We start from the raw sequence: 250,543 nt of genomic DNA, 5'->3' as shown, positions 1-250,543 counted from the left end.
AATCATTGAAGAGTTCTAGAAATAGGAATGAATAATGAAGTGAGAAGGGAGGAGGAGAGGAAAAACTCATTAAGGCAAAATGCAGATTTCAACTGAATACCATTAGTATCAGTGGAATGACCAATGGATCTTAGGAGCATTGATGCGGGTTAAGAACAGAATTGTCCCTTAGTGTTATCTGTCACTGTTATGCAGATGCTCCACAGCAGATCTTATGAACAGCCAAGGTTTCTGTTCTTAAGCACTGCAGATATCTGTAACATTTCTGCCAGTGGTGGGAGGACTGGAAAGAGGGGAGGCATTTGAGAATATCAGTGATATTCAGCTCAGTTACTTCCCAAACAGAAAAACTCAAATTATTCTGTGCTGAACTGGGAGCAACTTTACTTAAGCCTCTCAGTCAGTCCATCCTGTCAAAATGAAATTCATTCTCACATTCTCAGACTTGCTGAATGCCCTTTGAACAACTACAGATTCTGCTACCGTGATGTACAACAGGTACATTACAATAACAGAATCTCAAAGAGGTATTTGGGAAAATCCCTTATGCAGAAATCTCTATTAAGTTGTGTACTTAGGTTAGGATTTTCTAAAATTTAACCTGGATCACTTTGAAAGTGAAATTCCTTGTTGGTTTTTCTGAGAATTAGGAGTTCAATTTTTCTTATCCAGTCTCTTTAGAGGTTTTGAGTCATACATTATATCAAATAACTAAAACCACCAGCATTTTCAGCCAGGAAGACTTTTGATCCAATTGTCCAGTTCATTTCATAAGCAATAGAAAGCTTAGAGGACCAGCATGGGGAGAGCACACAAAAAGTAAATGCTGGAAGGCCTCTTTGACACACATCATTGTTTGTATCAGTGGGCATATACAAGATAAAAATCAACATCCTTTGTCTGTGGGGTCACATTCCATAGGACATTAAAGCTCTTTCTGCAGCCTAAAAATGCATAAACAAATGATTAGGGGGACCCAGCGAAAGTGTGATCCCTTGCTGTGCTAAGGTACTGTGGCCACACACCAGAGCCTTTGGGAATTTCTTGTGGCTGTCCGGTGCATCACTCTGTTGCCTCCAAAGGTGAGAATCTGAGGGCAGGCGAGTTCTCTGCTACGCTACTGCTTTGTACTCCATTTGTGGCAGCTTGTGCATCAAGGGGAGTCTTTCCTTAAACCAGGCGGAGCGGCGTGGGGAACCTGCCTGGCGTTGTTCTGCACGGAAACCACTAGAGAGCAGTGTCAGAGTGCGCTGTCAGAGTGCCCCCCGCAAGCGCCGCCGGTAGAGGAAGCTTTCCCGGTCTGTTACGGTCCCAGCAACAACAGCATTCAGGCTCTGAGTTGCTTAAAATGATTTTGGAGCTCTCACTGTAAAATGAGAATAGTATGGGTAATCTTACATCCCTGTGGATACCAGGAGCCGGGAGCAGCCTAGCATTGAGTAGGATGCCAATCCATGGCAGGATGAACATACTCTGCATAGTAGAGATTTATACATGAAGAACTTAAGTTTTAGCTACTGATTTCACAAACTGCAACACAGTCCTGATAAATGGTGGGGGGTTTTTTTGTTGTTGGTTTGTTTTTTTAAGTGTCTTAGCTTGTTATTGAGACAAGATTAATCTGGAAAGTTTGAATGTCAGAAGAAATAAGCATTTTCAAGGATATCTAAAGTTTTCATTACAGTAATTTTTTCTTAGTTTATTGCTCCAAATTGCTTTTCTAAACTACTTGAAAACACATAGTTAGCAGCTCTTGTTCAGCAACATTTTATCCATTGTTATTATTTGCTACAAGTATAATATATTCATATTTTAATTATATGATTATTGAAACATTAATAAGAATGCGTGTTTTAAAAAATATCTACACTTATGGTGCTCACATTTTTAAAAAAATCTTTATTTTCACTCTGTTTCTTTCATGGTAGTAGTTACTACTGAGTTAATTAGTGAAATGTAAATGATGTAGCTTAAGGAGCTATCTGAGCACAGCCAACACAACAGAAATACATCCATAAACAAAAAGTGATTTAATAAACTTAATTTCAGTAAGTAGAAATTGCCCAGAGTTTTTTTCAGATTAAGAGATCCTTCAAAAAGAACAAGCCAAAGAACCGTGTTATTTCACTTAGCAAGTCAAGCAGCAGTAGGTAATCTACGGTGCACTGAGTCTGGCTGTGATAATAAACTCATTTGTGGTACGACGTAATGCTAAGATGTTAATGCGAATTATGTAACTGCATATAACTTACAAACACAAAAATGAGCAAATGTAAAAAAGCAAATATTACTAGGTTTGAGATGACCATCTCACTTTATTTATATTTGTTTCTGCTTTGCTTTATATACAGAGAGTTGTAGGCAGACTTGAAGAACATATTACTCATTTAGCTGTCAATCCTTTCTTTTAACTAAGGTTCATATGTATTTATATCGCAAAATAGTCCTCACTGGTTTTCTTTTGAACATTTCCAGTGCTTAAATGCAGAAGTGGTAATGTAGTTCTCAAATAACTGGTAAATCAGGTAATCACTAGCCATTCCTACCCATCAGCCTTTCACTCAAGATTCCCATGTGCACATGGCCACTCTCCAGGAATTCTGAACTTGGTGATGGACAAGCAGCTGTAAAGGTAATGTACGATATTTACAGTCCTTGAATCATGATATTAATGTCTTGTGAATATTTGACAGTCCTATTAAAGAAAATAGGATCAATCTGGTAATCTTTTGGCTGCTGTAGTGTCTAACAAGTTGTAATCCTTAGCTTCCCTGCCAGCAAATTCCTCATTAAGCACAAGATATCCTAAAACACATCACCAGTAAAACCTCTTCAAGATGTTAATATACGTAGGATTCTTTTAAGCAGATAATTGAACTAAAACACCCCCAAAAATTGGCATACTGAAATTCTCTAAAAGACTTCTACACAGTGAAACCTATGATTTTGGTGAAATGGTCACTGTTAGGCACAGGAAGACAAAACAGGGTTTAGGATCTCACTACAAACATGAAATTCTAAATTAAAACATATAAGTTTATATAAATATCTCTTTTATGAGTGAATCCAAACAGATATTTTAATACATCTAGAGACCTTTCAAGTTTAGTTGGGCACACATTGCATTTTTTTCATGCAATTTTGATGTAATAAATATTTAATTCCAAGCATTTTGAGTAAGATTGTTAATATCAGGGGCTGAGAGCCAGAACTGAAGAGAAAAAGAAGGAAATATTCAGGAGAGTTGAGTCATAACTGATAATTTGCATTGGTGGTGGCTTCAGCAAACATAAATAATCATGGACACATCTATGTCTTTATTGTACCAGAGTGAATACATGGAGGTCTGTTTCACCTGTGTATGTAGCAGAACACGTGGGTAGAAGTTGTCCTACACCTTCAGGGACTGAGAAATTGAAGTCATAGGGTCTCATAAAATTCAAGTTGGAAGGAAACTCAGGAGATCATCTAATCAACCTCTAGTCTTACAGTTTATCTTACGTAGGTGATCTTTTCTTGCCTTGGAGTTTATATCCTCTCCACCCCTAGGCCCAGCTGTGTGTCTGTGCTTATTTTCACAGCATTGATTCATCTGCCTGAGGCTCAGATGCTGCCCACGTTTGACAAGGCAGTGCAATAAAATTCCCGCATTGATTTTCCGGTTTTGAGTTGAAAGAGGCATAAATTTCAACAGTCTGAGAGCAGGGCTGGTGCTAAGACAAGTGGGGACCTTCAGAGAGGTTCAGCAGAGGTACAGAGGTGGTGTTTCCATCCTGCACCATGAAGTGGGGTAGGGGAGAAGAGGGAAGGAGGAGGCAGAACAGCTGCAGCAGCTGGAGTTGCCAGGATAAGCCTGCCTAGCAACATCCCTTCTTAGGCAAGGGCATCTAATTCAGAAGCCACAGCAGCATCAGAAGCAGCCCTGACACTTTGTGAGCTGAGTGCATGTTAGGGAGCATGAGAGCTGTCAAAACACCAGCCTTAAAGATCCGAATCCTCCTCAGTTTATTGGTAGGTACACTACCTAGTTCTGCTTACCAGAACTTATTCCTGTGATCTGTGCATACGGAAAGAACTTATTAAAGTGAAACAGCTATTTATACCAGGCAATTTTTGGATTTTATTTTAGTAATGTAGAAACAAAGAGTAATATAAGGCTATATTGGAAAAAATTATTTGTATCTATCTTATTCCATTAAAGTTGTGATGAGCAATTGTATAATATAGTGGATGAATATATTTAATAATATATAGAAAAAAATAGCAGATTGTATGGGTAGAAATTATTATCTTTTATAAGAATTAGAATAAACCCAGGGTGCATTATCTTAGAGTATTCTGTTCTGTTCATAGAGTGTAAATTTTAATATATGACTAATATATCTGTTATGATGCACTATATATATATATATATACACATACACATACACAAGTATTATGTATATCCTGTTATTGCTGCTGTTCAATTTATATGGTATGAGGATGCTGTATTCTACCTGTAATAGGCTTATGCAATCTTAATTTTTTCTATCATTGGATAGGTCAAAATAGGATAGTGATCGTATTTGTATACCCCTAGAAATAATTTTTTTTTTCCCTCCAGAAGTTGAAGAGTGTGAGATATGCCAGGCTATGTTTCTGCATTTGGTTTGATTTCTGTAGAAGAATTATAGACTTGGGAGATGGCACTCATCCTTCCCCTGTTCTCATACTGTTTTTTATGGTGTCTATTAATTTTTATTATTTTTCTGGCAGGTGATATTAGTGGAGGGGTGGCATGATTTGGATAACAAAGACTATGACTGCTGGCCCCTGGAAAAACCAGATGAGTATAACATGCTGGACTGTGGAGGTGAGTGAGTCATTAAACTGATCAAGAAAGGTGATATCTTCCTTGGGGAATGGTTGAAAACCCAAAATTGAAGTATTCAGAATAATACCTCACTCATGATGACTCTATCCATGTTAGAAAGCAACTGAATCAGGAACAACCTCTCTTCCTAGAGAAATATACTAAAACATACTTCAGGGTAGTTATTTGTCCAGTATTTAGTGGTTCCAAAAGAAAAAGTAATAGCAACAGCTGAATCCCTTCCCCCAGAAAGAAATAAAACGTTTTCTTTCTCATTAGAAAACCAAATGCAATTTAATCCAAACAAAGCAGGCTGGCAACTCTGCATTGCAGCAAATCTATTGAGTCATTGCTTAAACTCTGTAGTGTCAGTTCAAAAGTGGTCTGGGCTTAAAATCTTCAGCCAGTAAGCCAAGTCACTGATGCTATATGCCATGTTCTTCCACCTTGCTCAAAACTTTGTTCCATGAGTACTTCAAAAACCCTTGAGATCTGTAACCATTTACTCGTATCAGTTTCAAAAACTAATTTACATGATGAGACAACAAAAAAAGCAGAATAATTTTTATGTTGCTAATTGATTGAGGTGGAAAAGTAATTAGAGAGCAACTGAAATTTGGAAAATTCAATTTAAGTATAAGAAAAATTTCTTACACCTCAGACGTGATAAAACAGTGTAACAGGTTCCTCAGTAAGGTTGTGGTTTCTCCATTGTTGGAGATTTTCAAAACACAATTAGACAAAGGCTAGGGTAACCTCCTTTCAGTGACCCTGCCTTGAGCAACAAGGGTTTGGACCAAATGATTTCCAGAGGTGACTTCTAACTTCAAATATTCTGTGACTTTGTGACTCTGTAACAAATAAGTAGCTGATGTAAAGGAACACTTTGTTTATGTTGTAAAAGATAGCATCAGAGACAAGTATTTCAAAAGAGGTTTTAGAAAAAGCCTGAGAAACTGATACAGATAAAACACTCCAGGTGTTGGGTCACACTGAGCTCAATGTTACATTTAAACATTTTCCAATTCATTCTATTGGAACAGTGAAATGAAAAGAGCATTAGATCCCTCTAAAGAATTTACAATTGCTTTAACATTGAAACAGCTATTTATTAGTTCAGATGACTCGTTTAAAGCTATTCTTACGAATAATCAAAGTGTGAGCTGAGTACAAGGAAGACTAATGCAAGTAAGTTGCTTAATTAACATACACCCTTTACAACCAGTTTTAGAATCAACTCCAAGCTCTATCCTGCCTTTCTCTGGGGTTCTTGCCGTTCTCTAGGCATTTGCCAAAAGGCACATATACTGTAGCTTCACTGCTGTGGATTTAACAAAAGATCTTCAAAGCTTCTTCTTCTTCGTATGTGGGTGTATCTATTGTTGAAAGATACCTTTATAAGACCTTTAGAAAAAAGTAGGAAGTAATTTAACTAAAATTTATGCTGACCTTTTGCCTTCATTCTCTCATGTTCTCTGAAGCTCAACTCTCTCACCTCTTAGTGCAAATCACACTAACTTTTTTTTTTTTTTTTTTTTGGTAAACCTTTGTATTGTAGTTTCTTCGTGTGAGTATTTATAATGAGTTTTTAATTTTCAAGGGAGATTGGAAATAAAGAGGTTATCTTACAATTTACCTAGTTATATCTGGTAGGAAATCATGTTTAGGAGAAAAAAGTGGTGGGTGCAGTAACAGTGCAAGTGAAGAATATTCTTATAAAAACAAGTACAGGATAACAAAAGAGTTCATAACTGAACAACAACAACAACAGAAAAGGGAATCTCTTGTAAGGCAGATTTACCCATTCTCTGCAGAAGTGATTTAATACTTCTTGACAAACTGAATGCTACACAGTTGCAGGATGTAAGTAAAGTGATGTGGTGCATATTAAAACCTTCAACCAACAATATATGAACAGAGTGGAAAAATTTTGATGGTGTTATTTAAGATTATGGATTTAAAACTTCTCCCACCTCTTATACCACTTCATTCCCAGGCCTAGAGCAGATAATATGGAGTCCCAGGGAAAAGAGAGACAATTGGGATAAATCATCTTTCCCACTTAAAAGAGTGGGAATAAAAAATGACAGGTGTCTGTGTAGAGCTCCTTCCACTGTCCTCTGTTCCAGATGTGATAGGGTTTATAAAATAAGAATGCTTTTTAAAATATGTAATTATTAGTATATATAATTTATATCTCATGAAGTTAAAGGTTTTAACTGAATTTTGTGTGTGGTAGAGTTGTCTGTTCTTCTTCCATCATAAAATACACCTCAATGAGAGCAGCCAAGAATTGAGAGTAACTTTTATTTTGTGATCCAAGGGGAAAGCAAATATATCAGGACAAGCAGCAATACATTATACTGGAAACAAAGCTAGATTATGTAAGATGAACAGATTTTTTTTGTCACATTTCTCCAACTGCAAGATCTTTTCTAAATGAATGTCAGAATTTTTCAGTTAATGTGCATTTGTGCTTACCTATACAGCCACTAAAATTGATGATGGATTTGGGCTCATAACAAGCAGTGGAGGAATACTCAGAGGGTTACTCAGAGGGTAGTGGGGCATTGGAACAGGTTGCCCAGAGAAGCTGAGGGTGCCCCATCTCTGGAAATGTTCAAGAACAGGTTGGATGGGGCTTTGAGCAACCTGGACTAGTGGAAGGTGTCCCTACACCATGGCAGGAGGACCCATGGAACTAGATGATCTTTAAGGTCCCTTCCAGCCCAAACCATTCTATGATTCTATGAATAGATGAAAATCAATACACAGAAAGTTTTACATTTGTGTGCATCTGTTGAATAAAATAGTATAGTAAATATTTTGGCTCATGATTGTGTCATTTCTAGGACTGGAGATGATGTGGGTGCAAAGGCCTCCAGAAAAGGCTGTGAGTGGGGAATCTTTCAACGTGACCTATGCAGTCTTTGCTTCAGACAGCTTTTATCAATATGCAGTGCAAAATGGAATCCTTTCCCACAGGTACTGCTTCCCATAAAAATGTTATCATGGTCATGAGTATGTGAGGATTCTATGTGTACATATTCATAAATATAATTGGAATATATGCTCTGGGGATCCTCACTAATTCCTTACATGTTTTGAGGTCTCTTATAGCTCTGTTTTTTCTGATATTTCCCCCTCTGCAATGACTTTGCTCTCAGAGGATCCACCATGGCATACTTTCTTGCTTGGTCATAGATGGGGCACATCACTAATGTCTCAGTGCAACTCTGAACATCTCTTCTTGCTTCTGTACACACGGAATTTATAACTGAAGTTTAAGCACGAGTCTCAGACCAACTGTATATCTTAAAGTCATTTTAATCATAAGAATGATTGAAGTGCACAAAATAGATACGAAAAAGATGCCAGTCCAACACTGAATCCACTGAATTCAGTGGTGAAACATTTTGTTTTCTGTGGGATTAAAATCAGTCCAAAAGCTTATCTATCAACTCAGGGACTGTGTTGTGGACATCAGCAACTAAGTAGAGAATGTTTATTTGTACAAATCCAGATCTACAGATCTGGATCTACAAATCCAGGGCTAATACACCCTAATTTTACATTTCTGTCTGTGCATAGCAATTCTCTATTCATTTATAGAAATACCTGGGTCAGAAGCTGCAGCTGTGTTTCCCTGCTTTCTGAGAGATGTTTATGGAAAACCTCACATTTTTTACTCTTGTTCTGAGTGTTTACATTACAAAGTTAAGATCTAAAAGGTGTTATCCGGAGATTTTTTTTTCATATTGGAAGATGATTTATAATTCATTTGCAATGGCAATAATTTAATACTTTTTATTTTTATCATCTGCGTACAATGTTTACAAAGTTTTTTTAAGTTTGTTTATCACATTTTCTGAAGTGTGTGGCTACTAATAGTTCGAAGATCTCAACCATTAAGCAGATTTTTTCACTTCTAGGGAATGGATCTGATTTTATAGTCTTCCTAGGGAGACCCACTCTCTCAAATCACTAAAGAATCTGGAAAAGTTTTCTTTTCATGTACTTATACGTCTTACAATAGAGACAGATGGCACATATTTTTAAAGAGAGAAAAATCTATGCTGAAGTCTTTCATTGCACCTTTTTTTAACTAGAAGATTATCTGGTTGACCCTTAAGGTTACAATGACTGACTGAAGTACCTCTGGCTGGAAAGTCAGTGTATGGGCATCAGCATGGCTGGGGGAAGCCATGATGAAGTTCTTGAATAAAAAATACAGAATACAGGATAAATTTTAAAAAGCAGCCCTAGAGAAAGTGTGTGATTGAATTAAACACCAGCTTGATTGTGTATTTTTCTTAATTCCCAGTATGAATTTAAAGGCCAATAAATTTTAGTATTTTATCTGCTCAGATATTTGGGGGATTGACAGATTTGCTTATCTCAGGTTTCAAGTATTTTTGTGCCTTTGTAAGTCTGGCCATGAATACAATCTATATTAACCTAATCCTCTATATTTGTTTTTATTTCTTACAATTAACACAGTCTTCTCATAATAAACACAGTCTTGTCTTAAATCTACTCATTACTAGGCCTTTTTTCAGTAAAAACAAGTTGAAAAATAAATCCCTGTGTTCTGGAACTGTTTTATAGAGAATCTATCACAAGTGCATAACATTTAAACTAAACTACAAATAAGTCTGGCTGTGTCTACTGAGTAAACCATGTTTGCAGAATATTATTTTATCTTAAAACAAAATTTATGAGAGTGATAACCAACTGAAAGTGTAACTGAGGAAGCAGTGTTGCATCACACATTTCCAGGTGACTACATTCATCTTTCAGGAATGAAATTTCAAAAGTCGTTTTGTAGGACAGTCTATTCATAAAGTCTGCGTTTTGCTTCACATTTTTGACTTGGGGAATTGTATCTGATATTATTATCCAATATGATTATTTTCCTTGGCAATTTCAATTGTGGAGCAAAGACTGGAGCTAAATAATCTGTATGAATCAAGTGCATAGATGAAGGTATATAACTGAAAACACTAAGACTGAAAGTAGCCAGGGACACATATGTCTGATAGTGGAAGTTGAGTAATGGTGTGTTTGTGTTAGATGAGGTAGTGCCAACTAATCCCACCTGGTCATGAAGTCAGGCTGGGGAGAGAAGTTGAGGTTGGTTCCTGGTTGCAGCACAGTACCTACCAGCTGTCCCTACTGCATGGCGGTGGGCAGTGGCCCAGCTGACAACAATCTTCTTTGCTCCAGGAATGCTTCAAACAGAAGTGAGACAGAAGAGAAAGAAGTGGTGCAACAGTGTTTAGTTCTCTTCATGCGTTTTTGCTGCTAATTTTTCAGAGAAGGATAAAGAACAAGGTGTCATGTACTTGTTGCAATTTTTGAGAATGAGGAATGGATGTAAAAGTTTTTCTCTCTCTCCTGCTTGGCTAGCAATGCTCCTGCTGCAAAGGAATTCTGTGAGGAGCATGAATGCTCTGCCAGATGGAAAGATGCAAATGAGGAGAACTGCTGTGTCTACCATGCCAACATTCATTCCTGTCCTTTGGCCTTCATGGTTAGTATGATGGTACAGAATAATGTGCTCTGTTCTTGCTACTGGATGAAACATCATTTTAATAACCAGGTTGAAGTTCATGAAGTCTTTGTGTAATTACAATTAGACCAAATCTATAGTTCACTAAAACCACTGTGGCGATGTCTGTCAGTTTCAGAATTTTTTTTGCACTGGATCCTCAGGCCACAAAGCAGGTGGCTGGATCTTTGGGCAAGGCGGTATATAGAATCTCTCATTATGTTTAGTGGGGTCAGTTTCATAATTTTGAGATTACCTGACTCGGATTGCTGTACAGTCAATAAGGAAAGAAAGACAGATTATCGCATTCTAAAACAAGCAAGGCAAATTTTCTGTTGGAGGTATTCCTGCCTCCCCAGCTTATAGAGGGAACGTGAATGATTTGCTTGGATTACTAGAGTTGAGGGTTGTAATGGTTTGAGAGCCCCAAAATCCAATTCTCGAGTCCAAGCCCCCTCCCACATCTTAGCCCAGTGTGAGATGGGTTTTCCAGACACCACACAAGACTCAAAATGGGGGGAAAGGATTATATTACAATGACTTTACAAATAGATATTATAATACATTACACACACAATCTCAACTATCTCTACCATGATAAAACAGTATTTACAATGGATCAAATCTCTTCTCTCTCCAAATAAAAGTCCAGGAGGGAAGAAGGAAGAGATCTTTTCCACTCTCAGAGCAGCAGTGTCTCTAGGGCATCAGTCTCTCTCCTTGCATGCAGCAGCTGTAGCTGGATCTCTGCCAGTACACACAAGGGGTATCCAAGCCCTCTTGGCCCTTCAACTCAAAGCGAGGGTCTTTCTCTTCCGTGGACTGTAGCAGGGACAAAACTCTCTTCACCATGTCATATCATGGGGTGTAAGACCCCCATGAAGGTCCCTTCCTCAGGGGATACACCCCTGAGTCAAAACATCTCAGGCAGCTTTCAGCTGAAGGCCTTTGCCTCAAGAGTTCTGTCAGAGCTCCTGTGCTCTGTCTCGGGTAACAGCAGTGAGGGGGGCCAAGGTCACCCCCTCCACATTCCGTCTGGCCATCCCGGTCCAGCTTTCCAGGACGTCTGAGCTTTTCAGCCCCTCTCTCTTCTCAGTGCCTGCTGCACTCCAAGATTACCACCCCTCTCCTCTCTAGGAGAGGTCTCCAAGGAGTTTGGGGAGTTTGTTTCAGTTCTTACCCGAACTCTCTCTCTCTCTGTAGAGTTTAGTTCTCTCTCTGCTGCTGGCTCGCTCTCTCTCTCAGATAACTCTGTGTCTTCCTTGGCTACGTGCTGTCTCTGCTGCTTCTTCCTTATCTCTTGGCTTTCAGCCACAGTCTCCGGCCAGTGCTGTTTTTGCCATTGCTTCTGCTGCTTACAGTGGAGGAGAAAAACTCCCAGCTTCTCAGCTACAGACCTCAGTCCAGTTTAACACTGTTTCCAAGTTTCTGTGACCCCAGCTGGGGGCTGGGGGGATGTGGCCCCCCAGAGGGGCTCCTGCCCCTTCTCCTTGTGTCTTTAGAACATGACCACACTCTCCAACAACAACTACTACAACCACCTTCTTTTCCAGTCTGGGTGATATGTTTATATTTTGCAGAAGCACTCATTGGCTCAACTGCAAGGGTCACCACGCCCTGGGGGTTTACCATTTTATAACTTCAGGGGGAAAACTTGTAGGACTGAAGCCTGCATACACATGTCCTGAGATAGAATGATTTTTCTCCATTATATCAGCATAAAAAAAAGAATCCAAATACAGGATAACAAAATTTTTTCATGCAGTATTAGCAAGATCCGTTCTTAGCTTGTCTGCTTGGCCTGTCTCTGAATGAATACTTAAAGTTCTGATTTTAAAAACACAGTTTGGAACACCTTAATTTTTTTTAATCTGTCAGGTAAGCCTTACCTTGCATATTAACCTTCATGCAGTTGCCCAGTTTTTCTAGTTGAACTCCCTTCTGGCAATGTGACACATTCTTACTGATCAAAGATGAATAGAAAGATGATAATAGAAAGATGATAATAGAAAACCTAGTCTACACATCTTGCAGCTGTTTCATATACCCTTCTGTGCAAAGGCCTAATTACTCCACAGAAGCTCTAGTTTGCTTCTTGGCAGTCCCTTTGTAAAGCTGTTTTCTTAATGACTCCCAGAGAGCCTTAGCTGAAACCAGAACTTTGGTTTACAAGAGGAATCCCTGTTGGAACATCACACCAATACTTTTGTCTAGAACCACAGTAAAGAACTTCAACATCTCACCACTGGCATGACCTCTCCATTGTTTCTTACTTTCACAATTAGTACTGCTTGGAATTAAGGTGTGGAAATGGCAAAAGCACGTTAGCCAACATGCATCATCTGGCTTCTTCGTAATACTGTAAATACTTTAGTTCCTGTTTAGAGGAACTCTAAGCAGATTGACTTTCAAACAGCAAGGCCATGAGTATCACTGCATAAGATTGAACATACACTTCAAAGAAAGTTTTTTCCATTGTCTGAGAAGTTTTGTTTTTCACTTTTTGGGGTTTTTTTTCAGTATCATGAGTTTTAAAACATTCTATTTTTGTTACCTTGATTCCATTTCTTTTTATTTAATCTATTTCTTATAGTCCTTTGAAACAAGTACCTGAAGAAATACCTGGAGATAGGAGACAGATTGAATCCTTTCAAAAAACCAAAAATCTTTGACAGCCTGTGGTGGTTTGAAACTCCCAAGAATCTAATTTCTAAGTTCAAGCCCCCCTCCCACAGTTTGCCCCTGTGAGAGGGTTTAGTGATGGTATGGACTTGATATCTTTTTCACCCCATGTGGAGAGTTTTCAGACAAAACACAACCATTCGTTACTGGGAGAAGGGGAAAATATTTACAAAGGTTTATTTACATCTACATATATATTTACGTTAAATTAAATTTCTCCTTTTCTTCAATAAAAGTCCAAGAAGAAAAGAGAAGTCTTTCTGTCACTTCTCAGGCCACAGTTCCTTCATTTCAGTTTTCTTGTGGCACTGGTTAGTGTCCTCCATTTTTTCGAAGGCAGCAGATTTGAGTATGACAGTCAGGATTTTGGTTCTTACTTTGTGGAAATTCCAACCCCGAGCCCGAGCCTTCAGGGGATTTCCTTGTAGATCTTCACTCCTCTTGGGTTAGAACATTGAAGGCATCTTTCAGTTCAGTCTTACCAACGCTCTTTTGCTCTGTCCGAGCTCAACAGCATGATAGAAACAGCAACAGCAGCAGCAGAGGGCACGGCCTCCTCCTCCGCATTCCATCCTGGCTCAGCTCTCAGGACAACTCTGGGTTTTCAGCTCCTTTCTCTCTCTCCCTCTCTAGCTGCTGCTGCATTTCGGGACTCCCTAGGGGTTTGGAAGTCCACCCCTCTTCAGGAAGTCTCTGGGTTTTGAGAAAGTAATACAGTCTTACCCCAAACCAGCTCTGTTGAGTTTACCTCTGTTTCGTTGCCCGCTCTCCCTCCTGCAGGAACATCTCTGCGTCTTTCAGCCGGTTTCACATTATCTCGCTGCTACTGGCTATCTTTCTGGCTTTCAGCCATCACTGTCTCTGTTCAGGGCTGCTCCGCTGCTGCTTTCAATGTTTTCTGCTGCTGCTGACAGTAAGGGAACTCTTCCAGCTCTTGATTACGGGACCCGGTCCAGCTTTGACACTATACCGGGTCTCCTGTAGCCTCAGCTGGGGGCTGGAGGCCCTTGGTTCCCAGAGGGGCTCACTGGCCCCCTGCTTCTTCCTGGCTCAGATCATGGCTACCTACCTCCTTAGCTATCTTCACTACCTTCTCTTCCGTTTCTGTGGGTATGTAATTTCCGTAGGGCGCACGTGGACTTCTGATTGGTCCAGTATTATCAGTGGGGCAAACTATTATTACCTCAGAGAAAAGGTTTTTCAAACCACCACACAGCCAAAATAGTCCTCCATGATTGCAGTTGTAGGAGATTTACATCTTAATGGTTTTACTGAGAAATGCTGTGCAAACAGACAATGAAAAGGTGCTTCACTTCCTCGCTAAAGAAAAGGGAAAAAAAAGCTGCTATATCTAAAGTAAAACTTCAATAAAACCCCTTGAGAAAAATATTAAAAGTGGGATATGATTCTGGTTCTAATACAGCAATTTCTGAAAAAGTGAATTAGCTTCATAGGGTTACTCATTCTGTGAGTACTCTACTGGGGCTCATATATTTTAAAAGGTAACAATATTTGTGACATTTTAACTCCGTATAGGAACAATTACTTGTCTCTTATTTTATCTTTTGTCACAGAACAGTGTTGTTTGTGTTTTGGCATATTAATTGATTTAGCTATAAAATATCACTTTATTTGCTGTTAGAGAGCATAAGTAATTTTGAGAAGGTAAAAAAGAGGAGCTAGGACTTCCATTGTGTTGTGCTTTACTGACATAAGCAATATGTCTACTAAAGGGTAAAGGAGGAATTTGTGGTCCATGGATCCCAGATGATGGTCAGATATTTACTCACACTTTGTCTACTGCTGGAAAAATGAGCCAAAGAAACTGGACTGCCAAGGTAAACTATATTTATTGCATATAGCATTTTACCTGGTTTGCTCTTTTCGAAGCTTACTTGCTAGTAATTTAAAGCACTTCCAACCATTTATTTATGTGTTATGTGTGTAAATGATGCATATAGCTGAGTAATATCCATTCCCAACTGACTTGACTTGAAAGGATCAGTTTTATGCCTTATGTAGTTGGTGGAAGTAATGGGGATGGGAAGAAAATGAGTCCATTTAAGACCAACACTAACAATATACTGCACTACTGACTGGACTGTAATGCAGGTTCATATGATCATTACGGGGTTTCTGCCTGGCAGAAATAACAGAGAAGCAAACATGGCAGAATGCACAGGCCTAATAGCCCTGCTTGGTGAAAAGAATACACACCAGGAGGGCAGTCAGATCTGCCTTTCTCATAAGAGCTGTCTCTTCTCCTCCATTTTGCCCACACAGTGAAGGACACCTGCCCTTCCTGATTCTGAAAAACATGCACAAATTCTTTGAAGGTCATCACAGTTGGGCAGTTCTTATTGTAAAGCCTAGTGTATGTAAGAGAAACTTTGATGCTTGCTGCTTTGTTCACTTGTTTGGCAGGTGGTTTTAGTTCATGTGGGTGTGACTTCTCTCATTGCACACATCCGAGTTGGGAAAATGCAAGCTGCTCTGGAAGCAAAAACCACAGTCCTTCCTGCAGTAGGTATGATATAAAATGAAAATGTGAGGGAACTGCTTACTGACTGCAAATCTGAATGCTTTTTTTATTCATGTATTGTAACCAAGAGCAGAAGTACCTCCTACCGCAACTTAACATTGAAAATACACAAATGTCTTTCTGAAATTCTTCTTCACATAATACTGAACATCCAAAAAAGTGTTTGAGCTTCTAACATGTATTAATCTAGAACAGCAGAAAGCCACTCTTGTGAAATAAGTAAGGTGATGATCAAATAGCATGATCAATGGCTTCAGGTATTACAAGGCTTGTCTGCAGTTCATGGGGATGTGAGAATATTCTTCTAAAAAATGTTCTGAGAATCTGGACACTCTTCATCTGAAGAGGAGCAGACAAGCCTTAAGCAAATTGGATTGGTGGAAATCCGTATTGGTTCTCTTTTTCACATAAAAATAAAATTACTCCCAAAGGCATCAGTCTTTCATTAACTTTAGTATAGCTGTACGAAGGGAAAAAGAAATAACTGTAGCAATTCTCTTAGCAATGTAAAATTTAAAAATTGGACTTTGTTTAATAAGTTAAACCCACGACCTGAAGAAAAATATTGGTTAAGATAGGAATGTCATCACAGTACTTGCCAGCTACTCTTCTGGAAATCTGAGAATACATTTCCCAGTGTTATGGAAAAATAAAAAGGACTGAAGCAACTCCAGTGTGAACGGAAGTATTTAGCTATAGAATTTTCTATCCATTTCAAGGCAACAGTAGCTGAGTTTTCCAGGAAACTTACACTTTATCAGAAAAGAAATGTTAAAAATGCAGCTCCCCTCAGACGGAAAGTGACTTCTGTTATTATCCTGGCATTATCCTGGAATTAATGGGGTTGAGACAGAATTATTACTGAGCAGTGGATTTTGTTTTGTTAAGGCTTTTTTTTTTTTTTTTAAAGTACATAGGGACATTATTACACTGAGCTCATCTCACAAGGCTGAAGTCCAGCATGATATTAGTTTAGTCAGAGAGGTAAAATTGAAAGACCATTCAGGACATGGCAGAAGGAGTTTTGTCCTTCAGGGCTTCTGTTTTACATCCCATCAGATGCTGTGGATGATTTATATAAGATCTTGGAGTAAAAGAAATCCTTGTAAGATTTCTTTCTGCAGTTCCCAGTGTATTCTGCTGCTGAATAAGGGTCACTGGCTTCTGGGGATCACAAGGGCTGGATTAAGTACAAAAAATAAAAAAGGAAATGCCTGCCTTGAAGAACTTTGTGTTTCAGAGAAAAACTCCATATGAACAATGAAAAACACAGTAGTAATGATGAAGCGTTTTATACACAAAATATGTCAAAGCCTCTGATGTAATTAACATTTAATCTGATCAAAGAGATCCTGCATCACTTCAGAAATTCAGATTACTCTTTCAGCTGCTGAGATGATATCTCTGAATTCTTCAAAAACTATTATTTTTGGCACTCTGAGGTTTCCTACTCAAGAACCATGTGTTTAGATCAGGATACTACCTCATAAATGGATAAAACTGCCTTAAAATATTCTGATACATGTTTCCTTTTTTAATCAGTCTGTGGAGATGGCTTTTGTGAGGAAGAGGAAGGCTGTTCTATCTGTCCAGCAGACTGTGGGGAATGCCCACTTTCTGCTGATGCCAGGATAGCAATTGCCTTACCAATATGTTTAGTCTGCACTGGCTTCATTTTGACAGTCATAGTAAGTATCCTTTCTCTCCTCTTCTATTTTTCTCTTGCTTCCATGATTTTATTAGATAGAGTGGAGCTCTCTCTTAGTAGAGGGATAGAACTTCTTCATCCAGAACCTCTGTGCTGCGAAATAAAGGAGAAAGAAGGGAAAAAAACTATTAAGGTTTCTTTGTAAGAGAAGTCTCATTGTGTTACAATTTTCATTCTGTAGAGAGAAGACTACAGTGGGGTAGTAATTGTAAAGGAGGAAGAGGTTTTTCAAAATGGGAAGTAGGGGATGCCAGAAAAGCAAGGGTACCTTTCACTCAGAATAAAACTCTGTTACAAAATTAACTACTTAAAAATCCTATGGAGGCCAGAACTATAAAACCATTAAAAAACAATTTAGGTAAATTCATTAGGGGACTAGATCCTTCAGGGGCCATTAAATCTCAGAGTCCAAGTGCAACTTGTAATGCAAAACATTCAACTTGAGATATTCTCAAAAGAAATCATGGGAAGAGAATCTTTTTTTTTTCTGTTTTGGTTGGCTGGGTTTTTTTAATAGGTTCATTTTCTTAGTGTAGCTGAACCAGCTTGGTTCAGTTCAAAGGGATTAATTTTGCATAGTAGTTATCAATTATTATAACAGACTCATGAAGGAAAAGCAAAAAGGGAATGAGGAGTGTATGAGTAATCGAGAAGCAGTTTTGTGTGTCTTTGAATAAAAAAGTCTATATAAATAGGAGACAGCATGGTATTATGGCTTATTACTTCACAGTGCTTCTGGGAAAGATGATCTGTAACCTTTATGTGTCTGCATCTTGGAAAAAAATACATTTATGATTTTCTTAACAAAGATTTAACAGGTGATTATGGCAGTTTTAGAGTCATTATAGTGATTATGTACCTGCAGATAATTTGTTTGGAGTTTGGCCCATAAATCCTGTAAAACAATAAGCTACTCTTTCCTCAGGAATTCCTTCTCTTTCTATCTTGTGCCGCAGTTGCAGTAGGCAACTACACTGAGAGGGAGTGAGCAGGAGAAGGCTGATGGTCCACAAATTGAGGTACTAAGGGATGCCTGAATCACAATTAGATTTTTTTCTCTATTCTGTGCCTCACTCTGTGGCTTTGTGAGTTAGGAACAGAACCACTGTTGAGAACTATTTGAGTATTTATAGTTCACAAAAAAGTTGTGACAATGAGTTTATGGTAACTGTCCCGTGAAATCATATGATCTGACAGAAATGTGTAATTGGACAGATGAGAAATTCAAAAGGTTTCAAATAACAGGCATTTGCATTTTAGAAAGAGCAATCCAGTTTCTTGGCCTTGCATAGACTTCTTTAAATGTCTGGTAGCAAAATTTAGCTATTATTTCTGCTATTTTTCTGCAGGTTTTGAGTTTATATTTTTTCTTCTTGCATTTCTGTATACATATTCCTATATGTATAATTATATGGGAATGATGTAATGATAACTTCTTCAATAACAGCATCTTTTTTTAAAAAAAGTTTTATTGCTTTTATTGTAGCAAGCTAGGAAAGATTATTTTATCCAATTCGGTTACTGATAAAATATAAAAAGAACCATCTGGAAACTAATGCCTTCTTTAATCACTCAAGTAGAAGAAAGGATTCGTTTGATATCAAGTTTGATATTCGTTTGATATCAAGTGTCTATAGCAAGCCTGATAGTCACTTCCTGATAATAAGTCTTTGTACAGTCATACCTCTACAAGATAAAAGCAGGTTTCTTTCCTCAAAAACCTTTTGAAATAAATGGGATGAAATAATTTGATTTAATGGGCTCTATATTTGCCACGAATTTCTCCCAATTATGTCGATACAATTTTCACATCATGTTCCTTGTGTATGAACTTGTCACCTGTTTCAGAGAAAACATGCATCATTCCTAGTATAATTCCACTCTCTAGGAAATGCTATAATGATGGTAAAATGCTGCTTTTATTTGACATTTTGGCATTGACTGCAGCCATTAAAACTGTATAATTTAAACTGGTGCTCATTTGAAATCATGTATTTATACTTTGTATATTAGTTTTTCATGTCAGCTCTACAAAAAATCAGCTATTAGATCAATGCCTTCTTCACTGATGCTTCAAGTAGCCAGAGATTCCCTACCTAATACTCTTTATGCTAGAGTACTTGATATAATATGGCCTAATTTGTAGACTGGGGGCTTGGAGTTGGGATGTATTGTGTTCTTGTCATACACTTACATAGCTTAACACATGTCCATGACATGAGGGGATGTGAACCACTCATTTGAAGTCCAGGCTGAAATATAAATGCATAAACATTGATAATAATGGAGAGTTTATAGCCAATGCAAAATATGACATGTAATTACTTTTAGAATATAGATTGTACAGTGTTTAATATATTTATTATGTGCTCTTTTCTTCTAAGTCTCTTATTAATACATTTGGTTCAAACGTTACTCATAAGATGTATGTTGAATGTTTAAATATCAGATTTGGTTTGGATACTTATACACTTTCATATTTGATAAGAATAATCTCTGGTTTAATTTCTTCAAAGGCATTGGGGCTACATTAGGAATGAATTTGATTTATTTTTGTAGTGGTTTCAATATCAGAAACAAAAGATGCTTTGGGATGAAAGTTGGATTATAGATTTCACCTGCATCAAACAAGGTTAGTAACTTGTCATTTTGATACTGTGATCAGTTTCTTTAATAATTTTGGGAAATAATCTCCATTATAAGTAGATTTTTACATTTCAAGGGTCTTACAAAAAGTGAACCAATCTGTGAAAGACATATCCAATGTTTCATCCCTGTTACCTCTGTGAACTGGCCACTGATATGTTTCTTTCTTGAAGCTTCAGATGTCAAAGTTATTTTAAATAGTTTCCTTCTTTTTATTTACATTTATTTGTCAATTGAAAAAGACAAGCCTATGCCAAAATAAACAGACAACTTCTGAACTTGGACAAAATAAATTACAATTACTTCAGTGAGTGTATCATTCTGTATAATTGGTCTCTGACTAAGTTGCCCCTGAATTGCACAAATATATTATGATATAACACGATCATAATTTCTCTCAGTGTATGCTATCTGTGACAGACTTGCTGCAAAAAGTAATTCGTTGTGGCCAATGGGTTTTTTACTATTTTATCTTCTGACTATAAGTCATGATTTAGTTAGTTCTAATTAAAAAAATTAAGTATAAATGCAGATCTTATGATATGCTTTACTGTGCTATGCTTAAAATAGGCTTAGATTATTTACTTTGCTGTTTCATGATTTAGCATTCAGAAGGAAAACAGTACCTAGACCTTCAGAGAGGGTAAATCTGTAGAAATCTGCTGAAGTTTGTAGGCCTGTACTGATGCACACTCTCTCACTGTGTGTATCTGTGAGGAACTGCTAAGCAGATGTCTGCTTTATCTGTGTTATGTTATTGTGTTGCTAGTGTCAAGATGTTCTTGTGATAATATATAGTAGGGATGCTTTCAGCCTTAATTTTTGTATAGCTTTGATATGATATTCTTTTTGCTGTAATAAGAAGCTTAGGAATTAATTTGATTACATAAATCAAAATGAATTTAAATCCAGATTTGTGAATACAGAAATGGAGGAAAGTGTCTTTCAATATAGCAAATGTAACAAGACCAAATTTTCAGCTAATAGTGAATCAGAAAATGTCATAAACATCACATATGAGGAGAAACATTAGAAAGAGACTCAGAGAAACAAGAAGTATGACCAAAAAATAACACATTAAAAATTAGTTTGAAAAATCAAAGAAGAAAGACAAACTTTCTTGGAGAGAAGCCTGCAAAGCAACAATATTGTTTAAGACCTAGGAGTGATAATTAACAACTTAATGGGGACTGATAACATTATGAGATTTAGTAACAGCCAGTACATCTTCTCTGGATAAAGCTGTTCAGAGCTACCCACTGTAGCCTGAAATGCACAGTTATCTAAATGGAAACAGATCATCAGTGTTCTACCCAGGGTATGTAGCCTGTAAAATGAAAAATTAGCCTTATTTTTTCAAGTTAACTTCTCTTTTTGTTGCTTTGCACCACATATAGAGATATAGATGTACACTCTTATATACACACTCTTATTCTCAAAGCCGTCTCAGGGATTTCTAATATATTTCTGGGTGGAAAGCTGTAGAAAGACTTAAAATACCAATGCAATTTTGACCTGCATATGGATAATACTGTGGTGTGGGAACATGGCAGTTCTAATCCAAGCTGAGATGCTGAACTTTCTCAGCAGCACTTTATCGGATACTTCTACCAGACTTGAGAGCTCTCAGCATTTCTGAGACTAATTGGCTAAATCTGGATTTTAATTGGACATAGTTACACAATACGTAATTATTGAATTTGTTTTGAAGTACCTTTGTCACCTTGAGCTGGTCAACAGAGATTAAAAAACATATATCGAGATCACTGTGTATTTTTTTCATCTTTCTGCATTGTTGCTCTTCTCTGACTTCAGTCTGGTGTCAGAATCACTTCCCACATTCCTGTACTTTACAGTCTTCTAGGAGCTCCAAATAGACTTGTTAAAGTATAGCACAGGGCTTGCTCTCCTTCCCTGGGTTCTGTCCTCAGCATCTATGTAGCAGCAAGGGCTAATCATGTCAGGAGTAGAGAAGTAAAAATTGCATCAGATCCTGAAGATTAGTGAGAAAGATCTCTGGCAATGAATCATCTTCGAAACTTTTTTACTTTTTATGTAGCAGTCACATCCCAGGCAATGGTTTTCTGTCTTAAGTGTTAACAAGAGCAGCTGAGACGTAAAGATTTGGAGAATTCCCTTTATTTGTTTGCCTCTGGAGTCTCTGCCTGTGCAATAATAGGCATCTTCAGGTGATTTTTCTCATCCCACATCCCGTTTAGATCATGTCATGCGGACAGTAACAGGAAGCATGATGAGTGCTCCCCCATCACCCAGTGTCTCCAACGTCAGCTGTATCACTGCTCTGAGCTCCTGCACAGCAGCTGCCAACATGTCCAGGAAACAATACTTCACCCAGACTGGGAGATAGTAAGTCAATGTATTACAAATTTACTTCAGTGCCTACTATATTACAATTCCACCTCGAATTTCTGGTTCTTGCCACTTTACTGTTGAATAGGCAGTAAAGAAGCTTGAATTTTTCTTGTTAGGCCAAATCCGGTAAGTTAAGATCATCATCTGACTTCTGTACCAAATATTGGCTGTGGAGTATTTTATATGCCAGGTTTCTGGTTTGTCTTTCATTTCTCCTTTTCTCTTAGGGACTACAGTCTGCTAAAGAATGGTCCTTGCTGTTCAAACATATTTGGAACCAAGGTTTTTGTGAAGCCCTTTTTCTAAAATGCAGGCAGAGCACAGCTAGGTTCTCTGCACTAAAGAGTGGCACCCTTTACAGCAGCATGTTAGAAATCTTGTCCTTAAACCAGCTAATGTGACTGAATGTTCAGAGCATTTCACCTCTGGATCAAATTATAAGGGTGCACATCTATGTAGACAGATGGAATAGGCATATCTTGCTATCCAGAAAGCAATTTTTCACATAAAAGTAGTATAAATAAGGGGCAGGAGGGGAACACGTGCAAAGATGGAAGCAATACCTACCATTGGAACACATAGGGCAAGATCTGTGCTTTGCAGGATAAAGAAGCTTACTTAGGATCATTGGCTGGGGGAACAGCTGCTTTTTCAGCATAGATTGTGGAAAATCACAGCCACTTCACTGATGTAACACTGTGATGTAGCACTGATCTTTTATATCAGGCATTTTTGCTCCTTCTTTCTGAATGGTGACATTTTCATCATCATTGTCATTATCATCTTCCTCAGATGCCTCAAGGTTAAAAATATTCAGCAAGGGTGAAAAATGTAAGAGTGGGGCATTCAGTCTCATTGGCAAAGCACCTACAGCTGCTACACCACAGACCCCATACTCTGTATTTATATGGTGGGTATCACTTAAATTCCTGCAGGTATCTCCATTGGATTCCTTTAACAAGGAAAATTGCTTTGTTGTCTATCAAACTCAGCTGCTTCATTGCTGAGAATGCTTAGCCCCATGAGAGCAGAAGTATGTGAAATGTCAGTGAGGGATCTGCAGAATGGTAGCCAGAAGTCATGGATAAGGAGGGATGTGGCTATATATGTTTCTCTCTCCCTGACACTTCCTTTGCTGCTACTCCATCACTGAACTGCCTCAACTGACCTTAACGCTCACAATCCGAATGTTGTTCACAGATCAAGATTGCTTGAATGCAATCACTAATTCTTCCTTTGTCAGTAGAAACAGGGTCCTGTCAGCTGTCATAGAGTCAGATTTACAACCACATATGGAAATGCTTAAATTCTCTGCCTCATCTCTAATTGCATGAAACTGTTCCACTCTAGAAAGTATATCTTGTCCATTTTTGTAGTATTGCTGGCTTAGGAATTTGGTCTAAAACGCTATGAATAGCATTTTATTCTGTTTCAGTGATGGTAGAACAGTGGCCATAAAGAAAATAATGAAGAAAGCATTCACATTGTCTAAATCCATACGTAAAGAAGTAAAGCAAGTGAGGTAAGAAGTGAAATCTGAAGAGTGTTATTCCTTTTTTGACTTGTTCTTTTGGGTTTAAAATGTGACCATAAGTTCATATTCCTCTTTCTTTCAAATTTTGGTTTAACACCAGATCAAAATCTCCTTATTCCTGTCTTACTTTTTTCTCTGCATTGTAAGATAAGGCACTTTCCATATACCATATAAAAAGCAGGAGGAACATTCATGAAAATTGCTATTATGCTGTGATTTCTGTTGAATTTCACAGGGAACTTGACCATCCCAATCTCTGCAAATTCATTGGAGGTTGTATAGAAGTCCCAAATGTTGCCATTGTCACGGAGTACTGCCCCAAGGGAAGCCTGAGTGATGTGCTCTTCAATGAAGACATTCCTTTGAACTGGGGTTTCAGGTAGGAAACAAAGTTTTGAGAAATTAAATGAGGCATACTGAGATATATGCTGTTCAGGGAAAGATGTTAAATTTTAGATGATGTTCTTGGAGAGAGAGGCCTGTACTGTGATATGGAGAGAATGAAGAAGCAAGCAAGCAAGCAAATTCAAATATTCAGTCCAACTTGTCTTCCATTTTTTTTGATAAATCATATGTTTAGCACTGGTCATGCTAAGGCAAAGACTTTTCAACTCTTGCCTAGAGAGACCTGCAGAAACTGCTTTAAAACCTTTTTTCCCGTGTAACTTAATTTTGTTCCCAAATATCTTGAGCATCCCTATTTAACTAAAAATCACTGCACCTTTGTTTATGAAGACATATTGATTACCTGGTTAGTATATTTACAAATGCTTTATTATACCTACCAATAGAGAGAATGAGTTCATATTGTTGATGAAACTTCCACAAAGGCAATGACATTGTTTTTTGAAATTGATCTTGTCACACCCTTTCTGCTTCTGCTTTATGTTTGCCTTCAGCAAAGAAAAAGATTTCGAGGAAAGAAAACTTCCAAAGTGAGGAAGTTAATAAAATTGTTTCTCTTGTAAACATTTGAAAACGCTCCCAAGTACTTTTGTATAAAGTACTGGCAATTTCTAGAAGAAACTCAACTGTCTTAATAGAGGCTAAAGGCCTGCAGGCTCACATAAATGAGTGGGAGTTAAGGGCTTTCAACCACCCACCTTAAATATTTTGGAAAACTGAGCATGGGAACACAAATTGAAAGCTATAAAGTGTGTTTCTGTAAAATTCAGTAGGCTTTGGAGCCACTCTTGACTGAAAGTTTAGTGGAAATGTCAGCTTACTGACTTTTATCTTTCAGGTTTTCTTTTGCTACTGATATTGCACAAGGAATGGCTTATCTTCACCGCCACAAAATGTATCATGGACGGTTGAAGTCTAATAACTGTGTGATAGATGACCGGTGGGTTTGCAAAATTACAGGTAAAAAGTAGATAAGAAAAAAATTTCAAAACTGTCTGATAACCCACTAATGTGTATAGATTTCACACTCAACACTCTTTCCAAGTGCCTTAATGCTGATGTTTCGTGTGGAATTGCCAACTGTACCAGACTTCAGTAGAAGTGGCCTGTGCTGAAGTAAGTTTCATGTTATATTATCAAGTCAAGTGAATTAATATGTGTCACTGATGCATTCATCAGACTGCACAAAGGATGGAGTTTATCAGCATCAGTCTGAGGAGAAACTCTACCTCATTCTCAGTTTTGATACAGCAAGAAAACCTGAGCCGTGGACAAAGATGCGTAGTAATGTTGACTGGTAAACACAATGTAGTTTCATGGAGGAAAATAGACTCAACTCAGAGCTTTTCAGTCCTTTACACAAAACTGAATTGTATTCTCCCAGAGACAGAGCTACAGTTCTGGTCTGCTCCTGGTACAGGAAGACAGCCTGTGGAAGCAGGAATGCCACTGAAGAGTCTAGTTTAGTTTGCAGCTACCAAGGCAAATTAAGGCAATGATCATCTCTTCTACTTTCTCTCCAAAGTTATCACACCCTCTAACCCATAGCCATCCTAAAAGAAGCAGCAACAGATTTGTTTTTTAATGGAATATCCTATGACTAAGGCTTCCACACAGGGCCAGGCCTGCTTTTCCAAGTTGTTCAGTATTCTACTGCCTTCAGAACCGCCTGCTCTGCTTAAAGCCTGTTCTTGAGAAAAGCATAAAAAATAGACTTAGTTGGATTACATCAGCTACATCACCTTAGCACAGCTCGTCTCAGTTAAATAGGATCTCTGTGAAATCATTCAGAAGTCATATAGTTCCACTGTAGCAATTTCAAATTTTCATGGCTTATCTGTATGTGATAATATCAAACCAACATCACAAATAATGCATGTGGGAGCTATTTGAAAAATTACCTCCAACATAAAGAACTAATCTCTAAGACCATCTTATTTAGAGGTCACTCCAGATAAAAGGAGACATCTGCATCCAACCTTCCCATACACAGCAGAGTGCTGTTTACGTAAGAAAGAAAAATGAAGTCGGTTGTTTTTTTTTCCTCCTCACCGATTCTGAGTCATATGCTGAGCATCCCTTCTATATTAGGCTAGAAATATAGATGGAAAGATGTTTCACATCTATGCTGCCTTTGTTCTGATGCTAGTGGTATGCAAGTAACACCCACCATCTGCTTTTCAGTCGTTAGTCTGTCTAACTAGTAATTACTTTAGCAACCTGCCACCAGAGATAAGTATCAAGGGACAAGGTAGAACAAAAACCTGCATTTACAGATTCTTGCACTGAGGTGAGACTATTATCTGAATATAATTTGATAAAATCATAAAATAGTTCTGATTGGAGGAGGTTATTACGTAGTTCAACTGCCCTGCTGTTATGCAGTCCTACCTATATATTTGTTTTCCAGTCGCTATATTTGCAATTGTTTAGGGAGGCAAGACCACCAAAACCACACTATTTCTAGACTAACATGTGTATTTAAAATAGGGAAAACTAATTCCTTTAAACTAGTTATGTTACTGTCTACTATTGCATGCGTTTCAGAGAAGTACCCACTGAATAGTTTGTTCCCTGTTTTCTTTCACACTAGATTATGGTTTGCAGTCATACAGAAAAGAAGATTCTCCTGAGGGATCAAGCTCATGCCAGCAGCATTTGATACAGATTTACACAGCTCCTGAAATACATTCACTTTCAGAGTTTGAACCCAATTCTATGACAGATGTCTACAGGTAGTTAAGTTTTCCTGATCTTGCACTTAGTAATCTCATCCTCAGTATGTTTAAATGACAATTAAGCTCAGTATAATTCTGTTGTCACTCCAAGTATATGTTTGATTGTAGTTTTTAGAAGATTGGTCCTGGAATACAAAATAGCACAGATAACATAGGATCTTCTCTTTTAAGGTAGATAACCAAATACTGCATTCACTGAATATAAATGGAAAGTTTGCCAAATGAATTATAAGGAGTCACTCTAGACTAGGTAGATAAAAAGGCATAAAGATGTGCTACTATCTATCCACCCATTTTTTCTGTTGCTGCTTCTTACGAGAAGTGAATTATTTTCAATAATGGCAATACTTTAAAAATTAGTAGAACGAATGTTCCAGGATGTCACAATAAACATATGCATCCCGTAATTTCATAATTAATGTCTATACATTATTTGCTGCATATACACAGTGACATTTTTGGTTTACAGAGGAAAAAATAAAGGTCAGAAGAAGAATAGATGCACTAGTGAATAGCTTCATCCCTTTCCTTTTGAAAGCTTTTATAGAATAGCATTTTCCAATGGCTTATTTGGCTATCTAGTTTAGCCCTGCCAGTGGTGGATAGCTTCTATACAACCACTTTTCAGATAAGTGGGATTACAATTGTAAACAAGTGTATGCATATTAAATGTGCTAGAACACTATTAATTTTAATCCATTCTGTCAGGTTACCTAAACAAGAATTTGAGATCACAGTAGTATTTATGTCTATAGGCTTAAATACGTCCCGAGAATTTGCTTCAAAATGGTTCAGCTAAGGTAGTTTGAGATTGTGTTGGTATTTCTGACTACCGTCATTCCTCCTGTGTCAGTCTGTACTTTTTCAATATGGAGTGGTGTTAGAAAGTACTGTACTCCAACTAAACAATAATTTTAGGGTTGCCTCATACATTCCAGTTTATCATCGCCACGAAAATGTTTCGTAAGTCTTATCTGTTCTCACTTTGCTCCTGTTTGGAAAAGATATTGTTACTTGACTTTGCAGGCAATTTGGCCTCCTGAAAGCATTTCTTGCCAAGGGTTCCCCTTAAAGTAGTCTTAAGATCTGCTTTACTCATGTCATACATGACTACAATGAACTTTTGACAGACTCAATGAACCTATCTTGCTGTCAATCTGTGTATTTGCAAAATCCAGATCTACTCTTGTGGTACTGAACTTGATTCTTTCTTGGTAAAAAAAAAAAATAAAATAGTAAGAGATAAAATCAGAAGAGGGAGAAGATCAACATGGAGACAGTGAAGATAAAGATGTACCCTGTATGATTAAAAAAATCTTCTTATCTGGGCTATTCTTTAGAATTTGCCTTTTAACAAATTTTGTGTTTGATGATATGAGCAGGAGTTAAGCCTTCCTGATACATGTATGTGGGCTCACTGGCCAGGGAGCCGTGACCCAGTCTTGAAATCCTCAGTTTTTATCCGTGCAAAAATTCCATTAATATTTCTGAAGATAAGGCCCAAATAAAAAATTAGTAGAAACTGCAGGAGTGGGACTTGTAATTTACTGTGCTCTTACAGATGAATCACTTGCTCTTGAACTTCTCTGGGGAAAGTGTTGGTCAGATGGGAAGGCTAAAATGGAAATGAGAACAGGAGCACGAAAGCAGCTCCTGATTTGAGCTGAAGAGGCTGTTACCACTCACAGTTTCTCCAAGATCAGCTCCCCTTGATTTCATTATGTGAATCTTAATGTCCACTATGTTAGGACTTTATTGAGCAGTGCTGATAAAGCTGAATTGAATCAATACTGCTTTATCAGAGTTACCGTCATCTAATTATTCTCCTCTAAAATCTGTTTCAGCTTTGTTGTCTCACCAGGTTTGATATTTTCTACTACCAAATCACCCCAAAATTAACAGAAAAATCTCATCAGATTAATTTCTACAGTATTCAGCATAGTTTATATTTATTATTTTATTTGCCAGTGGTGGTCCACAAGTGGACTGAAAGACAGATATATATATCCCATTATACAACCAGAACGTCTTACAGAACAGAGCAACCATTAGCAACACAACAGACTGCAAACCAATATTCTCCATAAAAGTAAATGTTACCAAGCAGAGCTGCGTGCAGGGGGTTAATTATTACACTGTTTCAATATATAAAGAGACGAGCATCTTTGTCAGGCCTGTTGGCTGGAGGAGGTGCTTGCTTCTGAGACATCACTGTTCTAAAAGGTCTCTAGTGGGTTCAGTGAGGAGGTTTAACACCCAGTTGTTAGTGTCTTTTCCCATTCTTCTTCCTTGATGAGTATGTTTGACCTTGGATCAACTGAGGAAGATGATGAGGAAAATATAATTCAGAAGGAACAAGCAGACATGTCTACTATAACATATCTATTCTGGACACACTGTGTCATCCTTGACTTTATGGAGATTTTTTAGACAGTGATCTGTGCTGAAAAGAAGCCAATCCTCCAAGTGATGGTCACGATGAACCTACTCCTGCCCCTTGATTGGAGCACAAATCAGTCCTCTGTGTTTAACTGGATTATGTACGCATCTCTGCACATATCACCTCTGGATTCCGTTACTTCTTCCAGAGAAAATTGCTTTGCTATCCATCAAATTCAAACTCTTTATCTCTGGGCTTGATAACTGTGAGAGGATAATGCTATGAAACGTTTGGTAACAGATTTCTGAAAACACAGAGCAGTACCCACAGCAGCACTTTTGCCATCCTTCCTTTTGAGATACTGGGCTTTCAGTCATACAACAGGGAAGAATAAGAAATCATGGAAAGAAGAAATTACTGACTCCATTGACTGTTATTTCATTAAGATTTTACTTTGTTTTTATTCTGCAGTTATGCCATTATTTTACTAGAAATTGCCACAAGAAGTGACCCTATGCCAGTAAGTAAAGATGAACTACCTGTGAAATTTGCATGACTGCTTTGATTCTGTTTCTGCTGAAGACATAAACCAAACTTTGAGTAACTGCACCTTTGAGTTACTTTTTGAGTACACATTTTCCTTGTGATTTTCTCGGTGTTAGTTCAGTTCCCATGGAACACTGCAATCAGAGCTTCCTCATACACCTACCTCTCTTCCCTTTCAGACCTTTGAAGAAGAGCAGATGATAAAAATAATGTGGCTCCAAACCTGACTTTTGATTAGTTCTGTGAGGCTTAATGGTGGCAGGGAGGTATGCAGAGGGAACATATGTCCTAATATCTTCCTTTTTATTCTATTCTTCCTTTTCCTGCCATGCAAGAGCCCTTTTAGTGGAATCTTGAGTGCTAGAAAGGCAAATGAGCTTCTTTCCATAAGGAAAATTTCTATTTTGCATGTGTCTTGTGATCAGTGCTAAATGGCAAATACACAAAAAAATGCACCTTATAATTGAAACCAGATGGTCTGGATATGTAACCATGTTGTCTCTGAAATAATTTGCTTAACAAGAATTGTAACAATGAAGTCTTGAAACTACCATTCTTCCAATCATGACAGTTTGTGATAGAGCAATGTAGGCCTTATGATTTTTAAATGTTGCCCAATATCTTGCCAGGTATTCAATTGTTTATCTCATATAAACACTGAGATTAAAGCCTTTCAGCCATGAAAAAGCTTTTAGAAAAAGTGACCCAGTTTAGGCTAGTTATATGCTTTTTTATCCTTTATATTTTCTTTCTTGCACCCTTATGTAAAGAAGCAGAGCGGGAAGTGATAAGGGAAGATGTGATATAAGTAATGATGGTAATACTAATATAATTTCAATGGCCGGCATGAAAACCACGCCACTAATTTCAACATTGTTTAATCCCCTTTACTCTAGAAAGATAGTATGCATTCAGCTGAATATTTTTGGTGCCCACCTTTGTCAGAATTAATTTCAGGAAAGGCTGAGAATTCTTGCCCATGTCCCACAGATTACATAGAGGTAAGTAAGATTTAATATTGTGTACAAAGATTCTTTACTGAAGTGAATTTATGACATGTCCCAGAATTTTTATGGCAGTATGTAAATAAACCAGAAATCAAGAAGTACTCCTCAAATAAGGAACAATGAAATTATTTAATATCCTTAATTTAAAAAAAGTCATTGTGATAATGAAACATTCAGTTATTCTCTCCAGTTGAGGGTGTAATAGGTTATGGTTTTAATATGCAATCATTGATTTTTGTGCATTTTCATTTTATTAAAAAGTGTTGAAATCCATACATATTTTATGTCAGTAATATCCATTTAGCTTACTGGCAGAGGGCTTTCAAATAATGAAGTTTCTGTCTCAGGCAAAGTATCAGTTTGGTTTGATTCTCGTGCAACAGATCTGTGTGTTCAGTAGCCTCAAACTGCCTGATAAAGTACACCTTCCCCCCGCCTCCATTTACTCAAATTAGAACAAGATTATGGTGTCCTTGTTTCAGTTTAAGTGCAGTATAACTGACTTTGATGGTTTGTAGCAATCTAAATGTAACAAACTTCTCATTAGCAGAACTGGATTTTAGCCGGGAGTTAACATTATTAAAAGAGTAGTTGAGTTTTTAATCTTTTGTGAGTTTTGTGTACAGAGAAGTCCTCTGAAAACTGTATGAGTTCACCAGCGTAACACTATCTTAAAACATAACACAAGAGTTAAGTAGTGTTCAGCAGAAGAAATGTGTGTATCTAATTCATGATTTCCCACAGCAGCATTTTTATGAACTAACATCTTTTGTTCAGCAAATACCTGTAGAATTCCACAGACCTCAGTATACCTCTGACACTTTTCACCAGCTGCAAATGACCGGTTTGTACAAAAAAAATAATAGTATTAATTTAAAAACTGCCTGTGCTTGGAATGATAAAAGGCTGTTTGCTTTTGTCACTCTTTTTTCCTTCTGCAGTTAATCAGAAGGTGCAGAAAAAATAATCCATCCCAAAGGCCTACATTTGAACAAATCAAGAAAATGTTGTACAAGATGAATCCTAATAAAGTTAGCCCTGTTGACATGATGATGACTCTGGTAAATTTAGCTTTTTATTCCAATCCAAGTTAGTCTGCTCACTTGCAATCGCTTTCACCTGTATCCTTCAGGTTTGTTTTTTGATCTCATACCCCTTGTTTGGTGAGAAAACCCAGTTATTTCTTCATCTCTGGTCGGCTAATTGTAGCTGTAGTTCTGCTTGAGACACAGCTTTCCTTCTCGTTCAGTTTCTGTCCTTTTTCTTAACTTTCTCAACTTCTTTGGGGCTGAACACTTTCTTCAGTCAAATGTTGTTTGGTTTTTAATGTGCTTACAGGATACTGTATTCCCCTTTTCCCATGACTCAGGGGTCTTACAGCACCAGGGATATAGAATCCCGGCATGCCACAAAGAGCATGTTTACAGATGCATTTTGAGCATAGTATCTCAAGGCCATGAGCAGAGAAAGGAGATTCCTGCTCCCACAGCCTATTTCTCCACACAGAGGAAGGATATAAGGAAGCAAAATGTAGACTAGCACAGCAGGATAGTTTACAAAACAACATAGTGAGCTTTTGATGAAAGTCTGAGACTTTTGTTTTGGTGAGATTTTAATCCATCTCTGCAGCTTGGTCTCTGCATTGGATTAGACCCCTAAAGTTTACAATAACTGAAAAGTCTCAAATCAGCTTCTGCTGTCAAGCAACAATCTCAAATCTAGATTCATAAATTTACCTAAGGGGAAACTTAGATCTTTGGATTTTGTAGAAAAATTTTAGGTGTCTTAGACCTGCACCTTTTCTTATCTCGGAGTGTTTTCCAAGCAGAATCATTCAAATGCTTAAATCATATCCAACTATGAACCTGTTTCAGCAAAAAGATTATTTTATGCAATTCTCTATGTTATTTAGATGGAGAAATATAACAAACATCTGGAGGTACTGGTTTCTGAGAGAACCCAGGATTTAATGCATGAAAAACAGAAGACTGATCGTCTATTGTATAGTAAGTTATAAATACTGGATATTCTTCTCAATAATAATTTTATTTCAGCTGTCTAATTATGAACAGAAACCCTTTGATAAGTCATTATTTAGTAGCAAGGAATTAATATAATTGTTACTTTCAAAGTTGGAAAGATATTTACCTACTTTCTATACTTCCCCCTTAGAAGTCCTCCCCATGGCAGTCCTTCTTAGTTTTAAATGTTGGGGAATTGCAGTTGGTTACTTTTGATTGTAGTGTATCCTCTGGCATTATGCAAGAAAAGAGGCATAAAGGAACAGGAATACACATGTGAGAGAGAAAAAAAAGTGTGAAGATGCAAGACAGGAGAAATAAAGACAATTAAAAAAACAAAACAGAGAAGTGATAGTAAACAAACCTAACACAGGTAGAAAGCACTAGCAAAGAGTTGGCATGGAAGGAATTAGTAAAATCCCAAGTCATACTATTAAAATCTAGCCTTATGCTTCCTTGGAATGTATAGATTTGGGGGTTTTTTTGGAACTAAAAGTTATGGGTCATCAGAAATATCTGGACATGTTATCAGTGAGATTACTGTGAATTCTCACATTACAGCAGAGCAGATTTTGATGCCAAACTGTGTTTCAATCTTTGTAATATTTCATGTTTCTAATAATTGCTTTTCACCTTTAAACAAGCATGTTATGTTTAATGTGTGATTTTACCATGTCAAAAAAGTAACAATGCACTACTTTCTACAACAGGTATGTTGCCGAAACAAGTAGCAGATGATCTCAGGCAGGGAAAACCTGCACAAGCCCAAAGTTACTCAAGTGCCACCATCTTTTTCAGGTAAACAAAAATGAAAGATAAGACTAGAAATGACTCCTACTGAAGAAACTTCTAGGCTTCTAGTGGAGGTGAAGCTCCTAACCAAGTACAGAATTTCTATCTAAGCTGCCATCTCTTGTACCAGCTGTCTCTCCAAAAGAGTGTTTTCCAAAATTCTCACACCATATCAATTTTTAATTATAAATACTTAAATAAGCAATGAGATTACTGTGGAGCTCTAACGTACAGCAGAACATTGCTTTACATGTGTTACTCATGAACGTATATTTGATAACATAGGCCTAAGTAAAGACTCCAGCATTTAGCTGTGTAAAGAAAACTTTTCTGTCCTTGCAGTCCACATGGATTTACAGTTTTAAATTTTTATATGTGCATGAAGCAACATATAAACAGCATGCCTTCACTTGTCACAAATGAACAGATATCAAATTTCCTTTTTTCATTTTTACATAACCTAAAATTGAAGACTAGTTAATCTGTTGCAGATTAAAGTCTATCTGTAAAAGCGGTTTACTGTATCGGTAAGCAAAAAGACTTAGGTCAGTCTGTCCTTTTTGAATGGAAGGAGTCTGCTGCCAATTTACATAAATTAGAAAAAAACTATTCCATAAGATCCTTAGCAAAGGAAATACTGAAAAAGAGAAGTTCGACACAGTTCCAATGAGAAATTATTACTGTGTGTTTAGGTTTACCAATCTGCAATGTTTAAGATGGTGGATGGGTGTGTTCTTTCTGTTGTGTTTTAACAGCGACATTGTTGGCTTCACTCAGCTGTCCAGCAGCAGCACACCGTACCAAGTGGTAGATCTCTTGAACAAGCTTTATACCACTTTTGATGAAATCATAGATAACTATGATGTCTATAAGGTGGAGACAATAGGAGATGCCTGTAAGTTCCTTGAGCTATGGACAGTGGTGGGGTTTATGGGACATCTGGGCAGAGACTAATTTGATGACAAGGAAGAACAGATGAAGGAGATTTGGAAAGCTTGTTACCAGGCAGAAGACCACATAAAGCAATAAGGAGATAAGTCCTACCTGCCAGAGCCCCTGAAAACTTAAGGAACATTTTCCTGCATAACTTAGATCATTTGTACGACTGATGAGTGTTGTAGACAGGAAAAATGAATTGAGTTAAATACCACTGATGTTTATTAAGTTCCTATGACCTGTAAGGTCTGACTTTAAACCTTAGCAGTAGATTAATCAAACTGGCAACTTCTATATCACAGGAACACAACTGAAAAATTTACCTTCTATATGGGATCCTAGATGTCATTCCATAAACTTTATTATCTCTGTCTTTTTTTTTGCAAAGACCATGAAAATCTTCTCTCTCTAATACTCTGTAGGGGCTTGACTGTCTCTTCTCTTTGGGTTTTTAGGAAAATGGCTTTATATTTGCTACCCTGGGAATCTGCTGGAGACTGATAACCATTAAAGCTCAGTTCCATCAAAGCCCTAAGGGAATCTAACAGAACTTTGGGATGAGACAGAAAGGAAGTCCTGTAAGAGATTTGGAAAAAAGAATCCCCACTCTTTTTTTTTCTGTGCCATAGTTCAGCATGTTCTCAAGCATAAAATGCCTGAACAAATGCACCTGAGAGATCCTGAAGAGACCTGTTTCTTGTCCTGCAAAGTCATAGAATCAAAGAATCACAGAATCATAAAATATCATGAGTTGGAAGGAACTCACAAGGATCATTGAGGCAACTCCTGATGCTGCACAGGAGAGCCCCAAGAATCATACCATGTGCCTGAGAGTGCTGTCAAAACCCTTCCTGAACTCTGTTGGGCTTGCTGCTGTGACCACTTCCCTGGGGAACCAGTAACCAACCATCCTTTCTCTGGATGATGAACTTTTTCCTAATATCCAGCCTAAACCTTCCCTGACACAACTTCAGGCCATTCCCTCAGGTCTTGTCACTGGTCACCACAGAGAAGAGATCAGTGCCTGCCTCTCTTCTTCCCCTCATGAGGAAGTTGTAACTGCAATGAGGTCTCCTCTCAGCCTCCTCCTCTCCAGGCTGAACGGACCAAGTGCCCTCAACCTCTCCTCATTCGGCTTCCCCTCAAGGCCCTTCACATCTCTGTTGCCCTCCTTTGGACACTCTCTAATAGCTTAATGACTTTCTTATATTGTGTGACACCCAAAACTGCACACAATATTCAAGGTGAGGCTGCCCCAGTGCAGAGCAGAGCGGGACAATCCCCTCCCTTGACTGGCTGGCGATGCTTTGCCTGATGCCCCCCAGGACATGGTTGGCCCTCCTGGCTGCCAGGGCACTGCTGATTCATATTTGTGACATAAGTTACAGAGGTATATCCAGAAATGCCAAGACAGTGGAAAGAATTCAAAAGTTTATTTAGAAGGCCAGAATATGAGAAACTTACAAATATCTCACAGTGCTTATTGCAGCACTGGCCCCAGGAAGAAAAAGGCAAACCTCCTGTTCGCTCCTGGGCTTCATCCTTGCTGGCCCCCTCGACTTTCCCCGGGCCACAAGGGCCCTGTAGCATTCCTGTAAATGTTATCTCTCTCCTCTCATATCTCAGAGAGAGAGGCTGAGAACTTCTCTTCCTATGAAGAGAGGGGGAGAAAGTGTTGAAACTGCCTTTGAGAAAGAGTTACCTTTTAGGCAGAAAGCCTTCCTAAGCAAAACCTCCGTCTCCTCATAACAAAATCTTCCAGAAAAAAAAGGGTATTCTACCCTCACATGTTCATTTGTCATCAACCCCCAGACTTGCTTCCAGAGGGCTGCTCTCCACCATCTCATTCCCCAGTCTGTAGGAACACCCAAAGTTGCCCCACCCCAGCAGCAAAATCAGGCACTTGCTCTTATTAAATATCATACAGCTGGTAATTGCTCAGCCCTCTGATTTGCCAACGTCTCTCTGCAGGGCCTCTCTGCCTTCGAGGCAATTTAGTATCATTGGCAAACTTACTTAGTATCCCTTTGAGTCCTAGATGCTGAAGAGCCCAGGGCCTAAGACGGAGCCCTGCAAAACCCCACTAGCAACAGGTCTCCAGTGTGATGTCACCCCATTCACTATTATCCTCTGTGCTCGATCCATGAGCCAATTCCTCACTCACCACATGATGTGTTTACCCAGCTGTGTGCTGGACATTTTATCCAGAAGGATCCTGTGAGAGACAATATCAAAAGCTTTACTGAATTCCAAAAAGATTACATCAACTGGTTTCCCTCACTCAACTAGATTGGTTGTCATAAAAAGTAATTTTGATAAGCAGGACTTTCCTCTCGTGAAGCCAAGCTGGCTGTAACTGATGACTGTGTTGTCTTTCAGGTATTTTTCAGTAACTCCCAGAATAATCTTCTCCATAATGTTATCAGGCATTGAAGTGAGACTGATGGGCCTCTGGTTTTCAGGGTCATCCTTCTTCTCCTTCTTGAAAATTTCAACAACATTTGACAGCTTCCAGTAAGCTGGGACATCTCTAGATTTCCAAGATCATTGAAAAAGCATTGAGAGAGGTTTCACAATGACTTCAGCCAGCTCTTTGAGTACTACTGGATGAATCCCATCAGGCCCCATAGACATACAGGGATCCAGCTGGAGCAGCAAATCCCATATAAGTTCAGGGTTTAGTGGGAGTTTATCGTTCTCACAGTCATGGTCCTCCAGCTCAGCACTCTGGGACCCTCAGAGCTCATCATCGGTGTTCAAAGCATAGTGCAGGAAGCATAGGCCATTGCCTCTTTTTATAATAGCTCCCCAGAAACAACAGGTACTGAACAGCCATATTCCCACTGCCTGTTCCATTTCAAGCATTCTCAATGAAGGGATGAAGGGGAAAAGAAAGGGTTGGAGGGGATAAATCCTGTGTAAAAGTGAGAAGGAAATACAACCTTTTTTCAGAGCTAAGGTAATTACAAGCAAGGGCAAGTTGCCCTTGCCTTTGTTTGTCTCTGGCTTTCTCTGCTTAGGAGGCACAACTGTGCCCTAGGATATGACAGAATTGGGCTTCTTTTTGTTTGTTTGTTTGTTCTTTTTGTTTAATTTGGGATACACACTTTGATAAATCTGTGTAATGCCAAACATTAACACAGTTGCATTGTTGTGTTAAGATATGGTGGTTTCAGGAGTACCCAAAGAGAACGGGATCCTTCATGCCGGTGAGATTGCAAGCATGGCTTTAGACCTCCTGGATGTCTGCAAGACTTTTAAGATCCCACACAGGCCCAACACCCTTCTAAAAATAAGAGCAGGAATCCATTCAGGTATGTTGAGAGGACTGCAAAGGTGTCTTCCTCTGGCTCAACAAATACTTCTGTAGTGGCCATTTTATCTCCATTAGGAATTTCTTCATAACTTCAATTAGAAGCTAATTTCTTGATATGAGAGGGAATACATCATAGAGGTCAGCTCAACAAAATAAATTATTGGATACATGGAATATTTGTAACTCAGTGCAGAATACAACTTTGGAAATATTCCATGGTCCCAGTGCCTTTGCTGATCCAAGTGAGAACTGCCCTTCTGTGTCTGTTGCTTGTCCTTTTCAGATGTTCTCTTCTCAAAACTGTGAGTTGTTTCTTGACTCATTGATCTAGCCTTTGCTCTCAGACTCTCAGCTCCCTGATCTAATCTGATGTGTGATTGCAACTGCTTCTTGTTAGATAGTCGGCATTGGACCTATCTGGTGCAGCCCAGCACCTGCCAATTAAATGATCTCACCAAGAGATTATATCTTCTATTTTTTAAATCAGTTGGGGCTGACATGAAGGAACCAAAATTCTCATTTTCTGTCTTCAGCAGGAGCAGGTTGCTTCCTGTTCCTGCCTTTCCATGTGACAATGAGTGTTACGTGTGCAACTCCTATTGACAGCATTCCTATCCCATTGCCCCTGAAAATATGTTGAAATGGGGTTCTGCAAATGTCTTAATTCATGCACAACATCTCCATCACATCACCACTTCCCCCATTGTTCTCCTTTGAGGCCTTTTTGCAATTCCCTCCCTGGTTCTGGAATCTATGTGTAAGATAGATGTGTAACCCATGTAAAGATGATACCGACGCTCAGTCTTTAACTGGTTAATGAATGAGATATAAATTAGTGTAGTAAGCAGCCATAAGGCTGTATGACTGATTATGTGATTTATAAATACAAAATGCTTTATTTTATTTTTCTTAACAGGGCCAGTCGTAGCTGGAGTTGTTGGAACCAAAATGCCACGGTACTGTTTGTTTGGAGACACCGTGAACACAGCTTCCAGAATGGAATCTACCAGTGAAGGTAAATAAGGAACAAGCTGCAGGTGGGGTTTTGATCATCCTTGCATGAGTTCTGAAAAAGTGCTGTGCTGAGTTTTGAGTCCTGACCTATTCAAACAACTGCAAATCCTGTAAGAAGGTTCTTGATTTCTGGTTCCAATCTGCCTATGAGCAAATTATGACAGTGATATTCTCTACAACCATTTTTGTAACCAGATCCCCTTATTCCCCAAGTCTTAGAAAGGGATTTTTGTCGCTGTGAAGTTCTCTATGGTAAAAAAAAGTAAGAAAAAAAAAGTAAGAATACGATAAAATGAGAGGCTCAATGTTCCTATTTGTACCTGGCACCCCACTGAATTTATAGCAAAAATACTTTCATAACTCCTCTCTTTTGCTGATAAGTTTCTCTAATGGTGAACACAAGTGGTGGTAGGACACATGGGAGCTGTGTCTGTCTAACTGGTATAGAAGATTATGTATATGTCTTCCAGCAAAGAGAATAGACAGAAATTTCTAGTGATTAAAGTGCGGAGATATTCTCACCTTCACTTAAAATATTATGTACCTACTGCAAAGAATATTTTTCAGATATATATCTATATATGTTGAAACACACATTTCCTGATCTACAGGGAGTGTTCTGAGTCTTTAAAAAAAAATTAAACAAACAAACGAAAGTGGATATTATAAAACTGTTATTTTCTGATATAAGAACAATCACTAAGACAATCTTAGACAGTACTACCATCAATCTGGGATCTTTTTCAAACAAAGAAGCATAATGATTTACTCTCTGTCACTGATTGTTACAGACAAAAAAAACTCAAAATGAAATAAAACAAAAACCAGTTTTGGTTTTTTTGTTTGGTTGGTTGGGGTTTTTTTTCCAATTTTTAAAATTTTGGCAAAATTTTACTTTCTGGCAAAAGTAGTATTTCTTCTATCTGTCGTCTTCTTTGGTCCTTTCCCATCATCTGCAGAGGGCAAGGGAGGTGAGGTTTACATGGAGGTAAAATCTCAACTAGGAAAAAATCACATTGCAAAAAAAATTGTGGAATTATGGTAATATCATCCTTTCTGCCTGTCTTTATTAACAGGTTTGGAGTCAGAGCAAGGATAGCAGCTTCTCTAATGTTTAGACTTTGCGGAAAATTATATGTGCAAAGAAAGAGCTGGCTCTTTATTTACTAGGAGATAAAACTATATACAGTTTTCTTCACCAGATTAATGGGTGCTCATCAGTAGCACCAGTCAGGCAGCTGCACAGAGCAGACAGATACTATTAGATGCAGAAAGTGAAGAGTAGTGTTTGTTGACAGCCACACACTTTGTTGTGAGATGCTCTCACAGACAGGCCAGGATACTGAAGCTTGTGTGCGAACATTTCAAATAACAGAGGAATGACAGCAGAGACATGAAAAGAAACAAGGGGGAGTTCACTAATGGGTCTTGAAATCTTTGGTACACATTGTGGGGTGGATCTGTCTTAGATGTTTAAATTGTTTGATAATACGACAACTATTTCTCTTTCCAGCTCTTAAAATACAGTGCAGTTCAAGTGTATACCAACTGTTGGAGCAGATTGGAGAGTATGTGTTAGTATGCCGTGGGAATTTACAAGTCAAGGTGTGTATGCAACATCTATGCTCAGCTTTTCAGAGAGGAGAGTGTGAAAGCACGCTGGAGTCCCTGAATTTTAACCCATGCAGTCCTTTATGTCTTGCAGTCCTTTATATCTCACAGTCCTTTAGTTAGACTAATTCCTGATCTAAAGAAAGCACGTTCAAGTATTAAACCAGAACCAATTAAATGGCTTGTTCATGGAACAACTCTGATAAGTCAGAGATGAGGGACTTAGCCAAGCTTGGAAGTCCTGCATGGCACATTCAAAAAAAAGGTCATTCAGAGACATCACAAACCATCATGTGAGTGCTATAAGAGAACTAATGTATTTGTGTGCCCAATTTTGGATGGGACTTCAAAGAATTGTTTTAATTGATACTGCTGCCATTATCTTTTAAGGGAAGGTCTTATGCCTCATTTTCTCTGTATGTAAAATCGCTGACAGGCACATCAATCTCCTTTTGGGATTTCTTTTGTACTGTAGTAAAAAATTATTTCATAAATGATGGATAGTATTGTAACCCCATGACTGATTTTCTTCCTTAGGGGAAAGGAGACATGGTAACATACTGGCTTGAAGGTAAGAAAGCCTCTGACTTCCAGAAGACAAACACCAGCACTTCTGTGACTCCTCAAGATGCCAACAGAACTTCATACACTTTGATACCAGGCGTACTTTCCAGTGATCCTCTCTGAAGTCCTGCTTACTAGCCAATCACTGGCTCCAGTATCCATTCTGGTTTTTGGCTTGCTAGATCATTCTGCTGAATTAGAAAATTAGAAAAGAGGTAGCACACCCCTTTGGCTTTGTGAATGTATTAGCTCAGATTTCATTCACAGGTGTGTCTCCTATTAGTGGCACCGAAAACACAAAAAAGCAAAAACTTATCTTGGGGAATAATACATACATATAGCTACCAAAGTAGAAGGTAGCTCCCTTTAGTGTTGCTTCTTGATTAGGTTTTGCTGGGTAATCCCCTGCCAGCAGCCACCATGACTTCAAGATCTGCTGTCCAGACATTCCAGCCTGTAAGCTGCTCCCACAAGAAAGAAGGAGACAATGCAGTATTGTAATTTAGTGGTACAATAAACCTTGTAGTTGTGACTGGTTTTGTGCTGTGAGAGTGAAAAATGAGATGGGGGCTGTGTGAGAAAGCAAGGTCCGTGGAAAGAGGGGGATGAAGCAGAGCAATGGATACAAATTGAAATGAGAATTTGTGCTCCTGCTTCCATTTCATCTCCATTGTCTGGAGCATAGAAAAAATAACAAAGAAAGTCTGGTGTGTCTCCATACAGTCAATGTCTAGGGACACCCAATGTCTTGATACAGAGATCTTGAAATCTTGGGAGGGAAACTAAAGACATTGCATACTGCTGTTAAACAGACTAAAGTTCACTACAGCTGCTCTTGTCCTTGGCTCTTCTGGGATTTCTCAAAAAAACAGCTCTTAACATTAGCTAATCTTATGTAGTTGTTTTGACTAATGTGGCAATGGACCTGCTATTGCTGGCTAGCTGTCTGTGAAATCAGGCAGCCCTCTGAGTCACTGAGTAATCTAGGACACAGCTTAGAACAGGTCATTCCTGAGCAAGCATTTCCTGTAAAGAGAAACCCATTCCTACTAGTGGAGTAATCTGTAGATGAGCATGATTCTGTAAGCACTGCACTAGTAGACTTCCTTTAAAAACTTGCCATTTAGGGCTAATCTATTTTGAAGAGTTTAGCCAGCTCCAGTTCAACTGATTAACAAACAATCTAACAGAATTAAATTCATGAAATAGAGAGAAGAAGGATAGAAAACATAGACATAGCTGATTCTGGCACACAAGAGTCCAGTCAAATTTTTTAAATTTAAAATTTTTAATTGGTTTCATATTTTCTGTAAGCCTAAAAAAATACTTTCTCTGTTTTTGAGTTTCGTATCAGTAGGTACAGTTACCTTTTTTGTAATCTTTGTGAAATAAATCTTTCAGTTATCCAGAGCCAAGAGATGTTCTCCAATACAACAATTTCCTTCATGTAAATGCTATCTAGAAATTGTCAGACTCTCTGTTCTATTATAATCCTTCATAATGTATTAGATGTTTTACATTATTCTTTAAATGAGTTGGCATTTGTTTACATTTTTATTAAAAAGGCACATATCCTAGGGTTTTTTATGAAATGTGGATGTGAAAGCATATGTTTTGCTATATTTGTCTGTAGCAATACTTCATTTTTAACTCTTTTGCTTTATCTTAATGTTGTTTATAGAATTAAAAGCTCTAAAATGTGTGTCTTATGAGTTTAACTTCTTCTAGAAAGAAATGAGTGGTGAGTGACCATTAGCAAGCTTGTTGGATTGACAGCTTTCAGCTCTGACAAGTCTTCAGGTAGTAATTCAAAGTCTGCTGAAGATAATACAGACTCTTGCAGACTTAGGAGGCTTAGAGTCTGGTGTTTATCTACAAAAAAGATACAGCTTGAATGATACCTGTGTCAGCCTACTTCAGTTTTGTTGTTGTTTATTGATCAAACAGAGCATATCCAGCATGAGAACTGGATTATTTTCTAAGGACCATAGAATCTATGATAACTCTTCTGCAACTTCAAGCAGAAGTCCTTATGAATGTCAGTTTGCCTGATGACTGTAACAATATGATGCTCTTCCTCCAGAAGACAGAAGTACAGGGTAACGAACGTCACAGATGCAAACACAAGTGTCCTCAGTCAATTGACAAGTATTTTAAGATTTATCTTGGATTTTGACAGGTGTAGTCAATGGCTACTGAAACATTTCAGATGCAGGAAAGCATTTACCAGCTGGTAACATGATAACAGCACAGTGTTCATCTGTGAGATGCTTTAAATCCACAGAAGTTCACATCTCAGATGTGGAGTCAGTTAGCTAATCTGGCAGGAATTCTTTTCTAAAATGGCACTCTATGCAGATAAGTATGTGATATGTTCCCCCTTTCCTTGAACATTGTATTCTATGAGAAAAATGGAAAAAACTACAATAATAGAGCTGAAGAAGTGAAAGCAATATGTACCTTATAGATTACTTAATTTCTTCACTCAGCAGCCATTCACTGTCCACAGTCACGTAAAATAATTCAGAGGATACTAATACTGTATTCCTGATGTGGTGATTTTATGGAAGGATTATGCATTTTGATTATTGCTTATTGCAGTTCCATCTACATAGCATTGGGAACATAGATAGGAATATTAAAAAATCACACAACACAAAAACTGACTTATGAAAGTCTTTAATTAGATTGACGAACTTTCACTATCTTGTTTCAACTTCAATATTGAGGAACAGACTGAATAATCACAACATTTAAAAAATCACAACAAGTAAAAAGAAAACATCATTAACATATTTCCAAGTGTAAAACTTCCTAGATTTCATTCAAACCATTGGCACTGGAAAGAGACTGTGTTTTGCCACCAAGAAGTTATTCTTTATCCCCTAGATTAGGTAGCAAACATCTTATATTTAGCTTGTTACTGGTATGTGCAGCGGGTCTTCAGTTTCAAGGTTATTTTTTTCTAAACAGTTATCTGCTTCTTCATACAGCTGATTAGTCAAACCAAATTTATTCAAATAAAAGTGAAATAAAATCAGATGTTCTTTGCAAACAGTGCACGGGCATAGTATGATTGTTGAGCCTGACTGTGCAGTCAAAGGATTCAGAGCCTCTCCAAGATCTATGTCTGATTAATATGAGATTCCCCAGTATGTAGAACATCTCTGCCATCCCACTTAAAAACTTACTAATAGCCCTTCCATCTGAATTGACCTCAATAGTAAGAATCTTTGGTTTTTTTAAGAGTGTCTTTCTGGGGCTGTCCTTTCAGACTAGTAAAAAGACAAGGCTATGCAACATTATTCTGATTATTCTCCAGCTGACTACCATCTGCTTTTCAGTTAATGAGTTCTCTATCCTAATTCCTCTCTGAATTTTTCCCTACTTCATGCCAGTATGTATAAAACATTGGATTATACATTTTTTACATTCTAAATTGGAATTCAGAAATGAAATTATTTGCAAAAAAATGTCCTCTCCAAAGAAAATACAGGAAAATTCTCTTTCTAATTTTAAATTTGCTTAAATGAACTTTCTAATACAGAGACATGAAACAACCAGTTTGAAATGTGAGAGAGTGGGTTTTGTAGATTTTGTGAGGAAACCTTCCAAAGAGCATTCATACATCTACTGATGTTATTTGATGCCCCACAGGATACTAACCACAGTCCTCTGGTTCAGACAGCAAACAAGCTACCCCATCTTCTGTAGTTGTACCTCACTCTTCCACTGCACTAGGTTTAAAGTGCATATGCACCCTTTTTGGATCTAAATTCAAAAAACTGGATTCAACAGTTTCCATATAACACTAAGTTTGACCCTGAAGATTCACACCAAATTTTTACTGTTACACCTTTGTGAATTTTGCCTTGGATTTCAACAGCAATAAAATAGTTACTTCCTGCAAGTGAGTGCTAAATATGAAGTTAATGTAGTAGCATCCTTATGTACATGACTGTGTATAACTGCTGATTATTAGTGCGTTTCATAGTAAAATACAGTGATTTGCAAATAAGTGTTTTGATGAGATCTGAAAATGAATCAGCTTTCCTGGCATCAGATCCCTACTACATCTAATTTTTTTCTGTTGCTCTTGTATCCTGCCTTCAGGCAGAAAAACACTCTCTGTCCCCACCTAAGGAGCCTGTTCAGGGAAAGCTACCGAAGAGAAGATACACATATGGCAGAATGCACTAAACATATTGCCTCTGTGACCAGAATTTAACACAGTTAATCTGACAAATTTGGTTACTTTTGCTATCATGAAGGACACTTCTTTTTCTGTTCTACTCTCACTAGAACAAATTACAGACCCAGATTTCCAAAGTGTTTAACCCTTTTTCACTCCCTAAGTAATGACACTTGAAGTTGAAACACTAAAACTGAATCTTTCAGAATTGACCAAAGGTTCAAGGCTTTTACCAGTGGTTTGGGGAAATACTGAATGCAAAGCACTGGAAAATTTCAATTTTCAATTGCCAGGATTTCACAGGGGCTGTATTGAAGCACAGACCTGGGATACTTTAACTCTGTTGAAAGAACTGTGTGTTCTTAAACAGCCACAACAGAGTTGTTCTTAAAAAAACTTTCTTCTTCTAAAGGATGGAAGGAATTATAAATTGCAACAATAGGCTTGAAGCAGGAAAGTTAGAAAGACACCTTTGAGGAGATCTCAAATTAATATGTGGCTACATTGTGCATTCTGTGACCTGCTCTTGCAAACGAATGTATAATGTATATGCACCCATCCATGGTGCAGTACGAAAAAACATTAAGCATAAACACTTGTGTGTATCTGACACAAGGCTAATTCATGCAACTGTTCTGAACGGAGAAGAAGCCATGATTTAAACACTAATGAAAGCTGAATCTCCTTGTCTGATAAAGACACAGAGGGTCTGGAATTCTAACACTGACAGGACCGATAAATTAACAGTAATGCTTATAGATGAAAGTTTGCCAGAGAGCAGTAAAAGTCGCTTCTAGATCCATTCTCTGTGTTGTTTCCAGACATAAAAGGGCAGATACCACCAGAGAAATAACAAACTCTCCAAGAGCAGTCCCAGTAGGGATTGTGTGTTCAGGTTGGTTGCAGAGTAGAAATGAGTTGAGCATGAGCTGCATTGCAGCTGACGCCCCACTCCATGTGTTAAGAATCTGTCAAGAAAACACTTCTAGTCTACATGTTAGGAAACTCCTCTACATGTTTTAATAGAATTCATTTTGGAAACAGACAGAAACCTTTCAGGACTCAAAAATCTTCATGTCAGAACTGCATTGTCTAGCAATATGGCTTTACTGGCAACATGTTGAGACTCAAGATTCTGTGTGCTGATTGTGCTCTGCAAATAAATAGATCAGTTCCTACATGCAAATGAAAATCAAGTTGCCTTGGTGGCCTGACAGTCACCCATCTCTAATCCACCACAAAATTCCAAGCCTGTGCTGCAAGAACTGACAAGTTAGTTGGATCATCAAATGGATGATGTAGTGTCCAATTCTACCACTCTGGCCAAAAGCAGGAGTTCATTCTGTGAACTGTCTGGTATGTAGCAGTAGAAATGCTGAGAGGGGGTCATAGTAGCTGTTACTCTGCTAATTACAACACAATAAATAGTTACTAAAGTCAGGACTGCAGAGAGGTTGGATCAGGAACTGCCTGCGGAAGAGCAGGATATTTCTGCAGAATGAAGATCAAGAACACAATACCAGTCCTGAAAGACAAGACAGAGTCTCCTGAGAGAGACTCTGAGCACACTCTCCTCCCGCTTGTTCCATTCCTGGCAGAAAGGACCAGCCACTGTTTAGTGCTCGGGAGGACAAACTGCACACTGACTAAAACTTCTAACTGTCTGTTAAAGACTTTGCAATGATCAGCTTGCATGACTGTAAAAAATTCTATTTGTGACAACAGAAATTTAAAAAAAGTATCACAAAATTTCCCTGTGTACCATTGATCTATGTATCACATTTCTTCTTAAAAGAAGATAAACTCTACTACAACACTATGACAAATGCTATTCCAAAAATAATTTTTATATATCTTAGGAACCTTCTCTGAATTTACAAAACACTGTTTTACTTCAAACACTATATACAACCTGCCACCCATGTTTTAGGACCAAGCAGTATGTGGCAATAGACATTTATCCCACAAGCAGAGCTCCCCTACAGCTGCATGCATTATTTGGAAGATAACACTGAGAAGTGGGATTTTGATCCAGAGGTTTTTTAGACTAGTAAGAACAGAAAGAAGCTCTCACCTCTAGTTGTGGCTCAGAGTCACACCCCAAGCTGTGGTATCCTGAAGCCAAATTCAGACTAGAAGCTGCCTCTGAAAAGCAACATGATTATTCCTTCTTGTTCTAAGGTCAGCACTGGTAGTGCAAATTCTAGTGGCCGTCAAAAAAGACCACATGAGCTGAACAAAAATAAAGTCCTAGTACCTCTCTGGCCTGGGCATGTTATCTACATAAAAACCTTGAAGCTTCTGTCATGCTATCTTCGATCAAATAAGCAGTAGATTTCTACTGCAAAACCATGGTGTTTGAAAAAGGTTACTTTATTAAAAAAAAACCACAAACAATTAACAAATGCTTATTTTTAAAATGGCCAAATTAATCCATTTGCATTTCATTCTCTAACTAGCAGAAAAGAAAGGACAAAAATATAAAGAAAGAGATTTCAGAGGCCATACTAATATATTTCTTTAACATCAAATTCTCACACGTTCAATAAAAAACTTTAGTGGATCATGGTGGATTAGCCTAGAAATATTGCCTAAAGGTGTAGTTTGTTAAGAAATCTTACCTCAGCAAAGTGAATTAGAGGGATGAAATTGCTTGTAAATATCACATTTTAACCATATTTTTTTTAATATGTCTTTATATATTGTGGGAAGTTTTCACTCCCGTTAAACTTTGCTTTAATACAAACGTTCTCGAGTTTTTACACTAAGAATGGAATAACGCATGTGACTCAGATCTGCATGTCTGTGTCTCAAGTTAGATATTTACCATTCCATTTATCACTAGAGTTTGCTGTCTTGTCTTGAAAAACTCCGTATAACTTTTGAAAGAGAATATGTAATCCTAGAAAAAATGGAAAAACTTGACCTCTTCCCATATACATAGATATATATTTGCAGAACTGTACAAATCTAGGTTCCCAGCAGGCTGATGCTTTGCTCTCTTATGCAAGTGATTGCTCACAACCCTGTTAAAGGCAGCACACAGCTACCCAGTAGCCTGTTTTCTCATGGTGGGTCGGATCTTCAGGGATGCTGAGTACACATGGGCACACACTAAGACCCTCACCTGCTTTCCTTGGAGACAGAAAGCAAAAGATTCTATTCCTCATCATGTTCATCAGCAGTATTTTAGCTGTCGGCTTCAGAGGTTGTGAAGTAAGATTTCCCAGTGCCATCAAAGACCTGCTCTGTGCACTGCAGAATAAGGTCTCGCAGTGACTAAGCTTGCAGGAGGCAAGCTGCTGACAACAGAGTGCTTTTATGTGGAAGTGGGAGCTGAATATGTCAGAGAGAGGGTCTGTCTTGTGGAATTCCTTTGCTCAGCGAATAAAACTTGGGCTGGACAGAGTGCAAGGGTTTATTTATTACCACAGTACTCTTCCTGCATGCCTGAGCAGCAAAGCTGCTAGTAACCAACTATTGGGAGGCTTTACCTGACTCAAACTAGCTAGTGTTTTTTGAATGTGTCCTAATAGCATCCTGATGCTAAAGTGTGGCCAAAGCTTTAACATCTTGTTTGGTCTGAAAGAAATCAAATTATCCAATGTAAAAAAATTTTGTTTCCTCCTTCTGGAAAGCTTTTCAGAGACTGGCTGACTGTTACTACTTGAAGTAAGTTTCTAAACAAACAAACAAGCACACAAGTGTATGCATAATATTTACATTCAGTATCCAGACAATTCTGTAGACAGAGAAAGTTCATTTCAGTGCAAAATTCTTTTCCACTTTCCTACACAACATCTGAGGTTGCTACAAAAGAAGGCCTGTTTTTCTTGTTTCCTATTCTGGTAATTCAAAACATTTATCCGGTGCAATTTATGGTTGACAAAAACGAGCTAAGTAGAGACAGTTAGTAAGACTTGCATCACACAGGAACTTTTTGGAGTTGTGAGAGTTTAGTTATAGGAACTGGGGCTTTGTGAGATGCTAACTCTGTACTTTAGCAGCCTAAGACCTTAACCCTTGGAGCAGCTGCTTAGCATGTACATTGTGTTACACCATGTCTCTGATACCTAGTTAGTAGAGGCCAGTTAAGATTTTTATACACAGCATGGAAAATGCAATTTACTGTTGGACAGAATAGCTGGGATTTGTGTTTCTGCATGTTAACTGCAGGCTCAGATTTTGAATGAGCCAGGTTAATCCTCATTACTTGCTTCATATTTTCTTGCTACGTACCCACAAGCTGTGAGTAAAAATGTGTCAGTCAGGTCCTCTGTTCCCTCCCCACAGCAAAGCATGGCTTTGAGACCTCTGACTGGACTTGTAACCACGCATCACCCCTACAGAAACATCTGGCATTTTAGAAAAGGCACAAGAAAATGGCATTTTCAGAAGGGTAAGATCCTGCTCTGCACATAACCCATAGAAGTCTATTCCCTAAGCAACTTTTGAGGCACTGAAATACATTTTAAAGGCCTAAGTCCACTGACATCTGCTTCTAGTCTGTGCAAGAACTGTGTCATGATCATGTTGTAATCTCCTTGTCAAGTATGCCTATAAAATCCCAAAGTGTTAGAAACATTTCAGTAAGTCAAGACCAGTGGAGAATTAAGCTAACACATCTGTGTTGCATGCTATTGATGATGGATTAGCCTTTGAAAAGTCCTCTGAGCCTATCTGGTTCCTAGGAGACTTTCAGGAGAGCCCACAGGGTCAGCACATTGATTTCTTGATGCAGAGGAAAATAAAATCCTGTCAGGAAGAAGAAGGGGGGTAAATAACTTCTACGCTCCCTGACATCAGCCATCTACTGAAGTGCATGTTGACATCTCTCAATCCCTCCCAAAACGAAGTGACAGTATTTCAAAGATTCATTCAGCTATAGAGTACCACATTCTTTCCCACAGACAGCTTGAGTCTGATTCAATTCTTGATCCCAGCTGACAGCCACTACCCTCCTGCCAGGCTGCCTACAGGCTTCGTACAATAGGCAGCAGGAAAACAGAAGGGAGAAAAAGGGAGAAAATAAAATTAAAATGTAATTTTTTTTTCCCCCAAAACGAAGAATGGAATTCTTTAACCTCTAAACATGCTTGTTTACTTACAGAAAGAGTATTTCAGGCACAAAAGGTTTAAGTCAGTCACATACCAGGTTAAATTGAAATAGTATCAGGATTGTCCCATGCAGTGTAGTCAGCTATATTATCCCCTATCAAGAAGTTGAAGTTGCAGTTTTTGTATACACACATATATGTAAAGTATATGTCTTTCACACTATGCTCTCCTGGTCTGAGTTGATTCCAGTAGGGTTTATGTAACAACAGTATTTGTCATAAGGGCTGTTATCCTTGTAAGAACAGACAATGATACTGTCTTTAGGTGCCACAAAAATGTTGTCTTCAATTTCAGGGCAAGCAGTGCTGTCCCTGCTGGGAGAAGAGCTCTTCTTCTCCAAGGCACTGTATGTGGAGCCATCTCCCACACACAGAGTCAGCGGCATCTGTGGGTAAGGGGTCTCCAGGTATTTCAGCATGTCTTCCTGTTCCACTTTCTCGATGAGGCTGTTGCATTCTCCCATGGTGGCAGCGACGGTGGTGCAGACGAAAATGGAATTCTCCTCACCCCGCAGCACTCTCCTGTCCCTCTGGTATGCTTTCTTGACCAGTTCGTCACAACTCCCCTTGCCAGACTCCAGGTCTGAGGGGGTCCTTAGCAGCTCCATGACATCTCTGTCCTTCACTCGCTTACAACACGGACGCATGTCCTCGGGCCACTTGGTGCAGCCGTCGGTCTTTCTGGTGAGGGCAATAGCGGCGATGCCCGGCAGACAGATGGCCGGCCCTATGGCCAGCAGTGGGATGTCTCCCAGGGTCTCTCCCTTCATGCCAGACACGGTGAACATGAAGCCGAACACTAGGAAGACGCTGACCAGAGCCACCACCAGCCCCGTTCGGGGGTTGATGTCGTCGGGTCTCAGGGTCCGCGCCATCCTGCCGCTGGGCGCGGGGACACTTCACTCCACCGGAGCGCCCCTCGGGACAGGGGACAGATGTGCCTCGGCAAGCGACTCAAGTTTCCCAGACAGTGAAGCGTGGAGAACTCCCGACAGCCGGCACCACTCGCCTTCCCGTCGGTGGAGCCGCAGACGGAGGGCGGGCCGGAGCCGGGAGCCGTCCTGCCTCCTCCCTCTCTCCCTCCCTCAATCCTCGGAGCCGCTTTGAGCTGCGCTAAGGCGGGAGCGGCCCTCCCTCCTCCGGCAGCCCCGCCGCGCCCTCCCACGAGTGGGCTCGGGGGGTTCAAACCCCGGCAAAGGGCGGGAGAAGAGACACCGGGGCGGTTTTAAGCAGTCGGCGGGCGGGGAGCAAGCAGCCGCGAAAGAATACCTGCCCTGCCGCCTCCTCCTCGTCCTCCTCCTCCCCCTCCCTGTCCTCCTCCTCCGGCCCCGCCGGAGCCCCGCAGCAGCCGTGAGTACGCGCACGGCCCCCGAGTGCCGCGGCGAGGGTGCTGCGGGGTCGGTACCGGGGGGTCGGCGGAGTTCCCCCACCCGATGGCCACGGCTGCTTGGCCGGCCCTGCTGCCACTCCGGGCAGTCTTTCCCTCACGAGTGGACCCCCGACTGGCGTCCTTCCCCGGGGGAGTCGGCCTGCGCATCCTGCGTACGGACCTCCGCCCCGAAAGCCCCTGTCTCCGTGGGGACAGGGCTTGCGGACTAAATACTCCCCCGGACAGACAGCAGTCTTGCCCCGAGTCCTTTCCTGAGTTAGGCACGAGTGGAGAGCAAGGCTTCAGGAGATGCTGTGCTGCAGCTGGATTTCAGCCCGGAGGAGGCCCTTAAGGAAAAAGCCTCTCCCGGTGTTATTCCCTCCCCAAGATCCCAGAGTGAACTTAGATGCCGGGATGCATCTCGCAGGGGTTTCCTTGGTTTCAAAGGCTGTGATGGTGATGTTCCATCCCTGTGTTTTGATGCACTTGGGTGATGGCAAAGTAAGCACCTCGAGGTGAATGAGTATAGGAAAGAATCTGAAATGTGTGGGAATATGGAAATGCAGCAGCATGATCAGGAAGGTTGCCAGTGAAATAAAGGAGTAAATGCTTCCACCTGGGGAGAGATACTGGGAGATGAAAAGGAGTGATACCAAAGAGCTTTCAAGAAAATTAAGATAATAGAAAAGGACACACTGAACTAAATTGTGAAACCATGGTTTCTCTAAGTTTTCCCACTAACATAATTCCTTTTCCTCATACTACAGATTTGGAAAGCTCAGAAAAGCCAATTTAGGAAATGCACAAATGCTCCTCAACTTTAAGTCTTATTTACCCTCTTATTTACCCTCCCTACAGTACAACATGAACAGAGCACATCTGGGTTGTAGGTTTCTAAACTACCCGAGAATATCCTTTCATTAATGGGAACAGCTGCTGCCTTTCAGGACACTTTCTTCATAAATGGGATGTCAAGTTATAGCCTTTGCTGTTTAATTTGAAGGATGAGTAAGTGGATGGGAAGGATGAGAAGTATACTTCTTCTGTTATTAAGGGAGAGTTATTAAGTCAGTGGCAGTAAGCTGGGTTTGAGATTAAAAGTTTGTAATGGACCATGATCATTGTTTCAATTTGTACTCCAGAAGGTTGTCCAGTAAAATCCACACTGAACCTACCTGCTGTTGCTGCATGGTCTGAAATAGGAATAATTTGGACTTTGTTAGAAATACTCTTCTTGACTGAAAGACTTAAAAATCAAAACCTTTCAGTTAGATTTCAGCACAAGTCAACTTCTACTTTTGCCACTGTGCAGGATTTAGCCATACAAGTAGTGTCTTGGCTCCTGTTTTCCAGAGTGAGAATTTTCTTCTTGTTTCCATCTGCTGTTATTCAGATGCACAGCTTTTATGTCTTCACACTGTAATTAATAATGCCTTTTTTTACCCGTCTGCTGAATTCTGTAGGAAAGGAAGTGATTAGCCTTCAGCCTGTCTGTCCCACATAAATAAAATATTGTAAAGTGTAAGTTATGAGCACTGTTGTGTTGATAACTAATGCCATGAAAGTCACAATTCCTGCTCCCTGACCTTCCTTCACCTCCCTTACTGCATATGAATAGTCTTTCAAAAAATTGGAGATTGGTTTTTAGTTGAAAAAAAAACTCTGATGCTTGGAAGTAACAATTACCTGAAATTGTATTCATCAACAGTCCTTCAGAAAAAGTGCATCACTATATGACACAGAAATGTAAATATTAGTGGCATCAGTGGAGAGGAAAAATACCTTAAGAGCTGCAGTACATGTCAGAATATCTAAGAGGAATAAAAATGGCCCTTCAAATTTAAGCGACAGGCTTACTGAGATGGAAAAAAGAACATCTACTTTGAAACAGAAAGCTATTAGTGGACAGAAGAATACAGAAAATGTCAGGATAAAGGTGGAACTAAATGCCTTCAATTTGTCCCTTTGTGAGTGTTTTCAAAACAAGATGTTTTCTTCCTGGGAGAGAGGGTAGGAGAGGGAAAACAAACACCCTGTTCCAGGAAAGCATGCTACAATTGTTAAAATGGTCTTGCAAATCTAGAAATCAAGAGATCAGCAAGTATCTCTTAACATAACTGAGTAACAATGCAAATAGTTGAATTTTCTATCCTGTTAATAACACAACCTCTTTTGAGGTGAAGCATGTTTCTGTTCTGGTGCTGTACAGAAAAATGAGGTACTCAACAACTTTTTTGCCTCAGTCTACCATGGCAACCTCTCTTCCCACACTTCTCAAGTGGATTTACTGTAAGATGGGGACTGGGGCACAAAAATGGTTCCCAGTGTAATAGGTCAGGTTTGTGATCACCTGAGGAACCTGAACACACCAGTTTATGGGATCCAGTGAGATGCTGTGCTGGTTTTGACTGGGATAGAGTTAATTTTCTTCACAGTGTCTAGTATGGGCCCGTGTTTTGTATCTATGCTGAACACAGGGGTGACAACATAAAGTAGTTTCTGTTATTGCTGGGCAGGGGTTACACAGACCCAAGGCCTTTTCTGCTTTTCCTTCTGCCACACTGGTAAGGAAATTAGGGATGTGTGGGAGACTGGGAGCAGACACAGCCAGGACAGGTGACCCAAATTGATCAAAGGGATATTCCAGACCCCACAACATTATGCTGAGTATATAAAGTGAGGGAAAGAAGGAGGGTGGAAGGGACATTTGGAATGATAATGTTTGTCTTCCCAAGTCACCCCTTGTGCATGATGGGGTCCTGCTCTGCTGAAGGTGGCTGAACACCCGCCTGCCCATATGAAGCAGTGAATGAATTCCTCATTTTGTTTTGCTTGTGTGCCTGGGTTTTGCTTTCCCCTTTATCTCAATCCAAAAGTTTTCTGAGTTTTACCCTTCTGATTCTCTGCCCATTACCAATGGTGAGAGAGTGAGTGAGCAGCTACATGGGGCTTGGCTACTTGCCGGCATTAAACCACAACAGATGCATCCCAGACTCCCAAGGGAATTGGCTGATGTAGTTGCCAAGCCACTCTCTATGGTATTTGAAAAGCCCTGGTAATCAGATGAATTCCCAGGTAACTGGAAAAGGGGAAATATTTGGCCCATCTTTTAAAAAGGTAGGAAAGAGGACACTGGAAACTACTGAACTTTCAGCCTTCCTAGGTTGACATTTCCCATTAAAAGCTACACAATGCTGCAAAAAGAAATAAACCAAACTCACCCCTGTGCCTGGAAGATTATGGAACAGGTCCTCTTAAAAGCTCTGCTAAGGCACATGGAGGACAGGGAGGTGATTTGTGACATAAAGTCAGCATGGCTTCACCAAGGACAAGTCCTGCCTGACCAACCAGGTGGACTTCTATGATGGAGTGACTACATCAGTGGACAAAGGAAGGACTAGGGATGTCATCTATCTAGATTTCTGTAAGGTGTTTGATATGGTCTCTAACAACATCCTTCTCTCTAAATTGAAGAGAGAAGGATTTGACTGGGGAGCTGTTCAGTGAATAAGGAATTTTTTTGACAATCAGATCCAGAGGGTGGTGATCAACAGCTCAGTGTTCATATGGAGATTGGCAATAGGTAGTGTTCCTCAGGGATCTGCAGTGGGACAAGTGCTGTGTAACTCACCCTCACTGCTGGAGAACCATCAGCAGTTTTGCAGTCAACCTGTTTTGAGTGGTTTGAGTGGTGCAATTGATGTGTCTGAGGGATGGGATGCCATCCAGAGGGACCTGGACAAGCTCAAGAAGTTGGCCCACAGGGATCTCCTGTGGTTTAAAAAGACCAAGTGCAAGATGTTGCACCTGGGTCAGAGCAACCCCCAGTATCAATACAGACTGGGGGATGAACAGAACAAGAGCAGCCCTAACGAGAAGGAGTTGGGGGTGCTGGTGGATGAGAGGCTGGACAGGAGCCAGCAATGTGAGCTTGCAGAAAGCCAATTCTATCCTGGGCTGCATCAAAAGCAGTATGGCCAGCAGGGCAAGGGAGGGGATTCTGCCCCTCTACTCTACTCTGGTGAGACCACACCTGCAGTGCTACATCCAGCTCTGGGGTCCCCAGTACAGGAAGGACATGGGCATGTTGGAGTGCATCTAGAGTAGGGCACCAAGGTGATTAGTGGAATGGAGTGCCTCTCTTAGGAAAGGCTGAGAGAATTGTTGAACCTCATGAGATTGCCATGGGCCCACTTCTCCATCTTGTGAAGGTCCCTCTGGGTGGCATCCTGTCCTTCATGTGTGTCAGCCACTCCACTCAGCTTGGTGTCATCTGCAAATTTGCTGAGGGTGCACTCAATCCCTTTATCTATGTCATTAGACATATGTCATCTGGTCCAAAGTACAGGCCCCTGAGGGACAGCACTTGTCACTGATGTCCATCAAGACTCTGAGCCCTTGACCACTACCCTCTGAATGTGACCATCCAAGCAATTTCTTATCAATCTAAAAGTCCACTTATTAAATCCATCTATCTCCTATTTAGATAGCAGGATATTGTGGGGGACCACATTGAAGGCTTTACAGAAGTCCAGATAAATGGCATCCATAGCCCTTCCCTTGTCCACTGATGTAGTCAATCAATCCATTCCTTTTTCCAGTCACTGGGAATTTTTTCTGATTGCCATGGCTTTGCAAATATGATGGAAAGTGACTTACCAACTACACTAGCTAATTTCCTGAGGACTCTGGGAGGTATCTCGTTGGATCCCACAGACAGGTATGTTCAGGTTCCTCAGGTGATCATGAAAGTGATCTCATACTGTAGGAAGCCCTTTTCTTCCCAGGCCTCCATCTTGCAGTCCATCGACTCACGAGGTGAGGGAATAGAGATTGGCAATGAAGACTGAAGCAAAACAGTTGAGTACCTCAGCCTTCTCTCATCCATCATTACCAGTTTTCCTGTCACGTTAATCAGAGGCACATTTTCTTTGATCTTTCTTTATTACTATGGAACAATCAAAACAGCTATCCAGATCAACAACTTTAGATGTGCTACATTCTTTCTGGTTTTTATGTAGGCTTGATGGTAGAGATAGAAAAGAATGGATCAAGATGGATGTGCTGGAAAGGGTACTGGTTGAGTAACAGGTAATTTTTCTTAAACCCTTCTCTCAACCTGTTGCCTTGCAGATATGATTGTGTGCTTCTGTCAATGGCTTTTTGCAAAAGCAAAGCCTTTCTCTGACCAGGTAGTACTGCAAAATCCATGGAAAAGTGTGTGTGGCATATTCTTTAATATCCTACAGTTAAAAGATCTGGCAGATGGAGTTTCAAATTAATGCACTACAACTGACAGCTGGCTTTTTGATAAGATCTCAGCCACACTATATGAGGACTCTAGAAGTTCTTAATAACAGGTAAAATTAGACTCCTATTTCCACCTTCCAAGCTCTGTGGCAATGTTAAAACTTGATACTGCTTCTGAATGTGGGATCATGTAAATCCTACCTATAATCTGGATATGGAACACAGGACTAGTTTTGCTGACAAGGATTGGGATGCTCAAGTTTCAAGCTTTTACAGTTAGGCACTTGTGAACACATTTGAGCCAGCCCATTACCCTGGGCAGACAATCATACTGCTGAGGTCACTGGCAGGCACTTCAAACCCGCTCAAGAGCTGCTTCACTAAGTCCTAGCAAGTACTGCTTGCTAAAGTGGATGCTGAATGCACCACATCCATCTCCAGGCCTTCTTGAACATTGTGTTTTCTTGGCAACATCCACAAGAAGAAATACTTGAGAATTTCTTTGTGTTGTGCAACTGTGTGCTGTGATCCTCATGCACCTCAATTAATAGATTTTTTTTCCCACTTAACAATGCTTGTTGTTCAACTAGCTCCACATACCAAATTACCTTATTTATATTTCTTAGGGGATCTGTCTAGCTACACCCTATGCCTCTTCCATGTTTCTGAACTGTGCTCAAAGCCCCATGCAGTTCTTTGTGTTTTCATGTCCTCAAGCACAAAAAGTTCACTTGAGGGAGGCTTTTTGGACTCTGGCTGTTCACTGATGCCCCTGAGCCTTGATCTTTGTTGACAATCATATGTGCTTGACTGCTGATTGCTGGCTGATTGGCTGGATGTGGGAGGATTCTCCTGATAAGAGCATTCGATCAATAAACAAGGGGGCAAAAGGGAAACAACAGATGTCTGAAGGGCTTGTGCTTTGTCACTGAGCCTTCACAGAAGGAGTGGGATTCAAAAACCCTGGCAGTGAGTCAAGCATCCATCTTGAGGTGGGGACTTAGCAGGATTGCTGTGGAAGTAGTACAGGCTGCCGTATGAGCCACATCAACAGCTAATAAATTAGCCTGTATCATTCAATGGGAACTTTGTCCATCTGCATCATATTTCCTGGTATGCTCTTTCCCTTTGGGAAACTTCTTATTAAATACACTTTATTGCTTCTATTGAAGATTACTCAAAAGATGCAATAAACTCAGGGAAGTCACAAGTACGGTGAGCTATGCACAGTGGTAGATAATGCTTTGTCCCAAAAAACTTAGCAAACACTTCTGAAAAGGTGTCTCTACTCAAGTTGCTTGTCTGTGGAGAAAGAGAAAGGGAAAATAACCAATGTCAGGTTGTCTCGACCTAACTCTACAGAAGAAGCTAATAATTTTGGGTGTGGTGAAACACCTTTAAAGCAGTTTTAAGCATAATCATGTAGAAATGTATGACCAAGTATTAGGGCCCTTGCAATGACTAATTCTTTCTATGAAGCTTGCTGACACCCTTCCTGTCTGTTTAAGAAAATTAAGTAAATAAGGGAACTCATCAAAAGACTGATGAAATTCAGCAAGGGGAAATTCCAAGTCCTGCACATGGAGAGAAAAAAAAATTAAAAACCCCCTCACATATATACATACGTATATATACATACACACCTATATCTATACACACACATATGTGTGTGTGTGTGTATATATATATATATATACATACACATATATATATATCTATATAGATATATGCATGCTATGTGCTGCACAGCTGAAAAGTAGAATAGGACGTGGGGGTCCTGGTGGATACTAAGTTGAACCAGCAGTGTGCCTTTGTGGCAAAGAAGGCGAATTGTGGTCTGGGCTGCATTGTAGTAGGAGGAGTATTGTCAGCCAGCTGGCAGGTGATCCTGCCCCTCCACACTGGTAAGGTTACACCTAGAGTACTTTGTCCAGTTCTGGGCTCCTCAGTACAGTAGATCCATGAACATACTGGAGAGAATCATTTCCTCAATGGACTTTCCAGTGGAAAGGTCATTAAGATGACTCAGGGACTGGAGCACCTCTGCTATAAGGAAAGTGTGAGGGAGCTGAGACTCTTCAGCCTGAAGAAGAGAAGGCTCAGAGGGATCTTGTCAATGCATATAAATACCTGCAAGAAGGTTGCAAAGAGGATGGAGCAAGGCTCCAAGTGGTGCCCAGGGACAAGACCGGAGGTGGTAGGCACAAATTAAAACACAGAAGATTCCCTCTGAACCTCAGGATACAGTTTTTCATTTTGAGGGTGACCAAGCACTAGCACAGATCGCCCAAAGAGGTGGTGGAGTCTCCACCTTGGAATTACTCAAAAGCCATCAGGACATGGTCCTGGCAAACTGCTGTGGATGACCCTGCTTGATCAGAGGTGTTGGATCAGATGAACCTCAGGAGTTTCTTCCAATGTGCACCAGTCTGTGATTCTTTAATGGCAGAGAAAATGATGGATGAATGTGTGTATGTGGGTGTGCACAGCCTGAGCAGTCTCTCATCACTGTGTGCAGGGGCACTGGAGGCAGAAGAAAGGCAAAAGGCATTTTTTACTGGAGAGGGGGATGCAAGTAGCTCCCTTTGAAGGAGGTGAAATCTGCATGGTGCACCAGGTGTTCTCTGGGGGAAAGAATGCAATGTGACATAAGGCATGGAGCAGCTGTGTTCTTGAATAACATGAAATCTGCTTTTTTTCAGGAGGCAGTCTGTCTGATCCCTGTCAAATGGTGATGGCTTCCCTCCACCATCTGGTCCACCAGACCATCAGCCATCACCTGGCTGGAGGCACCAGAGCAGTTTGCTGCAGTCCCATGGTAGCTCCTCAGCTCTCAGGCACTTCCCTAGCAGCCCCCCTTCTTGCTGCCTTTGGAAATACCTATTGCTTTACCTGCCACCACCCCACAAGCTGTGTATCTCAGAGCAGCTTCCTCAACCAATGCCCTCCAGCAGCTGCAGGGCCACAGAGGCTCCTCGACAGACACACCTCACCTCAGCCCAGCTAGTTGCTGGTGGTGAAGATCTTTCAGGCCCTCTCTGAAGTCCCAGGGGTGAGTGATTAGCCACCAGATAGGTATCTGTCAGCTCTGCTGTCCCGGTGATCGATGCCCAAAGCCAGCAATCAGAGCAGCTGGGGATCAAACCATCAGCACGTACATGCTGCGCAATTCTCCTTTTTGAATTCGGCCGTCAGGTCCATCAGACCAAGGTCAGGGAGCGAAAGAAGTCTGTCCAGGCTTTCTTCCAATGTGTGTGAGCTGCTGGAGATTGACTTCAGAGGAAACACGGTTTGAATTTTAGCCACAGGTACCAACCCTGAGGATTTTGGGAGGAAGGATGTGAAGAAATAGTTGTTAGGAAGATATTGCTGTTTTCCTCCATGCATAGGGCATGGATTCAACCACTTTTCCTGAAGCTGCACCTGTAGTATCCGTTATCTAACTAAACCATTGCAGATGGTGAGATGACGACAACCATGAGTCAGTCACGGTTCTGCACTGTGTCAGGGAGCAGGATTTAAAGGTAGGGTTATATGTTCATTGTGCTGAGGGCACAGCACTGTGAATGTATAAATCAGATTCTGGTGTTTACTACATGAGGAGGTGTGTAACCACAAAGGTTGAAGGACAGTGATGGGGGAGGACTCTGCCAGTGTTACACGCCTTCCAACGTAATAGGGTGTTCTTGTGTTTCAAAGGCATTTGGTGCAGGGAGGGTATTAAAGTTTTTATAGCTGTACACTTGGAGTGCTTGCAATACTTAGAGCTGGTAAAAACCTGGCATGCTGATATCAGGGCATATCAAAAGCCTTTTGATTGCAAGCGTGGGTGTAAATACACAGCTAATTCACTCCCTTTCTGTAGAACAGACCTGTATCTCTGAAGATGCAGGGAAGAATGCCGTAAAAAACAGCTACATATGTTGCAGAGGAGGAGCAGAGTACATGAAGGTCTCCAGCCATCCTACAGGAGTAAGGGGTGGTGCAAACCAAACTTTGAGCACAGGTTCAGAATGGCCAAACCTGTTCCTCTGCCCACCCTCATCTACCCTGCACTCTATATGGAGCAGAGGCATCCTAGGCCACTCAGGGCAGCTCCATTTGAATATTGATGTGTCTTACCATCCCCCACAGATGGGCTTTAACCTTGCTGCTGGGTTTAGAGGGCCCCAGTGAACACTTACCCAATGCTGGCCCTTCACAGCCCATCACAACCCATTCTCTAGTGAGGCTCCATCTCTACATTCAGTATCAGGCATCACGTAACCTATGTCCTCTGTCAAGGAATTTCCAGCCTACAAATAAGGCAATGTGGCAAATTCGTTTCTTGCTCTGCTGTGGAATACTGTCCAATGCATATGTGCAAAATTGTTTAATTCACTTCCACCAAAGAACATATCTTTCACTGCATGGTGGTAGGGAAGACATGGTAACAGAAATTTTATAATAGGCTTTTTTCTCCTTCCTGCAAAGTACAGGTGGTTCCTTAGGCTCTGATGGCATTTTGGGTCATCAATGTACCACAAGTGTGGGCACTGCCTCTCACTGACCTGCTCCCAAAAGCCCTGGAACAGCATGACAGCTATCAGAGGTCTGGTCCCAAGACCTGCAGGGGACGACACTCCTAAAGGAGGAGCCAGTGTGCTTCCTGCTTTCCTGACTGCCAAGCAGACAGGCACAGCTTGTGCAGTGCCATCCTGACACAGGATAAAGACCCTTGGGTAAGCATGTCCTTGAGGCTTTCAGTAGACCCCAAACGCCCACTTCCCAAGTCTTGTTTTCATTTTCTGTTCAGGAAGCCACATTCAGCTGAAGCCATGGAATATGGGCATCAGACTCCTTGTCTAGACAGACAGCTCATCTGAGGTGCAGCCACTTGGCTTGAACACCTCCTCAACCCACCCACCTATGGAGAGTGAGCACAGGCCAGTTTGGGACCCTCATCTACTGCTGTCATGGTCTCTGAAAAGGAGCAACCAGCCATTGGGGTATTTTGACAAGTACCTTGTGCTTTGACAGGAAGCTGCAATGTGGCAGGATGAGTAATTAATTAGCCTTGTGCTGCCACAAGTGTTTCCAGTCCCAGCTGACAACAGACTAATTAAGAAAGTCCCTGTGGAATCTATTTTAGATAACCATTTACTTTGATACAAATTAACAAGGGCTTTTCTAACGGTTTATTTCACAGGCTACTCATTAGATTAATTTATGGGGTAAACAGCCAGAACTTGAATAGACACTTTTGCTGAAGAGTGTACTATCTTATCAAGGCAAAACACTTGCTTCCTTCTGATTTTTTGTGTCATGTTGTTTGTTCTCAGATGTTACCTTAACCCAAGTCCAATGGCTTTGAAAACTGAAGTAAGTGCTGGTTCTTAAGAACCGAATAATGTCCCTTGTATGTGATTTGCCCATCGGAGTCATTTGACTGAGCACCATGAGTGCTAAGTGCACTCCATTTTGAGTGTTGTCTCTTTCAGCATCTTGGTGAAGATTGAGGAACCAAACTTCCTGCCACCACAATGATCCCTGCATCTGTGACTGAGGCAAACACTGATACTCATGTACCAGTGCATGAAGTGTGACTTCATGTGCAACCTCAAGGGTTTCACAGGATCTCCCACAAAGCCTAAGAGAACCAGAAAAGGGCCCTACATCTCCCAGATGGCAGGAAAGAGTGTCCTCCCTTCCTACATTAGCTTTCAAAAGCTTGACCCTACCTAACAACTGCACAGTTTGTCTTTAGGATCCTGCAGGAGTCTCAGATGTAGTCTGGAACAGAGTAGGGATGTGGGTTGATAGTGAACCTACAAGCAAACTGGTTATCTCCACTTGAGGATCTGTCCAAATGGGAAAACATGTAGGAGGATTTTACCTTCCCTTACTGTCTGCACTGCTTCTTGTTTACAAAGTATAGCAGTGATGGTGAAGTATTTGACTCCAAATCACGGGTGAGTGGATGACAGCAAAGATGGCAGGTTGGACCTTATGTAGCATGTGATTGCATAGCTTGGGAAGAGAAGTGCGGCTCTGGACAGAGAAAAAGAGTGAAGAACCTGAGCTGGAAGGTCTCACCTGGGGAATAAGGTGGTACCACAGCAGGAACTAAAAGCTCTTTGTCATTTTCAGCAGGGTACAGTTCTCCACATGACTGAGATCAGGTATTTCCATCATCACTAGAATTAATTGGGAAAGTCTCTTTGAAATGCATATTTGAATATCTAATATATTTTCTTTTTTCTTTGGAAGGATAGTACCCAATTCCCCATTTTCAGAGACCAATAGAAACTTAGGTGAAATCCACAGAGATAAATTTTTCTTTCACATTTGGTTGAAATTGGATTGTGGATATGTATACATAACAACTCTGTTGGGGAAATTGCTTAAGCTGGGGGTTACTCTCTAGAAATCATCTGCTCAGAGACACACAGATCAAGAAAATCTTCCATGCTTTTCTTTCTAAAATGCTGATCCAAACTAGAACCCCTAGATTCTTGTTTAAGCTTGTTTAAGGAAGTGAAAACTAAAAGTTTAAGTGGGATTATCAGCTTGCATTTCTTAGCACCTAATTATGTTTAATTTTTGCCTCACTCTCTCCCACTCCCAGAAATTCTACATGGGCAGAATTTGGAGCATTTCCCCTGTGTCATGGCAACAGAGCTGTGCTGTAGAGGCTCCACAAAGTCACACACATTACGATTTTTATCCCTTGTTGCAGGCTGGTGATGCATAAACTCTTCCTTCCCAGTCCTGTCTGACCATTTTGGAGGCAAGCAGCTACAGTGAACATCAAGTGCGACTTCATTTGCTATAGCTATCTGCTTTCCACCTCCTAATCCTTAAGGCTGTTGACGATTTCCCCCATGGCTGGATGATGGGATGCTGGTGACCCACTTCCCAAGTCTGAAGGGACCACAGAGCATAGGGTAGCTGCAGTGCCCAGCCACTCTGTTGAAGCTGAGTGCTGACAGCCAGGAGGTAGCAAGGATGGAACACAATTGCTTCTAAAATGCACACAGTGTGCTTCCCATAGCAGATGCTTCTGCCTTATCTGTGTGACAGAATGTGCTGTTGACTCAAAAGGCCAGACTCCTCACAGGTGAACACTGGCTTAGTGCTATCAGCTTCGATTTCTTTCTGCCAAAAGCCTCCAAGGACCCTATTAAGAAGGGGCCTTGGCTTTTTTTTAGGAGGAGTAGCTTTATATAAGCAGCCTATGCCACATTGATGCAGTTTTTACTCCTATCCTTTTCTGACCAGTCCTCTGGGCATTTCATGGTGGCTTCCTGAGGTCACTGGCACTGCTATGCTGACTCCTACCTGGTGTGTTACTCCCTTGCCAGAGCTCAGCCTGCCAGAACAATAACTTTATCTACCAGGAGCACTCATGTCAACTGCTGGGTGCAGCTAGGTGAGCTGCAGTTGTCACTCCTTTTGAAACCATCTGCTGGTTGTTTTTTGGTTCTTTTTTAATCACCTTTAAATATCTGCTCTCAAGAACATTGTGTGGTTTCTAAGGATGCTGTATGCATAAGAGCCCCCAGGTTGTAAACTTGTGTGTCCTTTGTGCTTTGGTGTGTTAACAGATGGGGTACTTGGCTGTGTTGCACTGCCTGAGAGTCTGTCTGGCCTCTAAAGCTGACTTGATATCTGCTGCTGATTTTCCAGAGAAGAAAATCTTCATAGGACCATGAGGCTAGGGGTAAGGTCTTATGGATGTTTTAACACCAAGTGACTACATATGGTACATATTTCTTTGCAGAGGCATGCTCAGCCCCAGTAGTAACATTGAACAGTGCATTTTACCTGATTATGCTGCTTTTTGATTTTCAGACCTCACTAAATATGTGGGTGTGATTGCTAGGTACTACCTTGCCTCTGGGTCCCAGATCAAGCATTCGGTTTCTTCTATACTCCTACCCCACTTCAGGGCAAAGCTGTCTCACGGATGATGTGGTCTGCTGCTAACACTGAAAACAGCCATGAAGCAGGTAGTCCTTGAGCTTAAACTGTAGAGCGTTATCCTATATTTCTAGTAAGGTTATTGGTTCCTATCGTGAATTCCTGCCCTAAATACCACCCTATTTTGCCCAAGGGGAGCCAGCAGTAGCTGTGTTATCCCATGGCTTGTTGCAGGATCCCTGACTTCAGCAAGGCAAGTTTCTAGTGATATTTTAGCATTCATTCAGACCCTGTGTCCCTGTCAGGATCTTTTCCATAGTTCCTACTCAGGTGCTAGATGCACAGCATGTAATCAGGCAGAGGGACAAAGACTGGATGAAAAATTTCTCAGCAACATTTATCTGACAGATTCATCCTCTGTGATCAAAGACCCTGTCTTGATCCTGTTAAATTTAATGGACATTTTACTAAAAACCTCAAAAGACTAGGATATGACTCTCTCTTATTTGTGAACAAGACCATTATATCATTATAGCTTTGGAAGAAATTAAATCCCTTCCCCTACTCTTTGGGTGGGAGGAAAAGGCATTTATTATGCTTCCTTCTTGGATAATGCCTGTTCTCAGAACTGGTAATCACCTGAGACAGGAGCTGGTGTAGCCTGTGTCAGAGGAGTGTGCTGTAGTAATTTCTCTCAGCATCATATAATTAGCCCTGAGTTTGGGAGATGGTTTCTACTAGATAGAACTAAGTTTACCTCCATGATTGCAGCTGTGCATTTTTAGTCCCTGCAACCACTGGTGCTGCAGAGCCTGGCTTTGAACTTCCACTACTTTTTATTCTTTCCTGGGAGATTTGGTACAGAGAGGGGTGTTGAAATGATTTCTCTGTCTTCCCCCAAAATTTATATTTCTGGAGTGTGTCTCAAATGTACTTAGGAAAAGGAATGAATTCAGCAGTATGACTGTGCTAGCAGAGCAGATGTTTTGCTGATGGTAGCTATTTTCCCTTTCATGTTAGCACTGAATTTGTTTTGGTATTCTTGAAATGCCTTTAAACTCTTCATTTCTTCTTTAGAGTGAGCTGAAATGGTCCCTTGTGTGAAAGTTAGCTTTGGGAAGACAGCACTAAGCCTCTTACGAGTGCAAAGCTGTGCCTGTGTTTAGACTCATTCCATCACCCTCTATGGCATTTGAGCTGATTCTTCTTTTTATGCCTATCACTTTCTCATTTCCTTTGGCTAGGATCCCTCTTTCTTTCTGCTGAAATGTTTGGAGGGCAGACAATTCCATGGCTGCCTGCAGATGAAACCAGATCAGTCTTCGGCATTGAGTTGTGTAACAGCTGCCCACTGTCACTACAGAGACAATTTTGGGACAGTGTCATCAGCTTTGTCAATCCATATGTGCCAGGGACATTTTTGCTGGATAAAAGCTTAAGTGCACATTAACTGGATCAAATTCTTAAATGTACATCTGAGATATGAAGAGTAAAATAGAACACCCAACTTCCATTAACCAAACAAAATTCATTAGTGTAATTCATTAATATAAGCCAAAGGTTCCATGAATTCCAGCTATCCATAGGCACATGATCTCTAAAAGGTCATCCTGTGTTCACTTTAGTCAGTATATGAATATGTGTGAATGAGCAAGAAAAATTTTAGTTTTCTCTTTGCAAATTTTATTTTTTTTAATTTTTTTTTAATAAAGCTTGTAATTGTCAGGTCTGTGTTTATCAAAAGCATGTGACAAAAAGACCAGTATGAATACTATCAGGGTTTCAGTTTGACAAAGCAAGTGTAAAAAGACCTAGTGGAATCTGACAAACATATATATCGTAGCTTTCTAATAATAAAAATGTCCCACTCGCCTTAGATGTGGGACACCATGTCCTGGAAGACGGCTTCTTGTTACCTGAGCAGCTGAGCCTCCTCCAGTGAGGGCATGCCCTAAATTGCTCCTTGCAATTGCATTAGTTTCTGAACAAGGTGACAAGACCCCAGGGTCTGTAGGTCAGAACCAGACAAACTGCATCAGATCCCAGATGGCTTCTGCTGGGAGGTTCAGCATCAGCCTGCCTAGTTGGCACATGCCAGGCAGCTCATGGACTGGAGAACAATGTATGGAGCTCAGACAGCTCGGGATTTATGCAGGTTTGCATAGATAGACAACTGAAACACCATGTGCTCCAGGTGAGTTGACTGCAGAGACCCTGCTGCTGAAAGTCTCAGAACTGAGTTTGGGCACATTTCTCTTTGTCTAAACACAAGAGCATGGTCAGTTCAACTCACTTCACTTACCTGGTTCGTACCAATTAACTTAGCCACTAGCTTAATAGTGGCTTATCTTCATCCATTACCTTAATATTTCTTTAATTGACTCAATTTAAGTAAGAAATAAACCACATCTGGTGCAAAATTTGCTGAATGATTGAGATGTGGTGCTGCTCAGTACCTCTCAGTCTGACGTTAACACTAGATCACTTCTAAATAGGCTTCTGAGTATCTGTAACATGACAGTTGCCTTCAGGATAGCCAGAGGAAGGAAAAAAATAATGCTTATTTCTTTTATTTTAAATAACCATCTCATATTGTAGACAAACTAGTAAACATACCTTAGCCAGGCATGCAGCATTTATAAATCAGTGTAAGCAGCTCTGTTGCTCTGATAAAATCAATTGGTATATATTGATTTGCATTTTTCATTGATCAGACCTGCCTGCATGAGATTAACCCCTTGAAATTATCTTTTGTTTGAAAAGTGAATTTGGCCTATTTCTTTGCAGCATGGAATAGCTTTTAATAGGAATGTGAACCCAGAATTCTGGGTCCTTTTAAAAAATGGACTTTGTTCTGGAAATCCACATAATAATTTTTTCCAGGAATAACCTGGGCTTTTTTCAGGCTGGATAAATTCCAGCTCAAGTAATTACACTTTGCCTTCCTCAATTCCTCCAAAGGTCTAATGAATTCAGGCACTCTTAGCATAACATTATTACATGCTGCTACTGTACATGGCTAAACAGCTGTTGTACTTCCCCCCAGTGACAAATACATTTCAGTGGTGCGTGAGCTGATTCCCTTACATCTCTCTGCTGGGGTGTGCCAGAATGATTCCAGTGCTCGCAGTCCTCCAAGAAAAAGCACACTGGTTACACGTACTTTTATCATGGTCTTGCTAGTCTTGCTCATCATTCTTTGTGTTACTGGTTAAATTCACTTCTAGATCTTGAACTACCATAGGTGGGAAAGTCTCAGAGCAAAGGACAGCATGTTGCCAGAGGTGCCAGGTGCAGTGGCAGGTTTTACTCACATGGCACATGTTCTGAATACCTGAAAGGGCAACCCCCACTGAGGTAATTAGTTACATCTGTGTTGCTTGACAGACCTATGACACCTCTGTTGGCTGCTGTCCATCTATAGTGAAAGAAAAGTTTAAAAATCTATAGTTACTGGAGATGGGAAGTTCATAGCTACGGTAGTGCCTATTCTGCTTTACCTTTTGAAAGCATTTTAGCCTCTAGTTTTTTGATTAGGTGTCAGTCCAATCATTGCAGCAGGAGCACGGTGCTTTGATGCCACAAGTTCCCAGTTCTAATAATCTAGTGTGACTTCTGAGATTTGCAAAATCAGCTGCAGTGCTTATGCCTGACCCCTGTTGTCAGAGTGGAGCCAGATGTCCCATTAGAGTCTCACAGAACAGAGGGCTTTCCAGGCCTTGTTCAGCTTCAGAAATCTTGCCCTTTTCTTAACCATGGGGACAGTGAGGATGTTTCAATGTCAGGGTTGAAAGCAACAGACTCTTTCTTCTGTAGTTCAAACAGCTGAAAAGCAATCTGATGCCCAAATGTGATGCCAGGCTACACCATCTACGTGGGGGGACCTGTGCACTGCTGGGGCAGCAGCTGACAGCAGAAGGGCTACAGAGAGAGTGAGTCTCAAGAAAATAAAGATGAACATGACAAGGATCAGAAGGGAAGGTTCTCTACCATGTGCTTTGCTGTTTGACCTTCAAGGATCTTTTTGGACATGCCGTAGGATTTCCAGTCATATGCGTTAACTCCCAGCATCTGCACCAGGTCTACCAGATACAGTGGGCACAATTTTTTTGTGGAGCTGCTGTGAGATGGGATAATCCACACTTCTGTATCTTCTGCACCTGTGGATGCATTTATCTTTCAGCCCACAAGGGGCTCAGTTGATCTTCTTGCATTGCTTGAGGGATAGGATTTCAGTTGGCAGCTTCTGGGTCAGGCTAGCTTTGGCATGTGGAGTAGCTCTGGGAAGGAGATAGTTTAGCTCTGAGTGTCCTGCGTCAGTCTGTCTCTGATGTCCATTAGAGTTTCACTGAGGGCTAATTTACAGCTTCCTTCCTGTATGGATGGCAGCTGTCATCCTACCAGACCCCTCTTCCGACTGCGACACTGACATCCTCGGTCCATGACATGAAGAACTGGGAAAAGGCTGCAGCAGGGAGGTGGTGTGTGCGTGGCCACCGGAGAGCCTGCCTTTCCTGCACGTGCTTCCAGAGTCAGCCAGCTCACATTTCAACTGAACTCAGTCTGGAGGTGGACATATTCAGCACACATCCTTCCTGGGGAAAGGCTGTCATCCCTGAGACACTGCTTCCTCCAAGCCCATTGACTTCCAAGACATGGTATGGCGTGTAGAGAGCAAGTTAAAGCATTAGAAAAAAAGGTTTGTTTTCACATGTGTTCCTGGGCAAATTGACATTCTCCAGAGGAGAATGTAGATGAGAATTGGAATGGTAAAAAAATGGAAAAAACTCGTGGGTTGAGATAAAGACAGTTTAATAGGGAAAGTAAAAGTCACACACAAAGCAAAATGAGGAATTTGTTCACTGCTTCCCATGGGCAGGCAGGTGTTCAGCCATCTCCAGAAGAGCAGGGCCTCATCACATGTAACAGTGACTTGGGAAGACAAATATCACTCCAAACTTCCTCCCCTTCCTTCTTCCTCCCCCAGCTCTATATGCCAAGCACAACACCAATACAGTATGGGATATGCCTTGGGTCATTTGGGGTCAGATGTCCCAGCTGTGTCCCCTCCCAATTCCTTGTGCACCCCCAGCCTCCTTGCTGGTGGGGTGAGTGAGGAGCAGCAAAGGCATTGACTCTGTGTAAGCCCTGCTCGGCAGTAACAGAAACATCCCTGTGTTATCAACCCTGTGTTCAGCACAAATCCAAAACATAGCCCCATATTAGCTGCTATGGAGAAAATGAACTCTATCCCAGCCAAATCCAGCACAGAGGCCACACTCTTCTCCTCAGCTTTAGGCACCTGCATAAATGTTGACAAAGTTTTGCACATAACCTGAAGCATTTTTAGAGGAGGTGCCTCATGTGATCTGGAGTGCTGTCCATCTCTGGTGCCTCCATACAGTGTCAATCTCATTCAAGACAGGCTTCAAGGTTATACCTGCTGGCCTCCTTCCCCTACCAGCACCCATCCCAGCAGGGGCAGTAGTCGGGGTCTTTCTCTGCCAAGGAGAAGGGGAGTAAGGAGCTGATGCTGCACTACCCCAGTGCTTGGGGCTGATGCCAGACAAAAGGTAGCTGGTGCCCAGGCAAACAGCTGAAGGCTTAGTTTTGCATTACGGGCTGCTCAGACAGAGCTTTATTTGCTCTTTAGCTTATGCCAAATAGGGAATTCCTGCGGGGAGTAGACACTCAAACTAATGTTTGCCCCTGGGCTGAGGATGTGGGGACATCAAATCGCCAGTTTCAGGATGACCTTGTGTCTCTGTGTAATAGTCACAGAGATCAGTGGAGATGCGGCTCCCCTCCTCCTCTTCCTCAGCTTTCCTACTCTGTTGTCTCAGTTTCTTCATCACCCTCTCCTCTTCACCTTTCTCCTTAGTCTGCACAGATCCATATGGCTTTAACAGAATATCATTAACCTGCAGCACTACAGAAGGCTGGTGCTTTCTTAAAAACCTGCCACTTTCTATTTTTACCCTCTCTGAAGTACAGGCGCCTCAGACCAAGCTGAGGAGGCTGACCTGCTGCTGTGAACAGATCTTGACTGCTCTATCCCTGCTCAAGTCTTATCCTGCTGGTGCTTTAGAGATGCCTTGGACACCAGGTTGTATCTTTTCAAACTGTGGTCCCTTAAGAAATTTGTACAATACCCTGCCTAAAATGGGTAGGAGGAAACTTGCCTTTTCAGATATGCATATGCAAATGAGGATGCCGTGAAATTTGAATAAGAGTATGTGGTTTTGCTCTGTTTCTATATTTCAAATTCCCTTCTTGCCCTATCCTCATTTATTTTTTCTCCTGGTTTCACAAATGTTGTGAGAAATGAGCTAATTTGCCTTTACGACACAATGTGGTACAACACAGGTGTATTGTACACCCCCCCAGCTCATTGTAAGTTCGTGTTGTTCACATGCCTTTTTAAGCAAGAGTCTGATAATAGTTTGTATCATTGAAAAAAAAAAAAAGACTCTCCTTTTTTTGTTTCCCTCAATCTAAGTTGTATTTTCCTCATTTACTGGCTGGATAAGCAAATATTCACTGCTTTCATTTCATTTGTTTGCTTTCTATTCAATGATAATGATATATTTTCATGTAGTACTAAGGCATATAAGTTGGGATGAAGGGAGTGTAGATTGTTTTCTCTTGCAGGCTGATTGCAAACCTTCTCAACATTTACCAGTCATTGTACTGGCAGCCAGTTTAATCACATATTCATGGTAAGGGAATGGGCTTCAAAGATACTTACAAACTGCCTTTTTGCCTCAGAATGTAAAAAAAAAAGTCTTAACACTATGAGATCCAGCTGGACACCCAACTTTCCAAACTCCAGGAATGCTAACATTAAAATTTGAAATTAAATGAAAACCAAATCTTTAAACCTTATGAAATCATCAAGTTTCTTCATGAAAGCTATCTCAAATGTCTAAAGTTCAAAACTTGTAGATTGTACTGGTGTGACTGAAAAACTTTTTTTTTGCAGTAGCAGATTTTTGCTTCAGTGTTCAAACTCTGGAGCAGAGGAACATAAGGCATAGTACCAGATTTGGGCATTTTATATATCCTCTAGTGAAAATTGCTTATATAACTTGAACATGCAGTTCATGCCTTGCAGTATCATCCTGACTCTGAGGACTCACCATGGTTGCTGGCTCCCAAAACCAGGCTGTTCCATATCGGCTGTTTAAATGTCTAAAATACATTTCTTAAAAAAAAAAAAATTACACGGGCAGGTGGTTGCTTACCTGGAAATAACTCTGTGTTTACAGAAAGTCATGGTTTGAGGGACCTTATAATTTACTACAATTTATTTCTTTCATGAGCTGGTAGGTACAAAAAAGGCTTCTTTTTCTTCTTTCTCCAGCTGCAACATAATGAAGTGGTACACATCAAAATCTGCATTTCCACTGCATACAAGGAGCAAGCTTTGCTGTACACAGGGCTCAGCTGTCATGGAAGAAAGACAGGATTGAAGTGACCACACACCGTTTTTTATTCTCTCCCTCACAATCTCTGCTGGATCTGGTGCATTCTCTTTATAAGAAACTGCTATTACAGTAGGGTGTCACTTCAATCCCTGTTCACAGGTGTTACTTCATAATTTTTGGTTGTTTTTTTTTTTTCACCATGAGACAATTAAAACATAAGAACAGACAATTTTGGGATGGTTAAGTAAAACCTTTGAGCTCTTTGTACTTCTGTACAAATTTCCAGGTAAATTTTTCAGTGCAGAAATCTGTTCTTGCCTAGGGGTCATACTCCAGTTCCTGCAGTCCCTGGGTCAGAGTGCTTTTTCTGACTTCAGCCACCAGGGAAACACGGGTTGTCTCAGTAGTGTTCATGCCTGCCATGAATCTCTTATTCCAAGGTCCCATGTTTCTACACTTAGGGCTGTGGGCTCTGAATATATTGCGATGAAGGACCTGAAGCTGCCTAGAATCACAAAGTGATGCCTTGTAAGCTTTGAAATGCCTCCCAGAGGTACTACAAGGAACCTTGTAAGTACTGTCCTGCTACTGTCCCTCTGAGCAGGATGGAGTCATCGCTGGTTTTATTGCTCTCCTTTTGAGGCAATAGGTACAGTCATTGTGTGGAAAGCTGTGATCTTATGACCTAAAGCTGTGATCTTATGACCTAAAAGGACAATCTGCATGAAATTCTTGAAAGGTGAAAAGTTCTCTATGCGTGATTTTATCTATTAGTGAGTGTGGAAGGTTTTCACTGCTGTCCTTGCCTATCTTTGAAAGCATGTGGTTTAATTTCTTCCTGTTATCGAGATTGTTGCTCTTGCTTTTTCCTCCTCACCTTCCTCCTTTTGTACATGGCTGCTGCTTCTGATGCAGCTTGTATCTGCTTTATACAACCCTTGCTGTCTTACCGTTCAAAACTGCCTTCAGTCCTGATAAGAGCACAACAAAAAGCAAAGCACATCATGGCCACAGACCAATATTGCCTCATGGAGCATCTTTGAAGTAACAACCTTGGTTTCTCACTTTGCTTAACAGCTTCTGTTTCAGACCCTTTTGACCCAGTTTTCACAGAGCTTGAGAACTCATCGCCCGCTTTACTTGGTGTCTGCTATACAGTTCACTCTGTTCAGTGATTTCCAATTGACCTTTCCAGTTTATCTTGCTTCTTTGCCACCAGCCAACCAAAGGGCAGGCACTGAATATGTTTAAGGCAGCAGGTTGCTAATGTGGGCACTGTTTGGCCAGTGGATGTGCATCCCTGCAGCAGTGTGAGGAATGACAGAAGGATGTACAGCTTGCTGGTAGAAAGCAGCTGATTTCAAAGCTTAAAGGCTTTGCATATTAGAGCCTGCGCCAAGAAATATTAAATATTATTCCATGTTCAGAAATAAAACTCTGCAGATGATACTGAATGGTATTTCTCTGTATCTTCCTTTCCAGTTTTTCCCAAAGAACTCCTCAAGGCCAGTGTGTAATTTTGGAAAGATTCAGTCCCTTCTGTAAGTGACTGCATACTGTACCTATCTCGTCTTTTCAATGATGCTAGTTTAGACTGTATATGTTCTTTCATGTCCTGGAGACTGACCATGTGTGATTTTGCTTAAAGAATAATAATTAATTTTATTTTAAAATTAATCTAATTTTATTCTTTTACCCTTAGAACATGATTATGTTTGAAAGTAGAATAGCTCACTGGATTCTAAGAACTGGGTGGCTTAAAGGGGCAGTTATGGAAGCTAATCCTTTACTTTCCAAGTTGTTGACTCAATTCCCATTTACACAGTAGTGAGTAACGTTGCCATCTGACAACTGCCTGCAGCTCACATCAAAATGAGATGGTGATTTAAGGCCAGTCTTTGGGGCTGAAGGGAAACTGAAGGGAAGAAAAAAACCAGAAAGACCCTCTAATCTCTACTGCAAGTTGTGACCCTGTGGGCACCCTTGGCTGAGTACCAAGAACTGAGATGAGAGATGCACACATGGCATTCTGCTTGGAAAAATTCCTTATCTCAGTGAGTAAACTCAGCCCATCCTTCACAGGTCATGGTGTGACTCAGGCTTCAAGATGCTTTGCAGCAGCAATGGCCCGACTAGCCAAATGGTAATCTTAAAATGTGGTGGATGCTGGGTGCTTTCAGTTACATGAGAGTGTGTAATGGGTCAACTTTCTTTTAGAAAAAAACTCATGTTTAAAGAAGTCTGTAATTTCTGCAAAAACGCATGTAAATACTTTGGCATCCCTGAAAATCCCTACGTCTTCCAAGTGTAACACACTTCAAGACTTTTCAGGAATGAGGAAACAAAATTTGACCTCTTAGATGAATCAGCTTCCATGTTTGCAGTGGCACTACAAGATTAGGGATACAGTGCCATTAAAAGACCATGTGTGTTACCTCCAGAGCTTGCCTGTAATGAGAATATTGCTGATTTCATACCTTGATTTCAAGTTACTTATAAGCTGTATAGGTCTGCTAGGAGATTAAAATATTGGAATGAATGGAATGGGCAACACAGGGAAAATATTCAGCAATCCCTGACTTTCATAAAACAGAGACTTATCTGCAAGAATATCTTTTCAATCACTTGTAATTACAGCTGTCCACTGATAACCTCAGGGCCAGGATGATACATTAGATTAAGGCCATCAGGTGTGCTGGATTTTACAACTTGGCTGATTTAATGAGTTACTTCAATAGGTATTATAACTGATGTGAATTAATTTCTTCACTGCATGACCAGATCTCCTTGTTAGAAGTCATGTTCCCTGATCTGGCAGACAGTGCAGCCTGGAAGAACAGCTCAATACGCAAGGCTAAGCCATGGGAAAGCATTTTTTCTTAAGCAGAGATGTAGTTCTACCTGCTGCTTAAGTACTACGCTATTAATTCTCTAATTCACAAGGGTGTTAGGGGATGCTGTCCAGTGTTCAGGACAAACAAAATCAAAGTTTGTTACAGTATTGATCTTCTCTGGGTGAAAAAACAGAGCAGAAAACTCTACCTCACTTGAAGCTTGCCCATCTCCTCACTCTTGTGTCCTCCTACATTTTATTTAGAGATACACAATTCACATGCCAGCTGTCCCTTGCGAATGGTTAGTGGCAAACGCAGTTCACCTCCAGACAGACAATCTTTCTTTTGCTAGCTCTATCCTGGCACAGGAAAAGCCAAACATGGCACTTCTGGAGGATTTGGGAGTGGAGGCATCCAGAGTCAGTGTTGGAAAAGAGAGGTGTGGGATGAAACTAAAAAGCTAACAACATGCCTTTTTTTGTTCAATTTTCAACTGTCCTACTGTAGCATCAGCAGACCCTGACGAAAGGGTGAAAAAAGCTAGAAAAAAGCTAGGTTGTTGATTTTTCCAGTGTCAGTTGAGACTCTGTCCAGGAAACAGAAAGTATTTTATAAAATATGCCTTTGTAGGTGCTGGAATATGTTGGGCTTTGTTACTGGTAAAAAATACCTTCTTGATTCTTTGTTATCCTTGTTCTCATTATAGAGTAAATGGGAGTTTTTCTCTGAACAATGGAGCTCATCTGATAATTTTGAAGCATTTGGACAGTTTTGTTGCAAGTTGCTATTTTCAAGCTCAGTAGGAGGATATAAAATACATGACTGATACATAACTCTAAGCATGACCAGAAACAAGTCAAGAAGGCAAAATGGAGAGCTCACTTGCTGGTTATACTTCATATGCCAAATGTTCTTCTCAAAACCGGAAGGCATTAGACATGAATGGTAAGAATTGTCTGTTAAATTCCATTGTTCTCTTCCTCTTCACACATTCAGTTTAACAACAGCCGTGGTTTAAGTTTCACATATTTCAGTTTAGATTAGTTTCACGTATTTTGAAAGCCATGGAAAGATGAAGAGCAGCAAACAGATAAGATGCTCAGGAGAACCCCACTTTCCATTTCTGGCTTTGAGGTTGCATCACCCATTTCCACCTGTCTGCCACACATTCCTTATGAAAAATCCATTAGTTCAGATTGCTTTTTTAAGAAAAGCTTTTGTTTCAAAAGACAAAACCTCCTCACTGAACCTGTGCAAGAAGTCCATGATCCTTGCCTGTTACAAACAGCTTTTATACATTCAAGGCTGGGCAATTTCACGGGGAAAAAGTACAGGTGATGTCCAAACTCAGGCAGTGGATACACATATTTTCCCACCAATGCTGAATCTGAAATCACTGACAGATTTTAGAGTTAGTGTTGGCCTGGTGTAGCAAAAAAACCCTTACAGGTCTTACCCTCGAATGTCTGCACTCTCATGCTGGCATAAATGCAGTGATGATTTATGCCTGATTCACATTTTTAAAGCACTCAGAAGAAATTTGAGAAGAAAGCACTGAGCAATAATTTATTGGGCCTATGGGTGAAAATAAAGACACCAGAATATTCAGTAAAAATTAGATGGCCTGGGATGCGGTGGGAAACCTAGTTGGCCAGTTTAAGACAGATATCTAACTCTTGGATGGCTTATAAGACGTGATGTCTGTCTTGGTTCTCACATGTTAACCTAATCAGTTTCATACCAAAGTAATTCAACTTATTCACGCAGGCATGAGAGGAGAATGAAGTCTTTAAATAGTTAAAGATTTATAAACATCGAGTATAAAATAGGTGTTATCTCCTGGTTTTTAGTTGTTAGTTCTTTCTGCTACCTGAATGCCTCATTCAAGGCTTTTAGTAGTATTAAAATACAACTTCTACACTATAGAGTAAGAGTTTGTTACCTCTGTTTGTCTTACATGTGCTTCAAAACCTTTGTTTTACTATTTTCAAAGGAAGATTTTTAGCAAAAACCTGACTTCAGTTTGAGTTTTTAAATTTAAATTTGTCATAAAATGTACTTAAACTTATTATAAATGCAGCAAAGTAAGAAACAGGCTTTTTTCTTTTTTTTTTTTCCAAGGTCTTGGCTTTGTGTCTGCTGAGCTAATGGTGTCAGGAAAGCGAGTCAAACTTTAGCTGGTGAAGATGGACTTGTTTTCTCAGGGGCAAGTGGTTTCAAAAGTCTCTACTGGTGCACTTTGCTCCCTGGCAGGAGTGGGGAGCCATGCCTGATTTAATTTTGGCAGTTCTCTACATTCACATGCATACCATCAGTCTTACTCTATTTTTCATTTGGTCCTTTCACACAATATAGCAGGGAAAGAAGCATTTCTTTTAGCGGAAAACGTGATTGTTAACACATGAATTATCAGCAGCCTGCAAGCACAGCTTGGTGTCTTCTAGAGCTCACTTCTGTGTAGCAACTGACATTGTCCATTTAATTCAGCACTGACTTTATACAGGTTTCTAAAGCATCACTTACAGTTTTGTTATCTGACTTCAATAGCAAAAAACAACATAGGTGACCTATGTTTAACTCAAAAAAGTAATAAAAGAGCATATGCTTATTAAGCAATAATATAGGAATCCTAATAAGCTATTTCTACAACTGTTTCTCAAACTAGAAGTATGCATTCTTCTAAGAGCACTGGGTACTCTTTTCCCAGAAGCCATTTAGTATTGTGGCTGAGAAAAACAAATTGGTCAACAATGGATTGCAGTATGAGGAATGTTTTGAGATGAAGTTATGTTTCTTTCCTCCCCCTGGGTAAAGGCTTCCTAATCTGAATTTGTCCAAATTAAAATTGGCAGTGCAATCAATGTACTGATTCACAGACTAACTGTGGGTGAATATTGCACAGAAACCAGGAGTTTATACCAGTCTACTGAGATTTGTCTTAAAAAAATATGATTTTCTGAGCTTTTACTATTTCAAGAAATTGGAAAAATACCTTTATTATTCATTCAAATGTAAAATAATTGATCTGAGATACAACTACTTTATAAAACATATTAAATGATGTATTTTTACATAGACTTTATCTAATACATATCAATATACTGCCTTATGTCTGGAAGAGTAATGAAATAGTTGTTTCTGAATTCTAAAGTCTGGGCTTCGTTCTGTTGTAAAATCTTTCTTTTTATCCAAAGCCAAAATTCCTTGTGCAGTTGTTTTTTTTGTTAGTGTTGTTGTTGTTCTGTTTTATGTTGTGTTTTGGTTTTTTTTCCCACTGGAAGTCAAAATTAATGGACCATTCAGAAAGAAACAATCTCTGTAAGGAAAGATGCAAATCAATCACCTGCGTGTAGCTGATGTCCCCGCGTGATCACTTGTGCTCGGTAGACTACAGGGCATGGAAATATACCCCTATCTCCTGACCTGCTTATTCTTCAGGAGGACAGCTTGCTACTGCCTATCTGGTGGAGCTGTCTCCCTTTCTATCCTACTCTCAAACCAGGATTGTTCGCTGTCCATCTTACTCAGATTTTTAAATATCAGACTAATTGTCTTTCAATGTGGGGCAGTGCACTGTGACACCATAGGTTCTATCTTCTGTTAATCTCTGCATTTCTCCACTGTCATCCATTCACAGCCTACTGTTCCCATCACAGTTGTGGCTGTTTCGGTACAGTTTCAGAAGGCTTTAATAAAAATTATATGTTAGCTGTTTTTTTAAGGTTCTTTAAAACCCTGTCTGGCTTGGAAGATGCTCTGTTATCGTAGGAGGACTGTGGTTGGTTGCTAGCTCTCAGAATGCTTGTGAGCACAGAAAACTTTCTTTCCAGCTCATCTCTTCAGCTCCTGCTCAGGTAAACAGGCATGATTGTATTTCCCTTCGTTTGTTCATTTTGCAGCAGTTCTACATAAGACTGTAAATTCTAAGGGATGTGTGCTGCCTTTTACACTCCCTCAAAAACTTGGTTATGTGCTATATTTACACAAAAACCAGTGTAAATATACTATGTTATTTCCTCTAACAATAGTTCTGACAGACTCCTTGAAGCTGTTACCTGTGATGTGCTTTGGATCAAGCCTAATGAACTGCAGTTATTTGAGGGGGAGCTTATTGTTGACACCTTTGTCACCAGACCAAATCCCTTGGTTCTTTACAACAACCCTCCTGGATGAAGAAAATAAGATCTGTGGGCAGAGGCTGGATGATACACTGCCTGAAGTCAGGCATAATAGTTTAATTGACTAACTTCTGAATCGGTATATTTTGAATAGGTTAATCCTAATAATCTATCAGCACAGAAATGGAAATAAGGACTGAAATGTTAACATTGCCTAGTTTAGTTCTGTTGAGGTGAAATACCCAAACAACTTCCCCCTGTGGAGAAGGGAGCTCAGCGTTACCGAGGCAAGGGTTGTTGATTTGAAGTAATGGACTTTCTTCTTTTAACCAGTGATGAGATGCTAAAAAGAATAAAATATATTCAGCTGCAAATTTCACACAAAATGTCATCCACAAACCTTTGGAATACAAACAGTGTAAAAATCCAGTTGGAAGCAGGCTAGCTCCAAGAAGTACAGCACCCAGTTTTGTGTGCTGTATTGTACCTTAGAGTATGAGCCCTTCTTAGAGAGATGCAGTAATTGGGTAAATCTCATCCCTTGTGCTGACAAGTCTCATCTTGCAAACAGGGTATGATATGTGAAATTAAGATTTAGTATGTATCACACAGTGATACATAAATACCAATTAATAAATTGCAGCCCTGCAAGGATTTTAGTTTGGAGCATGTTTGTAGCTAAGATTTAATTAGTTGGCTTTACATTCTGAATATGGAAGTTCAGCACACACTTTTGTATGTGAATAGTCCCCCTGAAATCAAGTGGAACAACTATCAAGGTCATAGCAAGCTTCTTGTCTGCCACCAATGTGAAGCCTGCTGCAGATGTTTACACAGAGTATGATTTTTAAAATTGCATGCATTTATTTACTCTGATAGAATTATTTGCCCCAGGTCAAGTGAGTAATTTGTGTGGATCTAAGATTTATTCTCCTAAGGAAAGTCTCCTTTTTAATTCTTATCCTTTATCCTGTTCTCCAAATTTCTCCTTCTTCAAGTAGGCACTTCCACATGCTGCAAAATGTATTGAGCACCCATAGTTACATCTGAAAAATGTCAACAGAGAACACAAAATGCGTTTGCCTGTGTTTGAGAGCCTTTTTAGTAATTTGGAGTGGCAGCAGGATGACTGCAGCTGATGCAAAAGGAAAAGGTATGGTTTTTAAGCCGCATAGGTAGCAAATTATCTCAATAGTTCATATTTAATCTTTTTTTCTGTTTGGGTTCTAACGCTGGCACTGAGCTCTTGGTTCATGATAAAAAACCAATATATATTTAGTCTTAATTGCAGTTCATCACTTCACTCTTTTAGTAATTTTGATTATTTTGCTACTTGATTCAGCACAAGAATCAAGTATCATTTGGAATAGAGGACTAGGAAAATAACTCCACCAAAAAAGAGTTTGTTGAGTAAAAATGTGTTGTCTTATTGCCTGTAATCAGTAACACTAGAAGTGTGAAGGAAGTAAATGTTGTCCCTGTCTGCTGGCAATGTTGTGCTCTTAGCTGCTGATATAATTTTAAAATAATCCTTATCTGAGTGGAAGAAAATTCCTTCTCCTTTTCCTCAGAGTGACTGTTGTCCTTCTGTTCCCAAGTGTGATATGTGCCATGGATGAGGGAACTAAAGGAACTTACTGCCTCTGTTTTTCCATCTTACCAAGTTCAGAAATCACTTTCAGAGCAACCCTGTTTAGTCACAAAGCTGTCTGCAGTTCAAAGATTATTGTGACATTATTATTATTAGAAATCACTGCAGGGACAACTTGCCAAATGAACCATTAAAAGCTAGCCAGAGTCACTGAACCAGAGTAAAATTCATTAACGGCTGCTTGGGGCAACATATGGTCTTGGAAGGTCTTTATCTTTTTAACCATTTGTCTCTTCCAGTGTCTGTGGCAGAGCCCTTCACTTCTCTTTCTATCTCATTTGAATGTGAATAGCCATTTCAAAAACTGCAACTTCCCTTTAGTGACAAGCTCATTTAGTGTCACTGTTCAATTGGACCATGTACTGACATGCAGAAATTTGAACTAAAGGGAGAAAACACCTTTTACTACTAAGGAAAACGGTAAGTTCTTTTCTGCTTTGAGACCTTTTCTTGAATCATTTTGGCTGTTTCTTTCCCCTATGTAATCTCTCTTGTGGCTGTTGTTTTTGAGGCTGAGGTTTCAGAGGTGCTAAACCATTTTTATTTCAGATAACAAAAAAAAAAAAAAGGAGGTCGAAACACCGTTCCTGTAAATGGAGTTCCCACAATTAGAGCCTACTGTTCAAAATCTGATCAGCAGCTTGCCTGTGCCTTAGAGCATGTGCCAACACTGCCGTCTAGCTTCTGCAAGGGTTTTGTGCGCTTTTGCTTCTTGGTTGCTTGTGTTCCTGTGTTAACCCAGCTTTGTTGAGCCGCTGTTGGTGAGCCAAGGTCCTGTAGTATTGACTTCTGTTGGGATACACAGAATCATTTGAAGTGGTCACAGCACGAGAGGAGGGATTGAAGATGACAGCAGCACACAGTAGAGGAGATCTGAAGTGGCAACGCATAAAAAACCTGCCAGTCTGTATTTGGAGATAAGGAAATTAAACCCATCTGTCCACAAGGTATTTGCCAGCACCACAACTCAGACAAACCAGTTCTAGGCCTGTTCAGTGTTTCTAATCACAAAGTACTTGTAAAATCCTTGAACAGGGCCTTCTGACATGTCACCCTCAAACATGTCCTTTGGGCTCACTGTTGACTTCTGCATTCCTGTGTGTCTCTCTCACCCTTATCCTTCTCTGTCTCATACCATGCATACATCTTTTTGACTCTTTCACCGTGGAATCTGTACGTTTTGTTTCTTGGTCTGTGGTGACTTGTGAACTACTTGCAGTCTGAAGTACTGTCTTTAGGTTTAAATGCATTTTACATCTGGTCATCTTGGGATTTTAAAAGATTGTTTGGTTTCCATTTACCATGAACTTGTGTGTGTTTACCAAAATTTGTATTTATATAGCCTTTAGGCTATAGGTAGTATTGCATATATAATAGAGAGGCTAATGAAAGCATATAATTTTTATTAAGCAGGTAGAGAGCTCTATTAAACTCTAGTTTGAAACTGCACAAATCCTGCATTTTCAAACAGCATGCAGTGCAGGGTTGTAATTATGTTCCAGCTTCCTTGGTGGAGTAACATGTAAGAAGTTACCATCATCATATGTTAAAGTGATTTAAAGCTGAATTTAGCCCAGAGTGGTCTAACTAATGATTTTGTTTCTGACTGTTTTCAGTAGCCTTCCCTAAATAACTCAGCTACAACCTTAGAATCATAGGATCATAAAGGTTGGAAAAGACCTTCAGGATAGTCAAGTCCAACCTTTGACCAATTGTCACCCTGTCAATTAGACCATAGCACCAAGTGCCATGTCCAGTCATTTCTTGACACTTCCAGGAATGGTAACTCCACAATTCTGTGGGCAGCCTGTTCCAATGCCTGGACACCCTTTCAGTGAAGAAATTCTTCCTGATGTCCAACCTGAACCTCCTCGGCACAACTTGAGGCTATGCTCTCTCCTCCTTTCACTAGTTACCAGGGAAAAGAGGCTGATCCTTACCTGGCTACAATCTCCTTTCTAGGTAGTTGTAGAGTGTGATAAGGTCTCATGTGAGCCTCCTTTTCTCCAAGCTAAAGAAAGCCAGCTCCTTCAGCCACTCCTCATATGACTTACCCTCTAGCACCTTCAACCAGCTTCATTGTCCTTCTCTGGACTTGCTCCAGCACCTCAGTGTCTTTCTTGAGGGGCCCAGAACTGGACACAGGACTTAAGGTGTGGCCTCTCCAAGTATAGACGGACTGTTACTGCCCTGGTCCTGTTGGACACACGATTTCTGATCCAAGCCAGGATGCCACTGGCCTTCCTGGCTATCTGGGCACACTGTTGTCTTGTGTTCAACTGGCTATCAATCAGCAACCCCAGGTCCTTTTTTGCTGAGCAGCTTTCCAGCCACTCTTTGCCCAGCCTGCAGCACTGCCTGGGGTTGTTGAGGCCCAAGGTCAGAGCTGGCACTTTACCTTATTGAACCTCATATTGTTGGCCTTGGCCCATTGATCCAGCCAGTCCAGATCCCTCTGCAGAGCCTTCCTGCTCTCCAGTAGATCAACACTCCCACCCAGCATCCACAAACTGACTGCAGGTACACTAGATTCCCTGGTCCAGATCACTGATGAAGATATTAAACAGGACTGGCTGCAATATCGAGCCTTGGGGAACCCCACCAGTGACCAGCTGCCAACTGAATGCAGTACCATTCACCACCACTCTCTGGGCCCGGCCATCCAGACAGTTCTTTACCCAGCAAAGGGTGCATCTGTCCAAGCCACAGACTACCAGCTTTTCTGGGAGAATGCCATGGGAGACAGTATCAAAAGCTTTACTGAAGTCCAGGAAGACAATACCCACAGACTTTCCCTCATCCACTAGGTGGATCACGTTGTCACAGAAGGGAATAGGTTGATCAAGCAAGACCTGTCTTTCCTTAACCCATGCTGGCTGGGCCTGATACCCTGCTTGTCCTGTACATGCCATGGGATCATATCTAAGATAATCTGTTCCACAGCCTTCACTGGGACCAAGGTTAGTTATCCTTACACATTCTTATCAACCTTATAATTATCATGTATCCGTGGGTACTGCTTCATGTTAATGAGGTAAGGTTGTATTTCAAAGAGAATCTTTTGTCTCTGTTGAAGCAGATGTTAGTATTGCTGAATATCCGGCTGAATCAATTAATCATTTCATTAAATAGAAGTCCTCTTAGCTATGCTAATCAAAAACATGCTGTTCACAATTTTTCCAAACAACCTCCTGAAACCTAAACAAACAAACAAACCACTTCAAGACTAATAAACCTGATATATAAGCTATGCTTTCTTAAAAAGGATTAAAAAGAAAAAAAAAGATCTGAGGGGTATTTCATCAGCATTATGCATATATTCCTTTAGCCATCTCTGGTGATCTTATCTGAAGGGTTAAAGCTGCCTAAATGTAGTTATTTGCTGTACCATTTTCAGTGTGACAAGAAACACATACTTTTTGTTCTGAACCGCATCTTCATGGGTGAGGAGAGGATGATGGATGCTGAACACTGGGTCAAAGCCCTTCTCATGACATTCCAGAAGCAAGTTGAGGGGGTTTCTATGTGCTTCTTGACTTCTGTGAGTCAGCACATGAGCACAGTCTGAACAGAGAGTTTGAAAGGGAAGGAAAGGTGGAATATATAAGCTAGATGATAACACTGTGAGCAGCTTCACAGACAGATTCCTCAGAGAGAGGTAGATCAGTTTATTAAGAAATGAAACAACTGGTATCAAAACTTCATAGGTATGGTTTAAGCCCAGTGGGCAACTAAGCACCATGCAGCTGCTTGCTCACTCCCCCATCCAGCAGGATCAGGGAAACAATCAGAAGCATAGAACTGAAAAACCTTACAGGCTGAGATAAAAATAGCTTAATAGGTAAAGCAAAAGCCATGCACGCAAGGAAAGTAAAACAAAGAATTTCTTCACCATTTCCCATGGGTAGGCAGGTGTTCAAACATCTCTAGGAAAGCAGAGATGCTTAACAGTGCTTAACTCATGCTTAACAGTGAGTTGGGAAGACAAATGCCATCCCTCCAAATGTCCCTCCCTTCCTTCTTCTTCCCTCAGATTTATATGCTGAATATGATTCCATACGGTGTGGGAGACCCCCTGTCCTGGCAGTGTCCCAACTTCTCCCAACTTGTGCACCACCAGACTCCTTGTGGGTGTGGTGGCTGAGGAGCAGAAAAGGCTCTGTGTAAATGCTGCTCGGCAGTAACAAAAACTACTTTATATTATCATCACTGTTTTCAGCAAAAATCCTAAACACAGCCCATACTAGCCACTATGAAGAGAATTAACTCCACCCCAGCCATGATCAGCACATTCTCTACCCCTTCTTTCATATAATTTATGTCATGCTCTAGTCCTACATTATTCAATACAATCTCATTAACACCTCCCATCCTCTTTCCAGCCTTTGATATAATACACAGACATCGTTCCATTAGTCTATGGACCACCTCTGCAAATGCCCATCAAATGCCCACAGATGTCCACAAAATGTCTGTTGAATTCATTTACTCCATGACTTTGGACTCCATCTGTTCTAGTGGTCACTCAGGACAGGAGAGGTGGTGTGCTGAATGGAGTTACTGAGCACCAAAGCCAGCTCAGGTCAGGTCACTGCTGTGCTGCAACTGCTTCTTCTAAGGCTTCTCTCCTCCATTGGTTTGTGTGGTTCCTGTTATAGTAACTCAAAATATGACTTAAAACAATTTAAAGACACACCTATTACAATGTCCACCCCTGGTCCTTTCATGCCAGGTTATAGGGTTTAGTATAATAATGAAGTCCTCCCCTTCTAGTCTGGGTGCAACAAGGGGTTCCAGCTATAGTAATTAGTCTCCACCATGGACTTCCATGGGATGCAGAGGGATAGCCTGCCTGACCATGGCCTTCACCACGGGCTGCAGAGGAATATTCTCCAGCACATCAAGCACCTCCTCCCCTTCCTTCTTCTTCAGGGGAAGGACCCCTCACACTCTTCCCCCTGCACTGTGGACTCATCCACAGGTCGCAGCCCCTTTGACTCAACTCACTGGAGTTCCAGCCTGTCCAATACAGAAGCAAAGATACAGCAGCAATGCTCTGGCCACCCGCCAGCCCAGGCACATCGCCAGGCTGTTATCAGAGTGTTCCCAGCCACAGCAGGCTGAGGTGATAACCAGCACAGCACAGCAGTGACCAGCCACTAACAAGCACTAGATTGCTATACACGAGTGAGCAAGCCCCATGGCAAGCGCAGGAGCCTGCTGGTTAATAATTAAACAGCAATAAGAGCTGAACATTTCACCTAGCACATTCAAATAAAATCTGTCATTATTGGAACTTGCTGAGCCCCACACTGTGTCCCAACAAAGGACTGTTGTGTTTTAACCCCAGCTGTCAACTACACACTCCATAACTGTTTGCACACTCCCCCACTGTGAAAGAGGGAAGAGAACTGAAAGGGTAAGAGTGAAAAAACTCGTGGATTGAGACAGAGACAGTTTAATAGGGAAAGCAAAAGTCACACACACCAGAAAACAAAATGAGGAATTTGTTCACTGCTTCCCATGGGCAGGCAGGTGTTCAGCCATCTCCAGAAGAGCAGGGCCTCATCACATGTAACAGTGACTTGGGAAGACAAATATCATCACTCCAAACTTCCTCCCCTTCCTTCTTCTTTCCCCAGCTCTATATGCCGAGCACAACACCAATACAGTATGGGATATGCCTTGGGTCATTTGGGGTCAGATGTCCCAGCTGTGTCCCCTCCCAATTCCTTGTGCACCCCCAGCCTCCTTGCTGGTGGGGTGGGGTGAGGAGCAGCAAATTCAGCTGTTGCTGCTGCTGCGTCCCCGAAGTCTTGCATGGCACCAGCCTGCGGTGTTGCTAAGCAGGCTTGGGAGGGATGCTGGGGAGTATTTTGCCATCTCGTGGCAGCTCGCAGGTAAACCGTCTCTGCGCGATCACGAACACTCTCTACCCAGAAGGAACAAGCCAGAAAGGCTGATTTCCATAGCGGTGGCTGCAAAATGACACTTGAAAAGTTTGCAGCAGAGCAGAGCAACCCGTAAACTTACAGTGACGAATACCTCGGCTGATACGCCCACATGCAGCTCCAAGTGCTTGCCAGCGGTGGAACCTGAAAGGAAGGCTGAGAAGACAACAGTAAAGAGGCCACAGCCTGGGGGTCAGAGGCTGTTTCTATCTCCTGCTCTTGGTGTCATGCTGCTGGAGGTGCCCAGCTAGCCAGGGAAAGGAAAGGCTAACTACAATCTGGTGACTGGTTGAACACCACAGCGTGGACAACAGCGCACTGAAGCTGAGCTCTTATGGCATGGACAGTGAGGGGTGATCCAGCCAGACAGCTTTGGCTCCGAGAGAGTCAGTGGAGAGGCAGAGAGCCTGTCAGTGTAGAAACCTTTGGAGGGGCACTGACAATTTTCATGTATTTGCAGGGCGATGCGGCTAACATGGGAGATGCTAAAGAAACTCAGTCTGAGTCTCCTGCTGACCTCCTTTCTCAGGGGAGCTGTTGCTGCTGTGCCCAAAGGGGCATGTTCCCTTGTGCCAGGGCTTACCAGAAAGAGGGCTGGGGGTTGTCCCCAGACAGGGACTGCAGGTCTCACTGTCAACAGCACGGGCACTGCCAGTGCTGTGGCTGCTGTTCAGGAGGACATGAGACTGGAACCCCTGCACACTCTTCCTCCCACAAAGCTGCTGGTGAGGAAAACCCCTGCTGCTGATCAAGGGACCCCAGAGGATCTGATGGCACAGGAAAAAGGTCCAAGCCTCTCCAAAGGAAGGTTTGTCCCCAGCTTCAATAGGTCTGTGGGTGGGATGAAGTGCTGCCAGTCTGTGTCAGCAATGGGAGAGGAGCCAGTAGACTTCTGTTCTTCCCAGCTATGTAGAAAACCAGCACCTAAAAGAGATCCCTTTTACTTCCAGAATGGCTGCCTTTCAGCTCATAAATGATAATCCACTGTGAACAGCCTGGAGTACCTTCCATCTTTTCGTTTCAGTGACCCAGACATAGACTGTCCAAGTGGGCCCCACTTTGCCTAAGAGCTAACACACACACAGAGCAGTCAGGAAGCTGACAGAGTATGACCATTCTGGATGCAAATCCCTCCTATCATGCCAGTGATGGGAGTGGGTAAGGGTCTCAATGCCAGCAAAGGGCAGAGGTGACAGCGAGGGTCTCAGCTCCAGCCACTGGGGCAGGACTGGTATCTGTGCCCCAGGTGCACCTACTGGGGGAACTGAGGGGAGTAAAGCGAGTGAATCCAGCATGCAAAGCAGGAATGCAGGTCACAGCCCACATGCCTGCTGCTGCCTGCTGTGGAGACAAGAGTGGTTGCATCTCCCCCAGGCACCAGGGAAAAGTATTGGGGCTGGGGATGTCACTCCTGAACAGAGGTGGGCTACCTGGCTAGCAGGAGTCTCGGAGTCCAGGTAGATTGTGAGGCACATGCCTGTGCTGTTACCTGGGGATATCTGCGGGAGTGGGGCACCTGTTGAGAAGTGTGTGTGTTTGCTCCTGAGCAGGAAGCTGGACAGCTGGTGCGTGGGAATGAGTAAAATGGCTCAGGATATGGGGCAGGGTTATCACACTAACAGAAGGGCTGTGCTGGTACTCTGGGGATCTGTGACTTATGTGTGCTTTTGCGAACGTCAATCCATACTGGCTGCAGAAAAGGGACGTGGCTGGCTGTGCTCACGTTCTACACGAGTCCTAGTACTAATACACGTATGTGCTGGGGGAGGCAGTGCCTCATCTGGAAGGTAGCCTGCAGAGCTGGCCTTGTCTGTGCTTTGGCATATGTGTCTCTCACAGGTAAAAATCAGTAAGATGAGGTCTTCCCCTAAGAACTGTTTATAATTTCTTTACCTCTTCTCTCCTAAGTGCTATTCATGCTTTATTTGCCCGACAGACTACAGGACTCCTCCAGCCTTCACTCTGCATCCTCGGAGACAACACCAAGCTCCGGTGGCCAGTGCCCAGGGCTAGTGCCCAAGGAAGCCGCTCTCCCCCTGCCCGTAGAGAACGAAGCCCCAAGAGAGCATCACCACGGCAGCCAGCGCCTGCGGGACAACGCGCATCGCGCGCTGCCGGCGACACTGCCGGGAGTCTCCCCCCGCTTTTATCCACCAGCGTCCGCTGCCTCCACCGAGAGGTGCTCCCAGCCCTGCTTCCCCCGGACACGGGGCTGGGCATCCGCCGCCGCCCGCTCCCGAGCCCGCCCCAGGCGGCACAGGGCGCTCGGTCCCTCCGCCCCGCCGGCGCCATCGCAGCCCCGCCCCGGCCCGCGCTCAGCGGAGGCTCCGCCCCCGGAACACGTCATCGCCGGGCGCGGATATGACGAGACGGCGGCGCCTCTGTCCCGGCAGGGCTCGGCGCTGCTCCGCGGCTCGGAGGAGCAGTTCCCGTGGCAACGCCGCCCATGGCGGACCCGTCCCGGCGCCTGGCGGAGGCCGCCCGCCGCCGCCGCCGCCCGCCGGGGGAGGAGCGGCGGGAGCCTCCTGGCGCCGGGCGCTGCCGGACCCGCCACAGGCTGAAGGCGGCCGCGGCACTGGCCCGCGCAGGGAGCGAGGGACCGGCGGCGGTGAGTGCGGGCCTGGGGCGGGCGGGGGCGCCGAGCCCTACGGGTAGCTGGTCGGGGGCGTCCCCAGGGGAGGGAGCGGGCGGGGAGTGGTCCCCCAGCGGCCCGGGCGGTGCCCCCCGGCCGTGAAACCCCGCGGGACGCGGGCCTCTTTGTGACGCCCCGTGGGCGCTCCCGGGGTGGCTGCCGCACCTGTGTCCCTGCGCTGGTGCTCCCCCGGCCCCTGCGTGTCCGGGCGTGTGTCCCTCTGGCCTGCACGGCGCGCTTGGTGCCTGGTGTCCTGCCGGCGGGGAGCGCCTGCTCCCGGACTTGCTGCTAAATGCGGGCTTATCAGTTTGGAAGTAGCGTGGCGATTTATTCCCGCTGAATTATAATGCCTTAGAATAACGCCAATGCCTAAAATAATTTTTGAGTGGATAGTTTGGTTTTTTTTACCCATGGTTGACATCTGTAGTGGTTTAGCCTCAGCCAGCAGCCAAGCCCCACGCAGCTACTCACTCACTCCCCCGCCAGTGGGATGGGGGAGAGAACTGGAGAGGAAAAAGCCAGAAAACTCGTGGGTAAAGATAGTTTAATAGGGAAAGCAAAAGCTGTGCACACAAACAAAACAAACCAAGGAGATTTTGTTCATTTCGTCCCATGGGTGGGCAGATGTTCAGCCACCTTCAGGAGAGTAGGGCCCTGTCGTGCATAACAATGACTTGGGAAGGCAAACACTCCGAATATCCCTCTCCTTTCTCTTTCTTCCCTCCACTTCATATACTGAACATGATGTCATGTGGTCTGGAATATCCCTTTGATCAGTTTGGGTCACCTGTCCTGGCTGTGTCTCCTCCCAGTGTTCCTTGTCTCCCGGGCTTCCTAGCCAGTGTGGTGGTACAAAAAGCAGAGAAAGCTTTGGCTCTGTGTAAGCACTGCTCAGCCGTAATAAAACATCTCAATATTATTAACCCTATATTCAGCACAAATTCAGAACATAGCCCTGCACTAGTCACTGTGAAGGAAGTTGACTACCCCAGCCAAAACCAGCATGACAACCTGATTAGATACAAAGGCAGTGTGTACCTGAGGATGGGTATAGGAATGACACCTGGTTGTTTCTGCTTCAGTCTTAAAGACAAATACTTATTTTGACAGGAACACATCCCTGGAGGTTGTCTAATCCAACAAGCTGTGTGTAGTCCAGCATGAGTGCCCAACAAAAGAGGGTCAGGGCATTCAGAAACAGGACAGGTCCAGCAGAACTTGGAAGGTGATAATATAGCTTGAGTGCAATTACTTGTTTTGACTGCTTTCTCTTAAAGTACAGAACTAACTGTTCTCATATTTGTCATACATAAATGCTAGTCTTTTGGAGCTGTGTTTTGGAGGATACCATGTAAATCATAAACTTACTGACCACATCGAAGCAGTTATTTAAGAATGGGGAATAAGACAGTCCTGCCTGCTACCTTCATGATTCAAGTGCTCTTTAAGACTTGCAGCACTGAAGAGCTAGATCTCACTGTGAAGAGAAGCCTGACAAAGTAGTTAGGTCATGCTGCCTCTTTGTTCAGCATTTCCTTAGAGCTACTACTGGGTTTTGCAACCTTAAAAGTGATTACTATGGGTTTCCACATCTAGACGGTAAGATTTTTGCTTCTCTGTCATATCAATCGTCTTTTATTTCTGTCTTTTCTAGAACATGACTTCAGTAGATAAAGAGTTTGCAGAAGACAGCAACTTTGCACCAAAAGCCAGCACCAGCAAGCTGCCAACAGATGCATCTCCTGACTCCAAATGCCCCATCTGCCTGGATAGATTTGACAATGTTGCATATCTAGATCGCTGCTTGCATAGGTTCTGCTTCCGCTGTGTCCAGGAGTGGTCAAAAAACAAAGCAGAATGCCCCCTCTGCAAGCAACCGTTTTTTTCCATTTTCCATACAATTCGTGCTGAAGATGACTTTAAGGAGTATGTACTCAGCCCTTTAGAAAACAGCTCTTTTGCCAGCCCCGATGGCCGGAGATTTCGTTACCGTACTACCTTAACAAGGGAACGCCGCAATCGCAGTTCCCCCTCCCGAAGGATGCTGTCCCCTCCAGATAATGGGATGTTGTTTGAAGGGTTGTCAAGCGAACCAGTGCGTCACAGACACCGAGAGATTCATCAGATGATGAGGAGGCTGGCCTCAAGGCGGCAGGCTAGCGCAGAGGGCAGATCTCTGCGGCAGATTCAGGAGGAGGACATGATCAACTTCCGCAGAGCCCTCTACCGTACTGGTGTGCGTATCCGCGGCATTCAGGATGGCGGCCGCTATCGAGACATCTCCGCAGAGTTTTTCCGCCGCAACCCCGCCTGCCTTCACCGGTTGGTTCCTTGGTTGAAGCGAGAACTTACAGTCCTGTTTGGTGCCCATGGATCTTTGATTAATATTGTACAGCACATAATCATGAGTAACGTGACTAGGTACGATCTTGAAAGTCAGGCCTTTGCTGATGATTTAAAGCCATTTTTGCTGAATCGGACAGAACACTTCCTGCATGAATTCATCAGTTTTGCTCGTTGTCCTTTTAACTTAGAAGCATACGATCAACATGCCAATTATGATTGTCCTGCACCATCATATGAGGAAGGAAGCCATTCAGACTCATCAATTATTACAATATCTCCAGATGTGGCATATTCTCAAGGGCCAGATAACAGTTCATCTGTGCCTGGTCTTGGTCAGGCCCCCTGGGATGATGAAACTCCAGGGCCTTCCTATTCCGTTTCAGAAGAGGTTCGTGCAACCATAGCTTCTCCTCTGGAGTCATCAGAAAGTTCTGATGAGGACTCTGCTACAGGGAGTCAAAGAACCAAACTGCAGACTCAGTTACAGGCTAATGTTGACTCAAATGACAGTGGCTCTTCATCAGACAATTGTGTCATTGTTGGGTATGTAAAGCCATTAGCTGAGAGGACACCAGAAGTGGTTGAACTGTCCTCAGACTCTGAGGAATCCATCAGGGAAGAGAAAAGGGAGGATGTCAAGAAACAGCGACCAGTCCAGTGTCACAGCTGGAGTGACAGTGAACGAAGCAGGAGCTTCTCGCCGTGTTCCCCAACGTATAAGGAAGATGCAGGTAGTTGTAGAAGCTGTTTATCTCCTACAGTTGAGAAGACAGAGTCAAAAGAAGATGAGAAGAAAAAATGTAAGGGAAAAGATCTGCCTCCACAGGACTTGAGCTGGAGCCCCTCCCCAGGGAGTGACACAGTGTGTTCCCCTTGGAATCACAGGAAGCGAAAGTCTAGGAGCCCACAGTCCTGTTCACGGAGCAGTCGAGGCAGTCATGGCCATCGGTCTAGGAGGGAGCACCATAGCAAAAGCCAACTTAAAAGGAGACGATCAAGAAGCAGAGATAGCAGCAAACACAGGAGCAAAAGAAGCAGAAGGTCGAGGGCTCGTGACAACAGAGCCTCTCTGAAAAGCCAGAGGGGCTCTCTGAGTGGTGAGAGCACTCCCTCCAGAGAATTAAGCAGATCACGATCATGTAGCAAAGGCTACAGTAAAAGGAGATCAAGAAGTAGAGACAGTGATCGGTATTATGTAAGAGACAGTTATCAAAGTAGACATCAGTGGGGTTCTGCTTTCTGTAGTAGAAAGGTGTTTGGGGATAGCTATGAATCCTCCAGTAGGAGGAGGACACGATCTAATACTCTCTATTCGAGGCAATCTGCTAGTCCAGAATACAGGATACGGTCATTTATTGAAAGGACAGACCTGCATAGCCAGAGAGGACTCCATGAGAGACACTATTACTGTTATGAAAGATGCAGGTCAAGGAGTCGGTCGAGCAACAGGTCAAGGACTCCTTCTGGAGGAACTGACAGAATGAAAAGTGAAAAGCCTGGTGGAAAAAGGAAGTACAAAACTCGCCACCTGGAGAATGCATTCATGGAGAGCATAAGTCTAGAAAGAGAAAATGACCCCAAGAAAGCTTCCTCAAAATTCAGTGACTGCTGCAAAATTGAAGATAGCCCATCAGACAATCGAGCAAGTAATGAGGCAAAGCGTAAAAAAAGGAAGAAGAAGTTGAGGAGTCCAAGTGTGGAGATAGTCTATGAGGGAAAAGCAATGGACACAACGAGGCATCTTAAAAAAAAAAAGAAAAAGCATAAGAAGAAACACAGGAAACATCACATCAGCAACTCAGCACATTCTTCTCCAGTGGTGATTACAATTGATAGTGACAGTAGTAAGGAGCCAGAAAGTACTGAATGGGACAACAGTATTACATGGACAGGCACAACTCTGAAAAATGAGGGGGAAAATGAATCTCCATCTTCTTTCCTGAGGATAAGATGTGAGGAAACTGGAGAAGCAGACAAAAAGTTCAGTATCCCTACCACAAGGGAAGACTTAGATGGTGACATTAGAAATGCTGATGTCAAACTTCAAGGAACAGCAGCTGATCAGAGTATTATCACAGCAGATACCAGCAGTAACACCTCTCACACAGAAACTGTAACCAGCTATGTTCAGGAAGCACCAGCAGCGCCTTCCAGTCAACTATCTTCCCCCAGGACTTCCTTCCCAGAGCATCCAGAGAGACAACCATTGATACTAAGACTGCCAAAGAGACTTGTCAACAAATCCTCTTGGTTTGGTTTCCCAGAAGAAAAAATGTAGCACACTTTCCACAGAACATTTCTTGAAATTGTGAATTTAATTATTTTTTTTCCCTTAAGAACTAAAATATTGGGTAGGATTTCTCTCTGTTAAAAAGATGTCTGGGAAATGTGTAAAACCTTTGAATGTGTATGCACTTTTGAGTCGAAGAAGATAGAGTATTGCTAGTATGTAACTTTAAAAGTTTTTTTTTTTTTGGAAGACTGTTTAGAAATTGTAATTTGATAAAGCCATCCACAGTATTTCAAAGTTTTGCTTAAACCAAATGACAGAAAAGGAGCCCAAACCAAAAGCCAGAAAATTAATTTTATGGGGATTGCCCTTCTTAGACAAGGGAAAAAATGTTTGGTTCATAAGAAATTATTCAGTCTGAATTCCAGCATCATTTCAATTTCTTTGGTTTAAGCTGATCTCTGCTGAAAAGTAGTCAGTGATTTCTACAGAGATCCTCAGAGGACTTCTAGTAATTTCAAGGTAAGCTATGGCAAAATCTGAATAAAGCAATAAGACTTCTTTTCTTTTTTTAAAAACATATTTAATATGTACTATGTGTTTTGCAAACAGAGCATTTTTCTTTTGGTTTTGGGTGTCTTACTTATACAGACCATTGGATGTTTGTGCAGTCAGGAGTAGTCCAGGTTGGAAGGGACTTTAGAGATTTTCTGGTCTCTTCTTTCACTGAAAGCAGGAACTTTGATCAGATTGCTTGGGATTTTTTCTGTTTTAAGTTCTCCCAAAATTGGATGACCCCTCTGTGCTACCCCTTCTAACATTTGAGTGTTCCCTTGGGAAATATTTTTTTTTGTCAGATTTATTTTTTTTTTTATTCTTGTTGCAGCCTTGTGTCCTGCAGCTGTGTTGCTCTCAAGGAGGCTGTTTTTCCTCTTCTCTGTGCCCTGCCAGTGCATACTTGAAGACATCTGCCTTGTCTGTAGTCTTGGCAAGAGAGCAGCTGCTCTCAACCTCCTTGCAATAGCCAATGCTCACCCACCTCAGCACACCCTAGATGTCCTGCTGCGTTTATGTGCAAGGTGCAGAGCTCCAGGCAGAGTCTTGTTCTCCAGCTTTGTCCCTTATCTGTGTGCACAGCAGTAGCTCTTAGGGCTGGATGAGAAAGATGCCTTCTCTCTCTCCTGTATTACTGCCTTCATGAGTTTGGTGGGTTTGACCTTGGCTGGTTGGCTGCCATATGCTCTCCAAGCTTCTCCATTGCTTTCCTTTCTCCACAACACCGGGGACAAAATAAGATGAGAAGGCTGGTTTCAGATAAGGACAGGGAGATTACTCTCACTGGCCAGATAGCCTCGGGGGCAATTAGTGTCTTCTATTGCCAATGGAAAATTGAGTAGGTGAATAAGAAACAAAGACAAAACTAAAACCAATTCCCCCTCCCTTCTTCTCATCTTTACTCTTTCATTCTAGGCTCTTCTACCTCTTGCTCTCCATCTGTGCAGAAGGATGGGTTATGGTGTTGTGGTTAGTCCATAACACTGTCTTACTCCTCATAACTCTTTACACTGTTCCTCTGCTCTAACATGGGCCCTTTCTGCAGGGGTGTAGTTCTTCAGGAACAGACTGCTGAAGTGCCAGAAAACCTGCTCCTATGTGGGCTCCTAAGCACAGGCTGCAGCTCCTGCCAGGTGGCTGCTCCTGTGTGCAATCTCCATGGGCTGTAGCTTCCTTCAGGGCATGTCCACCTGCTCCAGTGTGGGCTCCTCCACAGGGAGCACGTGCGTTTCTACTCCACTGTGATCCTGCATGGGCTGAAGGGGACAGCCTCCCTCACTGTGGTCTTCATCAGCCCAGAGTGCCCAGGCTGTGGTGAGGGGCTGCTGCTGCCTGACCAGTCAGCAGAGGTTGGCTGAGCCTGAGAGAGAGTCAGGAGTGATGGCAGTCAGTCCCCTCCACTCTTGCCCCTGAGAACATCCCTGGGCTGCAGGAGTCAGACTGGTCTCTGCCTTGGGATTAGAAGATTTTGGGGAGCACAAATGTATGAAGAAGCTGGGTCACTGGCAGGCCCTGGGGCCACATGGTGGGAACCATAGTGGTGTTATCTGGTCTGGAGGGAATGTGAGTGCTCCCTTTGTTCTGCTCAGTCCCAACAGCCTCCCCAGGTTCTCCTGGGGAGGGAAGGGGTCCAGAAGGGCTGGGGTGTCCCCAGCCCCAACGGGTGGCTTCTCAGTGATTCTGGATGCATGTGCCTTTGACGGGAAGCCTTGGTCCATTCACAGAGTTGAGGTATCCTTGGCAATAGTGGGACTTGTCCCTTGGAGTGCTGGGATAGAGGCTGTTGAGTGGGCAGGGCAGGCAGGCAGGTGAAGATGTCACATTAGGTACAAGGGAGAAGTTAGATGTACAGCCCTGACAGTCGGTGATGGTGTAGTTGGGAGCCTCTGGGTGAGGATGAGGGGGTGGAAAATAGTGGGTGTCTTCTTCCAGTTGCCCAGCCAGTATGTCAGCGCTGAGGACTTTACAGGCAATTAGGGGAAATCTCGGGTTTGGCAGCCCTTGTTCTTATGGCAGATTTCAATTTCCTAGAGACCAGCTGAAAATGGTGCCCTCTGTGCCGTGCTGATCTGAAAGACTCCTGAAGTTTGTGGGAGAGAACTTCTTGTCATGAGTGCTCTGGGAGACAGCTAGGAAAGATGCCTTCCTAGTTATGCTGGTTGGGAATGAAAGAGGCCTGGTGGGAGGTGGCATGGTCATGGCCATAGTGCTTATGAAATGGTTCTGCTTAAAAATGTCAGTGCAATGAGAAAAAAGAAGAGCAGAGTGATACAATGGGTTTTGAGAGAGCAAATGTTATGCCACCTGGGAGTCCCCTGGGAATCTGGTCTTGAGGGCTCAGGAGCTGCATGCTGCATGGGATCTCCTGCAAACACTGGAAAAGAGCAAGCTGTCAAAAGCATTATCAATACTTCAAGGAGACATTTACACTGTGGGGAAACTTCATCTGTTTGTTTTTCATGACACGCGTTACTAGGAAATTGTCATTGAAATGTGAAGCGTTATTTTCTGTGTATAGGGCAGTGAACACAACTGAGGAAAATGTGTCGGCCACAAGCAGCCATTGCTTTCCAGTGCTGCTTTATGTAAACCAGCTCATCACTCCTGCTGCACCTACCTGCAAAGTGGGAGTAAGCAGGTCGACTCACAGTGTCAGCTGCTATTAAGCAATTTACTTCTGCTGAAGAGAACTGTTTTAGTTTAACCCTAGCTGTGGCAACTAAGTACCAGGCAGCTGCTTGCTCACTTACCCCTTCCCTGGTGGATTGGGAAGGAGAATCCAGTTTAAAAAAAAAGTGAACAATTTTGGTTGAATTAAGAACAGTTTAATAACTGAAACAAAGTAAAATGTAATACTAATAAAAAGGAGAGAGAGAGAGAGAACCCAAGAGAAACAAGTGATGCACAATAAAATTGCTCACCAGCTTCTGGCCAATGCCATACCCAGAAAGACCCTTCCTGGGTAACTCCCCCAGTTTGTATACTAGGTATAACATTCTATTGTGTGGGATATCCCTTTGGTCCATTTGGGTCAGCTGCCCCAGATATGCTCCCATCCATCTTTTTGTGCACTTACTAGCAGAACGTGAGACACTGAGCGGTCCTTGACACAGGGTAACCACTGCTTAACAACAGCCAGAACATCAGTGTGTCATCAACATTATTATCCTACTGTATCGAAACCACGGCACTGTACTGCTACTAAGAAAAAAATTACCTCTATCCCAGCCAAAACCAGGATGAGGACTGAGATGCATTGGTCAGCTGTGGGTAGGAATGAGATACATCAAACCTCTTCCAGAGTTCACCTGGCATAATTTTGTAGTCTTAGACCAGAAGACTTCTGTCAGCAATGGTGCTGGATTTAATGACCCTCATAACCTTGTCTGGGGCTGTTTGACTTTCTGTGGATATTCTGCCTAGTTTCCAGATGCCTTTTGAGAAGGTATCTTATCTGCCAGCCCTAGGCTATCATGAAATTTCAGGAGAGATATGAGAGCATGTAAACCCACCAGGGTTATCTCCTGCTCTGCATGCATGTACAGCATGTGGAAATGGGACCTTATTTGAGGTTCATCTTATAAGGAATAGATAATAACCCAGGGTGCACTGCACAGGGCTCTCCCCCTTTAGCATCTGCTTGCTGTACTTCAAATGAGTTCTTAAAGTTCATCTCATTGTAGTGAAATTCTGTGAGGAAGAAGCATGAAGCAGTGTATATTCCTGTCTCCAAACTGGACTGGAATCCAAAGGCTGGCTGCAGAAAATGCTGCTTCTGCTGGTGTTCGTATCTGTTGAACATTAGTAGGTAGATCAGTCATCAGCAGTGTCAGAGATGGTCAGTGCCTCGGTTTTTAGACATTTGAACTGTCACTTCCCAGCAGGCTAAGACTGCAATTCAGTAGGTTTCACAGCCTTTACTATGGCATGACAGAAGACCTGAAAATGACCCAAGCTTAGCTAGGCAACCTGCTCATCTACATTTTCAGTGGTCTCCAAAAGGGCAACTAAATTAACTGAAGGAAACCTGAATTAGCAAGGGTTGTCGGAAAGTAGAGGACAAACGTCCTCTATGGGGTGCTCTGGAATGCTGAGTTCTAAAGAATTTTTTGCACAAGATGTAAAGTGACCCAGTACACATCCAAGTTACTCTTCAGTCCTGATGAATAACGTGAACCAGTGTATGTGGCAATATTACCATTTTTCTTTGGAAGACCTGTAGCCCTTAGAGGTCAGGCATCCAGTGTGTTATGCACAGAACAAGCCACAACTAGGTGACAAGCTACTGTCAAGGCATTGAGATGAAGTGCATAGGGGCAAAGAGGTGCAGAACTATGAAATAACTTTTTTTAAGATCATTCACCTGGTAAAGCATATCTGGGATGGTAACAGTTTTATTCTCAGCCACCTACATGAACCAGATCACATGGCTCATTCAAACCACAGGGGTTTGTGCCTTGAAGTCATAGTAATTTCTTCTCCATTAGCTGAAGAGGAAAAAATAAATGTGTATGTGTGTGTGTATATGTGTACACACGTGCATGCATTATATGTTTTTGGGGAGAGAGGGAGAGAGAGAGAAGGGGAGAGAGCAGGAGTAAGCTGACAGATGCCTGTTGTACTGTGGAAGAGGAGAGCAGAAAAGCAAAGGCAAATATTGTGCACCTCCTGCATGCACTTCTGTTTCTTTTTTGAGAAAGACATGAAAGAAAGGAAGAAAACTCAAAACAGCATACCACTGAATGGACTGGTGCCATGCAAGATTTATGAACTGCTAAATTTAGAAAAGTCATTTTACTGTTGCTGGTGTATTGCAGGCTCTTGTGCATGAGTCAATAAGAAAAAACCAAGTCACTTCCTCTCTGAAAGCATGTAGAAGTAACATAAAATATATTCCATTAATCTTTTCAACCACTGAATTTACTCTGGATAAACAAAGCGTGTATCAAATGATATGCCCTAGAAAGGTAATCAGCCTTATAAAATGCTTCACAGCTCTGCATTTCTCATTATTGTATTGCAAATAGTTTTGTGAATGGAAAAACAGTTCAAGCAGAATGTTAAACAGCATTCATTTGTCATTTTCCTGCACGGACCAGGCAGCAGCCTGCTGGATCTCAAAATGTGTGGTCATTATGAAGCTTGTACTGAACTGTTAATCTTTTTTTGCTCCTTCTTTTTCTCAGGTGATGTTCCTTTGTGATGGGTGATTTCTAGCACTCCTGCTTCAGTTGTCACAGGTGAAAACTCAGCAGGAATCACACAGATAGTTAAATACAGTGGATCATCACAAGCTCGTGATCAACCTGTCTTCAGGTACTCTACAGGCAACCTCTAGTGCTTTACCTATAATCGTAGATGTTTTTTCATGGGGACCAGCTGTTCTCCAGATCACACGATAAGGATCAATACAGAAGAAACCAGTAATTTTAGGCTGAGGCATTAATGAGTGGAAATAGATTTCATCAATCCCATTGTATTGTTTATTTTTTTCAAGTACAAAAAAGGAAATCTCTATGGTTCATTTTTCATGGCAAGTTGATGCAGAAATAACTCAGTAAGGCTTTTTGACTTTTGCTATGAAGTGGGTCATAGTAAAACAAATAGATTAAATTGTCCCTTCCAGGCTAAGAACAAAAAAAAGGGGAAAATAAAGCTATGAAGATAAAGAGTTCAGCAACAAAGCAAAACCTGATGTTGTTTAATATCACAGTCTTTTGTGCAGGCATCTCAATTTCAGAGTGTGAGAGATTTATTACAGGGTGATCGTTACACACTGGGTGCCATTGCTCACTTTAATACTAATGCAACAATTGCAGCACTCTGCATTATGATTAAAGACCACCACTTTTTTTTTTTATTTTCGTTCCATATTTTCTAGTGTTATAATGTGAGCTTTGGTATTTACTGTCAGATTTGCAGGGCTATATTTTATGATACCTTTTGGTTGGCTAAACTAGGTTGGAGTGATTATCCCGGGAATATGAATAATCCTTTATTTAACATGCCAAAATGTGTGCTATAGTCAGAAATTAATTGCATTATTGCTCTCTTTTTGCACAGGCTTATTGATTGCTACAGAGCATTGGTGGAAAACAATACTGGTGTACAATTCAAAGGAAAACAGCCGGCACCACAACAAAGATTACCAAAGAACAAATCGATGTCACAAAATACCCTTACCATGTCCTGTAGTGAAATAGGTGAATAATGATGCCATCTCCTACACAGCACTAAGCAGACATGTTGAAAATAGTATGCAGCATAGTACCTGTGTTGTAACCACCGCTACCAGAGAGATGGTTTCTTATAAAGACACCTCATTGTCACCAATTGGATTATCATTATCAGTGCCACTTCCACATATATTTCCTCCAGCAATAATAATGTAATTGAAAAAATGAAATTTAGCCTTTGCCCATGTAGAACTACTCTGTAATAGCAAATCAGTTGTTCTAACTAATTATGCTGAGCCAGAGCCCTGACATCTTTAGCACACTTTCTGGGCGTGCTTTCTCCTCACCCCATGTCAGGCTGCTGGATTTCTAAATTCAAAGAACATATATGTTGTCTGGAGGGAATATGGGTGAGGTGTGAGTATATAGGAGGGTGTAGAAGTAGTGTTGAGGAATACATTTGGTGCAGGTGGCTTGATGTGCAACCTACAGGTTGAGCTCTTGGGGGCAGGAGCCCCAGCTCAAGCTCCAGGCAACAGGTAGTGAACTGCTGACCCTTTGCTTAACAAAGGGCACAGGGACCAAGGGACCAGACACTCAGAGACAGCAGGAGCCAAGGACCCCTAGACTTTCCCATCGTTAGAGTGTCAGGGTATAAAAGCCCAGGGTTTCCTTTGTTCAGAGTCCCTTCTGAGAGGCACCAGCTCAAGGTGTTAGTTTGTTACTTAGTTATTGTACCATGATTAAATTATTTTAAGGATCTAGCCACCTGTGACTCTGCTATGGGAAACCTGAGGTCGAACTGTTAAGGAAACTGGTCTGGCTGTGTGAGTATGGGGAGTGTAGCTGGGGGTGGCCTGGGTCCCAGCTCAAGGTGTGAGAGTGACTGGCTGAGTGGCTTCTGGATGATTGAACAGAGAAGTTTCCTTAACAGTGGGAAGGAATATTTCTTTCCTTACGCACAGCATGGGACAATGAGATGAATTTACATACCTCTCCTTCCTAAAAAAGGTGTCCTAGGGAGCTAAGAGTTTTATAAATTTAAGTGGATTTAGGATGACCGATGGCCTTGTGTTTAACTGACTGCCATGGCCTATTTCCCCTATTGAATGTTTGTCACTTGAATATTGTGCTATTTAGTGTGAGTCTAGATGGATATGGATGTCTAGACTTTTAGCTGAGTGGAAGTTATATACATATCATGGAAGATCTGGGCTTCTTCATTAGAAGAATTGACTTGTTACAGCCATCTTTTGGCATCCCAGAGTCTGAGATAAAGAATAGGCACCAGCAGCAAAGCTCAGCTTCTTGTCAGGAGATCGTAGGCTCTTCTACATGTTCTGTGTACATAGAGTACTTAAGTGGTGATCTTAAAAACATAAAAAAACAGTTCATAGTCTAATCTCTGATGGTTCCTAGAAGTGGTCACCCAATCTCCACAGATGCTAAAATAGAATTGGTTAGCTGAGAGTAATGCAAGAATGAGGAAAATCTGTGGTATCCTGGGCATCTGCAGCACAAGAGCATTCCAAACCAGCATTATGAAATCAAATAGGTGAATAACTGTTGTAAGATACATCACCCTGCCTGGGCTGTTGTTTTTAGTAGTATTTTGCAGCTAAAACCCACACGCAGTTATGTAGATGCATTTGTTTACACTTAATCAAGTTGTTCCTGAAGGGACAGTGGAGGTCTTGCATGGAGCATCTTCTTCCCTGTTGAAACATCATAAAGAAGCTCATAAATAATAAATTTTATCAATGATTAGCAGCATCTCTACAAATGCCTAAGAGCTATAGAGCTGACATTTTCCCTCTGCTGTCTCTTCTCCTATTTATTAAACCTTTTCTCCTTTTAGCACCTTTTCTGTTTATTTTTCTGCATGTGCCCTAAACTTGTCCAATATTTGATAGATAGGGCAACATGGAGAGAGCATGAACTGTGTGAAGGTAATGTCAGAGCCCTGAGGGCATTGCATTCCAGGCCTCTCCCAGTGTCTCCTCTATCCTCACACACTGCAGCCCTGTAGTCTGGGGCTGTGCTGCTGCTGGCAGAGGTGTCAGGGGCTGTGCTGGGGGCCTCCCCAGCACCTGGGAGCTGTGCATCAGCTCAGCCCCTCTGGTTTGTCCTTGTGCCCAAGCTGCCTGGCTCCTCTGCCAAGCAGCCAGCTCTTGCCGATTGCCAGTATTTCGTGGAGATGCAAACTGGTTGAGCTTCCAGTTACCTGAGCTTTGTGCTACCTGCCTTGAGTTTGGCTGTGTCCTGCTCGAGTTCCAGCTCCTGAAGTACTATATTGTCAGTGCTAATAAACATTGGTCTAACAGGAGAAGCTAGAATATTGTCTTGAGAAGGTTTTGTGTCAGCCCTGCCATGCTTTCAGGTTGTCATTCTGTGCAGCCCTTGACTAAAATGGCCAGGGAAGCAAATGTCTCCACAATGGTGGATAATTGAAAGGTCTTTTTCTTTGAATTGTGTGGAATTTCATAGCATTTTTGTAAGTAATTTTCTTCTCTTTTAGTATCTTATGTGATGTTTGCACAGCACAAGATAAAAATGTATCCTCTGTCCTCACACCTCCTTCTGCTGGGTGGACACAGACATAGGGACTTGATTACCTTTATATGTAGTTTTTATCTCCATCTCCTCCTCTTAAGCCTTCTCGTGTTTCTTGGTTCCAGTACAGCCTCTGCATGATTAACTGATCCATCTTCATCAGGTTTCCATCTGATTAAAGTATTGTCACACTGTATAAATACAGTGCTTACTGGACAATATCATTTTAAGAGGTATTACATATTGCACATTCTGGATTTATAATAGCTGCTTTTTATTACCAGCAGTATTAATCTTTAATCTGTTTGGCTGCTTTTCTTTCAGGAAAGCAAGAAACAGATCTAAGAATTTTATCTCCAGTACAGTTTTGATCTTCTTGCTTCCAGTCTGTGGTTCTTATTTGTGCAGTCTGGGTATGTGACTAGCAAGTTCTGGTGAACTAGTTGTTTGGGATATTGTAGATGGCTTTCAAATACACTTTATATGCCTTGGAGTGTACTGGTGTGCACATTTCCAAGCCTTTCTAGGAGTATTTTGATTTTTGACTCAGGTCTTCATGGTCATGAACTAGTGACTGGTGAATGATTTGTCTTTTGATTGTGCTGAAGTCATGAACAGAGCCAGCCAGAGGCTGGCAATTCTGTTTACCAGCAAGAAGTTTCCAAGTTTGGGTTTTCCACATATTTGAGCAAAATAGTGACTTTTTGCAAGGCCTTCGTCTGTCTGAACTCTTCAGCTGTGCAGCGATGCAGAAAGTACCTCTTCTTTTGCCAAAGGGGTACGTATCTAATACTGAAACTGGTTTTTCCCTGGTCTGTCTAAGCCTCCATGGGAAGTGTCTGGACAATGCTCTCAAACACATGCTGTGATTCTTGGGGTTGTCTTGTGCAGGGCCAGGAGCTGTACTCAATGATACTTGTAGGTCCCTTCCAACTCAGGATATTCTATGATTCTGTGACTTCCAAATCCACATCTCACAGCCCAGGAAAGGAGAAAGGTGATATGATTCCTTAGCCAAGCCGTGACAGCCTGCATTCAGGAGTAGAGGCTGGGAGACTGATTTTTAGCAGGGACTCAGTGGCACCATCTCCAGTCCAGCCCTGACTCAAGCTGCCAGTCAGCCTGGACTGAGTCGGGAAGAAACTCTCATCCCAAATTTCTTGCATGCAAGCAATTAAGTTCATGTCTCCCGTAAGGTTTTCCATGGGATTATAAAGCTATGGCTTTGCCTCCTCCCTCAAGACTGCATCTCTGCTTGCATCGCAGCTTCTCTGAAACTTGAATTACTTTGAAAATAGTCTTTCTAGTTCTGATCACTCTTAAAAATGTAAACAAGCAAGAGTGTCATCTGCTGAAACAAAAGTCAGTCAGCCAGCCTTCGCTTCTCAGCTTTTGCTGCCCTATCTGTTATGCCTGTCACAACAAGTTGTCAGACTGTCACAATAGATGGCACAAGTTTAGGATGTTGTTTTGTTTAGCCTTTGTATGAAATACTTTCGAGCACATTGTAGTAGAGGAGTATAATTAAAGTATAGCAAATTAATTCTGAAAGAGGGTAATAAGCTACATGGTAGTTTAAAATTGTTATAATAGTATTTTCTCTTTAGGTTTTGGTTACTTGGAAGGACTGTAAATTGTCATAGGTTATTCCAGTTGGGAATACTGAAGAAATAAATATTGATTAGAAACTTAGTGCTTGAAAGCCAGCAAACTAAGAATGTGAAGATTTCACTTACTTACTTAAATTACTAAATTGCTAATTACTGCTCTTATGCAAGTTAAGATAGTGCAGCCTGCCAAATATTCACCCCATTAGAGGAAGAAAACCTGGTGTCTGTTCCAAGAAATAAAAATGCCTAACCATTTTTAAAAGTTAGTATATTTTCCATTAAGTATTCCTCTTCTGTCTGATTTTCCACAGAAACCTGTCATTTTTCTTTCCCTTCTTTTTTATATCCTGGAGTAGTCTCGGAGCAGAGATGTAATTTTGATTTGAGTTCTCACTACTCTTACAGACGCTGATGTGTCTGTGGCCCTTTTTAAGGTCTGTCACCATTTATCTGACCCTCTGTGTCACCTAACTCTGCTGCCATCCCTTGTGTGTTTGGACATCACTCAGCACTGTCAGGATCAAACTCTTCTAAAACCATACTGTTCAAACCCACCTTCATCTCCCAAATCATCACCATCAGCAGCACGGGCCACTTGTCATTCAGATCTATGACCTTGGTCAGCCTGGACCCTTTCTCATCTTGGACCATAGTTACCTCTTTCAGAGGGACTACCCTTTCCTATGCAGAGGGCTTCCCATCCATGTCCTTGGGTTTCTCTGTCCTTATACAAAGACACAGATATTCACAGAGCTCTGTGACTGTGCATTGTGTCCAAGCAGTGTTCAGAACTCCCATGAAATCTCCTGTTTCCTTCTTCCCTATTAGTTTTCTCTATTAGTCTTTTCCCCACTCCATACTTTCTTCCTACGACCAGCATTGCCAAATATATAGACATGACAAGGCAGAATAGCAATCTAAATGTTTAGATTATAATTTTTTACATTAAATTAAATTTAATCTTTGAATGTATTTCCCTTCGGTGTTTTGGGTTTCTTTTTCTAATCTCTGTTATTTTTAACTAAAGTTGTTCATTTACAGAATTGCAGAATTGCTGTGATTTGTGGGCACCTCTGAGATCATCTAAATGTTCCATCAAAACATGGTCTATTGGAGCAGGTTGCCCAGGACCATGACCAGTCAGGATTTTCAAATCTCGAGGAATGACGTCTTCAGAACCTCTTGGAGCTCAACTGCTTGACCACCCTCACCACAAAAGTGGGTTTTTTTAAAATGTTTAAGTGGTGTTTATTTTTATTCAATTTGTGTTCTTTACCTCTTCTCTGCTCACTTGATATCCTTCTTCCTCTGTCTTCGTTACCCGTCTGTGGTTTATATACCCATGTGTACATGTATAATCCTCCCTTCATACACCCTCCCCTCCCCTTCTCCAGACAGAACAATTGCAGCTCTCTGAGCCTCTTCTGACAGACAAGTTAGCTAAGTTATTGCACAAGAATGTATATAGTTCTGAAATTATATTAACCCAAAGCACAGAAGATCCCTGCTCAACCAAGCTGGCCTTCTGCCTTACCTGATTGACTTCTCACATTTGGGAATTGCTGCTTCTGTGCCTAAACGAGGTGATGTTCGAAAAGCACTGATGGACCCCAGCACCTGCAAAAAACATTTTCCCGGGGGACCCTACTTACTAATTTCCTGAGCGACCCGAATGAATGTGCTCTCCTTGTGTCCAAAGCTGATGTTTCGATGGCACTTTTCCTCCTGTCAACAGAGGTTTTAAACTTGATCACTTCAGTGGTGCGAAGGGGTGCCAGAGTAAGTCAGTCGTGTTGAAGAATGAGGGGATAACCTATCTGGATATCAGTGCAGATTGTTTTGGATTAGGACCCCTCTGTTTAAATAAAATTGTTGCCATTTCTGAAATTTGAATTGGCCTCAGTTTTCTTGGAAAATTGTTTTCTGTATTTTGTTTTCTCTCATCGCCTTTTGTGTACTACAGCCCAGTGTTTGACATTTATATGATTTCAGTGCTTTAATTATGGCTTCATTTTGACCCTGTCAGAGACCTAGAGATGGTGGGTTTCATGTCTGTGTTTCTCACATGCTGCTTGCATAGCTGTTATAATTGAAAAGAAAATGCCATCATTAAGATTCACTTTACAAAGTTTGACAAGATATGTGAGATTGCAAATATCTGATTTCAAAAAATGTCAAAACCTCAAGAAACGCTGTCAGTGCACTATGAGTGTTTTCCCTATTTTGTGCCTAAGCCTGATACAAAATAGGGGTAATACTGGTGTGTTGATGATGCTTCCTGAAGTTTTGAGGTTACCTGAAGTCAGATATTTGCAACCCCACAAACCGAAGCCTGGTCCAAGATAAACACAGCCACCAGCCCTGTTCTTGGCTCTTACCTGGGGGAGCTGGATTGGATTACAGAGCAGTTAGTGCCTGTTCGTCTGAGGAAAGACTAATGAGCTTAGCATCAGACTGGTTACTTGGCTGTGCAAAGCTGAGACCCAGTAAAAGCTACCAAATGTTGTTTTTAATAACAGAGAAAAGCCCTCAACAGAAACATTCACTGTTAATGATTCCTCATAAGAGATTTCAGTGGAAGGACCTTACATCTCTTTTTTTTTTTCTGAACAAGTAGTATTTTTATTTTCCAAATGTATTACTGTTACAAAGGAAAATAAATCATAGTTCTCAAGTGTCAGCCTTGGGTATTATTTGGTATCTTAGGTGCATGTAATGCTGTTCTAATGCATGAATACACATGCCTTTGTGCATCTGTGTGTGTGACAGGTGTGGGGGAAGGCTTTGTTGTGTCTCTTTCAGTGGAAGAAAGGAAGGCAGGTTGTCACTGGAAAAAATATAGCTTTTCAGCAAACAGAAAATTCATAGACCTCCGTGGATGTCAACTGAGAACCTGGCCAGGTGTGCTTGTTATCTCCAGATAAATCTTCCTGGTACCAGCCTGCTCTGTACAAGTGACAATGAAACTAAGTGGTCCCCAAAAGCAAAAAGTCTTTGATGGGCTTGCAACAGTTAAAAGCCTGTGATTAGATGGATGTGAACTTCAGCCTGGTGTACTATGATTTGACTTGTGAAATGCGCAGCATCAGTTCTGTGAGAGTTGCTTGGGGAGAAAATAACATCTGCTCTACGACTGGGTGGCAAAACCTTTTAGTAGTTATAAGCAAGAAACAATTACTTTGTTGGAGGCTAAACAAGATAAACAGTCTGTGAGTAAACAACTGCGACATCGTTTCTTGTTTCACCACTGCAGGGGTACAGCAGGGCCTAAAATACATATACCTTTTGCTTTTAAAGCAGTTCTAGTTGAAGCTGAAGCAGAAGAGACTCTTCTGGGTTCCAGAGCTAATGTTGCTACTCTTATCTCTGTAGAGCTCAGACAGGAGATTCCCCCCACTAATGCTTTCCAGCTTGCCTCCTCCTCTCTCTCAAACCTCAAGGTCAATCCCGCTACTGACTCCAGAAATTTCTCTGCAGTTTATTTTGAGAAAAATTCAGTTTCCACCGAGTTTGTCTTTTTCAAACCATGCCCCACTGGGAAGCATTTTCTGTGACTTTGGCACTCAGTGGTGATGAACTGCTGTTGTGCCATTTTCCTCATCTATCTGCAGTGCCTGTGGCCTGAATAAGGACCACAGGATTCCCTACAAGTCTTTGCACAACGACTGAGCACCACCAACAGCAAGTTCTCAGTGTGTCTTGAGAAACACTTAAAGCTGCCCTCTTCACTTGGCTGCTTAGGACTGCAGCACCTGTTGGTCTATCATCTATTTCAGCCCACTGAAATTTTCTTTGGTGTATTTCTTTATGCTTCATATTTATTGAGGATCAACTTGAACCATTTTGCTTTGACTGAGCAGACAAATGTTTTGGTATGAGTCATCTGGCACTTTAACACCATTTATTAATACTGCTATGTAAGTGTAAAACCCCTTATCTGCTGCCAGTAGATCTCTCCTGTCTTCTGCTTCTTTTGCTTTATTTTGCTTTGCACTTTCTCCAGTTCCCACCTTCTGCTTTATATTCTTTACCAGCAACTGTCTTTTTCTTACAGATAATGCACATTAATGATAACATCCCCCACTATCTACAGCATTCCCTGTTTCTTTGTTCGGTTGGATTTTTTAACTACTTTGGACTGTAAGATTGTAGAATGTATAAAAGGATGTTACAGGTGGGATCTGGGGCAGGTGCTGCAGGTGTGCTGTAACCTTCTATTACAATGGGGTTTAAACTAGGTGAAATAATGGTGTCTCCTTGCCTGAATACCTGTCAAGAAAGCACGACATGGGGGAGGAATTCAGAAACAAGATGGTGTAAATCAGCTGGCATGTTTCCACCAGCTGTTCTAGAGCTAAAAAATCTACCCAAGCTGATTATGAGCCCTAGATGTTTCAGTTTGTGAAGTGTGTATTTGAGTAGGTATTTTATGCTAACACAGTAAAGCATCTTCTTAATGAATGATTACCCCTGAGACAAGTCTGAATCAAATTATCCAGTGGGAAAGAAGTGGATCTGTGGGACTGATTTGTCAAAGTGACAGTAGTAAGAATACCTTGCTTTTTCATGCTGTAATTGGTGTTGTATTTTCAGTTACTATTTAGTTATTAATATTCTGATTACTGCATTTAGTTATTTTAGAAAAATCCTAATGCATTTTTTCCGGTAGAAAAGCATTTAACAAACGAGAATTTCTAGTTTGCCTGCTTGTAATACCTAATAGGCTAATCCTTTTTGAGATTAAAAATTTAGAACTGCAGAAGGTGTTTGGATATGTCTTAGGAATCAGTTCAGATTTGCTCTACGCTACATCTCTGTTGTCAAAAAATAGATCAAGTTTTTCTGAGCCAAACATTTTATCTGCTGCAGAACCTGAGAACACAGAAGGTAATGGAGGCGATCCATTCAGCTCAGTATCAGGTTTTGATACCTGGTGTTGAGGAATACCTTCAGTGCAGGTGGCTCGGTGAGCAGCTTCAGTGGAGCTGCAGGTTGAGCTCTGGGTGGTGGAAGCCCCAGGTGACAGGCTGTGAACTGCTGACCCTTTGCACAACAAAGGGCCCAGGGACCTGTGACCCAGCCAGGGTACCAGACACTGAGACACAGCAGGGACCAACAAGCCCGGACTTCCCCACCCTTCGACTGTGAAGGTGTGAAAGCCCAGAGTTTCCTTTGTTCGGCGTCCCTCCTGAAAGGCTCCAGTTCAAGGTGTTATTTAGTTATTGCACCAAGGTTAGATTATTTTAAGGATCCAGATGTCTGAGACTCTTCTATGGGAAACTCGGGGCCAAAGTGTTAAGGAAAACCTGGTCTGACTGTGTGAGTGTGGGGTGTGTGTTTGTGGGGGCCTTGGTCCCAGCTCAGGTGGTGCAAGTGTGACTGCCTGAGTGGCTCCTGGATGGTTGGACAGGGAAGTTTCCTTAACGTTGGGCACTATCAGCTACACCAGAAGAGTGTAAAAACCCACATCACTGGACAAATGTGAGACTCCTTAAAAATTGTTCATTTTGTTTAAACCTGATTTAGTTATGGGCAAAAGGATGACAGTTTGCTTCCTTTGTCATGTTCAGAATGACCATGAGTGTGCTTACAGCACTTGGATATGTATGCCTTTGAGTGCTACAAGGCTTCTGACCTCTCTAACGTTTCTTGGCCATGAGATTCACAAGTTAATTGTGCACTAACAAATGCATATCTTCCCATTAGTCTGAAATGTGTTGCATAGTTGCATAGATTATTTCACTTCCTTTTTTTTTTTGATGCTGCTCTCAGAGATGTTAGTGGTTCAGCCTCTTTCCTCTGCCTGATGCCTGCCTAGCCCACCAAAGAGCCTTTAGGGATCTTCTGAGGCTGGTGAAAAAATGGACACTCTAAGCCCGTTAAATCTTACCTGTCTTTTGTGTTTGTTGAATCATTATAGAATTTATTTACTTTATAAAGTTCTTTGTATCTTACATGCAGAGTCTCTGTGTGCGGAGCCAAAAGCAGCTGTACAAACTGACTCAAGAAAGGAAAAAAATACTGTAAGAAAATATTTATGTGAAACAATGTGTTGCTACTATATCTGTAGAAATAAAATGCAAAGATACCTGAAATGACATTTGGCAAACAAACACTTAAAAATCTCAAGTGATCTTAAGGAGCATTTTCCATTGAAAGGATATGCAATACTTGTGCAGACAGTATTCAAGTGGTTAGAGCAGTGTCTTGATAAGCAAATTCCTCTTGACATTTCCTATTAAACCTGTGCCATCCATGACAACCATACTTTTGTTACTGTACTTACTTCAGATCTCTTCAATGTCATTCTGTAATTCTACACTTTTTTTTTTCTTTTTCCTTTTTTTTTTTTTTTGTAATTAGAGAAACTAGAATAGGATGTGTGCCTTTGGTATATTACAGCTACTAAGTAACTGTTTTAAAGTTGGCTATATTTTGCTTGCAAATCATCTCTGAATTATTAATTTACTCAGAAGAGAGGGATAACACTTTATTAAGGCCTTTCTATTTGTTACAACTCTTACAGAGTACTTTCACTAATATAGTAACAATGCTGATAACAGGTTTTGAAGTCATTGCTTTTACCACGTGCAGAAAAATGCCAGAACAAATAAGACCATAAGCATTAAACTTTCTGCTGAACTGGTAGCTTCCTTTGGATGCAAATATTTTACTCATAATGAGTGTAGAGGAGTCGAGTGAACTATTAGTGTTCTGAAATCCAGAAATAAGTACTGTTTTGTGCTTTGTTCAGACTGCCATAGTTAAACAGTATCATGCAAATAGCACCACATTAGAAAAACTGGTAGAGATAACAAATATAGAAGTGATTAGTTCAGTGTTGGGTCTGTATGGACAGATCTCTTTCACTGGCCATGTAGGTACTCAGTAGGTTTAATAAATTTCCATTTCAGTCAGGGTTTGTTTTCCTTCCTGCCTAGGGAGGAAATAAATATTTTCATTCTGAATTTTTATATGAAAGCACTAATAACTCAGAGAAGTTCTGATGTTAAATTTGGGCACTAAAAGTTATCACTGAGAATGTAACTGGTCCATAGTTCTGTGCATTTCTCATGGCAATATATATCACATAGGTACTCATATGACCTCCAATACATCATTACTAGAACAATGTCTAAAGCCCCTGATTAAAAATGTAATACCTGGAATAAATCTGATACTATATCTACATAGAATTCTGTCTAAAGTCAGACTCCTGTTGCCAGTAAGACTCCTGATTTGATATCAGAGGGACAACAAATGCAAAAAAAATAATAAAAGAGTTTCTAATTTTTTATTATATTTACTTGACATTAACTGGTATGGTCTACAATCTAGTCTTTGAAAGTCCTTTATAACTAGAACCTGGCAGGATATTTATGCTGTAATAATTATTGACAACTGAGATATGTATCCCTCATATTCTCTAATGTCCATCCAAACCAGACTGAATGGTGAGGATATACTGATATATTTATTATTTAAAAATATAATGGTCCTGTGAGTAGTTATTGAAAAAAGATTTCTACATGCTTCATTTGTTATGATGATTCTACAGTTTTCTTAAGTGCTCTGCAAAGAAATCTTGCCTTGCTTTAAATAGTTGTGAAGTACTGAACAGTTAATGTATAGCATCCTGAATAGATGTTTATAAATATGAACAATGTGAACAGGAGCTCTATAAAATGATCAGTTAGAAAACAGATGTTTATAACTCATTGTAATTTAAAAATATTGCTTTTACAAGCTTCTAATGTTAATGATTTTGTTAAATACAGCTTGCTTACTTGGAGAAAAATGTTCTCTTACAAGCATTATCAGTTGAAAAATCCTTCACACTGATTTTAGACACAGTCTGCAAAACTTCAGCACGACTTGATTTTGTTAGGCTTGATCATGTCGTGCAGTTGTGACAGAGGATGATTTTCTCAAGTGCATGTCATGCATGACTGAGTTTGGAAAAGTGTTATGACGAGGAGTATTTTCCTTACTTAAAGTGTTCCACTGTTACAGTAAAAGTGTAAGATACAGTTTTCTTTGTAAACAGCTGAAGTGTAGTATCTGCAATACATCACACGAAAGTATAATCACTGTCAAAATGACAAGACAACATCACAGAAAGTGACTGTTGTAATTGACAAAGGTGGTGATCAAGCTCTGAAACTGTTTTGTTCTGATTGCATATTCATGATTCCTCTCTATAATATGCTGCAGTTACTCTGTGAGTTGATCTAAGAGGATGTTTTAACATGACTAGACTGACACCCGGTACTATGAGATTTGAAAGTCTAATCTTTAGTACTGTTCCTTCCATCTTTTTTCCAAGTGTCTAAATCCTGACTTGCGGACTTAGCTGTGGGACACATCCAAGAACATGTACATCCAGGCAGTCACACACAGGTTGCTACATTGGTGATTGTGGTTTACTGGTAGAGCAATAACCAAGTATCTGCAAACATACAGCTGACCCAACAAATAGCTGTGAGCAGCTGGTGAGCACTCATTCAGCAGCAGCAGAGAAATGTGCTTTAATACATATCTGTGCACAGATTATTTGTCTGAGTTTCTTTCTAGCCTTGGGTAGCTCTTTGTAAGCAAACTCTCTTGTTTGCTAATTATTTGACTCACTTGGCTTTTAGGCAGCCTTTTCCAACATAGTGTGCCATAACAATGGCAGTTTCTGATAAGCAGACACTTGCAGAAATGAACTCCTCTTTGTCTCTTGGATAAGTAGCAGACAATGTTCTCTCTTCTTTCATGATGGTGAGTATTACATTTTCATTCAAATTCAGAGACAAATTTGGAGGGAAGAAAGCAAAGACACTATCTGTTCTTATTATTTCTTTCATTGTTTGTATTTCTGACATAGTCAGAAGAGTTAGGCAATTTTCCAAATAAATGATGATTTTTTTCATTTATTTTTTTTCTTTCCCCAGGAAGTGACAGTTTATCAAAAATGGAAGTTCTATATAACTACATTCCTGAAGTTTTTCCACACTGTATAAATACATACTCAGTGGTCCAGAGAGGAAGTGACCATAAGGAGCATATGCAAGAAGAGCGATGAGGGAATTGCACATTAGTGCCTGTTTAATTCTTCTTCTCATCTTACTTTTAACTGTACACAGAAAAGATTTAACTTGATCTCGATGCAAAAGAAAGGGAGGGTTTTATAATTAAAAATACCTTGTGCAATTAAGAACTACCAATTCCTGTCCACCTCCATTCAGGAACAAAAGAAATGTGTACTAGAGGGTGTAATTCAAGACTCAAAGGCACGCGAGGAATCCCAAATTTACTGTTGATTAGTCCACTTACTGTTGTATATTTGACCTTCCTCAGATCACAGTCCTTCTACCAGTTTTCTGGATGTTTCTACCCATGTTTTCATGGCAGAAAATACAAAAATCTTACATTGTTTGATGTTTCTCTCCATGCAGTTCACAGCTAAGGGCCACTGTGCACCACACTCTTGAGAATTTGAGTGTCTTCTTTTGACTTAAATATGCTTCCAAGTCAGAGAATAAAGAAGCATCTCTCTGCAAAGTTAACAAGCTCGCAAAAAGTTGCATTAACACTGAAACTCACTTTTATGCATGAGAGACAGTGGATGAGATAACATACCACTTTCCTTTTTCTCTCTTAGCACATCTAGTATAAACACATCTGTATATGTTGGACATTGGGGATGACAAAATTGCATGACTGGAGGATCTGCTGCACCCAAGATTAAGGCAATAGGTCCTGGTATTTCGGCAAAACCAGCCAACTGCAAACCTAGACTTTGAGACTCACCTGGGTTTACAGTATTTGCAGAGAGTCAACCAGATAGAGAAAACTGTTGAATCTGGTCCTATAATGGGGAAAAATTCATATGGCAATGCCATAGACTGCTGACAACATTTCTGCAGCACTGGTTCAGCTTGCAGCAGCAGCTGCAAAAGTATTTGGCCTAGCAGAAAGCCCGTTTTTGATGTACATCTAAATGGGAGAATGCATTTAAAAAGTTGGATGGAACTACAAAAAGTCTGGTCTTCTCAGGACACAGCATGCAATTATTCAACTTCTCCAATGTCCCTCTGAACTCCAGACCTGCTAGCACCTGGATAGAAAAAGTGAAATCACCTAAGATGCCAGAGCTGATCACTCCTTGCTATTAACAGAGGGAAGGTCTAAATTACTTTTCTGTCTGCCTATATCCTGCTTCAGAGACCTACTCCCTCTTTTACAACTGCTGTGAGAGCCTTCAGTGAGCTCCAAGTCCAGTGCTGACACCTACTCACTTCTTCACACAAATATGAATGATACTGTGGCACAGCCTGGTACAATAACTCTTGCATCATGTGAAGGGGCAGCCAGCCACTATTGACCTTGAAAAAAGCATAAAGATATTCTCTTTCCTCTATCTGCATGGTCTAGAAAATATTTGTGATCATGCAAATTTTGGAAGGAGTATCCACTTCTTGTTTGATCACTATGTGTTTTTGCAACTCTACCACTTTTTAAGGTGTCATACATTGATATAAAACGTTTTACATTTTACAGTTATGACCTGATAAAGTTTGTTTCTCAAGTTTTAACATATGCTATAACTTTTTTGGGAAAAAAAATCCATGGTAAAATGCAGTTTATGAAAAATTGAAAACTTTCACAGAATTTTTCCCCATCTTGAAGAAAAAAAAAAAATAAAAGGAAAGAAAAGAAATTAAAAGCTTTTGACACATTTTTGGGGTTTTTGTACCAAAGCATTTCATAAAAGTCAAAATAGCTTTGCTCAATTTATGGAGTACATTAATGTGCTATATGTGTGTAGAAGTTGTATTACTAGATGCTTAATATAACACCTTTTAAGTTTTATAATAAAGGGTTTTCTTTGAGAACAAAATGTTTTGATGTTGTTGGCAAATACCTCGACCATTGTGAAATTTGAATTTTCATTTTTAAGTTTCATGGTAAATATACGACTTTTATGACTTTTGGTTTCTATATGAAGTAATACTTTTCAGCTGACTGCTACCAATATCTTCAGAATACAAATTGTATTTAATGAGTTTTCTCCCATTTTTGGTCATTTTCTTCTCATACTTTCTGTGAAGTAACAACAAAAGTTTTCCCACAAGATGGCAGTGGCGAGTTGTGAAATTTATGGCAAAAACAGGTACGGAGGGAGACGCGTTAAAAACTGAAAACAGAAGATACAAGCTTGATGAAGCAACCAGAATGAAAATAGTACAGAATGACAGGAAAAACTCCAGCTTTAGTTCGCTTTTTTTTTGTGACCAGATGAAGCAAGACGTATTTTATTGTAAATAAGGTCACATACCATGGTGCTTTTAGCTAGCAAGACAAAATTAGCTACAAAATCTAATTTAAACATGTAAGTTTAATTTAAACTGAAGTGTATGTGTTTGTGGGTACACATTTCTCTCTCAAATGCATATTTCTATATTCATATAGCTGAAAAACCTTCATTTATTAAGTCTGCTGTTAACTGAGTAGTTACAACACACAAATTATTTTGCCTGAAAAAAAGAATCAAGAAGAAAGCTATTTCAGGGGATAATAAAGGACTACCACTACAAATGTAGTGATAAATACATATCAGGAAATTGATATTTTATTATTAATATTAATTTTTTATTATACCAAATCTTGTTCTAAGTCTCATTCAAATTAACATTAAAAACTCCCATGAGTAATGAAATACTGCATGGCAGAGAGTTGCCTTAAACATACAATAAAGAACCTGTTCAATCATGAGGGGAACCATCATAAGTATGAACAAAACAATCTTCCCTGTTCTTAACTGAGAAATACAGACACATTTTCCCCACTATTTTCATAAAAATCCTACAATTCTTTTCATTCTGATCTAATTTGAGCTTGGCAAGAAGGCAAGTGGATTAGGAAAGCCAAAACAGCAAATCCCAAGCCTTAAGTACAAGCTGTCTTTTTTTGACTTTTTCAAATGAACCAGGGCAGCTTGGACTGTGTGTCTGTCTCTCTACACAATATATGCATGTGCACACCTCCCCACACTCTGTGTATTTCCAGTTTCTCCAGGCCTATTTCCCAGAAGAATGTACACCTATATTCTTACTTATGAATACTACTTTAACCTGACAATGCAAAGAATGAACATTTTCTGAAGATGTCAGCACAGAATAAATCTCCGTCTGGTGAAAAGTATCACTCTTGCAGACACAGGGAACGATGCCAGCTCCTGGGGGCTCAGGAGATGTCTACGTGATTTAGGCCCCTGCCTAAATTACAGCTCTCTATGGAGGATGGTAGATTCACTCCAGGTAATATAAGGCCTTTCTGTGGGATTTGTATGAGGAAATGGTTCATCCAAATGCATCACAACTAAAGTTAAGAATGGCTGTTCAGAAATCATGACTTGGCCTCAGCCAGCACATATTCTTTCTGATAAAGGGTCCCATTCAGACATCTGTGTCTTTCCACACATGGGGTGGCTAAGACGTCATCTTCACACCATAGCAAGGAATTTTAGCTGAAACAGCCTCGATGCTGTCTTCAGACATTGCAAGGTCAAGTTTCTACTTTGCAGCATTAAAATGGGCTTCCAACAAGGTGATATCACCTTGCCCTTCAGAAGCAAGTGGAGTTCTTACACAGGTTCAAAGCCAGCAATGCAGCAAACCTGGGAGGAAATGACTGACTGTCTCAGCTGTAGAATTAACAAGGAGAAGTATGGTAGAGTGCAGGGGACAGGAAAACTTGCACTCCTTTGTACAAACTTAAGTTGCCCTGACTGTCTCTCAGTTGCTATTACACTGCCTGTGATTTACAGAAATGCATATTTCAAGGTCAAAAGACTGTGGAGGCCATCTCCCTATTGTTGAAAAAATACAGATGTAGACAATGACCTAAATCACTTCCCTAAGCTCTTGGAAAAGAAATTCCAGTGGGAAAGGTTCCACAAGTCACCCAAAATGTTTCTGCCTTCTGAGTTTGAAAGCTTTTGTTAATCTTTAGCTTTGCTTTCTTTAACAACTATCATCTGCATTCAAAATTCATTGTGCTGCTGATGACGTACGCTGATGACGTACAGGAAGAACAAATGGTCATGAGTTGCTTTATAAAAAAGATGCACTTGTTTGAGGAAAACTACCTTATTCTTCTATCCTACATGTTTTCTTAATTTATTTTTTTAATTTTTTTTTTTTTAATATAGTGCCTTGAACCAGCTGTAGTATTCCTGGGGGCACTGCTTCTGGCTTCACTGCAGAAGGGGTTCCCAACATTGGTTTTGCAGCAATGGTATGTATTATAATTTGAAATTTGTTTGTGGTTTGGGTTTTTTTCACTATTGGCTACTGACCAAATTCTCACTTGCTGTGTAATTGCTATGTCCACTGAAGGCTTTGAAGACTGATTTCCTGTAGATCTATTTCTTTATCTTGACCACTATAGCTTCTTTTTTCTTCATGATATTTTGTGGCTTTTCTTCTTTTTGCAATTTTTTTATCTCTATTTACTGAGAGGTAGATTCCATCTCTGCTGAAATCGTCAAGTGTTGCACTATTCCCATCAATGAAAGTTCAACTAAGTTATGAATGCCTAAAAGCTAATTGATGCATCATTTAGGTATTAGACTAGAAAATGCAAATAAGGTACAGGTTGTATCCTGACATTTTCTTGGTATCCTTTAGTTTTCACCTACTGAACAAAAGTGACTGTCAGGTACTTTTATGTTTTCAAAAACACTTTGTTGCCACATAGGAGTACGAGATGATTTTGTTTGCTGAACTGAAAGCTTACTTTATAGATGTACTTTTTGACTCATTACAGTGTCAAGTTGGTACTGGTGTTTGGATGGCTCAAAGAAGAATAGGAAGAGTCTGATTTCCACAACACCTTGTTTTACTGCATTAAAACAAACTGTTTTGATCTCTTTTTTTTTAAGGCTGTTAGGGTTTTTTAAAGTGTATAAACATGAATCATGGGTGTGCCTATGTATTCTCCCCCTTTCTGACCCTTTTAGGCTGGTTTTGGACCTTCAGATGCTGGTAAAGACAGACAAGGCAAGAAATTGTAGAGCAATTTAGCAAACAAACCTGTTTGTGTGATGGAGTAAAAGCAAACCAAGCAACCCATAGTTTGTACACATAAGTTTCTCAGAAATAAAATTCAACTTGGCCTCTGAAATCAAGTGTCTGCAAGACAAAAAACAGAGATGCTGAAATTACAAAGAATTTTCCTAAAATGTATTTTCACTTTGCTTCAGCTGTGGTATCATCTTTTTAATATAGGATTTATCTCATCCAAATGCAGGCTTCCAGATGAATACCACTAGTGCTCAATTATAAATAAGCAATTTTCTTACCTTTTCGAAGTATACGTTACCACGTCCTGAAGAGTTTGAAAGTTTTAGCTCCTTGTGAGTTGCCTAATCTCCTTTGACTGCATTGTCACAGAAGGAGAATATACTCATTAAATAAGTCATCATAGAGCTTCATTTGGAAATAAATTTTTAAAAAACCTGTATTCCTGACAATCTCAGCACCATAGCCACTGTTGCAAAATACAGTCAAAGGATGTAGGAATACATGGTGCTTTTGATTCTTCTAATTGTGAAAACAAAGTATATCTCACATGTGGAGTTTCAGGTTGTTTGCTCTATGTCATAAGCATATGGTGGCTTGTAGTTAAGAGAGACAGAACAAAGAGAATTGGCATGTTCTTCTTTCAAATTCCTGATGAGAAACCTGGATTACAAATTGAAGGGAATGGTAATGAAATGGATGACGTAAGAAATTACATTAGATTTCATATTTGCACAAGCAAAAACAAGAACAGATATTGCTTAGCTTTCAATATTCTTTTCACATTGGAGAATAATATTTTTATAGTATAATAATTGTGTATTACTCTGTAAACACCCAAAAAAGCAATATGCAAAAGTCACAATAATCCATGGTTGCACACTACTTGGTTTTGGAAAGGAAAAGGCTGAATCTGGGATGTGAATCCAGCTTATATTGTAAAGAAACTGAACAAATTAATTTAAAGTACCTTTCTATTTTTAAAAGTAAATAGAATATGTGGTTTCATAGGCATTTTATTTATCTCAACATCTCTTAGTTCAGGCCACTTACAAGTAACATTCAAATATTTCATGATAGCTGGCTCTAAAAAGTCCTTGGAACTTGGAAGTTTCTCCTTTGCATTTCAGCAGAAACAAGGATTCTGAGATCATTGCTTTTAAAACTATTCTGTTGATAAAAGGACAGAATAAGATCCAATCAATTCTCCCAGCTCTCTTCACATAATGAGGGGAAAAGAATAAAAGTATTTTGTTCACATAATGCTGCCAGCAACTCTCTGAACACAAACAAGGAATAGAGCTATCAGTACATTCATCATCACTTTCTAAATTAGAAGTTTTATAAGTAGCGCAAGCTAAGGAAGGAGGGGAAAGACTGGGATTAGTATTACAGTGGATTCAACAGTCCTGTTTGACTGTGAGTTCACAGCTGAAGAAAAATGTTCTCTCTCTCTCAGGTTCTCTTAGAATTTCAGCATGTCTTTGAGCGGATCTGAGCTTTTTCTAAGTTCTACCTTGCTTTGATTGAGAGGCTCCACATTTTTAATTATTGCCTACAAGTTGAAGACTTTCAGTAGAATATATAAAAACTTCATGAGGGTCTGTAGAAAGACAGAGCAAAAAGAAAATGCTGCCTCCAAAAGAGATTATTTCCCTCTCTGAGAAATGTTTCAAGGAATATATATATATATTTTTTTTAATTAAAAAAGATGGCTAAAATTCAGGTAAAATATCACCTTTTTCCTTGGTTATTTTGTAAGAAGTATTTCCATTTATCAAGCAGTTTTACTATCAAACTAGGCCACTATGAAAAGGCCAGGAAAAAACCCCAAACAACTTGCATATGAATACTACAAACCTATGTTTTTATATCTGCCAAATTTTGCTGCCCTTCATACCAAAATGATGAGAAACTACAAATTTCTTACAGTACCACTCTTCAGAAACTACCTCTCTAAGGAATAATTTAGAAAAGAGGAGTAAAATCCCACGTGTGTATTCTCTACCAAGATTCTTTTAAGTTTTGTTCTAACAAGTTTTCTAGATATTTATTTTCTATCTCCTTAGAGTTTTACAGAATAAAACCTTCTAGCTGAAAGCTTTAGATCTTGCTTTGAGCACCTGGCCATGAAATCCTCCCAGGTTTTAATCACAGTAGCAGTACAGTATGGTGGGCTCCTTTTCACTTTCAACAAGGAATTTTACCATGGTATTATCAATGTACACCTCATGCAAAAAACCCTCATCCAATTTCTTCTTTTTGTCAACTGTCCTTTTTTTTTCCCTTCTTGACAGAGCAACTCATGACTTTCTTCAGTAATTATGACACTTAAGCATTTCATAGAATCATAGAATATGCTGAGTTGGAAGAGACTCATCAAGATCATCGAGTCCTACTCTTGGCCTTGGACAGGACGCCCCAAGAGTCACACCATGTGCCTGAGAACATTGTTCAAATGCTTCTTGAACTCTGTCAGGCTTAGTGCTGTGACCATTTCTCTGGGAGCTTGTTCCAGGGCTCAACGACCCTTTCAATAAAAAACTTTTTCCTGATATCCAACCTAAACCTCCCCTGACTCAGCTTCATGAGTCCTGTCACTGGTCACAAGAGCGAAGGGATCAGTACCTGCCCCTCTGCTTCCGCTTGTGAGGACGTTGAAGGCAGCAATGAAGTCTCCTCTCAGTCTCCTCTAAGCTTTCAGAAAACACTTTTTATCTTCTGAGTTTTCTGCAAGCATTAGGCAATATTTGTTACATGTTAAAACACTGACATGGAGCAGGTAGAGAAACAACAGTCTCTTTGTAGGACCGGGTGAAGAAGTGGAGAGGTTTAGGACTTGATTCTGCTTGAAGTTGCCTTCCTTGGGCACTTTCTGCTGTCAGGTATGTTTACATAGCAAGTAATTTCACACTAGTGTTACCCCCTGACTGCCTGACACACCAGGTTCTATATCAAATAAAGCTAGACCCAACCTCAGTCTGGATCCAACCATCTACTTTTCTTGGTGCAGCAGGGTCAGCAGATCCCTCCCACTGCATCCTGGCCACCACGCTAAATTAACGCCTGTGAGAAATATCTCTGCTCTGTGTCACCGACATCCCTACTCTTGGGTTTCCTTTTGCAAAACAGAGGTAGCCACTCTTCCAGAGATCACATGGAAATACTGCTCCTCTTTCAAGCAAATGAGGCTAAGTTTCCTGCAGCCCTCATCAGCTCCTGCAGAGTGTGGTAGCTTCTTTACATAGTTTTTGAATCTCACTGGTTTACATGACAAAAGCCAAAAATAAGCTATTACTGAGTTTGGTGCTTAAGCCTTTTAATTGCAACAGCCAGTGTCATGTCACAAATCATGATTTTGTAGCATATGTAGTAGTAAAAAGACTATGTGATAGATTTTCGGGGAAATTTTATGGAGCTGTGTTAAATCTCCTGTAGCATACATACCATGTGATACCTGTCACAAAAGAGTTAGATATGTGCCTCAGCAAGCTGTCTGACTGATATGTGAACCTGAAAGTCATATGATAAGGAATGTTTTTATTGCAGGCTCTTTTCCTTGACTAATCCCCTTTGTTACAGTGGTCACTGGAGACATTATTTTACTTGTACCTCAGTTTCTCTAACTGTATGGTAAGAAAATTCACACTTACCAAAGTGCTTAAAAATGTCTGGACAAATTCAATACTTAAAATTCTCTGGAATGTTAGCAGACCTGTTTTGCAGCAGTGGCCAAACTTTACAGGAAGAAAGATTTCTCCAGGTACAAGATATACCACAATATGAGACTCTGTGTGATTGCAGAAATTACATTAACCTAATGGTCCTTGACACACAATTGTTTTCATACTGGCAGTATAGATGCAGCCAGACCTAAAAGACCAAACACTGTCCCCCAGGTAACTACCAAACCTTGGACTAGTAATGACATATGCATCTAAACAGAAGTACTTCAATTCAATATGTACAGATTTGCCCTGATAATATAAATGATATCTGGAGACTAGAGCTCATATATATATTGACAGTGACTGACAGTGTCCACACAATTTCCATACAAATCTTACAACTGAAGGGAAAACATTAGGAAAGAAAATATTTGACAGACAAGCAAGCAAACAAACAACCCCTAAAGCATCTGATTTCATCTTACTGGAGTGGAAACATACAGCCCTAAATTACACTGTATTTCCTTCAGTGCATGCTTTCAGTAGCAGATGTTTCACAGCATCCTCGGAAGAACAGAAAGAAAAACTGAAATATTTTTTGAAATATTTTTCAATATTTCCCATGCTTTAGAATATAACCCATATATCTGGTTTATAACATCATTTTCATTTCAGTACGTCAGTCATTGCCCTCTATACAAAAGATCTATCAATTCCCTACTTTGCATTACATTTGGTACCATATAGTAGTCCACCCTAAATAATGAGCCTGGATTTCTCTGTTCCTGACTGCCAGCATCTCTGCACAACATGCCTGTTGGAGCTGTTATAGTGAAATAAAGTCTGTTTCCCACTGACTGCTTTAAAAATCGCTTTTTCTCCTCTGTCTTTGAAATTCCATTGATTTGTGAGTGGAGGACTGCTTTCATGAAGTGTTGAGAGGCTCCTGGAATGACTCTCATCTGCAGAAGAAGGTACTGGTGGTTTTGGATCAGTGGCTTTGTTTTCTGGCTTGAATCCTGAATTTATCAGCTTGATAAATTGTTTGGTTTTGGTTTTGTTTTACTGTGTTTCTTGCTTTTAATGTTCAAATACTCCATCTTATTTAGCAGAGGTTGTTGTGGCACTCCCAGGATAATTGGGTGGATAGGGACACGAAGTTCTTTATTTTCAGTGACTTTATGATATTAATATAGAGTTTAGTGAATTCCACCTGCACTGTAAAATAATCTAGAATACAGAGAAGTGAATACTGAAATACTCAGCTTGTGGTGTAATTCTGGTTACCACCAAAATATCCTGGGTAAGTGGTGGACCCAAGTCACCCAGTGTTCTAAGTAAATATGGAATGGTTATTCTGCACCCTAAATAAATTATCTCCAAATGACTGACTGGGGGTGCTTAGCATCTCATTGGAACTCAAGATACACGTGGAAATGGGTATGTTTAAATGGTGTATCGTATGTTGCCCCTGTTTCCCACAGTCTTTCACATTGGGCTTGCTACACCCAAATCAGGATAGTCCTTGTTGTCAACCCTTCCCTCTTCTACTGGAGAGTGGACACGTACTCTGCAGGGCTCCACTCCCGGGTCACTGTTGCTCTCTGGCTGCGAGTGGCCGGTGCTACCACGTCTCTGGGTGCAGGTGGAGGGGCATCCTCCTCCAGACCTCCCCCTCCCATGCATGGACAGTTTTCTCCGAAGATCAACTTCTGACTCCTGCAAGATTTCAAGTGTCTGTGATACACACTTGAAGCAGATTTCAGGGGAACATTAGAGACTTCATGTTTTTCAGATCCTTGCAGGTATCTCAAAAGAGTTACCGAGGAGTTCATTGATAACAACTGGAAAACTCCCCAAAGTGGCTGCTTACTGCCTGCAGGGCAATCAAGCAGCAAGGGAGACGGTGTACTTGATTTTATTGGTTAAACATTTTCCTGTTTGCTAATGTTAATAATTTTAATGTTTAACTTATATTTTAATTTACAGTAGGCAATATTTATACACTGTTATTTTACTATCCCTTAAGGAGTATGTTTTGTTGTCCTGTGGCAAATAACCATAGCCAGTTTCTTAACTACCTTACTGACAAATTTCAAAAGGGGATTAGTCACTGGCTCCCTGCTCTGAAGTTAATTTTTAGTGTAGCCATTTGGACTTTTTGAAATTTGCTCTTGGTCTGCCCTACTGTTCATGTTTAGTCCCTTGCCTCAATTTCCACATTACTTACTGTCAGTTTATCACATTAAATGTCCTCCTGCACTTGTGAGCAACATAAAGTGCAAAACTGTTTCTGACCCCCAAATAATGGTTAAATATAATGAATTCTCTGAGCAGTCTATCAAAATAAAGCAGCAATCCTCTTGTACCTACCCTGCAGCTTAAGCCACCGGTATACAGCATTATTTGCAGTATGTAACATCTTCAAAAACACCCTAGTGAGTAACTCTTGTTTCATTGTTGCCATATAATTTCTGAAAGGACAAACTAAAAGACAAAATCTGTTTCAAAACCTAGTTCAAATTCAGTGCCCACAAAACACCTCTGAGAGACAGCCTTGGATCTTGTCCAGGAGTGCTAGCTGGGTGCAAAGCTCCAACACAGTTGAGGTTAATCCAGTTTACACTGCATAGACAATTATCCTAGTGCAAATTGCTCTTGACCAGAAGAAGGAAAGAGCAGTTTTAAGAGTCATCAGTATCCAAGTCCGTCCTGCTGCACTGATAAGGGAGGAAAAACAGAAAGCAGTTGCAACTAACATTACTACGTTTGTGCAAAATCTGAAGAGCGTCCTTCACTGACATTAAAAGTATTAACTGCATACTATCAGCATATGAGATACAGTTGCCTTAACTTTGAAAGCTTTTACCTTCAGAAATGTTTCAGACCTGCAACTCCAGTAGGTGAAGCGGTTCCGCAGCAGTTCTTCAATCATGTCCCAAAAAATTATTCTACTGATAGTGGTGAAGAATCCAAATCAATCAGAACTTTGAATTTGTCTTGCACTTGCTTTCAGGTAAACATGATTAGAAAATGATAAGACATGGAGAATCAACTTTCATGCAGAAAACCTCCCCACAGTTTCCCTCCTTAAAAGGAGATGAGAAAATATGCATTAGCATGCTTTTGTCATTGATATAAATACATATTTAAATGAGGGGATAGTAACTGCAAATGGGAAATTCCATTTGCAGTGAAAATCCTGCTTAAAATAATCATGAAGGAAAAAGACAGAAAAAATAGGAATGTCTTATTTTTTGACACTAAATTAGAAGTTGCAAGTGTGTGCATTAATTTTCACATAGTGTTCAGTATTATTAAAAGCCTAAGGTTTCTATTGCCCATTCCTTTAAATAATAGAAACATTAAGGCAAAAGACAGCCCAGGGTCTTTATTAGACTGTAGGTAGTTTTATTCCATTGTTAGTTTCAATACTATGATAATGGGATAATTTTATTCATTCAGTTATCTCCTACTTTACAACATATCACACATGGGAACTTTCTTTTTCATACATTTTTGCAGCAGTGAGATTGAAGATGGTTCCTGCTAAATGTCTGGTGCCTTACAAGAGCCTAGTTTTCTTGATTTTTTTCAGTGCTCAGATCAAATGAAGTCATTATAGTGTAAAGTAATGAATAGCAATATTTGTATTAAACTGTAGTTGTGTTTATTGATTGATGCTAAAATCCAGACATTATATTTCCTTTCACTTTGGAAAACAGATGAAATGGAAGTAACTTGTTGAGCTAAATCTTTATTCTTTCAACAAAACCAAGAAAATTTCTCCTCTGTAATCTGAAAACTGGTTATCTATGCTGGCCTCCTAAGGGATAGAAAGATAATTTGGTGCTACAGTTCTCTTAATGGTGTTTTTTACCTGGCTTTTAGTTTCTGTACTCTATTTTTTTGCAAAGAGTTTTATTGAGCATTTTGATCCTTCATATGCAACAGCACCTTCTGAGTCACAACCTGTGTTCTTACCAGAAAGAAATGTTTAATATGTACTTGCAGAACTAGATCAGACACAAAGGACCTCTGCACATCTCATCGTGTTTTGCAGCAAGTTCAAGGAGCATGGCTTGACTTCTGCAATATAATAAATTATATTTATGAGCTGTCTTTTGTTCTCTAGGATCTGTAGACAGTGAAAGCAGGGGAAACAAAAGAACTGGAGGCATGAGTGTTCTGCTTATGCCCAGCATCTCTGTGAGTAGATGTCCTATACCAGCCCTACTGGGGGTGTAGGCTTTAATTTGTTGGACCTTTTGTGTTCTTTAAAGTTAGCCTCATTCCCCTCCTAGAATAAGGGGGAAGGTCCCCAGAATTATATTTTCAACCTCCTTAAAAATGTCTTTCCTTTTGAAGCTCACAGCAGACAAATAATCACTTGATATCTAGCATCACAGCCAGTCTTACTGTCTGTTGTTGTCTCCCAGTTTCTGCCTGTGTTATTTATAATCTGTAAAAGTCTTTCAGGACAAAGATCGTTCTATGTACACACTCTATTTCTTAGACTTGCCTCACTTTTGGCTACTCTAAAGGGACAAGACTATGGGCCATGTACTCTTGCTTACAAGGACAGTATTTTTGTTCTTATACAGTCAAATGTTATTAAGTTAGTCACGGATTAACATCCTCTTTGTTTTGTGCTTGTACAACAGCTTTCCAAGTAGGGATATGATCTGTGAAAGTATTTCTCAGGCACTTGGTTAGAAACCACTTATGTTTCAGATAATTGCTGGTACAGCCAGAGGGGTATCTATATTTCCAGGGTCTCCAAACATCCTAGTTTCTTTTAATTGTTATATAGTGCTTAGATAGCTTTTTTCTTAAAGGAAAGGTGTATTTCAGGCTCAATTTCATCTTAGGTAAGCTTCGTGAGGTATGAAATTAAGCAGTGAAGTTTTTTCAGCAGGTGCAAATAGGACAATTTTAGATCCTGATGTAGTGCGTGACTTCATGCACTAAGATGAGAAGCAAGATGTTGTGGACCCACTGCTGCTTTTGAACATCATCATCTCACCTACAAGCTACATACTGTGCATGTTTAAGTGGCTGCTCATGAGATTAGAGGACTGAAAACCAGATAAGACCTCTGTAAAGTAGGCTCCTAGGCTGGATAATGTCCTGGCCAATTTCTGCACCAATTCTGTCCTGAGCAAGAGCCTCTCACTCCCTTTTGGGATGCCAGGTTTTGTTTTATAGCTCTGGTTTGTACAGCACACAGCCCTGTTGAGTACATGGATGTTACACACATGAAAACAGAAGACCAGTTCAGAATTGCCTCTTATTCTATTTGTGATCAAAACTAGCTACAAGTTCATTGTACTTGCAACAAGCTAGTTTACTAACCTACTGCACTAAGCAGACCTTGCATTGACACCTTGTGCTATTGATTTTTCATGCAGAATCTGTTCATTCCAAGCAAGAAGCAGATTTGTGTCCTTGGAGCTGGAACTACAGAAAATGTCACTGCAATTTAAGCAACAGTGATCAAGAGTAGCTAACTCAAATCAGCAGGACTCAGTTCCAGGCCTTTATACTAATCCAAAATAAGTAAAGAACATCATGTTCAAAGAAACAGTTTCTGTATAAGACTTGACTTTTAAGTCTGTGTGAAAAAATATGCTTTTTGATCTGAGTTCAGTGGTTTTCTCACTTATCTAAAAAGAGTTAGCAGCATAGGTAGTAAATTAAACTGGAATATAAAATAAAAACAGCATTAGACAACTGTTTCTTTCTGGTTTTACCAGCTCAAGTAAGAACCGTGTTGAGAAATTATTAATAGTGCTCTTAGAGCATCTGATTTTGCAGATTATTGTGGCAATGAGAAGCAGGGGGAGAGAGGTTATGGACTCTGGGTCATATTTTGCCCTTGGGGTTGAACTTCTGTGATGGCAACAGCTTGGTGTGTCACTTTTTTGGCTCACGTGATAGATGCACTTAAAGATCATTTGTACTTTCTGTGTTAGTGGTCATTTTCAGGATTCATTTGTAAATCCATATGGGGGCTAAAGAGGTGATAAAAGAGTTTCTACCCAGTACCCTGTGGTGCTGACAAACCCTGGAACATTCTTAGAAGCAAATTACAGGTTAAAAGTCTGTTCTACAAAGTCACTGAGTAGCACCATCTGCATTGTCATAAATTGCTAATGAATCAAGCTATGCATTTCCAGGTGTTCAAGAGTAGAACTAGACAGTGGTTTTACATATGGTAGATTTTGTGACTTGACAAGTATCAAAGAATTTCAGGATCTTTGGACTCAATCAGTTTTTGGTCAATAGATATTTCTGTAATGTTATGTTTGTATACTAGCACTAAACACAGTTGTAAGGATAGGGACCCAAGCAGGAAAAAGCTATAGTTAGACTTTTCTTTGTTTCTTTGTCTTTTATAGCTGTGAACCTGTACATGATAATGTCACTTCTTTATTTCCATCACGTCTTGCCATATTTCCCTAAGCATGTGCTATCTGAGTTGTATAACTCTCCCTGGGTTTGCCTGATTCATTAACTTTGTATTTTCTCTAGGACTTTAAATCAACAGGAGATATACGAATCACAAAAAACATTTACTCAAGAACAAATTTTGAACTCATGTAAAAATGTATTTGTACAAAAATAAAACCTTTGGATGATATTCAGAAAAGGAGGACACAAGAAATTTCACAGTGAAGCTGATCTGGGGTGGGTGGAAGTGATTGTTTCAATAGCAAAAATATGGCAATAGCTGCACTGTGCAGCCTATACTCTAGACAAAACACAGCATAAATATTGCAATGCCCAGGCATTCAGCAGGGAAGAGAGTAACATTTTCCAAATGGGCTGTTCTTTATTCAACCTGCCTTCCATTTTGCAGGTGATAGTTCCACCTCTCTGCTTGACCAACAGTGGTTCCCATCCAAACGGGATGCTCTGGGAAATAATTTGTTACAAAAAGTCCCCTTTATGAATAGTAAACCGAAACTTTGTCTCAAAGAGTATCAGGATGCCGGTCAAATGAGGTGAGATTTGTTTACAAGGAGAACAAGAAGAAATAAGTGAGTGAGGCAAGAGCAGTGGGGAAAGGAAGAGCCATATCTAAAGCTTAATGTAAAATGTAAAAAAAACTAATGAGGTACATTACAGGGGGAAAGTCGGAGGCATCAGAAATATGCAAAACTACATCAAATAAAACATTAATCACTGAGTCATGAAATTGTGAGAGATTTTATTTTTATTCTAGAATAGAAACTGATCTGGCTCACAGATTATTTTCCCATCTATTCAGCAATGGAAGATGTAAAAATGCTTATTTCCAGCTTGTATTGGTTGCAGACTGGCTTTAGAAATATTACTTTTATTCTTTTCCAAATGCTTGCTGTTCCTGTATTAGCACAAAGATGTCTAAAGAGATAAAAAGTAGTCTACATTCGGTGTAACACCTGTCTTTTGAGATCCCACAGAACTGATGGTTAATCTTCAAGGTTAGGATGACTTAAATATATATAGTGATTTAGTGTGTTTCAAAAAAGACTTATCCAGGCTTACACCTAACAGTGAACAATCAGCACGAAATATTACCAACTCCAAATTAATTATTTTCAGTTTCTATTTTGGTAACTACATTGGTGATTAACACCTAGGAAAACACAAGTGCAGGGAACAATTCATGGCAACTTGATGTTCAGCTTTTAGCTTTTGAACATGCAGGAAAGCAATTAGGTTTTCTCCATGTTTTTATGATGCATAATAGCATTAGTGATCTCTAAGGCAGGCATTTCCTGGCAGCTAATGGTGCGTTGCGTTGAGAGCCCCTGGGTTTATCTTAGACATTTTACTCTTCCAGCCAGTCATTAACTGCCAGAAAATGTTTGACTCAGGGGTCATTATTGCTTAAATATTGCCTCTAAAAGCTTCTCATTACTACCAATTCTTTTTGCTTTTGTGCTGTATTAGCAGGTCTAACTAGTAATACTATTAACTATAATAACAAATCAGGCAAATTATAAAAGCTCTGCAGGCCACGGATAGGGCCAAGACAAATTATTTTCTACATATTTCTACTTTAGGGTTGGATATTGACACTGTAATAAATCCAAACAGGAAGAGTAAGTATCAAGTGACAGCTAAAGGGAAGAAGCAAAAGGAGAAAAGGAGAGGAAGAGGCAGTTTCATGAGAAGAGAAAAAGAGACAGAGTCAGAGGGAAAGAATGCCCAAGCCTTGAGTGAAGAATTTTTCATTCCTACCAATGAGAAAAGGTGCAAGGACATATTGCTGTGTGCTAAATAATTGCAGATATTTCATCACCAGTATCTTCTTTTTGTCTTTTCAGTTTTACATATGCAAACAATGCCTTGTGGCTTGAAGCCATATTACAAATTAAAGAGGGCACTCTCTTTGATTTTTTCACAAGTTTCCTGCAACAGAAGACCTCATCTGAAATCCCCAGAAGCAAACAAAAATGAAATGCTGCCTCAGTATGAACCAAAACATTATTCCTTTTTCACCTGGTGAGATTGCAGCTCAGTTTCCCATCAGCCTGCATCCGTTATTGTGCATATTCCTTTTTATTCTCCCTCCTTCAGTCATTGTGCAGTGTGGTCTTTATACTCAGTAGTTCAGCTTTTCAAACTAAAGCAGCATGAAAACAAATGCCAACACATAATAATTTCTTTCAGGGAAAAAGTCATAGGGCAAAAAATTGCATTAGAATACAATTGACATTGAGAAGAAATATAAGGAAGTTTAATGAATAAACTGATTCATAAATATGTTGTAAGTATTCCTAAAAAGGAATTGCAATGTGCTGCACTAGCTGGTATTGCTGGTATTGCCAGTATTGCCAGTGTGTTGTCTCAGAAACGACAATGTTCCGGATAGAAGACTCCAAAACTCATCTCATATTATCTCATACCTTCTTCTGAAGAAAATCAACTCAGTGGCACAGACTTAACAAGATTTACTGTCAACAAGAGATGGTTCCCACATGCCCATTCGACAAGGTATTAATCTGTGAATGGCCCTGGAAAACAAGACAATGTACCAAAATGTGTGCCTGATAGAATCATAGGATCATTTAGGTTGCAAAAGACCTCCAAGATCGAGTCCAACTGTTAACATTGTCAAGTCCAACACTAAATTGTGCCCCCAGGTATCACATCCACGTCTTTTAAACACCTCCATGGGTGGCAACTGAACCACCTCCCTGGACTGCCTGTTCCAATGCTTGCCAACAATTTCAGTGACAATTTTGTCCTAATATCCAATCTAAACTTCCTCTCATGCTATCACTTGTTAGATGGGAGATGAGATGACCCCCACCTGGCTACAACCTCCTTTGACATAGTTTTAAAGAGTGGTAATGTCCCCTCTGAGTCTCCTTTTCCGCAGGCTGAACAATCCCAGCTCCCTCAGCTGCCCCTCAGAGGACTTGTGCTCCAGACACTTCATCAGCTTCACTGCCCTTCCCTGGACAATCTCCAGCATCTCAATGTCTTCCTTGGAGTGAGTGGCTCAAAACTAGACACATTACTCCAGGTGGGGCCTCACCAGCGCCAAGAATGTGAGGACAGTCACTGCCCTGGGCCTGCTGGAAATGTTCTTTATGATCCAGGCCAGGATACCATTAGCCTTCTTGTCAACCTGGCCACACTACTGGCTCATTTTCAAAAATACAAAACCTCGCATGTTTTCTGATAGCATTTATATATAACAATCAAAGAAAAGCATTGCAAGCTGAAAATAGTCATACACCACGCATCCTCCCAGTGCAGCCACTAGGCTGCTGTTGAATTCCTAGCCCATTTTTTGCACTATCTTCATGACATTTGTTCACTTTTACTCATATGAGTTGTCCATGAATGAGTCAGTGTTCAGCAGTGAGACCTCCCACAGGGCTGCATTTTAGCTAAGCATTTTTGTGAGCACTCAAGCTCATCAATATTTCAGTAAACTTTGGGCAAATATATTTTTAAAATACTCTGGAAGCAGACTGAATGTTGTGTTAAAATTAAGCCTATATAAGTTAAAAGCACATTTAGTCATCTTAAATATCAATTTTAGTATATTCTGTTACTATGTCTGAAAAGAAAATTAAGTGAGAGAATGAACTATTTCTTTAAACAAGATACCTATTCTGGAGACTATAAAAACTGTATTACCTTCAACCCTATTTATTTGATTACATTATGGTATCAGTACAAACCTCATTTAAAATTGACAAGAGCTATTGGCCTAATCCTGTACACTATTCTGCAAAAATAATTAGAAACCATAATTAGTTATTTATCTAAATTTAAATTTGAGGTCTACAGGTATGTGCTGCAAACAGGAGCCTAGTTGAGTTTCAACCTCAGGTTGAAAGTTGTTGCCCTAGAAAAAATATGAAACAAAGCAGTGTAATAAGATCATCAGTACTTGCAAACTGATGCATTTTAAAATTAATTTCAAGTTAAATTAATTAATCTAAATCAATATTCTCAAAAAAATTATTCCGTGTTATGAGGAAAGATACAATCTGGGTGGGAAAAGGACAGTGGCCAACAAATGAAAATTCCATTCTTTAGAGCAAAAATAAAACTAGGGATCCAGCCATCACCTGCAGAAAGAATGGTTCCCTGAGCTCTGGATTTGAAACAGATGCATTTATTCCTACCTGTACTTGTCCTTTCAGAATTAGATAGATATATGAAACTCTCACAAGTTTTAGTTTCCCCATCTCGAAGGCAGCAAGAACAAAACCCACCTGAATTAATAAACTACACTGAGACATTACTTCCTCAGTGGTTTACTAAATCAGTTTTCTAATTAAAGAAAATAAAATCTTAGTATTTTTTAACTTACTACCATGTTCAGAGTTCCAAACAACAGTCTTAAACCCATAAATGTGCTTATTTATCTCAAACCGCAAGACCACTAAGATTGTGAACTCTAGTGTTCACAAAATGAGGAACTATCACAATGAAGATTGTCCCTGATATTTCCATTCACCCTCCTTATGCACGTGCATATGCATTACCTTGCAATACTTTCTTACATAACAGCACACAAGCTGTTCCACAGGGTGCCTGACTCACTCAGGGCAGGCTAATCATTCAGTATTCCCTTTTATGTCACTAGAAAGGCCCCAGGCTTCACTTAATGCATACAACGGGAAACCTTCAGTGAATTCAAAGTTAATAATTCCCTCACTAATATTCCTATAGTGATTCCTTCATGGTCTGAAAAACTGTGGACTTTTTTTTTTAAATGTATTAAGATGCCTGTTCAGCCTGCGAGTAACCTCCATAAAATTTTCAAAATTGGCATTGTGTCATGAGGCTCTGCAGCAATCTGAAAGCCATTGTTAGGCGGCAGTCTCTGGTAGGAGTTACCCAGAAAATTCATCCCTCCCTTGCTGCTCTGGAGGAGGATTCACTCTTCTGTGGTGCAGCCCCAATGTACAATCTGGCAGAGATCAAGGCTTCTTTTTATATTTTCCAGATAGTACCACCGTGTCATTGTTTGGGTCTGGCCAAGGTAATGGGGATGTGAAGGGGCTCAGATGGAAGTGAAAAGGCCAGACAAGAGGACCATTTAATTTGGGAGAAGTTGCCAGTAGGTTCAACAGTGACTGTCTCTGCTGCTCTTCTAAGATAAGGGCTAGCAGACCCTGTGGGATGTGCATCCATCAGATCCTTGAATACTGCAGAAGTGCATCCAGAGAGATCAGTCTAAGGTATGACAATAGTGGCTGGGAAAACCATTAACAAAGTGAATATCACACAGGAGTGATAGGCAAGTATACGGTGTACCTCAACCTGATAGCCCAGATTCTTGAAAATTTATTAATAAATTATAATACATTAGCATTTTTGGTGAATTGAAGAACACAGTCTGCTTTATGATTATTTTTGGATGATTCTAGAACAAATTGCAGAGATCTGCTGATATATCAGCTATTATCACCCTATATTTCTCATATAATCTCTTAGCTTCATTCTTTCTTTTTTTAGCATTTGTAATCACCCGTCAGCTGGTGCATTCAAAAGTGACCATTTTTTCTGCTTTTATCTTGCGATTCTGGTCTGAAAAGAAAGGAAAAAATCAAGCCCATGTCTTTAAGCCTCAGTAGTCCGTGGCTCTCCTTGTCAGCCTTCTAAGCTGTAGAGTGGTGGTTGCACAGCTTAAATTGAAGACAGAAACTTGAATGTCATGTTTCTGAATGCTGCACTGGGGGCTGCAGTGCTGTGCAGCTCTGAGCAGTACGTGGCTGAGCAGCAAAGACAAGCTGATGTGTTTGTGTGTCCTGCAACACTAAGTGAGGGCTGCTTGCCTGGAATTTGGAGAAGCTCCTTGGCTTGTCTGGAAATTCAGATTTGTATTTTTGCTCTTCTGAGTAGGCAGACGGTTGTTGCAGTGAAAGCATAGCTGATCCTTGCTAGTCCCCAACAAAAGAGGTAAAAGCAATCCTATGCCAGTTTACTAATTATCCTACATTGTGGTGTAGCTGGTCATAAAACTGCACATTTTGACATTTTGCTTGTTATACTATCACAGCCTGCAACACACAATGTCAGTAACTCAAAGGAATAGAGAGGCCAGTCTTGAGGTGCAGAGTAATTGATTATATCATATGAATCAAGCATTAAAATGTTTCAGTGCTGCTTTTCCTTTTACAGATTCACTGTAACAAAGTTTGTCCAATGTGAACCTACTGTTGCATTGCCTCTTTTTGAGAAGAATCCTGAAGCATGCTGTTTCATTACCTGTGTGTTTTTTTTAAACATAAGGTAGGGCAGGATGCCCTAGTAGGAGATTTGCGTGATCATAGCAATGGTATGAAGTTCAAAAAAGATGGAGTGCCAGATCATAACCTTTGGCCACAACAAACAGACTGGGGTTAGAGTACCTGGAAGGGTGCCTGGCAGAGAAAGATCTGGTGGTGCCAGCAACTGAGCATGAGCCAGAAGTGTGCCCAGCTGGCCAAGAAGGCCAATGGCATCCTGGCTTGTATCAGCAATGGTGAGTCCAGCAAGACTGTCCCCCTGTACTTGCAATGGTGAAGCCACACCTCAAGTCCCGTGTCCAGTTCGTGGCCCCTCCCTGCCAGAAGGACATTGAGGTGCTGGAGCATGTCCAAAGAAGGGTACAGCAGCTGGTCAAGAGTCTACAAAGTTGTATGAGGAACAGCTGAGGCAGCTGGCATTGTTTAGCCTGCAGAAAAGGAGATTTTCTACAGCTACCTGAAAGGAGATTGTAGCAAAGTGGAAGTCAGCTACTCTCCCAGGCATCTAGGAGGAACAAGAGGACGTAGCCTTGAGCTGCACCAAGGGAGGTTCAGGTTGGACATCAGGAAGAATTTCTTCATGGACAGGGTTGTCAAACATAGGAATGGACTGCCCAGGGAGATGGTGGAGTCGCCATCCCTGGGGGTGTTCAAGAAAGGACTGGACGTGGCACTTAGTACCATGGTCCAGTTGAGAAGACAGTGATTGGTCAAAGGTTGGGCTTGGTGATCTTGGAAGTCTTTTCCAACATAAATGACTCTGTGATTCTGTGATCAAGGCCCTCTGATAGTTTTTTCACTGATTACTTGTGCCCATTAATATTAGCTGCCTTTAAAAATCACAAGAGAATCAACATATAATTATGTGCAAAGAGTAACTTTTCAAGCTACTTCAAATTTTTGGAGTTACTGCAGGTAATAAGAAACTGGTAATTTGAATAACTTTAAAGCAAACAAAGTAACTTTATAAATTTTAGAAGTTTTTATTATAAATCCTTGAAGGGGTTTGTTGCAGTTTCTTTTAAATAAATATAAATGCTTCTTTTGAAGTAAATGAGTTCCGAGTCATTCTTCAACCAAGAAAGGTGATATCTACCAAAATGAAGAGACTATTTACAACAATTTTAAAAGTTCTGAGCAATTTTGTTTTAAAATCCTACATAAATTCAGCAATTGGCAGTCCATATTCACATAGCCACACAATCATCAATTTGCTAAAGTTGGCAGGCACCTCCAGAGATCATCCAGTCCAACTACCATGCCCTGCCATCAGATATTTACATGCATGGATAAAACACCCTTATTTTCTCCAACCTGAACAGCCTCGGATCTCTATCTTCAACTTGTATAAGACATGCTTCAGTCCTCTATCTCCTTTGTGGCTGTTTGCTGGACTTGTTCCTGTAGGTCCATGTCTCCCTGGTACTGGGGAGATCCAAACTGAACTTGGCTCTCTAGATTTGTCACACCAGAGCTTTAACAGAGGGGAAGGATCGCCTCCTTTGACCTAATTACAGTGGGTCTCCTAATGCAACCCAGAAGACCATTGGTCTTGTTTGACACAAGAACACATTGCTGGCTCATGAAAAAAAAACAAACCCTGAGTCCATTTCTGCCATACTCTTTCCCAACTAGTTGGCTCCCAGGGTGTACTGATACCTAGGGTCATTCTGCCCAGGTGCAGAATTTGGCATTTCCAATTGAAGAATATGGACTTCAGCAAGTTCCTGTTGGTCCATTTCTCCAAACTATCCAGCTCCCTCTGCAAGGTAGCACATCCATCCAGCCTATCAGCCACTCCTCCCCATTTTGTGTCATCTGCAGACTCGTTAAGAGTGTTGCCCATCCTGGCATCCTTGTCACTGGGAAAGAGGTAAAATAATATTGATCCTCGTGGTCTTATTGACCATTAGGGTACACCATCGCTGATGGTCCTCCAGCTGGAGATTTTGTGCCCCTGGTCACAGCCCTCTGAGCCCACCTATTCAGTTTCCTTCTTCTCTTCCTGTTTTCCTTTCCTAGAGAGAAGAGTATATTTTCTTTCTCCCTGTTCACTGTGAGTTTTCAAAGATAATCAAGAGTTACCTCAAAATGCACTTGTGGGTGCATCCTGTGACACCCAATGAATTTGCATCCGTGAAGTTTGTTTAAATATTTCCTAACCTAATTTAATTCCAGTTGAGGATAAGCCCTAGCTTTTTCCCCTCTTTCTTCCTCTCAGGACTTTGGATTCTACCACCTCCTGGATTGATTGTTCCATGTTCTATTTCCATTCCTGCAGATGCTGGGGTGGTTAGGTCACTCATGAAGGCAGAGATCTATTCAAAGGAGCCTTCTTCTAGCTGTTTGAAGAAGACATTGTCTAGTTCTTCCTGATCAGCTCATCTGTGGCAGTAATGTGGTCCCACTTCAAAGCTGCATCTTCTAACTCCAACCCTCCACATCTAAATGGCTTGTGATGCTTCCTCTGGTGGAGCTTCACACATCTCCTCTGCTCTCTCATTAAGTTAAGACACACTGTTACTTAACCTGGTTTGGACAGGAGCAATTGTTCAGATCCTGGAACTTTAGCTTAAAACCTTAGGTTTTGAAAAATTGTGGCATTAAGAAGTCCAAACTAGTGGCCAAAGCTGGCCTGCTGGCCTGTATATAGCTTTAAACTGCTGAGCACTGACTTGTTTTTTTTGTTTATTTGCTTTCATAGGGTTTTGTGATGAGTTTTTAGTACATTTAAGCGTGTCTCCTCAGTTTTATAGTCCAAGCAGCATATTGAAAACAAATTTTCTGTGTTAAGTAATTAACTACAAGCGCCTATTTTTTATTCTTTACTAAACAATTACACCTATACTTCATTTGAGTCTGCTTCTTTTGAAAAGTGTAAGAGCAAACATCAGATGGGGGTGGTGACACACAGCAGACTGGACATGATTCATTAAGAAATCTGCCCAGAGCAGATACTACTCCATATCTAATCCTATTTATGGGACTTCTGTATTATTTCAGAGTTCTGCCCAAGTTTGAAAATATTTAGAAGGAAGTAACTAAATTACACATTGCAATAGGCAGAAAAGTCAAGAGGAAAATAGTTCTCAGAAACATTCGTAACACCCAGAGTAATTTTTGATCCATTGGTAAATATTAGGGCAGGGCCAAGTAACTATGGGAAATTTCATAAAATGCAAAACATGCTACCTTGATTATCTAAATGTAGTAAATGGGTTAATTTGTATTTTGAAAGCCTTGTGCAGTACACTTCATAGCAGCTAACATTTGAATACCAGTCATTTTTGCATATCGGCTTTTGAAACCTCAAGAGCTTTTGCCATTTGTTCCGATTAGGTCTGTCTTCAGGAGATAAGTCTCTCAGGTAATTTGAAGCACAGGCACAAAATAAAGTCCATTTGATGGTCTGAGACTAGAAAATGTCTCTTACCGAATTAATTAATGATTTTTTTTTTGATTGCTGCTCATGTTTCATTTTTTATGCCATTCCCTCACATGTCTGAACAGCAGAACACTTATTTCAGGATTTTTGTCAGTGTTTCTAAAGAGTTGCTTCTTATGTAAGTGGCTACACCTTTTACCATGAGCTAAATAGTTGTCCAAATCCCTTTTCACATCTGTGTGCACAGTGGCACACTCCCACCAGATAATTTCATGTAATATCTGTTGTAGGGTTTAAACTGACCTCTTTTACTACAGTATATTACATCCACTATACTGAGGATTATTTAACACCAGGAGCAAGCAGAGCATAGAGACAAAGGAGGAAGAGCTAAGCTCTCACTCTGTTGTGTTGCCTGCTCTGTTTCCCTTTAATATTACAATTGAAGTTACATGCTCTGAAGATTTCCTTTAAATTTCATACCCTTTTTTTCCCCCCATTGAATCTGTGGCTGCTAGTGCTGAGTGCAAAACTGATTTCCAGCTATAAAGTCACTGCATTATTTAAGCTCTCATCTCTATTATGTAGTTACTTTATTAATACCTTCTCTAAGATCATGACCTTAATTCAATGTTTAAAGGAACAAAGGCAAATGCCTCAGTCAGTGACACATTTCTGATTTTAAGGAGAGATAAATCTCCTGCTCAGCCCAGAATTATGGAAGTTGGAAATGTAGGAAGCATTTCTCAGCATGCATATTCTGCAAAATGTGCTCCAAGGCAGCAAATGGCACTTCTGAAGCCACATCATTTGTCAGCCATTTTACAGATAAGTAACATTCCTGTGAGCATGGCAGACATCTTGAAGAGAAATAATATCACTCGCGTGTAGTAACCAGCAGGAGACATTGATAAACAGTGCCCATTCTTTATTAACACTGCTTTAACGAGCATGAAAAAGATACTGTTTTATTTTTGAGCAGTGTGAAGGTGGTAGGAAATTATATTGCCCTTGCAGGTGGGTAAGGATATTAAAGATTTTTCTTTTATTACACACATATCATAGTGTTGTGAGGTAATCAAAGAGATATGAAATTAAAGTACTGCAGCAGCTGAAGAACTGCTGATACTTGTCCTTAAGTCAGTAAGAGTTTTATGGTGAAATGTCCATGAAAATAATTCACAAATAGCTCAGACTGGATTTAAGCCTTGATTTTCCTACTTCCAGCTCCTGCACTCCCTTCCTTTTTTCATCCATCATGCTTTCATCTTACTGGTGATCTAAATGTACACAGTGAGATGAGATACTGGAATAGATAAGATAGAAGTGTTCCCCATTCAACTACACATTCTTGAAGAAAAATAGGAATCAAAAAATAGGGTTGTTAGTGGAAAAATTTGGCAATTTTCACTATGTAATATGGTTCTTCATCACCACCAAACTTGGGGTTTTTTTCCACTCCTGTAAAGCACAATTCTGATGCTAAATCCAGTATCAGAAATTAAAATGGTGCATGGAGTGCACGCTTAAAAGCCCGGCATTCTGCAGGGCAGAGAGTTCCAGTGTTACTCCTTGCATAACTGAGAGAACAAGGAGAGATTAGGTATAAAAATAGAAGGCAAAAAGCCAGTGTTGTCAGATACAATTTGCCAGACTTTTGATCAGAAAAATATTTTCTATGATTTTTTTTTAATCAGTAACTAAGATCGACAATGCTGTTGTTCACTGTAGGAACTGTAGGCATTTTTAACCATATCAGCGCTTTACCTCAATATTTTTCCAAGGTTATTAATTCTGTTTAAAATATGATTATTTTTTTTATAAGGTCACTCTTCGATTTGCTCTTTTAAATGGAATATGTTTGCCCATCCCATGTTGCTTCACATTTGTATAGTTACTGCCCCAATGTATCTTCCTCCAGAAAGATGTGACATGTGTGGCACTGCTGCACAAGTAAAACACTAGTTGCCACTGTGATACCTCAGACCTCATTGCATCATGCCTTCTTGATGATGTTTTCCTCATGTGCTGTGCAGAGACTTGTTAATAACCAAAGGATTTTTATGGTAGTTAAACCTCTTTGATTTTGCCCAAGATTTAATACATGGTGTGATCCATCAGACTTGAGACTTGAGCTCTTGATGCTGATGTGCTTGGAAAAAAGTAACAGCGGCAAATCATTGCATAAATCTCAATAGTGTATATTTCACACAGTATTGTGTATATTCAGATCGATTGCTGTAACTCCTGACTCTATATTGCTCTAAACCTTTATGAATAAAATCCTGCATCTATAGGAAGCTCCCTGTGAAGCCTCCCCTCATGTTGCTGCCCCTACATCTTGAAGGCTCTCCTTGTGACAAGAGCAGAACCCCACTGCTCACTCAGATGCTGGAGGAAAACACAGATTCAGTGGCAGACATAAATAAGCAGATATCTCTGGAGAGTTGTCATTCAGGAAAGTACAAGGGTTCTAAAAAGGATCCGTGCTACTGGTGAAAAAAAGCTCTCTGGCCATCTCAGCTCCCAGGACTTTGGAAGGAAGAGACCTTTCATCCCAAAACAAGACCAAAGGGAAGGCAGGGATGGTATTACAAAAAACTGACCAGAAAAGTGGGAGAAATTGCTTTTGCAATTCATGCCTACCCAGAGGAAGGCAGTTCTGCAAAATAACAAAGGGAAAAGATCAAATCAGTGGGGAGTGAGATGAAGATTAAATGAGAATGTGAAAAAAAGATTACTGGAACATTCTATGGCACAGCGGTTAATTGAAAGGAAGAAAAAAATCAAACTGTTTTGTAAATATGCTATCTACAGCATAGATATATAAGATTGAATACAGAAGGAGAGTGTTTCTAAATGGCTAGCAGCCAAACAAGTGAAAATAACTGTTTCCCCTTCTCTGCTCTGCCTGAAAAATTACTTTTTATTCTTTCTCAAGTTAAATTTTCCTTAGTTAAATGAAATAAAAATATGTATTTTCTGATCCAGCAAGACACTGATTTGACTCAAAGTCAAATGTTTTTATTTAGGAGATTATTTACTTTCTAAAATATAGAAAGTGTGTTTCAGAACATTCTAAAGCAAAGCTTTTTCTGTTTTGTTTTGTTTTGTTGTTTTTTTGGTGTTGTATTTGCTTGTTTGTTTGTTTATGAAGACTTGGAACATTTTCATTTGGAAATATAAAAAAATTTTCCCTTTTCCCCCCTTTTTCTCTTCCCCTTCTGTCCTTCTCTTTCTCTCTTTTTCCTCTTTCCTGCAACTATTTGCTTTATTTTCAAGAGTATGCCTGGTTAAGCTCAAAACTCATTTCTCTGAAATACAACTGGCTGTAAGAGCAGTATTTATTTGAGAGACTACATACATGGAGGTATAGCAAAAATATTTCAGGTTGTGGGTTCAAAGAACATACTTAGTACTCTGTAAGAACTCTTAAAAAGGCATGGATCCAGATCAAAAGCAGAGGGGAAATGTGTTAATTGACCAAGAAAATAAGTAAAGAGGAATACACCTGTGCATAAAACATTCAAAACTTGGACTCTGATCAGTTACTTTATTCCTCTGATGAATGCTGGAAAACTTCGGTTAAGGCCAAGTTGGATGGAGCTCTGAGCTGCCTAGTCTAGTGAAAGGTCTTGTGTCCACAGCAGAGGGGCTGGAACTAGATTATCTTTAAGGTCCCTTCCAGTCCAAAACATTCTGTGATTCTGTGATTCTAACGATCTGTGAAGTCTACTGCATGGCAAAGGATGCACATTTAAAATGTGTTACACAGCAAGTTATCTCTTAACAGGCTTCTACATTTTTTAGGTCTTTACATGATTCTGCAGTGCAAGAAAAATGTCTACAAATCTTTCTGCTTCTTGACATACATTCTTATTACTCCCTTTACTCCCTACATAAATACAGGAAAAAAAATGTTTTGTGTAGGATAGCAACCATAAAATGACTGATTCTGAAATCACTGATTAAAAAATTTTAATGTACAAGAGTAACACTGAAATGAGGAAAGAAATTAATGTTTTAGGTTCAGGTTGCATACTTTTTATTCTCTTTCTGCATATTTGAGGTAAGGATCAGGAATATTTGTATGCTTAAGTCATGTACACACTTTGAAAAATAAAGAAATATTGAAAACTACTCTTTTTACCTTGTCTTTTTAGAATGATTTTGAGTTTCCAAACCTCCTCATGAGTTTGCTCATTTCAAAAACATATAATACTTTTCTGTAGTCCTAAGTGGTTACTTTTCCTTGTGGATCTGCTAAAGACATTTGAGATCACTAAGAAAAGCTGAGTTCACTAGAAAGGCGAAACATTGAAACCAGTGCTATGAAATTGTATAAAATGCATAAAGCAAGCAGTAGAGGAAAACCAAGTTGTTTTATTGTGAGGCTTTCAGCTACCACACTCTGAAATTTTAAATGGAAACATAAACAGGCTAAGAACTAATAAGAACTGGCATGTCATTTTAAATCAACATTTTTCTTTTGAATGCTGGTCTTCAAAAATAATAGTCTCTTACTAGAGAACAAAATTACTTTAAGTTTACCCCATCAAGATGATGAATTTGCTGACTCTGCTTCTCAAGAATTTCTGGATAAGAAGACTTTATGATTTCTGGCTGAAGAGCCTTTTGTGTTATTGTCCAAAGTTTCAGGCAAAATGGTATACTCCTTGAAGTGTTTGAGTGACTGATTTGTGCTCATGATAAAATGATGTGCAGTGGCACTCACAAGACTGATTAAAATACTAAGAAGCTTAGTTCATATGGGAACATAAAAGATTGATTAAAATCCCAAGAAAACTAATTTATATGGGAGCATACTTTGTATTATTACTTAACTACAACTGTGCTTAACTTTGTTTTATTGATATGCTGCTGCTGCCAAGTATCCTTATTAATAATTCCTAGCACAATACAACTCATTCAATTTGCATCTAAACCAGTAGTTTCAGTGATACTTGATTGTCATCTGAATAGTCCTTAAATTCTAGAAGTCTCTAGAAGTTCATTTCTTGCCTTCGGGACCAAACAGTGAATCCCCAAAAAAGAACAGTTTTGAAACTTTTTGTCCCTAGTGGTATTTTCTATCAATAAAATAATTACAATCTAGCAAACAGAAGGGGAAATAGAACTTTATAAATTCAGAGACAACAGAAGTTGAGAGAGAAAACAGGACTGGCATTTCAGCAAAATATTAAATATGTGTGTCCATAATAAAATGAAAAATATCAAGTAAGCAAGTTGATCTGTTTAGTTAAAAATGTGGAACAAGTAATATTGAAAGGAAATCAAAGCCACTTAACTAAAATAAATTCTACTAAAGTTTGGAAGAATTATGTTTATTTTAATGCAAATCGTGCCCCCCAAATCCATAGACTGTCTTGGTACTTACAGTTGGATCTCACATTTAAAAGGTCTTGGTACTTACAGCTGGATCTCACATTTACAAGGTCTAATGCTGAATAAAACTGGATTTAAAATCATCAGATTGTGAAGAAGTTTTCATTTTGTCTGTAATATTATCATTCTAAAATTGCAATTTTATTACATGTTCAGTCTGAAGAAGCTTTAATAAAAGTATTTATTGAATGCTAAGGCATGCTGGTGCACCACTGAGGACAGACATTGCTGTGGTTATATACATCATGTCGAAGTAGTAAAATTTGTATGCCATGTAAGCTCCCTGAGTATTCTTTCAAATAAGCCTTGAGAAGAAAAGACACAAATAAATCCGTTAATATAGTAAAAATGGAAAACTATTCTGTGATTACACTTAGGAAGCAGAATAAGCCATAAAATTGGAAAGTGTCCATCAAAGAAAAAGAGGTGTTTTTCCCCTTAGGACATGGGGCCACAGCCAGTGTCATATGTAGCAGTTTAGCTATTGCTTGTTGTATACCTATGGAACAGTAAAGGAAAGAGGACGCTGGTGATCACAGAGATAGAAGGTTGTTAAAATGTGATTAACTAAAAGAAGTTTTAGATTCTGAAATGTAATGTGTCCATGTATGGGAAGAAAGTCTGTACCCTTGTATTTGTGCTTAATTAGATGCTGCTATTTTTTTGCTCTGTGGTTGACCCAGCCACCTGTGAGAATCTAGTCTTCTCCTGCCAAGTTATGAGAAAACAAGCACTGATAAACTAGAATTCTGTCCTTGAAGGGAGCATCCTGTATAAACTACAGCTAATTGGTACCTCACTATTGGTTGACGGCCGTCCAGGGGCATTTGAAGAAGAAGTTGAAGAGGGAGAGGATGAAGTAAGCCCCCAGAGTCTTTTAGGAAAGACACCCTGAGGCGCAACATGCATGTGCTGGAAAATTCCAGAGTACCCACGCATGTGCAGAAGAGATGTCACTTGCATGACTGGGGGAGGGACTGAAGGTCTCTAGCTGTGCAGTGATGGCCACAGCTGCCCACGTAAATGTCACCAGCAAATTGGATAAGAAGCAGATAGCTCATGCTGGGGTGGGGTGTGCAAGGTTCACCTCAAAGAACGACATTGCCTTTTGCAGGGATGCCCGCCACCTCGTGAGCCTGCCGACACTCCGAGGATGTAGCTTCTGCTATGGGTAATTCTAGGCATTCTGAGGTTGGTAAGAACTTCATAATTAACGCCTGAGTTAGTGGGGAAGTCGTACTGAGGGCTTATTTTCATTTTGTTGGCAACCTCTTGGTAATAAATATTGTTTTTGTTGAGTTTTCAATGGCGAATGGTTTCAGTTTCAGCATCCTTCCAAACTTTCCCTGCTACTACCCTTCAAGAAGAGTTGTCTTTTATTTTTTTTATATCAAGCTTCATGCTTCTTTTCAAATTTTATTTCTTCTTGATATATTTTACACAGCAAGACCGTCTCTACCCACACTGAAACTTCTGACTGGTTGTTATCTGTGATTTTGCAACATACTGAAAAAGAAAACAAAGGAAGGAAGAAAGAAAGAAAGGAAGAAAGAAGGAAAGAAAGAAAGAAGGAAGAAAGAAAGAAAGGAAGACAGAAAGAAAGAAAGGAAGAAAGAAAGAAAGGAAGAAAGAAAGGAGGGAAGAAAGAAAGAAAGGAAGGAAGAAGGAAAGAAGGGAAGAAGAAAGAAAGAAAGGAAGAAAGAAGAAAAGAAAGGAAGAAAGAAAGAAAGAAAGAAAGGAAGAAGAAAAGAAAGGAAGAAAAAGAAAGAAAAAGAAAATAAAAGAAAGAAAGAAAGAAAGAAGCAAACTGGAGAGAATTTTCTATATAAGGCTATCCCTAAATACAATAGTTTCTGGGGAGACATTCTATCTATGTCCGCACAAATCACTGCTTTTATTGCTCCATGGAGGAAGGTGGTCCAGTGATTTTCCTTTGTGCTGGTGTATTGTGTTCTTCCTTTGAAGTCTGTAATAGCTGTTCTGTAGATTCTACAGCGCTGTACTTGAAAAACACATTTTCTTCCTTCGCTGCAATTTAATCTCAATAATGTTGTTTGCACCCTCACTGAAGATACTCTTTATCTTTGTCTTGTACAGATGACTTTTGAGATCTCCAAATATCCACGCTAAACTCTTGTAATCTCTGAACAAAGTTTTACAAGGGCAGATTGACTTTCAGGATAGTATAAGTCGACGACTTTCTATCTTCGTTTATTTGATCCCTTGCATTCCATGTCTCTTTATTATACTCGGGTCAGGAATTTCATCCCCTGCTTTAGAACTGAATTTCCCTCTAATCAGAGGATGCTGAATAAATTCTTCTCTAGTGTAACTCCACTGTGGTCAAAATACTTACATGAGAAATGGATTTGGCTCAGTATATTTGGCATAATGTCACTGAGTTGCTGTAGCTGCTCTAGGCTTCTTTATTTTCGTCATCCTTGGGTACTCTATTTGGTACTTAAACTTTAGTAGTGGTCAGATTTATCTGGGATCTTTAGAGAGGGATTAAAATAAACTTGACACAGCCTGAATTATTTCCTAATACATGATGCTCCTTATTCAGATCTGCCTTACACCTTCACACACAGCTAAAACTGAGAGTCCTGAATGGAAGGTAAGAATTGAAGGTATACAACATCCGTTATAACTGAAGGAAATGAGGAGAATTGCCTCTTGAGAACAAAATTCAGGGCATAATGTGAGCTTTTTTTGCAACATGTTAGGAGTTGCACAATGTTAGTTTCTGTCAAAAAAGTTGCCAACAGTGGTAGCAGTTTTGATCCTTGTATGATGAAATTTCACTTTGCTACAGACTTGACTAGTCCATGTAACAATGTGATAAATATTTTATTTTCTGCTGAAATCACTAGAAACCCCAAAAAGCTTTGTTGCTGTTGCATTACTTTTCTGTGCCTTATACAAAATATATCATTGATATCTTTTTCCATTGAGAAGGAAATTCCCATAGCGGTCAATCATGTTAGTGGCATTTGTCTTTAACCTTGCAATGAGGCAATATCTGCAGAAGAATTAGAAAAGACACCAAATTGCTACTTTTTGTGCCATATTTACTTCGTATGGAGGTACTGATATAGGGCTTTCCTTGGTCACCTGTTGTAGTGGCCTTCTGTGGGTAGGTGTTGGTAATGGAGGGAGGGGCTACAGGCGTGGCTTCTGTTAGAAGCTGCCAGAAGCTTCCTGTGTCCTGTGGAGCCAATGCCAGCCGGCTCCAGGATGGACTTCCTGCTGCTGGCCAAGGCTGAGCCAATCAGGAGTAACAGTAACACCTCTGTGATAACATTTCTAAGAACAGAAGGTATTGCACAGAAAGAATTCCAGCCAGGGTAGAGCAGAGTAAGAACGTGGGAACAAGGTAGACACCAAGGTCAGTGCAGAAGGAGGGGCAGGAGGTGCTCCAGGCATCAGAGATGTGCCCCTGCAGCCCGTGGAGGAGCATCGGGGTGCAGAGACCCCCCTGCAGCCCATGGAGGAGCCCATGCTGGAGCAGGTAGATGCATGAAGGAGGCTGTGACCCCGTGGGAGCTCCAAGATGGAGCAGGGTCCTGCCAGAGACCTGCAGCCCGTGGAGAGGGAAACCATGTTGGAATGGGTTTTTCCTGGGCAGGGCTTCTGGCCCCTGTGCTGGACCCACGTTGGTACAGCCCATCAGTGAAGGACTGCACCCCATGGAGGAGTCACCCACGGGACAGCAGTTTGGGAAGAACTGCTGCCTGAGGGATGGACTCACACTGGAGAGGTCCATCAAGGACTCTATCCCATGGGAGGGACCCCACGGGAGCAGGGGAAGGACTCCTCTCCCTGAGCAGCAGCGGAAACAACTGATTGCAATCCCCATTCCCCGTCCCCCTGCACTGCTGGGCAGGCAGGGGAGGGAAAATATGGAAGGAAGGGGGGGAGGTATTTTTAAGATTATTTTACTTCTCACTCTTTTGCTCTGATCCTGTTAGTAGTAAATTCATTTAACATCCCCACTTTGAGTCTGTTTTACCTTTAATGGTGATCAGCAAGTGACCTCTCCCAGCTCTTATCTCAGCTCATGAATCCTTAGCTGTTTTTTTTCTCTCCTCTGTCAAGCTGCTAAGGGGAGAGAAAGTGGCTTTAGTGGGTACCTGGTATCCAGCCAGGGTCAACCCACTACACCTGTAAAGGTCTTCAAGGGTATTTTACCATTCTAATATCAGGAGATATTTTTTCCTTCATAGGAGGAAAATACAGGCACTTTTTTTCCCTTTTCCTATCACATCCTCTGAAGATTGGAAATAGGTCATATCAAGTGCTAAATTAGCTAAATGATGTTACAAATCTCAGACTTATCTGATCTATTCAAAAACTCATGTTTAGGGAAAAAAATAAAAACAGATTTTTAGGCCAGGAAGAAATCCATCTTCAGGTTAGAGGAGCCAAGACATATCATATTAAACATCAACTCCCCCAGAGCGGCAAGTTCGAAGTTTGTACTGAATGCCTTGGTACGCCATTACAAGCCATTTGAAAGACTAAAGTGGCTCTTCAAACTGTGGATAGGCTGGAGAATAAAAAGGAGATGATGGTGGTGTATTGCTTCCAGCACAAGTCAACAAGGAAACTGATGAAAACAGCAGAGAACAGCTAGGACCTTTTCTGTCTGCCACAGTTATTTGACAGAAGATCTGGATGGCATCCAGAGGTCATATTTCCTGCTGCTGGTGGGCTGTGATTGGCCATGGTTCCTCCTGGGGAACACTGTGCCAGGGAGTTATCTTCAAGGTGGAAAGATTTCCAGAAGCTGACAATATCAGTCTGTGGAGAAAAAGCAAAAATTTCACTACAGAAAGGCTGATGTGTGACAGTGTGCATTCTGTCCCATACTCACAAACAGAAAGAGCAGTGATCTTGCTGGGCAACAATACTTGATAAAAAATTAAGTCATTTAATAGAAAAGAATACACAAGAACAAATCTGTTTTGGCAGACACAAAACGTAGTCCTACAGAAAATGTATCCCTAAGAATTAGATCAGCTTTGTAATTTACCTTTTATGTGCAGTGGAACACAGGAAATTCATTGATTTTGCTGAATTATTAATGTGCTTTATATTCATGCAAAGAAGATTCATCATATCTAATATACATTTTGTCTGGTTAATGGAAACAGAAATCTTTCTTTCACAGTTATTTTCATTTCATAGCTGTTTGTAGGAATGACCAAATTCTTCCTTACTTTTGAAGAACAGCACTTGCAAAAAGAAATTATGTATTATTTGGATTTGAGAATGTGTATGTATATCTTGATGGTTGCGCATATGTCCTTCTTTGTGGAAATGGTACACACAAATACCCTGCAAGCAGCGAACAATGGTCACTTTGAGACTTACAATAGCATTTTGGGAAAACGATTTAGTTTTTTAACTCAAGGACCTCTAAGACAGCAAACAATTATCCACCTTGTCTGCAACAGTAAAGATGGATAATATAGCAACGTGACTTAAAAATTGATCTTAGCTACTTTCAGCTGAGCATAAAGGAAAATATATGACCTGCTGAGGAGCCATAGTGAGCCTGCAGCATACAGTATGTCACTGCCAAAAGCTAGAAAAGCCTTTTAAAGATCTTACTACTAAGAATCGAGTATTCCATCTGATGTAAATTTCTAGCTAAACTTTTATTTGACCTTGAAAAGCTTACATGGTAGTGAATGACCACCTCATACCAGCAGTGCAGCTACAATATTCTGTAACTTTTGTTCTATGAATGTTTTAAGAAATACCTGTTAAAGGAAGTAACCATTCCTGATTCAGCAGGAAAAAGGTGGAGATTTTTCTATGACAGTATCATAGACTTCCATAGGGTTATTTTAGACTATCACAGCTTCAGGCTGCAATAGTAGAAGTAGCCCACTAGCTGTTTGTATCTTCTTTAAGCAAAATATAAAGGACTGGATATATGGAAGACCTTGGCCATCTGAAATACTCAGCCTACTAACTAAAATAGGGTACAAATTTTCTGAACTCACCTCTTGTTGAGAGAGCTAAGGATTCCAAAATACTCCTGAACTACTGCCACAAAATTTGGCCCAAAGGAACTAATATGCAACTTGCAACTGGAAATTTCTTGCATCCGGAAATTTAGAATTGCAGACATGTTCCTATGCATATGGGAAAGAGTTAAGTAAAACTTCAGCAGAAGAAATTAAAGCTAAAGTACTTTACACTTGCCACTGGCTCTGAAAGCATAGGCAGTCAGTTTCTGCATGCTGGCTGATGCATATTGTTAATATTTGTTAAAATATTATACCCTGACAGTGTGTCTCCAGTGCTGCCATTCAGTTTTCCAGTAGCTATAGGAGGATGGTGGGCACTTCTAAAAAGCTAATAGGAGAGCACCTCACAGCTGAGGGCATTGCCAGCTGGCATCAGTTCCAGCAGCAACAACAGCAACAACAAAGTAGGTTGGGTTCATTCCTGGCAGGCACACAGAATATATTCAACAGATTGTTACCTCATATCAGGCAGCAAAATTTCATCTTCGTTCAATGTAGCTCTATTTGATAGCTATCACATAAAGGACATGAAGATATTTTTACATCAGTTGTACTGCCTAATGTCGCTCTCACTATAAATATTAATAATGCAATAGAATGCAATGGAAATAATTAGAAAATAATTAATAAAAGGTTAGAAAATAGAAATTTCTTATCATACACTTTCCTGCTTATGGTCAGTGAGGATCCCACAGTTTGTCAATAATTAATAAAAGAGGGAAATGCTGAGCAGAACTTTCAGTAAGCAAAAGATAAATCCTTTGCTATTTGAAATTTTGATGGAATTTGTCCAAAACAGTTGTGATTCTTACTTTTGTTATTTCATGGTTTATGTTTTTTTGTTTTTGTTTAATGGTATGAGGCCAGGTTTTTTGTTTTCAAGGAAATTGTGCCATTTGCTCTTAAAATCTCCCAAATGTTTGTGACTTTGAACAGAAAAGTATCATAAGTTATAGCCAGCAAAGGCTGCATGTAAGAAGATAGACACCCCTGGCACACCAGGGAAAATCACTACCATTTCTTTCCCTTTCTCCACATTCTTTGCCAGAATTGATATGGAATTCTTTGCCAAAATTAATACACCCTCACTGCTCCAAGTAAGAAATCTGTGAAGCCCATATTTAATTAGTTGAATAATTATGAATCAGACAAAGCTCATACCATGTAGCAGAAAGTCTACAAAAGACTGACTAATTTCCAAAGGCCAAGCACTGTTTGATTTTTATTAGCTATAAACAATTAGCTTGCAACTGTGAACTAACATCAACAGCAGTTGACACAAGTTACAATTTTTCTGTAATTCTTTTGTGGCTCCACAAGTGTAACTGGAAGCAGACTTTGACACGATCTCATAACTTTGGACTCTTAAAACAAGTTTATTAATTTAATCACTGCTGCTTTGCAGCTTGAACTGTCAGTTTAAGGGCTCTGGACTTATCTCTAAAATGTAATAACAGGAACTGTATTAAAAAATATTGAAAACCATAGTACCTCCTTCTCCCTTGAGAAATGCTGTTGGACTTCAAATGCCTGAAAACAGCACTGCAGTCCATACTCAAGACCAGCTGTCTTTTTTTTTTTTAGTTTGGTTTTGTTTGTTTTTTTGTTGTTTATACATATGCCGTGAGATTGTTCTGCTAGCCGTTCTTTGAATCCTTGCCATGAAATTTTTTCACTACGTATTCAAATTGACATCTGGACATATCAACCATTTTTCAAGAGAAAACCAGTCTCTTGCACCTCCCTTCCTTCAGCATTACATGGTTTGTCCTCCATATTGATGTGTAAATGGTGAAGCTTTCCTTCACTTCAAATTGTTAAATGAATCAAAAAACAGTGGTTCTGTTTATAATCTCATTACCACTGCCTTTAAACTGAACAAATCTGAACTCACTGGAAATAAACTGATTTTGAACAGGAGTGAAAGAAAATCCACTCTTTCTAGAATTTTTTTTTTTTTTTTACATAGATCAGAGTGACTTGCAACTGTCTGAAAACTGATTAAGAAAAATTGCTAACTTGAAAGGTGTCCTCTTAAAACACCCTCAGAGGCACTTATGGAAAGCTCTACATAATTTAATGGGAATGGCACCATAGTGGTTATTCAGAAATTGTTTTTTGAACTTGTAAAACTAAAAAGACCACACAATGTTTTACATGTGATTTAAACACCTCCTGTTGTTAGCACAACGTTTTAATCTTTTTCAGGTATGTTGATTGCCTAAAAACACAGAATATCTATTACATTGTCTAATTGCTAACTTTTTTAGGATTTATATTAAGAAGCACAGAGACCATGCCCATTCAAAAGCCTAGAAATTGATTTCTGTTACTTTTACTCACTATTTACTTTCCCTATTTGATTAATTATCTTTGTGAGTAGTTCAAAGTCCTTCTTCAGGCAGACCTGTCAAAGCACCCTGGAGGAGAGCCCTCGGTAGACCTTGTAAGGGCTAATGTCCATGTGGGACAGCTCCATGTGCTGGTGCTGTACTAGGCATTCAAAAGACTGAGTGTATAGAGGTGGGTTAATGAGAATAACCTATCAGTATAATGGGGACACTGGGAATTTTCAGCTGTTTTGAGATTTCTGCATAATAAGTTATGATAGATATACGTAGCTTGGTTTAGAGTTTCTGCAGAACTATGGATGGGGACTCTGTCTGGAAGGGATCCTCACATTGACCAGTTCCATGTGACATCCTTACTTCATGTCACTGAATGTGAATTTTTTGCTTTGCCTTGCTGTGAATGGTTTCGAGATGAAGGTTTCTCTCATGCTAAGCTAATTCAAATCCCAATGACTATCAATACAAGAAACCTCATTGACACTGGTACGGCCCACCCCAGAAAAAAAGGAGGAGGGTAACCCAGGTTCTTATCAATAATTCCCTTGGGGTGGATTAGAGTGAAATGAAACAGAATAATCGGTGTCTGAAAACATGTATTGGTAAGGTTTATTTTAACAATTTTTTATCAACAGGTATGCTAGCATTTTGGGTGTTGTCATATAACAATGTGACATAGAGATAAACTTTGGGGGGGGGGAGAAAATGCATAGGGGAGAGAAAGACAGGATAAGAGTAAGGGAGAGTAAGGAAAAAGAAAAGCTGAGAGTGGACAAAACGTATATAGTCACTGCCCACGGGGTCCAGCGATGACACGTGGTAGTTGCAGCTTCCATGTCTGTCAGCTGAAGTGGTGGCCTTGATCTGCTGGGGGTGAAGGAGGGAAGCCCCCACACACCAAGAAGTTATGAGTTATTATGTCCATGGTGAGTATCATGGGGCATACCTCAAGCCTCCAAACTCTCCCTGGGCCTGCACAGAGTTTTTGTGTCTGGCCTGGTTCCCACCTTTCAAGATTGGCAGAGAGGGGGATGGGCTTTTATGGGCCTTTTCAGGGCTTGACACCTTCAGCACTGGAGGGAGGGATGGGCCCAATTGCCCATCAGAGGTATAATGCCAAGGTCAAAATCCTGCAAGAGTCTCCTAGAATGCACAAATCATTAACCATTTCAGTCTCTGACAGACATAGGAGTAAAAATGGAATGAGAAGAGATTCCATTGCATGTCTATGTTGCTGATGTTCTCATCTCTTTTTATTACACATTCATGTTGTTACTGCATCCTTGTTATTTCCCTTTTTTTTGCAATCTACCTATTACACAAGTGTGCTGTTTTATCCACAGGCATGCTTGCCACTCCTCTTCAGCAGCTGAAAGCAGCAGCGCTTTACTGCTTTTACCAGTGAAGCATCTGATCCTGCTTTTCCAGTTGATAATTCATTGAAAGCCACTTCAGTGATTGCCGTCTCAGGAAGGGAAAATGGGAGGGTTTTTCATGTGTCTGACTGAACTGTTCAGACAGAGAGGAAATACAGCAATGATCTATACACCCATGTGATGCACCATCCGTATGTGTACTTATGACATGAGGAAGGCAGTGTGAATGCTGTCTCGTCCTCTGGGCACAGCTGCTGCATTCAGAGGCATTTCACAGGTGGCTGAGGCTTTTTTTTCAGGTTTTCGTTCCTACTGGGGATATCAAACTGCTTCTGATTTAGGTTTTTTGTTGCTGTTGTTTGTTGGGAGTTTTTTGGTTGTTGTTTATTTTTTAAATCTTTTAGCAGTAACTAGAACATGAAAGAACCTGAAAATATCCAGTAAAGTGCTACAACCAATGTCAGCTGTGCACTGGAGCTGGAAGGAAGGAAGGAGATACTGGAAATTTCAGTAGGAATATCTTTATGCCACAAAAAATCTTTTGCAATACTTAATAAATTTTCTTAGAAAAACTCCCAAAACTTTTAAAACATTTTTTTTTCCCTCTGAGGTCTAGGAAAAGTCATGAAAAAACCTTCTCAATCAGCTTTCTTACACTTAAACAAGAATAAAAAAACCAGCTTCTTGAGTTAGACCAATGCTCTGGCAAGGCCTGGACCCTGTCCATTGCAGGAGTTGATGGTGCATGCCTAGGCAAGAATGTAAAGAGTCTTAGAGAAGGGCAAGCAGCATGAACTCCTGTTGCATAGCCCCTGATTCCACTGAGAAGAATCTTAGGGACTTCTTAATGCTGAGATGGTGCACACCCATTTAACAGATTTTCCCCCATAAAGTAGCACAACTGGTTTAGATGCAAATAAACTGTCAGCATCTACATCATGTAAGGGCAAACAGTTTCACAGCTTTGCTATGTATTCTTCCAGAAAACATTTCCTTTTGTTGCACAAGAAAGACACGTGTCCAGAAGAGGGCCACAAAAACAAACTCTTCTCCTATGACAGAACTGGGATTGTTCAGTCTGGAGAAGAGAATGTTTTCGGAAGACCTTATTACAGCCTTTCAAAACTTAAAGGAGGATTACCAGAAGGATGAGGACACATATTTGGTAGGGTCTGTTGTAACAGGACAAAGGGAAATGCTGTTAAGCTAAAAGAGGGTAGATAGGGTACATTTAGGCTAGATATAAGGAATTAATTTTTTACAGTGAGGGGGTGACACACTGGGACAGGTTGCCCAGAGGGTAGTGGATATCCTATCCCTGGAAATATCAGGTTGGACAGGGCACAGAGCAGTCTGATCTAGTTGAAGATGTCCTTGTTTACTGCAGTGAGTGTTGGACTAGATGACTTTAAAGGTCCCTCCCAACGCAATCTATTTTATGATTCCATGATTTTGAACCCACTATCTACCTTTTTCATTATATTCAAATGTTTTATCAACATAAATTATGAACAGTTCAGGTGATGAAACAGTTGTGGTCATGACATACCATAATTTGACAGGTGAAAAAGTTTCTCTGTTATTTTATTTATACCTTCAAAGTTTTACATTTATAATACAGAATTCCATATTGTGGTAGCTGTAATCTGATTTTGTAAGTTTTTATTTGTTTTCAAGTGTATTAGCTTAGGACTGGAAAAGAAATCTTGTGTATGTTTTATTCACTGTAGAGGTCAGTATTGGTAAAATGATACTACGCAAGAAAATAAGTGGTCTGAACTTCTTCACCCATATGAGGAACCAATCCACAGTGTTAACCACTTAAAGGTTAATGAATGAAGAGTGCATGGAGAACTCAGTTACAGCTGTTTTGATGCAGATCAGGAACTCCAAACGAGGAGCTCTATGTTACCAGATTCTCAAGAGATAGAAACCAAGATTAAGGAAAACAAATCCAACTCTACTCCTGCTGTTTAATTTGTATTGCAATGGATTTGGAAGGTAACTTAATATGTTGTCAATACTGAGGAAGGAAGAGACATAAACCAGAAACATTCTCTTAATTGACTCTGTGTTTTGCCTTGTTTTGGTTTGGTTTTGGTTGGTTGTTTGTGTTTGTTTTGGTTTTGTTTTGTTTTGTTTTCCTGGCAGATTCCTTGCCTAAAGGAACACAAAGGGCAAATTAGTGATTCTACCTAAAAGAACAAGAATAAGTAATTTCACCATTATTGTTGGGAAAATGCAGTTTTTTCTTCTGATTACAACTGATTGCACTTTCGAGAAAAAAGTAAAGACATTTAAGTTAATTACTTGTCAACTTCCCACTGACAGAGAGCTTGGAGATACGTGGTTTCAAAGTCTTTTGAAAATTTCACTCTCAGCAGAGGAGCAGTTCTGAGAAGATATGAATAAAACAGTTCCCCAAACCAGTTAGAACTGGGCCTTGAGTTTAGTCCAAGACTATAATGCATAGAACACATCCAAAGTAGTGACATATAGGTAGTATGATATTAAACAAAGACAAGAAACTTATGTGACATTTCTTCAATAGATAGCTATTTCAGTTAACTGATGGGGAGTTTTTGTAAGTTGGGATAGTTTTTGTGGGGGAAGAAAACTACCTCTTCAGAAATAGCTCATTCCAGAGAAGGGGAGAGGTACCTGCAAAAACACCACATACCCACACCACCACCCACCCACACACTACACCCCAAGAAGAGGTCCAGCAATGCCTCTGGTCTTCAGCAGGAATAAAAGCAGTGGTGAGCAAGTGGACTCTGACCACTCTTGGAGACACAGGAACCCATGAACTCGGGCAACAGTGCAAACATTGTCATTCCAATCAATACTAATGATCAATAATAACGTCCTCTGTCCAAAACTTTTGTTAAGGATCCTGGAACAATTGGATGCTCCAACTTAACTGACAACTAACTTATAGAAGGTAGACTGGTTTCAATATTTGGTACTTTTGATTAATAGCTGCTTGGAATACAATCATTTTTGTCATGGCTAATCACAGAATCCCAGAATATGCCCTTGACTGGCTGGAGATGCTTTGCCTGATGCCCCCCAGGACATGGGTGGCCCTCTTAGCTACCAGGGCACTGCTGACTCATATTCCACTTTCCATCAGCCAAGACCCCCAGGTCTCTTCCCTGCTGGCCATGCTGCTTTTGATGCAGCACAAGATAAAGGTGATTTTCTGGTTTGTGAGCGCACATGGCTGGGTCTTGTCCAGCCTCTCATCCACCAGCACCCCCAAGTCCTTCTCAGCAGGGCTGCTCTTGATCTGTTCATCCCCCAGCCCGTATTGATACCAGGGGTTAATGGTATTCCCTTAGATTTCAACTTACTCTCTTGTATACTTGCTATTATTTTGAGAAAAAAAACCCCTTTAGTGAAGTGTCTTTTTTAAAGCAGGGATTTTTATTCTTATGAAACTTACATAAAGTGACAAAAAAATCACTGAAAATATGTTTGAGAGGTTTTATGGATGTCTAATTAGGGTGACATTGTTAAGGCTATTACTTCTATTTATTCCGAAGGCTTATGATCACAGTGGTAAGAAAGTTTAAGATGAATTACAAGTAGATTTCATCAACATTTATTTATAACATAATTTGTAAAACAGGTTACTTAAATCACACAAAATAAACTGTAATATTTCATAATTTACTACACTTGTGGTCTTCCAGAAGATCTATTCTTCTTTTACTGGAGAAGGTATTAGAGGTGGCAGGAGGCACACTGGAAAAGGTAGAGTCGAGTTTCTGTGTCATCCATCTCCAACATGAAAGGTTGCTAGTAAATTGCTATAGCTGATGGCCAAGATGGGTTTGTTACTTGTGTCTGCTCTCTGTGAACAGCTGTAAAACACCCACTAAAAGGGGTTTGGAAAGAAGTAATATTTTCAGTTCATAAGTTACAGGCAAAAGGAAGGGGATTTTAGAGTACATCAGTATTTTACTTGTTTTGGAAAAACAATCGTGAATGTGAAAAATATGGTATTATGGTGCCATAGCTTCATCTTGAGAAATGGATTCAACAGCTTTGTTTTTTCTCATGCAGTTTCAGAGGTCTGAGAAAAATCCTTTAGACTTTGGTGTAGCTGACATCAGCTGGAAGAGCTGACAAGCAGTAAAGACAAATGGTGGAAACGAGGGCAAAAAATGACCAGGGCCCATCCTCCAAACCAATCAGGCTGACCCAATAGGTTATCAGGGGAAATGACTGAACATAAAAGGCTTGATAAAAGATGCAAAGAACCTACAAAAAACCTCAGATGTAGAGAATGCTAAAGTAATTTTTTTTGCTTGACTGCAAAGATGGCTGGCCAAAACGTACTTGCATTTGGGGCTGGAATGAGACTTTATCATTATCATCATTTCCCTACTTTATTTCTCTTGTGCACAGTGGACTGAGTCCAGCTGTGGTGTGTTTGCCTGCCTGCCATGTTTGTCGTGTGTGAACAGTAAAACCTCTTTCCAGAACAGAGATGAGCAGTTCCACTCACAAAAATCTGCCTCCTAAACAGTGGTGCTGAAGGGGAAGAAGGCTGGGCTGTGGGAGCCTTGTGCTTTTGTGCTTAGTTTTCATGCCTGGTCAGCTGCCTCCCACGCTACCAAAAAATGTTTTATGCAGAGCTAATTTTGCTGTGACAAAAGCATTTCCGGGGTGGTTACTAGACTTGTGATATTTGAAGTATGAATTCAAAATTCACGGCTTATCAATGAAACCACATTGACTTTCATAGAGGTTGTCTGATGAATTCAGGTACAGCAGTGCAAGTATTTACTTACATCAGGTCCACAACTGACAAACTGCTAAGTTTGTTAATTAAATCTTGCTTAAGCTTTGTCTGTCCTGTGTTTCTGCACACCTTTAACATCTGAGGATGCAATTTGCATGCATCAGTCCACACAAACACTGAGGGAAGTGTTTGTTTAGGTAATGAGATAAGGAGGTACTCTCTCTGCTTTCAGGTTTTAGCTGCCATGGAGGTACCAGTTCCCAGGATTCACAGCTGCTGCTTGTTCAGGCAGCTCCGTGGTTTGTGCTGCATATTAATTTCTGTCCAACATGGGAATTCAATTTGTACTGTACATTTCATTTCTTCACAGATTTAGATTTATTTCATGTTCTCTGCTTTTAATTAACTCTCTGGCACAGCTGCTGGACAGGATATAAAAACTCATTGCTCTCCCTGCGTTAGGAGTACACCACCAATCATTTAGCACTTAGATGGTGGCACAGGAGCCATCAGTTTCCATGGCAACCAAGGCCGCGATGATTGATTCCTTGCCAGTATGGCATCACCACAGGGAGTGAGGCTTGTAATTTTTGTATGCTTGCAACATCCATCTAATTAAAACGAGATTAGAGAATCATCCCTGTATATGTTCAACAACTGCACTGCAATCCATTTATGTAAATGTCAACTCTATTCAACACAGTAGTTGGAGTGTTTATGAAGAAACAGTTGCTTTGCTCCTAGTGTCTTGGAATGGGAGGAGAGGAGGGATAAAAAGAATAATATGCATACAGCTTTATTTTGGCTACTAAATAAAAATGTAATCCTTTCACTGACACACAAGCTCTATGTAAATTGTATCCTCTTTCCAAATCTGAATCATGACTACGGGGAGCAAAGATGGCAGAGCTGTTACTGCTCTGCTGATGTGGTGATGGCTAACGCAGGAAACTGTGCTGAGCCTGTCTTGAAAAAGCTTTAATTAATTTAGTGTGTATGAATTATTTGTCAAAAGCCTTTAATTCATATGATTGATTTTATTACAGTGGCATCTCTTGAGAGCAAAGTAATCCTTGTGTTCTCATAATTTTTCTTTCACAGAGCATTCCTCAAGTCTTATACGGTTACTTGGAAATTTGTGAAGTCTTTACGGATCATGGAAGATGACAGATCTTAGTACGCAAGATGATAGTATGCAAGGAAACTTCAGATGAAAAGAGCAGTACAGCGACTTTTAGAGGGCTAAAAGTGAACCCAGGTGCTTTGCATAGCTGGATGTAAATGCAGGGCCAGAAAAAGAAAGAGAAAAAAAAAAAAAAGAGAGAGAGAAAAAAGGAGGAGAATGACTTTTCAGTTAGTATTTTCTCTGTATATATCAGCATTTCTTCTGCATAACTGGCAAAATAGTCTGTTAACATGAAAAATTACAGTCTGCAGTACGTAATGGTCTCATGTCTGTATTCATTTCATTTTGCAGTCTACTTCTATATTATAAAACATTATACACATTGTAGATAAAATTAATAGCCCATGGGATTTTATCTAAAAGTCCATTGATATTAGTCACATGGATTTTTTTTTTTTAAAGTCTATTTCCTCTGACAACAGTAGAAAAGAAAACTGTATGTCAGGTAACAATATACAGATGGTTAAAATGCCATGTACCACAGAAAGATGCTGCATTTTATCATGATTCCATAAAATCCTTCTTCATGAGCAAATCCAACCCTGGTCTGGGAGACTAGAAAACAGTATCAGAGAAGAGAGCTGAATGATTTTGGTACAGAGATATAATTCTGGTGGATCAGAAGTAAAAAATCTGAGTGATTGGGTTTTGGCTGTTTCTAAATGAAATCTTACCAAAGTTTCTAAGAAATCTATCCTTCCAAATTACCTGAGGGGACATAAATGATGCCACAACCCTAAAGTCTTCATCCTGCGTTCCTTCTGGCTTTGAGCACCTCTGGGAGCACAAAGCTCCTTCGGTTAACATCAGAGCTCCCACAGAAGCTCCATGCCTCAGTACCCAGTGCTTACACAGGTTGCACTCATAACTCCTTTTATGCCCAGCTGTATCTGAACTTGAGGAATAACTCCTTAGTCCATTACACTAGACCGCAGAGGAAAGCAAGGAACCATCCCTTCACCTTACAACATATGGATCGGGCTCAGGATAAAAACTCAACCAGACACAGGTCATACATTGCCACCACTTCCATGTCCCTTTGACAAATAAATCACTATCACTGTAGCTGTGAAGCTATTGCAGGTCCTTCCACAGGAACTGTACAGGAATGGGACGGAAGGTTGGTTTTACCTCATGAAAACTGTGAGAATTGCCACAGTCACTTTGGTTCGAAATTGCATAATGCACCTTAAAGACCATCAAAAAAACTCCTGCAAAACAACTACAAAAAACATCCAAATGAGCAATCAAAACACACAAAAAAGCCAAAACTAGTAGAAATAAAAAATCTCTGGTCATCTTCCTGCTAAACAATAACCCTACCTTCCTTCTTAGGGTAAGTCCAGTCATTCAATGATCTTGCTTTTTCATGCATTTTGCCTGAGAGAGAACAATCCTTCCTTCAGGACTGAATATCTGCCAGGTGTGAATCAGTCTTCAAGAGATTTCTGACACTTGCACTTGATTTTCTTACAGAGAAAGTCTAGCAGTTCTCTCAGATCGTTTTAGGCCGCATTTCCTGTACATTAAAACAGACTAATTATATCTTCCTCTGTCCAGGACTCACAAATGGGCCCTCTTGATTGGGAAAATGCTTTGGAACTTTATAATCAAAAAAATTCAAACCACTAGAATAATTATCTTAATGAATCCTATATTTCTAATGAAATTATGGCCAGTCACCTCCAAAATAGCAGATTAAAAAAATTTCAAATTTACAGATGGAGACTGAAGAGCACTAGGGAGAAAATTTTAAAATATTTTCTCTGTAAAACAGAAGGAATATTTTCCTAAACAAATATACAGAGAATTCAGTGTTCTTTTATGTGCTTCTAAGACAAATTTGCAGATTTTTTTCAACTACTGAAGTGCAAGAGCAGATTCCTATCCCTGCCTCAAATGTTTTTCACAGCATAACCATTCATACTGTTTCAGCACCACCAGCTGTGTTAAATGTGATCAGTGGCTGGTTCTTCCGTGTAGTACCTCTGCAGATAATACAGCTTTTCACCAGCAAATGGGACTGCATCATTGTGCAACTTCATGAGAGACATGGCAGTAGAAATTAGGAAAGGACCTTCAAGCATTTTGAGTAAGGTTTCAGAGGTTTAGCAGCATGCCACATGGTTTATAGGTGGACAAATAAAGCATTACAGTTGGAAATTGAGATCTTTGGATGTGATTTAAAAATGCACAGATTTTTCCATTAATTTAGCTCCACATTGACCCAGTGCTCAGTTAGGATTAGATAGCTTCCCTCTCTCCCTTGTCTCGATATCAGAGTTACTCTAGGTACCACTCTTACTAGTAATAATTGAAGTTGATGGTGAATCAGCCCCATATTTCCATGTAGCATGTTTTTGCTATTTTCCTCTGCAGAAAGAGAACTAACTCAACATGATACAGTTAACCTGTGACTGCAGTATGTATAGGATTGCTGTAAAGGTTGAGCAAAACATTGTTGCTGAATAAAAAATCTTGGGAAATAACTGTTCAAAATATTGCAAAATAAATATTGTGAATAAAGACTCTTAAAATCACAGCAATAAAGCTCAGTATTTTAAAATAAAATATTGTAATGGAAATAAAATTAGGTACAGAGTGGGGACTAGGTCTTCTTATGTGTAGCCAAAATCCTTCATATCCCAAAAGGCAAAATGATCTACTGCAGTTTTGTTCCCTGCTTCCAAGTGGTCCTGCTCCCTTTCATCCCTCACAGTTAGCTGAATATGCTGACCAGGGAAAGGTGCCAGTCAAACATCTGCATCCTCTACCTGCAGAGCAGCCTAAAAAGACAACAGAACAAACTTCTTTACCTCGTTGCTGCAGCCCAGATGTGCTCTGGAAGAACCATTATAAATGGTGTTTAGTATTACTTCCTAAGCTGTTCTTGCTGTCCCTGATGAATTCGGAATACTCCTTGTCACCTATTAAAATCAAATAAAAGTAGCGTTTTTATTTTTATCTTTGAATGTGGATAACTGCCCACCAAACACAGCTGAGACAACTCAACTCACTTCATTGAAGCCAACAGAGAGCCTATAGATCCTCTATTTGGGCCTATTTTTATATGAAGCATCCTATGCTGGCAGCACTCTACTCATCTCTACAGATGGTGTTTTTAGTCTTTCACACAGGTAGAATCCAAGCGCTATTTACCTTTTTATTTCTTTTAACAAAATCTTAATTACTATGCTGATGGAGGGTCGTTTGCAGTGTATATTTTAGTGTCTTTGTCTCTAGTAATGATCTAGATGGCTAGTCTAGATTGACTAACCACTGTTGATAATTAATAGCTGGAGAGATATTCCTAGTGAAGTGAAACTGCTGATCTCACCTTATTCCCTTTTGTGGGAAACTACTGAATAGTGGAAGTGGTTTTTTTTTCTTCCAGAGGTTATTTTTTTGTAGGCTTGTGGCTGAAATAATAATACAATACCTAATGTTCACATTACAGAATTTTGCAGTTAACATAAAGGGCCATCCAGGGGCATGCCTGAAATAGATTTTGAAATACATGTTTGTGCCTCATGCACAGTTTTATACTTGTGTCTCAGCTGTGGAGCTGTTAGTGATCATGAGTAACGCCAGAAGGAAATACAGAGATCTGAAAGGGACTGAGAAGAGGAAGCTAGCGACTAAGATATGATCACAGATCCTACCTTGAAGAACCTCTTCTGCCATGTGGTCCCATGTTCTCCATTTCCGATGTTGGACAAGGAGTAGAGCATGATTTTACCTCAGGCTGTGACATTAAAGCTTTTGGCTCACTTGCAAATGACAATAAATTGTATGTTTGACATTATTTTCTGCTTCTAGAATCTGTCAGACCATCTTGGCAGAAGTGCAGCTTCATCAGCCATGATACTTGCCCTATTTGTGCACAACTTTTGATCACACCCAGTGCTGGCAATGTTTTCAGGGCTGGATGGACATCACCTGGGGCAGGAGAGCCCCCATTTTTTTTGAGAACACAGAACAGAGGTACAAATAGATCATCATCCTCCACTGGGCACACTTCAGATATCTCAGGCTAGCTGTTTCCAGTAAACACAGTGGGAAGTCCTACCCCTTAGTTTTCAATCTGTGGAATGGACACCAGTGAGGTTCTCAATATTACTGTCCTCCCTCACAGCCCATTGCTCCCAAGCTCACCTCTGTGGGCAGGTACAGGATCTGAGATGAGATCTTAGTGATAACAAAGTTTCTAAGAGTCTTTACATGTCTGAAATGGGAAAAAAGGTATTTCTGGTTTTCACACAGCTGTAAGACAAAATTTAATATCTATGTGAAGTATCAGAAAGCAAAGAAACCAGTTTGCAGAATCCAGAGGGTAAAACAAAGGATTACAAGGTGTCACCAGTGGTGGTTCCTTTATGTGCTAACATAAGATTGTGTGGGTTTTGATCTTTTTGTCACAGTTTTCATTAAATTCTTCTACTAGCCCTCCAGTGATGAGAAGCACCAGTGTCACTTGCTAACTCAACTACCAGCATGCTGCTCCTGTTAAGATTAAACACCTACCCTGCTTGCTGCAATCTTAGCCATTAGTGAGCAGAGATGTTTTTTCCCACCTTGACACTCCTGCTTGCATGCTCACGGTGACTGTGGCTGGCTCACAGCACACTCTTCTCAGAAGACACTGTATTATCCACAGGTAACCTGCATCACCTCCATGGAATAAAAGAATTACTATGTAGATTGCCCCTGCCCAGGGACAGGGTAATTTACATCTTAGCAGGACTTGGCTGATGATTCTTACATGATCAGATTCTTACACAATCACAGCTGGTGCTTTTTCCCCTTTAAAACTTCAGAAGGGATTGAGGATTTGACTTTGAATTTTATTCACCAATATTTCTAGGAGCCTTTTTCTGGGCTCCTCTCTTATGTCATGGAAAAAAATATGTTTGCTTCGCCTTTTCTTTATCTCTCCATTGCAGCAATCTCAATAATTTTCAGAAAATTCTGAATAGAGAGAGCATACTTGGCCTATTCTTTCATATATGTCTCCCTTAGCAATCATTTTCAGGAACAAATTTCTAGAATAAAATATGTGCTTCTGTGTAAACCAGCCCAGCCAGGGATTTAAAACTAAACAAAAAGGTAAGCATGAGATGACTCTCTCATCTTTTGCCCTTATGTAGGCGATAGAAATAATTACTTCTAGACATATTATTGCACTGTGCACAATTGACACAGAGGAGATTGCCAGGTGTTGAATGCAATAGGAGATGTACATCCTGATTATATATGCTAGAATCCAAGTGCTGCAAAACATCATTTTCAATGAGAAGAGGAGTAAGAATTAAAGCTATCACTTAATTTTTCAACTGCAGTCAAACAACACCAGTCTTTCAAGATGAATTTGCTAATCACATGGGACTAGGGATTGTATGTGGTAATAAGAGACTAAAAAAACATTTTCTAGCAGGCAGCAATAACTGTTCCAGTCTGTTTAAGTAATTTTTTTTTCCTTTGCTAGTTTAATTTCCCCTGACCCACTGTCTGCTTCAATTTATTTAAGTTGAAAGTGATTGCAGAGCTGGTGGAAGGCACTGCATTCATGACTGTGGAAATGAAATCCATTTGATAGCAAAGTCTGTGTGAAATTTACCCCTAACAGATGAGGCAATGCAAGACCTCAGCACCACTGGATATCTCCACATTGCTGACTTTGGAGGAGGTCTGAGTGCTATGGGAGCCTTTCCAGGCCCAGCTCCATGGCAGCAGCTGAGGAAGTGGTGGCAGGCAAGCCCCACATTCTGTGCCATCCCTGCCACCTGATGCTTACTTGGACAGACAAGGGCTTGGTGTTAAAACTCACTTTTTTTCACGCCCCATTTGGACTGAGAATCATCAGCTGGAAAGACAGCTGTGGGGATAAGGAGCACCTCATTTTCTGAGTCCATCATCTCCTTGACAGGAGTCCACCAGAAGCTTTAGGTGATTATTCAAACACATTCTCGACTTGAAAAACATGATCCCTCCTGTAGCTCTATGTGCTCACTATGTAAGTGAGTGACTGACCATGCAAACTAGTCAATAGCACACTGCTCAAAGAACTCATCTCAGCACAGACCCTTTCAGAAAGTGTAAACCAAACACTTTCTGAAATTTCAAAGTAATTGCATCTCTTTTCTCTCAATGCAGAGACTGGCTAAGCAAATTCAGCCGCAAGAACGACTTGATTATTTGGAAACACAATGACTAAAACTAGTGTGTACTACTCAGGCATGAATGACCACATTTCTTCAGATCTCTGTAGCTATTTAGTTAGATTCATATTTGCATCTTTTTTTATGCATTTATTCACAGTATGTATACCGCAGATGCTGAGTTTTTCTTCCTTTATGTGTTTTGAGAAAAGAGACATTTCTCAAAACAACATTTTTGTGCATTTGCAAGTGTAACCATGAGCAAACAGATTGTATCCTTTATTGCTGACTCTTTAAAAAAGAAAGGAAAAAAAACCCAAGGCATAGTCAGAAAATGACAAAGAAGTCACATAAAATTATAATTTTTCATAGTACATCTATTTTCTATTAGTATTTATTTATTTATTTATGAGATATTCAGTCATGATAGAACAGCTTTCTAGGTCTTCTCACCAGCTAATTTACCCTTTCTACTCACTCAAAACTGGCTCTGGCATTGCTCTGCAATAGCAACGTTGAATTTCCTTCTACTGTTCTGAGCCCTATGGACCTTGCAGGAACTCACTTTCCTAACAGATTTCTGTTAACAGTAATTTTGTATACGTCAGCCTTTTCTCCTCACCTACACCTCTTTTTCCCTTCATGCTCTACAAGACAAAAGCTTTTCCACTCTTCTTTCAAAGCCTACCATTGCTTCTGTTTTGTTTTAAAGCTGATATTTAAAAGGCAAGGCATAGACTAGCCAAGAGAACCACATATGCAGGCTTTTCTAAGTTCAAATATGTTTCTGATGATTTCTGGGTATTACCAAGCAAAGAACTTTTCAAAGACTGTCTGAATAAATGCATACATATACAAATACCCACATAAAATAATTTGGTTCTGGAGAACCTTAAAAGAAAATAGCACATATTATTAAGGCAATGTTGTGGTGGTGCATCCCTCCCCCACTTCCCCCCCCACCCGAGTGGCACTATGGTCTCAGAATATTCTTTAGAATATTGTTTAAATATTCTTTAGAATAGTCTTTAGAATATTCTTTAGAATAAATTCTTTGAGCAACCTAAAGCACTCATGTAAATGGTTGTAGTGGGCTGACCCTGGCCAGATGCCAGGTACCCACTAAAGCCACTCTCTCCCTCTGCAACTGGACAGAGGACAGAGAGGAAGAAAAACCAGCTAAGGATTCATGAGTTGAGATAACAGCTGGGAGAGGTCAGTTACTGATTACCTTCGCAGGCAAAACAGACTCAAAGTGGGGATAGTACTTAAATTTATTACTGATAGGATCAGAGCCAAAGAGTGAGAAATAAAACAATCTTAAAAACACCTTCCCCCCACCCCTCCTGCCTTCCATGTTTTCCCCCAGCGGTGCAGGGGGACGAGGAATGGGGGTTACTGTCAGTTGTTACCGCTGCTGCTCAGGGGGAGGGGTCCTTCCCCTGCTCCTGTGGAGTCCCTCTCATGGGAGACAGTCCTTGATGGACCTCTCCAGTGTGAGTCCATCCCTTGGGTAAAAGCTCTTCCCAAACTGCTGTCCCGTGGGTCACTCCTCCATGGGGTGCAGTCCTTCCCAAATGAGCTGTACTGACATGGGTCCCCCACAGGGGCCACAAGTGCTACCCGGGAAAAACCTGCTCCAGTGTGGGCTTCCCTCTCCACAGGCTACAGGACCTTCCTCTCTGGCAGGACCCTGGTCCATCTTGGGGCTCCCATGGGGTCACAGCCTCCTTGGGATATCCACCTGCTCCAGCGTGGGCTCCTCCATGGGCTGCAGGGGCACAGCTGCCCCACCATGGGCAGCTCCGGTGCCTGGAGCACCTCCTGCCCCTTCTTCTGCACTGACCTTGGTGTCTACCTTGTCATTCCCATGTTCTCACTCCACTCTTCCTTGGCTGGAATTCTTTCTGTGCAGTACCTTCTGTTCTTAAATATGTTATCACAGAGGTGTTACTCTTGACTGGCTCGACCTTGGCCAGTGGCAGGAAGTCCATCCTGGAGCCGGCTGGCATTGGCTCCATGGGACAGGGGAAGCTTCTGGTAGCTTCTAACAGAAGTCACCTCTGTAGCACCTTCCCCCCCCATTACCAAAATCCAGCCACAGAAACCCACTACAGTGGCATATGAAGATAACAGCAGGTATGTATCAGAAGTCTAAGATCAAAGAAAACAAAAGAAATTTGTATTTCACTACATTTTATGCTTTGGTTTCTTGCTAAAACTGAGGCTGGACTCTTAATCATTCAGCAAGATTGTCTCAATTGCTTAGGTGGTCCTGCTTATTTACGTGTCATATGAGAAGAGAGGAGTTACTTCCCTAATGCTGTGACTTTAGTGTCAGAAAAGTGCTCAGTTTCCAGAGCTACCAAAAGAAGATTGTTCATTAATTACCTTGCAGTCTTGTTACGGAATTAAACAAGCTTTAGGATTCAGATGCTGGTTTTGATTAGCTCAACTACTAGTCTTATTGAAGATATGTAGTTTTTCTCTCTGAACTCTGTGGTACCCAATAAGCACTGACCCAAATGCTCAGGTACATAACATATGTGGCACAGGTAACCATGGCATGAGAAAATTACAGGAACCTATTCAATACAAAATTAAACTAACCTGGGCGCTAATAGATGGGAGCTGGTAAGAAGCATTTCCCATGATTTCCAGGGTAATGAGTAGGAAAGGAGATTGTGGAATGGATGTCAAATTCATCTTTTAGAGTGAGTTTTCTCAGACCCCTCTTCACACAGGCTTCCTTATGGTAGACTGTGGTTGCTATGTAAAAACATATTAAAGTTAATTTTTTAATGCAAAACCCAAAGTGTGATGATTCATCTGCATATCATTCATTGCCTGGAAGGGCTGAGAAAAGCTGGGAAGGTACTTAGAAATGTTTATCAATGTTATGTTTTGGAAAGCATTAAAGCCCTAGTCTTGCAAACTACACCCAAGCATGTGTTTATGTCCAGAAATTTTTGAAAGGTCAAAAAAGGTCAAGTGTGGGACAGTTTTCTTCATGTCATCTTGTTATTTTTTCTGCCAGTTGTACATTCATACATTTCTATACCTAGTTTATGAAATATCTTTCAAGGGATCTTATTAAAACATAGATGTTATAGAGCATTCATAGAAGAAAAATGTTGATTCATATGCACAGAATGACATTGAATCTAAAGATCAAGTCTTTTTAGTCGGAGAGCAAAGCCTGTACCAACTTACTCATGCAAAAACCAAAATCCAGTAAGTGTGTCTCCCATTCCAGTGGAAAGCTGTTTGAAATTGAATTATGGTCCATGAGTTACACAATGCATGACCTGAATCTTTTCAAACAAATAACAAGAGTGGAAAGAAAATAGATATAAATAAATCCTGAATTGCACTATATTTTAAAATAGAGGCAAATGAGTGTAAATACAAGTTTCACTCAGTACTCATCACACAGAGGACAAAGTACAGAATCTGGTCTCAGAAAGGAAACCCTTCCGTCAGCTCCTGTGTGATATTGACCCTCTGCCTGTGAAATGCAGATGGCAGCATTTCCTCACCTCAGGGGTGAAAATACAGTCGAGAGAGTTATCCTTCAAAACCCATAGCAGTGGAGGTTGACCAGGTATCAAAGAGAACCAGGTGGTCAGGAAATAGCTTCAGTTTTTAAAGGATGATAGTTCTATCACCAGAACACAGCAACAACCAAAGAAAAAAAGGGCAGAATCAAATCATCTGAGAATATGGATAAGAACGTCTCATGTATAAGAAAGCACAGCAGTCTATGAGCAGTTCCACTCAAGTCAAGTAAGTGTTAAACAGGACACTGGCTGATCTGTCAGATCTGTCAGATGTTGGGTCTTATGTTTAAGTGGTCCAGGAAGTCATTTCACCCTGTTGTTTCCACAAAGCACGAGTGCAGTTCAGGGGAAGATGTATCAGAATTACCAGCATAACTTTCTTCCGAGCTGCGTTTCTGGTGATGTCAGAGCAGAGTCTGCAGCAGTAGCTGGGAATACAGCAATACCAGAGAGGAGAAGTAATAATTTTCTGTGGGTTTTATTGTATGATTTGCACAGCATATTAGGGAAGCGCCTCTGTTCCATTTCCTCTCTGCTGCTCTTTTTAATTCTCTACAGACAACAAAATGCAATTATCTGCTAAAGCTTAGGTGGGAATATGAGTAAATTTTAAAGTTGAGAAGAATATCCCATGTTATTATTTGTTTATGAAAATTTTGCATGGAAACATTCACATGCTTTTAATAATTTGTACGAAGCAACTGTTTTCTCTGCAAAAGGGTATGACTATAAACAACGCTGAAAGCTAAGATACTGTCTCAGAAAAAGTCACTGATACTCACCTAAGGTTCCCAGAAGTAATTTCCTTGCAGGGTCCCTCTAACCATAACATTTTAGAAGTAGCATATTGGAGCAAATGAATCCTTTTATACTGTGTGCCACTCATTTATTTACCTTTCTGAAGTGAACGAGCACAGCCCAGATATCTACTGTCATCTGTCACAGGGTTACTATTCCCACCAGTACAGAGTCTACTAGCAGAAGACTGACAACTGGATGATGCAGAGTAGGAAAGTATTTTGTGTTGCTATTTTTTATAATTTGAATTGGAAATCTATGTTTTTCTTGTTGTTTAAATTAGGAAGGAACACATGAGCTACGTGAGTTTTGTCTGTAGCGTTGTTAGCACTGTAAGTAATTTATACATTTAAGTAACTTTATGTTCTTTATATTTTGTGTGCTCTATATCTTTTCCTGAAACTAGAACATACCTTTATTTTCTTGATCAGTGTTAAACTTCACTTGCAAAATTAACATAATGATGTTCTGTCTGGATTCCACTTTCCAGGAGTGTGGGTGGAGTGGACTGTTAAATGTCATCTTAAATTAAACCATTTCAATTGGAAAGTTAGCACTTGCATTTAAACTTTTCTATTACCACTGCTTTGTTTGCTTGCTTGCTTTTAATATTCCCCAAGATTTTAATCTTCACTCAAAGATTTATAACTACCTGACAAAAAAAAATTTAAGCTACATGTTATTTGTCTTTAGAAAAATATTTTTTTTCTCTTTTCCCCTGCAAGCTACTGTTGCTTTGCTTACTAGTAAAGATCTATGTCTGTTTGGGTACATAAGATGAATTTTTTAACAGTTCTGTACACACAGTCCACTCAGGTACAATGAAACATTGAAAGCAATGAGTCTGGCAACCTGTAATGACATTTTCTTATGCCTTCAGAAGGAATATTCTTGAGAATATGCTCTCAGGATTTTGATGGGTCAGTTGTTTTAAATTAAGGTTCCTAATTGTTTTTTATTGTGTGAATGACAAATTAACAGGGCACAGAATCTAACAACTTCTTTAGTGTGTTTTACTTTCTTTCTGCTTCTTTTCTGAGTGGAGGGAAATCATGGTGGGGATGGTATTGATAGTGAGGAGAGGCAATGTAAAAGGGAGGGTACGGGGAAAGCTTTGCATCTAGTTAGCCTTCAGTATACACCACACATTATGGTGCAAGCAATCTCCTAGTTTGACTGCTCCCTGATTCTGGAAAATATTTCCAGAAGGGGGCCCTCAAAAAATGGTGCCACCAGACTCTCCTCGAATTCTTCACCAAACACTGGCTCCATAATATCTTCTCTACAAACAATCCCTGGTGCAGAGAGATGGGGTCCCCATGCAACAGAGAAGAGGATTCATCCAAATTCATCCTTTTGCAAATGTAACTGAAGTTTTAACAACTGATGACCAAATGGTATAATATTCACTTATGGAGTATATTGAGGAACATTCCAAGTATTGAACCAGCAAAAAGTGTTGGCCATAGAGCAGCTAAAGCTCAAGGAAATAAATTAAAGCCAAACTCTTTATACATTGTTCCCTAGAAACTGAAAAAATAGTTGTATATAAATAAAGACCTTCAAAAGCATTTTGCCTCTTGAAAAGAAGATTAAATCTGCGTGAGGCGAGGCATCAAAACTCCCATTTGTGCTGAAAATCATATCTTTGGAAGGAACAAAGTGAAAGTCTTAATTACTCCATGAAAATAACATCCATCACTCTGGGTGAATGCAGAAAGAAAATGCAGTGATAAAGACTTGTTTAATGAACTGATTAGTAGAAACAGAAGAGTTAAGTATTTGAGGAATGGAAGTCAATGTTGTGGAAGTAGCAGTAGTTTGTGCATGCTGTTCTGCTGATATACACTTCTTTACCTGTGATAAGTGTAAGAAAAGAAAAATCAGAAAGTTTTAGTTCGTGGGATTATGTTAAGAAAAGACTGCTTGCATGAAAGAGGTCATAGCTGAAGAAGATCAGAATGGCTGTCACATTTTGTATGTACAGAAACCACAGCAGAATCAGGAAATTGATTGGCTTGTGGATACCCAGCCAGATAAGACCAAAGAGGGGACTGCAGTAGCCACTCTCTCTGGGATAAGAAGCCTTTCCAACAGGTAAAAACAACTTTCTGGTTTTAGACAGGTCTGTGCTTCAGATACTGGAGCCAGGAGTGCAAAAGACTGGCAAACGCAGACCAGCTCTAGAATGGCTGGAGGATCACTGGGTCAACACGGCTCAGCACACATGTTGATGAGCCCTGCTAGATTACTAGTCTGGGATACAGTATCACCCCAAACACAGTCTCCATGCAGATGTGCCACACCAGTGCTCTGATGGTTCATAGTTCGTGTCAATTGACATCACAACAAATGTGGTGACAAATCACAGCATTTTCTGCATGTGCAAAAAGAGCATACTCATCCCAAATGTTCCTACTAAAATTGACTTTTTCTCCTCATGAGAGACACTTTCCCTTATAATTTATAAATCCATGCTAAGATTTTGATGTATGCAGATGAATAGCAGATGGGATTGGTTACAGTCAAGCCCTTAGTCCTTTTCTAGACTAAGAGCTAAAGAAACTGTAGGTAAATTTAAGCGGCCAACATATGGTTACATACTATTTATAACTCTTCTTTCACAACTAAGCATATTTTTTCCCAACTCAGGTTAATGCACTGAAACCTTTTCCCCTGTTATTATAAGTGTAATAATGATTCAGTTTTCTGAAATATTATTTTAACTTTTCTCTTATCTTGTAACCAGACATCTCCAATGTAAATAAAAATACATGAACCTCTGCTTCTATGATAAAATTTTGGAGCCTTCAGTAAATGTTTAGTCTTTCATGCTCTTACAACCCCTTCTCAAGTCTTGTTTTGGCCCTTAAGCAACAACAGGATATCTAAGGAAGAAAGAAAGGGGATATTTTACTCAGTGTAATAAGCTCAGTTCCAAAGGATTCCCTCAGCACATAGACCTAATTAATTTCAGCAATTACAGGAGACCATCAAAAGAGAAAAGAGAGATACAGTATATGAAATCAGCTGTGAATTATATTATGAGTATATTGAACTGGTAATCTGACCCTTTCAACTGACATTCTACACAAACCTTTTCTGTAAATATTACTTTGGACAATTTTTTTTTCATTTTGTGCAATGCCTCCATCCCTTTGGAAGCAAATTGTTTGTTGGTGAATGTATGCCCCACCTAATTCATGTCACTCAGATATCTGCAAGTGTATCATTTAGAGTAAGGATTTTTTGGTGTTATACTGCCCATTTATTTGTCCATATAGCTTTGCACCAACTACCTATACAGATGATAGAAAGGGCAGAAATCCTTTGGTCCCATAGCAAAACCCAAGAGGTGCAGCTGGTTTGTTTTTTTTTCTGTCAGTACAGAACTTTTTTTAATTCACTGTTCTGCTGCCAAAATTGATGACTGCAGCTGTGCTTTGCAGTCTAGTCTTGCCTATTTCTCCCACTCTGAAAATTCACATTGAGTACTTTCATGATAACTTATAGGATCTCTGTTGTTCCCTGTTTCTTTGATGGGCTTACCAGCTGCTGCACTGCTTACTTTCATAGCTGGTATCCCAAATCTTCTTTCCACAAGAAAACCCCTGGATTTGCTTCTTGAGTGTTCCTCCTGAATCCTGAAATTTTGCCCTCTGCTTGCCTAATGCAATGGCAAACTGGCACAGCAGCAACCTCTCAGCTGCTGTGTTTCATTCTCCCATTTCCCATCCTTACCTTCAGCAGGTCACCCCTTTTCAGAACGGATGTTTCTATGGTATAGTTCTGAACACAGGCAGTCTAGCCACTTCCTTCAGACTAAAATACTAACCCCTTACTCTGTGAGACTTACAGTGGACATGGTCATACTAACATTTTGTTAGATTCCTCATATACAAAAGCAGTCCAAAGTGAGATTCAGTGGATGCCAAGACACTGAATACGAAACTGTAAACAAGATAATTGATATTGTTGTTTCTCACATTCAAGGTATTTAAATTTAGACAGCTGAAGATGCTTGTTCTGTTTCACATATCTTAGGTGTGATGTCTAACCATGACTCAGTTTCTGGAATATTAATTCCTGTACTGTTGTTCTTCTCTATCCCTAAGTGCCCCTGTCAGAGTACTCCTTCCTTGGCAACCCATGTGGTCACTACTCTGCATAGGGTACCCAGGAAATAATTTAGTTGGGACCTACAAATCAAGAGTTTAGGTACCAAATCCCCATTAAAATAGCAACAAAAATTTACTGAGGATAGCAGCAGACCTCGATCATTTATTGTACCACTTTAAAAATTGTACAATTATTATAAATTGTACCACTTTATGTAAGTATAATGCCCTAAATGTCTTCATGTCACTGTCTTTCAAATTTCAATAGTAATTATTTTCTCCCTTACAGAAACACTGAGAAGTCTACACCATGGGTCTATTATTTCATTGATAAATGCAGAAAAAAAAATCTTTTTCAAATTGGAACCGTAACTGCTTTTCTGATTTTAACCCTAACAAATACAGGAGCAACTTGAAATCAAATAAATTACTGTGATTTACCCAGCTGGTGATCCACGCTAGTATTTCTTATCAAGAGCATGTGCCCCCATGGCTAGCTACCCAAAGTGAGCTCTGACAGTTCCTAGTACACACTTGCCGGCTCTTTTTGTGAAATGCACCAATATTATGACAAGGAAAATTTTTGTGAAAGAAGCTGCTTGGACATCTAATTAGTTCTAATAGGAGTTTTTTACATACTTAAAATTAAAAAGACCTTAAGAACAAAAGTGGATGGGAAATGCCTATCCCCCAGAAACTGTATCCTTTAAAGGGCAATTTTTTTTGTCTTGGTCGTGCAATCACATGTGTAAAGCTAACTGTTGAACCATAACTCGCATGTAGAGTTAGTGTTGTCACTTTAACTCTTAGAGATATTTTTATATAGTGAAGATAGCATTTCAGTAATCCCAAAGCAAAGGATTCAGTCTTTCAGCTTTATGAAATGTGAGTGTTTATTTAATTGTTTTATTTAATTGTGGAAATAGGTGTTTTTCTTTTGGTGCCATACCACTGTGGCAGGAAGTTACAAGTTTTGCTTTTGACAGAATATATTGAGGATCAAAACATTTCTTGGCTATTATCAAACTGATGAAGCTAGGCAGTTGTGATAAAGCTGTTAAGATCTCAGGTAGAGGTAAAGGAACAGAACAGACTTACAAGTAGCTAGCTCAGAAACCATTAAAAGTACTGCATAAAATCTTTGCTATTAATTTCTTGGGTCTGGACTATGATGTATTTCAACTCTGTTAAACAGACTTAAGAAATTCTCAAAGGGAACAATTTTTCCATCAGAGAAAAAATTTTCACCAAATTTGAAATATTTGCAGAGGCATTTTGATTTCTGTAAGGATATGATAAGCCAAGCAGGATTTTAAAATGTGCCAACAACTCTTTTTAACATCTCTGTATTCTGTCTGCCTGCTGGAGATTAAATATCTCCCAGACTCTTCAGTTGTGCACCTAATTGGAAATTGTAGTTTTTCTGAGTTTTTAGGTTTCAATTATAACTCTATCTGCCAGTCATAAGAATTTCCAGGCTCAGAGCATGGGAAGTAGCTCTTCTAGGTTTTCCAGACTCTGGCTGTTCATAAAGACCTGGTTTCCCACACACCACCAAGTTCAATTATAATCCTTTTAAAAGTCACATTTCAACATTTCCAAAAGGTTGTTGTTTTGTTTTGGGTTTTTTGTTTGTTTTGTTTTGTTTTTTAAGGGAAAATTCATAGCTTCAAAATTATATTGATTTTCAGAATTCTCAAATCCTTTTCAAAATCAAATTATCTGCTCACTTCTTTTAATCATTTCCGGTTATTTTCAAAACTTTTAATTTAAATTCCACAAGATTTTCCCATAAAGGCTTCCAATTCACCCTTTCCTCTTTTCCTAATCACTGTGTCTAACTGCTGATGATAATATTTTATTTAATTTTTAAGTATTTTTAGATGCTTGGATATCCTTTCTTTAGTCACTGTTGCTTTTTTCCCCTAATGAAACTTGGCCCTTAATACCCTCAGGAAAATCAATTGACTACTGAGACTCAGGGAGAGATGTACTTGGGTTTGCTTCTGCTTTTTTTTTTTCTTCTTCCTAGATCCCCTGTAATTCATCAGACTTGTATTAGAAGTACCTTCCTTTACTTTCTAAATCTTCTTGCACCAGACTCTCAGAACCATTTGCAATCCTTGCAAGCTATCCTGAGTTTCCAGCATTAGCCTTAGTCTTATCAGGTCCATATAATAGATTTGTTGTTTATGAATATGAAAGGCTATATCTTTCAGTTTTGTTCAACCTGGAGAAGATAAGCTCTCTGTTCATTCATAATTAATCAAGCTTATTTCCAGCAAAATTGACATGCACACAGCAGATCATCATACTGGAAAAGGTGGTTGTTTCCTTTTAGCTGAGTAACTATCAAAATTTAGGGATATGTGGAGTACATTTTCTTTTTTTTTTTTTTTAATGAAAAATCTATAGCCCAATATCTAGGCATTATCATTAACATTATTTGCTCACATAGAACAGTACCACCCTGACTAGTCCCAGCAGAGCAAGGAACACTTTTGTTTGCACCCTTATTTTGTTTCTTCTGACTTGGCTATTCTCCCCCAGGCATCCTTCTTCTGCACAGCTTACCCTCTGCTAATTGCTCACACAGAGTTTTGATTGTGCCTCTGATATAGGAGTATAAGAAAATACATTAAGTCTAACCACTACCACCACCACCCTCCCCAACCCCAGTCCCCACCGAACTTGATGTCCCTGCTACATGACTCTGAGTATCAACCACCTTCTTTGTCTGGAGCTATTTTTTACTGCGCAAAAGAGCTTCCTGTAAATGCTTTTTCTGTCAAACAAGTTCCTTGCTTATCTTTCTCTTTTATTCCTTTTCTTTTATTTTTTTTTTTCCAGGACTCTGAATGCTGGACCTTTAGTACCTCACTCCTCATAACTAGAAGCAAGGGCAAGGATAGAAACTCTCTAAAACAAGTAGTCTGCTTAATTATCTCAGTCCTGCAAAGGGCTACTGAACTTTCTCAGCTCTGTTTTCATGCCAGGTTCCTGTTTAACACTTTGGGGCTAGCAGAGGATAAAATAGAGCAACCTTGGGCTAGGCAGAGTTCTGAAACCTCAGTTTACTGAGGACACTGACAGGTAGGCAGAAAGAGGGTGACCTGATTTACACTAGAAAAAGTGCAGCAGTACACAGTAATGTGAGATATATACAGAACAGTGGTCTGCAGTTCGGTCGTCTGGCATTCACTTGCCCCGTGGGTTGCACAGTTACAATTGCGAGTCTAACCATCAAGAATTTAAGGTATGGATCATCAAAACTAATTCAGATGCCAAATGGTTCCTAGGTTATTTTATTAGGGTCTGTTCATGAGGAGGCAATGAACCGTTGCCAGGCACCCCACTTGTACAGCTGGGAAGTGTGGTCATGTTTTTTAACCATCTCTTGACAAACTGGACAAAAAGAAAGAAATGTGAAACATCTCATGTGAATGTGTGAGAACACTCATACCCAGGGCCTTTGGGTTTGTTTTCAGGATAAAAGTATTTGGCAGAAGATGGTGCTGCCAGTTGACTGTATTCCACATGTGCTGATCTGACACAGATACTCTGTACCTCTGGCCTCAAGGTAAATTTCTTGGATTATAAATTGCTGGTAGGAAGAAATTCATATCTGTTAGTGTTATTACTTCAATTGTTCTCACCACTGAGGAGACACAGAATAGTAATTTTTTTTTATGATATCAATTAAATTTTCAAGTTTCTATGGCTTTGAAAGTAAAACGAAATTAAAAAAAAAACCAGAAAAAATCACACACTAGAAAATGTATCATATCTACAGGATGGAAAAGCTGTTCTAACTTCTGTTTATACTGGTCAAAAGCTTTTTAAAAAAATACTCAAGAATCCATTAGTGAAAAGATGCATTAATGGCATTAATATGTGCATTCCAAACAGATTCTTTCTGAGCAATTATCCCACAGTTAAAAAATGGGAACTACTTGCATTCAACTGAAAGATGAAAATGCTTTCTAAAACTAAAGGATGAGTTATTCTGAACTGGAGAAACACCTCTAGGGGTGAAGAGGGACCACACAGAATTGAAACTGGCCCAAATCTCAGTGAAAACCTGTACAGGTTATGGATTATGAGCAGCAGTAGCACTATTATTCAATACAATCCCATTTTCAGAGAATGACAGAAAAAAGGGACTGTTCTCTATATTTTTCTATTTATTTTTCTATGTTTTTTAACCTCTGGATTGTTTTTACTGATGCTATCTGACTTTCTGTAGGAATCTTTGTTGGAAACATTAGAACAAATGCAGCTTTGGCTGAGCCTCTTCAGACTGTTTCTTAAGGGAATCTGTGGCTAAATCATTTTTTTCTGTCACTCCAGGTCATGTATTCTTGCCCCAAGGGATTTGACATTAAAAAAGGAAAATTGTTATGTTCTAGAGAGAAAGGTCTACATCTCTTCAAAACTCAGAGTCCAGAAGCTAAGTTGAGCAGATAAGATAATTTGGAGTCCAGCCCTTGACTTGAGGTAACAAAAGAACCAAGACGTCTTGTCTTAGTGCAGATTATAATACGTTTCCACAAGTGCCTGTAGTGTATTCATTTCTTATGTTTGAGAAATAATGATTCCAGAGGAAAAACAGATTTCTAATACTGTTCTCACAAACATATAGGTTTTTTACCATAAATATTTTTTGAATGTGAAGCATGTATCTATACACTCAAAAATAACTGCCCAATGGCTAAAGTGGATTGAAGTAAGTTCAGAACAGTCTTCTTATTTTAGTAGCTTGACAATTCTTAAATTTTTCTCAAGCAAATATGGCAGTCCCTTTATATTTTTTTTTAAACCTGCTGAAAATGACATGGCAACAAAGCAAAACATGCCCACTTAACTTTCTCACCTAAGTTCTCCTTCTGGGTCATACACAGATGTCAACTGAATTCTATTATTGCTATTATTACTGTGATTTTTATTGCTAGTGTTATTCATTTTCTCTATGTATTCAGGTTCCAGCTTCTTTACTGTTTGTTGCTGATTATAAGTGGAGGAAGATGAAAACATGAGTAACTGTATAATCTTAATTTTCATGCCTTCATTATAAGCTTCTTTACTTATGGTTTACTGGAAAAGACCATTAAAATATTGCCTTACATTTGACAGTTCCCACAGTCTCACAGGAGACAGTTTTATAATCTTGTTGCTGGTCACTGGTCATCTGCGAAGTCTCACTGAAAAGTAGGAAAGGGAATCTTGCCTATCCAGTTGCTGCACAGACATCACCCTCCCCTTAATGCAATGTAAAGTTTCTACTGTCATCTTCACCCGACATCGTGGAGCCTGCACACTGGATTTATGGAGGAAGGATAGGTGTGTCACTGTGGCCACTGGTTTTACACCAGAAGCAGAAGTATGGAAGTTTCTGGTAGAAGAGAAGAAAAAGTCTTTTCAACTCCAACATTTTTGCAACCACTATTTACTGACAAAGTCCAGCTCTTTGGTGCTGCTTTACAAGGGGACTCAAGAGAGACTGAGAGGTGGCATCACAATGATTCTTGGAAAAGGTGAATTTGCTTGCCTGTAATCTCAAGGGACCTAATTCAGCTTCAGTTCCTTTATTTTTCCTGTATCCACTACCATCAAGTTATCTTCCCATAAACTGTAGTTCCAACCTTGTGCTTCCCAATTAATTTCTTCTGTTTCTTTTACTTCCTCAAGTAAGGGCTATCTTCTGCTAGTTTTCTTACCCCTTAATGGATCCTCCAGTTTCCTAGAGCACTGTTTCATAGGCAGCAAAACAAGCTGGAGCCAACATCATCGTCTTAAACAGATCTTTGCTTGCTGTGTAATCAGTCTACTACTTCTGTGCGACTTGTCTAAAATGCTCAAGGAGCAGAGGACTGAGTGGGTTATATCTGTGGACTTGTAGAAGAGTAATATTGCAAATAATTGATTAAACTATTTGTGTTGACTGACTCAAAATTGTCTGAAATACAATACTATTGTAAACTCCTTCATAGGCAAAATATCTGGGTTTTTTAAACATCTGTTTCAAAGATTTGCTCAGTGTTTTTCTGGGTACCCTATTATAAAACATACACAATTAACATGTTGAGTGTTTAGTTTCTTTATGGCTTTTATTAGAAGTTAATCTTCATCTTTCTCCTAAAGGAAAGAGCTCTAAATGGATACATAATAATGAAATTAAAGGAAATCATTCAGAAATACCTAATGTAATGAGATTACTAGAGAATTAATCAAATAAACTGATGATCAGTTTTTGAATACTGTTACATTGACTCCTTCTTAATCACATGAGTTTTGCATTTTAATTTCTCTCAGCTCACATACAGACTTTCTTTCCCTAGCAACACTCCATCCTATTGAAGGATCCTCATCTTGTTGATTATCATCACCAAATTCTAGCCCTGGAATTACTTCAAGCAATTTCTTTATTTATTGGCCTTTTAAACCTTGTAATCATTGGTTTTACATTTATATTCTTACATCTCCAGTCATTCTGGCTTTAAGTACTCTTCCCATGGCTCCTTTTTATTTGAATTTGTCCTTTTGTTCATCTGTTTCTTTTGTTTCAGCATCATTCTTTCTCCCTTTCATTATGACATTAAAGTTTGTGACTGATTAATCCTTGCATTAAGTCACTGTTTTTACGATATTCCTTAAGATTTTTTATAAAATTTCAGAAAAAGGTGAACACAAAAAAAGAATCATACAGCTACAGGGTAAGCCAGAAATGTAATCTGTAGATCTGTGTGCAACTGACACTATTTGCATGTTTAAAGTTACCCACTTACTTCTTCTTCGAATCTGGGTCACTGGGGGGAAGAATACACTCATGATTATATCTATTTCAGGAGGCTTCAGTAGCAGTTTTTTGTATAGAAACTGTGAATCAGTTTCTATAGTGTTCAGAATTCCTTTCATTTTCATTCTCCAAATGTTTGTGAAAGCAAGCAGAAGAACATTCAATGCTAAGTAAAATACCAGAGATAAGGGTGTGAATGCATGTTTACATGAGTATTGACACTGAAAGCATTTACATGGCCATCTGGACAGCTCTGCCAGTTTAGGAGACATTCAAAAAATAGCATGAGATTTGGAAATTATAAAGGGAGTGCAAAAAGCAAGTAGCACAGTGGTGATAGTTTCAGCCTTAGTACAATGAGTCATTCAAGAACAACCCGTGGAATGAAATTTCACTAACTGCTACTCCCCCTACCTCACTTTAAGCCAGTGTTTGTCAAGCTGGGAAAATAAATTGTTTTAAAAGTAACGAAAATATTTGTAGGATTCCATACTTAAGTGAACAGGGTGTGAGTATATGTGTAAGAAACTTGCCATTATTCAAAAACTGTTCCGCTTTTTACAAAACTATTCATCACTTCATTTTGAATAACATATAAATCAGTTAAATACCTATTTCTGAACAGAGTTACTATGAAAAACCTCGGAAAGAGTGTTATGGAAATTCGATTTTTTTGTGCTTTTCTCATGACATGCTAGCTACAGAAAGAAAATGCAGCAAACAACAGATATGGGCAGAGTATAATTGTATGTAACCTTATTCTTTAGAAAGTTCACCTTTAAGAAACCAGTTTATAGATGTCAATAGCCAAAATGAATTGTACCATTTGGCTTTGTTATAACCATGACTTTAGTTAATGTGATTGGCATAGACATGAGTTACATCTGAAATTACTGGGTCTCAGGCTGCAACTGCTTGTTGCTGGCAAGGTGTCCTGAGGCTTCTTGGCAAAAATTTGTCATCTTTTATAGGCAGAAAAGGCGATATTTGAAGGCATAATTGTTTGAATGTTAAGCCATGATAAAATGCTTCTTAAGTGGAAGCTCATGCTGATCTATTATTGAAACCAGAAGAAACTTACAGCTGAGAAGAGGGAGGAAGTAATTGAAGAATATGGCCTATTCATATGTTGCTAATGAAAATTTATTATTACTTCTGCATATTTCTTAAGAATTAATATATCTTTTCCTCTCTTCTGCCTTTCTTTTATACTTAAAAAATATTTTCAGTGAAGGAACATGTAGAAGAAATTCCAAGGAAAAATATTAGTGTCTCTATTTAGGCTTAACTTTTGCAGGGATAGAAATAATGTTATATTTTTAACATGACCAGCTCTTTGAGTAAGACACAGGGGATATATGATGTTTGGCTCCATCGAGAAATAACCACTTTTTCTTAACACCTTTCACATCTTGGGTCTTATCCTCTAAGATGAACATCTTAGAGTATACATTACTATTTTGCCAAAACCCAGGCCATCATGTACTAATTTACTAAATAACAACATACTAAAATTGTGTAACAGTTTCACAGAGTGATGCAATAAAAAAAAACCAAGCCCCTTTTCTATGAAGGACTATTATTAGGATTAGGATTGTCATATAAAGGATGACACAGAATTACAGCAGCAAATATATATGTAAATCTACAGAAAAGGAAGTGAAGGTAACAATATGTTCAATAGATGCTACTTTGGTATGCATTATGTCTGAATGACAAGACACATAGATGTGGAGTCATCTGGGGCCCAGTGTTAGGATCCTCATTTTATCAGCAATTTCTTTAGGGAGTTCCCTGGGTATTTCAATTATTCTCCTTAAGTACTGAAATTGCCTTTAATCTTCAAGCAGTTCTAGTTCCATAAGTTTAGGAAAAGCTGTTTGTCAGTGGATTTTTTTTTTTAAACTTCTAAGGAATCTGATCTTGTATTGACTTCAAAGGTACAAAGCTCCAGGACCATTAGTGTTGGCTTAGCTGCAGCTGAGTTGGGTGTAAAACATTACTGTGCTTCATTTCCTCGGATTACTCACATGCCACCTGCTCCCAGGGTCACTCTGATCCACCACTGTAATCAGGTTATGTAATTATCATTTTAATTATCTTTAACTCTTATTGGAAGTGATAACCTTGTTCAGAAACTCCCTATCATTAAAATTACTCATGCTAAGGGGAAGCATTTTCACAGGTGTACAGTGAGCAGCTCTTACTAGTGAAACAGAAAAAGAGGCAGTGGGAAAAAAGCACGGAGACAAAGCAAAGCTCTGTGGATCATGAGTAAAGCCATAGAAGTGACATCCTTAATCTCTGGTAGGACAAGGAGTTCAGAGGTGGATATGGGAGAGAAGTGCCAGAGGCTGGAAATCGGTTATGGAAATTAGGCTTATACCAGGTGAAAACAATTATCCTCTGGAGAAGATATTGAAGCAGCAAAGACACATCTGATAGGAATGATGAAAGAGCCAAAAGAACAGAAAAAAATATCCAAACACTTTGTCCATTTCTGGTTAAAAAGGAAGTTGAAATCATTAAAATTAACATTTGCTCTTACAGCAGAGAATTCTTGTGAAGATGAAGCAAATGAGTCACAAGGAATGAAAACCTCAACTTGTTAATTTACATGTAAAAAAATTCCTTTTAATTAGGTTTGGCTGAAAGCTGCTGAGCCTGATGCTTTTTGATATTCTCTGTAACAGTCAAAGAAGAAAAGGAAGACTGAGAATGAAAAATAGCAAATTCTGTGCTATTTACATGGACTCCAAGGCTACAGAATTAGAGAATGTAAATACTTCTATGTTTTGACTCTCATGCAATAGGGAATACAACTAAAAAATAATCTGCAAGGCTCAATATGAGCCAGCCAAAAGAAGTAGGGAAGAGAACTGGCTCAAAAACAAGAAGCTATTACCTGAAGTGAAGAGAAAGAAATGAGTTTAAAGCTAAAACACCTCTTTTGTGCCATATATGTAATATTCAACTGATATGAGAAAGAAGACAAGTAGAGATAGAGAACAAGATGGAAATTATTAGAGGCCTGAAACACTGGGAGAGAGAGCTGGAGCTGTTCAGCCTGGAGAAGAGAAGGCTCTGGAGTGGCTTTATTGCAGCCTTCCTGTACCTGAAGGGAGCCTACAAGAAAGATGGAGAGGGACTTTTTGTAAGAGTCTGTAGTGACAGGAAAAGGGGGAATGACTTCACCCTGAAAGACAGTAGGTTCAGATTAGTTATTAGGAGGAAGTTCTTCGCTGTGAGGGTGGTGAGTTACTAGAACAGGTTGCCCAGAGAATTTGTGGATGCTCCATCCCTGGAAGTGTTCAATGCCAGGTTGGATGGGGCTCTGAGCAACCTGGTGTAGTGGAAGATCTCCCTGCCCATTGAGAGGGTGTTGGAACTAAATGATCTCTAAGGTCCTTTCCAACCCAAACCATCCTATAAGTCTATGGGGGGAAAGGAAAGAGAGTATTGTTGGAGAGCAATACAGAGGGAAAAGTTATGTCCGTAAATTAATCAGTCATTCCTCTGCCTAGTTGTATATGGTGAGGGCAGTGGGTTGGTAGGGAAGGAAAAGAAGGGCAGGAGGAGGATGTGATGACTATCCTTTTCCTGCAGAGAAGAACTGAGGCTGCTGACTGAATCCTGCTGTTCCATCTGATCAGAGTGATGCTGCTGGACTGGATCCTCAGCTGAAGCAACTCAGATGAACCTCATTGGTTTTGGTGGAATCATTCTAATTTATGTTGTAATTTCTACAGTTTGCTTATGAAATTCTAGTCACAAACGAGTTGCTGGGGGAGTGGTGTTTTGGTTAAGAAAGGATGAGCTTCAGCTGCTGGGGTTTCCTACTCTGAAGCAGTATTAAACTCACATATTTAATATGTTTTAAATATGTTAATATGAGTAAACAGATTTAAACATGCTTCAGAGTTTAAAATGTTAAAAAAAATGTTAAAAAACAGTCTTCCTCTTATGCTTCCATTTCCTGGGATTTGTGACAGCACAGTTGTTCAGCAGGTATTATATGATCTTTGTCAAGACATTCATCTGGCAATAAATCCTCAAACTCTCTTGTTTTCTGTAAAGGTTTTTGACACCTGATTCAATTCCTCCAATTTGCTTCTCAGTATTCTTCTCCAAGATGAAGGTGGAACTGAACCTGACAGGGGATATAAAGAATAACAGGAAGGGCTTCTACAGTATGTTAACCAGAAAAGGAAGGTCAAAGAAGGTGTACCCTACCAATAAAAAATGCTGATAAATTGGATGAGGAGAAGGCTGAGGTACTTAGATCAGATTCATGACCAGCTGAGGAACCTGAATGTATATAAGTCTATGGCACCCAACAAGACGCATCCCAGAGTCCTGAAGGAATTGGCTGATGTCGCTGTCAAGCCACTCTCCATGACATTTGAAAAAGCATGTCAGTCAGGTGAAGTCCCAGATGATGGAAAGGGGAAACATCTTTAAAAAGGATAGAAAGGAGGATCTGGGGAACTACTGACCTGTCAGTCTCACCTCTGTACCTGGGAAGATCATGGAATAGATCCTCCTAGAAGCTATGCTAAGACACATGGAGGACAGGGAGGTGATTTGGGAGAGCCAGCATAGCTGCACCAAGGGCAAGTCCTGCCTGACCAAACTAGTGGCCTTCTAGGATGGAGTGACTACATCAGTGGACAATGGAAGGGCTACAGATGTCACTGATCTGGACTTCTATTAAGCCTTTGACATGGTCTTCCACGGCATCCTTCTCTCTATATTGGAGAGAGATGGACTAGATGGGTAAGAAAGTGGTTGGACTGTTGCATCCAGAGGCTAGTGGTCAGTGGCTCAGAGTCCCAAAGAACATAAGTGAAAAGTTGTGTCCCTCAGGGGTCTGTACTGGTACCAGTACACTATCAATTACATAGACAAAGGAATCAAGCAAATCTGTATTTGCCCTCAGCAAATTTACTGATGACACCAAGCTGAGTGATGCAGCTGACAATCCTGAAGGACCTGTGTGAGGGCAACCCTAGGTATCAGCACAGGCCGGGGATGAAGATATTGAGAGCAACTCTGCAGACAAGTACTTTGGGGTGCTGGTGGATGAAAGGCTGCACATGAACCAGCAATGTGCACTTGTAGTCCTGAAAGTCAACTGTGTTCTGAGCTGCATGAAAGGTATGTTTCCAGCAGGGTGAGGGAGGGGATTCTGCCCCTCTACTCTGCCCTGGTGAGTCCCCATTTGGAGTGCTACATCCAGCTCTGGGAGCCCCAGGACAGAAAAGACATGGACCTGCTGGATTGAGCCCAAAGGAAGGTCACCAAGAGGATTAGAGGGATGGAGCATCTCTTGTATAAAGAAAGGTTTAGGGAATTTGATTTTTTCAGCCTGGAAAAAAGAAGGCTTCCAGGTGACCTAATTGAGGCCTTGCAGAATCTGCAGGGAGCCTACAAGAAAAAGGTGAAAATTGCTGATCAGCAAGTACTACCTCGCTCACCATCACCCATCATATAAAATCCTTGAAGTAATCATCTTTTATCAAAACACCTACCTAACAATCTAGTCTTCACACCAGAATCCAGCTGGTTAATCTTGCCATCAGTCAATCCATCTCTGTTTTTTAGTGCAATAAATTCTCTCCCCTGTTTAATTTCAAAACACTTGTCTGCTGCCTTAGTAGCATCTTTCACTTTTGTGGGTTAGGTGTTGCAGGTTGACATGTGGATTCAGTGCCTATTTTTTCTTATTTTAATTGTCAGCAGTCTACAGGGCCTTGGAAAATCACATTTTTATCCTGTTGTCTTTTCTGGCTGTTTATATCCAGAAGTCCCTGTCTGGCTCTTGCTGTCTCCACTGCAGGAAAGAATTTGTGCTGCCCTCACCTTCCTCATTCTGTTGGTCTTTTATAGAATCATAGTATCATAGAATATCCTGAGTTGGAAGAAACCCACAAGGATCACTGATCATCCAGCTGTTAGCCCTGTGCAGGACAGCCCCAAGAATCACTTCATGTGCCTCAGAGTATTGTCCAAACACTTGAAATCTGTTAGGTTTGGTACCGTGACCATTTCCCTGGGAAGCCTGTTCCACTGCCCAACCACTATCTGGGTGAAAAACCTTTTTCTGACATCCAACCTAAACTTCTCCTGACACAGGTTCATGCTGTTTCCTCTAGTCCTGGCCCCAAGAGTGAAGAGATCAGTGTCTGCCCCTCTGCTTCCACTCGTGAGGATGCTGAAGTTTGTAATGAGGTCTCCCCTGAGTTTCTTCTTCTCCAGGCTGAACAAAGCAGGTGATTTCAGCTGCTCCTCATAAAGTCTTGACCGACTGTCCCCTGAGCTCTTCCACTGCAGCCCTTGATGTGACTGTGCTGCATTAGGGACACAATGGGGCTGAAAACAAGGTCTCTCATTTTGCAGATCAGCTCCTCTGTCTGGTTGACCATGCAGACTCACAAAAGCATGTGGTGGCACATTTCAGGGGTAGGTGAGCACAGTGTGGCAAGGACTGCTGAAGTTGTTTCTGCATAGAGGAAATCTCTGCAAGATCATGCATAAGAATCTCTGCCCAGGGCATGGCCAAACAGACAAATGACCTTTACCTTGTAATTGCCATGGAGGTGTCAAATCACATCCCCAGCCTGGTTCTCCTCCAGTTCACAAAAGTGTCTAAAGATGCTCCAAGAATTTCACCCCCACAAACCGGCCTGCTTCTTTGTGTTTCTTTCAGGTTGCACTTCAAAAGCACAAGGGCCTTCACAGCACCAGCTAGGTGTGTAGTTCTTTCCTCAACTTTGAATATGTATCTTTTTACCTTAAATATAGAATTTGGGAACACAGACAGCTCCAGCGAAAAATTGTTTAATAGACATTTCTTATTCTAAATAATTATTCATTTTTGCTGAAAGCTGAAGCAATTTCCCAAAACTCGAAAGATATACTTTATTTTTTTTTCCAACAACAAATTAAGGTTCTTTTGATTCATGTTTCATTGAGCACAGTCAACCTGATATTTATCAGTCAACCTTTTACTCAGGTTGTTTTCATGTGGCTAATAGTTTTTTTAACATATGAAAAATGTGGAAAGCTCCTTACCTGTGTAGGCTTGAGGAATATTTTTGATATCTGAGTGTGGCAACTTTTTCAGGCACCATTAATAAATATCATTATAGTCTATAGTATAATCCCTTTAAAGTGTCTTTCTCTGCTACTCTAGCTGTGAATTATTTCCTTTTGGGGGGAAAAAATACCTTTTTTATTCTAGTCTCTCATGAATATCAAAGTATTTGCTTTACAGTAGTGCTGCAGTTTCTAATTTGTGCTAATTAAATACACACACTTAGGAAAACCAAGGGTGTGATTTGCAAGGAGCACAACACTTGTGGAGATGTGAAAAATGAAACAAAGTAATGAAAACCATCCATTATAGCTAAGGCTGCAAAGCAAAATTCTCTGTAGGTGATACTGCACTGACTTGTGGGGTGACACGGGAGAAGCCTCTGGCCAAAAAGTGTAAATCTTAATGCTGGTGAGCACACCAACAGCAACAGCAGAAGTGTGCCAATGCTTTGCCTAAAGTATGGCTGGTGCTCTGAGGGCTGCACTTACCTGACTGCAGCCCATCATCTTGTAGGGGCTCCCAGGAGCTCTGGAAATCCCAAGTGACATGCAATGCCTGGCACAGGGAACAACACTAGTGATGCTTTTCATTGTCTTTGCTGTGGTAGGACTCTGTCCCTGGTTTACACGGGAACACTGCCTCTTTGACCTTTGGAGCCAGGTGGGAGAGCTGTCTTCCTGCTGGCAGGGAGAACTCAAGGAGCACACAGGCTGCTCCTGTGTAGAGAAGGTGACTGTAAAACCCAGGCTTTTCTTCAGTCAGGCCACAGCCCTTTGTCATTATGACTGAAAATGGACAGCTTAGAGATGGATTAGTGTATGCTACTGCAGATCTCCAGCTACTTAGCTGAAGGGTTGTTAGCTGAGAAAAAGAGGTAAGTTTGTTTTCTCTGCCTTTACTGAGTTAACAGTTGCTCTCGGTAAAATCTGACAATTTTTTAAGTTACTGGATATCTTGTAACAAAATTGCTACTGGTTACATTCCCCCCCCCCCCCCCCCCCAAATTATATGAGAATATATTTTAAAAGTGTTTGCATTTTCTGGCTGAAGAGGACCAAAATTGCAAGGAGTTACTTGATTTCACTTCCTTATCTACTGCAGAGGACATGAGGAATACTGGAAAGAAAAGGTACTTGAAGGTCAAGGCTAACAGGGCCATTATCACCTTACTATAGTCTGCTGGCAATGGAGTGATCTTTCCCTGTTGTTTGTACAGCAAATATTCTCATGACATACACAGATGTGCATATAAAGCTGTTGCTGTGCTGACTCTGAGCAAAACAATGGCAATGGAAACTTTTTACTACAACACAAAGCAAGGCAATCCCAAGTGACTACATGACTGCAAGCAGTCTCTTGTTTTTTCATTATTATTATTTTTCCTATAGTTTTATTAACCACACGATTTCAAACCACTTTTTTTCAAAGTCAAGAGACAGCATCTGGAAAGCAGCCCAGGGAAGCACATTCCTATACCTGCTCACAGAGATTCACACATATAAATGTAAATATCTCTTCTGGGAGAGGGGATAGATAGCCAAGTTTTCTCTTTGTGTTTTTGTGGCTGAGGTCATGTATTATAATCAGGGCATGCCCAGAAAACAAGGTCGGCAATGACAGCAAATTGTATAGTGTCTGATAATTTTACCCACTATTGTGAAGTCCAGATGCCCACAATGAGCTGAAGTTTAGGCTATAAATGCATGGAAAGGGTCAGCTGCCAGCATCAGCGACCTCAGCAGCCTTTGGGGAACTCCTTTTTACGTATGGTGAGGATGAGACAGGTGGGTTGGTGATGATGTTCAGACTGGAGGTGGGGGGCTATCCACCTAAAGACCACATTCATGAGTTCACAATGTGTCATCTGCCCTGCAGCTTTGCTTTTGCAGCATGTAAAGGGATTTTAAAGGAGCATTCACCCCTCCAAAAGACCTTTTAAAGTTTTTTGTTTTCTTTTGTGTCTTACTGTTATAAACCAATATGGATGCAAAAATAACCTTCACTATATGTTTTTTTTAAGCAGCCTGCCCTGGTCCATTCATTTCTCTTGAGACAGTTCCAGCTTATGTAACTAACCCCTTGATACATAGCGTGTATGGATCCATACAAATAACTTGTAATGTTTAATTAAACTAAACTGTAATCAACAGACTTTATCCTTTGACTACTGTGTACCAGGGAAGCTTTATCTGCTGAAAATTCACAGTAAGATTGGCTTGACTTTTAAAGGCACCATGAGAGCTTCTCATTAGCCTTATTATAATTTCTGAATAATAAATATGTAAATGATGAGTTTCACATGGGAGATTTAATTCTGTGCTCTTATTTCTGATTAGCTGGAAATACTCTCTGGCTCTGTCAGATAATTGGTAACACTGCAAACCAATAAGGCATTTCCCTACAATTCATTAGAAGCAGCTGAAATTAAAGAAGGCAGGAGCTGTTACATTTTTGACAGTTTTGTAACGCCAACTTGTTGAAGTTATAACTCAGCCATTAATATAGTCTATGAATTATTAAATCTTTCTTATGTTAGGAATCACAAACAACACTGAAAACTGAAGACCTGAGCCTGGAGTATAAATGCTCTGGGAACCAGACTTTTGCTCTCTCCTCTGCCCCCATTTTCTTTTAAGTACTCTCCAAACAAAACACACTCATTTAGTTTGAGTAAATAGGAAGAAAAGCAGTATTTTTATGAATTTGAACTTTAAATACACATCTCAAACATATACTTGTGGGAATTTTTGTTTGTGGAGGGACACTTGGCATTGATTTGCCTGGCTACATGATAACTGATAAAGTGACATGGAACATGGAAGTTTCCAAATCAGTATAAGGGTGGTAAGTGGTGCTAAACACTTCATGGCTAGGCTTCGTGAATGAAGATTTGGGAAGGCTCTATCCACGTTTGTTACAGGCACGCTGGTGGCTTATGAGGCCAGTACGAGACATACATATCTGATTGCAAAAGGCACAGCAGAAAGACTCCTTAGGTGGTATATTCTACAAGGGACAATTCTTTCTGTGTTGCCTTTTCTCCTCAAGAGTGATCCTGCGTGCGTTCTCAAAGGAAATGGCAGTGTTATAGATGGTGTGTCTCCAGACCTCCCGACTGGAGGCCAGAGTAGACCAGTTATGGTGATCAATATGGCCAAGGCTTAGATGTTGTTTCAGGGAGTCCTTGTATCTTCTCTTCGGGGCTCCTTTCTTGCGGCAGCCGGTGGCAAGTTCACCATAAAGCAGGATCTTAGGGAGGCGGTGGTCCTTCATCCTGGAGACGTGCCCTGCCCAGCGCCATCGGCTTGTGTGCTGTAAACTCAACTTCAATCTCAAATTCAAACCTAAAAGGGGCAGCATCCCAAGGAGAAGACTCCAAGTTAACAATCTCCAATGAACCACAGTAAGAGACAAATTCCAGGCAAACCTTCAAGCTAGGCTCGAAAACCATTTCACAGTTCCTGCAATTTCCTCTCCTGAAACAATTTGGCACCATATTAAAAACAGCATCCTGCAATCCTCTGAAGAATTCTTAGGGTTCTCCCTCAAGAAGAACAAAGACTGGTTTGATGTAAACAATCAAGAAATTCAGGATTTGTTGAGGAAGAAGAGAACTGTCCACCAAGCACACCTTGCACTGCCATCCTGTCACGCAAGAAAAATGGCCTTTCATCTCACATGCAACAAGCTCCAACAGAAACTCCGTGACATCCAGAACAAGTGGTGGATTGATCTAGCTGAAAAAACTCAATTATGTGCAGATAAGGGTGATCACAAAGGATTCTATGAGACCCTGGAAACAGAATATGGGTGCTAAACACTAACATAAAACAAATTGTCGATTGCATGAATTCTACATTCCTTAACTGAACACAATGGTAGAAGCAGGATCATATGAAGAAATAGTAGTTCATCAGTAACATACTATCAAAATGTGATTGTACCCCCCACCTAAACAATCCATAGGTTTGTGTTATCCTTCTTTAGGCTTTATTTTGTTGCTTTAGTAGTTGACTATTATATATACGATAAGAAGCAAACAGTCTCCTACTGAGCTGAACAATATGACCACAAGCAGGGATCTGTTATTTTATAATTTCGTGACAGTGGAATATTAGAGAGATTTTGTGAATCTATTATTCTCTTCCAGGTTTGAAAAGAGACCCTTCTTTAGGGAGCATGCGGATATCCCTTCACCATTTTGTTTGTCATCTCATAAAGCCAATTTTAAGTTCACCATTTCACAATCTGAGTCCCAATTTTTAAAAACCACGTACCACCTCTCCTCCACACAAGCTCCTCCTTGGCTGGTAAAACATAGTCCTCCCCTATCCTGAGGCACTTTCTCTCCTCCATCAGAGGCAGCTCAGTTTTATCAGCTTCTCCATCCTGCCTTTTATGCCTTTATCTTTACACTTAATGCTACCCACGCATTTCACAATGCACTAGCCAGCTTTGTTGCTTGTCCTACCATGTTATATAAAGCCATAGAAATAAAGCTTACTTGAACTGCTCAGACTGCCTTCTAACACTGCAAAACCAGTAGAACAAAATCAGGAAAGGTTTTAAGGGTAAAGGTCTGGTAATTGCTCACAGAACATGAGCAAACTATGATTCTCAGACTTGTCGTATGCCCAGGGTGGGTCAGAGGTTCATATTTTCAGGTGAACTATTTAAGAAAAAGTTATCTGGCTAATAATCATTTATTTACTCATTTTTAGTGAGGATTCAACAATAAGTTTTTCTTTGTTCTAGCTTTTCAAAGTGCTTAAATCATTTTTCATCTTCCATATTTCAGTTTGCCTACATGGAAAACCACAATCTACGAAGCATTAAAACCTTTTACATAAAAAGAAGACTCACATAAGGAAATATTAAAAAATTGTGTTACCAATTCAAACCCTGATAAGAATTTTTGATGGTGTATGCATTTTTTATGTGTTTGTGCAGTTCTCCATTATTCCTTTACAGGTGAGCCCATGTAAAATAGAGAAGGGATTATTATTGCTGTACTGCTAACATCAACCCTTATTTCATTACTATTATTGCAGTGGTTATTCATCATCTTTATTATGACGATTTTAATAAGTTTAAAAAGCAGATTCTTTCTCTGTTCATCAGTCTTATTCTATTGTTATGAGCCTCTTGACATCTGCAATTGCTAGGCAGTTGATTTAAAGTCTAACAGAGACAGAAAAATTCCTTCGTGAATTGAATGCAAGCCTGCATTTTCTGATTTATAGTCACTCTACAATGCAGTAAAAGAAAGACTTCGCTTTAATCCATATACCTTTTTTTTTCCTCTTGTATATGTTCTGCAAAGTGAACAAGGTTACAATACCCTGGAAGAACTATTTGCCTTCTGGCATGGGCTGAGGAGATGAGTGAGCCTCTTAACTTATAGACTGTTGCCACAATATCTCTTAATTTTAGAAGCACTCAATTTGGTGAAACACAACAACTGTTCTTTAAATGCTTTTTAGAAGCAGCCTCCTGTGAGGATGGAGGTGGAAACCCACAAATGTCAGCACTGTGCACAAGGTAATTTTTAAAAGCAATCACAGAGTTCTATCCCAGAGGATGTACAGAGCCAGGCTCGGCCCTTGGCTTTGTGCAATAAGATGGCAGCGGCTGAGATCACACAGCTGCAAAGATGAGGTGCAGACACAGCAGCACGCACCCTGGGAGTGCCATTATTCAGTACATTGCAACTGCTTTTTCAAAATGTACAAACATGAGCATAGACGAAAGCTGTGACCGTGATAAAAACTGAGATCATGGCACAGTCCACATGATCCACACTGAGCTGTCTGATACCAGAGGTGCCAGTGAAGAAATATTGTGAAAAATGTATGAAGCAGGAAGGTAAGAATTTTCCTCTCTTCCATGGGGAAAGCACTATTAAGACTTCAATTGTTTACACTCACAAGAACAGCCAAAAATATTTTAAAAAATTGGTTTTAAGATTTGGTGTGGAAGAGATATACAGCAACTGCAGCTGCAGGGGCTCTCCCTTGGTATAGAAGCCTAATTTAGGCATTGTTTAGATGTTATTTTGACTTATGAATTTTGGCCCTGCCTTTGTCTTTTAGTAGTCTAACTGTGGCTGAATGCAGAGCTAGTGGAGGAAAGAATGGTTATACAATTTGCACATGCTTGCAGGTTTTAATTGTTGTTGATTTTCATAGTGTGAAGGATCATTTATCTTAACATCTGATCAGAAAATGACAAAAACTATAAATTGACAATCCAAAGGTTGAGAGTTAGTGTAGGGACAGAGAACTTTGTGCTGTGCAGGAGTGCCACCTTCAGAAGCTCCTGTGAAAGGTGTTGGGAAATTTGCCAGATTTTGAGGAATTGTTCTTTTTGGGAACAGACATACTCACAGCAGCAAGATCTGAAGACCACCTATGTTAATAAAATCAGTGCTTTTCTTGCTCTGCCCTTGTATGCTCTACAAAATGCAAATATTTGTTGCAGTAAAGCAGCACGTTCATAAATAATGTAGGAAATGTTAAAACCACAGAAATGGCAGGGCTGAGCAGAGGATTCTTTCCCAAGTTACTGGAGGAAACTGCATTTTAATCAAATAAAGTGATCAGCCATTTTACAAGTAGCTCCCTTCTGCTCTCCCTTTCCTTCCTGCACTCTCTTTCTGAGAAGGTAGTCACAGACCTACATTTTACAGGTTAAAAATCTTCTTGTTTCAAGGTTAAATTTATTCATGATAACATCAATAGATTTTGTTTACTTAAACTAAACACAATGTCCTTCTCATGGAGTGGAGTTTCTGTGCCTTACATGCCTGTGAAATCCATTTCTGCTTTGATTCTGAGTGTTTCTTTCTTGACAAGATAGAACCAGAAGAGTACTTGGCAAATTGCTCTATTTATTTTTTTTTTTATTCTCTGATCACCAGCTTCCCTGATCACAGACTGCATGGCAATTTAAGACTCTTGCTTAGGTCAGCTCTGCCCCATATTTAGGCCCAGTAGATAATTGCTCATCTGCTGTGATAAAAGACAAAAATTATGCCCAACACCCCTGGCAGCCAAGCTACTGTCCTACTTAAAACTTGAAAACCGAAGGAAACAATAGGAACCATTTCCACAAAATAAACCCTGTTAGATAGCAGCACAAGAAGCAATCTAACACTTCCCAAACCATCAGAATAAAACTATCTATGCTTCTACTCTGGAGAAAGCCTTAGGTTTTCTTTACTGTCCCTTCCCACTTCACTCAAGAACAACATTGCCCAGGATATTATGACACAGAATTTGCTGAGCTGTAATGCTGGCAGCCAAATTTGTTAATGGAATTCCCCATCAAGAGAAAATGCTTCTTCTATAATCTTGCTATGATGTAAGCAGACCACAACACTGCATACCAAAACTTATGGGTTTTCCTTGCTGTCCAGCACTTCACATCAACTGCAGCCCCAAACAGGGTCTGCCATGGTTCTGCTGTTGAAAATCAAAATCAGCTTTCAAGGATCAGTCAGCTCTGGCAGAAATGGGGTACCAATTCAAGCTAAAAAAAATGGCAAGCAATGTAGAAAGAAAATCCTGTGTTTAAAGGTTAAAATGTCAAAGATTATTGATACAATATATAGGCATTTAGGATTCAGTATAAAGTGTAAAATGAGACTGAGAATTGTGATTATTATTTCTAGCACAGATCTTGCTTTCATGTGGTTATATTCTATCTTTTCTTCCAATTCTGGTCTTGCAGATCATCTTCCTAGAATCAGGTGAACAAGGTCAGAGCATCAGTCCACATGGAAAATCAATAGCAACGAAAATATACCCTACATATTCTTCTAGCTTTTAATTCATCTTACCAATGAATTTCTTCAGCCTATGAAGACACTGTGGAGGACAGCAAGAAAATCTGGATTCACAACAGGAGACACATGCACTTTTTTCTCAGTGATTTTTGCATCTTATTCACTAACCAACAAGTGTATAATTTACATGACTACAGTAAAACTACAAGCTTTCAGTGTGCTGTTGCTGAGAAACAAAGAAGTATCTGTCTATGCTAGTTGAGCCTTTAAGAAGAGTGAGATATATTTGTCACTTTGAAGCCAGGTTTTCAAATATTGCAAGAACATGCACTAAAAATATGAAGCCTGAGGTTTGTTTGGGAAAGAAAGAAGGCAATACTGTCATTAAAAACTGTGTGCACAACCCAAATATCTACAGAAACGTGGTTACTGTGATGTATGGACATAAGCTTTGCCTACATAAGTGGTCTCTACATGACTAAAAATACACAGGTACATATTTTAATAAATTGATTCTGAGTGGTTGACAAATTGCACTTCCATGATGTGGCAGTAAACACAAACAATTCAAAGATGCTTGAAATGAAAATGCCACCAAGGTAGTCCCTTATTCCCATTGCAAAAGGCACAGGTGTTTAAGCATTTTACAAAGAAGGTAGACCTGACTAACATCCCACCATGAGAGCCTGTTATGAAGGGTAAGCCTTCTGAATAGAAGCCTCTGAAGAACTGCAGCTGATATCCTAGCCTCTCCTACATGACTCTTTCAGTAGGGCCCATCTTGGTAATTTACATTCTCTTGGCTCGTTTTACTTTTTTTTTAAAATGGTTATTTGTCTAACCACTGCTGCTCTATAACACATCTTTGCTCGACTCCCTCTAGCCTTGTTCTTTATTCTTTATTCAACAAATATGTGAGAGATCATGTCAGAGACTTAACAATCTAAGTGCAGGAAACAGAGAGAGAGAAAGAGAAACAGAGAGAGAATATATTCACAAGTCAGGCTGAAACAGAAGGCTTGCTGATAATCAGGGTGGCATCGAGTCCCTGGGTCTAGTCTCAAAGTATTTTAATCTAGGTTGCCTGTGGTTACAGAATAAAAGAAGACATTTGGTTTGTCTCTGAAGAAGTGGGTTCATGCTAGGATTATTTCCTCCACTATGTTTTTCATGCATCTTTCTTTTTTTGGCTGTGTGCGCCTCTGGCATAATTACTAGAAGAAGTTTAAAAAAAAAAAAAAAGTAAAGTAAAGCAGTAACTTCATTGCATTACATTTGGTTTAGTATCACAGTCCATCAAGTGATTTTTTTTCTTGATCTACAGGACACTCACATCTTCCTTGTTTGTTTTGCCAAGGAGTGAATGTGCTACATGGTTGTATGACATGGAGCAGCAGAAGTAACCAGCTACTCAGGCAATGCCTTCAGTGCCAGTTGAGAGTAGTGCTTCAGGAACAATTGCTTCAAATGTAAATAGAGGCTGTAAATTTGCTCTCCTTTTTTCTTCTGACATGAAAATTTTTTGCTTATACTCCTGTTCTTCTTGTATAATAAGGTCACCTATTGCCATATTTCATTTATAAATATACAGAAACATATTTCCAGAAAAGCTATTCTTTTTCTCTACCCTTTTTTGACTTAATCTGTAAAATATTGGTGAAATCTAGAGACTTATCCTATTCTTCCCACCTCACCATATTTCTTCACTGATAGAAACTGCACAGAAACCTTTAGGTTAAGAGGAATTATATAAAATAGTATTTCTTTTCATAACACACATAGAACTGGAGTTTACATAAATCTACTCTAGGAATCCTTTGTTGGGATTGCACTGGCTGGAATTAAGTGGAGGTCTCTCCACAGTTTCCTGGACAAGGAAGTGGCTTCTTTGTAATTGATGTTTTCACCTACGGTCCTTAAATGTTTACTGGATTCTGAAGCTGTGAACTTCAAGGAAAAAATTAAAGATTCATTTAGTGTTCTTTTTATAACATTTGGAGAGAAGAAGGTCATAGGATTTTTTTTTTTTTGGTTAGGAAAGAAAGTAAAGTAAGTACCTTGCATAAGTTCTCCCATAATAGGCAGGAATGCTCTTATCAGACTTTTGAAGTCTTCTTTCTGATACACTATCATTTACCCTTAATTCTGAGAGCATCACCTGCACTAGAGTCCTGGAGAAAATGGGCAGAATCTTTCCCACCACCCAAGAAGAAAGGTTGCTGTATCTTTACGGCTGCTAACACACAGTGCTGGAAATGTTACATTTGGTAATTACAAACCTTTATCAAGCTAAAAGTATTTAACCTTCAGCCTTTCCCTCATCCAACACCATCCTCATTTTACAAAAACTGAGATTGTGTGATTATTTCTGTATTAATTGACCTATTTTTAGACAGGAAAAATCAACAAAGAAGAATAAGTTACCTTCAGGCACTGGTGGCACAGATAATGAAAGCCACAGAGGGACTGTCAGCCATTCTCACTTGTATGCTGGTGCATGTTAAAAAGTAAAGGTTGTTTGCAGATATTGGGTGATTCTATACACTAGTATTTATCTTCTTTTGTACCTGAGGTCTAGGTGCTTAGGTTCCCTGATTTCTTAAAAGAACACCAGATGCCTGAGTGCTTTCAAGGATTTTGATGCTACAAAGCTTTTGAAAACTGCCTTTTGCTTCTGTTTCTGTAGCTCAACAAAGCTGGCATGCATATAAATGCAGCCAGGCTTTTATGGGAAATGCAGTGAACTGCTATTGCATCTAGCACTGAACGAATAGGGCCATTCTACTCAGAAAGATCTGTGATGATTTTGCATTTAATATCATTCAGAATTGCACTGGAAACTAATTACATTCAATTTCTTTGGCAAAGGGAACAGAATTGTAGTTTGAGTCCACAAATGAAGCAAAATTCACCAAAAAAAGATACCAAAGCTGGAATTTTTTTACCTGAAAAACTCCTACAGTGCAATCACTCCCTCGAGCATGAGCAGCTGGGTGCAAATCATACCAAAAGTTGGTCATGAAAGATGCCCCAAGATAACCCTGTATTCATGACTGGATTATGCTACAGTTTTCCTGTGTGGCTTCAGGCAGTCCAGGTTAGTCTTTAAGATTTCTACCTCTAATTGAGGGTAACAGCATTTGTCTTTCTCACAGGACATGTGCAGCACGTAAGTGTACTAAAGGTTGGTTGTTTGAATGCCAGTATGGAGGAGATGAATACGCTTTAAAGCTTTGCTGAGGATGAAGTAGTTATGAAAGTGTTTTAAGAAAAGGAGAGATGCACAATCACATTATAGTGGCTTTTTTCTGTGTCTAACATTCATAGAAAACACCACAGAAAATGTGGTAGTATTTTGGTCACTTAAAGAAGAACCTGTAAAAATGTTACCTGTGCAAAAAAAAAAATAAAAATAAAAAAGGTCACCGAAAGAGATTTCAAAGTTTCCAAAGTAACTTCAAGTAGCTCTTATGTATGTAATACATGTCTGTGTAGCATGAGTATCAAACTTATATATAACATAGAATTCCTGCCAGTGAATCAACCCTATAACTTTTAGTTATCCAAGAGGAAGGTTTGCTCACTGACTACTTCCCAGGCAGCTGTGAGGGGGAAAGGAAGAAAATGAAGATATCTATTTTTAATTTTTTTTTTAATAGACATCAGTCTCTGCTGTGAGACCATGTCTACTTTTTAAAAGTTGTCAGCTGATAGGATCTACTTAGTGATTTGGCTATTAGAGGCAGTCTTTGCGGAACCAGACCAGTGTGCAGAGTATAGGTGACACACTTTGAGGGACATGTATAAATGCACACATATTTACATGCATAGGCACATTTAAGATTTTTGTAGTAGTTTTGCAGATCAGACACACAAATTCACTTTCATTTTAACATAAACCCCAGACATATAAAACCATGTCATTTAACCTGGTTTGGTTTTGGTTTTGTTTGGTTGGTTGTTTGTGGTTTTTTATTATTTGTTTTTAGTTGAAAATATTTCAATTTCTTTTTACATCATCAGCTTTGTGGTTATCTACATAGGTCAGTTTTGAATTTTCCTCTTCTCATGCAAATTATTAGCATGGTCCAAAATTATGAGGTATCTCTGATTATAAAATAAAGTAATAAAGACAAAAATCAATAGAAGACTGGCTGGAACAAATTTATAAATAGTTTAAAGTGCAAAACTGTCCCCTTAGCCCTTAAAAACATTCATTTTCTTCTGTTTGTAAACATTGTCTGTGATTAGAAAAGCCATGAATTTGAATAATCTTTAACAGTCTGAGAAATTAATAATTTCAGGCAATAATATATCAGGCAAAATATTGAAATTATATTCTATTCCATTTTCTCCTAGAAGAATTCATTGTGGGGTTTTATTGCCAAAATTTCACTTTTCTGACAAAATTGCACTTGGAGTGGAAGGCAGTAATATGTAAATATACACACCTAGGACTGAAACAATACGTATTTCTTGATTTGTCAAATACCACAATTGAGGTGGTTTCAGAAGTAGAGTCCCTGCTGTCCCCTTGTTTTCTCCATCTATGGCTTGCTCTGGAAACTAAAGAAGTCTTGAAAAAGGGTCTTTTCAGATCTTATCAAAATGAATATTTAATCTGATTCAAATTAAATCGATGGAGTTGTTAGCACCTTTCAAGCCAGATTTTATTGTTTTGCAAAGACGAATGCTTATTTCAATATTCATGCAGATGCAGACAGCCTTTCTTTCTAACTCACTTTGACTGATAGTTCACACAGGGGGCTTGCAGGAGAAGAGGGGAGCAAATCCTTTCCCCTGGAGGTGGGGAAACTTTGCCCCATGGTCCAGAGGCAGTCAACCCCAGTGCAGCAACTCAGAGAGACACAGGCTGCCTGAGCCTGTGGAGGTTCACACCCTGGGCCCCCAAAAGGGCTTGCAGAGGTCCTGTGGTTCAGCAGGAGTAAGGCTAAAATACCTTTGTTATTTGCTGAGGCTCTGTGGTGTGACACAGTCAGGACTTGTTTAGATTGCAGCAGACAGATTAGGCAATACCTTTGTGTAGGATATGGGGAAAACAGCTCTGCAAGGACATCTCTCCTTGAAACTTGTTTTTCTCCATATCCCACCCAACAGAGAGACTTGTGCACAAGTGAGTGCAGTGGATGCCAGGTTTTTGATTCAGAGCTGTAGGAGCATCACAGAAACCTAGTTTTCATCCAGTAACTGGAGGGAGAGGGTGAAAATTTCCATTTGAGGCATCTGACATGTAACAGGAAGAGCTGGCAGCACTGGCTGTGGGACAGTAGTAGTGGATGCGCGCTTCCACTTTACAGGGTGTTAGGTTTCCTGTAGGTTTAATACAGAATCACAAAATCATAGAATGGTTTGGATCAGGAGGGACCTTAAAAGGTTATCTAGTCCAACTCCTATGCACTAAGTAGGGACAACTTGCACTAAATCAGGTTGCTCAGACCCCCATCCTACCTGACCTGAATGTTTCTGAGGATGGGCCATCCACCACCTCTCTAGGCAACTCGTACCAGTGTTTTGGCATCCTCACTGTAAAAAACTTGTTCTTTGTATCTAGTCTGAATTGACCCTCCTTCTGCTTAAAACTGTTACCCCTTTTCCTATTACTGCTCATCCTGTCCCCTTCTTTCTTCTAAGTCCCCTTTAAGCACTGGAAGAGTGCATTAAGGTCTTCCCGCAGACTTCTCCAGGCTGCACAGCCCCAGCTCTCTCAACTTTTCCCCATAAGAGATGTAATCCATCCCTCTAATTATCTTCACACTCCCTCCTTTGGACCTGCTCCAATAGGTTCATGTCCTTCCAGCTGAAGACCCTGGAGCTGGATGCAGTTCTCCAGGTGGGGTTGGACAGTAAAGAATTGTTCATTCTAGTCTAGTCCACCTTTGCGTTGCTCTGAAGCTCTAAGCATCCCAAGCTGTATAAGGTTACAGTTTTGCTGGGTAAAGGAACACTGTCTCTCTTCTGCCCCATTTTTTTTCAAGCTGAAACTTCAGCGTAAAAAATTTTCGTGTTTGTTTATGTTTTCAGAGACACTTGCGGTTTTCAGTGAAAATTGACTAACAAAAAATGGTTGGTTATCAAACACATTTTTATTAGACTTGGGAGGTTGCCATGCATACATCTTGCATTGAATACCTTCTGGTTTTCCCCTTTTTAAACAAAAGAGTAGAAAAAGAGAGGAACATCAAATAACAAATAACATATTAAAAACAGTTGAAGTTTTTAACTAGTTCTATTTAGACTAAGCTAGTTAGTTTTTGCTTGCATCACCCTGAAATTCTGTGAAGGTACTGGGATCTCTCAAGTTTGCTGACAAGAATTTAATACTGCTACTGGCTGAATATATTGAGCAGTCATTTGGGATATGTGGTCCACATACTGTCTGAAAGGAAAGGTTTGGTAATTTGTGGGTAGCAGGTCAAAGCTTTCAGTGGATAATGACAGATATAAAGGAAGATGGATAACAAGGGAGAAGGTAGTGAGAAAACCGAGAAAGGGGTAACAAAAGCCAGTTTATAACTGGATGTGTTCTGTCCACCCAGCATGGCAATGCAGTCTCCCTTTACAGATGCCCTCTCTCATCCTGCAATTCTGGTCCTTGTCCTTGTGTATCCCAGTTTAGCTGGAATTTCCCACAGGACTTTTCCAATATTGCACTGCAAGGGAATGGTTGAACTCTGCTTTCCTGTCATTGAACACTGTTCCTTGCTTTAATCAGACTACAACCTTCTTTCCTCTAATGGAGATGAAATAAGGTTATAATAAAATATTTCCTCAAAAAGTAATTTTTCTCTTTCTTCTCTCTCTGGGGCCAGCAGTGTGGCATATCAAGATGCTGAGAGGGAAGGAAGCTGGGCTGCTGGGTGCCCTCCTACTCTGTGCTCCAGCCCTGCTTCCAAAGGAAAACAGCACCCAAGCCAACCAACCTTAACCGTCCTTGTGGTCATCTCCATTCTTGTTTCTAAAACTTCCTTCTAATTATAGGTGTTAATACCAGTGATATTGTTTCTTGTAGAAGACAACATAAAGATTCTGCATAAATGTAAAGTTTTTTTTTTAACATCTCATAAAGATGTTTAAAACCGGGGGGGGAGGGTTCGTTCTCATGCTAATGTGTGCCTTTCTCATGCGCTAATACTTTCACCTGAAGGTTTTTTGCAGCAAACCAGAAGGTGTCCACTGACCTTTGTGGTCTTTGAACATGAGCTGCTGGCCTGGGGAATGACAAGGAAGGTACATCCAGTTGTCTTTCTCCTGCACAGAGATTACAAGGAAATTAAATCTAAACCCTCTAAATAGTACTGCATGATTTTTTTTCTTTCTGTCATAAATATGATACAGACTCACTACTTCAGTTGTAGACACACTGTTTCCTGATTATCATAACTTTCAACAGATCTATCAAATTCACACACTAGGAGTCATTTTAGTTTGTGAAACAAACGTGTAAGTGATATGTTTAACGTAAAATGACAAAAATAATTGGATTCTAGATGCACAAAAAGCCATATGGATAAAGGTACAGGTTTCATCCTACAGCAATGGCAGCAATAGGAATTGGGTCAACTGTTTGACTGCAGAATTTGCTTCTCCCCTAAACATGTTTCAGATGACTTTGTTGGTCAGAGTTGTCTTGGAGATCAATGGAGGTCTAGTTGCTTAGTTGAAATCCTATTGTGAACCTTAAAAAAATACTCTGGTTTATATAGAAGGGAATTCCAGGAGAAAGATTCAGCTGAGCTCATGGCCTCTTATGGCTTTTAGAAACAGGGTTAAACAAAGAAGTCAGTAGAACTTCTTTCAGTCCTTCTCATGACAGAAAACTGAGCTGTGATTAAAACCTTTCTGCAAGGCTGGAAATGTGACGATATTTTCAGTCTTAGCCTATGTATGGATCAAATTTATATTAAAACTAAGGCAAAACCAGTGTGCATTCTGCACACTGTAACAGTTAATATTTGAAATAGAATTAGAGAGTGAAAAGTAAGAATGGGCTGGCACTTTCAACATGAAACTTTGAAGTTAAAGAAATGCAGCACAAGGAAAGGAATCGTTATCAGAAACTCCTTGATGCAGTCATCCAGCTACTAGAAATATTCTTTGACAAGTCTCCTGTCAATATTTTTTAAGAAAGTGCTGGTCAAAGGGTGTTTTTCCGTTATTTGAACCCAGATGCTGAAGTGGATTGGGTGTTATATGTTTTAAAAAGAAACTGCAGCATATGCATTATTCTAGATTCTACTTAAGTACAGTGATATGTATGAATCTTTGATCTTTCAAATATTGCAGGATCAAAGTACTCACCGTTTTGGATATAAATCTGTGCTAAAATCAACTGATCTGACCATGGAAAAGAACCAGGTACAAATGACTTTGAACTGATGTCACTCCAGGTAGTCTGTGCACTTTTGAGTTAATTAGTATGTCTTTGAACTTAATTTCTTTCCTGTTGCATGGTCTGGAATAAATAGCAGTTACTAATAATCTAATTAAAACTCATTTTGGTGCTAAACTGTAACAGACAGAGAGAGAGAGACATGAGCAGAAATGTGTTCATGTGTGTATTTGCTCTTCTTACCATTTTTAATATATACATTAAAAGGATCACATCTAGAACCTTGATTACCAATTTTTCTTAATTGGCAATGCTTCATCCTAAATCAAGCACTTACAGCAACATGGATTAATTAATGTTAATGAAAACACAAGAAAATTCTGCAATGGTTCATTCTTCTTATCAGTGCTTATTTGATCATATAAAGACAGTTTGAAGTTTTAGAGGGAGGGAGGCGGAATTGCTTGCTTGACTTTAAAAGGCAATTCCCATGAAAAAAGTCAGCCCAAAACTATTACAGCAAAATTATCTGGATAAAGCTTTTGAAGGTAGGGTACTTGCAAGACTTCTGGACCCTGTGAAAATTTTGATCATCACCAATCAGTGAACAGAAACACTTCAATAAACAGGTTTGTTTTCATAAATCAGAGTAGGAGAATACTAAAAATAAGTAATAAAAAACAACTGTATTGACTCCTCCACACATATTTTCCTCTTTGTTTCTCTAAAGAACACTAGCCTGAAGAACCTATCCCTCGCCCCACTTCTCCTGTGGCTCAGGACTGCTAGACCCATACACCCCTCCTGCTGAGTAACACTAGAGACCCTTTCTACAACTGGGCTGGTATCGTGTAGCACACAGGTAGTGAACAAAGTTTTTGACCCTCTTCTAATTGTTGTTGTCCTTGCCAGCACTACTAGCTACTTCTTGGTGTGCTTTTGGTGTGGGCAGACAGAACACAGGCACTTTCTTGCCCATGCATGAGAAGAAACAGATAGCTGAGTGGACAGTCCCAACAAGTCCTCTTTGTACCCGGTTTGATTAAGGTTATGTAGAAATGTCCTTGTTGGTGTACCTGTTACATGCACAAGGTGTTTAACTTTTACAGGTCTCTCTACGTCATCTCTTAGTCCCTGTGAATGTGTAAGCATAAGGATACCCATTCAGTTATGGATGCAGAAAACAAAGGATCACAGTCAGTGACACTGGTAGCATACAGATTGTTTTTTAGGGAAATTCAACAGCAATTCTTTCCACTTACCCAGCTACTCACATTACTCTCACAAGCAAAAACAAGTTACAAAAATGCTTTTAGTGAGAGCCAATCCCTAAAAGAAATGCACAAATATCACTCCCAAAAAGCTACAGGTCATTATAAACTCAAAGACAATAATACTTGAAATTACTTCTGCTTTGAAAAATGCACATGAATTACTGATGGTAGCTTACTTTTGAGGCTAGCAGTGATTTGATATTGCAAGAATCTAAGACTTTAAGAAAAAGTTAGAACTGACCTAGAAACTTAACAAGGTTTCCTTTTAAATATTTATATTAACAAAACTTTCTTTTTTTTTCAATGAAGCAGATAGATTTTGTTAGGATCTTTTTTTTTGATTCCCCCTAAAATGCACATAGGGCAATGAACTGAATTTGCATGTCAGGTGGACACTGGCATTTCATAACTATTGAATGCTAACTGGATATGGGCTTCACTTTTTAGATTTTGTCTTCAGTACTTCCCATTTAACAACTTTCATTTCTAATTTCACTGCTCCTCATGATCAAAACAGCATTCAATAAATGGAACAAGACCTAACCTGTAGGAGTGAGCAGAAGCATATGACTTCGAGAATCATGCAATTCAGCATACTCTAGGACTGAAGTACATTCACTGACCAGGAATGTAAGACAAGACTCGTATCTGAGCAGCACAGTGCATTTGTTGTTGTTGCTGAGGAAGAATATTGCACTCAAAAAGGAGGCTTTCAGTGCCTCTATTTACTGCTTGAACCTTACACTGCTGAGTTCTTCCATCATATAAAAGATTGACTGAACATTTTCCTAAGTTTCTCTACAGAAAATCGATCAGTGCAAAGGTAGCTTATTCCATTTCACCTTGCATGTCTGTCTGTGGTTCCTTAAAAATATGAAAAGTTAGACTGAAGTTCCTATTTGTCCAAAGCAAAAGCTACTCCAGTTCTGTCAGCTTGTCAGTAAAGTCAGGGGAGAGCAATTAAGCAGTCAGGGAAAGAAAAAAAAGAAAAAAGGCCATGCAATATTTAAGTCTAGAGCTTTGTAAACAAGTTCTTAAATATATGATTCCTGTACTTTGTACATCTATGACTGTTCACGCTATGCTGACACACTTTTGTAACACTAAACAAATTAGTAGTGCATTTAGCATTTGTAAGTTTCCACACTCCTGCTTTCTCTACTACATTACCTCAAAACACAATTTTTTCCAAGATTCCCTGCCTAAACACTTACTTCATTTCATTGTCTTTTAAGGGATGTCATAAATTAAAATGAAAAAAAAAAAAAAGATATTTAGATGGAAATTAAACTAACTGAATTATTTAACAAACAGATGTCATGTGGAAATACATTATTTATTCTCAATGAATGCAAAGGACCGTTAAGATTACAGTGCTGTTAAGTCAAATAGCTTTTCTTCCTTATATCTTTTATGTTACCAAGTAACTGCCATCCAACCAAGCAGCAGAGTGGGAATAACATATGTTCTTCTTTGAAGACCCATAATGTCAAATATAACCCTCTTCAAAGACAGGGTGTAGTGGGAGGCCTATTGCTAGTGGTGACCCCCAAGGGTCAATGCTGGGCCCAGTAGTGTTGAACTTCTCCATCAATGCCTTGGATGAAGGGGCAGATGCCTCCTCAGCAAGTTCAACGATGACACAAAGCTGGAAAGAGTGGTCAATACCCCAGAGAGCTGTGCAGCCCTTTGGAAGGACCTTGACAGTCTGGGGAGATGGACAGAGAGGAACGATCTGAAATTCAACAAAGACAAGAGCGGGATCCTGGACCTGGGGAAGAATAACCCCAGGCACCAGCACAGGCTGGGAGCCAATCTGCTGGAAAGCAGCTCTGCAGAGAAAGATCTGTGGGGTCCTGGTGGACATCAAGGTGTCCATGAGCCAGCAGTGTGCCAATGTGGCCAAGCAGGCCAATGGTATCCTGGGGTGCATTAGGGAGACCATAGCCAGTTTTTTGAGGGAGGTGATCCTGCCGCTCTACTTAGCCCTGGTGAGGCCTCACATGGAGTTCTTTGTCCAGTTCTGGGCTCCTCAGTACGTGAGAGACACGAAGACCCCAGAGCGGGTCCAGTGGAGAGCTACTAAGTTGGTCAAGGGTCTTAAGAATCTCTTATGAGCAAAGGCTGAGGGAGTTTGGCCTGTTCAACCTCAATAAGACACAACTGAGAGTGGACCTCATTAATGTCTCTATGTATCTGAAGGGAGGGTGTCAAGAGGCTGAAACCAGGCTCTTCTTCACGGTGCCAAGCAATAGGACAATGGGCAGAAACTGATGCACAGGAAGTTCTACTGGAATACAAGGAAGAACTTCCTGTGTAGGTGACTGTGCACTGGAACAGGTTGCCGAGAGAGGTTGTGGGCTCTCCCTCACTGAAGATATTCAAGAACCGTCTGGATGCAATCCTGTGCCAAGTGCTCTAGGATGGCCCTGCTTGAGCAGGGAGGTTGGACCAGATGATCCACTGTGGTCCCTTCAAACATTACACATTCTGTAATTATGTCAGAGCATGGTAACTGGGCAAATTACTGTCAATCTGAGACATCTAATTCATCTGCCAATGAAATAGAGTTTATACTGTCATGATCTACCAGTAAATGCTTTCATAACTCAGACTGACACGTGAATATCAAAAAAAATGGACAGACAGAAGACACATCAAAAAAGTTTGCATTATCTGAAGTGGATGTCAAACTGAAATTTAGATAGTTACTACTGCAAGAAAGTTTGTAGCATAATGCAGCTTAACAACAGATAAAAGAGCAATTTGAACTTTCTGCCTTAGTAAGTATTTTCAAAATGTCATTAGCCTTAGACTCCTTGATCAGAATATTTAGCTTTTTGGACAAAGGTATCGGCGGAGGGGCTTGAACAGATTGCTCACAGACCAATATGATCAACAAAATGTCTGTTTATTACAAGAAGGATACTCTTTATATACTGCTACTACACCCCGATGCGTAATTCTTCTTCCACAGCAGTGGGTACCTAAAAGAAACATACTTTGTTGTCCAGTGCTAATTGGAATATTGCAGATGTCTATATGAGCTGAGAAAACTTGTTTACCTCTTGGGACTCCTCCTTAACCTTGGCACTGATCCTCCTTTGTTCTAGCTTCAGAGGCTGAAGCCACGTTAACTACGCAGCAGTTTTTACTGTCTGCACCCAGCTATGCCAAGGCAAGGCCCACAGAAATGCAGAAGAGATTGGTCACACAATCCTACTCTCCCAACAGAAAAGAATGACTAAAAACGTTTAGATTAGCCGGTTCAGAAATAAATAGTTTAAACCCAACTTACCACATGCCCATCAGGTATTATTTTCTTTCTGTGCTGGTTCTAGCTGAGTCAGGAGTATTCTGAGGGACAATAAGTCTCTTCCAGCCTTCTGAACCATGGAAAGTCTCTCTTTATATATACTCTGAGGTCTGGTGATTCTTTCTTACTCCTCTCAACAGTCATGTCAGGATCTGGGAGAGGCCAAAGCAGTTTTGTGTAAACACATTAGTTCCTCACACAGCTCTGTTCCCTGTTATGAAGAGCATAGAGTTCCCCCTTCTGTTGCTTTCTGTGCTCTTGCCCAGCAGGTCTGTAGTGATGGAGTGACCAGACTTACTGTCTGGTTCCCCCTCAAAAGCCAGGCTGTTTGGATACATGTCCACATGAAAGGTGGGCAAAGGGTAGTGGTCATTGCCTGTGGGAGTTGGAAGGGACTGTGAAACAACTGAAAACAGAGAGAGATAAGGATAGGCTTCCTTGTGTAGTTTGAACAGCCAGCATACCAGACTGCTCTGAAGAGTGTTTATGATATGCACTATGACACCTGATCTTACTGGCATTGTATTGAAGGCAGCAGTTCTGTGCTGGTCACATGGAGCTGGATGTGCTCTTTCCTCTGCAGCACAGGGGCTGAATGCAGAGAACAAGTGAGGGCAGGGAAAAGGGAGACGTGAATCATGGTGGTGGGATCTGTACAGCCTGGGATGTGTTCTGAAAACAAATAACACACCTTCCCTCTTGGCTTTTCTCTTTGGCTTTTCTCTGTGTCTGTGTGAAAGACTGTGAGACAGAGGTAATGGTCATTTAGAAATGAGACATCAAGCCAGGCTGTGCTGGCTGGGAGGTAAGGAAAACAGAGTAGGTATGCAAGACCTACAAAGGTGTGAAACAGCAGCAGATGTCCACATCCACGTGACCTCAGCAGCAGGGCATCCTGTGCTTCCCACTTGCATTGCAGGAAATTTGTTGCTATGTAAATTTGTTGCATGATAGCCCTCAGTCCAAAATTCGTCCAGCTTCCTCAGACTGAGGGCACAAGCAAGCAGGATCAGTTCTGGAGTACCTCAGGGCTGATCCAGTCCATCAGGACAATCACAGCTTACACCCAAGAAGTGCAGCAGGTCCCTTGGCTGAGCGCGAGAAGCATCATCCTAGAGGAGTCAGTCCTCCTGGCCAGTATGATGCTTCTTGTGAGGCAGCACAGCTCTCCACATCCCATAGGATGTCTGAAGAGGAGTGATGTCCAGTGCCATATCCTTGCACAAATGGACGTGTTGCAACAGTGGAACATGTGCTGGCAGACACCAACATCAGCAAGGACAGCTGTTCTCCCTACGGGACATTCACACAGCGTGGAGGGAGATGAGGGGGCTCATGCAAAGCTCAGGCTAGCTCCTGGTCTGAGCTGCTTCCCTGAGTCATTCACTGTAAAGACACCGAAGGTGGTTAGGCAAGGATGTTTTTACAAGACAGTGTAAATACTGTACTGTGAGTAATTCACAGCTACAGTCTTTTAGCAACAGAGTGAGATTGAAACTCTTCTTGAGCTTTTACTCCCACTTCAGTATTTATGCAGGCACAATTCACAGTTTGTCTCTTAAAATGCACTCACGCAAGTCCATAGCATTACTTATTCATAAATGTAACAAGAATTAAAAAAAAAAGAGAAAGAAAAAAAAAGAAAAAAACCTGTTAATGATCACATTTCTTTCTCTTACAGCCTTCCAGGAGTGCTCTCAGTATCAGTATCACACCTTTTCTTCCTGAGCTAGCACTTCTTTTCCAACTTCCTTTTTCTTCTTTGCCAGACTTAACCACATCTTCCATGTGCTGCAGCTAAAATCCAAACATTTCTAGTGCCTCATGTGTTTTTTCCAACTTCAACAAGTAAAACAAGAACCTATCTTAAGAAAGAAATGAACCTTTTCTTCAATGCAGATTTTTATTTTTTCTTTTATTTGTTTCTTTATACAGGAATAAATGAAAGATAATCAAGAGCAGCAGCCAAACCTGTGAAAATTACCAAAATCTTTCTGCTCAGACATCACAATCTAGTTGTTGCGCTATTATCATCTCTCCATAAAAAATGCAAGATTTGCCAAAGTGCAGAAGACAATCCAACGAAATCTTGTGGGATTCTTAAGTTGTGAAGTAAGCATTCAGTGAGTGTTAGCAGGTCTTAGACTCTTGGCTTCTTGAAGCCAGCACCAGGTATTTTTGTTTTGTGGAAGACTGAATTTTAGAGAAGGGCAGCATGGAGTTCTAAGGAGCTATTTAAATGAAAATAAAGTTATAATGGGTCAAATTGTGGAGCCTTCTTAGGCTTCGATTTTGACAAATATAATCCCATGATCTTCAGTGGAATTTTAGACTAAGAACTTTCAGATTTGACCTCAATAACAATGAGAAATATTAGGATGAGATAAATAATCTTCTTACTTTTCCCTATCCCTAGTACATTCAGTCCCCCATCAGTGATCAGATTGCTCGTGTCTATCTGCTCACTATTTCAAGAAACCTATGTTCTGTCTCATAAGATCGAAAAGTTTTAATTCTATTCACTGTATCAAATAATACTGCTCAAAAAAGAGAGCTAAAATCAGCACAGTATTAAAATGAGAACTCTAATTTTAATTAAGGAGCAATCCTCGATAAGCAGGAAAGCACTGGTCTTTGACATTTCAGTTTAAAGTACGTCTCTGAGAGGAAGCCTGAAGCCTTTAACTTATTGAAGGAATTAAAATTCTGTTTTTCCTTTATATTTTACTAGTGCTTTCTGCATATAACATCTGTGGCCCAAATTTTGACCCTTCGCTTTTCCCAAACATAGTGTTGGGAATGGAGAAAGTTGAGAAGAAAGATTATCCGTATGATATGCAGCCCTAGAGTCCCCTTCCAAGTTTTGTTCACAGCTCTCCCATTTCTCTTGGTTGTCACATGTTGAACTATGTGGAACACTTTAAGTAATTTTTTTTGCAGAGGTGCACTGGGTTTGCTCACTTTTTCAGAGGATGTATCTTTTTCCAGGGTCCAGGGGTTTACTTTCTGCTCTTCTCCAGGTAGGGAATAAAAGTGTTTCAACCTCGAAGAGGCATGGTTACCTTTTAGGAAAATGTTTAAATGCTGTTTTCTTCCCCAATGCAGATCAGGTGAGAGAAGGAGAGCATTCATGTGAGAAAGAGTTAGGTTTTTTTATGTTGCTATGAATTAGAATGTAATTTGTTTGATACATGGGCCACTTTTACCTGATATTACAATGGCATTTGGTGGCCAGGACCAAGATTTTGAAAACACCTCTCAGCTACCAACTCAAAGATAAATGAGAAGGAATTACTTGGTAGTTATAAACAAATTAAAAGATGTTTCCCTTCCTTCTGTCTTTAAACACAGACCACACTCCCAGACCCTTCTCTTTTTTAGAGGTCCAGGACTCTTAAGCTCGAGTAAGAAATGAAGTCTGGCAGCCTGTCTTAAGGATTTTGCTATAGACTGACTGCTAATTTCAGTGTCTTCTTCTGAGAAGTTCAAAGTGGGATTTATCCACTCAAACCTGGTGAGAGCAGCAGAGGAAGTGAATTTGAGATGCAGTGTCACAGGGGTCTAGCACTTCCCTTAGGAAGTGAGAACATCTGACAGCTACAGGCTCAGTCAGAATTATGTTCATTTGGAATCTACCATCCAGTAAAGGTAAAATTCCATAGTTCACATAATGTTTTTTACCCCCATTTGTTGGAGGCGATAAAGAGGAAAGAGAAAAATATGAAGTATGGAGGCGCATTTACAACCCTTAAACGGACTTTACAATACCGGACTTGACTTATAATACCGATAATGACACTCACTGGATATGTCTGTTGTACCCCAAATGTCCCCCAGTTTGGTGTTATGATGTTATACAGTTTTATGTACCCCTGTTGTTGTTTTAAAATTTGTCCACCATATTGCCCTCTTCTTCTTCTCTCAGTTTTCCCGCCTTTTCCCCTGTTTCCCGCTCCTCTGCCTGCCATTGGCTAGGGTTTGGTGCAGTGCAGAGGTAGCTCCCATTGGTCCCTTCCTATAGTCACGCCCAAAACTCCTCCCCTCCTTACCTGATTATCCAATCACCCTCTCTCCTGAAGTTGTCAATCCCATGCTCCTCCCAGTTCTGGAACCTTCCCTAGACCAACCCTATTTAAGTCCCTGAGTTGCTTAATAAAGTGGCATTGCTTCGCCAGACCTTCGACCGTGTCTGAACCCTCATTCGCAGTGCTGTGACCCTATCCTTTACCCCAGCGGGTCGCGGCACCCATTCATCGCAACAAAATATAGAGTGTGAAACGACTCTTACCATGACCCACAGTTGATAAGAGGAGCAAAGTGCATTCCTTTTTCTGTCACCCTGGTGAAGGCACATACAGCAGATACACCCTTCCTCTGCTCATAAGGAAGATTCAGTTGTGCTAGACCCCTTTTGCCACTTGGTGCTTCTCACAATATCCTCTTACAATCTGGGATCTTTACCTTCTGTAGGACCATAGAAGTACACTTTTTGAATCACGAGCTGTACCCGAGAGGGATAACTTTTCTAAATAGATCTGGAGAAGGAACAGGAGTGTGTTTATCTAAATTGTTGGAAATGTTCTTTGGAAACAAATGTTCCAGTTCTACCTTCTTTAATATTTCTTATCATAATCAAAAGTACAAAGCCAGGCATGCTCCTCTACGTATACTAGATAAACAAATCCTGACTTTTACAGAGGGTTTGGTGGGACTGAAATTCATGTTAACATAGAGTATGTGCTGGATAAGGCTAGATGGAAAGATAGTTTTCTTCACTAACACTTGTTTGAAAATAATGATATCATCTATAAAGACAGGCTGAAAACACTGTAACCAGATGAAAGTAGTATAGCTACATAACATCATTCTTTCCCTCAGTTAGAGTGGAAACCAAGTCTTGACATTGACTGACATGCACAAAAGTAATATTTTTACAGAAATTTTAAATAGTAACTCAAAATTTCATCTCACCATTTCCGTTCATAGACTAATTTCCGTTTTCTGGTGTAATTTTTCATTTCATTATAGCTCTATGTGTTTTCCCTTTATACACTGCATTCACTTCATTTTTTCCTTTCATTTTACTTCCTCTGATACCCTAACAGCTGGGTTTAAGAAAGTGTCACTTTTATTTATCATCACTACAGGCAAGGAAATTAGCACCTTCACGGGAGGCATAATACATGGAGCATATAGGCATTACGGAGCTCTTAAACACATTTCAGTTCACTGTGATTAAAAAAATTCAACCAGGCATCACCACTTTACTTCCTTTTCTCCCATTTCTGCCTTTGCAGAATGACTGTCATAGAACTGCGCATTAAGAAAAGCAGTTCAAGCTCACCCCTGACATTGTGTCACAGGACAGCAGCAATAATGAACTTCCACATATGATTTTAGACCAGAGGGATAGTGCATAGTCAACCAGTCAACCTACTGTCTTTTTAGTCAACTCCCCTCTGACAGATGTTACCTCTGAAATGCCCCAAGGTTAGCTACAGTTAGAGCTCACAGGCTGAATCATGAGCAAGGTCTTGAAGGAGCAAGAAAGAAGACTCTGTGTTCCCAACTTCAGGGAACAGCAATCTGTGAGAGACTGAAATGTCTGATTGCTTGATGATTCAAACAACCGTCCATTTACAAAAGCAACAGGGTGCTTTGCTGAGACCCAGTTTGCGACCCCCAACCAAAGGGGAGGAAGAGTGTTTTTATGTGTAGGGTGGGGAAACCTCTGATCTGCACAAAAACAGCCAAGGTGCAGAGGGGGTGAGCACCCATCACCAGAAGATGACCACCACAACAAACCATCCTTCGTTTACCAACAAGCTGGTTTTTCAGCCACATAAGGCAAGAGGCCAATAAGAAGCAGATCCTGAAAAGATGGGATAATGCTTTTTAACGTACCAGTGTCCTCCCTCGCACAACTGGCTCAGGTGTGGAAACTCCCCTCCAGGGAAGTACCAGGACATTCACATGTAGGCCTGAAGGTATCCATACGTTCTGATGGGACATAACTGGCTCAACTATGCTGCCAGTGAGAGGCAGCTGTCACATCTTAGAAGGGGCCATAAACCAACAAAGACCCCCAAAGAGCCCCCAGACTCATTTCTGGGGCCTTCCACCAGAGGACTGCACATGATCCACAGAGTTGCAACAGATCCACAGTGTTGTATCAGACAGTGTAAAACTCCCTACCCAGTAGAGGTACGTAGGTGTTCTCACATAAACCTGAAAGTATAAACCTGATTCTTACATAAACCTGAACCCATTAAACTTTGTATTTCTGAGGTTTTCCTCCCCCCTGATGGATCAAGAAAGACTGTGACCATTCATTTTGACCAACTGCAACAATTAAGTCTCATCACTGGATCCATGGGTGGTGAGATCTTTCTGCCCTTGTCCTTTCTGTCTCTTTTTTTCTTTTCCTTGTATGCTTTTATATTGCTACCTTTCTAGATATAATAGCCAAAATGGCTATATACCTCCTTTCCACTGCAACCAAATTCTTCTAAAATAAACCCTACATACACCTCCACATGAACATGCACTGGCATACATACATGTATATATAAACCTCAGTCATTCAGTACTGTTTCACTCTAATCCCCCACCAAGGGATCAACTAGGAAAAACCTCAGTTATCCTCACCTTCAGGGGCGGGTCACAACACAATCTGTACAGAGAAGCATCTAGCTGTTGCAATGGGATTAACTTTCTGTGAGACTCAGTGAGAAGACATCCTAGAAGACACTCTAGAGGAACTAGTCAGTCACCACCAGAGTGCTGCACAGAAAATGAAACTAGCTCTTCCTCATAAGACTCCTGGAGAAACGTCACCCACTGCTTCCAGGGGACAAACCCACTTCCCTTGGCAGATATTAACTTTGTAAATTTCATGCTCCCCCACCCCCCCCATTTGTAGCAAGATGGACTTCAAGGAACTTTCTAGAGATACTCCCCAAAGAGAGTACACAATGAGAATTTTTCTTTCAGGTCAGGATCCCATGACCTCTGAAAATCCATAGTCCATTTTTCCAGACTTGCAGAGAAACATATTCAGTGATGAAATGATGCTAACTCTTAACTGATGTGGCACTCATTCTACCTAATTTTAGGCACCTAAGTAGGTGTTTGTGTTCAGAGACTTGTCTCTGTGATTCCTTACGTAGTCAAAGAAAAATGCTCCCCCAGAAAAATGATCCATGGCAGAAATCTTCTCCAGGTGTTCTGAGTTTCCTTAAAAAACCCTCTCTCTACAGACATACACAAAGAACTTAAGGAAATTAGTCTCCTAATACAAGCACTAAGGATACAGACTGAAAAATTAATCTGTATAATATGCAAACTCCATGTATGAATGATGCAGAAAATGACATACCTTGTAGCTAAAAGAAAATATATGGGTGAATATTAGGGAAATATTGCAAATGTTGTTACTTTAGGAAGACCTTGTATTATGGGTCAAAATAACTCAAATCTAGCACTCTGTGTAGTCCCTCATAATTTCTAAAGGGAGAGCAAGACGCTGAAGGACTCAGAGTCAAGGATACTTCATAATAATGAGTGGGTGCTGTTTTTTCAAACTATCCTTGATTTTGCACCTGGACCTTGGTATTCCAAGTCCAGGGCTGCTGTCAACATCCCTTTTAACAAATGCAGGCTTTTTTAACAACTGTGCTTTGGAGATTTTAGGTGGCTTAATTGTCAAGAAACTTCATATTTTTCTTTTCACAAATAAAAATAAAAAAAAGGTATAATTGGTCCTGCTGTCTTTATGCCTGTAGTCTAAACTCTGCTATATGAGAACATATATCAATGAGTCCTTCTGCAAGACATTAGTGCAAACCAGGTCTTCTGAAGATACAACCTCACTCCTGCAATGTGTTTACTAAATCATTTGAACAGCTCCAGAAATGTCACACAAGTCCCCCGGCTCAAAATTAAGCGCCTTTTCAGATTAACTGGGGTCTTCTGCTTTCTTCTACTGGTTCATTCAACTGCATTTTGACATCCATCTTGCTCACTCTTTGTTACTCACCTGTGTGGCCTTTTTACTAAGTCTTGAGATGAGCTGTTGTGCTTTACATGGAGAGCTTTATAAACATCAGGAAGGATTTGAGCATGCAGTGACAAGGATGAGGTGTTTAAAACACTATAAAAAAAGCTGCATGGTAAACTGTAGCATTTAGGTACGAACTTAAAGAAGGGAATTCCTAAACTACCTAAACACTGCCACGAGAAAATATTTAGAAGCTGGCAATTCCTTGACACTGCAGGCTCTTAAAAGTGAAATATCAGTATATCATTTCCTCTCCATTTCCTACTCCTAGTAGAGTCTGAATCACTATTCCCACGTGTCTTTCTCGTATCCTACTTTCACAAAAATCACAGAACCACAGAATCAGTCAGCATGGAAGAAACTACAATGGGTCATCTGGTCCAATCTCCCTCCTCAAGCAAGGTCATCCTAGAGCACAGGATTGCATCCAGAGGGTTCTTGAATATCTCCAGCAAGGATGACTCTACAACCTCTCTGGGCAATCTGTTCCAGTGCATCATCACCCATACAGTAAAGAAGTTCTTCCTTATATTCAGGTGGAACTTTCTGTGCATTAGTTTCTACCCATTACCTCTTGTCCTATTGCTTGGCCCCACTGAGAAGAACCTGGCTCCATTTGTTGACACCCTCCCTTCAGATATTTATACACATTAAAGAGACCCCCTCTCAGTCACCTCTTACTGAGGTTGAACAGGCCTGACTCCCTCAGTCTTTCCTCATAAGAGAGATTCTCCAAACCCTTGACCAACTTAGGAACTCTCTGCTGGACCTGCTCCAGGAACTTTGTGTCTCTCTTGTACTGAGGAGCCCAGAACTGGACACAGCACTTCAAATGTGGCCTCACCAGGGCTGAGTAGAGGGGTTGGATCTCCTCCCACGACCTGCTGGCAATGCTCTTTCTAGTGCATTCCAGGATTCTATTGGCCTTCTTGGCCACACGGACACAGTGCTGGTTCATGGACTCTTTGTTGTCCATCAGGATTCCACAAAGCTGCTTTCCAGCAGATCGGCCCCCAGCCTGTACCAATTCCCAAGATAATTCCTCTCCAGAGTGCAGGACCCTGCACTTGCTCTTACTGAATTTCTGTCTGTGTCTCCAATCTATCAAGGTCCTCCTGAAGGGCTGTACAGCCCTCTGGGGTATCAACCACTTCACCTACTTTTGTATTATCAGTGAACCTGTTGAGGAGGCATCCACCCCTTCATTCAAGTCCTTGATGGACAAATTAAACTCTACTGGGCCCAGTATACAACCCTGGGGAACACCACTAGTGACAGGTCTCCAAATAGACCCTGTACCATTGATCACAATGCTTTGAGATCTGCTACTAGGCCAGTTCTCAATCCATCCCACCATCCACTCATCCTACCCACATTTCTTGAGTTTCCCTATGAGAAATTAATGAGAGACAATGCCTTGCTGAAGTCAAAGTAGACAATATCCACTGCACTTCCTTCATCCGTCCAGGTAGTTGTTTCATTGTAAAAGGCGATCAAGTTGGTCAAACATATAAACTTCTTGTCTTTCATGTGGGTAAAGATGGCCTCCAGAATGAGGTTTTCCATCACATTTCCAGGGATTGAGGTGAGGCTGACTGGCTGGTAGTTACCTGGGTCCTTCTTTTTGCCCTCTTTGAAGGCTGGGATTATATTTCCTTTCTTCCAGTTCTTAGGCAGCTCTCTTATGTCCATGACTTCTCAAAACTGATCATGGAAGACCTAGCTATGATGTCCCCAGCTCTGTCAGAACTCATGGATGCATCCTTTCAGGGCCCACGGACTTGTGGATGTCAAGTTTGTTTGGGTGTTTTCTGACCAAGGGAAAGTCTTCCTCCTGACATTCATTTACCCTCGTCTCCTGGGTCAGAGATCACTAATGGTTGCTCTTATCAGTGAAAACTGATGCAAAGAAGGCATTCAATAACTCTGCCTTCTCTGCATCCTCTGTTACCAGGGTCCCCTCTCCATTTAGTAATGGACCCACGTTATCCTTTGTTATCCTTTTGTTATTTAAATATTTGAAAAAGCCCTTTTATTATCTTTGACATCCTTGGCCAGATTTAATTCTAGAAGGGCCTTGGCCTTTCTAGTCTCCTTTCTGGTTATCCTAACTACCCCTCCATATTCATTCCAAGTGGTTTGACTCTGCTTCTATCTCCTGTGTATTTTTTGCTTATACTTGAGCAGTGACAGGAATCCTTTATTTATTCATGGAGGTTTCTTATGCCTTTGGCCCAATTTCTACCTCATTGGTATGTATTGTTCTTGAGCCTGGAGGAAGTGAACCTTGAATATTGACCAACTCTCCTGGACCCCTCTTCCCTGAGGGTCTGCTCCCAAGGACTCTTCCAAGAATATCCTGAGAGGCTAAACTTAGCTTGTGGGAAATCATGGCTGTAATCTTGTTTGCTGCCTTGCTACCTCTTCATTCAAAACTGCACTCTACAATCTCATTGTCACTACAGTCAAGGCTGCCCCCAACCTTCACATCATCAACAAGGCCTTCTTTGTTGGTTAGTATGAGGTCAAGCAACGCAAGGATCCTTTTGGGATTCTCTACTACCTGTGATAGGAAGTTACTGTCAAAGTTTTCCAGGAATCTCCTTGACTGTGTTTTGCTGTGCAGCTTCTCCAGCAGATGTCAGGTTAGCTAAAGTCCCCCACAAGAACCAGGGCCTGTGACTTCAAGACTGCTTCTAGCTGCCTCTAGAAGGCCTCATCCAGTTCCTCATCTTGACTAGGCATCCTGTGGCACACACTCACAATGTCACCCTTAACAGTCTGCCTTTTTTTCCTAGTCCGTAACATCCTGACTTGCTCATCATCCTCACCAAGACTGAGGTTGATACATTCCAAGTGTTACCTCACATAGGAGCAAGTCCACCTTGTCTCTCTCTCCTAAACATTGTGTAGACCTTCATAACCTTCCAGTCATATGAGCTATCCCACCACATCTCTGAAATCAAAAGGAAATCAAAGCCTTTTGATTGCATGTAGATCTCTGGTTCCTCCTGTTTGTTACTCATAATGCATGTGTTGGTATGCAGGCATGTAATAGAAGTATTTGATGGCAACAATATCCCAGAGAGGGTGTAAAGGGATGTTCTGTCTAGTGATTGTGGTTTGGGTTGCTTGTGCTTGGTCAAGGCACTCCCTCTTAGCCTTATTTTGCTACTGGGGGCTTTCTCTAATGTTTCCCTGTTGGCTTCTATTATCTCAGAAGTCCTTAGCTCATCTGTGTAAGACTTCAGGTGTGCTCCAGTGTGGCTGGTACATTTCACATGGCCCTCACAAGTACTTTGTCCCTCTAATGGTCCCTGTCCTCCATCATACTTAGTTGTACTTTCTATAGCATTACAGTAGGAAAAACTCCTGCAGTTCTTGGTCTCTTGACAAAAGACAGAAAGGACCTCTCCTTTCCAGAAGCTTTTGCTATGTTTTCACAATATAGAAGGATTCTGTCAGCAATTTAAATTAATTGTGGTGTGTTACAAAGGCACACACTGTACTTCATAAACAACGTTGCTGTGAAATAATGAAACATTTCAAAGAAAACTGCAGGATATTTAGAGTCATTTCTTCCTAAAAATATGCAAAGCCCTTTGGGGAAAACGTAAGCAGATGGTGTGTGAAGCATTCATTGTTTTCTTATGTAGAGATAAACAAACATTTTAAATTAAGATTCATAACCAATCTTTAGGAAATATCATCCCTAATTATAAACCCAAACAAAGACCCTCAAAATCCAAGTTACCTTTAGATTTCCAGTATTTTCCTTCAGCCTTTTCCATTTCTAAGGTCATCCTGCTGGGAACTGACTTGAAGGAAGAGCTTTTGGGACAAATGCTCAGGTGAATTATCACTCAGGATGACATTTAAGCAAAAAAGAGCTATGACAATTAACAGAGGCAGTAAACCTGTGCTTGTAAGTTATAGGGGCAAAGGCAGATGATGGCAATGAATAGTGCTCTTGCTGCTGATTAGCCCTAAGCCTTTCTAGCTGCTTACAATGTCTGCACAATTTGCAGTTCTGTATGGCCTTCTAAACTGTCACTGCCACGTCTCAGCTTACCTGATTATAAAATGCATTCTTCAAAAACACATCTTAAGTTGTATGAATCGAAGGCCATAGTGTTTGTAGTAACAAACACCAATTAACTTCAATGACCATAGTACCATCCTGAAGAGCTATCACTGTAATTTAGTTTATCACTGTCTGGACTGCTTTATGTCTAGTGAAGGGAATCAGCATCTTACTGAATCTGAAGATCATGGCATGACAACTCCATAATTGCATACTGCCAGCCGCTGCTGTCACTGCCAGTATAGCAATCAGAGCATGAAAAAGAAGATGATCCCTTATCAGAATGAAAAAATATCAAAACCCAAAAAGAAGGTATATTTGAAAATGCTTTGTGTAATGAATGTTTGTATTCCTTCAATAAAGTGTTTTATTTTTTTTCTTCGCAACAGCAAAAGCATACTCAATTCTAATAAACTAACAAACTCATGGTGTTACATTTTCCTTTGAAAGGACCATGATGTAAATTTGCTGCAATCCCATTGACTTCAATAACAATGATTTAATGAGTTTATCTATATTTACACGAACATAACTGGGAGTACAGCTTAGTCCATAACACAGTAAAGGACTTACTAGTACAGAGTGCACTAGTACAGCTCTTCAGGGGAAATATCCCACCCTGCAGAAACAGCACAGTGAAATGAGGTCTGGTGAGGGAAAGAAGTAAGAGGAAAGTATGGTAACACTGATAGTCTTTTGTAGTTGTATTTTGCAGATGGACTTTGCCTCAACCTTTCTTCAGAAATATATTTGCTGTCTCTACCTCATTTCTCCATATGTGTTATAATCCTAGCAGTCTTTTCTGTTATTCTGTTTCTATCTGGGTCTAAATTTTGAGACCAGGTCTTGACCAACAGTGATTCAAGAGATAAAAGTTCTTGTGGTGTAAGAAAAAGGGGTGTAAGTAGTTTGCTGGATGGAAGACTTAGGGAGTACCACAGTATCCAGCACAACAAAGACTTGAACTTTAACTAGAGATACTCAGCATCACATGATCATGAATATTAAGTTGTCAGAGGAGAAGGTTAAAGGATAAGACAGAAACGAAAGGTTTCTAAGCAGAGGTGAAAATAAGCAAATCAGATACAGAAATGCAAGTGCAGCAGAACTGGAGTCTTCAGTTGCTCAGGTTAGGACTCTACACTGAGTTGTTAGCTTGCTATGAATATTCATGCCAACCAAGTTACAGAGACTCATGTATGATGTAAGGAATGCTAAGGAGTACATTTAATTCTTCCTTGAAGGAACAAGAAAATAAAAAGCCCCAACAGCAAGACTCTGAAATCAACCTGCAACTCACTCAGTAAATAAAATAATTCACAAGCTACGGACATCTCTAAAGATCATGATGTCTTAGGCCCTGTTCAGAGAAGGATCAAGGTTGCCCAAACTGATGTTTAGTAGGGTTTTGAATTTCTCTGAGAATGAAGAATACACAACCTCTCTGGGCGAAACGCTCCAGTGCTCAACTTCACTGTAGAAATATTCTTCTGTTTAAATTGTATTTCCTGCAATTCAGTTTGTGCTTTTTGGCTTTAAATATGAGTTATGTAAATAACTAAATATATAATTGAATGAGGCATAAGAGTCTTGTAGATTTTGGAAAATGAAATGAGTGGCATACATGTGAATAGACTGTGAATACGTGGATATTGAAAAGCAGGAGCCCTGTATGCAGGCTAACACTAATTGGTTTTCTTAATTTACTCTTTCTTCTACATTTCCAACTCTCTAAGTCCCATATGAGTTGGTGAGCTATTATGTAGAGGCTGCCTATTAGATATAAAGCTTTACAAGCTCATTGTTGATAATGTTAATGTCATGAAGAAAATTCAGACCAGTTCCAATATGTGGTACAAAGCTATCTAAAATTGTAAGTGTAGGTGTTTCAAGCGTGGGTCTTACCTCATTTGAAATTGAAATATGTTTGCAGTGCTTGAATGTGGGAAGATCAATTAGCACCTCTGTTTCAAAATAAGAAGGAGTAGAAACCCATCACAAGGAATAGGAAAAGTGACACTGTTGACAGCTAGGAATAAAGGATTTTTTAGCTGGAAAATAGTGCAGAAAAGAAACAAATGCATCCATCTTTCTAATCTAAAGAGAAGGAAAATAATATTTGATACTTACTCAGTTTTTCAAAACAATTCCTTGGTCACACCTTTCATAATTGTCAGACAAACCGAGACACTGAGTTAATTCTCAGGAAGCTACTGATTTAATGATACTTCAGGGTATCTGTTTTCCAAAATTCCAGCTCTCGTATCCTCCAAGAAGGTAAAAGAAAGTTAGAAGGCAAACAAGAAAACAAGTACCCATGCATATTATGGCACATTTCACTCTGATGTATTTCAGCGAAACACTGGGATACTTTAAGCAGTCCTAGGGGTCATTTGAAAGTAGCTCTATGCTGTAGATTAGGAAATAGAAGCTACCATTTCCCTATTTCATCTTTTTCCTATGATCCCCTACTGGTTGGGAACAGTTCCCTTTGATATTTCATATAGGGTCACTCACAGATGTTTCTTTTGTTCTTTATGAAAGCAATCTCAAGACACTGATAGTTGGTACACACTTCATTTACTATCAAAGGAGTTTAATATAATGTACTAAGATGACATTGAAAAGAGCCTTCTCTAAGTGGGATGAATTTGGCAATGCGATTTGGAAATAGTAAGATAGGTACCTATATTATGTTATACAGGAACAAGATGAAAGAGAAATATTCAAACTCTTGAAACCTCTACCATCCCACAGATGATTCTGTGTCTTGCTTCAGGTAGCTCAGGAACACTGAAATATTTTGTTTAGATCACAGAGCAGGAATATGAAATGTTTCAAAATGTAATTTATCACAGAAAGTGAGCAGTTTATGTGAAAAAACTAAACAAGCCAACTAAACGAAACAAAACAACCTGCCAACAAAACAAAACAAAAACCAACAAAACAAAAAACTCATCTCCCCCAGTTTAAAAAAAACAAACAAACAAAAAACCCAAAAGAAAACAAAACAAAAACCAAAACCAAACCCCAAACCCCAACTGGAATTATGATTGTGTAAGAAGTAAAGATATTCTTGTCACAAGAATTTTCTACATAGGAATGTGTGTATAAGCACACTTCCCTGTTTCACTTTCCTTCATAGCTGGATTCCTACCTTCTCCTTTCTACAAATGTTCAGGAAAAGAGCCCCAAAGTGATAATTCTGCACGTGCACCTTAACAGTAAGAAAGTTTGCCTTTGAAAAGGATCTATCTTTTCCCTACAAACAATTTCTTTTTTTAAAGGAAGTTACTGGTATTTGCTGCACAAATGAATTAACTCTGAATTTTGCATAGCATATGAAAAATCTGGGGTCTCAAACAATTTTGCAGGAAATATTTCATATTTCACTTTAATCAGTTGATAAGAAAAGGCATATTTTGTACATACTGTGCACAGAATCTCCCTGAATTCACTGTTACTTTTTTTTTTCAGCTAATATAAGCCCTACAGGAGCAATTTAGCTCAGCCAAAGTCAAGCTGCCTTCTGCCAGTGTTCAAATCCTCAACAATAACTCCTGAAATTGAGCATGTTTTGTAGTATCTTGAAAGTGTTGATGCGGAACAAAGCAAATAAAGTCAGTTTGATTCTCCTAAAATCAGATTAATCTGCAAAGAACAAAATAATAAAAACATTATTTTGACTATCAAACTGAGCAGATAAGATGGCAGTTATCAGGGGAAAATGTGTCATGCACATACATAAACTTACCACAGCAACAAGCTGTAATATTTTGTACCAGGTCTACTTTCTTTGTAGGAGTGTCTTTCTTCAAGATTCCTTTGGGAAGAGGAGAGGTAGAAGAAAGCGAAAACTAAAAGGTTTGAATTGATTAGAAAGAAGAAATATTCAGATGGTCACTTAGGAAGATGAATAGTGAAAAGAGCTCCTAAGATGAGTCTTCATATCGAAAATTACCCATATGGCTGTTCTATAAATGTTGCCTGCATGGAAAGTTAGTTATCCACAGGATAAAATTTATGTATACCTGTACAGTTTCCTCTAACATTTACCAGTAAAAGTATCCTCTGAGTAAATTTGTGCAGCTTTTTTCCTATGTGCTCTGTTTAAGGTATTAAAAGAATGGAGGGCTCTTCTCGTAATTCACTGGGTAAATTTTTGGAACTTTGTATATTTTTAATGTAAAACTCTTTCGGTGAGCTTGTAGTCCCAGGCTGGGGTCTTAAAGTATTCCAATCAAAAAGGACATACAAAGACATTGGAAAAAAATTATGTGTGGAAGTGAAACAAAGATTTATTAACCGGGATATAATGGACATATTATGTCACAAAGGAGTGAAATTCTGCCCTTGTTTAAGCCATGGAGACTTACCTCAATTTCCCATGGTTGCAGAACTTTGATATATTAATGACAGTCAAACTTTAATTAAAAATGAAAGTAACGTATTGGTTAGTGACAAACTGAAATCCAGAACTTGATCTATTTTTATCTCTCCATATAAAAATGAAGGTTTGACATATAAAAGAATCATTGTCAGAACTATAGTTTTGAAGACATTGACTTCGCAGGCATAGCCATGCATGCAAAGAATATTCACTTTAACATAGTCTATAAACCACCAGCTACAGAGTATCATTGGAGTTAACAATGATCCTTAAGAATGTAAAAACCTGATCTTGCAAAAGTTTCACCCCATGGATTAAGGAACCTGGCACTGTGAAACAGCAGTGCACTTGTTCCAGCATCACATATTACAGGATAAACATCCAAATGGATGGGATGCAGCCTCATCCATTTGGAGACAATTGTGGTTGCTCTTGACTTTAACCCAACAGTTTCTATTTCTAAAAATATTCCTAGAGGGATGTCTTTTGAAGGTTTGAAGAACAGGACAGAATTAAAATCTGACTGGTGAAACAACCCACTGCCAAATAACACGGTGTCTGAAGCAATTCATATAAAACTTCTTTCAGATGTCACACTGCTGTTGAGTCCCAGAAAGATAAAGCCTGACCTATTTTTCTTTTGTTTCAAAACTTGTTGCCTTTGACATTTTATTGCTTTTGTAATTGCTGCCTCTCTTTCCTTCCTCACTCTGGCATTTGTTAGTATGTTGTGTTTATGCTGTGCTATCGCATCTTCTTTTCTGCTGCCTGAAAGGGATCTGGCAGTACCTACTGTGAGTCTGAAATGACCAGGAGTATTACAGTGCTTCTGCTTTGCTGGAGACAGCAGGGTGTGTGGAGGTGGATAAAAGCATTCCTTTACCCAGAGGCAACCACCACCTCCATCCACAAAATAAGACAGAGGGCTTTTAGTTCCACCCATACCTCCACACTTGACTTGGACATCTTGAAACTGGAAGGCTGTTCCCTGGCTTAGCAAGCCTTGAGAATATTAGTCCAAGGCACGCCATGCACATGACAGAAGTCCAACCTGGAAAGGGAGACAGTTACTTTCCTCTCTCTTTCCCTCCTTTCAGAAGGCTATTCCCTATAACATCGTGACCCCTGAAGAGGTGGAAAAGTGAGAGTCAGCATTTCCACCTTTCTGGGAGGATGTGCTCTCTGTACTTGATACTCATATAGAAGCTGACATTGCCAGAAGACAGCTAGAGGCAACAGTGTTCCCTCATTTGCGCTGCCCAGACCATTATAATGCAAATAGTTAATAACAAGATAACAGAAAGAGAGATGACTCACTGCATCTGCAGCACTGTGGCAATGGTTGTATTAGTAGAAATTAAGTTACCATACAGAAATCTAAGAAGGATAAAAAAATCCTTCTCCAATATGTCTTATCTACATTCACTGTCCTATTACAGCCTCTGTGATGGTAAATTTTCATGCCATAAAGAGTCTCCATAGACCCTTTTGAATATCTTCCTTTACCAGTGGAAAGCTAAAAATTTCAAATGCAGTTCTCTTCAGTAAATGATTTCCCACCCAAAACATCCATTCCTACCTCTGAAAACCTCCACCTGAATATCTCTCTGACTCACATGTGAGTCAGTTTTATGTCCAGAGATCTGTCAAAATAGGTTCTGCCTTTCATTAAGCATTATCTCATTACCATGAAGAATAATCTAATAGTGAGACTAATTTTATACACAGGAGAAAGTAGCAAATGTTCACCAAGGTAAAAGAATTAAAAAAGGTATGTAACAGGCGAGAGGACAATTAAACCTTGAGTAGAACAAGAAGTTCTCATTTACTTACAACTCTTGATCTGAGAAGCAAACAAATTCAATATTAAGATTCAGAAAATCACTCCATCCATACTCCTAAATATAAACATCAATTATGTGCTTGCCCTTCTTTACACAGCAGCTCTGGTTTCTAGTAGCAACTAAAAGAAGATTTGTAAAAACCATCAACAAAATATTTCACAAGGCTGGAAGTGTGGTCTTGTGTCATCCAGTGAAGGCAGAAATAAGAAGCTTTCCCTTAGAGTCCTGTCTGCTTCAAAATCTTCAGATTCTGCCTTCCAGTGGACAGGGTTGCCTAAAACTTAATTTGAGAGTTACAAACTTAAGAGAAATCTGGGGTATTTCACAGTGACAACAAAAGCCACTGATCATTACTCTGAGGCTGAAAATGTTGGTGTTTTTTTCACCTACAGAAAATAGTATCCCAAGCAAGGATTTCAAGAACAACAAAAAACTGAAAGAACGCATTGTTTATCATGTAAGATTTCATGATGATTAACACAGCAAATGTTTAAATTTTGTTACAGAGAACCCACTACCACAAATGGAGAATACCTGCTTAAGTGATTTGCTAAGCTATGAAAACACTGGCAAAGCAGGACCCAGTTATGAAAATCTGGAAATATATAGGGATAGTACAGAAGGTTCAGTGGAGCAGTAAAATATGGACAACCTATTGTTATTCCTGATAGCACCATTTATAGCATGTATAATATCTTTTGTCTAATGCCTTGTGTGGAGACGGCATATTTGAGCATCTTAAAAGACAATACTTAAGGGAAGGGTGTAGCCAGTGAACAGTGGGAATCAATGTGTGAAGCCAGCTAGAATGGCGAATACTGCCCCCATAGACAGTACATAGTGGAAGTGTGCAACTACGTAGTAGGTGTCGTGCAGGGCGATGTCTAGGGAGGAGTTGGCAAGGACGATGCCTGTTAGTCCACCAATGGTGAAGAGGAAAATAAAGCCTAGGGCTCATAGTATGGGTGGGTCTCATTTGATTGTTCCACCATGTAGGGTTGCTAATCAGCTGAAGACTTTGATGCCAGTGGGGATTGCAATGATTATAGTGGCGGATGTGAAGTAAGCTCGAGTGTCTACGTCCATACCAACTGTAAATATGTGGTGAGCTCATACGATAAAGCCTAGGAAGCCAATGGATAGTATGGCTCAGACTATGCCTATGTAGCCAAAGGGCTCTTTTTTACCGGTGTAATAGGCTACAACATGGGAAATAATTCCGAATCCTGGCAGGATAAGGATGTAGACCTCTGGATGGCCAAAAAATCAGAATAAGTGTTGATATAAAATTGGGTCTCCGCCTCCTGCGGGGTCAAAGAATGTGGTGTTTAGGTTTCGATCTGTTAGAAGCATTGTAATGCCAGCAGCGAGGACTGGTAGGGAGAGGAGAAGTAGAACTGCAGTAATTAGGACAGATCAGATGAATAGAGGGGTCTGGTATTGTGAGAGAGCAGGTGGTTTTATATTGATTGCTGTGGTGATAAAGTTGATTGCTCCAAGGATGGATGAGACACCTGCCAGGTGAAGGGAGAAGATAGCAAGGTCTACTGATGCACCGGCGTGGGCTAGATTTCCGGCTAAGGGTGGGTATACTGTTCATCCTGTTCCGACTCCGGCTTCTACTGTAGAAGATGCTAGGAGAAGTAGGAAGGATGGGGGAAGTAATCAGAAGCTCATGTTATTTATTCGTGGAAATGCTATATCGGGGGCACCAATTATTAGAGGTACTAATCAGTTGCCAAATCCTCCGATTATAATAGGCATTACTATAAAGAAAATCATAACGAAGGCATGTGCGGTGACGATTACATTGTAAATTTGGTCATCGCCTAAAAGGGTGCCTGGCTGCCCTAGTTCTGCTCGAATGAGGAGACTAAGGGCTGTGCCGATTATACCAGCTCATGCGCCAAAAATAAGGTAAAGTGTGCCGATATCTTTGTGGTTAGTGGAGAATAGTCAACGGTTGATGAAAGTCATAGGTAAGATGGCTGAGTGTAGAAGCGTTAGGCTGTAGTCCTTTCTACAGAGGTTTAATTCCTCTTCTTATCGATTCTGTAGTGAAATTCATGTTGAGTTGCAAGCTCATTGATGTGCATTAAACATGCGCCGGGATCTAGTAGGCAGAAGCCTGTTGGTTAGGGCATTTAGCTGTTAACTAAAATTTTATGGGATCAAAGCCCATCTGTCTAGAGGGAGGTTCTAGCTTAATTAAAGCATCTGAGTTGCATTCAGGAGATGCAGGTTAGTGTCCTGTGTACCTTAACAGAAACTAAGAGGGATTAGCCCTTGTTTAAGGCTTTGAAGGCCTTCGGTTTAAATAACCTAAGTTTCTAGGGGATTGCGAGTACTATGGGAGATAGTGGTAGGAGCATGATTGATAAGGAGGTAAAGGTTGTGGTTGTGGTGTTAGTTGGTTTGTTAGTTTGTCACTGTTTTATGTAGTTGGTGAAGTTTGGGGGTAGTGTGATGGTTGCACAGTAGGCCAGTCGTAGGTAGAAGAAAAGTCCAAGTAAAGAGAGTAGGCTAATAGCTGTGGCTAATACTGTTAGTTCTTGTTTTGTGAGCTCTTGAATAATTAACCACTTGGGTAGGAATCCTGTTAAGGGAGGAAGACCTGCGAGGGAGAGGAGGGTGAGCATGAGGATTGTGGTGAGTGATGGGAACCAAGTTTCTGTAGTGCTGTAAATATTTTAGAAACAGAACACACAAAACCAAACCAAACAAAACCACTTTGTAACTCATGCTCTTGGGAGCACACTGAGAACTTGAAATGCAAAGGATGAAAATAAACATCTGTCTTATGCATGAGTCTCAGGTTGATTAGAAGTATTCCTGCGAAATTCTGTGTTTGATCATAAAAAAAATGGACCCCAAACCCTGGCATTGGAAGAGTCAACAAACTAGATCTATTAAGGTAATTTTTAAAAGATGTAAGTAGTATGGACTGAAGACCCCAAATGACTGGTACAGAGTTCTGCAAGGCAAAATGGCCAAAATTAATTAAACTACACTACAGTTATAAGGACAGCATGTCAATATTGGCTGATAAAGAAGGATATACATGGCAATTGTTTGGTCACCTGAATTACCAAACTGTGTCTTAAGTCATCTTTTAAAGATTTGGTTACCTCCTTACTAACCCACACAAAGGAAGAGCATTAATAGATAAGTGCAAGTTTGGATATGTGCAAGCACATCACAGGACAGAGTTGAGCCCAAACTTCATAGTTCACTAGGGCCACTTGTCACTGTCACTCTTTCACTTAAAAAGAGATTTACAACACAGTGTTGGGAATTCAAACACAATTTCCTTTGAAATTCTGAGGGTATACCATTTTGAAAATCTCATTCTGAAAGATTAGGTAGTAATGAGCATTAAACACTTCAGCTAAGTTAAGGCTTCGTAAATACCAAGGACTTCTTCTCTGTGATGATGATACCATATGTATGAACATAGAGCATTTAGAAGAGAAATATCTGCCTAGGTTAGCAAATTGCCAATGTTACTGAAACATGTTGATCTTGGGACTGAAATCAAACCTCAAATTCATGAAACAAGCCCCAGGCTTGCTAAATACTGTGTTAAGCTGATTCCTACTACAATTCAGACAGAATTATACGGTAGACAACATCTTCAGCTACTGGATCTAGCCTAAACATGATGAGTCTCAGTGCTCCAGTTTCTCCCCCACTCTCCAGAAACTGTTCTAATTGACCACACTTACACATCTTCTCTGTTTTTCATCCTCTGTTCTTCTGTCACTGAACGTTATCCCATTACTTATTTTTTCTCCCTAAACTGCTCTAAACAATTTCTCCACCTAGTTTGCCATGCAGAAGAAGAATTTTACTGTTCAAATATTAAACATTTTATTTAAATATTAAACAATACTGTTTTTCTCTTGACTGTTAAACCAATTTGAAAGTAGGATTTAAACTGGTTTACAAATCTCTGAAAATGAGCTCCCGTGTAACTGGTGCCATAAGTCATACCATTTTCCCATAAGCAGCAAACTAACTGTGTTATCACTTTTATTTAGAATGGTTCTTTATTGCTAGGGATATGGTGTGGCACACTCAAAAAGAGAAAGATTTTGCAGTGCTACCTTAACACTTTCAGAAGCTTTGGTTTTGGTTTGATTTTTTTTTCCCAAACATAACAGCATTACATACATCTTTCTAATCACAGTCACCTGGTGACTTCAAAATCTCTTTATTATACACATAAGATATTGCAAAGTGTTAGAATATGAATATGAGTGTTCTATTAAATTTTTCAAGCAGAGTGGGAAAATACCTGCTGAGACAATTTCCTCACCTTTTAAAATCATTCCTAAATGTTTAAATGCAGGTTAAAGACAGAACTTTCTTTCTTACCACAGAAGGAATATTTCATTTGGAACATCAAATCAAAACAAAGATTGCCAAAGAGCAAACTTCAAGTTGCCTTGAACTCTGCATTTTGGTCACATGTTTATACCAAAAAGAAGGGACACCAGCGTGCGTGCTTTTTTCAACATGGTAGAAATCTTTCCACTCTTCTTGTCTTTTTCTTAGAAGCTGAGATCCAAGCCCCAAGACTTCTGCCTCTAATCAGAAGGAAAATGTCCCAGATTTAATCTCCTGTGCAAACCCTGCAGAAACTGAGTTTTAATTCAGGAAATTCAGAATAGGGCTTCTGAAATGCTTTATGCTGCTCTGGTTAAGGACAGTTTAACATTTAAACATGTAAATTTAAACACTTAAATATTAAAATGGCAGTGTAGTAGATTCCAGGTTAGCTGGCCTGGTGCTAGCAGAAAAAGAGCTTGTGAGTATTTTTCACATATTGGGACCTATACTAATCATATCACATATCATATTAATAATAATCACTAATACTACCTGATCACACTCAAACTCTGGGATTTGCTGACACAGAAATCTTTGGAACTAGTTTACACTCATATTCACATATTTTGATTTAAATATAATCTAAACCTAACAAAAAAATGCATGACTTTCAGGATAAGTATTTTTCAGTCCAATAGTCTGGACATCAAATTTCAAAACCACTCAGTACAATTTCTACAGCAACACTGGGAACCATACGAGTAATCACATAATTATTTCCTGTTCTTTTGTTAATTATTTGAAAAGTTCTGGAGCATAGGTTTGAGTGTGAAATACTAGCTCTAGGGACTATGCTGTCAGCACCAGGTATTACGGATATTTGGTTCATTGTTTGGACCCCTAAATATTATCATAATGCAAATAAGAGTACTTAAAAACCCCAAAAACCCTGAACATAAATTTATTTGGGTTTGAGTTTTCCTATGTAATTGAGATGATTTAAGAGCCCAAAACTTCTGATTTGAAGCCTGGATAAGTCTAGAAATGGCTAACACTGTGCTTTCAGTTGGTAATTCCAGTCTGGCCAAGATAAGTAATGAAAGAAAGCCATATATAAATGACAAACCTCAGTATGCCAGAATGTGTTAAAAATTTTATTGAAATTATTACAAATGTCTAGCTCAGCAAACAGAACAGAAAGAATGGATTTCTTGACTACTTTAACTGAACCAAAAAACTGAAAAAAAGGATTGATTTGTGTCAACACAAAATATTTTGTTGACTCAAGACAAAGTGTTTTGTTCCATTTCAGGCCAAATTAAATGTTTCATTTAACAGGAAACATAACTCTGAATTTTCAGGTTACTCTACTAGATCACCTCTTTTGAGACTGCCATCAATTCAAAACAAGAATAAATGAACTACTCATTTAAAAAACAGTATCACAGTTTCATAAAGCAACGTCAGCATGCCAGGATGATTATTTGATGAACACCTATAGATGCTCTGGCCTTTACTCCCCTTGCGCTGACATTAAATCTCTTTCTTGCATAGGGGTGTCTGGTGCCTGGAGCTGCCCCCAGTGTCCTTCTGTCTGCCCTGCTCCCTGGATGGGGCATTGGGATGGTCTGGCTGCCATGTCCTGCCCCACCAGCCCCCGGCATCAACATTTTCTAATTCTCCTCTTTCACACTTTTGTGCTTTGGAAAAACACACTGTTGATTTCCCCATGAGTAGAGGAATTGCTGCTTCTTTTTTTCTTAAGTAGCTTGGGTGATTTATATCTGATAAGACAATGATAATAAAATGTTCTCAGGCCTAGAAATGAGGGAGCTTGGGGTTATGTTCTCGGTGCATCAGTGACTCAAAACGCTCAGGTTTTCTGCTTTGTAAAGTGTAGATAAGTCTCATCCACATATCCACCCCACCCAGTGATAGAGTTTTATCAAATAACTGCAGAGGGCACTGAGATCCTTGACTAAAAATTGGAAAGAAGGATCAGCAATAAGAGTGATTCAAAGGTATATTTTTTTCTGCAGGCAGCACAGAGTTTTTGAAAAAACCCTTCAAACCTATGTGACTTGGATCTTCTACCTGAGCACCCTGTTGATATCTTAGTGACTCCCTTTCCCTGTGGATGTCTCTTCCTTTCCCTGCATATTCTTCTCCAGTATACTGTTTTCAGAGTGACCATGGCAAAGCCATGATCCCTGCTACTCCGTTGCCATATGCTGTCACCCAGGTTCTCAGGCCTGAGCCCATTACCATGACATGGAGTTCACCACAAAGTTCTCCCTTGATCTGACAGTTGAAGTCCAGTGGTGGATGTTGAAAACTGCATAGGGCACTCAGTCACCAGCAGTGTATTCGCTAGTGGTGAAAATGAAAGGGTTACTCCTAAGCTATTTCAAATAATGTATGATTTTCAAAGACTTACCAGAAAAATTGCGTTTATCCTGGTGATGGGGTTGACAAAGCAGGCATGAAAGAGGAAGTCCGTGGGGCTTATCCTTGGTCAGACTTAAAATCTGGACCTTGATATCACATTAAATTGCATATATTAAAAAAAGGTGGTTTATATTTACAAGTTTCAAAAGGAGATTTTAACACATTCCACTGAGAACCCAAAGAAAGGATGAAAGAAAATGTGGTGTCTTTATTAAACCTCACCCAAAGCCAACCAAAACCAGGAATAAAATGTCTCTTTCCTTAAAGTATTAGAAATTAGGTGGAAAATATTGTAGCCAAAGGCAGGTTTCATTGGATATTATGTGCTTTATGGAATCTCTTGACAACTAACGTGTAGAAATGACCAGCAAGGCTTATTATGACCCAAAAGGACACAGTTCTCTACAGTACATCTCTTAACAAAGAAGTGTCACCAATTAGCCATTTCCTACTTCTGTGGGCATCTTACTTAATATTTACATTGTTTATTGGTCTTTGCTCTAAGGGGTTTCTAACTACAGAATATCTCTACTTCAGAGAAGGGTTCTTTGTGGTATTTTTTGGCTATTTTGATACATTTTTTTCCTACTGAAGGAAGATCTCCAGAATCAGGCAGCAAGAGTACCACCTATCTTTGTAAGAATTCCGCTGGATCTAATAGTGACTAAAGGCAGATTCTTTCCAGGGTGGCACCATTTGGACTATAGATGTCAGTTTTGCCCAATGTTCCACAGTCTAACAATTTCATTACTGAAAGGCCTGCAATGGTCAGAGATAATTTCTTTAAGTTTTTGAATAAGCCTGTCTTTACTTGAGGAAAATTAGAGAAATTTATGCATGCTTATTCTATAACTGACCCTTCAGACAGGCAGACAACACAGTCAGAGATCAAATGCTTCAATATGATTTTACCTGCCTTAATTTATTTAATTGGCGTTGCCAAGAGTATGTGCTCCTCTTTAGTTAATATGTACTGAAAAGTAGGTTTGCTAAACGTGTTTTATACTTCTATACTTATGAGTGATAAACACCTTTTTGTTCTTTGAGTGAAGGTACAGCATTTCCTTTCCTGAGATCATGTAAGCAATTGAGAAGAATTTGTTGGGAAGGATTTATTTTCTGAATATTTTAAAGTCAAATAGTATTTTTTTAATTGAATTCCCTACAGTCATATTCTGATTGCTCTTCGGTTCTTTTCATGTTTGTTTGACTTTAGCAGCAAACGGATAGAACCTCAAACACTTTAGCATCATGCTGCATACCTGCAGGTTATTAGAGTATGTTAACCTAAAATAAAAAATGAAACAAAGAAACAAAAATCAAACAATCTGAAAAAGTTTTGATATCATTAATTCCGGAGATGGAACACACCAGACTTAGGAAACATTTTGTAGATAGTTCACAAGGTCTGAGACCACTCTGTCAGCTGATGTGAGCTTAGGCTCAGCTCAATGCCACAGTAGCACTAGGTGGCTCCATGAAGGAGCTCTCCTCCTCTAGGGGAGCATGGGAAGGACAGGGAAAACGAGGTGAGTGAAATAGCAGTTGGCAACTCTGACAATCATGAGTTTTCTGCTCCTTTTATCAACCATTGGTTAAAAAGGCACAAAACTTTCCACTATAACAGACTTACCTTGCCTTCACAGAGAGCAGCTGTAGTAAATGTTCTCTATTTTTTAAATATTACCAGACACCAGAAAATTAATGGCTAATTAATTGCATTGGTGAATAATACCAAGAAAATCAATAGAAAGTTAGTTTCCGAAGTCTTTGTATAGGGCATTTAACCATGCAGGTGTTGAAGGCTCATAAAGTTAATACACATTCCAGTTCCTAAATTCAGTTTCAGTTATGCTGTAATATACTAACATGTGCCTCTTTCCATTTGTCTCCAAAGTCCTTAGTAAGAGGAAAAATTCACAACAGTATACATCCAAAACAGGTAGAGCTCTTCTTCAGTTTCATTAGATGATCATGGTAGGTCCTTTCCAACTTGAAATTATTCTATTGTATAAATAATATGCACAAATAATGTAAGAATATGGTCGCCATTGAGTCTTCCACAGGATACAGTGAGCAGCATGTCAGTATGTTTCCTCAGGAAACCCCCTCTCTTCTCATATTCTCATAAGGTTATTTTATTTCTTCTAATTTGGCCACATGGCAAATGATAGTCACATGGTCATGCATTGTCATGGGATTACTTTCACTCAATACACAACAAAGATTTTGTCAGCGTTTCTTGACTTTGTTGATCACTTTTGTTATTAACTCTTCCATTTTCTTTGGCAAATAGGCAGTCTGCAGGAGGCAGAAGTATGTGGGTGTGGGGATTACTACTAAATGAAAACAGGGGCAGACCTGAAAATTAGTCATGTCACATAACCACTGAAAAAGCTCAGATGAAGATAATCAAGGCAATTACTGGACTGTAGGTAATTGGCTTCCACTAGAACTTTATTTGACCTTCAACAAAATTTGAATGTCAAATTCTAATGGTTTTGTTTCTGAATAAGGCATGTGCCTCTTCATGTATCATTTATTTGGTTTTGTTTTGTTTTCAAATGGTTGCTTGTTTTCTTTTTTTTTTTTTTTCTTTTCCCCTACAATCTGTAATGTATGGATATGATTTAGTATTCCACCAAAGCCCTCCATAGCTTCTGTCATTCACAGTGTCAGCTGCTGGATAGAGTGTGTGTTCTTGCCATACAGGCCATGCCCTTTTATTCCCCCTCACCAAAATAGGATGGATAAAAAGCAGCAGTCTCTGTCATTTTAATTTAGAGCTTCTGACGGATGCAACCTGCAGTGAAATGCTGCAGCATTAGCCATGCCTGAGTCAGTGCTGCCCATGTTACAGTGTGATGTGCTCACATTCAGAAGTGAGACCAAAACCTAAAATTTTTAACTTTCTCACATTTGAAAGGAGACTAAAGCAAATCACAGAGACAGAAGGACAAAATCCTGGATCTGCTGGAAGTGGGCAAATCTAGTTGTAAAGCCAGATGAATATTTCAAAGATATTAAATGAGTTCGGCTGAACATTTCTTTCAGATAAGAGGAGAAACCTAAACAGAGATTTCCTTGACTAATGTTATTTTGTATTTTGTGCTTGGATAGTTCAGTGATTCATATTTTGGCTTGTCTCACCTTTTTTTATTACATTCCTCCCCAGGGAGCCAAGAGATTACTGAGAATTTTTATTTTATTTTTGTTTCTGATTCCTCTAAATATACACTTCGTAGCTTGAAATTTACTCTGCACAGATTGTTTTGCAAAATGATGACCGTAAATACGCAGCATCTCTGAAGAAAGTCAGTATTACTGACTCCAGTTCTGAACTTGAATGGTAGAAGTCAGCACATCCAGAAAACATTTACTTTTGCCCTTCAATTTACATTAGGCCATGCACTTTCCTTAAACTACTTCTTCAACAGACACAAATTCCTCTTCAGTTTCAGTCGTACTGGAACTGGAACCCTAACACTGAAGAAGTAGAAGATCAAATGCATTCATTCACTACCAATAAGATATTTGATTTTAATATCTTGTACTATCAAAGGAGATTAATATTTCTCTAAAGCTATTTGTCGTCTGACAGCAAGGCATAAAAGTTAGTGAAATGCTGATGTACATCTCTGTTATACTATTCAGCAAAGGATGCTGCAAAGAGTAAGTGAGCTTTTGTATGAAATAAGGTAATTTCTGAAGTTAAAACAGAAATAAATAAGATGAATTTACAATAAAGCAGAAAGAAAACCATGAAAAATATTCTTCCCAAGCAAAGAACCAATGCAGAATAAGTCATATTGTGTTTCTCAAAAGATCTGGTGGAGGAGCATCCTCCAATGAGGAAGACAGTAAATGTGGTATATAGAGTTTCTTCACTAGCTAATTGCAAGTTCAATTCTGAAACGGACTCAAATGAAATTAAGAACTGGTAAACGAAGTAAGACGAAGCTAACAAATCAGAAGACAAACTCTGTGCTTAAGTACATTTAAAAAAAATTGGATTTCCAATCTGGATCATCACTGTGAGGAAGACAGAGAATTGCGATCCAACTAGGTGTCTCCTCACTGTTCATCCTTCTCAGTATATGCAGTAGTCTCCCCTTTAACAGGCTTTGTCTGACTAGCATACAGCAGGTGATGTCTGCATATGTGAGCCCTGGGTATGATTTAGTGCTGCAGTTTTTGTTCTAACAACCTTTTCTGATTTTCTAGCTGTGGATGTCACATTTATACGGCAAACTAAGCAATTATAACTCTGATATGGTTCCAGCTTGTTAATCTTACATGATCTTAGTCTTCTAACTTCTCCACTACTGCTGAGTAGAAGCCAGTGCAAGCCTATTTTTCTTTTCCTACTTCAGTTTCTTGGATCCTTTTCACTTCTGCAATTCCTTCTGAATATCTCTGTCATTGTAACAGTGTTCCAATTGGAACAAAATTTCCACTCAGAATTTTTACATCTCTCATTTTTCTAGCCCTTTATAACATTTGAAAATATGTATCCTTTCTTTTAAACAATCTTGTCACTAGCCTTCCTTAATCACAAGTGTATAGGCATTGCAATATGAACCTGAGTCACAATGCAGATGTGATTCTTAAGGCAGATTTCTGTATCACACAATGTCACGACCAGTTGAATCACTTAAGTGATATAATTGATCAATTGACTCAACTGACAGACAGCAGACACAGTCAACAGATAAAGCTGTTTCCTTAAGAAAAGGTCATTCTTACCTCCCCCTGAAGGGCTGCCTTTGTAAGTTCAGGTTTCTTTGCATCTTTTATGGTCAGTCACTCCCCTTCCCTGACCTTCATGGCTACTTTGACCTTTGTCTTCCTTCTCGTCTGAGCCTTCTTCCATTCATTGATCCAGAACAATCAGAGATAAGGCACTTCTTTCACAAAAGAGTCAAGATATAAGGTTGTGATTCAAACAACTCCCTTGCATGGGAAACTGTTGGCTGTAGCTTTATGTCTGGACATAACAGTAGCTAAAAACTGAGTTAAGGCATATCTATATACCCAAAGAGAAAACCTTCCACAATGCAATGCCTGCATTGAGTCTTGACCTCAGCTGATGGCCCAGATTCATGGAGAAGGCAGCACTATTCTGTTACTGAACAGTACAGTATAATTTTTATCGTATTTTAAAATTAATTATTAAGGAAACACTTTTTTTGAGCTTGTGGTCAACAGTAAAGCCAAAAAAAGGATGAAAAAATAGGGAGTGAAAATGAAAGGAAGGCGTGAAGAAGAATATAGAAAAAAGTCTCAGTAAAGGAATTAATGAAAGAGCAGATCACTGGAAGAAAAAAACTAGTCTTTACTAGTGCTAATCACTTTCCATGAAGACAATTGTAATGTGAAAAATTTGATTCACAGCCACATGAAATATAAAACACATGCCACACAAACCATGAACAAAAACTTGGGGCCATACTGATGCACTAAAGGGCCTCTTCTCCTTATGTCAACCATGTTGTAAAATGTGAACAGATAGAAAAACCCAAAGCCTTCCTATTGAATGAAGCTTCATTCTAGGCCTTGCTTGTTCACAGTGGCCACAAGCCTTCTGCTTTAGGGTTCTTTCTCTTTTAATCCTTACTACTATCTAAACAACTTATGCAGAAACTGCTCAGCTCTAGTTCAGGGCCAGCATGGGCTTTACAGCTGGGAGTACAGGGTTGGACAGAGACAGCAGCAGAATTTTCAGCCAAAGCTCAGGAGAAGCCCAGAAAGCAACATGGCAATAATTTCTGTATCCATACCACATCTTTCTCTTTATGCTTCTGCCCTTGCCTGTGAAGAGGGAGGGCCGGTGCAAGGGAACCATCATCATCAGCCTCTCAGATCCCAACAACTTGGGGACCATCAGTCACCAGTATCTCGGCCTGGTTCAGTTGTCAGCTGCACAACACTCATTCCTGGGTCAGTCTGAGAAACCTGATGGCCCCTTCAGAATTTTCTCTGGCCCTGGAAAAAACCAAGAAGGGGAAGGTGGAGCTTGTGCACCCATCTCAGTCTTCTTTCCTCTCCCAGACCAAGTTGCTAGAGACTCAGCAGGAAAAGGGAAAGGGAAGTGGAAAGTGAACGGGGAAGATGAAGAGAAAATGGAAAGGGAAAGGGAAAAGGAGAGCTTGTTCTGAGGGAGAGATGTGGGTGCTGATCCCTTCATGGGGCTACTATGTGGGTGCTGCCATGACTCCTGGTTCTGGCCAGCTGTTTTCTCCTGCTTCTGCTCCTGCCTGACCCCCATGGCCTCCTAGTTCTGTTTTGTGTTTTCCATGAGGCAGTCCAGTGGCATGCACATGTAGCAATATCTCTGATTGCAAATCCAGAATATTAAAGAGTTGTATTTCTAGCATCTTTAGATCAACTTAGTATCTTTTGCTACCCGGTAGATGGTTTCCATCTAGCATGTTAAAGAAAGCACAGCTACTTCTGACATGGAAGCTGCAGCTCTAAGACAATCAATAACGTCTTCTACTTTTCCTTAGAAATTCCCAGATGGATATTCTTTGTTCATGACTGAGATTACAACAACACGTGAGCTTCATTTTCGTTACTCTTTTCCTTTCTTTTCTCATTGTAGTTCTTTCCAGGACTTGCAGTGAGATTGATCCAACACAGATTAAATTGAGTCATTAAGAGTGATCTCTTCTCTGTGGCACAACATCAGTGACTAAAAGGTTGTAAGTGAAGATTGGCATGGGTTGGAAGAGTAAATAAACTTCCCTCTCTGCACCAGGACAAACAGAAGAAATAGAATCTTCATTCTAAGAGGTGGGGTCAGATGTTGGGCTCAGGAGTTGACATGTCCACAGCCTGAGCACTGGAAGGACAGAGCCTTACTTTCAGGTGGGACTCCCTCCTTGGCAAGGGTGAGAGTCTCTTGGAGCATTCCACAGATACAAATTGGGGAGGACAACAAGGCTTGGACGAAGGCAATGTTTATGCCCCACAAAAGGTTAGAAAGCACTTTCAGAGAAACACAATGATTGTATAGAAAGTGGGTGCTCAACGATGATGAGATTTTGTGGCTGTACAACACTTTTCCAAACAAGATGATGTCAGTAAAACATCTTCACAATAAAGGATATGTTATCTAAATATATCTGAGTGGTGTGCCTGATAGGCAGGAGTTCTACAGTACTTGTGGCTATTAGAAACAGTTTTAACAAGGCATACAGACCACAGAAACTACAGGCAGAATGCGGCTAAAACTTTTTCACACAGCAACTAAAGCCCTCAAACAAGCAACTTAAGCAGGATAACATTCGCCACTTTGCTCCTAATAATGAAAAAAGTTCCCCATTATAGTGTTTTGCTACTAAACACTACCATCAGAGCAGTTTTGAAGTGTGCAACACATCTTGGGATGCATTATTGGACCCTAATTATTATCCAACATAATAAGGAATGTAATAATAAAGTGAATCAGGATGGAATTCATGAAAGCGATAAATGTGTTATGAAGGTTTGAGTTGGATCAGTTCCTGAATTTCAAGGCTGTGCAGCTAGCATGTGTGAGAGTTTAAGATGCCCTACATGCACTACAGACTTTGGAAACATTTCCAAAAAGAAAAAGTCCTTTCTAATAAAAAGTGAATGGATTGTTCACTTATATTTTTGTGATAGAGGTGTGAAGCCTAGGTGAAAATGTCTCACAAAAGTAAAGGCTGGAAATGCAGTTAATGTCATGGAGATATCTTGAACATAATACTGAATTAGTGTCTTATGCCTGAGATAAAAAGGCACAAAACAAGGAAAGGCTGTACTTCTATAACAGCGAATGTATGCAAGAAACTGGGACACCTTTTATCTCAGCAGTTAGCAGCAGGAGCTAGCTGAGAGGGTAGAAAGAAAAGTCAAAAAGATAGAACTTAAAGGAGACAATTGTCTCATGGACTGTATTCAGCTCTTTATGAACACAGACTTTCTGAGCTATTTGCAGAGCATAATGTCAGAGACTGGGAAGGTTACTGTTTTGTTAGTCAGCTTTGGAAAGAAAAGATGGACATTCAATTACTCACCCAGTGATCCAGAGTAACGTGTATAGAATTCTCCAGGATGAGTGTACATTTCATAGACTCTCTATTTTTTTTACCTATGAAACTAAGCAGCCTTCTCTGATCATAGGGATGTGATGCTGGAAAATATTATTTTCCCCATTTTCTTCACACTACCGAAAATTTTGAATTTCTCCATTATAAGATGGAGAACATGCTGCTAAAGAAGAAAAAACCCATAATGGCAGGGAACAGAGCAAACCAAAGGAAGAGCTTTGCAATGCTGAAAGACCTATTATGTCTGCTAACAAAATGTGAAAATGTTAAATGAGGCCTCTAGGTTACACTAAACTGAGTATGTGACATATATACTTGTTGTATATTCCATGAGAAACATGGTTCTGAAAACATGAACATGGATCAGTGTATAGTTCTCTTCCAGGCTATTAAACTGGTCAGCATTTGCATGACTATATGTTTATTTATGTTCTATATAAGCCTGTCAGTCTCCTACCACTGAAAGGCTATCGCCAAAAGAAAAGGATTTAGAAGCCCTTTATTCAGTGAAATATTCATCATAGATGTGTCATGAAAAAAGAAAATGTCAAAATTCATCAAGCTTCACAAGGTTCTAGACCACAAATACTTAAGATGACTGATGATTAAACACATCTCAGATGACTGTGGGGTGCTTGGTAACACACATACCAGTGTGGCCCTTGAGAGGATTTTCAAATCCTCAGAAAGCCTGCAGACAGTTCAAAGACAGGTCTGAACTTTGCCCTTTTTGAACTCCAGTGACACATGAATTTAGCAATCTCTTTTTTCCCATTTATCTAGATATGATGCTACTACTCTTCCCCATTTTCAAATCCAGTTAGTGCTGAAGCTTGATGCAAATTCCCGGTAGATGTGCACTCCGTGTAAAGACACAGACGGTCACAGATCAGCATAGATAAGGGAACAATGCCTTTACAGGCACCCACATAAGATAAACAGTTCTCATGCAACCATGAGCAACACAAATGACCTGACCTTTCTCTTACTCACTAGCAAACAAGGCCTGAAATTTACTGGATCTCAGGGATTCACATGGACCCACAAGCTCACATGAGCGTCTCCAGTAGCTGGTTCTCAGACCTGTGGTATCTCCGTTGTCTCGGCCTGGGGATCCTGGTTTCTATGGCAGTTTGTTCCTAAGCCCTTGTATACCCCATAGCCATCTCCCAGCCTTCCTACTCCAGCTCCAGACTCGCTATGTGATCACATCTACACATCTACACATAAGGAGAACAGGAAATGCACACACAAAAGAGTTCAAAAGAAAAGCTAAAAAGTTAAAAGTTAATGAGAGCTGTGGTGATCAAGCAAAGGCTTTGACTGATTAATCCCTTTTACCTCCCTTTTCTGTCTTCCCAGTGTTTGTCCTCCCTGGTCCATCCTTCTCCTTTTCTTCCTTTACCTTTAATCTTTCTTACAAAACTGCCATATGTAATACTTGTACATTTTAGGAACCCTTAAAACATAAAACAGTAAGCTTTATACAGCCCCAGAATCTCCCAAAATATTTCATAAGCTTTTTCTTTCCTATGACAACCATGCCAATACCCTATAATAATCTTGTTTCCTTCTTCCTGTCAATTAGCAAATGTTGGCTGTCCAGTCTGTTAAAGTCCCACATGAATGATTCCTGTAATAGAGGATTTTTCAGTGCCTTCTGGTCTTCTTGCAGTCTTCACCACCCATTGTCAGTAAGGTCTGTGTATCTGATCATTTAAATTAACAGTTTACCTGTTTCTTGTGTTTGTCTTTTATGCTGCACAGCCTTTTGCCAGACACATTAACTGTGATCCCATCTCAAAGACCAGGGTCTGAGCCCCCTTGCAGAACACACAGCTTTCAAAACTGCACACATGTACAAAAGTAGAAGACGTTATTGATTGTCTTAGAGCTGCAGCTTCCATGTCAGAAGTAGCTGTGCTTTCTTTAACGTGCTAGATAGAAACCATCTACAGGGTAGCAAAAGATACTAAGCTGATTTAAAGATGTTAGAAATACAACTCTTTAATATTCTGGATTTGCAATCAGAGATATTGCTACATGTGCATGTAATAAAACCACAGAAGCAGTTTGCAATTACATATGCAGTGATGATAGGCTGTTTTTGACAGCCCAGGAAATATCAGCCTGTGCTAGAGAGGCACATATTCTATAGCTGAAAAAAAAGCCTTGTGTCTTCACAGGAAGGAGCAAAATCATAAAACATGGCAATGCAGGCAACAAAGAGGAACAGAACATGCTTTGCAACAAAGTGAGTCTGTTTGCCTTCAGCAGCAAGCAGGTTAGCAAAGCAAACAGAGGTCTAGTGTGACTAGGCATGAATTCATCACTTGTTTACTTTAAAGGTAAATGCACAGAACATGCATGTGTATTAACTGTGTTTCTTTGTCTTTACTGTACTTAACAAAATGCATGCACAGGGAGAAAATTTTGAGAGAGGATGCAACTAAATGGAGTTTATTGCTAAAGGCACAGCCAGGAGAGGACTACCTCTCTGCTCAAAAACATTCCCTTGCCTTGTGCCTCTTTGGCTTGCACAGATGCTCCCTGGGAGCTCCCAGAGCCAACATCGATGATCTGTGGAAATGTGTCCTGACTGAAAAAGCACAGCATTCAGTTTCCCTTTCCTCTGGATTTCATATCAGCTACTCACATTATCATGCCTACTGAAGTCTCAGATAAAGGAATGGAAACCGTAGTAACACCATATATTTTCATTCTTTATGGTAATGTATCTACTGATGATGACAGGTTCAATGCTACTACATTACACAGACAATGTACAACATATAGTGATAATATCTTCCAGAGCCTGGAGGTTAATGATTTTACCAAATGAATTTGCAGAAATTTGCATTATTCATAAATAGTAAAACCACAACTGAATTTTCAGGTTACACCACAAAAGTAGCAATAAGACACTCCTTGTTACTCAGGATATGGCAAAGATTGTAAAGGATTATTGGTCTGCATTTAAAATATGACTATTAGCCTTTTAAACAAGTTGTCATATCTAAGTTTATATAAACTCTGTGTCAGCTGAGTTGAATGCTGCTTGAATGGAGAAAAACCCCAATGACACTTGAACATCCAGTAGTTGCTGGGATAGGAGATAAATTAACCCCAGTAACACCACTGTGGGAGAGTCTGAGCTGGAAAACTGTGATTAGCAGGGAAAGGATTTGCACATCTCACTTTTTGAAAAGGGATCATCCAAATACCAATCCTTTGCTCAATAAACTCTCTCTTCAGGTAAATTTTTTTACAGAACTTGAAAATAAAATTTAAAAATACAGTGTCTTCAGAATAGTGTTTATAATTCAGTAAGACACTTTCAGTGCTATCTTTTGTGGTTACTGGCATACTCAAAACAATAAAAATACAATTATTTTTGTGTTGTCATTGCCATTAATGACACGATGCTCTGAAATTGATTTAGAAAAAAATAATTATCTGTAAGTTCTTTTAAGTAAATTTTCTATTTTAAATATAATTTCTGAGAGCCCATCTCTGAAAAAAATTCTTCTCGTGAGTCTGGTAAACATTACATGTCAGATAAAACTAAAAAAGAAAAAAAAGAATATTGATTTTTAGTTCATCTTTTATTAATTCTGCTTCAAACTAGGTTCCATCCCTTGTAGTAAAAGGATAATTTATATTTATAGGATTTGAGTTATGTTTATGATATGTTCATCTAGTTCTATTCTTGTTTTATACCTGAAAGTATATTGAAATCTTTGTAGACTGGCACAGAGTAACAATTTAGTCTGACAGATGTGACCTTATCAAGACTGTAAGGATGGTACTTTTCTTTTGAATGTTCTACAGCACAGAAGATCTGTCATTGTAAGTTGGAGAGACTGTTTGTTACCTGAAAACTTTCCTGATGGGTGTGGATATATGAGATTTTAGAAGAAGAGTCAAAAAAATACCATTCAAATACTGAATTTGGAAATTTTAATTGCAAGGCAGCCCACAAGAATATATATATGCAATCACAAAACATTACTCCAACTTCAAAAAATCTAATCCATCCATCAAAAAATGTCTCAATTTTGATCTTTTTACGTGTGGTGTATTTTGAGCACAGTTGTGACATACATTCTAAATGTCCATTCTAAATGGATGTTTTTTAGCATTTCCACCTCAGCAATAGTTATCTTAGAACAGATTTACAAGGCTATGAAGGTGAATTAGTGCCTGAATTCAGTGATTCTCCTTGTTTTTTCCTGCTCCAGAATGAACAAGTTCAAGAGAATGTTGCCTTGAAAGTCTATCACTAAAGCTTTCATAGTCAAGGAACTAATGGTTACTTGTACTACGCCTTATGTTTTGGTCTGGTGATCCCTAACTACGCCTCATGAGATGTAGCCTTGGAAAGAAGAATGATCCAGGAGAACTGGCTGATGCTCAAGAAACACTTCCTCCACGCTCAGGAGTGATCCATCTCAGTGAGCTGAAAATAAAGTAAATGAGGCAGGAATAGTTCCTGATTAATTCAGACCAAAAAATGAAGTGTACACAAGGTGGCAGCAGGGCAGGTGATCCACAAGGAGTATGGAAACATTGGTTTTGCTGGAATGGGTTTAGAAAAGCCAAGGCCCACTTGGAGTTAAATCTGGAAAGGGACGTCAAAGGCAACAAGGATGATTTCTACAAATAATGGGAGGATGACTGAGTGAAATGTGGCACCACTGCTGAATGGGGCAAGAATCCTGGTGAAAAAGGACATGGAAAAGGCCAACGTGCTCATTGCCTCTTTCATATCAGTCTTTACCATCAATACCAGTCTTCAGCAAGCCCAGGTCCTGAGACCACTGAGAATGTGTTCATAAGAAAGACCTGTCCTTAGTAGGGGAGAACCAGGTAAGGGAGCACTTAAACTGGGCATGTGCAACTTCAGGGACCTGGTGTCCTGCACCCACAAATGCTAAGGTAGCTGGCTGATGGCTTTGTGAGTCTACTCGTGTTTATCTTTGAAAGGTCATAGCGACTGGGAGAGGTCCTTGAAGAGAGGAAGAAGGCAAGTGCCACTTCTATCTTCAACCAAGTAGAGAAAAAAAGAAATATGTGGGGATCTACAAGCCAATCAGCCTCACCTCAGCTCCTAGGCAGGTGTTGGAATCCTTTTACAGACATAGGAAGGACAAGAAAATTATTTGGAATAGTTGGCATGAAGAGAAAATCTTACTTAACCAATCTGATAGCCTTCTAAAAAGAGATGACCAGCCTGGTGTTTGAAGAGAGTGCAGTGGATATTGCTTGTCTTTAGAAAGGCTTTTGGTACTGTCTCTCATAAAATGCTCACAGACAAAGTGATGATAGAGAGATGGTAATAGCTAAGCTAGATATATGGGCAATGGGGTGAGCTGCTGACCTGCTGTGTTCAAAAGGTTGTGGTACAAAATAACTGTTGGAAGTCAGTCACTTGTGGTGTACCCTAGGGATTGATACCAGGGCCAATATTCACCAACAATGTCCGGACAATGGGAGAGATTTCACCTTCTCTAAATTGACAGATTGTACAAAACTGGGGAAAAAGTTTGATGAGCCAGAAGAATATGCTGCCATTCAGAAAGAATAAGACACTCTAGAAAAAAGGGTTGACAGGAACTTCATGAGGCTCAACAAAATGAAGTCCAGAGACCTACACCTTGAGAAATAACCTCAGGCACCCATTCACGCTGGGGAGCAACTTCTATTGCAGAAGATGTCATGTGGGTGCTGGTGGACAACAGTTTGAACATGAGTCAGCAATGTGCCTTTGAGACAAAGAAGTCCAATAGCCTTTTGCATTTCACTGGAGCTAACGTTGCCAGCACATCAATGAAGGTGACCTCTCCTCTCTACTCAACCCTGGTGAGGCACATCTGAAGTGCTGTTATTGTTGTTTCTGGGGTTTTTTCCCCCCTTCTTTTTGTTTCTCCTGGCCTTGGCCTGCAGAGGGTAAGATAAATATAGCACAGAACTGCTAGGACTTTGTGGTTTATTTGTCCTACCTTTATTTGCAAACAGAAACAAACAGATAGATAATGCAGGGTAATATGCAGAGGGTTGTATATTCTCAAATAAGCCTGCTCTGCTGTCCCATCTGATGTTTCTGACTAATAGGTGAAAGAAAGATGAAAGCTGCATCACAGTTACAACAGATGCAGGAAATAATATGGGGTGACACATTCACCATTAACTCTTTCCGTCTATTTGATCGAGTTCAGCTCAGGGAAAAAAAAAAATGGTTGAAGTTTAATCTTGACAAAAAGGGTCTGCATCAGCCTTTCTGCGTTTTTGTTTTTCCTTCAACAAAGCCAAAACTTGAACCCAAGTTTGGTAAGCATTTGTGCTTTCTGTCCTCCCTTTTAGCTCCATCACCTAGTACTTGGTGAGAGCTGTTACAGCACAGCTGAGAAATGTTTGGGTCAACTGTCTTTGAAGGTTCCCCCATGTGAGGCCTCACATGTGTCACCTTCCCACTCTTTACCCATGTAGTGTGGCCGGTGTCATATGCAACCACTGGAACCAGAGGCAAAGTTACTGCACCAGCAGCAAAAAATAGCAAAACTAGATGATATAACCACTCCCTTCTTGCAACATGCTACTGATCTCTCCTTCAAACCAAAGTTTAGACCCTCTGATTTTTCTACCTATTGGCTGATAAGATCACATTCCTCCACCTACATACCAGAAATACCTTATTACTCACCAGTAAATGAAACTGCCTGGGTTCAATCAGTGACAGTGTTTTAGACTAGCTATGCCATACACTGCTTTAAAACTCCAATATCCACAGCTTTGGAAATCAAATCTGCTCAGAGTCAATAAAATGTATGTTAAAGCAACAACTTTTATTTGCTGCTGATTATTTTCTTGCTTGTGAGCAAAAGAGTGGCATTGAGTGGCATTTTTATGGTTGTATTTGTATGCAAAAACCTGTGACTGAGGAAGAAACTTATTAATCCATGTTTAGATAAAGTACGTCTAAGTTCTTCAAAGCACAGTAATTATAGCAATGCTAGCAAAGCTATTCTTCCTTTAGGAAAATAAGTGCTATTGGATTTTCACATTTAGGTGTTTGCAAAGTAAGTAATCAAATTCTCCTTATGTAGAGTTTTTTGCCTGCTGGGAGAAATTAAGCATTTCGTGCTGTTAAACCTCTGGACATGTTATTGGCAAAGTCTAGCTGAAGGTCCAAAAAAACCTTAATTCAGCAGGCTCCACAGTCTGCGCTTTTACAGTTGCAGAAAAATGACATTAGGGACAGTGTCCTCACTTAGATTACCTGTTTACAACTTAAATTAATGCTTGGAATTACCCAGGCTACACCGAATCATTTTTGAAGAAATCTACCTTTCTGGAGGTGGCCTTCAAAAAATTTGCTTCCTTTCCTCTCTCAGTTATGGGATCCCATTTCTCCTGGATGGAAGGAGATGAGATTTTAGAATTTTTTTTAAAGATCAAAGCAGATTTCTGTGGCACATAGTACAGTAGTGAGACCAACAGCTATCCTTTGCACTTCCCAGGGGTAACAGGGCTGAGCTAAGAAAACCCACTACCAACAAAAGCCTTGCAAGGAAAAAAACCTGAGACTATGTTAGCATTCAAGTCACTCTTCAATCCCATGTCTCCCCAAATCATAGGTAGTATGTAAATGATACCTAAGCTACATAATGCACACACATAAGGTCCTGAGTAGGAGTACGAATACACTTATAAATTGCCAAGTGAATTTTGACAAATTCTTTTCTGGAAAGGAGTAACTTGGGTTTTTTTACTTGTCAACTTGCAGATGCTGAAGGTACCTATTATCTATTTAGTGATGCAGAAAGCCTGCAGAGCAGTCAGAAGTTGAATCCACTTCCTTAGCTACAGCAGTTGTTCTTTCCCTTGACACTTCAGTACAATTCATGTAATACAGACTTTGCTTTCCTCATAAAAATG

At 40.0% G+C, this 250,543-nt stretch overlaps 3 protein-coding genes across 7 annotated transcripts; 2 read left to right on the top strand and 1 right to left on the bottom strand.

Annotated features, from left to right (window-relative positions):
- Positions 1-10,525: 10,525 nt before the first annotated feature.
- LOC127480700 (atrial natriuretic peptide receptor 2-like) lies at positions 10,526-42,054 on the top strand. The gene is made up of 20 exons (XM_051809088.1): positions 10,526-10,603; positions 14,819-14,923; positions 15,510-15,612; positions 17,170-17,315; positions 19,895-19,967; positions 22,201-22,348; positions 23,790-23,876; positions 24,124-24,267; positions 25,132-25,253; positions 26,887-27,028; positions 29,883-29,931; positions 30,854-30,958; positions 31,906-32,025; positions 32,877-32,970; positions 33,696-33,783; positions 34,533-34,672; positions 37,875-38,027; positions 38,946-39,044; positions 40,557-40,648; positions 41,192-42,054. The coding sequence occupies exons 1-20, from the start codon at positions 10,526-10,528 to the stop codon at positions 41,339-41,341; spliced, it is 2,238 nt and encodes a 745-aa protein (XP_051665048.1). The 3' UTR covers positions 41,342-42,054.
- A 6,244-nt stretch (positions 42,055-48,298) lies between these two features.
- Positions 48,299-51,402, bottom strand: TMEM215 (transmembrane protein 215). Its single transcript, XM_051809077.1, has one exon. It carries the CDS (start codon positions 51,400-51,402, stop codon positions 50,683-50,685), a length of 720 nt encoding a protein of 239 aa, XP_051665037.1. The 3' UTR covers positions 48,299-50,682.
- Positions 51,403-89,384: 37,982 nt separating this feature from the next.
- On the top strand, positions 89,385-117,957 carry TOPORS (TOP1 binding arginine/serine rich protein, E3 ubiquitin ligase). 5 transcript variants are annotated; one of them, XR_007907980.1, is made up of 6 exons: positions 89,385-89,637; positions 91,316-94,759; positions 99,979-100,108; positions 100,856-100,995; positions 106,173-106,349; positions 114,068-117,957. XR_007907980.1 is itself a non-coding variant. In XM_051809022.1 (2 exons), the coding sequence occupies exons 1-2, from the start codon at positions 89,476-89,478 to the stop codon at positions 94,283-94,285; spliced, it is 3,132 nt and encodes a 1,043-aa protein (XP_051664982.1). In that variant the 5' UTR covers positions 89,385-89,475; the 3' UTR covers positions 94,286-94,819. The 5 variants fall into 5 exon arrangements, 1 of the variants encoding a protein (XP_051664982.1); XR_007907981.1 differs by lacking the exon at positions 114,068-117,957 and adding an exon at positions 113,458-114,046; XR_007907979.1 differs by lacking the exon at positions 114,068-117,957 and having other exon boundaries at positions 106,173-107,024.
- The last annotated feature ends 132,586 nt before the right edge of the window (positions 117,958-250,543 follow it).

This window comes from Manacus candei, unplaced genomic scaffold (assembly GCF_025592945.1).
Source record: "Manacus candei isolate 608988 ecotype Guabito, Panama unplaced genomic scaffold, ASM2559294v1 h1tg000074l, whole genome shotgun sequence".
In the NCBI taxonomy this organism is placed as follows: domain Eukaryota; kingdom Metazoa; phylum Chordata; class Aves; order Passeriformes; family Pipridae; genus Manacus; species Manacus candei.
This window is presented reverse-complemented; position numbering and strand designations above follow the sequence as displayed.

Bases quoted from the DNA above. Each gene is read 5' to 3' on its own strand.
- LOC127480700 (XM_051809088.1), top strand. From the start codon at position 10,526: ATGTCTGTCAGTTTCAGAATTTTTTTTGCACTGGATCCTCAGGCCACA. The intron at 14,924-15,509 runs GTAAACTATATT...CTTGTTTGGCAG, and splicing joins AAAGAAACTGGACTGCCAAG to GTGGTTTTAGTTCATGTGGG. The intron at 29,932-30,853 runs GTAAGTAAAGAT...CCTTTACTCTAG, and splicing joins CAAGAAGTGACCCTATGCCA to AAAGATAGTATGCATTCAGC.
- TMEM215 (XM_051809077.1), bottom strand. From the start codon at position 51,402: ATGGCGCGGACCCTGAGACCCGACGACATCAACCCCCGAACGGGGCTG.
- TOPORS (XM_051809022.1), top strand. From the start codon at position 89,476: ATGGCGGACCCGTCCCGGCGCCTGGCGGAGGCCGCCCGCCGCCGCCGC. The intron at 89,638-91,315 runs GTGAGTGCGGGC...TGTCTTTTCTAG, and splicing joins GGAGCGAGGGACCGGCGGCG to AACATGACTTCAGTAGATAA.